The sequence below is a fragment of the Acanthopagrus latus genome, chromosome 19 (genome assembly GCF_904848185.1).
Source record: "Acanthopagrus latus isolate v.2019 chromosome 19, fAcaLat1.1, whole genome shotgun sequence".
Lineage (NCBI taxonomy): Eukaryota > Metazoa > Chordata > Actinopteri > Spariformes > Sparidae > Acanthopagrus > Acanthopagrus latus.
In genome coordinates this window covers 15,842,898-16,082,509 of record NC_051057.1, presented here as the reverse complement: position 1 = coordinate 16,082,509, position 239,612 = coordinate 15,842,898, and the positions used below count along the sequence as shown (strand labels likewise).

General features: G+C 41.2%; 11 protein-coding genes across 46 annotated transcripts; 7 read left to right on the top strand and 4 right to left on the bottom strand.

Annotated features, from left to right (window-relative positions):
• Positions 1-13,121: 13,121 nt before the first annotated feature.
• Positions 13,122-15,494, top strand: sox17 (SRY-box transcription factor 17). The gene is made up of 2 exons (XM_037080195.1): positions 13,122-13,610; positions 13,955-15,494. Exons 1-2 carry the CDS (start codon positions 13,313-13,315, stop codon positions 14,860-14,862), a joined length of 1,206 nt encoding a protein of 401 aa, XP_036936090.1. The 5' UTR covers positions 13,122-13,312; the 3' UTR covers positions 14,863-15,494.
• Positions 15,495-26,657: 11,163 nt separating this feature from the next.
• On the top strand, positions 26,658-45,078 carry LOC119008491 (oxygen-regulated protein 1). 5 transcript variants are annotated; one of them, XM_037078846.1, is made up of 5 exons: positions 26,658-26,774; positions 27,240-27,283; positions 31,826-32,479; positions 33,197-33,353; positions 33,758-41,673. In XM_037078846.1, the coding sequence occupies exons 3-5, from the start codon at positions 31,835-31,837 to the stop codon at positions 40,858-40,860; spliced, it is 7,905 nt and encodes a 2,634-aa protein (XP_036934741.1). In that variant the 5' UTR covers positions 26,658-26,774; positions 27,240-27,283; positions 31,826-31,834; the 3' UTR covers positions 40,861-41,673. The 5 variants fall into 5 exon arrangements, 4 of the variants coding, with proteins under 4 accessions (XP_036934741.1, XP_036934742.1, XP_036934739.1 ...); XM_037078847.1 differs by lacking the exons at positions 26,658-26,774; positions 33,758-41,673 and adding exons at positions 26,777-26,895; positions 44,947-45,046; XM_037078844.1 differs by lacking the exon at positions 26,658-26,774 and adding an exon at positions 26,777-26,895.
• LOC119008492 lies at positions 43,510-55,195 on the bottom strand. 5 transcript variants are annotated; one of them, XM_037078848.1, is made up of 10 exons: positions 55,096-55,195; positions 48,187-54,415; positions 47,996-48,098; positions 47,225-47,306; positions 47,027-47,135; positions 46,648-46,779; positions 46,068-46,157; positions 45,258-45,401; positions 44,989-45,173; positions 43,510-44,895 (listed from the first exon to the last, which is right to left on the bottom strand). In XM_037078848.1, exons 2-10 carry the CDS (start codon positions 54,412-54,414, stop codon positions 44,727-44,729), a joined length of 7,242 nt encoding a protein of 2,413 aa, XP_036934743.1. In that variant the 5' UTR covers position 54,415; positions 55,096-55,195; the 3' UTR covers positions 43,510-44,726. The 5 variants fall into 5 exon arrangements, with proteins under 5 accessions (XP_036934743.1, XP_036934745.1, XP_036934746.1 ...); XM_037078850.1 differs by having other exon boundaries at positions 47,027-47,132; XM_037078851.1 differs by having other exon boundaries at positions 47,225-47,282.
• Positions 55,196-56,507: 1,312 nt separating this feature from the next.
• Positions 56,508-76,623, bottom strand: vps41 (VPS41 subunit of HOPS complex). Its single transcript, XM_037079375.1, has 28 exons — positions 76,426-76,623; positions 76,063-76,101; positions 70,854-70,961; positions 69,308-69,385; positions 67,392-67,466; positions 66,352-66,414; positions 65,721-65,786; positions 63,287-63,406; positions 63,061-63,207; positions 62,910-62,976; positions 62,166-62,263; positions 61,445-61,574; positions 61,189-61,304; positions 60,993-61,111; positions 60,752-60,833; positions 60,555-60,647; positions 60,339-60,466; positions 59,663-59,807; positions 59,326-59,367; positions 59,189-59,239; positions 58,955-59,092; positions 58,820-58,874; positions 58,593-58,733; positions 58,339-58,475; positions 57,264-57,363; positions 57,117-57,161; positions 56,953-57,032; positions 56,508-56,826 (listed from the first exon to the last, which is right to left on the bottom strand). Exons 1-28 carry the CDS (start codon positions 76,444-76,446, stop codon positions 56,746-56,748), a joined length of 2,565 nt encoding a protein of 854 aa, XP_036935270.1. The 5' UTR covers positions 76,447-76,623; the 3' UTR covers positions 56,508-56,745.
• Positions 76,610-158,733, top strand: pou6f2 (POU class 6 homeobox 2). Of its 5 annotated transcripts, none has more exons than XR_005071517.1 (12): positions 76,610-76,734; positions 77,848-77,956; positions 83,526-83,713; positions 98,771-98,868; positions 105,903-106,122; positions 124,069-124,391; positions 136,780-136,911; positions 143,297-143,506; positions 145,259-145,400; positions 149,758-149,926; positions 155,205-155,774; positions 156,446-158,733. XR_005071517.1 is itself a non-coding variant. In XM_037079378.1 (12 exons), the coding sequence occupies exons 3-12, from the start codon at positions 77,871-77,873 to the stop codon at positions 155,710-155,712; spliced, it is 2,076 nt and encodes a 691-aa protein (XP_036935273.1). In that variant the 5' UTR covers positions 76,663-76,734; positions 77,045-77,157; positions 77,848-77,870; the 3' UTR covers positions 155,713-156,278. The 5 variants fall into 5 exon arrangements, 4 of the variants coding, with proteins under 4 accessions (XP_036935272.1, XP_036935274.1, XP_036935271.1 ...); XM_037079378.1 differs by lacking the exon at positions 156,446-158,733 and adding an exon at positions 77,045-77,157 and having other exon boundaries at positions 76,663-76,734; positions 155,205-156,278; XM_037079377.1 differs by lacking the exon at positions 156,446-158,733 and having other exon boundaries at positions 145,262-145,400; positions 155,205-156,278.
• Positions 158,734-171,191: 12,458 nt separating this feature from the next.
• On the top strand, positions 171,192-173,771 carry otulina (OTU deubiquitinase with linear linkage specificity a). The gene is made up of 3 exons (XM_037078308.1): positions 171,192-171,436; positions 171,653-171,774; positions 173,148-173,771. Exons 1-3 carry the CDS (start codon positions 171,323-171,325, stop codon positions 173,569-173,571), a joined length of 660 nt encoding a protein of 219 aa, XP_036934203.1. The 5' UTR covers positions 171,192-171,322; the 3' UTR covers positions 173,572-173,771.
• A 662-nt stretch (positions 173,772-174,433) lies between these two features.
• LOC119008435 (nucleolar and coiled-body phosphoprotein 1-like) lies at positions 174,434-187,643 on the top strand. Of its 5 annotated transcripts, none has more exons than XM_037078736.1 (11): positions 174,434-174,521; positions 175,745-176,034; positions 177,064-177,684; positions 178,518-178,715; positions 179,014-179,349; positions 181,386-181,471; positions 181,614-181,720; positions 181,835-181,978; positions 182,662-182,793; positions 184,551-184,820; positions 185,396-187,643. In XM_037078736.1, exons 2-11 carry the CDS (start codon positions 175,883-175,885, stop codon positions 185,600-185,602), a joined length of 2,253 nt encoding a protein of 750 aa, XP_036934631.1. In that variant the 5' UTR covers positions 174,434-174,521; positions 175,745-175,882; the 3' UTR covers positions 185,603-187,643. The 5 variants fall into 5 exon arrangements, with proteins under 5 accessions (XP_036934631.1, XP_036934632.1, XP_036934633.1 ...); XM_037078737.1 differs by having other exon boundaries at positions 174,467-174,521; positions 175,748-176,034; XM_037078738.1 differs by having other exon boundaries at positions 174,474-174,810; positions 181,386-181,444.
• A 762-nt stretch (positions 187,644-188,405) lies between these two features.
• Positions 188,406-201,269, bottom strand: ankha (ANKH inorganic pyrophosphate transport regulator a). The gene is made up of 12 exons (XM_037078740.1): positions 200,581-201,269; positions 199,263-199,479; positions 198,925-199,043; positions 198,593-198,676; positions 198,328-198,498; positions 197,800-197,934; positions 197,002-197,094; positions 196,808-196,900; positions 191,282-191,411; positions 191,026-191,149; positions 190,705-190,804; positions 188,406-189,324 (listed from the first exon to the last, which is right to left on the bottom strand). Exons 1-12 carry the CDS (start codon positions 200,674-200,676, stop codon positions 189,196-189,198), a joined length of 1,491 nt encoding a protein of 496 aa, XP_036934635.1. The 5' UTR covers positions 200,677-201,269; the 3' UTR covers positions 188,406-189,195.
• Positions 201,270-207,828: 6,559 nt separating this feature from the next.
• Positions 207,829-213,165, top strand: LOC119008731 (homeodomain-interacting protein kinase 2-like). 6 transcript variants are annotated; one of them, XM_037079363.1, is made up of 13 exons: positions 207,829-207,872; positions 208,154-208,215; positions 208,636-208,837; positions 209,119-209,309; positions 209,399-209,580; positions 209,719-209,842; positions 210,245-210,355; positions 210,672-210,746; positions 210,850-210,998; positions 211,208-211,539; positions 211,775-211,863; positions 211,949-212,561; positions 212,644-213,165. In XM_037079363.1, exons 6-11 carry the CDS (start codon positions 209,759-209,761, stop codon positions 211,789-211,791), a joined length of 768 nt encoding a protein of 255 aa, XP_036935258.1. In that variant the 5' UTR covers positions 207,829-207,872; positions 208,154-208,215; positions 208,636-208,837; positions 209,119-209,309; positions 209,399-209,580; positions 209,719-209,758; the 3' UTR covers positions 211,792-211,863; positions 211,949-212,561; positions 212,644-213,165. The 6 variants fall into 6 exon arrangements, with proteins under 6 accessions (XP_036935258.1, XP_036935257.1, XP_036935254.1 ...); XM_037079362.1 differs by having other exon boundaries at positions 211,946-212,561; positions 212,647-213,165; XM_037079359.1 differs by having other exon boundaries at positions 211,946-212,561.
• A 1,965-nt stretch (positions 213,166-215,130) lies between these two features.
• Positions 215,131-220,853, bottom strand: LOC119008732 (myelin-associated neurite-outgrowth inhibitor-like). 15 transcript variants are annotated; one of them, XM_037079365.1, is made up of 6 exons: positions 220,790-220,853; positions 220,375-220,480; positions 217,633-217,716; positions 215,951-216,046; positions 215,681-215,862; positions 215,131-215,539 (listed from the first exon to the last, which is right to left on the bottom strand). In XM_037079365.1, exons 1-5 carry the CDS (start codon positions 220,817-220,819, stop codon positions 215,753-215,755), a joined length of 426 nt encoding a protein of 141 aa, XP_036935260.1. In that variant the 5' UTR covers positions 220,820-220,853; the 3' UTR covers positions 215,131-215,539; positions 215,681-215,752. The 15 variants fall into 15 exon arrangements, 2 of the variants coding, with proteins under 2 accessions (XP_036935260.1, XP_036935261.1); XR_005071503.1 differs by having other exon boundaries at positions 220,028-220,820; XR_005071500.1 differs by having other exon boundaries at positions 217,646-217,716; positions 220,028-220,820.
• A 189-nt stretch (positions 220,854-221,042) lies between these two features.
• Positions 221,043-223,696, top strand: myca (MYC proto-oncogene, bHLH transcription factor a). Its single transcript, XM_037079358.1, has 3 exons — positions 221,043-221,286; positions 221,625-222,309; positions 222,649-223,696. Exons 2-3 carry the CDS (start codon positions 221,658-221,660, stop codon positions 223,293-223,295), a joined length of 1,299 nt encoding a protein of 432 aa, XP_036935253.1. The 5' UTR covers positions 221,043-221,286; positions 221,625-221,657; the 3' UTR covers positions 223,296-223,696.
• Positions 223,697-239,612: the final 15,916 nt, after the last annotated feature.

Here is a 239,612-nt window from a genome sequence, read left to right as displayed (position 1 = left end):
CTGTAAATTTCATGAAACTGCCCTTCAACAAACGTTGTAAACAAAGGTGCTGCAATCTAGACATGGTTGTATTTAGTTTTTTAAGTTTTTTTTTTTTTTTCAAGTATTTACACACAGAAAGAAATGCACAGGTGATAAGAGAAGACAGGAGGGATTATTCGCAATCCTCCCCTTGAAGTCAAGATAAGTAAAAGAAACCAACATCAAGACGAGATAAAATGCACAAAACACTGATACCACTTTGTGGATGCTCCAGCATGCACATAACTGCGCGCCTGTTCATGGACAACACAGCGCAAGAAACTCTTGAGTGATGACCGTTTGCTGCAGATTTTGGTGAAAGCTGCACATCCACGCTCTCTCCCTGCTGCACTGCTGGGTCTGGTGTTAACAGACAAAAGCCTGATGCATGATATCGTCATCATTGTGTGGCCTGTTTGATTGCGGGAAGCAGGTGTATGTTAGTGTGGCCTTTCAGACCAAATTTAGTCATCCACTCACTTCCCCCTGGACCCCAGGTTCCCTCTGCGTTTCCCAGCAGAGCCCGGCCCTCCTCCCACCAGCATGCATGAAACCCAGCGCAGCGAGCTTAAACCTCTAATACCACATATAGCTGCGCGTGTGTAGGATTTGTCGCATTGCTTTTTTTTTTCTTTCTTTGTTAAATGTCTTGTTTTTGCTGCTCCACTCTCTTCTCCGAAGTCTCTCTTCGCCCTCATCCCTCCGTCTCCCCGCTCTCCTTCCAGACCTAAGCTCTCTTCCTTCCTGCCCTCTCACAGCTTCCTGCTCCGGCTCTTATCACTCCAGAAAACGTGACACGGCCTCAGCCCAGTCAAACCAACACTAACCTCTGTAGTCCCCCGTTTTCCTTGGCCATCACTGCCTTAAATGGAAGTGCTCTGGCCCCGCTGGGGTCTAGGTGCCTGCACGGGGGGGTGAGGGGATATCACAGGGTGTCACCCATCTGGGCCAAATCTGTTAATGGACTTATTTATTATAAACAATATAGCCCCCACTTCGCAGCCTACAGAGGAACAATAAACCTGAAGTGGCCAGACGTGTTTTTATTTATGTATTTATTTATCTGGGAGGAAGCCGTGGGCACGTCAGGACATTATCAACTCTTTCTCCTCCGAGGGGTTTTCCTCTGAGCGGAGGAAATCGTCTGCTTTGATTTACTCTTTTAAATCTGTGCCTTATAAAACAGCGGCAGGAGATCTTAAGAGGCCAAGGCTGTGAAGTCTGGTCCGTGGTGAAAATGTGCAGCTGATGCAAACTTTAAATTATTTTTATTACGCGTCTTTAACAAATAAAGAATACTTTCATATTTTCCATTATTAAATATGAACGATCTTCCTTGGCATGGTGTGTTCAATCAAGTTACAGCTCTGTTTTACCTCCTGTCTCTATAATAAAACCCATTCTGAATACCAGGTCTCCTCTGATTGGTCAGCTCACACATGCCTGAGTCAGCACCGCTCACCATATCTGCGGTCTTCTTCCAATTAGCTTCACTTCTACCGTGAATGTGGGCAGAAATTATGCAAATGTGTGACATGGTGATCTAGCATGATGCCACAAAGTCACAGAGTTAAAGGCGGGACTACTGGCGAGCCGTTTCAGGAGCGGTGTTTTCTGTGGGAGAGAGGAGCTTCTGTTGCTCCCGACATTGACCTTTTTAACTTTAAAGATCTTTAAAAGTAAAAATGAAAAAGCATAACAGGTCTCCTTTAATTAATGCCCATCCCAGCTTATATGAGCATCTTGAGTAACATTATGTGCATGGCTTGGAGGTTTTATTTATTGTTGTTGTATGACACTGCTGCCAGATACGGGTCTGCGAAGGCATGATAGAGCCTGTGTTATTGTAAGGCCACAAGGCCATCTGATAAGGCCCCATGCTCCACAGCCTGCAGCGATAACACATGTTTTGGATGGTATCGAGCCAAAAAAGTTGAACCTGCCGCTGCACAGAATGCAACAATTACTGCAAAGTTCAAAGTACGCACCACGGGCACTGATCTGAATATCTGGATGTCATTTTTCAGCTGCAGATAGAGTTCTCCTGGGTCTCCATTGTTTCACACACTGCAGCATGTCGACATAGGTAGCAGGCTTTTGTGTGGATGCAGTTAGTGATGATATCAGGAGGGACTTTCCCCCAGTTTCCTGATAGGTGCTTTTCCCATGTCATCATATAGGAATAATCACAGGAGGGATGCTGATCAGCTGACTTGGATTGCTTGTATGTGATTGGAATTGGAGGGCTTGAAATTGGCTTTAAATGACAATTTATTCATTTGTGCAAGTATTCATAACATAGGCCCTCCTATGACTGACATTCTGGGAACTTTCTTTCTGAGGGTTAGACGACTAGTTTGAGATCACTTACATGTCTGTGTGCTAAGAGTGGAGCCTGAAGCCTTTAGCTTAGCATAAAGACTGAAAGGACCAGCAAACAGCTGGTCTGGCTTTATCCAAAGGTAAAACATACACCTGTCAACACGTCTTAGGCTCAGGCTGCTTAACTTTAGAAATGGTTTAGGGTTAGGGGAACATTTTAGATGAATCCAGACTAGATTGATCCCCCCTGCATCCAGTATTTATGCAAACATACACTAATAGTACGCTGGCCAGTTAGCTAAGCCAAGCATAAAGATTGGAAATAGGCTGCAAAAGGGGTGGGTTTTTTTGTAGGCTAACATGGAAGTTAATATCGCCCTGATTCCCTCGACAAGAAAGCCTATGAGCTTCCTCAATTTGATCTTGGATTAGTTTATGATACTTACATGTCTTGTGCAGCAGAATAATATTCACATATGAACACCAGTTTTATGATATTTGAAGCATAAACGCGCGCCAGAATTAAGCTAACCATCGGCGATAAGCGAACTACAGCGTGGTTGTATAACTTCGTCACCACCCTTAAGATTCCTATTACATGATACACGATACACATTTAACCTGTTCACCATGTACAAGCTTTAAAATTTAATTCAAGTGGAGAACTTACTGATGTGTTGAGAATAAATGTGGAAATCTCTTCAGATAGTTTTAACCGCAGACCTTATTACAGTCATCAAACCAGAAACCCATTGACTTCAAGACAAAGGAACAGGTAGTGCAAAAAAACATATTTCTTGCAGCGCTCTACGGGGGAAAATGCAAAATTGCGTAGCCACCTCTAAATATCCGCAATAAACACATACTTGTCTTTTGTTTGTTTAAAAAGGACAATTTTCTTCATCGCTAGCTGCTACCTTTAAGGATTGGTATTTAATGGAACGGGTCTTCTGGACTAAGTCCAAGCAAAAAGCATATAAGCAAATATAACATAACATTTATCAGCATATTATTAGCAAACCACTTCTAACAAACACAAAGCAACATTAGCATTCATCCGGAGTATTTTTTTTCCAGTCTAATTTTAGCTAGCCTGTCATTGTTTTGGTTGCGGTCCAGTATACAACAAACTGTACGACCACAAATTGTCACGTACGTATGTAACGCTTTAATTAGTGAGCTTCACAGGTGCTGGTGGGCGTATTTTGTTACCTCCGTAAAGAGCCACGTTTCCCCACTGCTGCAATCCAAGCTAAGAAAAGCTAATGAGCTCCTGGCAGTAGTTTCGTATTTATGGTGCAGACATGAGAATGGCATCAATCTTCTCATCTAACTTCCTGTAGGAAAGCAGCTATTATTTAATGGCATACATTCCTTTGCCGAGGCTGCAGGGGAGTCTTCGGTGCAGCACGACCTAAGGCGGGGAGTGAGTAGATATTGATGATCCGGACCATTGTGTGTAAATGAACTGGGGAGATTATCTCCATCAGGTGAACTCAGACACTGAGAGGTTTAGCCAAACACAGGTACTCCTTGAAGTGTAAGATAGGGCCAGATATGTAAGATAATGTATTGATAAAATGCTCTCGCAGTGCACATTTCACTGTGACTGATTGTATCCGACACAGACGGAAGGTTTCATCTTAATATATGTATTTTTGGAACATGTTAAGATCAGCTCTCACCTCTCTCTCTCTCAAAAAGGAAATTTAAAAAAAAGGTGAAAGCTACATTTTCACACCTGAGGTTGATTTTTTTTTTTTCTCCACCCCACACCGTAGTTAACCTGACACCAATCCATCTTGTGATTTAGCTAATTTGACAGGACATTAATTTAAGGAAAGCCACGAGTGAAAAGAGGGTGCGCAGAGGTTCATTCTGGCGTCCCGAAAGAAGAAATTATGTGCGATTTTGACTACAGGTTGGTCGGCTCTTCCTAACAATGCTGCGTGTTTCTACACAGCGTTGGTGTAAAGGGAACAACGCAGGGAGGAAGCACTCACACACACAGTGCATTTCCTCCATAAAACCACAGCTGTGTGAAAACAACATGCGGTGCATTCCTCGGCCATTGCTCTCACTTTAACGGAGTCTGCAGAGAGCCGTGGTCTCTAATGCAACTGCACCAGAGTTTAGTCAAGATTCGCGTTCCAGTTAACTCTGAAAAACAAGCGTGACTCTACAGAAGTGTTGCATCACGATCAGTTAGGGTAAAGATCAGAGGTGATATGGGAAAACTGTTTTAAGGAGTTTTGAACCGCAGCTCATCAAAGGAGAAGTTGTTGCGTCTGTGAGGAAGTTCCAGCCGTGAGTTTTGGAGTATTTGTTCTGTAATCTCCAGAAATGACGGCGCATTATTTCACTGAGACAAAATATCATAAAAGAAAGTGGAAAAAGTCCCACGTAGACCAGGTCTTATGATTTTGTTTCCACCACAGTTCAGGATGTGATCTTTTCTCTTATCTTCTGCCCCTGCAGCTCCCCTTGCTCACCCGTATTGATCCAGATTCTTTGCTAGGTGCCACTGATCACACACGCTGGTATTGATCGACATTGGTTGAGCCCGGGCCGACGTGGCGTCCTGTTAGCACCCTCGGGGGCATCGCCGTTTTGTTCTGCGGTGACGCTTTAGCGCCTCGACAAGGCAAAGGCCACACATGAAAGGATTTCGGAGTGTTTGAGCGACTGAGGGATCAATTCACACCCTGATTGTCATAAACAAAGGCCTCACTGTCTCTCCACCCCATATCCAAAAACCAAGTCTGGAGAGTTCGATCAGTAATTAACTCATCAACCTCCATCAAACACCAGCTGTGTTCACCCGGACCCTAATTTTACGCTATTAATCAGTATAAACACCTCAATCCGAAAAGACTTGTCCGATCTGGATTAACTTTCAATCAGATCGATAAAGGCGGTGTAAACCTTTCATATTCTGGTCAGAGGGAAAATATTAACCATGTAAGCGCTTGGTAACATCGTAGGTGACGCTGGATCAAGGAGGCGTAATAACATGGCGGTAGCAGGTTCCGGCTGAAGCAGACTTATGGATGAACTACTGGGATGGCCAACACGACCTGCCAAGATTTGTATGTGAGGTTTGAGGATAGGGTTAGGGTTAGGGTTAGGGTTAGGGTGACATCCCTAACCCCCTAACCCAATGACATCCGACGTGAGCTCAATAAAAAAAAAAAAAGGTTCTTCTGATCTATTGCATTCAACACACATCTTTATCTGGTTATTTTTTTTTAAAGCATTCACGTAAACAGTTAAGTTCTTATATCAGAGCGATTTCAATCGGATAGAAGAAATATTGTCCACTTATAAGCAGCTGCTTACTTTTAAAGTCTAGATGTTTCTGCGACCTGAATCATCACGTCCCGTTAGATGAATTGAGGGACTTCTCTGGGCGGAGGGGTCAAAGGCAGGTCAAGTTGTGGACAGCAGTATTTATGTGGCTGGTGGCTGTCAGGAAAACAATTATGCCGCTTGGACGTAATCCATCATCTGTTTTCTCACCAATACTTATGAAGCAGCTCCTTATTTGCCGTACAAAACCTACAGTAAGTGCAGGAATTGTGCGAGGCTGAAAATGACTTTTGTGTTCATCTGTTTGGCTGAACAATGCTATTGTTTGCACATATAAGTGAGACAGTTATTGTTTAGGAGTCTAACTTCATCCCTTTGATGGTACAAAAGTCAGAAATCTGGTTTATAATGTATCTGATGTTCACGTTCTGGTGTTCTCGTCCGTGTTTTGTTCTCTCAAAAAAAAAGTTATTTCAGGCTCAAACTAATGTGTCAAGGACGGAAAGAAAAGAAAGACCTAAAATAGACACCGTCTTATCAGTTTGGGAATGGTCATAGCACCGCTGGAAACAATGCCGAGGCGAGATGGGAGCTGAGGTTGACCCTAATAATGCGGGCTGGTCTGTCAAGGAACCTGGAGAACAGGAAGCCCACCGTACCTCTGTCTTCATGGATAAAGTCATAAAAATGATAAACACGGGTCTCGATTAGCCTCCGTCAGGACAATGTGCCGGTCGCCAGTGGGGAGGATTAGCGTCGGGCCCGCAAGAGTGAAGAGATGAAAGCGCTGCTCTCCCGTGTGGCTGACCTCCCTGTTCATTTCATTAAGGAAACCTGGGTTTTCCCTTTCCCCCCGCTTACTGATGGTGATTCATCAATCAATCAAGACGCTCTATTATTAGATTTTCTTCTCCCTGTGGTGCCGCTGTAAAGAAGTGGCAACACAGTTACAAATGAGTGAAAGTCACCCTGAGAGCAGGAGGGTGGCTTAGTTTAAGTGTACATTGTAGTTGCAGGATAATTGTGGTGAAGTGTAACTTTTTCTTTTAAGGTTTGGTCATTGTTTCTTTTGCTTATGATAACATGATGATATTCACCGGTTGTACAATGTAGTGTTACGTATATCTGCTTTATGAACTGCACTTCCTTTTACTTCCAGTGCCGACTCTACAGCCTATACTTAACACTGTTTTTTCATCTGTAACTTAGTTTAAAAAAAATCTAATTTTATATTTTTTCTGTTTGCTTTGTGTCTGTTCTTAATAGCTCTCTGTTAGTTTTTGTATATTGTGTTTTTAGCCTGTCGGCTTGCTTAGCTTGCTGCTAAAATGAAGGAAGGCATTCGTAACTGTAAACATAGCTGGACGCTTAAAATCGAAATCCTTCTATCCAGCAATGAGTTCGGAGCTTTACTACTCGCTTTTACAAGACAGTGTACATCAGCCACTTGGATTTTCGGCAGCGCCTGCAAGCAAAGAGAGCAAAAAACGAGCCATAGAGAACTAACGTTAGCATGTGGCTAACTTCGCTAACATTCATCTTTCCACCTAAAGGATCAAAAAGGTTAAAAACACCACAAAAACAAACTACATTACAGAATAAAAAGAAGAAGCAATGAGATAGCCATAAACATTTAAATTCACAAAACTTGGATAGTGGATGTGTCTCGGTCTAAGATTTTTTTCTTTTTTGACACTTCTGTTAATTTCTCAGGGTATAATGCGTTGATCTTGATGAAAAAATGATATGCGTAGTTACAAGTCTCGTATATCTCGTCTCGGACTTCTGCGGTTAAAATGTATAGCGGAGGTAGGCACTCTACTGAGTTCCAGTTTAAGCAGGACCCAATGTTCCAAGACTTCAGCCAGTACTGTGGAGACTCAAAATGTTACGATCACTGATAAACTATGGCCAAAACTGAGAAAATATACAAGTTGTGAAAAGAGGACAAAGAACTTAAATTATTAGGTTACTTCACAATTAGTACTTTTGTTGCAAAAAAAAAAAAAATCCAACATTTGTGATCAAATGAACCACATTTTAACATATATATATATATCTCTTGTGTGCACACCATTTTCTCCCATATAATTCATTCTCAAAGGCCTTGCTTCACTCAGCCAGAGCCTCACACGGTATCCTTGACATTATCAAATTTGTATTTCTGTATCCTCTTGTCGCCTGACTGTAACTACAGCACTATGGATGTTCTCAGGAAAGAGACTTTGATTATTTTACTTGTTGCTTCCGTTTTATTGTTGGCTGACCCCTGGCAGGCTGCAAACCCTGAGGTCACCACAACTTGTGGTGAAAAGTTTCCAAACATCCTCATGTTAGCATGACTAAAGGCATATTTAAGATTTGTCTTGGACCCGGGCTGCAGTTTAGTCAAACAAGACGGAGAATGAGGGCGAGACGAGGAGATAGGGCGGATGTGCTCATCTCCAAGCTGAGCAGCAGAGACAAACAAGAAATGGTTTTATCATCAGAGCATCTTCGCGAGGCGGGGGCAGGATGGTGCTGCGGAGGGGGCACAGGGCGAAGACGTCGTCAACGCGGAATGAACCGGCCAATAAACACAACGGGGCCGAGTAGATTCCCACCTGATTCCCAGCAGATCCCTGACAGATTAACGCCTCCAGAACAATGAGAGGAGAGTGGAGACGGCTTCCTCTGTGTCCACGCTCGTCTGCGGCAGACAACATCCCAGAGCTAGTCCTTTCTGCCGGGCTGCGCTGTGTGCTCACGGGCAAGGAAACTTTCCCAGCAATCCCCGGGGGGGGGGAGACTCTACAACCAATAACACATAAAAACATCTGTGTGCGCACGTGAGTGTGAGGCAACGCTTCAAGACAGCGTGATCAGTGACCTTTTTTATTGAGAAATTTCAAGTCCCCAATCTGCGTGACCAAAAGGGAAAAAACGCCACCAAACGCAGACTCTCACATCCTGTATGTGGGCATAATCTAACCACCAACCCGTGGATGATCTCTCATATCTGCAATCTCCCGTACAGGGTGATTTTCAGGTGACTAAAGATGCGGCTGGTCGGCGACGGGCTCCTGCAGAGGTTTGACTGACAGCTGACAGCAGGAATAAGGACTCATTTTGAATTCCTGAGTGACATTGTTAGTGTCGAAACTTGAAGTGTTCCAGCTTCTCGGGGAAAAAAAAAGGTGCGATATCTATTTACAGAAACACTATCAGAAGAGACGCTTCTCTCCTCCTTCCTCTGCTTTGTGCACACCTGTTATGCGCTCCCTTCCTTAACCTCCTCATTCTCTCCTCCTGATGAGCCCCTTCCCCCCACCACGAAACACCTCCCCCTCTCCAGAGCAGGTGTTGGAGGAAGCCATCGTCTAATCAGACAATCTAAACAATCACTATCTCACCACTGATAATGACGAATGTTGACACACAAGACTGTATAGAACTATAACCTGGCTTTGTTGAGAGGCTGCAACTTACCATCATTTCACTGCAGGTATATATATATATATATATATATATATATATATATATATATATATATATCATTGGCGAACACAAGGTCGTTACTTAGCGCAAGATGATCTTAACAGATGAACATCGCTTTTGTGATTGTTTTAAGTGTAAATTAAATCCTCAGAAGTAGAAATTATAACGTTAAAGGTCAAATGTCTTGGATTTAGAGGAATTTAGGAGGATTTATTGGCAGAAATGAAGCGTAATATTCACAATCGTTGTGTTTTTTGCTACCTTAGAAACCGTCTTTAATGTCCACGTTCTCTTCCACAGATACTGCCACGCGTTGCCATGTTTTGTTTTATTTTGTTTTTTTTTTCATTTTTTTCTATAGTTGAGTGAGAAATCCTACACACTGGACCTTTAAGTTTCCAGTAATAAGTTACAGTACATCCAAGACATTACCATGTGGTGCTTCTCGACGTAGGAGCAGCAGCATAATCCGCGTTAATAAGTTAATTGTTTAGTCTATGAAATGTCAGAAATTTCTGAAAAATGCTCTGGGACCCCAAAAAACTTCAGTCAACAATGACATAAGTCAGAAACAAAGAGTTAATCTATGACACAAACTTTTGTCCCGCTAAACAGCTTAAATGACTAACTTTGCAAAAATCTAAATTATTGCACTTTAATTGTCTGTAGATTGGCTACTCAACCAATAAAGTAAACCTGTGTAAGACTGTAAGAACAGGGCAGAATACACAAACATTTGCTGATGATTAGAGTATTGTTTAGGATTCAGAATATTTTTCCCTTCTGAGTCTTTGTCCAGCTCAGGCCTTCGCAGCCCAAGTGGCTCAGGGGATCGGTGCCGAGTGCTAACATATATATACCTTCCGTCCCTGTGATTTAAACTAACACCGCTGCCTCACAGCTCAGCACAAAGGAGCCAGCGAACACATTGTGCAATTCCCAAGAAAGCCACCCACAGACATTTATACAGCAAGACTGGCGACCAGCAGCTCCACCGCGTTTCAGAACTCGCTTGGAAGGCGGACAGTTTGTGCTGCTACGCCAAGGACAGGAAGTGCTTGCAGAGGGACAGGAAGTGCTCACCGCTGCAGTAGCCGAGGCTGGAACTGAGATAATGCCATTGTGTAAGCAAGCCAAGTGACCTCTCCCTGAGCGCAGAGTCCAGAGGCTGGCGTCGAGAGCCCTGGCCCCCACCCAGCCCCAGACTCCCCAGGCACGGGGTGGGGGACTTGGTGGAGGGACAGGGGGAGGAATGGAAGAGGAGGGGGTGGGGGGGTGGGGGGGGGATGAGGCGTGTCACCTCCGCTCACCACCGCCTCCCCTCCACTCCTCTGAGTTGACTCTGAACCTCACCTTGTAGAGGAAATGTGGCTACGACTCCAGACTTTATGACTTCTCCCATCAAAAGCCAGGATTTTTCACTCCCACACAGCGAGAGAGGGAGATGTGGCCGGGGCACGCTCGAATCCACGCCCATGTCAACACACACACACACACACACACACAGAGCCTCTCTTTCTCCACTCTCTTAGGATCGGAGGGGGGGAAAACCTTATCAGGTCATCAGCGGTAAAATAGATGATGACAGTATTATAGTCCAGATCCTGTCCCATGCAGAGCTCTTTGGCTGGACCTTCCATCCACAACACCCTCCCACCAACCCCTGGAGGGTCACCCAGCGTGCTCTGGAGTCCCCGCTTGGTGTCTGCACGGGGCACGGAAAGGTTGCGTAAGCATCCCTCATAATTCTGTCAGCTGCTTTTGACCGTAGCTCACGGCGAGAGGCGAACAGTCCGAGAAAAGACGGAGCCGTGACAGGTCGAGGTCTGCTGGCCCAGATAAGAGCCCCCGCAGCCCGCGGGTGATGTTTGGATTTCTGGCCACAAACAGGGGGGGGCTTCACTCTCTGGATAAACACTCCACGTCTGGATATTCGAGGTGCAACAGGTTGCTTTAACCTTTTCCCCCACCATCTGTAGCACCGACCCAGTCTGGCACAGCTGCTCCAAAAACAAGGAAACACATTCTCACACATCAGTGTAGCTCGCACGTGTGTCGTGGAGTTAATTAAGTTATATTTGACTGCTGGCTGATGTCATCCACAGAGATTCTATCAAGTATGTCAAAGTTTCACCTCAAAGTCAAGGTGAAATTGAATGTTGCCAAGTCTTAGATATGGATAGTTGTGGTCTTAATTAATCTGAATAATGAGAATTACCCTAGATTTTCATATTTTTATTATGATATAATGACTTAGCTTTCTCTACTTACATATTCGTTTGACTATGTCATTTCAACCCGGTATGTTTTGTTTATTTTTTATTGTATATTTCTTAATTTCTCTTTTTCATTCTTCTTGTCCACTAATTTGAATTGTACAACACTGACTTTGTTGCTGTTCCTTTTTTGTATAATTCATAAAGTTATTATTTTTTAAAAAAAAAGAGAGAGTCAGACAAGGATTTAAAAAGCAAACAATGAAGTGGGCATCTAATGAGGTGAAAACAATTTGACTGAGATACAATACCGCAGATATTTTGGGTGAAATGCACCTTAAAGCTTTGTCATAAGAGGCATAAAAGCTGAGAATCAAATCTTGAGCGCATAAAAAAATAAATATATATGACAAATATAACTCAGATTATTTTAAATATGCTGTTTCATTTTTAGTCACCACAGTTTTGGCATCAGTCCCACTCTGTCCACTGTATTATGTCATTACTGGGAAAAATAAGTACAGACAAAGATATGTGGGTGTTTTCTCTTCATCATGGAAGCCCAAATGGAAAAAAAATATGATGAAAGATAAACTTGATGAAAAATGTATTCCTGCGTTCTGATTATGAGATGAAAAGTCTAAATTATTAAATAAAATTCAAACATTTTAGATTAAAGTAAAAAGTACGAGATGAAAAGTCAAAAATGAGAGAAAAAACTTGGACTCATGAAAAAAAGTCTGACAATTGAGATAAAAGTCAAAATGATGAGAATAAACAATCAAAAAATATGAGACAAAAGTATAAATTATGAGATGAAAAGTAAAAAGTACTAAATAAAAAGTCCAAATTATGAGACAAAAGTCAAAAACATTGGATAAAAATCATAATTAGGACATTAAAAGTCAAGAATTTGAGGAAAAAAGTTTTTTTTTTTAAAATGTGAGATTAAAGTCAAAAGTATGTTGTCATGAATTATAAATGTGATACTGGAGAAGAGTCAGAGAGGGTCGCCTTCATCTTAATCAATCATCTGTTTTGTTTTGGGTCATTAACTTCTCAGACCGACGTCTGGTCAGCAGAGACGGTGTCAGACTCTTCTGACATTTGAACGTCTCAGTCTGAGCCTCCAGTATCACAACCTTTACAGCTGAGTTGCACCACAGTGATGGGAGTTTATTTAACCTCCCTCCACTCTAACTGATTTCACTTCAAATCCCCAATTAACGCCCTTTTTGTCCGACGCTTCTCATTAGGCTGCGGTCAAAGAAATTTTTTTTTTTTTTTTTTAAATGTCCATCGGTGCGTAAAAGCTGCGAGTGAGGGAGCCATTGAGTCCACGCGTAAAACCTGATATTCACGATTTAACGCGGTTAATTCCCCCAATACACACACTGAGGACCGGGTGTCTTGGTGTCTGAGCGTTAGTGTCAGTGACAATTAAAACTGGACCGTGTGGATTAAAGAGTTTCACATGTAGTCGCTCCAAAATTGGCGATTAAAAAATATATATATATAAAAAGTTGAAGGAAAGCCTGATTTATTTATTCGTGTTTAATCTTTTAAATTAATTCTAATCTAAAGTTTTCTGCGCAAAATCTGTTGCAGTTTTCTCTGAGTCTGTGCGAAACCCCTCCGTCTCTGTCCTGTGAGGGTCTCGGCTCTTTAAACAAGGGTCGGAGGCGGAGTGCTCAAACTTTTTTACACCTTTGCAGCGCAGAGCCCGCCCACCTCGCTGCGATTGGCTGCCCGTGCGTTTATAGCGCTCCAACCTTCACATCCACCGCTGAGAAGTCGGTACCGTTCAGTCCACGCGTCCCCTGGAAGCGTTTCATGGATGTGACTTATTGCTTTGTATTCCTCCCGCCTGAGAGCCAGAACCCTCTCTGAGTTATTCTCCTGTCTGTTCTCTTGGCTCCTCTTCGTGGTAGCGCGCTGTCCAAAAAAATCCTCCCCGCTGGACAGAGATGAGCAGTCCCGATGCGGGGTACGCCAGCGACGATCAGACCCAGGCAAGGTGTACGATGTCAGTCATGATGCCTGGAATGGGACACTGCCAGTGGGCCGACCCCCTGAGTCCTCTTGGGGACACCAAAGTGAAGAGCGAGCCGTGCGCCTCCGGCTCCGGCGGCCAGAGCCGCGGGAAGAGCGAGCCGCGGATCCGGCGGCCCATGAACGCGTTCATGGTGTGGGCGAAGGATGAGCGCAAGAGACTGGCGCAGCAAAACCCGGACCTGCACAACGCGGAGCTGAGCAAAATGTTGGGTAAGTCAGATTAAACTCCCTTTTTGATCGACCCCATGCTGCCAGTCATGAGTTATTACATAATTTTTACTCATTGTTTCTGGGTTAAAAGCGCTTTTTATCCTAGTTTTATGGCCTGAATCAGCTCATAAAACGCCTAAATGTTGTCTTCCCAGTAGATGTAGTGATTGTTCAGGCAGCAGGTGTTGCTAAAAGTTCCTGTGTCTCAGTTAAGCCGCACATGTAACCTGAAAAACCTGTCCCTGCCCCCTAAAATGGCAACAAGCTATTTTTGTGTGCATCAGCCGGCAGCGTACAGTATCTGCTGACATATCATTGATGTGCGCTCTCCTCTTGACCTGCAGGGAAATCGTGGAAAGCCCTTCCTGTCACGGAGAAGCAGCCCTTTGTGGAGGAGGCCGAGCGGCTGCGGGTCCAGCACATGCAGGATCACCCCAACTACAAGTACCGGCCTCGGCGGCGGAAGCAGGTGAAGAGGATTAAGAGGCTGGACTCTGGCTTTCTGGTCCACGGTGTGTCCGATCACCAGGCCCAGGCGATGTCCGGCGACGGCAGGGTGTGCGTGGAGAGCCTGGGCCTGGGCTACCACGAGCACGGCTTCCACCTTCCATCGCAGCCGCTCAGCCACTACCGAGATGCTCAGGCCCTTGGGGGCCCCTCTTATGAGGCCTACAGCCTCCCCACACCTGACACCTCTCCCCTGGACGCCGTGGAGTCCGACTCCATGTTCTTCCCTCCACATTCGCAGGAGGACTGCCACATGATGCCTGCGTACGCTTACCACTCCCAGGCGGCAGAGTACCAGCCCCAGGACGCCCTCTCCAACCACCACGGCAACGCCATCCTGCACCGACACCCTGCCTCAGCTCCGGAGCAGCCCCCCCAGCCCACCACTCTCCCCCCTTCCTACATGGGGTGCCCCAACCCCCTGGCGATGTATTACACCCAGCACTGCAGTCCCAGCCACCCCAAGCGGCACCCTGGCGGCGGGGCGGGACAGCTCTCCCCACCTCCCGACTCCCACCCTCACCCAGCGGACAGCGTGGAGCAGATGCACCACTCCGAGCTGCTGGCCGAGGTGGACCGCAGCGAGTTCGAGCAGTATTTGAGCTCCTCTGCGGCGCGTGCGGACATGACAGGCTTGCCGTACGGGCCGCACGAGGCTGGCATGCAGGGACCTGAGAGCCTCATATCATCGGTGCTGTCAGACGCCAGCACAGCTGTGTATTACTGTAGCTACAACAACTCCTAACCTCCTGCCTGCAAGGACACATGATCTGACCTCAAGTCTCTGTAGCTAAATTTGAACAAATTCTTTTATTTTTTTAAATTTGTACTTCCCTGCTAGCACAGAAGGTCCATGAGATTTTGAAACGACGCCTAGGAGAGTGACTGTTGTACTGTATCTGTGTAAGAAAAGAATATTTTGACATGAACACTGTTTTTTTTTTTTTCTTCCACCGTTGCAGGGATATGAATTCATTTTGTGTTAATAAATATTGTACAGTCACTATTTTAAAAGGGGCACTACTGTAGTTTTCAAACCACTGCTAATATTTACAATATTAATGAGGTAATAACACAAACTCAGAAATATTTATTTTTTCCTTTGGCTGAATAAACAAGCTGCTCTCAGAGGAGAAACCCTGTTTGTAGCTAGAAAGGTGGCAGGGTCCGCCACAGATGAAATTGTCCTTTGAGGTCGGTTTGTTTATTCAGAAATAGTTTGTTTATGTAGGCATTAAAAAAAAAAATCAGATTAAAACTACATAGTGCTCCTTTATCGTTGATGTATATACTGAATTTGTTTGAGGTTTTTTGTGTTTTGTTTTGTTTTTTTTATACTTTTTTTGCACTTTTGAGAAATAAATTTTTGCAAGTAGACTCAACTCCTCTTGTATTTATTATTTCACTTCCTTCTTCAGACTGGCTGAAGCTTCTTTCTTTTATAATTCAGGCACATCTTAAGCTCCTTAATTTTTATTTTTAGGGTACGTATTAAAAGCCTTTATCACCTAAGAAGCCAGACGTGGCTGATTGGTCAATGAGAGAATGTAAATCCTTTCAGAAACAATATGCTTTTCACATGTTTTTTCCATGCGGCACAACATTACTGCAGCTCTGTTGGGTTTTTTTTCCCACTTCCACATGGAGCTGGATGGGCTCCCGGCAGCACCAGTCGCTCACCTGGAAGCGGGGCAGCGACCCGGCTTCCTGGCCCGGACGGAGTGGAGGTAATCCCAGCGTCTGCGTTACACATGGCGCCTTGTTTTCGCAGCATGGGAGTGCAGTTTATGCTCCGGACATCCTGCCTGTAAATGATTTAGTCTCTTCTGATTAATGCTCGGGGCCATTAAAATCCACTACACCTCTTGCCGAACAATGAGCGGCGCTTTATTTTGTGTATTTTCACAGCTGAATGCGAGCGCGTCCTCCAGCTTATGCTTAATAACACAGCGGTGACATCAGGTTTTATTTCTGTTGGGTGCACTGATATGCCCCGAGGTATATTTATCCACCGACGCTCGGACTGTTGCTTCAACGCTCGTCAAATTTATCAGGTAAAAATCTTTAAAACCTTGAGGGCCACTCGTGGTATTTATAGCTGAGAAAGAGTCCCGTTTTTAAAAATAGGGATTTGCCCGATTTTGAAAGGAAGAGGTTTTTGTCGGAGGGGTCAATCACCCTGACCCCACCGTCCACTTTTAGCTCCTCAGAGGAAACATGCTCCAGAGGTGTATATGTTCATGCGCTTTGTTCACGCTGAATGTTTTTTAAATATTCTCTTATGTAGAAGTAGTGGCTCAGAGCTCAAGGTAAATATTCAGCAACTCTTTCCCACGGTTGTAACAGTGATGTCAGCTCTTGCTTTAGTCAAGAAAATCAAGACTTTTCTGACTTTCCATCGTCGCTGAGGTGTCGTTACGTCTTCTTACTTCCCTCACATTCGCACGCCGGCTTCTTTTCCCCCCAAAGCCGTGCACAACAATCCAGTGTAATTGGTGCGAATGTGTTTAAATTCAGTCTGCAGCTGAGTGGCAGGTTTATCCTCCCTGTTGTTCCGGCTAATGGCTGCATAACAACAGGCTCAGGCCGAGATCCCCGAGGCATCAGCAGGGTGGGTGGGGGTCATCCGCTCTGACCTGGGGAGAGGCAGACCCCCCATGTCAGCCATGATATTATCTGCTCGCTGCTAATTGATCCGGGCTAATTGATGAGGAAGAGCTCGCTGAGCAAATATCTTGAATCTTAAGGACAAACATGTTACAGGTTAATGCTTACGTTTTGTCTCTTTTTCCTTTTCAGTATTATGTTTAATTTTTGAGACCAAATGACAACTACAGACAAACTTACCGACTAGACGGGGGTGAATTAACCAAAGTTTCGACCTGAAGTAAACATGTGCCTAAGAATGGGCCACACAACAGCAATATCTGTAGTACAATTCAGTGTAGACAGTGTGACAAGTAGATAAGTCACATTTTAGTACTCATAAACTCATAAATGCTGCAAAATTTAAAACTGAAGAAATGATTTGCATGCAGTTCTCTTCTGTTGTTATAACAGCCATTTACAGTAGAATACTAAATGTCCTATACTACTAAATTATGGTAGTTAAGTCATTTGCATCTTGTTTGCAATTTGTTTCATATAGGAAATTAACAAATCCTTTTGTTGATGGTGGTAGCTATTTGCGTCCAACGTGACGTTTTCTTAAAACTTAGTGAAAAACAATGTAAGAATCTTTAAACAAGCAAATCAAAAGGTCTTCCTGCGTAAATAAAAGACAATAATTGTGTTTGTCGGTGTCGTTCTTGTGAGGATATTCACATTATCTCAATAACACACCACTTTTTATCGTGATTCAAGATAAAATCTCTTACAGTCCCATCCCTGGTGGTACTGTCAACATGCAAACATTGTCTGTACGGAATATAAAGTACTGCACATTTCCCAGAATGTAACTACTTCATACAAACCCACACAAAGTTAGTTTATCTAAGTTTTGCGTGTCTGTGTGTGAAGTTATTGACAGTTGTGTGACTGTGAGCAGCGCTGGGATGTTTCCAGGTACGAGCAAGACACTCAGTCAGAGCAGCCAAACGGAGAGAGCTCGGCTCAAAGCTCAGGAAATCAGGGCTTTCATGGTGTTCCCATTGCTGCTTTTGTAGTGTGTGTGTGTGTGTGTGTGTGTGTGTGTGTGTGTGTGTGTGTGTGTGTGTGTGTGTGTGTGTTTGTGTGTGCGTCCTGGGGCCTCGCTGCCAGCAGTTGTGCAGAGAGCCACTCACTCAGAGATTACAGCGGGCCGGCCGGCTACATTAACACAGCAGCACTTAATCATGGCACTGGCCTAATCTCATCTCAGGTAGCTGCCTCTCACAAACACGCCGTCGAACGCAGCTTCATTTAGCCGCAGGGGCCAGCTGCAATTCCTTTCATTCAGCCTCCCATGAACCACCGGCATCGGATGCAAACACGACGAAGCTCCCTCGGAAGGAGTTTATTGGTCATTATAACGTCACGATAGCTGCGGTTGAATGCTCCGTGGCTCTTGAGCAAACAGTGACTGTGCAGGTGACGTCTGCCTCCTTTGTGAGCGACTCCAGGTGCAAGCAATTATGACTAATTGATTTCTCTGCTTCTTAACTTCACAGTGGTCAGAGACGAGCAGAGCAAACAAAAAGGCATTTTTAAACACTAATTTTTAATATCTGGTCACTGAAGAGATGTGGATGGGGCAACAGCAGTGTAGCGTAACAACAATTACTTGATTGAGAGATTAATAAACTGAATGAAAACTGATTTAAAGGGTTTATAAATCATAACTGATTTATCAATGGTTGATAAGAGTACATTTTGGATTGTTGAGCTGTGAAAACTCATCAACTGATTAGCTGATATACATCCCTTACCTTCCGGGAAAGAGTTGCAATGGATCTGGACTAAAATCCATTTGTTAAAAAGGAGTTATCAATGACTTGTGGCTGCTTCATCACCAATATTAGAGAGTAAGCATGATCTCCAATCTGGCAACCCCCAAATTTGCTCCCATCAATGGTTAATAACCATCATAAGGATAAATAAGTGATGTATTAAACATTAATTAAAACCATTAGTCCAATGTTTAAACCAGTTGCTAGATGCTCTCTCAGCATCTCATAAAAGGAAATACTGCATTTTTATGTTACGTTACGTTATGTTACGCTACATTATGTTTTGTTTTGTTTTGTTATGTTATTCTATTTATAGTACATTACTATTTGTTAAGTTATGTCATTGTTTTGTTATTATAAATTGAATGTCTTTTAGTTTTGGACTGTTGGTAGACAAAATAAGGAATTTAAAGACATCTCATTGGGCTCTGGAAATCTAAACTTTTAAACTGTTGATAAATGGTGGTAGATTCATCAATAGTAAAAAAAAAAAAAAATAAAAAAAAGAGAGAGAGAGAGAGAGAAAAGAACAGGTCATTCATGCATTCATTTTATTAACAGATACATAACTGTCTGACAACACAGGCCTCATCTCAAATTACAACTGAGCACACGCGGATAACAACCTCGAAACCTGCTTGTGTTTAGAAAGTGTTTGGATTCTTTATAAATCCCTCAAACGTGAACTAAAGAAATGCGCCGGAGGTGAAGATTCCCTGGTCCTGTTCGAGAGACAGACACAGAGAGGCAGCGAGGGCCCAAACTGATTAAGTCATTGATAGCAGATTGCAAATACAGCATGTGGGACAGCTGCAGGAGAGGGTGTGTCCCTTGTCTAAAGCAGGGCTGGTTGCTCATAATCCCAGGCATATGTTGTCCCTCTCTGGCCTGCTTTTATGGTCTCTGCCTGTCACACCACCGTCCAGTTGTGCTCCCCACTATATATAGTGGATCCAGTCAATCTCCACTCGGCGCTGTGACTCAATTGTTTATTTTCCTTCTGATTCCAGCTCTACTTTTGACACACGTTCGGTTATAAATAAATCAAACAGGTACCCCAACTTTTTTTTGTGCCAGGGTGGCAGCTGCCGTGACAATATTCACAGGGATTATTCACAAATGGTTTTGGAAGTATTTTTATTGCACAGCAGCGATGGTACAGTGAAATGAGGTGCAACACGGTTTTCGACAGCTGTGCATCAGAACTTGTTTTTACATTTCAGATGGAAAATTCAACTTCGTGCACCTGAAAGTACACCGTGTTGTGCAGGAAGTCATTTAGTTTTATTTTAAATCACAGGTTAGTTTGTAGTAGTTTTATATCCTACCACGCACCGTTACACAACAATGACAGAACTTTGTTTTAGGCTCCCTTTCTAAAGCAGAATGTGTTCTTTTTATAATCATGCAACCAAAGTCTAGCCCGAAAATCAAAACGAGCCATTAGAATAAAATGTATCATCAGTCTGATCTGAGAAAATGTTTTTCTCTTACAACCGTGGGATGTACCTGAATCCGACATACACACACAGAAGTCTTTGGCTTTAGGCTAAATTCTGTTCACCACAGATCTGTTTATTGGTACTTTAATGAGACATCAACAGACTGTCAGCTGTATGTTGTGTTATTTGTGAAGGAGCCTTAAAAGTGAGACATTTCAAATCAGGAATTCTGGTCAATAAAACGCTGCAGCCATAAACAATAATGCCAGAACAGTGTCTTTTATTTTTAGCACTTCACACAATAGAACGTCAAACATTTTATTTAACTTTGAGGCCATTTTAAGGCTTTAAATGCAAAGAAACATAAACAGGAACAATTGCAACTGGACTTAACGGTGAATAAAAACTGAAAAAAAAAATCACATGCGGATGTCATAAAAACAGTTGCGACACCAACTAATACAAGAACACAAAGGAAATCTAGGGCTGATTATAAATGATTGCCTGGAGCCAGAGAACATTTTTCAAGCTGGCTGGCACATTTGTTTCACAGTCAGGAATTGAGTCAGGGAGCTGAATCAACTCCAGGCCTCTCCTGATCAGCTCAGCGCTCTCCGTTCTTTTGTTTGAATTCCCTCGTGGCATCCAGGACAATTTTTAGCTCGTGTCCAGGCGGGTAGTGAGTATAAGATGACTGCATCAGCAGTCAGTTTCCTCTCCGCCGTGTTTTTCTTTGGGAGGCTAAAAGGTGTTGGCGGAGTGCAGCCACAGTTTGCTCTCTTCGAGTCTTTTCACCCCTTGTTACATGATTCCCTCTTGGCTCTGACCTCCCTTCTCAGGAAGCATGGAAGGAAAGTGAGCAAAAAGCTGTTTAGTAGCAAGGAACATGTGTGCGCTGTGACTAAACTTCATCAGTGACTAAGTTAACTTTATCGGTATTGGGCAACAAAGGAACAAGGAAAAGGAAAAAGACAGCAATTTTTCAAAATCCAGCTGAAATATATGAATAAAGCCTGATGACTTTATCAGGTGATGTCAATTAACATTTCAGTAAAAAGGCCTCAGCCTATGTGGGGAAAACAGTTAGCAAGCAAGCAGTTAAACTGGCTAAGCTGAAGAGGATGATATTGAAACAGATAAAACTAAATAAATGGACAATGAAATTGCAAAAATTAGTTAATGGATCAACTGTTTTCAAACAGCTAAAAGTAGCTAAAGTTTGAAATAGCTACGCTAAAAATAGGCTAATGGATAAGCCTAAATGGTGATATAGTCGAGAAACAGTTACAATAGATAGCTATTGAAATAGCTAAAAGTACCAAATGGATAAGTATGGAAATAGAAGCTAAATTTAACAGTTAATTAATTAATCAATTAATTCAAAGTAGGCTAATGGACAAATAATGGCTAAATTGTAAAATAGGTAAAACTAGGCTAGTCAACAGTCTTTGTGATAGGAAAGTTAGCTAAAACTTATGGAAATGGTGGAGAATGTTAGTTAAAAAGTTTAAATGGCTAGCTTAAAGTTAAATGGTTGGAACAGTTAGCTAAAAACTAAAAGTAATATGTATAAACAGCTGATGTCGCGAGCTATAAGTAAGGGATACATGGTTGAAATCGTGAGCTAATCGATAAACATTTGAATATGCAGTTAGCTAAAGGGAATGATGCATGGTGGAGCTCAATCAGATAATCAAACTGTGTCCGACTAAAAATCATAGGAACCACTGATCTTCCCTCTTTGATTAAACACTGTATGACCAACAATGACACTGAATTCATTTAATGGCAGCAGAAACACCCCGAGGCTCAGCTGAGGTGAGTCCCACAAGATAAATGTGGACCATTGTCTGTTTGTTTTGTTCTTTTCTGTGGATCCCTGAATCTCTCACAGAGCACCTGTCTCCACTTCCTCGTGCCGATGGCTCCTGTTTGCTCCATCCATGAAAGATTGGCTGGGAACATCCTCTATCCGAGAGGAAGCCATTGCTCTGTGAAATTCACACCATGCACGCCGTTTTGGGAATCGCCGGTTGGACTTCCTTAGAAAATAAAAATACATAAAAATATGGTCTAAATAAAGAGGGGAGAGGGCAGAGTGTCACGACCCGGGTCAACGGCTCTTTGTTGTCTCATTGTACTTGTGTGTGTGTGTGTGTGTGTGTGTGTGTGTGTGTGTGTGTGTGTGTGTGTGTGTGTGTGTGTGAATGAGTTCGGATGTGCTTGTGGTTGCGGGTGTGAGCAGCTGACACGTTTTTGTTTTTTTTTCTTCTCAGCAATAAAAACATTATTGCTGTTTATGTGGTTGTCATATACTAGATAAATGAAACCGCATCTGTATTGACTTTTGTTTGATGTTAGAGTTCTGTGTCTGCTTGTTTGATTGTTGGACAGTTTTTCCACCTTAAGGTCAGAGTCCCACACTGTTACAGACAAATCTATTAATATTTATTCAATAGACTGTGTTTCCAAAAAAAAAATATTAGTTGGTCATCAACTTTGTGGGTCTTCCGACCTTTTTGGATAAGAAAACAAATGCCTGCCATCCTAAATTCATACAGGACAACTTCCAAAGTCAAAAATATCTGGGATTATAAAGATCTTTTCACCTTAGAATTAGGTCATAAAATGTTTCAGCGTCACATTTTCAGATAAATCTTTAAGTCGGCTGAACCTACAGCCAGAACAATGTCTAGACACTGTTTGGTATTTGTCTTTTTCAATAACACAATCAGTCTGAGAGCTGTCTCTCACACAGGAAGTGTATTTGTGCTCATGTTATTGGATTATGTACTTCAAACAAATATCAAACACATTTCCACTGAAACAGCAAACAGTCTACTTCCAGTTCCCCAAAAGCTGACGGTGTGTGTTCCTCCCTCTGCAGGTCCGGTCTCCTCTCCGCGCGTCTGGTCCGTCAGCGGCAGATAACCATCTGAAACACACGCAAGCTCACAAACTGTCCATGTGTTCGGCTTTCTATGAGTGACCCTCTGATTTAATGTTTTATTAATCTTAAAAAGGCTAGAGGGTCGTCAGTTTTCCAGTTGCTGTTAATAGGTGAGCCGCACTGCCGGTTGTGGCCACCAGGGGTCAGCTGTGCACAGGAGTACATGAGGCTCACTGCAGGAGTTAAACCTTCACCAGGTAAAGATCTATAAAAGAAAGCGGTAATATAATAATTATATAATAATGTGATAACTTTGAGAAACTGAGGAAAAATGTTTATCTAACTATGTAAGATGCAGCATTTATTCTGTGTATGTAATTACAAAATAAAATAAATTAAGAACTTTATATCATTAGCTGGATAAAACATTTGACCCAATCGACAAGTTAAATGTTCAGTAACAGAGGTACATCTATTACTTTTTGATTGCTTATTGAAATAATTGATTATAATATGATGTCAAAATATCGACTGACAGAATGCTTTTCTTGCATTCTGTCTAGTTATTACAACACCAGTTATTATGTAATCTTATCCATTTTCTACAACATGGCCCTGAGATGGGACCTAAAGCAACCTCTACTTAGTGAAAGCCCTGCTTAAACGTAAGGGGTTAAGGGTAGTTAAATATATAACTTATAATTAAACCTATATGTAAACCTGTTTTGTACATCATGATATCATATGATGACAAGTTTTATTGCACTTACAAAACAAACGGTTGTGTGAGTTTAACTCTGGAGCTGCAGAGCGACATCAGACCAGAGTCCTCAGGGGAAAAGAGGGTGAGGGAAGGTGAGGGCACGTGAGTCAGCTCAGAGGCTCGTATGGATCCAGGTAGGTGACCTGTGAGTAATCCCTGACAGAAGTCACACTGTGTGGTCGCGCAGCTCTGCCGTCGTTATAATCTTTACTTGTGAGGTAAACAATGATTTGTCACGGTTCACTGTAACTGACCGTAAACACACGTCTATGAGGACGCTTCCTGCAATGTATTAAGCTTGCAGAAACGTAAACAGTCGCTCATGACACTACATTTAATTTTGGTTTAGATATACAGACAAATTTCATAATGTATAATAACTCTATCATGACATTTTCTGATGAAAACTTACAGTGTAATGTGCTGAATGATCCTTTCTTTTATAAAGACTTACTCATTTTTATCAGTTTATTTTTCCGTCTTTATCATTTTGACTTGAATAACTTTTAAATTGCTGTAAATTACTGTGCACTTTGAGAACATTGTTATATTGCTGTGCCGTTAAAATGCTTTAGTGCTTGTGAAGCTCATGCAACATGCATAAAGATGAATTATTCGCAGGTGAAATCTTGCCAAATGAGTAATTATCCCATCACAGACTGTAATGCTTGTGTTTTGTTTCCTCCTGGTGTGATCTTCTCCAGTGTTGGCACGTTATAACTGTTATATCTGAAATATTGAGAGGTTTGAGTGTATCTGATTATTGTCTGATTTTCTGATCTACAGTCTGAGGACGGCAGGCAGTGCTGTGTGTTGTTAAAAGTCTTCTTTGATTGGGTTCTCTAATTATACAAAAGGTAGCACACTTCTTTATATTTAGTCATTTAGAAACGTGGAGTGAAGTCGTCTGAATATTGTGAAATCGTGCGACGACTGACATCATCGAGCATGTTTCCAGGTTTTGTCCTCTGTTTTCCTGAATGTTGTAAAAATCAGAGGGAGGCTGTGGCCATAAAAATTCATACACAGATAGTACATTGTTAAAATGTTTAATCTGTACTGATGATCTGGACCATTTACCCTTTAGCTTTCCGGCTGTGAAGCTATTTCTGTCCAATTCTGTTGTGCGAAGAAAAAAAAAAATCTCTCCCACTACATACAGTTGATGCTTCATCTAAGAGGTCAATTTGTTGTCGTGTTCTCGGTCTAAAGAGCCTAAATGATGCAATAAAAAATTATTTATTTTGAAAGGATGAGAAAGAGGCGAGCATCCTTTAGCAGCTTGGACACAAAAGTGTCACATACAACAACAACATCGGTAGCTTCATTTCAGTCAGTGGGCAACAGCTGAACCTGAAAGATAAGTTGATTTTCGTACACGGTTCTAATACTAGACCGGCAGATTCAGAGCCACTTAGTCACAGATGGCCACTGTTAGAAGGGCCGGTGTGATTGAGAGAGAAACAATGACGACAGCAAAGGAAACTAGAGAAAAAGAAATCAACACAGGACATAGCAGGGTGTGAGAGGGAGGTGGGGGGGGGGGGGGGGAGTGAGGCGTTAATGCACGAATATCACAAATACAAGTGTGTACAAGAGAAAATAGCAGCTGGGGTACGTTGCATCATGCAGCGAAGGGTTTAACATTTGGACAGAGCTGCCGGGATGAAATGGTGAAACATTTAAAAAGTGTGAGGCGTGGCAGATGTAATGAAAGACCTGAGAGGGCATTTCTGTATTGTGATGGGCTGTGAGTTTTATATCACAATAGTATCCATCTTTTCTTTTGGAGAGTGAGAATCTCCTGCCAGGTTAACAGGTAGTTGAGCACAGTACTTTATTTAAAAAATACCTTCAGTATATGCATCTCATGACAGAGTAACCAGAGTACTTTTAACCCATGTAGAATTCCCTGACAGTATATGCATACAATAGACAACCGCTGAAATTGATGGAGGTGGTAACCTGCTTGTGAACCCTGAGCAGCAGGAACACTGATCTTTAACAGCCCGCAGAGACGAGTCAAACAGTGGCCCGACTCAGATTCACCACATCCTTTTGTTGTTGGGTTGAGCGAATGTCAAGGCCAACTCAATAAGTCTTTATCTTGGCTCCAGTGTGTGTGTGTGTGTGTGTGAGTGTGTGTGCAAAGCTCGGCCAGTGCGTGTAATAATAAGAGACGAGAAACCAGTGACTACGTGCACATTCCTGTGTATATGCCCGCTGGTAAATGTGTGTGCGCTGCTCGCAGTACAGTACATGTACAGCAGCGTCTGGAAAGTCCATTTGTGCGGGCGGTCAGGATGCCAGTGTCTCACACAGGGAGGCCGCCTGTCTCGCCCTCTCCACTCCACTCAGCTCTGTCGCTCAGTGACTGACCCTTAATCAGAGGAAGGTTGTCTGATGCGAGCACAGACGGATAAATCACTCCTCACCTCGGGCTGCTATCTGGGTCGCGCGTAGCCAGGTTGTCCCGTCAGTGGACTGGCCCTCCGCCCAGGCCCTCCAAAGCTAACAGCCATGTGGTATTGAGCCCTTTGGTGAGGAGGACACTGCCTGCCAATGCCCTCTGGAGAATAACAGTCCACATACTGCGCATATCAGTGTTTATATTGCTGTTGAGAGGCTTGGTCGTTGATATACTGTATCATCGCAATCTGCAGACGTTCAAAAGACACTGACTTAATCCGCCATTGTTTCCTTGATGTATTCATTTGTCAGTCAACACTGTCTTGCTCCTGAAGCCTTTATGATGTCAAAATGTTGTTTAATCATGCATTAAACTTTAATGTCTTTAAGCGATGCCGCTACTTTGGCCGAAACTGTCTCAAAGAAGAGATAAACAGACACTCTTCTGGTACAAGACATTTTTTTACATTGTGCTAACCCTGCTTACACCATACAACCCATGACATTATAGCCTACATATATATAGGATGTGTCATAGATAGTCACTTAAAGCACCAGAGTGCACATTTGTAGCGCTGTTTGAAGGTACCGTAGCTGTTATTCAGAGCACCACAAGCAGCGCGAGCAGTCAGTGTTTCATGAACAGTTGAGATCCTAGCTAAATGTAGCGCCTGTGGACTGATGGCTGCATTAACAAAATAATTCAACAAGCATGAACAGCAAAGAGTGAGCTATATGTTATGCTATGTGATGTTAGCTAACTGCTAGTAGCCCTTTTTCTAAAGCTTACTTTAGTCAGTGTTACATGAACAGATGAAATGGCAGTGCAGCAGTTGTGGACTGATAGGTGAATTAACCGAAATTATTCAATTTACATGAGCAGAGAAGAGTGTGCATGTAAACTGGAGAGAATTTGCTGGAGAGAATCAAATTGAAGGCTAAAGTGTTGGTCAGGTCAGTTAAGGCTAAAGGCTAGCTAGCTAACTAATGCATAGTTAGGATTGGCTTAATTGGCTAAGGTTAATGCTAACATTAGCCAATGGCTGATGAAATTTTACATCAGATATGTGCCTGAGTCAAACTTCCCTTGTATGTCAGCTATGTCAGTTATATGTCAGTTAAGGCTCACTGTTAGCTAGCTAATTAATGCTAGCTAACAATTAACAAGGCTTTATGTTTTCTTGTCAACAGACAAGTTCAAGCTTACTGTAACATGGTTCACCAAGCCGCATAAGGTAAGCAGTCATTTAAAACAAATTACATAACATTAATACAAAAATATTTCTATCCTTCTATAGAATACTTCATAAAGTATAAAGGGGTATAACCAATGAAGTAGCCCAAGAAAAAGTACTTTAATCCTTCAAAATGTGCTCAGTTTTTTTTCCCCCACTATTCAGCAACAAGGAACCTTTTTTTAAATGTTTGCTTTGGGTTAATTAAAGCCGATGCTGTTGAGAGAACAAAGGGATTAAGAAAGTGAAAATAATGTGAAAACAATCGCCACCGCTCCCGACTGTAATTACCAAGAATCGTGGTCAGTTTGAGTGCAGCCTAATTGAATAATGGTCATATCAGTGAACGAGTGGGGGGTGCGGAGTGATTTACCGCACAGAGAAGCGTGCTTATCTTTCCCTGTGTCCCATGCAGGAAACACTGGGATGTCACCAGGCAGATTAAAAGCTTGGCACAGCTGATACGGAGCGCTCAAAATGGATGGGGTGGGGACCTCTGACTGCTGTGCGAGGGGTTTTGGCGGGGAGGGGACAGGCGGTGGTGTGACCTTACGAGTCCTGTTTGGCAGCGATTCATTCAAAACCTGGGAATTCCAGTGGAAGTTCAGAGGGGGAAAAAAAGACATCATGCCACTTGAATGGAATGTTTAATAGTAAGCATATTTTGGGTGCGACATCTGCCAAGCCACATTTTTGTTTTGTTTTTTTTATGTTACATTCAACTGCCCTCAAGGGAAAAATGGAATTTATCCAAACGGCTGTACATGTTTAAGAAGCTTAGAAGAATAGAGAGTGATTTTTGGGGGGAGCAAGAAAAGTTCAAAAGAGATAATATTTGCAGGATCAGCTGCCTGACTTCTAATTGAAGCGAATGTTTAAAAGTGCTGCTGCTAGTGCAGCTGTATCACCCATAATTGAATTCCAGACAGCTGCGATGCTTGGAATTTTAACCAGTTCTTACAAGGGCTACAAAATGAGCCGGGCAGTTTTTTTTTGTTTTTTTTTTCCGAATGACACTACAGAGGCTAAACGCGGCGCGACATCAGAGCAAACTGCTGTTATTTGCTATGTGGCCACGTATGTATTTCTGCCCTTTGGAGCGCAAGCCGTCGAGACTCTTTTGCCTCTCGAATTGAGGCAATATATGCAGACTGAAGAGAGGTGTTTGATGGGAACACAGGCAGACAGATCTGGAGGAGCAGCTGCACGGAGGACGCTGGGCCAAATATAGAAAGGGGACAAGGGCCAAAACATATCACACATTTTTTCCCATTAACAGCATAGGTTTGAATCTAACTTGGCGCCAATTAGTTGCAGTATAGGCGCAAGGACTTATAAATAGAGCGTGGCAGGGGTGACAATACACCCGGAACGCAGAGACAGATATCTCTGTCATGGCGGCGTGTGATTTCACGTGTAATCATGTGAAGGAAAAATAACAGTCTTCATATCACCAGCTGGTTCGTTATAACTCGGTGACGTGGAAGGTTATGTGACGAATGTAGCTTCAGACATTTGTTGCTATTACCTGTCACGCTACTCTGAGGCCTTCAGCCGAGGGGCCTATTTTCAGTCTGATTTGGGTATGTTTGGCAGGATCCACACTGCTGTATCGGTGTGACCGGCTGGTTTTCAATCTGCTCGGTCTCAACGTTTGCTTGTCTCTTATCTCTGCAGCGTAGGGGCTGGAATGAGGGGCATGCAGGCTTCAGGCCTACCTGTTTACTCTGAGGGCTTCCTCCATTGTCCCCCCCCCCCCACCACCGGCTTCCTTTCAAGGATTTTTCACATTTTTGTGCTCGTTGTTGTTTTGGGAACAAGTCATGGGCTCGGCACATGGGAGCCTCCTGTGGCATTCCTGAATCTCTGTCTGGTCGGGCTCGGCAGGAATTCTTTCCTACAGCACATATCATCTCCTCCGCACACACCTGAGATATTTTTATGGCCGTAAACTAAACAGTATGACAAAGTGTCATCACTTTATCCTTTTATACTCAGCTGAAACCTGATAACTTCTGTATATTCCTTTGATTCCTTGACTTCAGCCCCAGGTTTACTGTGGAATGAAGCTATCCCTTGTCGACTAATCCCTTTCACTACAGGAATAGACTCAGTTTTGGTAACTGTTATGCAACCCGTGATAGGTCATGGTTAAGCATATACATGGCCGGCTAATTCCACCAGTAATACGCTTCAACCTAATCTCATGGACTCCACTACCCTTCTAAACTTGACTGTATTTCTAGAAGATGTGTGTATTTCTGTATTGACCAAAAAAGTGCTTGCTATTAAGGGAATGTGTCCTTTTTAAGTTTAATACATTATACAGACGTGTACAGATCAATTCAGTCTCAATTAGAAAGACAAGTCTAATTTCTGATTATGTTTGTTTGAACATCATTTCATAATAATCAATCTGATTTGTCATTATTTATAGTTAATAAATGAAATGTTCACTCTTTTCATTGAAAACACTCTTTTCTGAGGGTCCTGCCAATGTAGAGCCTCTTAATCCTTATTATCTAAAGAGGTCCTGAAGGAGATTACAACCAAGCATGTATATTACAACTGGACACCGACTTACCATCTGCTGCTCCTTTTAATAAGTCTTACCTTCTGCAGGTGGAGTGTTGGCCTCTTATTTAGGTATCAAATAAGAGCAAAACACAAGCACAAAAGCATCTAAAGATGGCAGATGAAATGGTCTAAATCACTTTTAAACACTGGCATCCGTGTGATAGTAACTTCTTTTACAAAGAAAAAGGAAGCGACTCTTTAACTGACAAAAGTTTTAAGATTAATTTTTTAAAATGTATTTTCCACTTTTTTAATTGTTTAAAAATTAATAATCACATGTTATTTATAAATAAATGTTTTGATTCAGCAGCACATTGACAATGTATCCCAAGGGAAAAACCTTTAAACAAATGTATATTTAACTTATAATTTAAAAAAAACATACAAATAAATGATAAATCTCAGGTCCTTGTTCCACTCCTTCGCTCTGCTATGACAGCTCTACATGCATCTGTGCGACACACCTTTCTGAAGAGGATTTCCAAGCACTGCACTTGCAGTGGAGATTAACTTTAAGCAAAGATTAAGCAAATTAACCGTGATGGCGTCTCCCGAAATAAACTGTTGCTGTGCAGTTAGATGAACAGCAGTCATCATGTCGAGCACGGAATAACGTTTCATGGATCTCTCTCTCAAAGCGGTGGGAAATTTCATGATGCCGATGTAGGTGAGTTCACTTTGAAACACTTTGAAATGTTGTATTTGTTTAACTTGTTTTACTGCCTTCAGTTATAGTCTGTAGTAATGTGTTACAGTTGCAGCATTAGGATTGTCATGAGTTTAAATGTTCACTAGATTTTGTTTTGTTTTGCTGTGTAGCCAACAATAACTACAAATGTTTATATATATATATATATATATATATATATATATATATATATATATATATATATATATATATATATATATATATATATATCTTGACAAGTAATACTATTATTGCCAACTACTCAGGTTTGATTTAATCAGTTTAAATTAATCATATTATCTCTGTTATCACTTCATTTTTACATATGAAATGCAACATAATTTAGCAGTCCAGTGTTTCAAAAGCTTTGATTGATTTAAATTGTTTTGAGGCATACGTTATCTGATCCAACGAAACATGTCTGTTTTTGTAGATCATATCACTCAATTCTTGAATACTGTTGTGCACATTTTCTCTTTCATTATACTGAAATGTTGTATAAAATACTTAACATGCATGAATGACTGTGCTGCTCTGTCAACAGTTCTGTATTATTATCCTCGGCTGTGTTGTTTAAACCCAGGTAATCAAATAATTAGAGATGCCATTCACGTGGCAGGTTTCTCAGTAGAGGTCATCATGCCTGATGGCCACCGCCGTGAGAAGTAAACAGCATATGTTTGCAAGACGTCATTAAGCTGTTTGCACATCATGAATTATTTAAGATGCCTCCAACATGGTGTTGTGTGTTGACCCAATTACAGAATACTATGAACGCATGTGTTGCTTTTTTATAAATCATAAACAAACCATTTTATTCTTCTCATTTATATTTTTCACTGCATCACTGACAGTAATCAGGGTTCAATAATACACATAAATTTGTATATTTACAAAGACAAAAAACAAAACAAAAACCCAATCTGTGAAGATTATTGTTCAAAAATTTGTTTTATGTGTTGAAGCAACCTGAGGACCTTTTGGGCCTCCTCAGTATTCATTCTGTGGAGGATGCTCTGCTGCGAAGGAATCAAAAATATAATTGTTTCACTGTTTACCATTGACCATAGAGAACATCAACTAATCAGCACTAAAGGTGGGGAAGGTGTTTTGGAGAAAGATAGTTGAGTTGTTGAGTACCGACTCTTGCGGCCTGAATTTTGGGCCAAATACCGACCCAAAGCTCAACATTCAACTATCTCTGTACAGGATCATCTTCTCTAACTTTAACGACTAAGTATCTAATTGTTGACTTCTCTTTCTCTCCACCTTTTTAGCCAATCACAATGATGAGTGAGACGGGGCTTCGGAGGATCCGCCCTGAGCAGTCTTCAGGGAGCGGGCACTCCTTTGGCACCCCACGTCACCCGAGCATCATCGACCCGATCCTATCAAAGCGGGTTTGCTTCTACAAAAGTGGAGATCCTCAGTTCAATGGTCTGCGCATGGTCATCAACAACCGCACCTTTAAGACGTTTGACGCGCTCCTGGACAGTCTCTCTAAAAAGGTTCCCCTGCCATTTGGGGTGAGGAACATCACCACTCCTCGGGGCATTCATGCGGTCTACACTTTGGATGAACTGGAGGATGGCAAATCTTACATCTGCTCTGACAGCCGTAAAGTAAAACCTATCAACTTGGCACTGGCCAGGAAGAAGCTGCCTCCCTGGTACCATGCCAGGCCGGTCAGCTCCCGCCGTCGGACTGTGCAGCAGGCCAGGTTTTTCCCCGGCCAGAACCTCCACAAGAAGGAACCGGTGGTTGTACGCACGCCAAAGAAGCTAATGGTTTTTCGCAACGGGGACCCCACAGTCAAGCACATTGTGGTGCTTAACAAGAGGACTACACCCACTTTTGAATCCATCCTGGAATATATTTCAGAGCTGATCCAGTTCCACGTTGTGAAATTACACACATCTGATGGCAGACGTGTGAGTGTTCTCCTCCGTCAATACAACACAATATATTTCTAAGACGAGAAACATTCTGGACTGTCATTTTACTAAAAACACCATAATATATTCACTAAACCTTAAATTCTAATTTCAGGAAATCAAAGACATCAGAATTAGTAAATGACAAAGCAGTTCAGGCCCAATCTGAAATCCAGGGGCACAATTTAAGTGCAGCCTCACCTTGCAAAATCAAGACAATGTTCGTATGTCTTAAGAATATATTTAAACAAATACATACTGTGCAACATATTTTTACAAGCCATTTAAGAATGTATTAAACCAATCGATTAGAATGCAAATATATGTTTTTTTAGGTTTTGGTAACGTTGTTGTTGACTGAGGACTGATTTAAACCTGGCCTGTAATTAGCCGTCACATGAGGCGAGAAAGTGGTAAGCTCCTTTAGCAACTCGACCTAATACTCAGAAAGGCATTCTGGGATACTGTACAGTAAGGCTTTAGGTCAATGATCTGTTGTAAATAACAAGCCTGCTTATTTTGCGAAGTGCCAGAAGAACAAATAATAATTTAGATTTGTTATACATATATAAATATATAAATCTGAAATCATATCACTCCCTTACATATGTAGATTCAATGTGAATAATTGTGTTTCTGTTCTCTTCTGTGTAAGGCTGACTCAGTGAAATGCCATTGGAGTGACAAATCCTTTTATTGTTCTGTCTGCTGCAGGTGGATGGTCTTCCAGGCCTGATATTGTGCTCTGGTATTGTCGTGGCCTCAGGGAGGGAGCCCTTCAGACCTGCAAACTACAATGCACAGAAATCACCAGTACAAGCCCTGATGCCTACCGATCGAATGAGAAAAAGAAGACTAAAGGCTTTGAACCGTAAGTCCAACTGTTTCTTTAATTGTTTTATTTAGTTGGTGAGAACACCTATTCTCATTAATGGACCCTTATCGTACAGCACTTAGTGTGTGTCTGCAGTAATCTACCTGCTCACATGGGATGAAGATTGGGGAAGTGCTGAGGCAATGATATTACACATAATACCATACATGACCTACATACACTGTCAGCTAGCTCTCAGCGATTGTTCTTCATGAGCTTTGAATACTTGTGCTAACTTTCTAACTTTTCGTTTCTCTCTCTTTCTCTCCTTTCATGCTTCCTGGGTTTACTCTTCAAACTGCCTGTCTATCCTCTTCAATTCTTACCTGAAATATTTGGACATTTTCCACTTTTTTCAACATGAACATTTGTTGTACCTGCGCTTTCAATTGGCTGAAAAGGTAAAAAGAGGTCTCTAATATATGCTCCAGTATCAAGAAAATTCTCCCCTTATTCTGAGCGGTACATTGTAAATCGGATCCATAACTCCATCACAGAGAGTTCATGCGACCTACCCAGCAACCACACAAACTCTGTTGAGATGGAGTCTGGTCGTATGCTGGAGTCAGTCGATGAAACCGAGGGTGACACCCACCTTAGCGATGGAGCAGCAGGGCAGGACAGCCTGCTGCCCACAGACGACGACATTGAGAAGTCCTTTCGAGTGAACCAGGATGGTAGCATGACGGTGGAGATGAAGGTGCGGCTGACAATCAAGGAAGAGGAGACCATCCATTGGACGACCACTCTGTCACGCTCAAGTGCAGCCAGACAGCTTAATGCAACCTGTTTACCGGAAGCAGAGCAGGACATCAGCTCACTAAAATCGAACTCACTGGATTTACACAGTCCTGCCGCTTCTATTGACACCATCAACCGGGACAAAACTGAGGATAACAATGATGAGGATCCACCATCTCTGGGCACTGGAGCTTTGAGTGAGAGTGGCAATGAAGAAGATCACATCAAAGTACAAACGGATGTGGTGTCCCCGAGGAGAGTTCCTACACCAGGGCACAAGCAAATTAGAAAACAGCAAGCCTCTGTGGAGAGCATCACATCAGTAACAGCAGGGGGGGCTCAGGAGGGTATGATTGGCTCATATTCCTACCGGGAGCAGACAGAATATGGAGCCATGACCGAGCAGTACTGCATGGTCAAACAGAGTAACACCAAACCAGTGCCCAAACCCAGAAGACTTGGCTCTGTGGATGCCAACAATATTAACAGCAGGAGTGTATCCACAATCAAATCAGGGATGGCTGAAATCCTACAGATTGAATCCAGCAGAGAGGAGGTCACGGAAACCGTTTTACACGTATATGAACAGCAGACCTGTCATGACAATTTCCTTGCAAACTTTTGCGGACAAAGTATGTCTACTTCTGGGATTTCTTTTTGCAGGCCAGCTACCTCAGGAACTGGACAGCTCTCCTCCAATAATGACTTTGAACACGAGTCCTGGAGACCATCGACAGCTTCTGAGTCAATTAGTATCTGGAGAGCTGAGAGCATGTCGGTAACATCTGATTCAATGTTGCCCTCACTGAATACAGGTGCAATTAAAGGAATAAATGTCCAGCAACAATTCCCAAAGCCCACTCACGGCAAAGTCAAGCTCCAGCAAAGAGAGACCAATAAAGATAAGAGGGTATCCTTAAAACCCAAAGTGATCAACAAACGTGTTCATCGGCTTATGTCACCCAGGAAAAGACAAAAAGAAAATTCTGCAGAGGCTGCCGAGAAACGTAAGAAAGGGAAGGTGAAAACTTTCTCCAGCGCTGGCTTCATTAAGAAAATTTATGGGAATAAATCAAAATCACCCAAAAGCATGATGAAGCTTAAAAAGGGAACACAAAAAGGAGATGGGGGCGTTGCAACAGGAAGCGCACAACAGTCGGATGATACAATAAAACGTATTCTTACAGCCCCAAATATACCACCAACAGTGAGAGAAAATACGAGTGAAACAGTTTCTTTGGAAAAAATCATGCTTAATGTTTCTCCAAATGACGGAAACCAACCACGGGGAATACTGACACGACAGACATCAATGCATCAGGAGAAAAAGAATGAAAACGAGTCTTATGATGTCAACGAAAGCATGTCACTGCCTGCTCTTAACTCCTGCAGTTCTGTTACTAATGAGTACGTGGAGAACTGGCTTGAGAAGTCCCAGCCAAACCCCACAACCTGTGAAAATGAGAAAAGTAGAAAAGTAGCAGTTACTCTTGTTCAAACAGAAAATGCCGAGTATGGAGAGCCTGAAAATAAGGATGGCTTGATTATTGTGGCAGAGAAGGTAAAGTGTTTGGAGCAGGCATCAGAAACACAAACATGTCAAACCCTCAAAACTGACCTTCTGCCTGAGATGGTGCGAAGAGCTTCTGTCAAACAAAGGATTAAGTCCTTTGAAAACAAACTGTCAAGTCAACCAACGGAGAAAAGGACAGGCAATCAGCAGGTCGCCCACAATCATACGACCATTACAAATACAGAAAACTGCAATAGTGTAGGTCAGAATAATGTAGAAGAAATGAGGCCTCTCTCACAATACTACTGTCCTGAAACAATTCCACCAACTGATGAGACCTCAACACAAATGCCATCAGGCAGTGAAGTAGAAAATAAATCAAGCTCAATCAAAATCTCGCTTCAAAAGGCAGAATCTTCCAACTCATTTACGATGGACCTACCATTTCCACCACCACCACCTGCTGAAACCTTAGAGCTATCAAACACTGAATACTGTGCAATGGATGTACTTTCAGCTGCCAGCAGCCCTTTATACAGACTCTCATCAGTGAGCAGTCAAATGTCAGATAATCATCCATTATCCATCAGTCCTACATCTGACGATGCCATATCACCTACAGACCACACAATGGAAATTACAACATCAATTCAGGCTGACATTCCTTCCACACTGGAGGATGGACCATTACCAAGAACTCAATCTATTAAAAGGGCCCCTTTGGTCAGTAATCTGTCTTTTGACAGGAAAATGTCTCTCAGAAAGGCTCGCCTGGATAAAAATGCTTTATGTACTGACGCCACCTCAGAGACAAACACATCATCATCTACTCCCATCAAAACAGGGGATGACAATGTGTTGCCAAATGGCATCTCTTCAACAAGAACACAACGACTGAGTGAAACACCACTAGAAGAGACACAGAAATCAAACGGCTTCTTAGATTTGAAGAATAGTCCTTCATTTTGTACTTCTGCATCTCCTACCAGTTTGACGTCTGAAGAGAGAATGTCATCAGCCAGTATTTTATCAAGTGAGGGTCATCCAGAAAGTGATCTTTCATTTAAAGAGACACAAACAAGTAAAACACAACTTTTAACTCAAATGGAGAAAACATCACTAAAACCCTTGGTGAAAAAAGTCAAACTTGTGACCAGTCCTTCTCCAGAGAGAAAACCCCAAACCAAGAAAGTCTCCAGTGAACTTCCTCAAAACTCTCCAAAATTGTCATCAATACATAACCACCCATCTGACAAAAGTATGTCACCAAATGTTGGAAGACGAAAAAATGCAACACCAGACGCTAGCCCCTCCACTGAGAGAAAGCAGAAGCTTTATAAATTGCAAAAGAGATCCTCCCCGTATTCTCAGTCTCTGGACATGGCATCGCCACCTGTCAAACAAAAGTCAAGTAGAAAGTTGCTCTCCAGAAATCTCTCCTCAGACAACGCATCCAAGCCGACAGTCAAGATTCAAAGGAGAACGTCATCTGAACGAAAGCGTCACCAAACGCCACAGTCAATAAAATCGGCAGAGCTGGACAAAACACCAACATGTAACACAGCCACGCCGTTGGAAGCTGATCTGAGTGACGACAAGGTGAGCAAGGCAGATGACCTTAGAACAGAGAGAGCCAAGACAACCACTCAGATAATGCCAGAGCCATTAAACACCTTAAATCAGCCCAACATGAAACCTGTGCTGGAGGAGATTTGCTACTCAATAAAGTCAATTAGACAGATCACGCAGAACAAACGTCCATCATGTCTGGAAAAGTCCAACAGCCTGCCTGACTTCTCCTCTCATGTGGCCTCTACGTTTGGCTCATCTTCTAAAGCTCTCCTTGCTTTCTTGTCGGTGATGACCCTAAAGGAAGGTATAACTAACCTAAACACGGATGAGCTGAATGCAAACAGCGTCAGCTGTGCAGAGGCTTTAAAAATGATCGATTCTCTTAGAGAAATTGCCAACATTGAGGATTCCCACAAATTGAAAGTCAGTTTGTCAGAATTACAGAGGTCGGCTTCGAAGCAGCTACTGCAAAGTTGGAGGGGCTTTCAGGAACTCGGCGAGAAATGCAAGAGCCGCAGTTCAACACCGAATGACTCAGGGCAAGGAATCGTAATCGAGGCTAGTCCTGGAATTGATGAAAATGTGATTGATGAGATCATGGACAATCTTGGCATACCTGAGGAGCTCAAGGAGGAATTGGCCTCCCTTTCAGTGGATGTCGACAGTGACAGTGACGATGAAGAAATGGTGTCAGCCAGGATTATTGAAAAAGCAGAACTGCCACCAAAAGACAACAGTGAGGCCAACATATCCCATTTCTCTACTGAAGCTGCTGTAAAGGTCACGGAGGACACTCAAGATGAGAACGTTAATGTCAATGTGAGCGCCATCATCAAACAATTCACAGGCATTAACCAGCCAAAACCAGTTATCACCAGTAGTATAACAGAAACCGAGAAGAACAAACCAAGGGCAACTAAAGACAAGCACAGTGAACCAAATGATGAACAGATAGACGAAGAAATGAATCTCAGTAGTACAGTATTGACGGTAGAAGAGAATGAAGAAGGTGTGGAGTCATGCAGTGACACAGTAAATCAAGAGGATCAGCCACAGGAAGGCCACAATGAAGATGAATCAAACCAAGAAATGGCAAGCATGAGTGGAGATTTCAGCACGAAGAAAAATCATGACCAAGACAGGTTTAACTCTGAGGTAAAGGAGAAAGACATGGAAGGTGATCAGCTGCAGATGCACAGCGAGGAGAGCTTGAGTATCTCTGAGAATGAGCTCACTCACGATAATGACTCAGGTTCAGAACAGGGAGGGCAGGATAAGTCAAGTGCCAATAAAGATTTAGAGCAGGGAGTCAGCTGTGAGCAAAGTGAAGCTAGCTCAGAATCAGGTGAGCAGCATAGTTCAGAGGAGGAGCCAGACGTTGAATGTGAGGGGATAAGACAAGAGAGCAGGGACAGTGAAGACTTGTCCAACCCTGAAAGTCACTCTGAGGAGGAAGAGGACAAGCAACCAAGCTCTGACTACTATGCAGAACTAAATGTAAGAGGGAAGGGAAGAATATCCAGCCCAGATAGTCAAAACAAGTCTTTGTCAGAGGAAGAGCAACCTGACGTTGAGATAGAGTTGAGCAACAAAGACGCTTTGTCAGTCCCTGCAAGTCCATCTAACTCAGTAGGAGGAGAGCAGCAGAGTCAAGCAGGCCCTTTAGGACTGCATGCAAGTGTTGACGAAAGCACAATTAATTCGGATGTAGAGGAGCCATCTTCAGAGGACGAGCAGCCTGAGGTTGAATGCAAAGAACTCGAAGCTGTCAAAATCAAGGAAAGTTTGTCTTGCGGTGAGGAAAAGCAGGAGGAAGAGCACATTAATAATCTTGAGGGTGACAGTAAAAAACTCAAGGTTATCATTGAGGAAAGTTTGTCTGGCAATGAGGAAGAGCAGGAGAGCGTGGAGGAGGAAGAACACTCTGATGATCTCCCAGCAAAAAGGTATTCAGAGTTAAAGACTTTGATAGAAGAGGCAGATGAGGACAAGGTCAGTTTAGATGATGAAGACCTCTATGCAGAAGAGGCAGACATCTGTGATGAGACAAAAAGTCAGACTTCTGTAGAACTGGGATACTTGATAGAAAACCAGGATTCATTTACCAAGAACAACAAAAGCAGTTTGATAAAGTCTGACCGATTAGCAAAGCGGTACAGATTCAGTGCAGATGAGGACAGCGGGAATGACCACAGCAGCTGTGAAGAACATGTAGAGGCAGAGCAACCAAAGGTCAGAGATGAACAGACCAGCAGCTCAATTGAGGAATTAAGCTTGTACGAAAAAGAGTCTAGCTCAGAAGAGGAGCATGAAATTGTGGACAAATACATAGAGGAAGGCTGTACAGAACATCAGGAAGCTTCGGTGGAGATACAGCCTGAAATTAAGAATCGTGAGAATGTCAAGCCATTTTCTGAAGAAATGGTGTCCCAGTCTATCGCAGAGAGAGTACTCCTTCTAGAAAAGCAAGTTGCCGATGCCCAGACGAGGAAGAATACAAAAGAACGTTCTCCTGTGAGACGTCTCTCACAAAGAACTGCCCCGCCTGAGTCGGACAGCGAGGACTCACCCTCTGACCTGCCCACATCTGACTCTGCGCTTGGCTCCCAATCAGCTCCTCAGTCATCGTTATCTTTCAGCTATGATTCCAGTGGCGTCATAACCTCAGAGCCTGAGGGCAGGGTCAGATCCATCAGGGAAATGTTCCTGGCAAAGAGCACCACAGACATCCAGCACGGACATCGACGTTTCCAAAGTCCGAGAGCGTCAGAGTTCCCCGAGTTAAGAGCAGAGACCTCAGCGAGTGGCGGGTATCAGTCTCAGAGTTCAAGCGAGCTGTCAAGCGGTGAAGATGACTCAGCGCGGAAATCCATCACTAAGGGCTTTGTGAGAAGAACAATTGAAAGGCTTTATGGAAAGAAAGATGCTAATCTGGATGAAGAAGAAGGAGAAAGGCCCCCGTCTGCGCCAAAACAGAAAAAGAAAGAACATTCAAGCATTTTCTCTCCCTTCCACATAGCCCGGTCCAAAGCCGTGTCTGAGTTGTCCTACTTCAGTTCCACTAATGCATTGGACACCTTCACTGAAGCAACACGGTGCATCGTTTTTAACACGCAGGTCGGGCCTGGAGTCACAATGGATGGCGAACAGTGGCTCCTGAGAGAGAACGCACTGATCAGAAAGTCCGTTTCAGACCCCGTGGGGATAAACAAAGCCTTCACGAACGCTCCTCAAGGTGAAAAAATCTGTAAGGACACAGAAGAGAGCACACCATATTCCCTTTTCAGCACAACGTCCGAGCTGGAGGAAAAGAAGTCGCTTCCGAGGAAGTGCACCTACTTCTCTTTGCCCCATGCTAGTGACTCAGATGCATGTCAGGATGACTTGAGCACAGTGAGCAAGAGCAGTGTGAATGGTGACAGCGTCATTGACACAAAGGACAATCCAGAGGACACCAAAACCTGGGCAGAGAGGAATGGCACGCTGCCCGGTGTTGGTGTTACTGACTTTAAGATGAAGGATAACAAAGTGCACCCGCTGGTAGAGCCTCCACCCGATCGTGCGGTTGTAGTTGCGCAGCCTTGCAGAGGTCAAGGTGTCATGAGCAGGAGGCTTCAGGAGCCTGATATATTGGACGAATTGTACGATTTTTGTGGTCAGAATTGTCCCATCCTGTGAGGACATAACATTTAGCTTTGTAACTCAAAACCCCCAAACAAGGACTGAGGACTTTCGTTTGTCTAAATAACTGTACATTGTTGGGCTACAGTATAATAGCTTGTCTCTGGTGCCTAAAGTTTGATGTTGCCATAGCCTTGGCATGATACGCTATCATATGTCAACTCATCTGAATTAACTTCCGACAGCAACAGTCACAGTGTGTCACAGATGCACAAGCCAATGGAGTAACATTTTATCAACCTTCATATTTTTACCGTCTAAGCTAAGCTTGTGATCGCATTGTTGGTTTATGCTCCTCATTTAATGTAAAACTTAGTGGATGTGTTCTGTCACATCCCGAATGTGTATTTGCCACGCACCCTCCAGAGCAGCTCTCGTCTTCTTATGGGTTTGCCTGTCAACAGAACAAGTACCCAGAGAATTACTGTAATCTCGTTTTAAACTCTGTGTTTAAACCGATCAAGTCCCTCGCAGATGTCAGGCAACAAGGCCAATCCCCACCGCACTGAGTGAACGGGTCAGTTTGTGGTCACAGCTTGAGTTCGGGCCAAATCGTGCCGTTTCTTTTCCTTACAGTCCTAAAAGCAGCTCAGAACGAAACAGGTTGTGTACAGATTGTAGGAATTGTCAGTAAGTACTCAGTGTGGTGCTTGATTTGTTGTTGTTTTGCATATTGTTTATTGTATAATGTGTACATTTATTGATTTTCACCAAGTAACCATAGCTTAAGATGTATGTACAATATTCTGATATTCATGATTAGGATAAATTCGTTTTCAATGTGGCAGCTGTGATATTTTTAAAAAGATGTGTGAGAATAAAAGTGTATTTACAAATGTTTGTTTTCTCTAATGATTTTTCTATACAAAATTCAGTCAAAATTCATGGGTCCAGGACTGGAATTAACACGCTTGGAGAGAAGCCTCACAGGGAAAACCAGATGATCTAGTGACAGTAGTAGTCACAAGGCCGAGGTGACGCTGCGTAATAACCTTACCTTACCTTAGGGGGCTCAGCTCAGTTGTTTTCTCCTGCTGATTGGTATCAGATCTCTGAGGAGGAGCAGAGGCCTCTTGTTTTCTCACTCTCTGCCTGAGGAAGTATCCGTGTTGTTCTAAGGTTGTTTTGTTTCTCAGAAGTTGCCATCGAGTTGGCCGGTGTTGTGACAGGAGTGTCGAGGAATGCACTAAGAGGGGAGTGTTTACATCTGCGACTACAAAGAGAAAACATGACAGCCGAGACAATTCCCACATTTGACACTTATCTCGAACATATATTGACTTTACGCAGCACTGGAATGCAACTAAGAAACATTTACCCAGTCACTTTACTGTCAGGGGTTTTGCGCTTTAGTTGAGTATTTCTATTTTCTGCTTATTGATATATGCACTTCCACATTTTGGAAGCAAATATTTTTATGAATATTAATCATATATTACATATATTTTTACAACACTTATTTGTGCTACTTTAGTTACTTCCAAGCCAAAATGGCTTATTTTACATGTTTTTATTTTGTCAGATAATCAGCCAGAACAAAAATCGGTCTAAATACACACAACCAAGCACTGTACTTAATCAAGTACTACTCTAGTGACTGGTTACTTTACAGGTTGTATGCTACATCACAACTAAAGTATTTACATTGTTGGCAATCAAGTTAAAAAAACGTATTCAGATGAGCATAAACTGCTGCGTAATGGATCCAATAATCAGCCAAGTCGGAAAATTGGTTGACCCATAGTATACAGAATATACATACATGTATTACTTACTTGTACCTTTGATACTTGAGTACATTTAATATCATATACTTTCATAAAAGACATACAAGTCTTGTACTCACGTACAGCTCAGTTGGGGGACTTTCACTTTAAGTGATGTTTTAACAAGATATCTTTTACTCAAGTATGACTTCTGGGTACTTTTCACAACACTGATGTTCATGAGCATTTATCATTCTGAAGATAATGACACATTTAAAATCAAAATAAAAAACTAATATACAACTGACACTGATACACAAACCTTTGTATCATATTTCATTTAATGAGGAAGTGGTGATAAGATCAGGATCTCATTGTGAGACCAGAGTACAGGAAATACAATCAAACAGAAAAAAGGAATAATGGCGACAATAATGACGTAGAAACATAATCATCAAGGTGAATGTTGAAATATACAATCATATAGACAACTTAAAATGTCAGTGGTGTAGGTTTAAAATGGAATAAAAGAAAAGAATGTTCTGTAAAAACAATTGTGAATGTGTAAATAGATCAAAAGATAAATGGGGCAAAAAAAAAAAAAAAAAAAGAAGGTTGTCGTTCCAAGATTAGGGTTTACTGGAGGAACGTAAAGTGTAAGAGTATGTTGTTTTAGGGACAGTAGTGAGGATAAAAAAAGTGAAAGCAATTTAAGCAATCCCTTATAGATAAATAGATAACACTGCTAAGGGAGGGCCACCCTACCTTCTACAAGACACAATGTTGGGTGCTGTATGGATCCTGAGTAATAAATCTAAGCTGAATGACAGACAGCAGTCAACGTCCACTAGATGGCATTAGTGACCAACGCAACACAGTGAGACTACAGCGGGTCAACAGCAGCTACTTCACAAGCTCCGCAAAGAAAACCAAGCAAATGAAAAGTGTTTTAAACAGTTTATTATTTAAATAAATATTTACATAACAGCTTCGTATAAATCAATGTTATTTTTCTTACACAACACATCTTTTCTAAGAGCAACTGTTTAACAAGAAGGAGGAAGAAAATAAGGTATGGATTACAATGATACTGTAAATCTGGGTTGAAATACCATGTAACACCTGAGCCTTCAGACCTTCCTCATCGTTCATCATACGTCTTTTTTTTTGTTATAGAATGCATAAATCTACATGATCATTTGATATACATTTTAATTTGTTGTTACTAAGGAATAGCAGGATGGTTCTCTACACTAACAAAAAAACAAAAAAAAAACAAAAAACAAAGAAAAACAAATCAACATTTTAAGTCACGCATTATTTCATTCAGGCACAAATAAAGCAATAGACAGCTCCGGTGAAATTAAAAGACAGCACTCATACAGTACAGGCTACAATGCCCGGTTAAAATGGTGTACAGTATATGGCTCAGCTTGGAAAACTAAACGTTTCAGGCAAAGTGATCTAAGAAAATTAGAGCATGTGATCTTTGCCCAAGCTACAGTTCTGACCCACATTTCTCCAATACGATTGTTGAAATGAGTCCCTCTGGTTGAATCACCTGGTTCAGATGATTAGTTTGAAATGTGACAGTGAAATTGTGGGAAAACATCGTCCTTAACCGCCCAGTGGGAACCCAAAAAGCAATACCAGTGTTGCTTAAACACCATTTGAAACGATGGCAGCATCGCTGTTAACCATTAAGAGATGGACATGAACAAAACCCCATATTAACTTCATCGTGTACATAAAAGCTAAACAGAATGAGGACAAAACTTTAAAATACTTTTTTTTATAGTCGATTTTATGCTTCACAGGGATTAAAAGAAAAACAGTGAAATGCTCTTTGTTTGCTATTGCTGTCAGGTCATGCATGTAAACTCTATACATCTAATAAAACCAATTGTTTACTTAAAAATGTATAAAGAAAAATACTCTTTCTCAAAATACTATTCAAGGAGGGATTAAAGGGGGAGTTAATAACATTTTTCAACAACACCGTTGTTTTCATCCTGAGATTTAAACCAATGTTGATCCTCATCAAGGAGAAATTTTACAGTTTTTTTTTTGTTGTTGTTGTTGTTATGCAAATACAGATTGTGCATCAGGTGCATTCCGTTGGTCAGTGAGCATCTCCGTTAAATCCGCTGTTACCTGTCATACTGCATCAGTTTTGGGCTGGGTCAAATGTGTTCCGCTCACAAAGTTATAAACCAAAAACTGAGAAGTGCCAAAATAATGTGTGGCAAAGAGCTTTCCATCAGGGGTCGGGTCGGAGAAAGCGATCTCGTCTTTACTCAGATATGAACCGTATACAAAGTTGTTCCTGTGCAACAAATCAAAAACAGAATTAGTTAGGTTTTGATTGTCTTTTTAGGTGATTAAACATCAAATCTTGATGCTCTGAAGACGCACTGACCTGAGGCACTCGAGCAGACGTGATGCGATGCCCTGGCGTCTCATCATGCTGACGACCCAGATGCGGCTGATGCCACAGATGGCCGGCTCCGCTGTTGTGGAGCAGCACCAAGCTCTCTGACGTTCAAACATCACCTTCTCTCCCTCTGAGCCCTCCGGTGTTGGCTCCTCAATCACCCTGTACCCCTGTGAGCAGTCAGAAGGCTCAGTGTACTGATGCAGTTGGTTTTTTAACATTCTCGACATACATTTCCTTTTGCTGTCTCTTACCTCTTGTATGTGCTCTGCTATAAGGCATCCACCCACTTTCTTGTCGTTGGAGATGAAGAGGAAGGTCTTGGTCTTAGAGGGACACTTGGTCTCCACCTGCTGGAAGCCGAGGTCACTGTCCACCACCTCCCTGATCTCCTCAACCTGAGGAACACACACTTAATGAGTCATAAAGAAACAGTATGCTGGTGTTTGTTTGCTCAGGGCCAGAGAATTATTCAGATTTACATTTGACTGATTATTTTCATTGCTGATTAATTTGTTGATCTTATTTTCCAATTATCGTCTCAAAAGAAAATGTCTTTTTTGCCCACAACCCAGAGCTATTCAGTTTGCTGTCACACAGCAGGAAAGAAACTAAAAATTTGATCATTTTGTAATTGTCCTCTTCAAAAAATTACTCAAACTGATCCGTGTATTGTCAAAATAGTTGGCAGTTCATTTAATCGTAATCATTGCAGCTCTTATTTGAATGACGAGTGCTGTCCGTGTTTCATAAAGGCCCGGTTTACCGTTCACGTCTCGCACCATGTTTTCTGTCCGCTGCTAACAACATTCAGATAGTTTTCTGTATTCTGATACAATGCAGAACACGAGTCTCCATCATGCTGCCTTCAAATGTATTTCTGACCTGTGTATCTCTACAGTTAATTCACAAGTCAGTTTGTGTTTATACAACCCAAGGTTACCAATTCATCACGCTCCTGCCACCCCTGAGAGGCAACATTGACCTTGTTTATTTTATTTGGATTTATCTGAAGGAAGAAGACTGCAATTAATGTCACAGGTCACCCTGTAAACATGCTGTACCTTCTTCAGAGCATATTTGGGATCATCTGGGAGGACGAGAATGATCTTGCCGTCAGGATACTCTCCCAGAATCCTCTCTTTCTTCCATCCCTGAAAAAGGAGGGAGAAAACAATGCTAAGTTATGCTTTTAATTTGATACACTCAATGCATACTAGATTCGAGTTATTACTGTAACAGACTGTTCCGCTTTTGTTCCGTTCACACCTTTACATGATATGTTGAAGTGTTGTTATTGTCAGCTCCATCATCCCATAGCTAAATCCTCTCGCATGCTGCAAAAACACTGCTGTCTTAGAGTGGATAAACCCAGTATTTCTGAACACTTACAGATAAAGAAAACACTATGCTGATATGAAGACTAAATAACAGGTATTATACTATTTATTGAACACCTGCAGTGCATACCACGCCTACAGCTGTTTCCTGCAATTGATTCAAATTACCTTCTCACTTTTAATGCAGTCTGTGTCCAAACAAACTAAAGTGAACAAATGCTCAGCGTACAAATTTGCTTGGTGTGAATGCTTGCTAAGTATGTTTTTAGAAGAGGCAAGACAATTTAAGGAAAGTTCCTCTCACCACGTATTTGACGGCGCTGATGAACTGGTTGTGGAAGAGTAAATGTTGAGACTCGTCTTCAGGGTTGGCAGCAGAGTAGAGCATCCCACACACACTGCAGGCTACTGCTCCGAAATGCTTCTGTCCTGCATCCTACGAGACGAAGAACAGATTAACAGATTACAGATACTTTATATTTTTCAGCTATCCTTAGTAATGCTGAAAAGCCCGCAAGACTTTATTCTGACTGACAACACTCGGCAACTTCAACAAAGTCTGAGCTGCAGTTGAAAGTTTACTTGCTTTGCACAACAGACAGACAGATGCTCTAAATTATTGATCGCGGTCTGAAGGGCTGGGACACTCTGGAATCCTGCAATCCAAAAAGGTGGACACTCACAATAATGGTTTGGGTGCCATCTTTGTCAGCCTCCTTTAGCTTCTTGATTTCTTTCTGCAGACAAGCATCAGAGAGAGGTGTCCCGCCATCTTGTGGCTTCGCCGCTCTGCTGTGATACAAACACATATGGTGTTAGCTCTGGTTTCTATTGCTACAAGGAAAAATATGTCAAATTTAGACGTGGGAGAAAGTTCTTACTCTTGACAAGATTTATCTGACGTCTTCTCAGCTGTCTTCACTGTTTCTGTCTTATTCCCTGGAGACAGAGCAACATCAGTGGCTGTAAGAAAAGGTGAGATTCTTATACAGCAGCACGATTTAGAGCAAACAGTCGGAGTTGTGTCTGAGGGAAAAAAAAAACAACTTCTCACTTCTTTTGGCTCTCGGTTGTCATTCAATATGCAATAACTGGGACACAATATCAACAGCCTTCTTGATGATTAAAGAAACAGTTTAACCAAGACTGAAAATTCATCAGCATCTACTCACCACCCTGCCGACAGAAAGTCAGATCATCCGGTAAAGTTTTGTGGTCTACAAATCATTTCTGGGGCTTTACAGAAGAAAAGCCCATTGCAGCATTCTCCCAAACAACTGAAGTATACAGGGACTTATTTTAAAATGTGAACAAAAAAACAAAAAAACCCCTAAAACATAACAGAATTACCGCATCAAGACTGTATGCATCTAAACATCTGTCAAGTTGCTGTTCGAGAGCTTTGGTGTTGAATAATGGCTTTAATGGCATAATGTTTTAGTCCTGTAGGAGAAAGCTGCGACACGGTCTCGCTGTGAGGCTCCAGAAACATTTGTGGACTAAGAAAACTTCATCCGATTTTCCATCGCCGTGAGGGTGAGCAGATAATCACGGTTTGTCAGACACAGCGGGATGTATTTAACATCTCATAATCCAGTGTGAACAGTACAAATGATATCAAACGGCCATGGTGGACATGAATAAAACAGTACCTGCAGGCTTTTCTTCACCCTGCTGAGTGCCATCAGACACTTTCAAATCCTTTTCAGGGGGAGGAGAAGAGGTGGGAGCTGATGGCAGAGGACCAGCTGTAGCCTGCGAAAGACACAAAAAAGGAAAGGATAAGTTACATCTTTGTTCAACAAATCTCTTTGTCACACACATATATTTATTCCTGAGTTACCTTGCACTTGATGTCTTCTGGTGAGGAGGGATTTGGGGTGTTCTGAGGTGTTGAACCAACAGGAGCAGCAGATTTGGTTGAACCACTGGGCTGAGATGTTGTTGAAGTAGACTGCTTGAGCTGCGCTGCACCTCCACTAGCAGCGGGCTTCAGCTGAGGTGAAGCAGAGGCAGCAGGCTTGGACTGACCTGGAGCTGGAGAAACTGTTCTCGACTGAGTCAAAACAGGAGGCTTTAACGGAGCCTTAGCTGAAGGAACAGCTCTCGGAGAGGCTGCGGCGGCAGCTGTGGCTTTTGACTGGAGTGTTGTTGCAGCAGCAGACTTTGACTGACCTGAGATCTGTCCACCGGGCGTTGTTTGAGCTTTGAGTCTCGCCTGGTTGGAAAGTTGTGATGAAACTGTTGGTCTTGACTGAGCCGCGGGCTTAGATGGTGCTGTGGGGTTTGACTGAGCGTTGGGTCCTGCTGGCTGCACGGGCCTCGCCTGAGGGCTGGGCCTGACTGGAGCAACTGGTACAGGGTCATCATCGAGTTCAAAGTCGTCAAAGGTGAACTTGGGCCTGGGTCTGTATGGCTTGTACTCTACAGGCTTCTGTTTTTGAGCTTTAAGTCCGTTGGGCATGGGAGGGGGTACTGCTGGGAGGGTCCTCTTGGCTGCTGATCTGGTCACTTTTGGGGCAGGCCCCGGAGAAGGGGTCTGTTCAGGAGTTTGAGCCTTGATTAGCCTTGAAGATTTACGGGTTTCGGTAGTTGGAGGCCCAGTTTTAGGGGTTTCAGTTTTGGCAGGTTCAGGTTTAGTGGGTTCAGTTTTGACAGGCTCAGGTATAGTGGGTTCAGTTTTGGAGGGTTCGGTTTTAGCGGGTTCAGCGTTAGGAGTGTCAACATGTGGAACTTCTGCTTTTGGTGTTGCTGGCTTGCTAGTTGAGGCGGGACTTGGGAGAGGGGATTTAGATGGACTGGCTGCAGGCTGAGGAGTCACTGAAAATGAAGGAAATGCAGACAAGGGAGCCTGCCAGTCCATGTCAGAAATCATCTGATTTGCTTGGTCAGATTTCAGCTTCTTCATGCGCGCCCAAGACATTTTCTCTCTCTGCAGCTCAACCTGTCTTAATCTTTGATATCTGGTTAGCTTCTTTTTCTCGTGGGCTTTCAGTGGCACCGAGACCTGTGAGATGAAGAAACGCCTCTTTGGAGTCTCTCCAGCAGGCTTAGCCTCAGCAGAATCAGTCGTCGAGGGCTGGGAAGTAGATTCCACCTCGGCAGGGCACACCGAAGCTGAGCACTCTTCGGGTCCAGCAGGTGTCGCAACATTAACCGTGTCTGAATCCTGCGTGTTAACAGGAGCACTTTCCTTCTTGCTGGCTTCACTTTTGGCTGCCACTTCTGCTGCCGCAACCGCCGCTGCTGCTGCTGCAGCCGCCGCCGCCGCCTGCTTCTCTTCCTCGATCCTCTTCAACAGATTGCTGTCTGTGGCAATGTCCTCTGCGATTTCCTGACAGAGGGCTAAGAGGTTCAGCTGCTGTCTGTTCGCTGATCTCTTAGATGCTGCAGCCTTTTGCTCAGCGAGCGCTGCCAGGCGGGCTTTGGTTCTGGCCTGCGTGTTCATCTCTTGTTTCTTGGGTTTATCTGCTTCCTGAACCTTTTTATCATCTCCGGACTTTTCAGCTGTGCTGTTTTGATTCAAGTTGGTTCCACAGGAGTCATCTTTTTTCTCACTGAGCTTTTCCTCAGATGTTTTAGAGGGGACTGCCGTCGGTGTTTCCTGGGTTTTTTCGATTATTGTGATGTCACTATCTTCCTCATTGTCTTCCTCTGCCACTACGATCTCACGGCCGATCTCTATGTCCTCCAGAATCTGCACTTCTTGCAGGTCCAAAGCAGCATCAGCGTTTTCTATCACAAGTACATTAGAGTCTTCATTTGTGACTTGAGCATCAGAGTTTGTCGTTTCAGTTTCTGAGGTTTGAATGATCATCATGTCACCTGAAGGTTGCTGGCAATGATCAGAATTTCCAGCAACTTCAACACCCTCCTCAGTTGAAAGTTCAGTCTCAATCCTAGTCTCCTGATCTGATACCTCACTTGAATTGGTCACCGTGGCGTCTTTGACCTTGACACTTGTTTCACATTGCTGCACTTCTGCCTCAGTGAAGACGGTTTGTCGGGAGCCATTTAAAATCCTTTCATTTTCCACTTCACCCGCCTGTGCACTGTCTGGACTCACCTGCTCTGGAAGCGAGACCGACAGCCCTGATTCTGCTGCTGCCTGCGTGACAATATCAAAGTGAATTTCACTCTGCGGGACTGGTGTCAAGATCACAAACTCCTCAGACGTGCTATCCGGTATTTCGACTTTAGTGGTGGCCGTAGTTGTTGTCACAGTGACGTCTGCATCCTCGTGAGGCCCGGTGCCTTCTCGCACCTGTTCAGAGAATTCTGTGGCACCGATGCTGTCTGGGTACCCATTTCTTTCACTCTCTCCCATTGGATCCACCAACTGGCCATCTGGCACGCTGAAGTCATCGCTAGAGCTGATCACTGCAACTTGTTTCACATCCACACTCACGTTACTCTGCTCCAACTGTGCGGAGACACAACTCTCTGGCATGCTGACGGTTCGTACTTCCATATCAGAGACACAAATTTGTTCCTTTCCCGCATTTTCAAGCTCCTGGGTACGAATGTCTCTGTTTTCTTCATTATTTGTAGATGAGTCTCCTTCCATCTGCTGGGTGTCTGAATTCTGGATGTCCAATAAAGACACAGTCCCATGATGCTCTGACGCTGAAGAAATCTCTCTACCGTCATTACTCTCTGGGCTGCTGATGGGCTCGTACACTACCTGGTTTTCATGAACCTCAACCTCTGCCTGATTGACTGTCTTGATCTGCTCTTCTGACGCGTGAATTACAACATCAGTGTCATCTGGTTGGCCGCAAACAAAAACAATGACTTCACTGTCTCCAGTTCCTTCTTTGTGTCCTTCAGCATCACTGACAGTTTTGTCAGCTTCATCAGAGGAAATGATTGCAGCCTCTCCTTTGACCTCATTAATCGTCTCTCTCCCAGTTTCCTCTTCTAACGCAGGGCCCACCCTCTCTATTGATCCACTTATTACATCCATATCTGCTTCGATATGCTTGGCACTAGGCTCCGTCTGCATGTGTTCGCTATCCTTGGTCTCAGAATGAGCCATCGGAAGAGGTTTTGGAAATTCATTTGACAAGGCAATAGGGGGTTCATCGACTTCCCTCGTGCTCTGGTTTTGCTGCTCTGTAGTGGGTGCTGCGTTACAAATCTCCTCTGGCTTTGCAGTAGTTTCCACATTTATTTGAGCCTCTGGAGCACCAACACATTCAAGCTTGTCTTCATCTTCTCTACTCTCACAGCTCACCGGGCATTTTTGAGCTTCTGTGCCGAGTTCACTGACCTCCGAGCTCCCCGGGCTTTGTATTTCCGCTGTGGCTGGTGGATCAGAAATCTCCTCTGGTTTTGCTGCTGCGTGCGCATTCATTTCGATTTGATCCTCAGTTGCAGCCACACTCTCTGCGATAACCTCGTCCTTGTTCTCCTCCATCTCAGTTTTGGCAACAATAAATTCCTGTTGAACTTCTGCAGTGAGTTCACTGAACTCCTGACCTCTCTCGGTTTGTGCTGGAGCGGAAATCTCCTCTGACATTGCTGTCGTCTGCAAATTAATTTCACTTTGATCCTCAGTTGCATTGATGCATTCTGTGATAACCTTGACATCATTTCCGTTCCTTTCAGGAAGCTGACTCATTAGAGCTTCTTGAACGTTCTCAGATATGTCTGTCGCAGGGTCAGTGACCTCTTGTCTCTTTAGGACCTCAGTTTTCACTGAAGGTACTACATTAGAAATGTCCTCTGATGTCACTGCGGTCTGCATGTCTTCTTCAACCCTGCCCTCATCTTTGCTGCTCTGACCATTTGCAACTAGATGTTCCTGTGTGTTATCAGATATGTCTGTAGACATAGGATGAGATATTTCTGGTGTCACTGTAGTCTGCCTCCCAAAGTCCGCCATGTCTTTATTTTCCGTCATTTCAGACTTTTCGGTCTTAATATCTGGACAACTGTGAGTGGATATGTCTGTGGTGAGTTCGCTGACTTCCTGTCTGTTCTGGCTTTGTACTTCCACTGTAGTGTGCAGAGTTGTCTGCATTTCCATTTCCATTTCCATCCGACTCTCAGGGGCACCGGTGCGTTCAAACTTCACCTCATCGTCATTTTCAGAATTTACCACACGATCCTCATTATGTGAAGATATGTCCGTAACAGGTTCACATACTTCCTGGCTCTTTTGGTTTTGTAATTCCACTATAGTGGCTTGATTAGACATCTCCTGCTTGGATGGAGTCTGATTGCCCATTTTGATTTGACTATTTGGTGCGCTGGCACAGTCAAGGTTCATCTTCTCTTTGACTTCAACAGGTGTTTCTGAAGTGCAGTCATTGACTTTGTGGTTCCCTTGGTTTTGTAAATCCCCCTGAGGTGTTGAGTCAGTCTGCTGCTCGGATGTTCCCTTCGTCTGCATGTCGATCTGACCCTCGGAGACTGCGACACAACTGGAGGACACCTCGCTCTGAGATTGCTCCCGAACAGGCACATAATCTACCATCGTTATTTCGGCACAGCCGTCAGTCGTCACCTCTCGTCTCAGCTGCAGCTCGGCTAAAGTCCCGGGATCAGCCACAGCAACAGCCTGAGTCGACGGGGACTCTTTCCTTTCACTTTCTTCCAGCTTTTCTTCCGACTTTCTGGCTATTTTGTTCACACCGTCGCTTGTAATTCTATCTGGCACTTCGTGGCTCACTCGGTCCTGCAGGCACTCGCGTTTTGACTCCTCTTTAAAAGTGACTTGAATTTTGAAACTGAGGTCTGTTTGAGTCTCTGCACTGCCAACAGACTCTGGCGTTGCTAGATTTTCCTCAGTCTCTGGATTACTGCCTCCTACCAGGATCGCTTCTGGTGCGGAGTTGGTTTTATTTGACGGAGCATTATCTTCCATACCAACATCACCATGAACCGCAGAGACAGTGGCAGCTTCGGCCACTCCCTGTGCTGTACGCTCTCCTTCCATACTTTTACTTTTCATATCAAGCTTTATCTCCTCACAAACAGTCTCTGTGTTCACCTTACTTTCACTGCTCACATCTGTCTGCCTTCTATGATCCGAGTCTGTCCTGTCATCTGCCTGCGCTTCACCTTCACAGCCTGGATTTGCCTCTCTGGTACTCAAACATAGCGGTGCCACTGAAGACGCTTGTGTCTTATTATCTACATCCTTTTGGATTTTAACAGACTCTGCAACGTCATTTTCTTTTTCGCCTACCTCAGATGCGATGCAACTCTTATCTGTAGCTGTTGCAGTGACAGAGTCTATTGTTTCCCTACACGATGCTTCATTTTTCAGGAGCTTTTGGGGTTCAACATTTTCCAATTCCTCAAGTTTACGTCCGTCGGCTGCACATTCAAATTCACTGCTAGATGTTGTACTCCGTGTTGCAGAGGCCACAGTTTCCTTTGACTCTGCTTGTGCTGCAGTCACTGAAATTTCTTCTCTGTCTTGTTCAGATTCCCTGTTCTCGTCCTGATTAGCATCACTCGCACTTGACGAATCTGAAAATCTGCCGTAATTATGGTCCATCTGAATGGTGTCTGAAGGTGCAGATGGCGACCCTTGGCTTTTCTCCTGTGGGTCAGAGGGGGACTCTTCAGCCCTGCGTTTAGCTTTGACTTTATTTGAATACTGTCTGATGCAGCGGGCCTTGTCGCCATCAGCCCTTTCTCTAAAGAGGTCCCTCTTACTATCGTCACTGCTCAGCTCGTCGTCGGACTCTGTGGAGGCTGTTCGCTTCAGGGAAGCTTTGGAGTTAGCTATCTGCGAGGGAGCTTCTCCGCAGGAGGCACTTGTGGCTATCAGGAGCTTGGCTTTTTTGACAGGAGGGTCTGAGATGATTATGCTGGAATCCTTGGGAGGAGAACTCTGGTTGGATGACTTGGCTGGTATATTTCCCCCTTCCGCTGAGCTGGACAGTTTTTTCTTAGTCCGTGGGGCTGCTGTCTTTTCCCGTGAATGTCCTGTTTTGGGGGACTTCTTGATGTCAGCTGGTGCAGTTTTGGATGGCAGAGCCTCCCCGTCCTCGTCCAACTTCCTCATCTTGGGCTGAGGATCGTGAGGAGATGACCCTCTCTTTGGGGCTGGCATTCTGTCAAAATATTAGACAAAACGCAGTGATTACAATAAGCATGATAAAGACAGGGCAGCACAGTGATGTAACTTGAGATAATGTTAAATAAATTTAGCTTAGAGTCAATTTCCCTTCTAGATGGCGGGATGTAGTTTAACACTATCACCAGAAATAGTATATCTGTGTCCATATTGAATTAAAAAATCGAGACATGCGTTAGAATAGCACGATCGATAATACTTTCCCAAATGCATAAACTGCTACCTGGTTTTCCTCACAAGCAACAAGGCAGGCTAACGCTGGACATAAACACTGAGAAATCGCAGATAAACTCGGTGGCCAACGAGTCACACAATGTACGATTGACGTTTCCTCGCTCGCTCTCCATTTCAATAAATTAACTTTACGACCGCCGAACAGTCGACACGGACAGTTGTCAGCAGGAGAAGTGCAGGCAGAAACAGAAATGGTCAGTTAGCTTAGCAAGCTAGCAGTGGCTAGTGGGCTAGCTGGAAGTCCACAGTGGTGGGAGCTAACGCTAGCAGCAGGCAACTCGCAACAAATGAGCGGAGCGCGACTCGCTGTTCAAGTGAGCCAAACAGCAGCCAGACAGACCGAGCGGAGGGCGCAGAGAGCGGCTCACACGATACCGATCTCTGCGGAGAGGCAGAGGCGAGACATTCGTCAATGAAACTCACTTTGATGTTTTCTTTTTCAACAACAGCTGTGTTTTTTTTTCTTTCCTGTGAATAAAAATTAACTGTACTTCCGGAGGGAAACGGCGGATGTGACGTAGCAGCCCCTTCAGGCTCAGACAGAAATCGAGATGATGGTGATGATGATGATGATGATGATGATGATGATGATGATGGCTCAGGTAACATTTAATATTTATTTATTTGTCAGAGATAGATCATTCGCAAATAGACATCGTTCCTATGTAAAAAAAAAAAAAAGTTGAAATAAATAGTATGTAAAATAAAATAAAATAAAACAAGAATAAAAAACCCATATTTAATGTAGACTTGGTGGCATAACTACATAAATGCTTTAAAAAAATATTTATGCATTTAGAATTTTGTAGTACATTTATTTTAGAATTTTCTCCTACAGTCAACATTACTACATGTGTAATCTGTCTGTGGGTACTTTCTGTAACGTATCTTTTTTCAGTCTCGCTGTGGTTAGCTTCAGAGCTTCTGTTATCATCAAAGGATCAAAACTACTCAATGTGTTACAAACCATTAGTGTGCCTCCATAACTCACTTTAAAGATCATAGTCAAATACCACAAATGAATCATCCTTCTGGCATCTTTGTAGAACCTGTCAGCAGGTCTGAGGGTGGTTTGCGTGTGTGTGCACCAGTTCAAGCTGTAATATCAGTAATTTCAATTTAACTGTATTCACATCCTCCTCTACATGTTTATTTGGGTATGTTACATGACATCATAATAAACATATATTCAGATTAACTTTAATGTTGCAAATGTGTTTTTCAACAAAAGATAGCAAAGTGAAAGGAGGCTCAAACACTGAAGATGAAATTAATCTCTTTTTCTCCTCTGAGTTGATTATTTAAAAGATGCACTCTGTAGTTTTGGGGGAAGAATTTCTAATCAGAAGAACTTCATTGAGAGATGTTTTAATGTTTCAACAAACTGTACTAAAAAGCGGCCCAGCGGTCTAACTCTGGACTCTAATGATCAACAGAACCAGAAATAACACTTTTTTAACCAACATGGCACCTACATTACCCACAAGGCACTAAGTGACATCAGTTTATCAAATAACATGCAGCTTCCTCTGGAGTCACAAAAGGCTTCAGACTACTTTTTCACATATGCAGTTATGCTCCCCAAGACCTGTAAACAAACTTCAATGTGTAAAATTAGCGGAGTTGCCCTTTAACAACAAAATCCAGTCAGATCCAGTGTCCAAAAAGCAGATCTTGCGAAACTGAGAGGTCTTTTAATCTTTATTTCATACACATATTTGAGTCATTTTCCACCACAAGCTCTGTGCAGACTTTTAAATCAATTCTTCTTATACATTTTTAATTGATTGACTTCAAGAGAAGACATGCATAATTATCAGACACAAACCACAAGCTGTTTTTCTGTGATTTTATTTTTACAGACATTTCATCACCAAATCGCATTAGTGGCAAGCAGAACGAGTAGAGCACTTTACATTTGTTAGATGTAAATACACAGAGACAATCCGATATAAGTGCTTTGCATTTTTTTGCACAGCTCACTGAGGGGAAGTGATATTTATTGATCATTGCACTGACAGTAAAGGGAAAGCAGATGGGAGGATAAAAGCATCAATAGTGCATAAATACGCGTTACTTCTTCATCTCAAGGATTCCACTTCCTGGCCCGCGCTTCTTCGCACTGCAGATGTTACAAAACTGCACCCCAGGAATCTGAATCAGGACAGAGGGGAGAGGTAAAGAGATCTCAAGTTAAAACAGAATAAAGCCCGGAGAAAGATGTGATTCACGTACAGCTCAATACCAAAGACTGACACAGACTACAAGGAGGTGACTTACTGTTCCTGAGGATGGCAAACACTCCTTGTGAAACATGTGTCTGCAGTGAAACACCACCACATTGAAGGGTTTGGCCATGTCTGAAACACAGGTGTGACGAATGAATAGCTTTCAAATGCAACGACACATTAAAATACTCTGATACAACCATGTAGAAAACCCACCTGAAGGTAATATCGTAGCATGACATGATTCACAAATGTTCTCCTCTGAAAGGGAAACCAGCATGAGTACAGTATGAGTACAGCTCAAAATGACTTAATCTCTGCTGTTTCTGCTTCATGAATGCCAAGAAATTAAAGTTCACCCACCATCGACCCTGACTCCCCTCATCTGTGTCCGGTGCATCTTCTGGAGCAGAGAGAGGGAGTCGGCCACCAGGATCTTCTTACATCCTTCCCTCAGAAGAATCTTAGGATCAAGAACACAAAAATCTGAGTATTTTAATGGTTATATATGTATTTTGGACATTAGTATAGCAGCAAACATGTTCTTGCAAAGGTAAGGGCATCCTGAACAGAGAGTGACATCACACTGCCTGTGTGTGTGCTGCCATTTGAGCATCTCTTTTCTTTGTTTTGGTAGCCAGAATGCCCGCTTGCATGTTAGTCTGTGCTTCCCGTCTTTCCTCTTCCTTCCAACATAAAGCCCGGTTCACAATCATTCTCATGTTATGGCAAAACAGTGCACAAATATATGATTCTGTAGATACTTTTGAGGTAAAAAATGGGGTATGCAGTGACACAAAATGGCAGCCATCTGCTTAAAACATTAATTGTTCAACAGGTATACAGTATGCTAAAATGTGGTTTTGAAATTAAAAAAAAAAAACAATCTTTATTCTTATTTGAGCTGTGAGATCTGAGTTTAGTGCGATTGCAATATATATTAGGGCACTCACATGTACTGCTTTATTAAGCAGTCAAATAGCCGATTATCTTTTTTTTTTCCCCCCCAGTAACATCATCAGTTGTCGTCAAATGTGACCAGTAAATGGTGAAGAACTGTAGCCTGGACCAACATTTAGGTGAAACAGCCGAGTCCTCAGCTGGCTCTGAGAGGATCTTAACAACAAATGAGCCCGTTCTGATTAGACTCAGCGCAGCAGCTTGTCTGAGTGGCATCTGACTGCAGTGACAACGTGATTGAATTCTCGCAGAGATAGCGAGTCTTTCCATCTCTACATACCTCGAATTCTGTGGTTGTAATATGGCGAAACAGAGAAAATGACTGTCTGAAAAAAAGGGTTGGCTTGACAACAACCACTAAAGTTATGTCGACCTTCTGGTTATTTGTCTGTTATCCACTCATCTGTACACTGATTTTTCTTCCTAAAGATTTCAAGCAAAAAAACAAAAAAGGCAATCAGCAATGAACATGTCTCACCTGTAGATTGTAGTCCTGGAGGATCTTTACAAGTGAATCTCTGAGGTTTGGGATCTCCATGCCCTCTTTAATGCGATGGATGAGCAGGATGGGATCCACGTGAGTACCAATGTTATTAAGGAGGCCAGTGATGAATGCTGGGGAGGTGATAACAGGCAGATAGACACAAAGGAATATGATGAATGTGAGAAAATGACAAAGGAAGACTGAATCACACAGGCAGAAGAAGATTAGAATAGGAGGCTGCATCATACGTGGTTTGTCGATAGAGTACGAGATGAGATCCTCCCACAGCTCTGCATCGTCCTGCTCTTTGGCAAACTCTATGGCCTTGTCCACGTCCTCCAGCTCCTCCATGATCATCTGCAGAGCTCTTCTGCAGTTCCCCATCCTGCCTGTGAACAACATTAGCTGGATTAGTTCCCCTTTATAATTTCAAACACACTTAAAAAATAGAAAATGGACCGTAACTAACACTTACTGAGCAGGAAGACTGTCTCTTCTACAAAGTTCCTCTGCTGACACACCTCCAGAGCCTGAGAGAAAAAGAGAAGACGACATAAGTCATGTTCTGTAAGCTTCTGGAAACTAGCAGGATGACAGGTAAGAGTCATACCTTTTCGAGCGGGCAGTGCGTGCTATCTCTGAGGAAAGGCAGGAGATTTGGTCGGTCGTATTCGGCGTACAGGCCGATCTGTCTCTCGTGGTATTTCTGGCCTTTGTGGTGGTCCCGCTTGAACAGCTTATGGAGATACTGTGGTGGGGGGGGGGGATGGAGAGCAGTCAAATCAGTTCTGAACTCAATATTTGAGAGTCAATGTGATTAAATTTATGAGTCATCTCAACTCACCACATGCAGAAGCTCGGGCCTGTCTGCTAGTTCTTCCACCACCCTGTCTGTCTGCGAGCACAGAGATGAGAAACAGCATCAGCAGGCAGCAGATCAGAGGTCTTAATGAAAAGCTGAGAGAAGCCAGGTACACTCACCGATATCTTGTCTTCATTGTCCAGGAGCATGTCAACAGCTTTCTGTCAACGCAAATTTAAAGAATATATTACCCAAACAGAAGAAAGATTCAGACACAGTAACACTGCTGCTGAAGACATACAGTATTCTGATTGATCACAGATCTGTGGATTAGCTTTTTTTAAATGGGTCAAATTATGGAGCTACAACGCAAGTTTTTCTCTCTGTCCTCTTTTTTAAGGTCATACATCACAAAGGATCATAGGAACCTGTATTTCCCGTAACATGTCGATTCAAAGGTTGGGATTCAGAAGAAAACAAATTGTAAACATGGCAGGAAGACGTCTGGGCTTTTACCTCTTTGTCAAAGTCCATGAGGAGAACGATCTTGTCCTCTATGGAGGCGAACAGGTTGTGTTTGTGGATCAGCTGGTAAACATCTTTGTGCCTCAGTCTCAGGTAGATCTCTAAGGCTTTGTCGTACCGCTGGTCGTACGTGTACCTTCACCAAACACCAACAAGTTACATTATAAAAGTTGATTATGTGAACATTTTTTTTTCTGTCAGCAGTAACTTTCGAGTCATTACAAGCATTAAGCTTGATTATGGTCGGGCGCTCGACACTTTTGATGTGTGCCACTCGACAGAAGTAACACATTTTGAACAGGATAAAGAGTTTTGCTCAACAGCTGCTCAGATACACAGAACTTGATTTAAAAAACTACAGTCTGGGTGCTGGAGTTAAAAAAAATATTCCGCACAAATGCTTAGAAGATGACGCAGGAATTGTAGTCATATAGTTGTAATATCAAAACCTAGAAACTTTTGTTTTCCTCAGTATTAATACAGTTGGTTAAAGGTCTGGTGAGTAGTTGTTGACGCAACATGGCCAACTGAGTGGGAGAGTTCCTGCTCCCTCTAAGCTCATTCTAAAGTTATAAAACACAACTATTCTTTTTAAACGTTTAACATGATTATACCCTAAATCGTACGCACTGGACCTTTAGGTAATTCCTGTGTCGAGATCACTCACAGTTCAGCCAGCGTGGTGAGCAAAGTTGTGTTGGTTGGGTCCCTCTTCAGGTGGTCGCTGACTGCTTGAACAATTGCCATGTTGTTGTAAAGCTCTCCGGGCCATTCGCGGATCAGTGTGGCGAACCCCTTCACGGACAGCACAAGTGGGATAAACCATTAGCCAACATCGGATTTTGTCACAGGATGCCAAGGATACTGGCGAAGGACAAAGTACCTCGTAATCAGTTTTGAGAAACTCATGCAAGATCATCTCATAGATGGCCGGTCTGAGGCGCAGGTCTCCTCTGGGCAAATACTGACTGATGGCCTGAAATTACAGAGAGGTGGAGCAATACTGATAAGAGACTGATACTGGGGGAAAAAAAAAAAAAAAAAAAAAGCAAAACCCCTGAGCGAGAGCCTCTGACCTACCTTCAACTGTCCGATGGTCTTGAACCTGTACACTTCATTTTCCCACAGGTCCATGTTTTTTCCGAGAACCTTCTGACACTTCCTGAATTAAGAGGAAGAACTTGAATCATTCGGGTGAAACATGAAGATCCCGCTTGATGACTTTGTTAGCAGCTGACATGACATGATTGCAGCATACAGTATATAAACACGAACACTGCCCGACTTGCCAAATGGATTAATCTGTTCTTGTCAAACGTACCTCGCAGCACTGTCGTAGTCTCCTTTCGCCACTAAGTGATTGATGTAAGCCATCCCAATTTTCTGTACATCGTGTCTCTTGATGTTTTTGAAGCTGATCTCTGCAGCCATCAGGGCCTCCTGTCACAGCACCAGGACACACAGTTAAAACGACATCACTGTAACCTTTTACAGCGCTCATGAAACTCAACACTAACCTCATATTTCTTCTTCTCAAGCAGCCAATCGATGTGGTCGTCTTGGTCTCGCTCCTTGGCCACGACGATATCTTTGGGACTGATGATGTAGAAGAGCGACTCGCCCTCAGAATGCTCTGTTAATGAAAATACATTTATGCCTCTGCGTACGGCGCATTACAGCTGACATTTGATAAGTCGATGCATAATGAAATCAGAGCTCAGTAAAAGGCTGCGTGACATTTCTCCCGGGGCAGTTTTTTTTTTATAGTCTTACCGAGCCGGTAGTCTCTGCACTCGTTGTCTTGGAAGTTGCGCACAGTCAGCGCGTCGGAGGAGATCTCCTCGCAGCTCTCAGGGAGCGTCTGGATGATGTCGAGACGGGGCCGCGCACGAAACTCCTCGTCCTGCAAACACACAAACACACAAACACACGATGAATAAAAGCTTTATGTTATGTTAGGGTACAAATGAACCATTAACTTGTTGCCTATTAGTGTGCATATTAGTAGCATACTGACTTGTTATTAGTCACTACAAAGCTCTTATTAATGCCTTATTCAACTAATATACCATTTATTTAGTGATTTCCCTCACTAACCTCCTAACCTAAATTACAAGTTGAATACAAGTTGCATGCATTTGTCTCTCAATAACCATTCATAAATATGGTCTATTTTTATGTAACAAAACACAAAACTACAAGTATTTTATTACGCAAAATATGCTCGTCATATTAAAGTGAGGTCTTGTTCCTACCTAATCCACTAGTTGAAGGCCCATACCGAGCAAAGCACATTAAGACCATAATTCATGTGCTTCAGCTTCCTCACTTATTATCAACAAGATATAGTTAGGAGGTTCTTGAGGGAAACTCTTAGTTAATTACCAATAGTTGCAGAATATAAATCATACAGAATAAGGTGTGAGGAAGTGCTGGAATATCTCTGGGAGAGCTATTATGCTACTAATGGGCACCTTAACAAAGTCATTATTACCATGTGATCAGAGTTCTCCTTCACAAAGAACAGGGTGACCAGCTGATCTGCGAGTGGCGCCAGACCGCTGATGAAGAACTCGGTCTCAAACGCAGACACTGGAACGGAAACAGAACAACAGAGGCTCAACGTTATTACAAATGTATCTTATTGCCTGCAATGTCACAGCTACAATTTAGACTTCACACAACCAGACTGTGTCGACCTATTTACTGTTGGTAAAATGTTTCTGTATCGCTCTCACAATATTCATGTGCATTTATCACAGTGTGCAGATAAAGTGACTGTGATCCTTCCTGATTCATCTCACTTTTATCACATAACTCACCCTGAGTTCAGTAAATCTGGCTCCCACTCCGTTTTGGTTTTTCTAAGCCTGTTCTTGCTTTATTTTGTATTTCATGTTACTACAGTGGATGCTTGTTTTTGCCTTTATGTTGTGAACTGTTTTTTTTTTTGTTTTAATAGTGCTTGGTTTTACTCATGCTGTTATGTTATGAAACACTTTTTGTAATGCTTTATTGTTATGTAGTTTATTATAATGCCACTAAAACAAGAATACGTGTTTTTTCTAGCATTTAATAACCCAAAAAATTCTGCCGAATAAGTGAAAACTGTCTCAAAACAAGTGCAATGTATCTCTGAAATAATATGTTCTACTTTGTTGTCTGAAATGACATATTATGACTTGAAAATAGAGAAATATACATTCAGTTTTTGTGGGTTGTGCAGTGTGTTTTATACCTATTTCCACATAGCGGCTGGGCAGATCTCTCATTTCAGTGGGATTTCGCTCTTTCACAACACAAATCTGAGACGAAATAAGAACAGAGAGTCTGAAAAGCTGTAATAGTGTCTGTAATGATTGATGAATTTAAATAGTGAAGCGGCAAACCTTGATGGACGTCCCCCAGCCAACAATCAGAGTGGTGTTGTCTTTCCAACACAGGCTGCAGGGGTACATGTCCGGCCTCAGACTGACATTGTCACGCAGCACGTTTGTGATCCGCTGTTTTGTGCCGATATCGTAGATTTTGACTCCCTGTGAAAGAAACACAACTTTAGCACAGTCATGTTTAATACTGCACTATTTTAACTGGGGTCTCAGACTGATCACTCACCACGTTGTTGGACCAGGCGATGAGATTAGCTCTCCACTGGATGTTAGTGATTGAGCCCTCGCCTTCATGGAGAACAGACGTCTTCCAGCGGTTCAGCCAGTTTCTTTCATACAGAAGAAGCTTTGGGAAAGAAAACAGGAACATAATTATCTGAAATGTACACCAACTCAGGAGTGCAGCTGAGCAGCCCGGCCAACAGAGGGCAGTAGATGAACAGCGCATCACACAGGAGCAGCCAGTAAAGGGCTGCGTCTGACAAAAGGGTGAAACAGCCTTACGGATCTAACTGAAACTGAGCGGAACTTTTGCTTCACGCTGCAGATGATGAGGTAAAACTTGATTTTAGTCCTCATATGAAGACTTTAATTCCACTTCAGAGCATTTAGGATCAAAGACAATGAAGACAGATTGTTCATTAGACTCCATCTGAGTGAGAAAGTGTCGCATTAGCTCCACATTCAGTGGTGAGAGAAGTCATTTTACAGTTTCACATGGTCGACGTATTTTGAAAGTAGGAGATGGTGTGAAATCCATGAAGAGGCTTGAAAACTTGATGCATCACAAGCCTGATTTAATTCATCCTTATTACTGTAATCATAATGACTACACACCATTTACTGTAGTCACTGTGGGCGGTGCAATGTATAGAGACAAGTTAGGGCTGCAACTAATGATTTTTTTCTATTATAGATTCATTTGTTGATTTTTCATAATTAATCTATAGATTGTTAAGTCTGTACATTATTTCTCTTGTCATAAATGACAAGGAAAAGCAACAAATCACATTTTGGAAGCTAGAACCAACAAATGTTTGACACTTTTGCTTAAAACGATAAATCAGTTACCAAGATGCTTGTCAACCAATCATCTTTCAATTGAATAATTGTTGGTGCTCTTAAACAAGTAATTTTCATTTCAATTTTCATCTTTCATTGCCAATACTAATAAGACGACTGATAATTTCACATTTTTGTATTTCAAAAAGAGGTTGATGACTTGCAGTATTTGCACACATGAGGCTGAGAGAATTCGATTTGTAGTAAGCAAGTCAGTCAGTTTTCCCTTCCTCCCTCAACATTTCTGGTAAATTTCAATCAAGTCGTTTTCTTCTGAAACTGTAAAAAAAAAAAAAAAAAAAAAAAGTCCCTGCCGACAACGCCATGTTTGGATCTGTGCAACAGCACCCTACTCTATCAGAGTTTGTCAGTGCTGCTCTTATTAAGTCAATCAAAGCAACGTAGCTTTGTATTTTCAGCTCTTTTATTGGCTAGAAATGCACCGTTACTGATAAATGAGTGATAATCGAAAATTCCCAACATCAATCATCCTTCAAGTATTCAAATATACGTTTTAATGTATATTCACTGTCCCGTCTTCTCACAGAGGTGTGGAGGCTCAGTGAGAGTGTTTCAGCGTGAGATTTCTAGCCAGAGTGCGATGTGGCATCTCAGCAGCCACTGAACTGTTTTTCTAAATCACAGTTTAATGTTCAGGCCTTGTATTGTACACGGCGCAGAGGACAAAGCCTGTCATTCACATTCCCTGCATTGTTGCTGTCCTTACTATACAAACTGATACAAAAAAAAGCACCCAAAAAAGTGAATAATATTACCAAGGATGCCGAGAGAAGGTTGTATAGGCTCTTTAATTCAGCAGTTGGGCTATGTTAATAAACAGTTTGCTCAACAAAGAGATGATATGACAAAAGAACTGTGGAGACAAAATTGAATTTCCTTTGACAGGATGTGGCTCCCGTTGAGGCTTATTGATTTTCATCACAGGCACATTGTGGAGGCCTTCACAACTTGGAACTGAGAGGAATCAGCGGCAATTGAAAGAAAATGGCAAAGTAACACTAACAATGGGGTTTCATAAAAAAGTTGTTTTTCCTCACCCCGTCGTATAAATGTCAGTATACTTTATTTATGGATGGTTTTGCAACAACGCTGCTTCCGGGCAGTTTATAGTTGTGTACAGTAATTGGCGTGTGGTAATAGGTGGGTGGTTTGACTTCCAAAAACACAAAAAGACAAATCTAATGTCTAACTTTTCACCTTCCGCAGTGACATACTTCCCAGGAAAGGGATCACTGTGTATGCCCGGAAATCCAAAGAATATGTACCCTCTTGATAATGACATCTACTTGCCGTGCTTGTGAAGCATTGCCTTTCAAACACTGTTGAGCGAACAGCACTTTGTGAAAATGGGCAGCTCTCCCGAGAGCACTCCAGCGAAGAGACAGGAAAGTAAAGAGCCTTTCACACCAGACAAAGGCCTGTGCGTTGCCTTCAGCCCAGCCAAAGTGAGCAGATTTGCAGGATTAGGTTTCACCCGGACACGATCAGGATGAATTATTGTGGCAGGAAATTTATAGAAACTGTGCATAAGGACTTCAGAAGTAAAAAAACAAAAAAAAAGAATGTCTCAAACCTACCTTGTTGCCCCCGGTGACAAACTGTTTGTAGTTTGATCTGGTGAACTGAGGGTGTACCGCAACTACCTGCAAAACAAATCAGACGGTCAGATTAGACCATATAGGGACTCAAAATTAGATTTTTCGTGATGCAACAGCTACAGCTACATACTAAGACACCTAAAGGAACAGTTCACCCATAAGTTTAAATTCGGTCACTATCGCCTCAGCTTCATTCTGATGGAAAGTGAAGTTTGGTCGTGCACAAAACATCTCTGGAGCTTCACAGCAAAACAACATGCAGCATTCTCCTAAAAAACTGAAGAAGATGGGGACTCGTTTTAACACCTTCAAATACAATTCTGTTAATAGTGTAAAATAATATCTTTTCAGATCAATGTGGGATCTTTGGGCTTCTGTTGTATTATGCCCGGTGAGCTGCAGGGAGATATTCAATATTTTAGTTTTACATTTTGAACAGATCCCCCGCTACTTCAGTTGTGTGGGAGAATACTGCAACGATATTTTACCTGAAATGTTCTACGGACTACCAAACTTCACCTGACTTTCCATTGAAGGTGAGCAGACACGAACAGGATTTACATTGTTCGGCAAACTCTTTAAGTCTCCAAAAGATTTGGCATCAACTTACTTTGATGGGACAGTCAAAGTTTTCGTGGAAGCCCTCTCTTGTATAGAGGCCAAACACCTGAACCTGGAACAGAGATCAGACATCAGGAACGACGAGCAAGAGGTGAATAACTCAAAATTTCTCCTTTAATTGCTGCCTCTGCAACTATCCGAGGCCAGCGGGGGGAATTGTGGTGAGAAAAGACTTTGATTGGCTCACTACGTCTCCGCTGGGTCACCAATTAGTGGACAAGATGATTCTCTGAACCCTGCAGGGTTTAGAAACAGGAGCCCTCAGTTGGCTACAGCAAACCCTAATGTACCATTAGAGTTCACGACACCCAGTTTCTCTTCATCTGAGGCCCAAAAAGAAGCCATTTTTTAAAAGTAGGGGAATAATATAAAACTCTGATGCAATCTCCTTTTTGGAACCGCACCAGCGATTAAGGATTAAGTTAGATTTTCAAAGGATTAACAGTCAACTGAATTGGTTGAGGGCAAACAATCGCTGCAGCATTGATTTTAATTGTCTGCTCCACTTTTTGCGCGACAAGATCTTGTTTTTTTGCCACCAGAGTGCTGGAAGCAGGGGGGGAGGGTTGATATCAGAGAGCATATCTTGACTGCGAAATCCATGAAGGATGGTGGTAATGATGAGAAGAGACAAGATAACAGCAAGGTGGAGAACATGGAGAGGGGTATCCATAGACGGATGATGGCTGACTGACAGCTCGACGGATCCGAGTGCAAGCCTTTACCCCTACTCTTCAAAACTGGTACAAGCTTTTTATAAATTCCTGCATCATGAAATAAATATGGGTTTATGTGTAGATACGGGGACGATAAAACTTCAGGTTAATGCTCCAACTGTGGGGGAGGACTGCCTTCTAAAAATTCACAACCAAACAGTTCAAGTTCCACATCATTAGTATAAAGTTGATAAGCTGAGTTTTATATGAATCAGAGGATGAATTATGTAAGATGAAAAACACTGATTGCTGTTTTTTTTTTTTTTTGCTGCAGGCCGTCAGTAACCAGTGCTGATGAGCAGAGATATCTCACCTTCCCATCCTCGGAGCAGATGCCCACATGCTCTCCACTTTCATCCAGACTGATCTGGTTGATCTTCACTGAACTCTGCAGAGACACAATATCGAGGCATCTTTTTTTAGACACGGGCCAATATCTTTGTGGCCGACCAAATGTTGCTTGCTGACATTTTACCCCACTAAGTGAAATGCCAGAAAAAGCGAAAAGGCAAAAAAAAAAAAAAAATATATATATATAATAATTTGAGTATGTAATGGTTGCATAGGCGTCGATGCATAGAGACTGGCATTAAAACTGTGAAGGTTAGAGGGTGTCAATTCACCGCTGATGCTTTCATGACACTAAAAGGATCAACCAAAATGGCATAAATTATAGAAAATGTTACACAAAAACCATCCCTAAAGGGCTGACTGTGCCTCTGTGTAGACTGAAGGAGGAAGGGTTTTTTGCTTATCATGAATTCATACTTTCTCCACTGCATTTAGATTTACCTGGGTATTTGATGCACATATTAAAAAGGTCCAGTCTGGAGACTTTTTGTGACATCTAGCAGTCTTGTCTCATCCGTCCTTACAGTGGTTGTTAAAAATCCGAAAAGCCATCCTTAGGACAAGTGTTCAGTTTGTCTGTTCGGCGCTACTGTAAAAACATGGCGGACTCCATGTAATAGGAAAGTTATTATGGATCCCTCTGGATGTAAGTCCTTCCCTACTCAGCCTCTGGTTTATCATTTTTGTATGGCCAAATGCTAATAACATTCATTATGTTTTCAACAGGACAAGACAAGAAAAGCCGTGAAGTTCTACTGCCCTGATCTCTGTCTTCTATCCGTCCACAAAAAAAAAGGAAACCTGAGATTTTCGTCGGCCTGATAGCCAACTGGAAAACAAGTGGAAGGGAGGGAGGTCAGCGGGTCCATCTCGTAAATGATTAATTCATTGTATAATTACACCACAAAAGAGACAAGAATTATCTAGCTAGCATGTTATTTCTCAATTGTATGGTCAGTGGTTGTCTGGGGTTAATGGGTTTTGCTTGTGTTTTTCTCACTGGTGGTTTGTAAAACAAGTGGCCAGCAGTGGAGCTAATGCAGCAGATGGTGAGCCATAGTTGCCCCAGTAAACACAACATGGTAGTCACCCTGTCCCTGGTGTTGTTAGGCAGAGGGCAACTCTTCCTAACAACACCAGTGGCAATCTTGAAGAGCAGCTCTGTAGAATGAGAGACCCTGAGAGGAGCAGCAGAGGAGGTCGGTGTGTTTACTGGGGAAACTACAGCTCACTAACAGCCATATTGTAACCGCAAGATAAACAAAAACAACAAGAGCTATCGTTTGAGTAAACAGTTGGAGTAATGCGTAGAGAATGCAACCAATGGAGCCAACTAATGACAGGTGGAGGAGGACGGGTCTAAGAAAAAGTCTGGTGGGGTCCATAATAACACATAAGAGGACCAGCTCCCTCTGTAGATATAAACACCTTCTGAGGTAATGAAAACACAATGATTCTTAGATTTGGATGATGGATATTGAAAGCATAATTATGAATGTTGTGTTCTATTCATGCAAATAGATCCTCCTAAAGCTTACACACTGGACCTTCAGAACTCTTTCTGCTTTTCAGTGAATTCTGACTTATTCATTTTGAGATGTCACAAATTCATCAGCCAGAATTCAGCGGCGTCTCTATTATTCATGGGAACACGGTCATAGTTGCTTTCAAGCAACAAGTGATAACTGTCACTAAGCTTAGGTGAGCTGCACTTGAATCAGTGTTAATATATTGTTCAGAAATTATTCCCACCGGTGAGCCGAAGTGTATGTTGGAAATAAAACACTGTGACTAAATAGCAAAGCTAAAATTAATACAAAGTAACAGGAACCCTATACAGTTTCATAATAATAATTGAAAGGACTTTAATCTACTCACAATTTCAAACTTCTGAGTTACATTTCCTTGGATGTCCAGCAGGAAGACCTTTCCAAAATGAGTACCTAGGGCAAGAAACTGAAAACAGACAAATGTAATGTAAATTAAACCGGGGGCCACCTGAAACAAATTCAAGATTTTAGAAAAAATCTTGTGCTGATGAAGGCTGTGGAAGAGGATAAAAAAAATACTTTGTGGAGCTGGAGCGACATGGGCAGAGTGGGGATTGGGTGGGCTTGGAGGCAAAACTGTGAAATTGCAGAGGGTGGAAAAGCCCTATTTATTAAAGCATACAGTGTGAAATGGCATTTTTTCCCCTCAAATTAAAATGCTTAAGCATAATAAATGCACTGTACATCTGACTTCTTCCCATGCTCCCCATGCAACCCAATCACCTCCCTGCCCAGCTCAGAGCCATTATTTCTCCTGAGCAGCAACTGGTTTCTGTGTTTTGTGCTTCAACAACAGTGTGTGTGTGTGTGTGTGCGTGCGCGCGCCTGCGTGTGTGTGTGTGTGTGTGTGTACGTGAGTCCACTGGGACAAAAAAATTATAGAAACCGGGGGCTTTTGGCATTAGATTAAGTGTGTGTTCTTCCACCCCAGCCCCTGCTCCATGCCCTCCTCCTAATCCCCCTCCCTTCTAGACCAGCATGTGGATGTGCGGCGAGCCCACCATGCTTCAGTGCAGTCTATAATGAAATGCTTATATTTACAGGCACAGCTGAGCATGTCAGACAGAGCCCCTGCAATCTCCCCAAATAAAATAACCAAAAATAAATAAATAAAGGGTTCAACCTTGTGAGGCGGAGCGACTTTTAAAGGGATTTATCAGAATGGAATTGTTCAAATGAAATTCCGATTCAGACACTTAAAATATGAGGCAACATAAGGCAATATGTGCTGTCGCTGGCTTTAAGGTTGCGGGAGTTTGCCGCGGCAGTGGGGGCTGGTGTGACCACACAGGTAGCTGGATAGCAGAAGGTAACACAAGCACAGAAATCCCAGGAAGAAAGACAGTCACATCAAATTTATAGTTTCAGCAAAGAAATGTCTCTCGCTGTGGCACAGTTGCTATTTTGAGGTAAAAAGATAAAAGATAAAGGGGGGGGGACCAACTCCTCAAAGTAAAGATAAATAAATGAAAATCAATTGTGGTTAATAAAACATCAGGTGAGGAGACATAACTGGTGGTGACTTTTTGGTCTGCTCAGGCGTGCGTGTGTGCTGCCGGTGCCACAACGATTAACCATCTCTGCGAGAGTGGCCCCCTTAAAAATATCAACATTCGACAAACAGAGGCGAGGGGCGAAAAAATATGTTAGAGTGGGAATAAAAAAAAAAAAAAGGAGAGGACAATGGCGTCTGGTGTCTTTTGATGTGCCTCCCTGAGAGGAAAAGCAGGGGAAGGTGAGAAAAGAATGGCCCGCCTTTATGGATTGAACAGAGGGGATGAAAACCAACTTTGAAGAGGACATGTGTACATAAAAATGTGAAATCTGTACTTGAGACTGAAATGCCCTTGTGGGTGGTGGATTATGACCTCTACCTTGTCATGGACGGTCATGCAGCTGGCTGCATCCTTCTGGAGGATTTCTGTCACCCCATTGGAGAGCCTCTCGTACTTTAGCTTGGGCTCCTCCTCGCTGTCCTCCTCCTGGTTTGAGAAAGTAGAGCTCTCACTAGAACATTTTCTTTAAAGGTATTCATTACAACCTCTCACAGATGCTACTGCTCACAATGTTCTTTGAGAGCCATCGAACAAAAACCCTTCACAAAGTAAACTGTAGGGGAGTGTTCTTAGACCCGGGCCCTACATTGACATGTTTTGTTGTGCAAATGATTCATACTTAGCAAAAGTTTTGAGATCGGATTAGCAGATCGCCTCAGCTAGCAGCAGCGACTCAGCTGCAATGGCTGGAACACAATCCTTTCGAGTGACTGTGCCCCCAATAAGTGCTTGTTTGCGCCACTGACAGACTGAGGTTGTTACTCCAATAGTCTAAAAACACTGTGGAAATGACTCCTACTGAGACAGACCTTTTAGTTAAATAATGCAATCTATTTGGTAACCAGAAGCACGAGTCTCGTTCAGGGAGAAGTCCCGCTCTGAAATCTTGCCAGAGGTGAGTTGCTGTTGCCTCGTCTAGATTGTGAGCTAAATATTCAGCCATGACTTTGGAAAAATATCCTTGCTGGCGGTACCTCTGGGTTAACTCCAAACTCTCTCTCACCCACCCTGACTCACGTTTCCACTGTCGTCTTCCTGAAATAATTCGACCTCTCGCAATATTTTAGAGTGAGACTTGTGTTGGAGGTTGTACCTGATAACAAAAAGGATCTTATTATTAAACAAAAAGTGTATTTCTCCATCTGAAGTGATTCTGTGATGTTGTCAGACACGTGCCGGTGAGTGAGTTTTAGTGGGTGTAAGTTTAATAGTTGGAGTTGACCCAAAGGATAACACTGCAGCTGTGTCACTACTGCCAGCTGAGACAATCTACTGGACTGATTCCAAAACTTGTTTATGAGTATGAATCATTTGCACGCCAAAACATTTAAAAACACTGGAATTCCCCGATTAATCCTGTTGTCTGCATCAAATTTTTAAAGAACAGAAAAATAAAACTCAGATAGATAAATAAAGCATAGGTAGACAGATGGATAGATAATGTATTAATCCCTGAGGTGAAATTAGGTATGAGCTCATGATAACCTCTAGGAATCCATATGAACAAACAGCTCATACTCCTGACCTAGATTTTAAAACCCAGATAGATTTACTTTACTATCATAAAGGACAAAGAAAAGCATTTAAGCCTTACAATTGAGAACAGTGCCATCGACCATGTGACATACTGGGTTAAAAAAAATGACAGAAATGGTCAAATGAAATAATCATATAATAATAGCTGCCGAATAATTTTCTATCCATCAACTAATTGTTTCAGCTCTATGGTCATGCATATATATATATATATATATATATATATATATATATATATATATATATATATATATATATATATATATATATATATATATATATATATATATATATATATATATATATATATATATATAGGCAGGATACATATATAATATCACTTTAAAATGAGATTATAAAGAGGACATACTTCATAGTCTTCAGAAGAATTCTTTCAACAACCTGCAGCAAAAAGTAATAAATAACCAACACACTGCCACAGTGTTACTGAGTAAGACCCCCTGCAGGAAAACACTAATGGACAATTTTACATGTATTCTGCCACCTGAAAGAAACATATTTGTCTTGCTTGTGTGTATCAAGAGATTTATGCACAAAGACAAATTTCCATTACCTTGCATGAAATACAGCATAAAGTTATTTTTTTCATGAGACCGTTCATCCCCAGTGACAAACATGAATTTAGTCATTTCATAAAGCAAACTTAAGGTATTCTACTGTGTTACACTTTCCAGCGTGAGCCAACATTTGCGGCCAGTCACAGCCTGAATATTACTCATAATTCAGTTTATAACCAATGCTGCACAGTCTGTGGCTGCCCAGAGGGTGCATCAACTCAAAACATTGTCTGCCATTATGTGCTACTGGGTTGGAGGTGGGGGACAATAGCGTGGAAAAAATGTTATTTTCAAAAACAATTCTTTCCCACTCAACAACGCCATATCTAGGCTATTTCCTGTGTATTCTGGTTGTGAGATTTCTGATGCGAGGGCATTTGTCACGGGTTTCAAAGGTGTATCAAACAACAAAGGCAAACTTCATCCCCAGAGAGAAACTACCCATTTTCAAACTTTCCCCATCTCTTCTAAGTCGCCTTTTGTTTTGTCAACTACTGACTATGTCTTTGTGTTGTAACCATTTTCGCCATATTCAGTGTCTGCTGGCAGTTAAGATATAAGAGGCTGGACCAAGCCTTCTGTCTACAACAAGGATAACACTCGCTTTCGTATACTCACTGAACACTACACTCACAAATCAACATTTGGTATGAGAAAGAAGGACATGTTCATAGCCCTTACTTCTTTCAGTCTCAAATACACGTGCAGAATGATGGGTGACAAATAATCAGAAAAACCTGAATAAACGTGTAGAGAAACTCGACTAATGCAGGTGATTTTGCCCTGATTCGATGAAAGTAGTCTGAATCCTATGCTTTGACCTGAAATCGACCTGGATAAATGCTTATGAAAGATCTGGGACACGTTAGAGACATGTTAGAGACATGTTAGACACTGCTCTCCTTAAAACTGTTTTTTCACGCTATGTTGTTTTTTCTTTGATTTGCCACCCATCGTCTGTAATTATTTGCACCAAAATTATTAGATAAAGGCAAATTTTGTTTGCAAATCTCTTAACATCTCTTAACATCTCTTAACGTAACATGTACTTATTTTGTAAACTACTGACCTGGCCTTTTTGTTTTTGCCATATTATTTGTCATTTTGTAGTTAATATATATGAAAGGCTGAACCATTCCTTGTGTCCATAAAGACTACAGTAGATACAAATAGAAAATGTACATCAAGCTTATACCATAGACTATATAAAGATAAATAATATATAAACAGGCCTATAAAGAAGCCTTGAGATTGGCAATATGTCCATCACTATTTTGTTTTCAGAGAGCCAGAATTGACCATATTTGGACAAAAAGGTGGGGCTGAGAACTAGAAGACACATCGTGGTAGTGACTAGTCAATCACAACACGGCCTTTCCCGAAACATACCCTGCTTCAGTGTCCACTGCACTCTAATTGGGAACATAATTTCCAAAATGAACAGTATGCAGTAATGAACTGAGGTAATACATCAAGTGAGAAGTAGGATAATTTTCTCATAAGCTTACATACAATCATCTTTTTGAAACCAGTTGAGTCGCTACCGCAGAGCTTTGCTTTCCGGACTCTGGTGCTCTGTCCATTTCTTTTATCTCCTCTGAATTTTTTTCTGACCCAAACACCTTTCTGAGAGAGTTTCTGAAAGTGTGGTCTGCAGGCCAATGGCAGAACAATGTGTGCAGGCCCCAAACATGACATTAAACAAACACTTTATAATTTACTCATCAGTCCATTTCAACAATTTCCATCTCAGTAACCTATGTTTAATTTACTACTTGGCTACTCTGCATCAAACTGTGCCCCCCTTACGGGCATGTCATTACATGAATGACACTGATGCTATTCCGGTTAGCTAAAGGTAATGATTTTCGGAGGACAACTCAGCACGTTAATGCGGAGGGGATTCAGATGCAAAGCAATTCAAAGGGCTTTAGAAAAGAAATGCATTAAAAGTAAGACATCAAGAAAGTGTTAAAAAAAAGTATTTAATAGATTAAAAAAAAAAAAAGAAACAATGAAATGGTTACAGAAGTTAAAAAAATGTATATAAAAGACCATGAAAAAACAAAACCAAACAAATATGAAGTTAGAGGTCAAAAGGGAGTTAAATGGTAACGGAAGAAATTGATCTACTCTTGAGGGATATACAGCAACAGTGCTGACCGTTATTGGACATAATCTCAGACAACAATTCCCCTTTAGAAAACTGAACTGAAAACTGAAAACTGAATAATGTCAATCTAGTGAATAACAGAATTGGATTGTCATGAGTTCGTCAAGTAAATCTGATTATTCAGCTTTGGTGTTTAAGTGAATGAGAAGACGTGCAATAACTCTGTTACTGTAGTATTGTCATGTGTCATCTTTACCAAAGGGTTGAGCCACTGTTCCGAAACAAAACCTTTTTCCCTTCAGATGAAAACAATCAAAGCAAGACTGAGCAAAAACACTCACAACCAGTCTTATTACTGTATTATGTCATTATCAGACCAGTCTGGCCAAGGTGGTGAAGAGCATGCCTCTGACTTTCAAGACAAATTGTGTTCCCGTTCATTTCTTCTGTGAGTAGCAGAGTGTAGAGCACACACTGGCTTTATCCAGTGAGGCTGCCATCAACCAAGGAACAACGGCCCCAGACACCAGGCAGGCCACATTATACTGCAGCATTCTAAGTAAATAATCAGCTGCTTGCAGCCACTTGAAGGAGACACAATCTCACAGTCCCTATTGCTTGTTTCCCTGTGAGTGTTTGGGTCCTATACTACTAAAAACACTTTCCCCAGACAGAAAACAGGATGTAGGAAACCCTTCTATTTACAAGCCTAGAATTTTCCCCTTTTTCTTTCGCGCAGTCTTAACTGTTCTCTTCTGAGAGGTGCAAGCGTCCGCTGCAGCCTTTGCCCAATATTTCATTCTGCTCTCAGCTTCCTATAAAGACAAATTCCTTCCTTCCTGCCAGGGTGATGTGTAAACCTATATTTTATTTAGCCTACTTGTGATTCTCAAAAGCACAGGTCTACTGTAACATGCCCAAAGTCAGTCATGATATTGATGGATCTGGAGAGCTATCTGTAATTCATGAGTGTTTGACACCTCTCAAACCTGACAAAGATCCTTCTGGGATCAAGCTGGGTTGATAAAGGTTAGCTATGTATTAGAGTCCTTTCAGTAGGCAGCAAGCTTGATTTGAGCTAAAAAAAAAATCACCCATGCTTGACAGAAGTATTCACACACCTGTCATCGACAATATGTCGATGCATTTTTAAAATCGCCATACTGGTGCAACCGCATGACAGTTTCAGGTGTAATTTTTCTCCCTGACTCTTTTGTTATTTTATAAACTTCCTCCCACTTTTTCCCTTAGTGCAGGAGGCAGAGAGAGAAGCACACAGTTGTGTTTATGGGTTTCTTACCTCAGACTCATCTGTGAATTCCTCACTTGGTTTTCTTCCCTGAATTAAGACATTTTTAATGGATAGGCATTAGCAGAACATACATCTTCCACATTTAAATCTTCGGTGGACTGAAATTTAATTCAACTCACACAGATTCTTAATGTTTTAATTACAAAAGGCAACGATGACATCAAATCAATGTTATACTACTACTGTCACATGAAAATTCACGTTTTCCACGCGACGTGAACTGTTAATTAAGAACCTAAATCAAATCGAATAACAGCTGGACGTGTCACCGACCACAGATCTATTCATTTTTGATGCACACACGTATAAAACATCAACATTAGCAAGCTAACGTTAGCATGCATTGCTTACCTGCTCCTCCACTTCCGCCATTGTTATTAGCTGTATCCGAACAGAGCAACCGTTAGTTTTAATATCGCACTACGCGTTTAGAAAATACATTTTAAAGGTCCACAACACCGCAACTAGGTGTGCTCAATCTTTGGAAATATCCACAAGATAACAAAGTGATGTTTGTTGTCGAAGCCTGCTTGCTGTCAGGAGTAAATCACATGACTGACACAAAGCCGTGATGCACCATGGGTACTGGAGTCTTCGCGGCAGAGACGACGTCAACCGTCGAAATGAGGAGAAGTGACACTAATTCAAGACAAAGAACAGGTGAGAGTTAAATATACTTTTCACATTTTATGTATTCATGTTTGTGAAAAGCTCTTACGTCTTTTAAACTACTTTTTGTTCGGTTTTAACCTTGTTTTTTTTTTGTTCACTTTGTTGTTGATATTTTAGACATTAACTAACATTAGCAAGTTTCTGGAAAGGTTTAACCATCGAGCTAACTTTGGAGAAAAGCCCAAGGTGTTAAACTTATAAAGTCTTAAACTGCGCCAAGAACTGGTAGGATATTCTCTAAACCACAAATCATATACTCACAGAGTTTTTATTACACCAACTTTGGCAATTTGAACAGGTGCCAATCCAATAAATTAATGCTGGACAGTTAGCTGGTCCTCTAAAGTTTCCTCAAGTTGATGGCCGGTGTGATGGAAGAAGATCCTTCAGTGGTAAATGAATAAAGCTCAGGTGAGATTTTGTAGGACTTTTATTCTACATTTCAGTGAGACATAATGTGCTTTTAACTCACTAATGCTTTCCAGATTATTAACACCCATATAAAACACGTAACAAGTGTATTAAAGAAAATGCATTGTTAGCAGTGTATAAAGCAGTTCCAAACAGCGACGCCCCAGCAAGCTATAAGACTAAAATACTAAAGTAAGGCATCATGGTTATGTAATTATTTGATTTTATAGATAAAAGAAAACATCCACTTCTTTTCTGAAAATGTTCCTGGCTTTCATACCCAAAAGTTTGGAGATTGAATTCAGGATTTTTACTTGTTGTTTAGTATTTTTACATTATGTTGCCATTTCTACCCAAGCATAGGACTTGACTTCTTCCAATATTGAGTAGAAACTGCAATACAGCAATTATTTTTAGCATGATATATCAAATATACAGGCACATATTATGCATAACTGTCCCTTCAAATTAGTATATTATCATACAAAATAGAAAGGTCAGATTAATCTGGTTGAATAAAAAGAACGTTTCCTTCTAAGTTCTTGATTTAATTTACTTAGTTATTATTGACCAGTGGATGGTTGTTTGACTTTTTTCCTAAACTTATAGCCTGTTCATCCATTGATCAACAACCCCAAACTATGAATATACAAAGATGTCAATTATCTTATTGGTTTTGTATATTTCCAGACATTCATGGATTAGGTTTCCAAATGAGTCCCTCAGATATGAGTCAAGTCTCCTGGACCTTCTTCATCTTGCTGACGGCTGCTTGCCAGAGTCCAGATGAATGCCAAAGGTATGATTTGCCTCTTCTTTATTGAGATTGTCTCACACCCCCATCTCGCCTCATCCATCCTCCGGAGAATCCTAATGCACTGATACCAAGGGGGAATAATTTTTTTTTTCTTTACAATCTACTTAGCAATGATTTATTGATTGAGGCTTCCACCCTCACAGAGAATTACCGATCCTTTTGGGGAAATCAGATTTTCACACCTTTCATGAGTGTGTATGTGGCGCAGGTCTCTGGAGACAGCGTGAGGGGAAACTGACTTTGAGGAGCAGCGGTGTGTGAATCTCTGTGGTGTCACTCCTCTGCTGCCAACGCTATGCCCAATGGATGGACCTGTGATTCTCTGCTGCTCTCTCTATAGTTTTGCATTATTTATCAGTTGATAAATACAGTGTCCAAGCTTGATTTCAATATGTTTTCGTTCCCTTTCAAACCATTAAAACATGTGGCTCGCCTGCTCTCATATCATGCATGAGCCCCTCTAAGCATTTCATGGGGGGGTAAAAAAAGAGAAAATAATAAAAACAACCCTTGCCCTCATAGGAGGAGTCAGATTAGTGTGCTGAAAGCTTTGATGCTCCAGAATGTCAGCTCCATGGATCGATCTAGCAAAAAACACACACACACCTGACCAATCAGAGGCGTCTATCTGTTGTGGACCTGCTGGGCACCGTGGTTTACAAGCTTCAAAGAGCTCCTTTTAATACACTGCTTTGATAGCCCTCAGCCTTCACTGACCCGCCGACCATCCACTGGGGAGCATTTTAGCTTTAGTGGAGTAGAGAGGGATAACTGCTGATCATATTAATGAGTCTGGAAAAAAAAAATCACCTTGAATCCTGACTACGTTTACAACTGCCCTGCTATTCCAAAAGAGTGGATACACAGGAAGTGGATTAAGTAGTTATTACACAGACCCAATTATAATTTGGGTTTTTTTTTGCATATTTTACCATAGAAATTATTAATAGCACTTGTAGACATCTGCATGCATAAAGGTGCTTTGGTGTAATTGACACTGAACTACACAAAAATCCATCCACCACAAGAGAGGGGAACAGTTTGGTTAATAACCCTAAGGGGGAGACAAATCATCATCTACCATACCACATTAGACACAGAGGTCTTGGGATATTTGCCCAATACAGCAGGGAAACAGAACAGTAATTCAAGACTGGTGCTCCAGAACTATTGGTTATTATTGATATGAATGCAAAAACGTAATATATGTTATGTTATATATTAAGTTGAGATAAAGCTGCACTTTAATCTTAGTGTTGAGTTCTTTTAAAGGTTGACAAATCAACACAACAACTTTGAGAACGCAAAGATTTTTATGGAGATTTGATAGTCTGACATGCTCACAATTTCTTTTTAGTAAAACATTCCTCAATAACATATTTGAATTTGAAGTCTTCTTCTTATATTTTGTTTGAATCCAAATCAGTTCCTGGAAAATGTAATGAAAGAGACACTGAAAAGTTGGCACATTTATTTTGATTTGCTGCAGCTATGAAAACAAATGTCTTATGGCTGACACTGAATATTCATTTTAGCAGTATTTGTGTTCCGGTATTGCTTAAGTCATTACAATTGCATTACAAGGAAAACTAACTCATTAACTTCCAACAGAAAAACAAAACAGCTAATGACTATATTAATTTATTTGCTTTTTAGCCGATAGACCAAATAGAGTAATGATAATGAGCTTTAAAGTAAGCTGCCGTAGATTGATGGCACATAATAAATGATTTTATGTATTGTATTGTACGTAAATACACTTGTCTTGAAAGTCTTGTAACCTGACAAAGCACACACATGATTTGATGACAATAGAATATATTAATGTTTAATAGAACCTGTGAAGCCTGAAAAAAAGTATGATACATGGTGTGGTGTATTTTGTTTAGAATTTAAACCTAATTCTTTTTTTATCCTTATTTAGTCCAGGGTTACAAGTGTCCTCAGACATATTTCAATCATTCATTTGGACAAAGCAGGAAAATGGACATGTGACCAGTGCATCATTGAGATCACAAAATTCATAACCTATGTGTGCAGTTTTACATCATGTAGTGTGTTTCACTGGAGAAGTAAGGAAATTATGTGTACACATAAATGTCACTCTACATAATAATATTTTTAAGCATTTAAGCATTACATAGCTTTCAGACTCTGTGTGTTTTGGAGTTTTTCTTCAGTCCAGCACCTTTTTGTTTAACTTGTTTGGATGTGTGCACTTCTTGCACAAAACTTCTTGCATTTACAAGCTGCAAACCTCATGCTAATTTCACCTGGTGGTGAGACAGAATTAGAAAAATATTAAAAAACAGAAAATACAGTATCAGTTAAATCTAACAATCTAAAGTGTTACTGTAACTAGAATTCCAAAGTCAGTTTGTGTGAGAGAAAGTTTAATTTGTCATATGCAGGGCTGCAACTAGCTTAATAATTCTTTATTAATTTACCTTGAATGCATGTTGATATATCCCACAGCCCAAAGTGATTTAGCCGTTGTGCTTGTGTTATTTGAGTAGTGGTCCAAAACCCAAAGATAATCAATTTATTATCATGTTTCAGAAAGAAAAAGACCAGACCAGATCTCTATTTGTCCATTTCAGTATAACACTTTTGAGAAAACAGTTTGAGATAGGTGTGTTAGTGGATGTATTGCACCATTTCCTTTGCATTAACCAGAAGAGCACCCAATGTCCCTCACACTGAGACACTGCAAAGACCACTAGCTATTAGCATGGATATCTGATGACACTCTGGACCCTCTGCTAACCACCGATTATTCAGCCACTGGGGGTGTTTGGTGAGCGGGAGGCAGAGGGAGGATCAAGTGCTTTTTCTTGTTCTTGCAACCTGTTCCAGGGCTGTGGCCAGACTGAGTGAACAGAGAAGAAATGAGACAAACCTTCTCCCTCATATCTGCTCCCACCAACCTTCTTACAACCTCATGTTGTTACTCTAACCAGAGGTCTAAGGGCTACTTAAAAAAATTAAGCTAATCCGTCACACATCCACTGCCTAGAATCGGTAATGTAATTTCTTATGGTAAATTCTTAAATATCCTCTTTTATTACGGACCTTTACAATAAGATTACAGTTATCCCATTATGTGTAATTGCATTAGTCCCTGAGCTTAAATTAATAAACACGCAATTTGGTGGCTAGCTTTTTTGAAATGAGGTAATTAACTGCTGCGTAAGATGGTGAGAGATGTGTTGCCCCCTTATCCTGGAGCCTCAGAGGCCAGAGGAAGATTAGAGCTCTGATCTCATTCCCAGCACTTGTTTGGAGTCTGTCAGGAAGAGAAATGCCAGCATTAGAGAGGTACCGCCACACTCCTGATATGATGAAATAAGGAGAAAAGGGGAAAGGGAAAAAGATGGAGGGATGGACAGAAAGGACCCTGCCCTTCTCTGAAGTGTCAGTAGCTTGGTTATTCTATTTTTCATCGTAGCTGCTGGGGCAAAGATTCCCATTTTTCCTTTATTTTTTTTCCCCCACCTCGTAACAAAAACCACTGCTCTCATTTTTTATAGGTCTTGCAAACTCTCATGCCCCAGTGAAAATTACATTGTGAAACGGTAGAAATTTCAGGGCTGCCTGTGCTCTCCCCTGTCCCTCTGAGCTTTCAAACAGTCAACAGACTGTGAAGAATAAATAATAAAAAACTATTGATTATTTTGATGACTGCAAGATTCAATTAGGTATTAATTTTGCCCTCCAGTGGACCTATCAAGCAACTCAAAGGAGAGGAGGTGGGAGGTGGGGGTGGACCCAAATGCATGCAGAGTGTGGCCAGGCTCAGACAGAGGGGAAAATGTGTTTACCTCGGCGGGGAGAGAGGTGCATTGATGCGCAGTGTCCCACATTTAAGTGCTCCACAAATGAAGCCCTGATGACTAGTGACATTGTTACCAGGGGTATGAGTATTGACCAGCCGGCTCACGTTTTTAACGACAGCTTAAACTATTTCTATTGATTAACATTTTCATAGATTATCATGTGTCATATCAAAGAGGGCTGAGCACATTAAAAAGGCCCCTCTGGGCAGGAACTCATCGACCACCCTGATAAAAGTGTGGGGGGTGTTTGATGGGTGCGGGGGCAAGATAAGAGTCACCCCCCTCTTTTTTCCTTCCTGTGCCTATATGTGCTGGTCACCTGTCCTTTGCTCAGATATATTTAGGCTGGACTTGATTCATAAATAAGGAAGAGGACCATCGTCCTGCTGCTGTGTGTCTGCGTCTCAGAGCCTGAGGTGTGTTGAACACTGTCTGAGGAGCTCTCCAGTCAAGGGACACAAGGCGGAAGAGACAGAGGGAGTATAGGCGGGAGGTAGTGTGTGTGTGTGTGTGTGTGTGTGTGGGTGTGTGGGTGTGTGTGTGTGTGTGAGGCAGAAAAAGAGAAAGAGGGAGGAGGTGACGTCTCTTGTGCCGGGCTTAGGAGGCAACCTCAGGCTTGAACCTGTGGCGGTCGTTCAGATACACAAAGGTTGAGTTGGCTGCTTCTGGTTCAGTAGGAAGCATGTTCTAGCTGGTGTCTGCACTGTGGTGGCATGTTTTAGCTGCTGTGTAACCGACTTCAACAATTGGACTTTCAGAACTCTTTTTTTTTTCTCTCTTTTTTCCTCTGGAGCTTCGCTTAGGTGAGAGCAGTTTTTAACGTAAACTTTTCTGTTTAATGTTTGTAGAAGCTAAACTGTATTCTGTTAATTTGGTGCAAGTGCTGGAACTTACTGTAGATAACAATGTCCTGGTAAAATGCTCTTAACATATATGTTTTTCCTAAACAGTGATGTTTCAGTTTATTTCACTTTGCAGAATTTATTTTATTCATTCTTTTCCAAGATGCTCAGACAGATAATGCTCTCATGTTAATCTTTACTCCAATCATGCAGATGCTGTTCATTCGTGTTTCTAAGTGCTGACAAAAAATGAAAATAATTGGGAGAAAAATTTGGGAACATCAGTGACTTCATCTCTCGTTTAAATCAGGCCTTAAGTTCATGTTGCCTCACACTCTGAAGCAAGATGTCACCTTTGATCTCATTTTGTGTCCCCAACTGTGCGAAAATTGATATAATCACTGGTGTGTGTTTTCTCTCCTATCTTTAGATGTAGAATTATATTTATTTCATTTATTTATCAGCGCACAGCCAATGGTCCTCTTTGTAGACTGCTGTCAGCTTAGTGTTTGCTGAAGATGAGGCACATGTCAGGTAGTAATGAGCCCTTGGAGATGGATGTATCACCGTTTTAGGGCTGCAGGGTATAATGGTAAAGCCACGCGATCCGTAACAGTTCTTCACCAGGCAGCAGCCGGCAGTATCAGCGGGGTAGCACCAGCCACAGATAAAAGAGAGAGCTGGAGAGGGAGGGAGCAGGAGAGAGAGGGAGAGGGAGAGTGATGAGTGAGCAATAGAAAGGAGAAGCTGGGTAGAGAGAGTGAGTAGAGACATAGAGAAGGACCCGGTGAGGGTGAGACGCCGAAGCACATCTAACCAGGGGTGTTTTTCTCTTTTTTTTCCCTCCTCCCTGTTTCCCACCTGGGCTCCCAGCTCCCTCCAGGATCCGATGATTACAGGGCAGCTGAGCAAGCCGCTGCTTTCCCTGCGCAGCGACATGAGCGCAGCAGAACTCCGGGCGGACGACAAAGCAGCCACTTCAGACAGCGATCTGAACGACGAGCCCCTGCTTCTGCCCTCCGAGGCCACGGACAGAGAGGGCACTCCCAACAAGCTGTATGGTAAGTCAGCTAACAAACCTCTATTTGTCCATTTTCTTCCATAAAGCTGCTGGCTGAGGTGTGTTTGAGGCAGCGGTGAAGTGGAAACGGTGGGCTTCCAGTGCTGGGACAGGTGTCAGCAGTGTCAGGCAGCAAACTAACTTTTAGAGCAATGAACAAGTCAAGGTTTAGCTCTTTTAAAGCTTTGATATTGTTATGAGGAAAGTGTATTTTATGTAATTTTTGTGTGTTAAGATGCACCTTGGGACTTTTAGACTTGGATTTTCTTATCAAACGAGTTCATTTGTTGTCAGGTTAGATGAGAGTGCATTTACAAGACTACATGTAATTCCTGTTTATTGTGGTTTCTTTTGAAGATGCGGCGGTTAGCCATCAAAGAATTATTAGATCAATGTGACCCTTTATCACTTCTGTAAATTTTACAGCAGCTTCTTTGCATGACTCTCCTAAATATAAAATGTATTTTAAAGTTTAACTGACCATTTAAAATCTAATCTTACTGTTGGGATATTTTGCTTTAAACCACTTTCACGACCTTGGTGGTGTTTGGTCATGCTATGTACGTTTTCTTTAATTTAAATAAATTAATTGTAATATTGTTAGAATTAATTTCAAATTATGCAGATGAATAATAACTTAAATGGAAACCTTTACTTATATTAATTAATGTGTTTATCATCTACAAATCAGATATAATATTAGTGTTATCAGTTATTACTGTAGAGGTTTATCATCTCACAGTCATTTATTTTCAGTTTTCAGTTTATTCAGTTATTTTTACTCTGCAAGCTAGATATCTTCTAAATTAGCCAATTTCTATATCAGCATGCCTCATTATTTTTGCAGTTATCTCCTTAATTGAGTGTTCACACTATTTTGGTATTTTGCCTAAATCAATGTGTGTGTGTTTTTTTTATTTTTTTAATTATGAGCTGTTTCAGTCATGTGGACTAATTCAATCACTAAGCATTGTCACGAATCAATAAGCATAATGATATAAATTACCATTTTAGCAAATTATCAAATTAATTGTAATGAGAAAGTAATGTAGCCCTAAAGGGTTTTTTTCTTGAGATGCTTAAGCTTTTATAATCATCAGAATCAGAAATAATTACAAACTGAATGGTTATATTAACATCAAATGTAAATGCAATACAATGTCCAGTAACTGATGGACAAATGTTTGCTTATAGAGAGAGTTACAGAATTTAAACTCATATTGGATTTCAATTGAATGATTTGTATTTGTGAAATGTATCCATCTCCACTGAACAAATTATTTTCAATACTTATTTTTCAGTAGAAAGCTTCTTTGAGTGGCAAACATATTTGAAGGACTTCCTAAAAGATCTGATTTCCTCAATTTATCCTCTTTATTTGCTCTTTTGTCAAGTTTTAATATTATTATTATTGGAGCAATTGTTTTTTATTGGGATGCAAGGTGACAAAAATCTCTCTCTGATGGCTTCAGATGTTGGTTTTAGTTTTGAATATTTGCACAAGCTGTCTTGTCTTCTCTGTTTGAGATTGTCAGTTTGTCTCTTTTTTATTTCTGAAAGTTAAACTGTGTGTTTATTTCAGTGTGTATGCGTGTGAAAGAAATTTTGGCATATATCTGTTTAATTGCTGGTTATGAATTAATACTGCAGTAAACAGTGCAGATTTTTTAGTTTTTAGATTTTAATGAGAAGTGTTTATGTTGTACATCACTGTGACTGGATCTGTGTGTGCGTGCATGTGTGCGTGCTAGGGTGTTTTTGTGTGTGTGTGTGTGTTCCCTGGGAAGTAGTATAGTATAGTGCCCATATTCTGAGCTTGCCAAACATTTGTGAACGAAATAAATTCAGAGTTTGGAGGAGGGATAGCCAAATATTACTCTCAGACCTCATCAGTGAGAGTCCAACTATCTTTTAAATCCTTATTTCAAGAATAAGCTGAGGCTGGAGTCTTCTAAACAAGAACTGTGTACTGCTGCGTTTGTCTCAGAAGTGTTGCAATTTGGTTTAATAAGCATCAAGTCTCGCCCTCTTTGTTCATTTCTGATCAGCCTCTATCTGACTCCTCTCCTGCATGTCTACTTTCTGCTTCTCTTTTTGTCTCGTGCACGCACACTTAAATGTTGTTAAATGCTTGACATTTAAATTTGAAGCAATTTTAATTAACATAAGAAGTCATTTAGAAAATATTGAATTGCTAACTGCTGTAACCGTAAGATTTTAGTATCCATTTTGTTCCTCGGTGACCTGTCTGTATACAGCGTGTGGCTGGTCGGAACTGCTCCAGTGTAACTTGTGAATTTCTCTCTGGCCGGTGGCAGAGCCCTGGGCTGTGCCAGCGGCAGGTTTGGTGTGGAAACCACTGCCCACATGAGCTGTCAGAGAGAAAGGCAGGGACTGACGAGAAGACGTGGCACAGTCGTGTCCTCTGCTTTGGCAGATAGGAGGGAAGCACAAGAGAGAGAGTGGTGGGTAGAAGAGAGAGACTCAGCGTCTTTTTATATTGTTTCCTTAAAAGCTGGAGAGCAGAGAGAGTTACTTTGTTTATCTCAGTCAAGAATTAAGATGGTAGTCTCATGTCCTGTTTGCTGTTAAGTTGAAGTTTGAGTGAATATTTTGGAAACTTTATTTGAAGTGCTGTGAGTTTAGACAGCTCTGTGTAGCCTATTCACATCCAATTGAGCGTATCACACATGGCTTTAAAGGTAAAAGCGAAAGATAGTTGATATTTTGAGGATATTCAATTAGTATACAGTGAGCAATATCTGAGGGTGTTTGGCTCTTTAAAGCAAACAGTTGAGACAGTAAAACACTGGTTTTATTTTGCAGTTATTTGAGCCACATTAGCTTGTACCCTGCTCTGTTGTCAACATGAATGCCACCTATGTGAAAACTAGGCCTTACATTATTCAGTTATTTTCTTTACGTGGTTCTGAACTGTGCAGAAACCACAAAGATTCTTCTCCTTTACTTCCGTGGTGGTGAAGAAGTGAGGAGTAAAATAAAACCGGATTCCTTTCTAGTAGAATGCTCCAATTTCATGATTGACATGACGCAAAACCAACGCACTTATCACATGCACAGAGAGAGCGAGAGAGTAACAGTACACACCAGTAGTTTCAAGGAAATGCAAATCATGTCGAGACTTAATTTGCTCCAGTAGAACTCAAGTGGTAGTGTATCTATTGTGTCGACAGCACGAAGATGATCATAAATGCTGTGAAACTGAAGACATCCTGACTAAGTTTAGAATTGTTTTACTACATTCATACACAGAGTTTTCATAACACAGTTAGCTGAAAGTGTGCACCTCTTGATTCATGCCTGATTCATGCCTTGATTCATCTTCTGCTAAGGACAAAGTACAAATAATTAGTTATAAACCTGCAGAAAATATGTAGAAAAGCAAAACTTCTCGTGTCATCGGTGCTGTTTGCACTGAAAGTGTTATAAATACGCAACCTTGTATGATAGTGTAACAGTTTTAAATCATCATTGCTGCAAAATCTCCGCTACCGTTTCATGAAGTGAATGATATGATAGCTTTGTGACTACTTCTACTGCGTTTGCAAGCGCCATACATGTTTTTATATTTAGAGAGCCTAGCCCAACTTTTCTTTCCTACAGAGTTAACTTATGACTTTGGTTTGTGCTAGTATGAGAAGGAGAAGTCAGTGGGAGACAATGACAGTAGCGGTCATGTTTGTCTACAGTAAATTGTCCACCTTCTACACCCACCACCACATGCTTACCGCAGTGGTGAAAGGGTCGTTCTCCTCCTAAAAGCTTGCCTGTGCAAATAGTCTTCCACTTCAGCTAACAGGGGCTACAAGGCACCACAAACATCCTGCCGCCTTGTATTTATTCCAAGTAGAAGTGGACATTAGGTGGGAAAGCTGTGGTTAGTAGGGCAAGCAATTTTTTCAAAAGACGAGATGGTGTTGGATGCGTACAGTTTCTGTCTTCTCTTCTCAAGCAAATCTCCCCCTTTCAGACATCAACAGACAAGATAATAAGACACTCAGAGCACAATTCCGTATTATATTCAGCAAGCAAAGGCTCATCTCTTGTCAGTTTGCATTTACTCTCCCAAGGATGTGACGCTTCTATCATCATGCTGTCAAAGAGAGCCAGGCTGGAACGACAGGAGCACTCATTTCATACACTTACTGTCTACATGAAATGGCCTGCACTTATACGGATTCTGCCAAAATGGTGGAACATTTTCACAAAGGTCACCTAGAGACCCCCCTCCCCAAAATGAATCTTTCATTGATTCCTGGTATTGGAGGTCATTCAGAACAAAAAAAGTCCACACCAAACGGCACATCTGCTGTAATGCTGCACCTCGTTTTTTAAGTATTTCCAGGATTATAAGGCTTTATTGACAATCAGATTGTTGTCTAAGTTAACTCAGTTTCACTGTAACTATTCAGGGACTGGTCAGGGAGTTTTATTTTGGAGAGAACTTTGTCGCAGTACTAGTCCTTAAATGTAACGTTGAACTATTTTTCATGATGTTGAAGTTTTATTGGCCATCTTTGTTTTACTTGGCTGATGTTGTTCATGGATATCTGCTCTAGTTTTAAAAAATCACATTTGTGTTTTCTATAGCATTTAAACTATAAGTGAACAGATTCCTTTTTACTGAAAGTCACAGATGTAAGTTTGCATACTAAATGTGCAATTTTTTGTTGTATGATGCAGAACACATAAGAAAAGACAAATTTCAAACTTGTAGTGGACAATGGCGAGACAGCGAAGAATGAATAAAAAACACTTTTAAGTATTCATTAACAAAAGTATTAAAACACTTCTTGGTTCCAAATGTTTTGTATATTAGCATATTTAATATGATGTGCATGCACTGTGCAACAGTGTTTTTATTTTCTACAGATGTTGGACAAAACTACTGTCTTTCGTGCAAAATTCTCTTTTGTGTTTGCAAATTCATACACACATGTAGACACACAAGGAGACATGAACACGCACACTGCTGCAGGCACGAGTTCTTATTATTTTTGTGTAATCAGCTTAGTGAGCAGGATGCATGATGGGATAGGCTGCTTGCTGATGCAAAGAGCCTCGTAATGTTGTGTGGTGAGGTTAAGTAATAAAGTGGCGCAGAACCCAGCGCTGAATGGGCCACGCTGAGTAAATAAGAGTGGATAAAGAAGACGGAGGGAGAACAAGTCTCTCCCCAGGAGGTGGATCTCATTATGGGGATTTCAGCTGTCTGCGCAAACTTGAAAACAAGCTTAATGCATGCCTATAAAGCAGGTGTAATACATTTGCTAATGTGCCCGCAGTGCCCATGGCTACAGCAGCACAATCACTGCGTGGCACGGAGGACGGGGACGTCTTGTTTTCGATGCAAACAGCAGCAAAGGTCATCAGGTTACACAGATGCTTGGTTATGCAGAAATGACTTTGAGCAACACAGGGAACTTCAGAAAAACTGACAATATAATTCTCCCTGTTGTTTGTATATTTCAAGTTAAGAAGAATATTTGTGTCCAGACTAGCAACTATTTCTAAAGGAAAGCACAAGATCTGTAGGTGGATAGCTGTGGAGAAAATAAATTGAATTTCAACATGCATTTATTTAAGTTATACACTTTCTTTAAGTTGGGAATTCATTTTCAAAAAACTTATATGTTGCGAGGCATGCACTCCATAACCAATATCAATAAGCCTTTCATGTAGAGCTAACAAAGAGGCATCACATCTCCTGGCACGGACACGGTTGGTGTTGTTGAGATGTAATTGAAGCTGCAAGGGTCACATTTTCGGAATAGAAATTACAGTCTTGTCTTTGACTTGTGTGGCGTGAACCAGAGATGCATCCCACAGCCCTTGTGTCCTTCACAAGCCTTTATTATTTATAACGCTCGCTCTTTGAGCAATGACCAGTACTAATGCATAACCTTCTGTCCTTCTGGCTGATTCGCTTCCTTTGAAACCAAAGATTGAGGCAGGAGAAGTGGGTGTATGGTGGATGAGGCATGGGTGTGGGCGGGTGGAAGGGAAGGGGGGGCAGTGTAGGGCAGCAGAGATCCAGGCTATCGAGAAGTTATTATGTTTTTTCCCTTTATATCTGAGGATGTGGAATAACACTGTGATGATTCTTTTCTCCAGAACAGAGTTATGTGCTTCAAAGCAATACTATTTCCTGACGTCCCTCCTTCCACTATTTGTCTGCTCCACAAGAATAATGTGCTGGCAGGGGTGGGGTTGGGTGGGGTGAGCGTCTTTTAGCGACATGATTATTTCCTTGTTTCCACCTTTACCCACTCAGTTCTGTAAATAACAGTGCAGCAGGGGAACAACTAATGCAGGAGTTTGTTCATTTCTGGATAAACTCTGTTTAGCTCAGGTTCAGTGGAGGTAAAGATATACTCTTGCGCAGTTTGTATCACCTGATGTTATCCCATAGTGATTGAGCCTATGCTGCAGTGCTGGTGTGATCCATTGTTATTATACCCCTATGACAGAAGGAATGGGTGAGGAGGGGGGAGGAGAGGAGGCTTTGAGGGGCAAGGGGTAGAAAGTGGGACATAGGCAGCATTAGTGCTGGGTAGCCCGGGGGGGCGCGGCTGATGTGTCAGGCATGACATGTGGGTGTCTAGCCCCCCACGCTCACTCAAACACACATACACTGGACTGCCCTCACACCCCGATGGCTACTTCTGAGTGTCCTGCAGTTGACCAGATGCAACTCAGGATGGACAAAAATCCCAAAGAGGCTGTTTTTAATGTGATTGTAATGTATTGTTGAAGGTCAGCTGCAACTTATGATTTTTTTTCTTTATCATTGATCAATATGTTGATCATTAAATGGAAAAAATAGTCATAACATGTCCATCCAAACTTTTTCAACTAGTACAAATCTAAAATATATTTGATTTGAGATCATCTAAAAAGATGAAAAAGAAATCAGAAAATCCTCATATTTGAGAAGGTGGAACATGTGAGTTTTTGATAGTTCAGTTCACAAAGGTTCAGTGAATAACTTCAACTGCTTATTCAATTGAAAAGAGTACATATGAATTGTCTTTTTTCGATTTACCTGTGGATTAATTGTCTTGAGCACTAGCAGTAAATAAGCAGAAAATATAGTGAATAATATATATTGGTGATATGATATAAAAGATGCGTTTAGTTGTGTTCATCATTTTTGATTATTGAATTCCCACTGAAGATAACCATTTGAGGAATCATTGCAAGAAATATGTGCTGATGTTATATTCTGTGTATGTAAAAATATTGGCTGATATATATCAACATATGACAGATTTCATTCTTGGAAAAGGCCCGAAAAATCCAGACTCTGTTGAGCTATATTTGAGAGTTTTTAACCATGGAACTTTGTGCATTTTTTTCTTGAAGTTTTTTTTATTCATAAATAAATGTGTTTGGTCTAACAAACTTTAAAATAGTGACATACATTTACATCACTATTTCAAATGTGTCTTCACATTGTTCTACCAATAGAGCACAGCACAAATATATTTACTTCAACAAAGAGAACATTAGAGAAGATGGAAGCAAAAAATGTTTTATTTTTCTTCAAAATAAACCTTATTAGATATCAAAAGTGATGAATTTTCTGTTGACCAACTGATAATCCTTTCAACTCTAGTCAAAAGACCACAAACAGAGTGAGAGGAAGGCCTTTATTGTGCACAGGGTTGCAGGCTGCTGGCAGCAGAATCCTATTTACAGCAAATATCATTTAAGTAATTTGGGAGGAGGAGCAAAAGTGAAGCAGGCATCTCCTAAAAGGCTTATAGCTCTCTAAAGCTAGTCTTCATCTCAGTGTCCCTCCTTTGCTGATGGCCATAAAAGGATGAAGAATAATTTGGATTGTTATTTGCCTCTTTCAACCCTGAGCTAATCAGGTTGACATTGCTTTGGGAATGAGGAGGACGCACCACAACAGATGTGCTCATGTGCAAAGTGTCCCAAGTCCCCTGTGAGGCTGCAACACAAAAGCCCTCACCCCCTCCCTCCTCCATCCCATCGCCATCCTTCTTTCCCCATCACACCATCTCTCCTTCTTGACCTTTGAAATGGGCATTGCCTCTTCTCACCAATTTGCCTCCCTCTGGTCCCTCTTGTGCTTGTGCTGCTTCCATCTCCACTCCAGCATCAAGGGAGAGCCAGGTAAGAGCTGGAGCAGAGCACTCTCATGTCAAAGAGCCTTTTGGTGAAGACCTGTGGCCTCGAGTGATAGCATAAGTGTTGGAGCACAGGGTCCTTACTGCTTTAAGCATTGTTTGCATGCAGATTCTCCGCCCAGTCATCACAAACTGGCTTACTTCTACAAACTCAAGTGTACTATTTCCTGTTGTTTATGTCAAAAACATCCAGCCAGTGGAGGCATCTATTACACCATCGCATCATATCCTCCTTGCCTGCGTGCCCTTCTTCTTCTTCTTCTTCTGTCCTCTGTGTCTTCCCTTCTCTGCTTCAGGCTTAACAGTCACCTCAGAAATGGTCACAGAACTGCTGAGGTGTAAAATCCTTTCTGTTCGGCACACTCCACAGCACCACCTCCAGTGTAATTCCTTAACTCCATAATTCCACTTTGTGCCAGAATAATGAATGAGATAGATTTTTTTCTCCCCTGTAAGGTCTACGCCCTTGCACGATGAGGAATCAGGCTTTAATGTCGGGGGGCCCGCAGAGATTGCCGTGGCCTCTTCTCCCTCTTGCCCTGCGCTGGGCTCTTAATTAAGGAAATGACAGCTCTCTGAGCAGCAGCAGTAGCCATAATGTAGCTAATAGTGTTACAGGCAGCCACTCAAAAGTCAGTCTCTGGCGATTTTCTATCCCCAGAAAGACTATTGAGCTATCCCGGGCAGCTTCTCCACCCCAGACTCTAAACAGAGTATTACTTCCCTGCTGGCCCAGAGGGAGCCATCTGACTAAGAGCACCTGGAGTTATTGGCAGCAGATTATGCCCTGTGTTATTGTTGAGGGCTTTGGTGGGAGTAATGAAACACTGGGCTAAATCACCAGTGATTTTGGCTCCCTTGCATTCTTCAAGGAGTAAAGTAAATCACTGTAAAGCCTACACTGCATGTTATAGTCTGGTCTCTGCTCCCTGTATGCAACATTACAATTTGGACTTTATTTCCAGGCTGCTTCAGAAAAATAAAAGCGAAGTGATCTGTCTGTCCACATTTCTTTCTCTCTCAGTTCTCTCTGTGATGCCACATCAACTTTCCAATTGGTATTAACAAAATCAATGGTCAAACACTCTGGGACAATTGGTTGTGTATTGATGGAATTAAACCTCGTGTATGATGTGGCTTGTTGTTTATCTGCGGCCATTCTTTACGCTTCAGCAGCTCACAGATCGCTGTCCTGCAAACACTCAGCACAGCGCACATTTCATGATGAAAATTATATTTCTGCGCATGTTTCTTGTGCTATAAATTCATCTGCTTCATTTTATCCTAACAGTTAGGAATGTAATTAACTTGTAATCTTTAGTCTTTTTAAATGTGTTCACATGTGAAATTATTTTTCCACAGATTAGATTTCAGTGGCAAAATGATTGACAACATCTTAATAGCAAACACATGCACTCAGCCAGACATTTTCAAAAGGACCATTATAAAAATGGGGGTTGGCTGTTCATTCTGAATAGGCTGAATCGTTACCAGGCCTCTCTCGTACATTTGACAACTTACATAATGCATTTCCACTAAAATAGCTTAAGTGTTAAAGCTTCTTTTATGGGCAAAAATTGATTCATGAATGCACTGAGGCGAAAGCTAACATGAACACAAAGCTTTCAATAACACCCATTTTATTCAGACTGTCAATGTATGAAGCGGTTGCATTAGACAAGGTGGCATGCTGATTGCTTTATGAAATCCAGGCTAATTGTTTTGTGGTGTAGTCCTTGGGGCACCCTGCATTAAGACAGGCCGAATGAAGTCAAATAAATATAGCTCTTTACCCCCCCTCAACCACACACACACACACACACACACACACACACACACACACACACACACACACACACACACACACACACACACACACACACAGGGAGAGCACACACAGACCTTCTGCCTTGTGTGGCATTGAAAGTCGCTCTCCAGAGGCCACTTTGGTGATCAATGAAAGAGAGTTTATATAGTGGTGGATATTGGCAATATTTCCATGACATAAGTCACATCAAATTGCACCCTGTGACCCGTAATAAATATGATTATTTCAGTTAAAAAACACCGAAAATATCATCATGTTAGTGTCAGTATGAGTTCCAAATTCACAAGACCCAAATTCATCTCTTTACCTTTAATTAAAAGTCATGAAAACAAACATGTATTTATATTCAGAATGATGATTTAAGCTCAAGACATTAAAAGAAAAGACCTGAAACCTGTATGTCCTACTGTAGATAAATGCAAAGCTGTGTTGAATGTGCATTGCCTGTCCTTTCATCCATTTGGCCTCCTCTTTCATCTTTCCTCACATCAATACGTCCATTCATTCCATTTTATTCATTGTGTAATCTGCTTATAATCATGGCATCAAAGGACTATCTTTTTCAGTAAAGTTTCTCTTTTTTTCCACTGCATATAGTATTAATTTCTATCTGGAAATCCATTTAAGAATCATTCACATTGGATAAGTACATTTTCTTTAAAGAAAAAGAAAAACATGTACAAAGAATCCAGTAATAAAAAAGAATTGAAGATTGACTCCCTGGATATTTCTCCTGTCAGCTATTTAATTTAGTTAAAGAAATTACACAAATCCTCTGGGGGAAGATGTGCATGTGTATTTGTTTATCATCGATTTTTTTCCCTGCGATAAATGCGTTAACGTTACAGATATTTGCAAGGGGGATGAAGCTTTCTAAGTTATTGTGAGATGATGCAATGAAAGGCATCAAAGAATCGTTATCCAGACAGTCTCCCACACTGTTTATCAGATAGAATGCATTATTCACAACCAATAACTACAGTCATGAGCCATACTGTTTGGAGCCTATTGATGATGTTATAAAGTCTCATTCCTTCATTATAGCTGAATATCTTAATATAGCTAATTGGCTTTATTATGATGATAACTGGACAGTTCACTGGGGTTAAAGCCATACAGTAGCACTGCTGGGTTTATTATCGTCATCAGTCTGGCAGCTGTGTTTGAGATTGTGTGAAAGTTTGCTGTGACTAAAAAACAGTTGTAAGACAGACTGTTTTAAGTCTGCAGGGAAGAAAATACTTTAATTTTATAACATCCAAAGTGAGAAATAAGTGAGATACAATGCCGCTAATTAAATGTCATATTATAATGGCTTCATGATATTGCATTCTCAAAAATAAATGTGAAATTATACAGCACATGGTGATGATATTGTGCTGTATCTGCAGCTTTATGTTGGCTCTAAGTCTTTCCTGTATGCTCAGATTGATCTTAATTCCAGATACCAAGTGCACAGGGTGGGGTTGTGCACAATGTGATCCATAATGGGTGAAATAATTGGTGAAAAGAGACTGGCTTGTCAAAATATCTACTGTGTTGCGAGGTTGATAAGCGAGAGGATGTGGACTTAACGTCGAGAAGCAGGGCCAGCCAGCCAGCCAGAGGTAGAGACCAGCTCGAAAAGCAGGCTTCCCCTTGGGCTTTCACATCAGCCATCAAATGCTGGAGGTTTCTTAGGTCATGCCATTCACCAATTATTTGGATTTTATGTAAAGATGAAATGATTTTACTTGGCGGAAGAGAGTTTTAAAATGTAATGCATAAATATACTTGACAGGCAATGAGATCTTGCTGGCAAGGCTATTCAGTAGAACGTTTTGTATGAAGCTTTTATAAAAGGACTAGACCACTGCATGCCTTGTATGTTTAACAAGAAAAAAGCTTATTCATCCTTGAATAAAAAGACACAATACACCAGGGCTTTATTTTTTATTTAAAAGCTGCGATATTCCATTTAAGAAAATCGATCTTAGAGTGGAAATGTGATTACTTTTTTTTTTTTTTTTTAAATTCATTGCCAACATTGTGCAGCTTAACAAGGTCGTGTGGCCTTCAAACGCATTTCCACATGGTTGGCTTGACTTCACCTACAAAATCCATTTTATTAAGGGGGAGAGCTGTTTTATGAAGGAGACAGTACTTTTATTAAGATTTTTTATTTGTGTTTTCATACTATACACTCAAAAGGAAATCATGCTCATTAAATTACAGATGGCACATAACCTTTTTGTAAGATGATCACATTGATATTTTTTTTAACGAATAAGTGAGCTGTATTGCCTTCTTTGTTGGCCATTTAAAATCTTTCTTTTATTGTGTCTCCTCGGAAGTGACTGCTATTGTTAACACAACATTGAGTACAATTGAGAACAATGAGTCTATATTTGTCACATACTAAATGACCAGCAAAGCAAAATTATTAAACTATTTTTTTTATCTTAAAATAAAAATTTCGAAATCATTTTGATGGTACAGTGTCTTGTCAAGGGGTCAGTGGTGTCTCTGTCTTAGCTGCACCACCCCATCATTTGTTTTTGCACTATGTAACTTCAGTGAAAGGGTCAGATCACAGCATTACATATATGTTTACTTCAAGATACAAGTTTCCAACATATAATGTTGTTATAACATAATGAGTTTTGTTGTTAGTTTGCACCTATGTAACATCTTAAACTGTAAACTGTGGGGTGTGCCAAATTGAACAAAATGCTCTAAGTCAAAAGATTCTAACAAAGTATTGATCTTAGAAAGAGTCTCACAACACAAGTCGACAAATTTCCCATATTACATCGTAAATATTTTGATTCCAGTGTTGGTCATTCCTGATTGGTTTAGGAAAACATGTGACATCTCCTTATTCCAAATGAGCCCCGACCACAAAAAAAACAAAAACAAAAAAAAAAACAGAACTATTGCACAATAATAAAACAGTTTCAACTTTGACAGAGGATGTGTAAATGAAGGCCCCCATCACGTACAATATGATATGATCATTACGATACAAAATTATTGTCAGTTTACGCTCAATTTATCTTGCATCCTTAGGTACAGTAGTTCCTCTCAAGAAGTTTGCATATGAATTGGACATTCCGTCACATATATGGCACATAAAAGCACACTGAACAAATTAGCAACAGGATAGACCGATGTATAAATGAATTCCTCAGCATGTTGCATATAAATCGAGGGACGCTCAATCGCGTATTTTAGGACCGATATTAGCTCTCTCTGTGTAAACATGCAGCGGGAAGAGAAAATCAGTTTTAATGGCCTTTAAAAATTATATGAGTCCTTTAGAAAAAAACATGCTTTTAACTCAGTTTAAGTCAGTTATTAATATAAACCATATCATTATGTAGATTCACTTTATACTTAGTCCATGCTCGCTCGTTTATGTTTATAAGTATTTTTTTAATCACATTGACTGGTTATGATCTGTCAAAGAAAAAAGTTTGCTTCCTTGAAACTCAAGACTCAATTAGAGCAGAAAATCCAAGGAGGAATTTACCACTGTAGTACTGATGATGCTTTGTCTACAAAATGTAGTACAACACAAAAATACACACAAAAAAGACAACCTGATAGAAATGTCTCTAAAGAAAATGCTTAAATACCTTGGGTAACTGCTTGAAGGTCAATCAATATGGGTTGAGGCTTATGTTGTAAAACATGCCAGTTGGCATCAATAGAAAGCTTGAAGTTGTCATTGGAACAGAGATGAATGAACGATGAATCAGTGAGTAGAAATTAACCACCGTATTGACAGCCAGTTAGTTATTGAACAAGGGTCCTTGTGTATCATAACAAGTAGCTTGACCACTAGAGCTTCACCTTCACAAACTTATTCCAAAGGGATTCATCTTCTAAACCATCTTTTCAACTCTCTTTTGAAGAAAATCGATTTGAGTTTGCCTCATGTATTGTACCTTTGTTCCCAAAGTGTGTCATTTTGTTTTGTATTGTTTTTAGAGTTTAAACAATAAAAAATTCAACTTGTTATTGTGAAAGTGTTTAACTCTTACCCAGTATATTTGTCTATTTTCTCTTGTCAAAATTGTTACAGTTAGTACTGTATGAGCTGCAATCACCTAACAAATAACACTTTAGTTTAATAAAGCAAACTTGTTTGTAGACATCACATCTTTTTTAGAAAAACACCTTGTATTAAGTTTCTTATATTTGTTTTTAAGTGGCTTTTTTTGTCCATGTTCATTGTTGTTTTAGTCGAAGTTTGTGCACAGTTTTCTTCCCTCAAGTAAACTGAAAAGAAAACTGAAATTTTTAGTCAGGTGGGATTGCATTTCTCTGCAGGAAAGTCGTTTTGGTGAAAGACATCTAAGTGACACTTCATTTTTTTGGCAGTTCTTTCTGCAAGATTTACTCATCTTTGCAGTCTTTTGTGTCAACAGTGAGGGCTCCTGCGATCTCGATATCGTGGAAGTCAAAGGGTGAGGGGTCAAGGCAGCCTTTCCGACCTTTTTCGAGCAGTCCACACTCGTTGCGCTGCTGAGAGATGCTGTGAGATAGGGATGGCTATGATGTCCAATCGTCAGTGTCCTTTATTTTCCCTGCAGCCATCAGCAAGCTTATTATCATGTCCCTGTCTGCTGCGCTCCACTCTGCCCTCATAGCAAACAGGTCTAATTGTGTCTCGTAGCTGCAGGCTCACAGCGGAGGGGGGGAGTGGGTTTAGATGAGTGATACTCAGTGATGTAAATGGCTGAATAATATGGCCCGAACGTTTGTGGTGGAGCTCTATCTCTCAGCGGTAATCTAGGCCATCGGGGACCCGCCAGTATGCATCATCCCCCATCAATGAGCCTCTCTGCTGGTTGGTAATTTATTCAGTGCTACAGTGGTTATTGATAAAGCACTTAAATACAAATTCCCCTTCTTACACAACTGCCCTCCTCTGCACTGTGCAAATCTGCGTTGTAATATCACATCATGGTCTGTGTTGTGTGTTTATCTACTCGTATTGTCTGTGTTGTTCTAAGGTGGGCTCTTTGTTCTCTTTTTCTTCCTGCTGTTCTGCCTGTTGCTCTCTCAGGAGCTCGTGACGGTTCAGTCCAGTCCGACGCCAGCAGCAGTCCCTCTGAGCAGAGCCAACTGGGCCAGTCCCACCCAGGATATCCAATGGGTCCACAGGTGAGTGAGGGGATCATGCAACAAACTGAGGCTAAACTCAGAACACTCTATCTGTTAATGAATGATTATTTGAACACTTAAAGTCAGCCCATATTTTGGTGTTTTAAGAAGTTGAAGTCATTTAAGAAGTTCAGATTAAAGAGTTGTAAAGCCTGTACAGGGCTCCAGAGTCCGACTACTTTGGTTGAACATGTGCCCAAAAATGTGTCAATTTAACATTTTCATTGGTTGTACGGGTGCGCCTGACATTCAGCAGGGGAGATTAAATATTTTTTGTTATTACAATTTATAGTTGTGTGTGCTGCGATTTAAACAGAGAAAAGCACTTCTGTCTGCACCTATATTCCTGTTTACAGTCTTAACATAAGGCATTAGGAGATTCAAATAAAGTGTTTTATTGGATGCATTCAGATTATGCACTGGACCACCAAAATGAAAACGTGATGTGCACCAGTGTAAAAAGTTTGTCCGGAGCTCTGCGGTTTTCTTGGTGGGGTGGTTAGACTTCTTGTCATTAAACTTACAGAGATCTGGAGAAACTTAACATAAAAGTTTAAATAAAACCGGCATAAATAAAATGTTAGGGGTTTGCACTCTTGAACCGGGTCGTCTCAAACAGCAGTGTCAGGCATGTGTGGCTAAAAAAGATTGTGACATATTAGAGAAAAAATTACCTGCACACTAGTAGAATTTATTCAGACGTAAAAAGAATCAACTTGTTATCTCATGATTTACGGATGTTATTTGTCAGCCAATTAAAAGACCCTGAAAACTGTAAGCCAAAGTTAAATGAAAATTAAAGTTAGATTATCACTGCTGATTTTATATATATATATATATATATATATATATATATATATATATATATATATATATATATATATATATATATATATATATAAAAATATTATTATTATTACAATTATCATTATATTTATAGTAGTTGTAATAGTTTATCACTCAAATACTAATCTGCTTCATGATTGACTGGGTACGGTTGTATCAGATTGGACTGACAGTAATCAACCAACTAATTAAAATATTGCATAAGTCCTGCATAACTACGTGACTTCACCTTTTTCCAAATGAGCCCTGCCTGCTCAAATGTGAAATAACCCAAACTGTAATAACTTTGCCAGAAAACAGTATGTGTGTGGAGAATCCCATTAGTCACAGAAGGAAGCTGATTTAGAAAGAAAAAATTCCAGGCCTTTAAATCTCTATAATTACAAAGTCTGTTAATAATACATTTTTTCATATTTTGTACATATAATAAATTAATTCTTTCTGCATCTGAAGTTCCTAGTTTTTCCTATGAAAATACTGATTAGGGTTGGGCAATATGAGCTTGAAATAATATCTTGATATTTTTAGATAATATCACAATACACAATATATAACGTGTTTTTAAATCTCCTTAAGAGCACTTTATGAATGTTAGCACTAGGTGAATAAATCAAATATCACAATATCTTTGACCAAATACCTCGATATCAATACTGGGTGATGGGATGCAGGGATGCCTATTGGTACTTGCACACAATGTTGACACAATGAGATTTTTGATAAATAATCAGTAATGTGGATATAATGACTAAATGGGTAAAGGCAAGTATTAGAACCAGTAGTACAGTTCTACTGTAGTACATCCATAGACCTGAGGCAGCCTTTCACTGGCTCTAAGTTCAGAAAGAAAACCTGCTGTCTGCTTCAAAAAATTACTGTGAAACATTAAACAGACTGAGGCGCAGAGCTGCCAGCCTCATCAGGTTTCAACAACCTTGTCTACACCTAGAGGAGTCGAGAATGAAGGGTACACCAGACATAAAGGTGTAACACTTAAATAAGGTCCAGTAATAAAGCGTTTTCGCAAAGTAGGTCAAAATATGACTGCAAAGTCAAAATGCCTGTGTGTCAGACTGTCTTTAGTCAGGTAATGTAGGGAGGTGTGAAATTCACAATATTTTCTATTCTGAGCAGTACACACAGTTTGGTTTAACTGTAACAGTGATGTATCGTAACCATCAGTATGACACTGTAATGATGATAAATGACTGGACAAATTGGCGCCAGTTGCAAGAGAAGTCAGAGGAGTACTGAGTTCTCTAATTGGCTTAAGCATCGTTCTTTTTGATGATGATCGGTCCGGTGCCGTCCTTGTTCTCCTCTTTGTGTTTGGTGTGGGCTCCGTCACAGCTGCTCTTTTCTCACTCGATGACCGTTGTTACTCATGTACAGAACAAAACCACTGAAAGAAACTAAACTAAATTCAGCACACTGAGATTACAGCCATAATGAGACAACGGTCAAGGTGTTTTTCATGAGATTTCATGTGTTTCAGTGGTAAAATCATTGATTGAGATTTGTTACATTCATATTCTTTTAGTGCTTATGGTTAGTGAAATACAAAGCATAACACTCCCTCACTAATTGTCACACTGTGAATATACCAGCTAAAATGTGAAATCCCAAAGTATTTTGTCATCACACATCATGTACAGATGTAATTGAGTTGTGGCGCTAATGAGCTGACAATACAGGCCGTGTCAAAACAAGCAGGGGAGCAAAGAGCCCCAGCCCGCAGCCCTGTTAATAGCTCAATCAGGAATTGTCCTATCTGATCAGATTTATTGGCCTGGTGGCTCGGCGATGTTTAATGAACATCTATCTCATTAGTGTTGCTCAATGTCACCACTCAACACACACAAGCACACACTGAGAGCGTCAGGTTTCCTCCACCCTCTTTAATAAGGCCATTCTGCCGGCACTCAGTGTTACTCAATGACAGTCAATCCTCATCAGGATAAACAAAAGGAGAAACATGAGAGGAGGAGAGCCGTTCAGTTTTGTCGGGCAGGTTTGTAGGGTGAGAAATCCCTGGTGAAAGAGTCAATCTGCTGCAAGTGGAGATAAAGAATGAGCTTAATTAAAAGCACTTTTCTGATTACAGGTACCTTTGGCAGTCAAAGCCGCTTTTTTTGGTAATAGATAAGAAATAAGCACAAAAGGGAAACCATCTCGAGCAGGCAGCAGTTAGAGTCTGAGCCTCAGCAGGCGGCTCTCAACAGTCACCATCTAATATATTAATGCTGTCAGTACAGTCTCTGTGAAGCTAACACTTTTCAGAAACAAAGGCGCTCCGCATGCCATACCCAATTCTCTTGTTCCAGGATCAATATGTTTTGATAGATTCTCGCTCCAGAGCCGGATATTGTTCGAACAACCATTATCCGATGGTAGTTTACCCAACATGAATCCACCTTCCTTCTGTTTCCCACTCGCAGTTAGGATGACAAAAGTCTGCTATCTGGGTGATTATGGGCAATTTCTCAGTGCCAGAGCTGCCAAGCAGATAGAAGGGCCTATTCTCCCCTGATGGGCAGAGAGGCTGGGTATCACATCCAGTCCTGAGTTGGGCTGCTTCCCCATCCGCAGCCCAACACACACCCAGTCTGCGCGTCCGTGTGGCCCCTAGGAGACCACTTCTCAACACGCAGCTGTCAGGCCTGCCAAGCACTGTACAGCAGCTTTCCAACAGCACCTATGGAGAGGAGGAGTGAGAGTACAAGGCGAGAAGGCAGAAGGTGAACTGCTTGTAAATCTGGATGAGTGATGCTGGGGATTCTCGTAGTAAAAGTGTGTTGTGTGGCTGCAAAGTTGAGCTCATTATGTTCATGCTAAATGTATTTTTATCTCTGATTGTGACATGTGCACGTACGGTGTTCTCACCTCAGATGAAGATCATAATCAGTGTTAAACTGGCACAACAAACAGCCTAAAGACTGAGAGCACTTGCATGCTTTAAAACAAAAATCTCTTTCTGTAGCTGCCTGTGTTCCTAACAGCTGCCTGTTTCTCCAAAGCTGCCTGTAATGATAAATAAATCAGGGCTACATCTGATAATTGCAGAATTGTCTTTTAATGTTATTCCCTTATATGTGAGGCCGTCTTTGCTGTCAAGCCTGGCAATCTCATTTTGTTTGACTCCGAGATGAAATGTTCAAAGAGTGTCTTTGATTATACGCTGCTTCGATTCAAGATTACATTTAGTTTAAAATGCGAGATTAAACATATGTCACTTGCAGCTAACAAACGGGCTGCCTTTGTTGTGGTCCTTTGAGGATTCTTTGAACTCCCGAATTATTAATTCATTTTTTAACGTTAATGGCAAATGTCATTTTGAATGCTCTCAGAAGCGTCAGATTTTGTCATTTGTTATGCACTGTTGTTGCGTATCAAAGCAAATGTTGAGAAAGACGAATCCTATACTGTGTGTGTGATTACTTCTGCCAGCAACAGTCACCTCTCTGTGTGTTTTTATTCTTTTAACACCGTAGAAACACAGACAGGTATTCGTTTGTCTCTCAGTGCAGCTATTTCATCCTGAGATCTCGCCGTGCTTTGTGGCTTTAAACCCACATGACCCCGTACCTCCTAAACTGTGATCGCATGTATGTCGGAGTGGGTGCAGGCGTTCTGCACCATGCAGGGTTATCACAGTGACACGCCTGTCACCCAGGAGTACCAGGCTCGGGGAGTATGGTGGGGTCTTCGCACCAGTCAGCCCGCTCTGCATCCTGTGCAAGCTGCAGACACACCATGCAAAACAGAAGCAGATAGCTGACAATTGGAGTTAAAGGCTTGTGAACGTAAGTCACAGTGGAGGAGTCAACACAGTGCAGCCAGGCTTACCTAGCAACATCTAAAGGCTGCTTCGCTGTGGACACAACACAAGCTGACAATGTACTTTTATTATTTTATTCCAAACAATCCCGTCTTTAAACAGTAATTCTGTTGGATTTTGCAGCATCCCCAGTATCTCCTGTCTCGTGCCTCCTGTGTAAATTCAGTTTGACATGCTCAAACGCTGACGTAATTTGAAAAAAAGGTTTTATCAGAATGAATGAAATTTAAGATGTCATCCCATTGTATTCATGGAGATTTCAGCCACGGTGCAAACCTTCCCACTTGTGGCTCAGAGCTCTCGATGAAAAATGTGTTGGTGTATTTCCAAACCCACTTCATCGGAAAATACATTTGAAGAGATCTTCTACTGTGTAAAATATCTCAGAGCGATACTTCTGATAACATATCTTTCCCTCTATGGGTACGACTGCACAGATTTCACTTTAACTAATATGAATGAATGGATACATGAAGAACGGGAGTGATGTGTTATATCATTCATCAAAAGGGTGAAGTACTGCTACTTTTTTCTTTTCAGAAAGCACTGTGTATTTCAGGCACATTTCTGTGGTACCAGAGATTTGTTCAATGGGATGAAACATAAATCGCTCTGCATCTCCGTGAAAGAAAAATTCTCAGCTCTTTCACAAAGATTGGATTTGATCTCTGTCAGTACCAACGGCAGTGTGTTTTGACTGTCAATCTGTGACATAGCGAAGAACCAAATTAATCTGCAAACAGCTGCATTCATCAAAACACATTTATTAGTGATACTGTCATTTTGGTCACATCTGCGTTACTGCCTTACCCGTCTCAATTAAGCATCAAAGGGTATAAAAAGAGTGTATATTCATAATCTTAATTTGAAAATATATTTCTCTCTCACTAACATAATAACAGGCACTAATTTAAAGTTAGATTTATTGACTACAGAGGAATATTATCATGTTATTGTTCTACAAAATTCTGGAGGTGATGATTTTTAACGAGCCCATTTTACGAATATAAAGAGTTTGTCTATGTAATACTTACTTAACTGCAATAAAACGTTGAGTGTTTTCAATGTTATCATGATTTTATGTGATTTTTGATATATTTTCCATTTTCCATAAACTGTTAATGCCATGATGATGATTAATCTAGCGTTTTAGCCGTGGTTTTGAAAAAGATATAACTGTAATCCATTACATAATATTGTATATTTATTAAAGGTACTTATAAAGGATTTGACACATCTTTAAAGAGAAAACTTTATATCTAGTATTTACATTTAAAGATGTCTAAAAAATAGTAGACCTTGGTTTTATATTTAGTTAAGTTATATATTTTCATTATCCAAACTTTTTTTGACCAAACATTGTCCAAATTCAGAGAAATCAATCAGTTTATTGTAGGTAAGGGTGTGTTTCATTTAGATGCCTGTCACTATAACTTACTCAAGAGAGTGAGGAAGGAAATCAGTGAACTGGGCTAAACGTAACACAAATAAAACTTTTAAACATTACCTTATCTATGAATGTTTCTGCTTCGACTCACTTCAGATAAATTTTCATCTGCAAGGAAGACAACAACTCATCCACTATTTAAGTCTTTTGTTTTGTTTTGATTGACAGACCCCTAGTGGCAGAAATTACACGCAATGTGTTTAAAGTCACAGTGAAACAGATGTTGGCGCATAATAAGCTTCTGTAACTCAAATATACATTGTTCAATCTGCCCTAACATCACATGGTTGATAACAATCCCAGCCTGAAGACATCTACATGCCAGTGATGAGTTATAGTCGCGACTCCACCAGCTCCCCTCGAGAAATGACATGTTTCATACTTACAAATCATGTATATCCTTTATGAAATGGTGTATGTGGACTGGCTTTAGTTACAAGAAGGATTTAAAAAAAAAGTTGTGATTGGATCGTGAAAAACTTGGTGTGGCTCAGTGAAAAACAGCTGCACAGTGCTAGGCTGTAGAGGGAGCTGCAGACCTCCACACACACCATGTTGTTAGAACACATGCACCAACTACTGTATCGCTTTGCTAGCTACCCTCGGTCACGTGTGTTTTTATATGTTGGGTGGTGTTAGCTAGCCACCCCAACAAATTATTAAACCTCTACAAGTTAAAGAGTGATCACAGTCATCAAAAATATTTTTACGTTTTACAGGAAGGGAAGAGAGATGCATTTTGATAAAACAATATTCAGCATGGACAAATAAAACAAGTATTGCATTGAAGTATTTTTTTCATTTCACTGTGTATTTGGGTTGAGTATTAAGATAATGGTAGAGAATTTATTTTATATAGTTTTTTAACGCTATGCATGTATGATTTGTTTTTGTCTGCTGCAGTCTCTCCTGGTGGCCCAGCAGCTTGCCAACGCAGTCGGTGGCGTGATGTCCGGGGCGGCGCCAGGCATGAACCAGCCCATCCTCATCCCCTTCAACGCAGGCGGACATCTGGGCGGGCAGCAGGGCCTCGTCCTCTCCCTGCCCACAGCCAACATCCAGAGCCTGGTGGCTGCTGCTGCTGCAGGGGGCATCATGACGCTCCCCCTCCAGAACCTGCAAGGTAAGAAACAGGGCCAAGTAGATACAAAGCTACAGAAAAACTCCTTCCTTTGACAAAACAGGGTCAACATGATATCACAGTAAGAAAGTCGAGAGTAATTCAGCTACTGCAGGAAGCTGATAGATGTTCTAAAAAGACATTGGTCTCTTGCTCTCGTAACACTTTTTATACACGATGATTTATTGAACATGAGACACTAGGAGCTATAAGGAATGAATACAAGAAATATTGATCCTGACAAGAGTTTGTTATATGTTCACTGTATGACACAGAACAGTTCTGTTTTTTTCTTTGAGAAAAATGCTTTACAAAGCTTCTGAGCAGGTAGGAATCCTTCAGGGGTTTGTATCCCAAAAAGCCGCTATCCTCAACTTGCCCAGAGGAACAACCATATTAATTACAGGTCAACGTTTTGCAGTGCAGCGCAAAAGCACTTTATGCCTCTTTCCTGTGCATATGAGTGCACTGTACTTCACTTTTTTATCTCTTTTCCACCTCATCTGTCCATCCACATGGCTGTACTTATCCTTGCCTTTTAAACTTTAATGCCCAAGTGTTCTCTTTTGATCATAGTTGTAAATGGTTTTCATTTTAATGTTTAAAACATTGTCTCTTTTATACCATTAGATTGAGGGATGGATGGGGAAACTGTCTGTCATGAATCTTGGATGAGAGAGCCGCACTAATGTAAAAAGATGCCAGGCTACATGTAAAGCAGTGTGTTTTTAGGAACAAGATTACAATAATGTCAGTGCAGCACAAAGTGCAGGGAAGGCTCCCTTCATGTGAGGAAATGGATGGACAGAAGGCCTGAGTGAGGAAATGTGGAGGTAGAAGCCTAATGGACACAAACATGCATAAATAACAGCAGCCATCGCTGTGGGCAGAGCTTTTAATAAACCCGCATCTATCCAGTGAGCCCTTCAATGTATCCATCAGTAGTGGACGATAATGGGCCCAGCAGGCCCATCTGACTCACACTTCAACAGATCTTCCTCCTGGTGCGTGAGGGACAACCCAGAGGCTTCAGTGATCTGATGAACTGATCGACAAACACATTGTCAGGGTGTCAGAACGCCAAAACAAACACCTCTCAGTCATTCTTATTGTCCACTGCTAAATAAACCAACAGACAGTCTGGAATCCAGTGTCCTGATAAAATTCCCCATCCATGAGAGAGTGAAAAAAAAATTGTTGTGGAGAAATGCCTCTGTGGCAGATCTTATTTTAAGCGTGTGGACTGACAGACTGCCTGTTCGCACGTCCTCTTATCTGAAGGGGATGCATTGAAGGGACCTCCATGGAGAGAAAGTGACACAAGTCACGAGTGAAGCTAAATGTCTTGACTGTGTCCGGGCCCCTCTGGCCACGCGACGCTCCTCCACTCTCCCCTGTCTGAGTTCATCACAGCTCCGCTGAATGAGGCCTGCTGGCACAGCACCTCTGTCAGACAACTGCAACTCTAGCCTCTGCCCCAGCATCCCCCTCACTTCCCCGCCCTGCCCCTCTGGGTCTCCAGGCCTGATTAATCACACATATAATACAGCGCCGTGCTGTCGCCGGGGAGCAGTCAGCTCATTTCACGACCTCAGGAGCAAGTGTGCTTTACAGCACACGCTGCTAGCTAATTATCGTCAGATCAGACACAAGACAACTGTGCGACTCAGTAATGAGACTCCAGGAGGAGCCCAGCCAATGGCTGTATTTAAATGTAATGAGGCGGCTAATGACCAACTAATAAGGCTGTTTGTCTTGGGGAATGGCCGGTTAAGGGTGAAGGAATTGTATCCTATGAGACTGCAAAGCAGCATGCTTATAGTCTGTTGTAGTCTTTGTAAGAATCCAGTATTTAATATGTTGTATAATACAAAAAACTGTTTTTTCAGTGCAGTTTGTTTTTAGTTTTCATATTCAGTTTAATGAGATTGACAAAATGAAAAAAAAAAAAATCAGGACAAGCAGTAACAACAGCATGTTTGATCACATGTTTTGATCATGCTAATTAAAAGCTGGCTGTGTAAGAATGTTGACAGACTGCTGGACTGCTGTGAGCTTTAGGAGGGCAGCTCCCTCAGACTGTGATGAATAACTATCACTGTAATAGGGTTGTGCTATAAAGTAGGAGCGGTTGCTTAAATAAAACTGAGCAGCATCTTGTGGCAGACTCAGTAAACACAGGCACCAGTGTAACTGGTTATTTGTCAGAATGATTTATGCCTGCAAACATGCAGTAAAAACAAATTCCCAATGAAACTAAACAAGGGAGAAAGTTATCTTTTGTGACAGAGTGCACACAATTCTAGCTGACTTCACAGAGGCAAAAAGTAGGTTGGGTCATGCTAGAGGTCTGTAAATATGACAGCTCATAAGAATCATAAAAATAAAAATAAAAAAAAATCATACAAGATTTTCACAGTTCAGATATAAGTAAAAACCTGACTGATGCAGACAAAACATCTGCAGGTTTTTGTTGTTAGAATGATGCTCACTTTCTGCTGCATTTTTAATAGGTTTAGATTTCACATGATTTTATAACAAGCAAACCATGATTACCATACTTGTAAAACTAGTTGTATCAAAGCACTGTACATGTAATGCCCAATGGGAGGAAGCAGAACAAAGTCTCATGTATCTACTCCTCTTCTCTGTGACTCACTCAAAGGTAATGCAAGAAGCTAGTTTACTGGAGCTCTTTCATATTAATAAGCACATCCCATCTTATTTGCTCTCAGCAGAAAGCCAGGCAGCGCATCACATCAGAGAAGCGAGTTCTAATGCTGAGGTGAGAGCATTGTTCCTCTGTACTCGTCCGCAGGAAACACAAAACAGCACTCAAGCTTCCTGATAAAGGTCGACATCCCACTCACCTGCAGTAATGAGACCCGGTGTCAATGCCAATCAAAGGCTTGTCTGCCGTTTTGATGAAAATGCTCAGCGGTGTCGTTCGCAGGTTGCCGGTGTTGGCGTGATACAAATTAGGGAAATCACCGTGCTCATTACAGCACCAAAGGGTGGGCTCCTGGGGGAAGAGCCAAATGTTTCCACACTAGTTAGACATGTCAGACTGCATCTTTTCTGCCTCAGCTGACTGCTGCTCCTTTAAGAGGTTAGATCACCGGGCCGGGCCACTGACTTAACCTCTGTCTGCTGTGGGAATGCCTCTGTGTCCCTTTACCCATTATTTTATTGGAGCCGGAGAATTCCAAGCATCCTTTTTGGGCTTGTTATAGCCACACTAGTTGCTCATTGCAGGCTCCTTTCTCTCATGTGTGCATTGTCGGATCATTTTGGGATAAGAAAAGAAATAAGCTATTGTTTGTGCGCACACTGAGACAGTAGAGGACTGCATTAAGAGGACCCAGTGCAAGCAGTCCACATTTCCGCACATCAACATCTGCCATTTTAACACAATAGAGGCCAAACCCATCCCTTCTCCCTCATCGCTGTTTAATTTGAAGTGTTCTCAAGCAGTATGTATTCCACGTCGTCCTTTAATGATTTAACTTTGCTGTGGTTGTACGATGACTCGCAGGGGAGAGAGCTGCATTAAATAAATAACAGTGATAAAATGTAGACCTCATACATTTCAAAGCTAATGCAACTAGCGGTGCAATAGGAGCAGCTGCACACAGTCCTGGAGCGGTAATTTGATTGATTTGTTGTGACAGCAGCCAAATAATTGAGAGTGAGAGGTGCTGCTGGAGATGAAGCGCAGGCAGAAGCAGGTTCGCCAGACAGTCCCAGCAGATATGGCACCCGGGTTCTCATCTCTGCCATTGATATCTGCCAGTGGTTTATTGTTTGTCTTCAATAAGCAGCTTGGAAACGTGCAAGGTTACTGCCTTTGTGACAGTTTGGCGACGGGAGAAGAAAAAAATCACCAATCAAAATGTACAGAGGAGCGATGAGAGGGTTAGAATCAAACACACAGATTTACACTCATGCGCAGGTTTACTGTACACGCACATATGAGCACACAGACACTCCCACGAGACTCATGAATTATACTCTGATGTCTTGTTTTGAAGCTGAGATGTAAGTAAATTTTACCCCCTGGTGTTTCACTTGTTGCAGACATGCTGATGATTTGTTCTGAATTCATGTTACATATTTTTCATAATTGCACACAAATAACTACAAAGCACAAATGATGCACAGTGTATTTGAATACAATGTATGTTGTGTTCTTTCAATGCCTGTATCATCGGGCTGGGTGATGAAGCTACATTGTGATACACAATATGCATCTCAATATTTATTTTTTGACATATTGCCTAGATATCAATATTGAGACAATTTTGTTGGGATAACTATTGGTACTTTCACACAGTATTAAAACAATGAGATTTTTTATAAAGACTCATCAGTAATGTGGATATAATGACTAAGTGGGCAAAGGCAAGATTTAGAACAATTGAAAAAGACATCACTTTACTGTAAAGAAGCCTTTAAAACCAGTAAAAGAAAAGTCAACATTTATACCTTATCCTGGTATGATTATATTCAAAATCTAAGACTATATTTAGTCTTAATAGTCTGATAATAAGTTATTGATATATTTCCCAACCTCACTGCATCCACAGTAGGGATGGGATGGTAAAAGATTTTATTGTAGATGACAATGAAAAACTAGACTCTCAATAAGTTGAGTGTGGTGAATTTTCATTACTGGGATAATCATGAATGGAGATAATTATAAATATCCTCGCACGAATGGCTTAAAATCCCGTCTAGCTTGTATATCTACAGTCTTATCTTGTTTTCCTGATTTATTTTGAATTGTCTTATCCTGTCACCATGGCTGAAGGCATGGCTTGCACATTGCATCCGCTACAAAACAAGTTAAATCAGATTTCAAACTAACAAAACGACAGGGAGATGAAGACCTTATGATTTATTATTACTTATTTAATATTCTTTGTTTGGTTTAAGGAGATCAGACCAGACTGAAAAATCTGGGACAGGCTTGAATTACAAGCAGTTGCCCAAAATCTTTTCCTAATTGTCCCATAAATTTGAATAAACCAGACTTGTGATTAGCTATTAAAACATGAAATACTGATTGTTGTGAAACAATTTTTTGGTGTCACACCTCGGCCAGCTCTGCATTGACTGCAGAGCAGTTTACATGACTTATAGACGTTGTTTGTTTTTTAGCTTGTACAGTAGTGCCGCATTTAAAAAAAACAGCTACTGTGAGGGTGACGTTATGACGTTGTTGAATTAAAAAAAAAGAATAATGGAGGGAAATTAAACCATCCATCACTGACATGGATCCCGGTGTCCTAATGACAGACAGCTGAATTCATGAATAAAAATGATTTTAGCGTTGAGTTTTGACAGATGTTTATTAACTGATCATTGCCAATGTGACCACATGACCACGCCCACCCCCAAAATCCCCTGTCCCAGATTTCATCCATTCCCATCTGGTCACCTTAGTTTGACTGTTTTTTCACTAATTAGATATGCATGTCCTCTCTGTAATGCAATCAGCATATTTGTTTTCTAACAAAATGTAAGGTTAAAGGTGATTCCGCTTTGTTTAAGTGCAGTGACATTTTTGATAAATTATTATTAGTAATGTGGATATAATGACCATGTGGGTAAAGAGAAGTTTTAGAAGTAGAACAGTCTGTTCAGAAAAAAAACCTGTAAAGAAGCCTTTCAAACCAAGAATAGACAACACTTATGCCATATCACAATATGACAATATCCAAAACCTAAACATATCTTATATAATATATTATAACAATATATTTCCCTTCCCTTAAGTATCTCAAGAGATTTTTATGTTTTCTGTCTGATAAGATGCTGTTGTGTTTTTTGTCTTAACCTTCTGGCTCTTGACTTGTGTTTTGTTTCTGTGGATGGTGGCAGTGTCACTCTGGCTCAGCCATGCCACAGGACAGCACGATGCCAGAGCCTGAAATAGAAAGAAAGAAAAGAAAAAAGGAAGGGAAAGGGCGGAGGATGACTCTTTATGGCAGTGTGGAGGAGGACAATAATATTGTTAATCAGATGTGGCTGTATCCACCACAGCAAACCCTGACATCTGCCCTCACTGGTAAACATTGAGGGAGGCTTTTTGCAAACCTCCTGCCATAAACACACATACAAGAGAGTCTGTGGACATGACACACTGTGTCTGTCTGCACTGTGTATGCACGGAGTGTATTTAAATGGGTTTTTATAGTAGAGGTGTAGTAGGAGAGGATAGGGCTCTGAAGTCTGAATCTCATTATGACACATTTTCAAATTAGCTTCCAATTATGAATAAGAAACATGCAAAATGATTCCGTTTTAATCCAACTGTTTGCTATTCCCTTGGCTCCTGAGCTGTAACATATTAACTTCTCCCCAGCGTAATTACTGGAGAAACATGCATGCAACTAAATTAACCATTTAACATTAAAGTTGTGTGGATATTTTTGTAATAAAATCTCTATTACCTGAACCTGAAATGGTCTGCACCCTGATATCCTTAATAAACATTCAGTATTTTAGTTGCATTTATTGATAAGATACCACCAATAATTGTGCATATTCAATAAAGGTCACCTTTTCATCATCACATAGTCAGACTATTGTTCCTGATCACAAGTCTAGGAGAGGGGTGAATCTGATATGAATTACAACACGTAACAGTGTATTGTTTTCATGATATTTCAACGCTTGTAAAATGCTTCCAGTAAATGCCTTGACCACTTGGCCCCAGAGTTGTTTTGTAGGAATTACATCTCACTTTTTTCCCCTCTCCTTTCCAACCCGGCTGCTTCCGAAAGATTTGCCAAAGGTCTGCCATATTGCTGAGGCGCAATTCAGAAGCTTTCAGCAACAATCTGTAGTCAAGCATTTTAAATGAAAATTGATTTGTGATTTACATGGTCAGTGAGGGGAAAATGAACTTATGAAATGTTGTAAATGAAATATTAGACAAGGTGCAGTGGGAGAGAGCAGACAGAGATGGTAATCTTGTGGAACTGGAATTCCCGCCTGGCAGAACTGGGTGACATTTTACATTTATCTGTGTTCTGCATGAGTTGTAATGTTAATGGTAATTTTATGGGACTGAACCGGAATGAAAATGGTGTTATCACCGATTGCTTCAAATGTGGAATTGTGTAAAGTAGCACAGCTGCATCCTTTATTTCCCATTCCCCAGTAATGTGAGTTATTGCATGATCTGTTCTCTAAGGTTGAATGTGTGTATTCAGCCTGTTTTTATCAGTCCGTTCTACTCACAGCGCCTTATATCACACACCTTTGCCACAGGATGAAATACACAAACTGCTGTATTTTGGTATTAGTATAAATGCCACTTTTGTGTTTGAATGTTTCTCACATTTATTCAGCTTTATCTTGCTTTTTTGCTTTGCCTCCCTGTGTATTTGCATCAGAGGTACTATAAACAAAGGATTAAATATGATGTTATTGGCTGTTTTTTCACTTCTAAAATGTTTCAGAGGAATGTCCTGTTATGTGTAATCAACTTACAGTACTGTAATAATATTTTATGTGTGAAAACACGTAGCCTCATTTTGACATATCCTCACTTTCAATATAATGTATATAACATTATAATGTAAACAAACATATTATCAATATGGATCTATCATGGACTTAATAATACAAGCAAATCAGTGTAGCATTACTCTCTAATCAATACTACTTACACTCAGACCAGATGTTCTAATTTTGATCGATACCCTGTGCAGTGAACATTTCCCATTCCCATCTGGCCACATGCAGCACATATGGATTTTCATAGAGCTCGCTCTTCCATGTTTGTAAGAGAAAAGAACCAGAGAAAGAACAAACAAAGTGATGGTGCAGCAGCAGAGGCTGTGGGAGTCTGGAAGCCAGCCTGGATCACACAGAGGTCATCTTTAAACACGGCTCTCCAGTTCCTTGTCTGTGAAACTAAAGAGGCTGTGGTGACATTTGTCAGCAGATGGTATGGAACCAAACCCTTCACCAGCAGGGACGTCTCAGCCGCTGCTAAAAGCTATCTGTGGTTACTAATTGCTGACCAGGGCCTAATTACCTTAATTAATGGCCGAGGTATCTGGGGGCCAGATTTGTGGGGGCTTTTATCAGTATCAGTGCAGCTTAAAAGGTCCCGTAGGAGGCCTGAGGAGCGTGTTTAAGTCCCGTGGGTGCTATTTCTGGACTAACTGCAGACACATCACAGATGGATCCTGTGGCATCGGTACAGGCCGGAGCGTTTGGAGTGAGATATCTGTTACTTACAGATCATAAGTAAACCTCTCCAAGAACAAAAAAGGCTTTTCTTTCTGAATGTATTTTTCTACTTTACTGTCTCGTACACACAAACCCCACTTCCTGAATTACACTGCCGTAATTCACAATGACAAAGTAGACTTAGCACCTTTTTCCACAGACCGTGGGGGGTTTTGTTCAGTGAGCTCTCACTGTGAAATTAGCCTTGGTACTTTCATTTTCCAGCTGCAGTGAAATGGTTAAAAGACACAGATCAGCCAGTATGAAAATAGAACTGATTCAACAAAATCTGCTGCTCCCCCCTTGCTTGCTCCTCACCCATCCAGCAGAAAATATAAAAACTCCCCCCTATTTTCTCACTCCCCCCTCTTATTCCCTACTACCCCATCCTCACCCCCTTCCCCCAACCCCGTCAGGCACCTTGTCCGCATCTGGAGAAGGCTTGTAAGTTTCGGGTGCATACATTTCTTTTGATGATATATTGTCCCGGTGCGGAATTTCATTTACTGCCGCTGCCCTTTGCTGAACCTGTTGCTAGTCAGTGAGCACGATAAGCGTATAAGTAGCATGCTACTTCATTCATCATACATCGTTCTGGGCTCTCAAATATCTCATATGCGATTCAGGAAGAAACTACTAAACCGGCACAAAGGATCCCACCAGGATCAGCTGAAGTTCCATTAAACACTGTGTACAAAATAGAGCACACTTGGTAGTTATTATCAAATACACATTTCCAGCGTTGCATCTACAAAACATTAGTGTTCGTTTCGTGGTGTACACGTTGTTTATGTAGCAGTGGGAAGAATGTATCTCAAGTGCAGTGCTCGTGTTGTACATAATTCCATTCACATTGCATTTTGAATGCATGCATTTTGAAATCTGTTTTTTCCCCTCAATCATAGTGGCTGCTCTGTGTTGTATTAAACAGCATTAATAATCACAAGAGGCTCAGTGTCACTCAGAAGTCTCCACATCACTAAGGCAGACAGTGTTGTGCTGCTGGGCATGTTGTGCTGCGTGAAAGTGCTTACACGCTCCCTCAGACAACCAAAGGGAATAATTAAAGACAGAAGATGGAGGCAGAAGAATGGAAAGCAAATCCCATTGTTTGGGGTTATTTCATCCCACTGAATTTCTTCTTCTCACTTTCTTTCGTTTCTCTTCTCACATTCCTCCCCAAATGCACTGTGGGTATGTGGCGCGCTATCAAAAGCATATGTAAGCGAAGCAGCGCAGAACAAAAGCCCTATGATGTCCTCCTCATACCCACATTGTCTTTTGATTATTCTACAATCATTTTATATCTGTGTAAGCTGGAAAGGAAGGGAAGGCTTAATAATCCCATAATATACAATACTTTAGCTGCTCAGAAACCGCAATGCAAGATGTGTTTTAGACGATTTTGACATAAGCTCGCTCATTCTCCATTTGTTCTTTTTTGCTCTAATGGTGTAATTATTTCATATCCAAGTTGCTACCAAAATAAGCCACAATGAAATTCAAATTTAAGGTGAACTAGACTATTAGGCCAACTCAACTCCACTCCATTTCTAGAGCAGTAAATGTAGCCCCTCAATCTCTCTCAGCTTTTACTGTCAGTCAGAGAGCACTCAGTCATCTCCGTGCATCAGGCCCGCAATATTGATTTTTCCACCCACTGAAACAGCCGCATGAACATAAATTTTGCATGAGGCTTTTACTCGCGGCCTCCGCTTTGGTCTGACGACACATGATGGGACCATGAACAGGCTGTAATAACCCAGTCTGTCCTGCCAGGCAGACAGGCTCTTTTTTTCTCAAAGAAGGGGGTGGTGGGGGTCCACGGCTTCTGGACTCTGAAGGACAAAAGCCGGGGGCCCCTTACTTGGCACCACAATATTACACACTGTCAACATAATATCTGAAATAAGAGTGAATGTATTTGTCAATGCATACAGGAGTTTGATGGTCATTCTTTTTATTTAAGGAAGTGTTTTGAGGTGTTGATTATCACAATATAAAGTGCCACACGACTTAGTCCTTAAACCCGGATGTAAGTTAGCGTTTTAGCACTTTCAGTTCCCTTGTCTCAAAAGTCAATAAGATCTGTGGTTAAGGCTGCTGCAATTGATGACTTTTTTTGATCAGAATGAGTATTAAATAGCACTATATTCTAACTATAATCACTGTTATAGAGTGTTTGGTCAGTAACCTTTGTCTCTCCTTTGCTCATGCAGTTAAAGTGAAAATCAGTCTTCCGGTATCCCTTCCCAGGTTACCCAATCAGGACAGCACAAAGAGGCGGTCCTGAGAGCAGAATCCCCCAGTTTCCTGGCATGTCTATTGATTACCTTAGCACATTAGCGTTCATATGGTGACATAGAGGAGAAAGGGATTGGTAACTGCAAAACAGACAGGAACTGCTCTAAAACGACAGCAACGCTTACAGAAGCTTAACAAAAGTTTAAGATAATTTCATAACACCATGTTTGAATTGTAAAGTGTTAAGGTGTCTTTGAAGCTGAAGTTGCTAAATGAGACTACCTATGTTGTCAGGGAGATTAAAAAGGCTACAATACATCATCCATGCAGCACTCTATTCTAAAATATAGGTCAATACTCAAAGTACTCCTTCCTTCTGTTTCAGTCTTCCTACAGTTGAAGGTCCGAGCTTCAGTGTGTAGAATGATGCACATGGCTGTTTTCACATTATTTGCTGTTCAGTGAAAACCTGATTTTAAGAGATGGGCCTATGGGCATGATTTATGACATCGCAAATATTTTGGAAGCCAATTCCAGTCCAATAGTCAAAGACACAGAATTTTCTATGTATGCCTTAATATGCAGCAGTATATGCAAGAACTTGTCTGAATCTGAGGAGTTTTTTAGTTTAGACCTTCAGATAGTGAATCAACTAATTCCACACCCTCAGCAAAGATAGTTTAACAACTGTGTGGAATTAACTTCTGTAGTCTTTATTGAGAAATGAAAACATGTACACTTTCAGACTTGTTAGTAATAAGTTTGATCACACAGGTCAGTATTAAAAGGTAGAAAAAGCTACAATCCAGAGTAATCTTTATATATCTTCTCTCAGGAAGGAAATCTTTGTTTGGGACCCCCTGGAACTCTTTCAAGGGCCCCTGGAGGTCCCTGGACCACACTTTGGAAATCAATAACCTAGCGTAGGCAACACCAAAAGGGCAACATTATCGAGCACACAGGGATTTTCTTGTATGTGTAACATCTCCATGGAGAGGATTTGATTCTTTGAAATGCTTCCCCCAGAGTGAGAATTCTACAACACAGCTTGATATTGCCTTGCATCACAAAGTGAAAGCATTATCTCTGGATCCCTACAAGCGATGTGGTTTACTCTCTAAAACCCTGTGGCTCCGCGACTCCGCTCAAATCTTAACTGCCTATATTTTTTTTCCTGTAGTTGCTGAGTTCCTCCTGCAGCAGGACTGAAGCAGTGATATTGCCTGCTGTGGCTCTGAGTAATGTTTTTATTCAGGAGTTCACTAGTTCCTTTAAGGTTTTATTTTCTCCATGTTTATTACAGCCATCGCCAAGGCAGGAATCTATTTTCCATTCCTTTAACATGATTACCAATTGTTTGGACTCGCTGGTAAAAGGAGTGTAACACCAATTTGTGTTCAAGTTTGTGTGATTTTTGTTACTTGTTTGTTTTTCTGATTTTCCTTTGACAATAAGATTACAACCTTGTTAAAATACATTAAACAATACACAGATACACTGACAATTGATCAAGGGACTAATGCTGAAGTGATGAGCAATAATTGAGTCAAGTACTTTTACACAGGGATTATACGTCAGTACACATTGAAAATGCATATACTTTACTTGAGTATTTCCATTTAACACCACTTTATACATTCTTAATATGTTTTGGAAGTAAATTTAGTTTTTTTTTCTACTCTACTGCATTCATTTTACAGCCATAGTTAATATTTCTGCATAGAAAACATACACGCTAACATGATGTTTATAGATTAAACTGCCCAGCAGCACACACGATGATTCAAATAAGCTCTACCTCGACCAGAAACACTATTTAGAAATGAATGATGAATTGATAATTATCCAATAGTATAGTATTGCATTATTATAGTATATGGTAGTAGGAAAACACACATTATTTGTGTATTATAAATACTTTTACCTTTAATGCTTTAAGTACATTTTCAATGCAGGACTTTTACTTGTAATGAGTATTTTTATTGCAGTATTACTCCTTTTACTTGAGTGGAGCATCTGAATGTTTCCATCATCACTGGTGATTGTTCTGGCCCAGCGAAGGGCAACACAATTTGTTTCTTTCTTTTGTTTGTTTAAATAAACCTTCAGATTACATGTCAAGGTTTATCATTCATTGACTTAACAATTCTTTAAAAATGTAATTGACAGATTGATCATATAATCAAAATAATGAATGTTTTGTTACATAGAGTGTAATAAATGGTACAAAGTGACCTACAGTGATTAAAGTTAACAGTGGAAGTGAAGGAATGAGTGCAGAAACAGTGATGTGATCCACTTCATCAGTGTACAAGTGCTCCGATCTAATCCGCAGAGTAAAAATGACCTTCCTTTGACCATCTTTGTAATTACCAGATCTCATAGAGTCTAAATCTCCTTACCTCCAGTGGAGTAATTATCAGTGTGACTCACTGAAAAGGCAATTGAGACAGTGGTTTATGGACTCCCATAGTGGAACGTGAGGCAGAGCAGTAATGGGGAGCTTGTTTGTCCCTTCTCACCTCTCTTATTAGAGAACGACAGCTGTGTTTAGACTGGAGCAGTCCCTAAAATTACAAGGTGGCTCACTTTGGACAATTTCATTAAGTCCTGACAGGCAGCTTCAGATTAGCTCTTAATTTACAGCGCTGCTAAATGATGCCAAAGACATTAAGATGGTACAACAGCAGTTAGAGATGATTTGAGTTGGCATTTTTCTGTTCTCAGTTTAATTATGTATCTGAACTGAGTAGAAGAGGTGATGCACATATTCCAACTACGAGAACTACTTTAAAAGCAATAACCATATCTTTGAGAAAGCATACAGTGCCAATGCACTTATTATTTACTTACACAAAAGCAACTATAGATTTTATTCATTCTTGTGAACTCGGTACATTCTTGTGAACTCAGTACATGCTGAAATATATTTTCTTTTTTGATTGCCAGAAAAAATCAAGTCCTCTGCCTTCGCCTGGTGATACTTTATGCTGGGTGTAGCACAAACAGTTCGATGGAGTGAAAGATAGTCCAAGTCCTTTTATGTAGACGCGATTGGTGGTACCCTGCAGTCATTCTTCATGTTGGCCTTGGCTGGTCCTTTTCTAAAGACTACAATATGATGAACATTTATTCACATATGCTTTCCAGAAGGCCTCAATGCATCAATAGATGTTTTTGTATTTTGTTAAATGCAATTCATTAACAGAGCTAATGGTATGACTTGACATTTCACCTTCAAATCAAAAATACATGTTTTTCTCTTACCTGTTGTGTTTTTTTATTCATAGATTGTCTACGTGTGAGTGAGTTGCTAAGTTTCGGAGATATAGGCTGTAGAGATGTCTACTTTCTGTGTATCATAATGGAACTAGATGGCACTCGGCTTGTGGTGCTCAAAGCACCGAAAAATACACTTGAAAAACAGCAATTTCTCTTTACAGAAATTATGACCCAGTTATTCAAGATATTCCACAGACGTTGTTGTGAGCAGTTTCATGTAGGAACTATTTTCTTTGTACTGAACTACACGTGCCAGCCATATAACCAAGCAGAAAAGCGTGCATCTACTCATGGATGAGAGGCTAGCTACATAAGCTAAATATGTTATAGCCATAGTGTTTACACGCTGCATGGATGCACGCTTCCTTTCACACTGGTGATTTGGGTTGGTGGGAGTAGTTCAGTAGCAAGTCAGTAGTTCCTACATGAAAATGCTAGTTCATTTTTGTCTCTTGCCATATTTATTTTTTCTGATATAAGGTCCCATAGTGGTCCACTGGAAGGGCTGTGATTTTTCCCTTACTATTATATTAAAGGAGGCAGACACATCTGCCAATGATGTCTCCAAAACTGCAACTGAAATTAAAAACAATCACAATCCATGAATAACACCACAGGTGAGAGGATTTTGGGTTGAACTGCCCCTTTAACTACAACTTCAACACATACACCACTATGCAACCGTGGCAGTTGTCTTTAATATCCTCTATATTCTTCAAAAATCAGATTCCATGTTAATGTGGCAGAAATGTTAATAAAATGTTTTCTGTCTCCTGCCCTGACCGCACCTACACAAACATGTACCCACACAAACAATGTATAAGGTAACTCATAGGGAGGAGTTGTAAGGGAGGGTGTTGTGCAATGAGAGGAAAACAAGGAGTTGTGCTTGAATCAGCCCCAGAGAGAAAAGTGCCGTAATAGGGGGGTTGGCAGGGACTACTGAGATAGCACTGGTAATGAGAGAGCAGTCTGCCCCCCCCCCACCTCCACTCCCCCCCCCGTTACTCCTCAACCACACAGGAAACAAAAATAGCATTTTGTCTGACGAATGAGCCGGCTTTGACCTAGCCTTTCGACCTCTGACAATCAGTCTCGCTTCGTCCTCCACTACTTCAGAAGCCATGGCCGGGACAGTCAAAGATAACAGTTGATTTCTACTGTGGCACTAAAGCACAAAAAGAGCTCTGAGAGAGAGCGATGGCAGACAGTTCTTCAAAGCACTGAGGTTGGAGGCTTCAGATTTCTCAGTGCTGGTGTTGCGTAGTCCCATATGATTGTTGTTAAATGTTTAAATGGAGCAAAACATGCCACAGTTCAGCTCATGTCTGGTCATTTAGCTGCGTGACTCCCCTCTATGATCCGCCTCATTCCTCATTATAAACATTAACATAGGCGAGTTGTGACAGCGGCGAAAAGTGGGACCCGCGCTCTTACAACCCTCTGGCGTGATGACTAAGTGGGAGCGCTGCTTGCTTCGCAGTCGGAGAACGAGTGAATATGAAACACAACAAAGAGACAGTGGGAGATATAATGAGCACTATAGGATCCCGGCACCCTCTTGCCCTCTCTCCATCATAAGTGAAGCTCCCACTCTCATCCTCGGCCCTGTGTCTGCTGGAGGAAGGAGCGCAAACAATTAGCTGAGACAAGCCGTTTGGATTATGTGCTCAACCAAAGCAATCAGACAGCTGTGGTTAAAAGAATGAGCTTCAAAATGCCAGTTGCCCAGTTAGAGGGGAAGGGAGGGTCAGTGGTCCTGACAGTCTTAACAAGATGACAGAATTTATAAAGCACTGCTGTTAAAGAATATAGTACCTGCGGTGTAGCCCTTATAATAAGGCCACATGGGGCTTCTTCCATATTCCCTCTGTATTTGTTTTCTTTTGCCTCGTAGTTTTTGTTGTACCTCTTGTTCCTCTGCGTAATGGTCGGCGCTGGAGGAAATTCTCCAATCCTCTTTGATCTTCCCCTGGTTTCGATAATTTTCTGACAGAAATCTCATTTTAGCCCGCTTTTGTTTTTCTCCGTCTTTGTTCCCTCTTATTCCATCTTTAAATGGGGCTCAACATTTTGTCGTTGTGAAGTTGCAAAGGAAAAAGAGCCGGCCCTGTCAGGGGCTTGGGCGCTCGCTAGACAACTTGCCCCAACATTTCAAGTGAGAATTGGACTGTTGCCGTTTGCACAAGACGATATATAATTCATGGTGGGGGTGTGAGAGAGGTGTCAATGTGTCAGGAGGTAGAAGAAATGTAAAAGTGCACTGTTTACTGGCTTTTCTTTGGCTGTGCTTTGGCGGAGTGAGGAAAGAGGAGGATGATCTGATCTTCATCAAATGTTCATCTGTGCCTGTCCTGGAGTCCTAGTGACCACACTAATCAAAGACTTGTCTGCGTTGATGTTTTATTCATCTTTTATGAGGCAACCATACTTAAATTATTTAAGTGCATTGATTCTGTATGTATACAAGCTTGTCTATGCCTGCGTTCACAATGGCTGGCTGTGTTATCAATAGATGTTCAATCTTTGCACCAGCTTTTGTTATTCAGCCCTTTGTGTATTTAGTAATTGTGATAGTAAACTGTGGATGTACTTTGTGTAGTGCTGTAGATATTATGTTTCTTTCTTTATTTATGTGTTAAACATAATAACTTTGCTGTATTTAGGGAATTTGAAAGGCAGGTAGAGATGTTGTTTCTTTTTGTATTTTTGTGAAAAGCCTGGAGAGAAAATTCATTTCTTCAGAATTCTTTTAAGAGATAAAAGTGGTTTCTTTTTTTCTGTGGTCTAACTCCAGTCCACTTGAATTTCTTTACTAATTCAACTATTCGGTAATTTGCTAATTGTTTGTTTGATAATACACAATAAACTTTTTTTCATTCAAGTACAAGTCTTAAATCTTAATGTAAGTCTTAAGTCAGTATGTATAAAGTATGCTCAAATCCTCATAACCATCTTGCTTTTTGGTCATATAAAATACTTTTTTTAATCTATTTAAATCATCATTTGTTATGGGAACTATCGTAACCTTGCTTCCTTCTATAATGCTGTAGTGCAGTATCAACACACAGATCAGGTCTCGAAGCTTGTATTATCTTTTAATCCACAGAAAATCATGTCATGGTCATCTGTTGTATTCATCCTTTTTTTTCTATCTAGAGTAACATTACAGAGTCAAAGACAAGAGAACAACATATTATAAAGTTTAAGTCATTTGTTCATGTTATTCCATTTGCATTTAGCATGACCTGTGAATAACCTTTTGTGCCAATGCACACATATTTTACCCCATATTATTTATTGTCCTGCATATTTGACTGAAAATAGACTGTCAAGAGCTTTCTGAATGTGAGCACCAGGATAAAAAATGGTTCTGCCTGTCATATCTGTATGGAAACTTGTCCTTTTTTTCTATTTAAGTAGCTGTGAAGGTCAGCCTGGATGTTGTTTTTAGGACCAGTTTTCCACATATAGTATTGCGGTTGCTGACACCTTCAGTAGACACCATGTTGTGGTGTGGATGTCTTATAATCCATGGAATTCTGTATTTAAATATTTCTAAGTCAAAGAAAACTACCGTGAAGATGATTTTTTATCGTATATTTGAGATGGACGTGGGAGCATTTGCATGCTGGTGTGGCTGCAGCCCGGCTCAGCCTGAGTGTTAACCGTCTTTTTTTAAAAACAGCATAAAAATTTAAATGTAGAAATGAGGTTCTAATGGCGTACCATTATTGGATCCAATTAGTTAATGGGTTTATTTCTGAAGTCTCGCAGTGAAGATGGATGTCTCTTTCCTATGAGATTTTAAGCCATTAAATCCAAGATTCTGACATTCTCCAAGTGACAATGAAGACTTTTGGCTCCAGAGAGAGCAATTATATCAGTCAGGCTTGATAGCTTTGTCCTCCAGCAAGCTAAATTAAATTCACCAACTCTATCATGCAGGGAACCCTGGAGGACCTTGTTGTGGCTTCATGTTATTTACATGTCTCTCACTGTTCACCCTATGCCTCCCACACCTCCATGTGTTTGTGTATATTCATCAGAGGTGTGAGCATATACTTCAAATAATGAGGGCTTCCTGAAACAGATGTTGTCAGTCCAAACTCCTTCCTGTTCAGGTTGGTTCAGGCCAAAGAGAAATCAAACAACTCACTGTCCTTTCTTCAACAGCTACCTCATCACTGAACTCCCAGCTCCAACACCTGCAGCAGCTCCAGCAGATGCAGCAGCACCACCACCAGCAGCAGCAACAGCAGCAACATCAGCAGCAACAGCAGCAACACCATCACCAACAGACCCACTCCCACACCCAGAACCAGTTGTCATCCCAGCATCACATGACCCCACCCAGCCAGCAGCAGACCTCCGTCCCGTCTCCTGGCTCTGCCTGCTCCTCCACCTCTGGACACCCACAGCAGTCCCCGCCGCACCGGCCCAACCAGTCGCCGGCTCGTAGCCTCCCTTCGCCCGTCACTCCGCCCATGTCATTGCCGGTGAGTTTGCACAGATCCAACATCTTCCTAAATTCATCTGATAGTGATTCTCTTTTTCTTTGATTTTCCTTTTGTAATTTCAAATTTGTTTCTGGCACTAAATGCAAATTTAGGATGATTTTTCTTTGTGAAGGATAGCATGAGGCTGTATCTATGAATGTTGAGTAAAAAAGTTAATGAAAATTGGTGCTTTTACAATTTTAAACTGAAAAATTACCTAGAAACAGGGCTTAATATGGATTGGTTACTTGAACTTCAACAGCAGTACTGGTCTGGTATGGGAAATTTTTACACAGCTTTTTACATATTTGCTGGCTAATAATCTCAACACAAACTACTGCACACAGATACAGTAAGAGGCTTTTTACCTTCCTTCATTCACAGCATTTTTCATGGACGCATTAAATGAGGATCATCCTGACAAGCATCAGAAGTACCCAGCTATTTTACTACACATGCAGAACATTGTATCAATTACAAATTACATTTATGATTCCTGTAATTCTCCACTTAAAAGAACTGAAGCGTGCATCTGAATGGTGTCATTGATGGTTGTGTGTTTTGGGCAGATCAACCTTGAGAAAACACTGTGTTTAAGCAGGATACACAATTCTTGATTCTGTGTCAGCTCTTGATCTTTATCAAGTGGCAGTATTTGAATAGAGGCTAGCTGTCTATGTGGAGCTATTAGAATATGCTTCTTGTTGCCGAAGCCTTGACACACTTGAGCACATCAAACCTCAGCCGAGAAGCACAATCCTCCTACGGCAGAGAGGGATTCTCAGGTTATCTAACCTTGGGCTTTCCGGACGTAATCACTCCCTTAATCTTTGCTGCTCTTCCTACTCAACCTCCTTTTTAGTCACTTTGTCTGTCCATCCATCTCTGCCCTTCTGTCTGTCTGGCTGTCACTGTGTGACGATAATAACCTATTTTATATCCCTGTGGTTTCATTTCTGGTGGAGACTGGCCAGGGTCGCCTTTCTGTCCCTGGTCACATTCATCAGCGTCAGACCCTTATTGGGTTGTGGTGCAACCTTCTTTATGGCCAGGATGAGTTGGGCTATTTGTTTCCCCCCTTGCAGCCCTCTCCGGCCCTGTCACGGCCTAGTGAGACTCAGCAGGAAAAACAGCCTCTGGATTTAATGGGCTCCAAAGGCTAGCTGCTACATCGCACCAAACACACTGTCCAGTCTGACTGTGGATACAAGGGCTACTGACCAACATACAGATTCACACATTAGGCTTGCATCAGCGTACAAATTTCTTAGAATCTGTTATTCTCAGACACAAAGACAACAGGAGCAGGGTTATTTTAGAACAAACACAGTGCGTTGATAATACTTGAGACCCTTAGCTTTAGATAGATTGTCTTCTTCTAAAAGAAGCAGCACGGCTGATTATGATGACTGAGGACAGACCTCCCTTGAGGGGGGCCAAAGGGGCCACATCAGGTATCATTAAGATATTGCCTCATCAAATAGGATTATGGAGCATGTGTTGGTGTGTATGTGTGTGTGTATATGGGTGGGTGAGGCAGAATGGCCGTAAAAGGTTTAGTTTCTCTGGGTCAGTGCTGGTGTTTTCAAAGAGTGCCGGTGTCACCCAGCGAGGGGCTCGCCCAAGGACAGGCCGCAGCCTCAGCACCCACTCAAGGCTGCAATAGGATTTAAACGTCAGCTCCGCCTCCCTCCGCTCCCTGGGTCAGTGATTGGATTTTCAGGCCCAGAATCACTGAGGATCTTGCGGGTTGATTCACATATGTTTTATGATTTAGGGAGACTCACAAACACAGGCTGTGATTGGCCTTTTGTATGTTTTAATTGAAGACACAGAAAGGCATTTTTGGCGTCACCCAGAGGAACTGAAGTCGAGTCATAATTACCATAATACAATCAGCATTACACAGATAACACCCCTATTTCCTGCTGTCATTATTCCAACATGCAGAATCACCCAGCCATTCAACTATTTGCTGAAAATACAACGCAGAGCTGCAGAGAGACAAACACCCATTATGTTCCAATTAATGTCCCATTGTAATTCTCTTCTCATGGGAGGTGTGTGATATTCTCTCTAAACCCATAGTGAGGAAATCCTGAGCATTCATTACATCCCTGGTGTTTTATAGTGTTTTGTGTTTTTAATTTGTGAGACAAAATGCATTAATTGGCTCATTAATATCCCTATTAAAATACAAATCACACCACAACAGACTGTGCCCCCTTGAGTCGATGGTCTAAACTCAGATTACTGCAGCTAATTTGGTTAAATGGAGTAAAAATGTACCTTTCTACCCCGCCCTCACCCTCTCAGCTCCCCAACATGTAGAGTACAGTTAGATGCAGCCTGTGGCTGCCTGAAATAGCCACCACAGTGATGACAAATAGACGAGGGAGATTATAAAATTTGCTTAAGTGTGTTAATGGGCTGATTGTGGGAGCCCGCTGGATTTTGCTGGAAGTTGATTGATTAGAGCTGCGGGTTTTCTCCACGCCCGGAGAGCTCAGGGATTTGACGGGGTAAAGGCGCTCGCCAAGTCTGTTACACCGGAATTGATCTTAATTAGATCTGAAAGACCTGCCACAGCAGAATGGTCGCGGCGATTAAAATGAAAAACAGGAGAAATTACTGATCAAATTAATCATAATGTCGGGCTACAGCTGTAGGTCTGGTGTAATTTGCCACTCCAGTGAGTTACATCAGCCCAGGCAGGGAGAGGAGAGGCAGTACATACTGATCCGTGGCAGCGGGAAGCTTAGGCCAGCCTATCAGTTCTCTTATTCTAGTTCGTATGGCCCGGACCCTCCTGACCCAGCTGCGCCATCCAGTGGAGCTCCAACATGTTTCCCTCTCTGTGGCTCTCATCTAATTAGTAACTTATTATTACCTCTTTTTTTTTCACTAGGTCCTTCAGCATTATGACATTCTCCATCTTCAACAACGCAGCGCTGTCTCTCTGTTGTTCCTGTCATAGCTGTCTTGTCACCAGCATGTTGTGTGTTAGATAATAGCCTCTGACCTTGGTCCAGTGTCTGGCTGGCTGGTTTTCGGGGGGCCTGGTGGAGACGGAGGCGTCCTGTCTTCCCCCTCTGCCAGACTCCTGCCGTCTGTCTGTGTGTCTGTCTCTACTCCCCTTCGCAGTCGTCTCCTTGATCGCTGTCAGAGCCTCACACTGGGCCTGTCCACTCTCCATCCGCACACTCATAGGGGTAATTACAGCCTAGGGGCCTGCCTCCTATCCCTGTGCTCCACAATTTACCACCAAAGCGTCCACAGACATCTCTCTTCTTCCCCACTGCACCCCGACATCACAGGACCGCAGGGCCTCAGACCCACAAGTGCTGCAATTACCTGAGCCTCTCCTCTATCCTTTTCTCTCTCTCTCCTCTCACTTCTCACTCTCCTTGCTCTCTCTCCTCCTCTCCCCCCTGCTCCCCTCTCTACCCCTTGGCTCCCTCACTATTCCCTGGCAATCAGCCTTCATTAGAAGCCTCTGGTGAAAACCCATCGTCACCAAGGTCAGCGGCTGCCAACCACAACGGCCTTTCAGAGGCCTGGCTGTCTGCACTCTCCATCTCTCCTCACCTCCTTGCCATTCTCTCCTCCTCCTCCTCCCCCTCCCATTCTCTCCACCATCCTCCTCAAGTCTCGGGACCATCTCTGCTGTTTTTGTCTCCAGCTGAGGCCCCTTCAGACACTCATGTCACTGTTTTCCGCTGCAGTGCACTTTTACTTATGTCAACCGCTGTTAAAATCACCACTGTCCAATTTGCTCCAAATGTCTCTCTTTTATGGGTGGTGGGCGTCTCACCCATTATATTAACATGTGTATTAAATGAGCCTTGCACATCGATTAATTGATTTTCCAGATCAGCCCCACGTCTATTCAATTTAGCGAAACGGGCCGCCATCATTCCATGGGGTATTAAATCAAAATTAAAATGACATGCTCAAATGTAGACCCAATGGCTCATACTGTGGCTTGTCGATGAAACTGGCAATGCCTAAGTTGAGGAAAGAGTCCATTATCTATCTCATATCTCATAACTCAACTGTGGTGTCTGTGTCTGTGGAAAAAAATCACAGAGTTTATTAATAGAAACATCATTCTATAGATTTTTTTCAGCCATTTTCTTGCAGGATATTTGTCCTTTTTCTGTATTTTTGATCACATCAATTTGATTTACATTTACAATGTGCTCATGAAAGCCAAACAAATTCATGTTAGTCCGAACTGTATTTATTATAAAATCAAAAATAGGGCTGCAACTGGCAATTATTTCCTTGTTTAAACGATCAATTGTTAGGGCTATAAAATGTTAGAGCATCAAGAAAATGTCAGTTGGTATTTCCAAAGCTTAAGCTCATAAAATATTCACATCTAAGAAGTTGAAATCAGAGAATATCTTTTCTTAAAAAATGATACTCATACTGATTAATTGATTACCCAAATAGTCGATGAGTAATTTAATAATAAGCAAGTAATTGATTAAAACTTAACTTATCACAAAAGTGTTTATTCAAGATTGTTCACTCAAGGTAATTATGGGCTATACCTAATGATGAGGTCACTGAGGTGTGGACCTATTTATTCTCGTATTTTTTAAAATCACAATTTTCTAATAAAACTTTAAAATATGTATAACTAGTATGTGGTGCCAGCCTGTGTGTTTAAATGGCTGTGCTGCTAGTGTGGGCTGTGTGGTTTAGAGCATGAACAGGCCCTCAGCTCTCCAGCAGCTCAGCCTAGCCTCTTATTAATGCACAGGAGATCCGGCTCTTAAGAAGGCAGAAAATTGCCTTACATAACAAGCGCTCCACAATTTAGAAATACAAATGTGCACTGTTGACTGAAGCAGAAAATAAGACTGTTGCCCATCAACAGAACCACATTTCATATGAATAATTATAAAGCATGGGAGCTAGATGAGGAAAACAACCTGACCATGACAGCTCTACTACTTTTATTTACTTCAAATGAGGGATTAGGCAGGAAGAAAATCTACAGACTTAAGGACCAACGATGAGCCCTGAATTTATAAATAAGGAGAAAGTTAAATTTATCATATTCCAGAGGCAACATTTGGAAAACTGTGAAGGCACTTTCACTTTCAAAATTACACCTACAGTCTGTCTTGCACTTCTTTTTTGGCCTTTCTGGTTTTGGTTTTCAGCCCTCACCAAGTTGACATTTTCTTCACTTTTTGATTTCCGCGATTCTTGTAAACCTGGCCCCGTTACTCTGTCGGCGGGCAGAGGGCTTCCAGCTCAGACACCCAGTAGAAAGGCACAGCTCCCTGATCAGCCCACATGCACATTGGGGGCAACACGCATTAGACGCCCACAGGGGAGCCTTCAGATGGAGCACCAAGCTAGGGCTCACCTAACAGTGGATAAGGAATAGGGTTTCTTTAATTATGAGGCAGGGCTATGACATTGAGTTCCCCCCTTCCTCCTCCAGCAGGCTCCCAGACACTGTCTAAGTGCTCCGCTCCGCTGAGGAGGCCAGTCCCCCCGCGGGGCGCGATTCCACTGCCTGTAATTTCTGATGCCCATTAGTGACCGCAAACAGAGCACCGGGTTCACACAAGGAATACAGCCACACAGCTCTGCCACGCTGTAAAAAGACCCTTCTAATGCAATGTTATTGCATTATGCCCTCCTCATAGACCAAGTCAAAAGTCCCATTTGTGGTCCCTGCAGAATATTATCAGAAATTCTTCTCCACAATGTTTTTTGTGGATAGCTAAGATAGATTTGGTTTATATTTTGCAATGTACACATAGTGGGCTGCATGAGTTGAAATTCCTCTAAACTGCACTCTGCTGCCTTGAACTGTATTAGGAACATTTTGCACTTTTTTTTTTTCCTGGTCGTTGATTTTATGCCCTTTTTCATTAGAAGTAGGAATGTGCAATTGATGGTTTTGTAAATAGACTCAACTAGAATGCAAGAAAAGTGCATTTTCTTCAGTCCACTCCTCAAAGAGGGGAGCCTTGGAAGTCAAAACTGCAGTAATCAATACAAATATGCCTGGAAATGTCATCAATTCATCTCTCCACTTATGCTGATTTAGCTTGTGCCAACACTTGTGTATATTTGGGAGAAAAAGTGAGAGAGACAGTGAAGCAGGGAGACACAGAGGGAGGGAGGGAGGTGAGGGAAGGGAAGGGAAGGGAAGGGAAAGGGAGGGAGGCAGATTTATCGATCAAGGGTGACCACATCTTAGCCACAGAGCCCCTCTCTCGTGATTAATCTTAGGGCTTAGAGTTGGCCAATGACACATGACAGGCCTCCCCCTCAAACTCCTCCATTTCTCTTCATTACTGGCCGTATTTTTGGACACCACAGTCGAGAGTAATCATTTACCTTTATTGTGTTTATAAAGCTGCGGCATGGATGACCCTTCCTATATTGAATTGAGGACATCAAAAGATCACTGGACATTGATTAGGAGGATATTAAAGTCATTCAAATGCTATATTTATATGTCAAACAACAGCAGAGTGAAAAGAGACGGCATTTCCACCTAAACGAAAATGAATGAGTTGTAGTCGGCGCAATGGAAATAGAGCTTCTAGAATCAAGAAATATGTTTTATTACGTATCGAGTATTCGAGATAATTGTCATCCAAAGGCTGGGTCTTTGATAATGCAGCACAATAATATGGTTCATAATTTCTTCATAGCCTGATCTCCTGACTCCAATTTTCATTTTCTCAACGCAACTGAAAACAGAGCCAGGTATCCACTTTAAAGTCACAGCCGGAGCAGAAGTAGATTTACTGCAACACCGGTTTAAAGCCACTATGATTTCCGACCCAACACTAGTGTGATACAGAAATAACTGCACCAAATATGTCACATCATGAGCTGAAACGGTCAGCACTTTCCTGTAGATACTTAATCACCAAGTAGTTTCAAATTTAATACATCTGGAAACAGCTAAATATTATAGATCATTCCTCAGGAAGAGAAATCGTATAAGAGGAATGTAGTATAACTTATATTTTTACTCGAAGACTGTCCCCTAACCAGAGGAAATATACTGCTGCTGTGATTGATGACAAAGAACCCACTCTGAACCTCTGTGCCTCACAATTATCAACAAATGGGCTGGAGCAGATTTTATGTAATGATTAAAGCTGCTGTTAATTTCACATGAAGGTAATGAGCGGGGAGATTGACGGCCACTGTCCGACACTTCATCATCCCTTTATAGTTAGTTTAAACGTTTTCACGACTCTTTTCCTCCTTCATTTGCATTTTGCCTCATTAGATATGGCCATTTCTGGGGCCGTCCGCGATATCCATTTCCTGGAGTTAATGCATTTTATTTGATCAGCCAAACCTCCTCAGTTAACTAGCTGTCATTCTGGCGCTTCATATGACATCACTCCATTAGCACCCACCATGCCACCTCAGCCACCTCCACATCAACACCCGCTGCACCCACCATCCCTCCACTGCCTCGAGCAATTACAATGTCCGACCGTCACCGGATGCAGCGTTATTGTATTTTGGCGAGTGTTATCTGCCCCAGTTGTTCTATCCGTCTTTCACTTCCCAATATTTTTCCTCAAGAACGGCTCTTTTTGGGGTTTATTTTTCACAATGGCTGCAGCAGAGGCCCAGTGGTGAGCAATAGTCGGCGCTCGGAGGGCTCAGAGTGCACGACCACAGTGTGAGGCCCCGCTAACCAAGGGACCAGAGGTGTTTTGGAGGGCCTAATGGCATTTTGATGTTCATAAGCACAGCGGATGTGAGGGAGGGGAGACAGGGAGGTGGGAGAGAGGCCGTTTTGGGGGAGGGAGGAGGAGGCGAGTCAGCGGAGGACTGTCAGCGGAAGACTAGCAGAGTCCTGACAGACAGAGAACGTGTTTTCTCATGTCACAGCTGATTACATTCACTCTGGAGTGGGAAAAGAGCAGGAAGAGACAGAGATGTGGAGAACGAGGGAAACTTCCATGTTGTTCCACAGATAAAGAAAACAATACTGCTATTGACTGTTGATTTACACTGTTTGAGCCACGATGACGGTAGCGAGTAAAGCATGAAAACCTTGTCACGTCACATCATACTTCCACCGGTAATCAGAGACTTTATGAAAAGGAAAATATTTTTGTTTCAATCACTTTCTCTACAGAAGTTTACATATAGCTGTGTTCATTGTAAATTATAAACGTTACTGGCCACTAATTTGCTAAATCATTTTCTGTGCTCTTTTATTCTCTTTCAATTTTTCTCTGATATTTTGGATAAATGTTTGATTCTGTTGTTGAATCATAGATGAGAAGAAAATAAGTTTTTTACACGCTACTGAAGCCTGAGCTTAGACAAATCTGCCTGCCTGCTGGTGTCTGGACCACTTTGTCCATTTATCTGTGCTCTTCTTTTTTCTTTTTTTTTTCTTTTTTTTTGTCCTGTGCAGGCCCAGAACAAAAAAAGCAATTAAGTTTCCAACGGGCCACATGAAAAGAGCAAAACCAAGAATAAACTCCAGTTAGTTTGTGTCAGACAATTTTGGTTTCCAGGGGTCTCTCCACGGTTTGCAGGGACGCTATTTTTCCTTCTATTCCTGAGATTACACGGGTTGCTGCACCAGGTGACCCTCATGGTCAAACAGGCGACGGAGAGCCTGGCGGAGTTTAGATTCCCTCCTCTTCATACCGCGCAGAGAAAAGATGCATTTTTAACAATTTGTAAGCTTTTCCCCCCTTAGAGACATTTATTTTGTGTTTGTTGATCCCTGTGCAGCCCGGTATATTTGGCTATATTAAATTGCAATAGTGCAGAGAGGGACAGACTTAAAGGTGACAAGATGATGTCACATCATATAATGGAGGCAGTGCTAAAGTTTGCTGCTGCATTTCTGGCTTGAATTAAATGTTAACATCTCAAAGATTTCTTTAACAAATACCCTGACTCCACTTTATTTTTTGTGTCTGTGTTATCCCAGCACTTGTGTGGCTGACCACAGCGACTGAAAATCCTCTTGACGCCCTTTTCACGGGGAATGAAAAGAATGAAACACAATGGTTAACATGCAGGCTCTGCAAACTGGAAGATCACTGTTTATCTCCTCCAACACATGCAATCAGTACAAATGCTAGGCAGGGTCTGTCATTTTGCGCCTCCCGCAGAGGTGTTGAGAGGAGTCACCGTGGCGGAAAATCACCTGTTTAGGTGTTGAACACAGCCGCGCCTCTCCTTATTCCTGGCTCTCCTTCCAACTGCTATCCATATTACCCAGTGCCAGGAGATGCAGCAATAAAGCTTGCTCTCTTTTCACCCAGATTTACCAGAATAACATAGCATCTGAAAGGGCTATCATTGAATGAAACACAATCATAATATTTCAAATAAATCTGAAAGCTTCGACAACAACCTATCACTCACGCAATGACACAGAGCGCAGCAGATTTTCAGGGACTCTGGGTGTGCTCGCCTGAGCAGATCACATTATCTATGTGTTTATCTGTAGGCTCTGTTTAACTCTGCCTAACTGGCCGTGTTGGCTTTTGTATGTGTTCCCATTCACTGTCACAACTAACATAATACTCATAAACCAACATGGTTTAAATACACCCACTTTCAACATTTGGGGATGTATTTTGTATTCACAGTTGTTCATCCAACTTTTATTTTATTTTTACTTCCTCATAAGTCAAATGATCTGATGAGTATCAGAAACTCAGTGATATTAACATCCAGAAAAGACTCTCTTAAGAAAAGTCCCTCAAACTGATTTACATCTGACTTAGATAGTAATGTTTGTGTTACTGATGTGTTGGCCAAAGCCATCGTTTTGCCACCTTCCATTATAAGACGTAGGTAGGTAGGAAGGTAGGAAGGTAGGAAGGTAGGTACGTAGGTAGGTAGATAGCTAGATAGATAGATAGATAGATAGATAGATAGATAGATAGATAGATAGATAGATAGATAGATAGATAGATAGATAGATAGATAGATAGATAGATAGATAGATAGATAGATTTATAAAGATATTTACATTATAACAATAAAGGCTTCGTGAAATGGTTTACATTATTTAACTTATTACATAACATTATTAAGGATTTTAAAATCTATATCACAATGGGCAATATATCAGCAGTATATCATTATCACTTTATATCGTCTTAGATTCTGTTAACTGTTGTCTGTATTTTTCCTGCTTTTAAAGGCTGCATCACAGCAAAGCAATTTAATTTTCTGAACTTACCAGACTGTACTGCGTTGCTGTAATACTTGCCTTTACCCATTTAATCATTATATCCACAGTTCTGATGACAATCGTCCTCACAATATTGTTACAATATCAATATTGAAGTATTTGATAGAAAATGTTGTGTTATTTTATTTCATTACCCAGTCCTAGATTATGAAATGATTATGAAATGCATTTAAGGACATTTTAAAATGTTGAGATGTATATTGCGTATTGAGATACAGCCTAACATAATGCAATATTACTTTGAGACCATATTGACCAGCCCTAATATCACAATGTGGCAAAATTTTGCAAAATCGGGTAAAATTAAAAGTTTGCATAAGTTTCTATTTTCCAAAATATCCCTGCATTATTAGAAGCCAGGCCTAATAACATTGATTTTTTTCATCCTGTGTTGCACTCTGTATTATAGTCAGACATGATTGAAAATGTCCAAAGCATATTGGAAAACAGACAGTTTGGTAATGTAGACGCAGTTTATTCTTTTACAAGATACAGATGTAAAACTCTTATTATCTCTTAGTTAACGTCAACACTGTTATAAAAAATACATAAACATCCTTTCTTTGGAAATTAAACATCTTATATTATTTGAAATTACACATTTTGGGATACATTGTTTGCTATGTAATAAATATACTTACTGAAATATACTTAATTATTAGAGCACCCAAATTGGTCAACATCTTCCCCATATTACATGTAAGTTAGATAAATTGACTATTGAATGATGCAGTTTAATTCCAGCTTGACTAAAGTTCTGTTATCGTATTACTTTTGCACGTCAAGTCAGAATCTGGTTTTCTAACAATTGAGATGTTGAGATATTTTCCGAAGGACAACTGCTGGACACATAAAAGACAATCTTGCGATTATCGAGGAAAAACTGGATGACTTTCAGGCGAGAGGAGGCAATATCAATCACGGCCAATTTGAGGCCACCAACATGAAATATGATTTCATAAGACAAATGCAGTGTCATTCTTAATGTGCTTAACCTTTACTGTCAATGAAAAAGTATTGATCGCTCTGTGGCATTTTTTCATCATTTGATTTCAGAAAGTGTAATAATATATGGTGGTGGGGTACGATAAAAGATGAATGGCAACTGAATGATCTCAGATGAACAGAGCTGAATCCCCTGCAGAGTACAGAGAGCGTGCAAAGAATTCCTTTTGCAGCACATTGCATTTTACATAAACTAAACAACATATGAAACACATGCAATAATTTGTTATTTAAACCTTTTTTTTGAACCTCTGCTATTAATTCTAGCAGTTTTGTCTGAATGCAGCTGGCCAGTATTAGCAGCAGGGAGCAGGCAGCCTGCTCCAAAGCAGTGTTTCTATTATTTCTCTATTCTGTTGAGTAATTGGGAGGTCTCCTATCTCTTCTTGGTCTTTGATCTACTTACTCAACCTAATAAGACTTTGCTCTGCTGCACTACAACCAAATCAGCAGTGCATTTTCAGCCCCCTAATAAGTGGTTAGCTTGATTTATATGGGTAATCTCGTCGATGTGGCGGGGCTCTACAGCCTCTCCCCGACGCAAGGAGCCTCTTTTCACAACCACAGGCCAGACCAGATGAGTCCATTACAGCGAGGGTAAAGATGGTCATTTTAACCCTCCTCTCCTTCAAAAGTAACAGTGTGCTAGTGCATTATGACGCGGGAGGAATTCTTAGTCGAAGCATATTGAAGCGGTTGACGATACAGTGATGCATGGCCACACTGCCCAGCTCTATTGTGAGAGCGGGATGCTGTTGGGCCGTTTCTGCGGGTGGAGCGACTCTGCTCGGCCCGCGGGGAGCCCTGGGGGCCAGAGGAAGCACTTAGAGTGGTAAAATGGCCACTTATTCACAGCCACCCTCCCCGTTCTCACTGCTCCTCCCTACCCTCGAGCCTCCCACTGGGTTCAGGAGCACAGACCTCTGGGAACTTTATGATGGACTGCATCGCCCTCTCTGCCGGACTGTACAAACTACGCTGCAGTTAGCCTATTCCAACTTCGGCAACAATGAAGTGTGAAGCCCCCTTCCCCCCACACGCCAAATTTTCCTCAACCGGCTGCTTTGCATTGTACTCCTAAACATGTGCACAAGCAACATAAACAGCTGCAGTTCTGACAAATTAATTATTTTCCCTCAACAGCTGAATCCGCTGGCCAGCCAGGTAGCAGCAGCAGCAGCCATGGGATCCATCGCCAGTTCTCAAGTGTTTGGAAACACCCTGTCGAACCTGCAGGGAGCCACCGGACAGCTGGTCACCAACGCACAAGGACAGGTGAGTGCTTCAAATCACAGTGTTCCCCACACATAGACTTTCCTTGGAAGGGCTATCCAGTTATATTTGGTGGCCCAATTTAGCATTTTTTCCATTTTTTTAAAACTTTTTTTATCCATTTGAGTGAATGACAGCATCCTCGACTGACAAACTGACAATCACATATTATTAAAGCTTAGCTGATATATAAGTAACATATAAGTATTTTTAAGAGATTGAAAAAATGCTTGGGATAATTTGACAATAGAGTTTATTGTTAAACTGCCTCTGTTTAATTTCTCTGTGACATGTGTTTGATAATCCCATTTTTTTGGATCACTGCAAAAGTTGTGTTTATATCAGCAGATATATGATATCAAAATGTTTTACTTCCTCATTTTGGTATCACCTCTGCCCCACAGTTTGAATATTATAACTATAAATAAATTCTATTCTCTAGAACTATAAATTCATTAATGCATTAATACCTATGCAGCCTGTCCTATTTAATGTATGCCTACTTATGCTGTCTTCACATAAATGCTTGTTAGTATTTTCAGTCGGTTTGCTAGACAAAATACACACAGGGCTCAATGGCAAAGGAGAAAAATCTGAAATGTGTGTATGTTTTTTGGGTGATTCGCAAACATACTGCTGATGAAGAGTGTCAACTTTTAAAGTGATTCTGGAGAATGATTGTTGGGGGTTTTTTTGTTTATTTTGGTCTAATTTTCATGTTGTCAAATATACCTCCCACCTTCTCCACCACAGGTTAGTGGTCATTCTGGGAAGCACTTTATGGCTAACACTTAGATGCTAAAAAGCTTTCTGAATGATCAGTTATACAAAAAGATAATTAAATACTGCAGAGAGGAAACAGTGTCTGTAAAAGCTGCTGCTACACCATTTATCCTGTATGAATGTGCATCTCCAAATCAAACATTTGTATCGTATTTCTGATCTTTCTTCATAGATTTCTAGTGGTGGGTCTGTGTGTTGTGTTTGAACCGTTTGTCTACACCCTAGTAGCCACACCACCATATATTAAGCTTTTTGGGAATAAACAAATCCCTTCTTTCTGTTATCCGCATGCGCCTGTCGCAGTAAAATGCTGACCTTGTCATATTTACAGGGTGGCTGCAGAATTGTTCCATCAGTAGCCAGAGGCTTGAACGATGATGCTTGTCATTGTGGGACCCTATCTAATGAATCATCTTATCGCAGGTGCACACAGCACATATTAAAGGAAAATTGTATGGACAATGTGCCCTTTCGTGCCACTCTGTGTTATTTACCGTAACCCCTGTTTCATCTTTCAACACTTATACTGTCCATGGTAAAACCAAACATATCTTTAGATTTTTAATGCTAAACTTAACATTTAGTCTACTGAAGTGAAGTTCCAGAACCACCAGTGTGACCAGGCCTCATTGTTTACAGTAAAGTGTTGTCTGAGTGCTTGATGCTAAACGTCGCTAATGAGACAGTATGGACTTCCCTGGCTCACAAGGTGCCTGGAGCACTGGGGACAGATCACTGTGGATATGGACTTGATGGGATGCTCTGTGCTTTTGTAGTGTCTTGGCGGCTGACAGCTCCTGACATAATCAGGTCACAGAGGCGGTCAAAGCCTTGGGCTACAGCCTTTGCTCCCCACCTCATTATTCTGCAGCATTATTCAAACGGAGGGCTCTGAAACATGCACTACCCTATCAGAAGGTCCCGCCCCCCCTTTCCCCCCAACACTGAGGAGATTATACAGGCTAATACATACCCCAAACAAGGCTGGAGGTCCACCAAACAAGCTCTGAGAACTTGTGATGTCAGCAGTGAAAGGCTGCAAAACACAACGCAGTGGAGCAGCAACATTTTGATTTGTATTTACCAGAGAGCTGCTTATCATCTGTTCAGAATAGTGTTTAATTGGAATTTAGGGAGCAATCTGTATCATCAATGTATTGCATGAGTAAAAAGTCACGTCCCCTTGAATGTAAAACATAGGATACCGTCTTTGAACTCTTAATTTCTTCTACAGCTCTGTCAAAAGATCTTTTCATAAGCAAGAGCTCTGGGGACCTTGAAAAGTGGCAGGTTTGATGAACGTGTGGAGTTCAATATGTTTTTAAACCTTAATTATATTGGCCCCAGCCTTTTTTTATTCTCCAAGGAGAATCAATGAGGCCCTTTTGTCCTCACTGCCTCTACAACAGTGATTAAGGCTGTGGATAAAAGCCAGAATATTGTGAAGTCGCTCTCACTGCTTTCCTTTATGAATCTGTGGCATTTTTGTCAACATCTATTCAGTGCAAATTCTCAGCTTTAATATGGCAGTAAAAATATGTTGGGATGTTTGGACATTAAGAACTGTTTTGTGCAGCATATTGAACGTCATGAAAGAAGAAGACCCTGAAAATGGGTTATGTGTTTGGCAAATCCCAGTTTGGTGTATGGAATCCCACTCTTCCCTGAATTTGGACTGTCAGGCTATCCTTCCGTTTTACTCCCAGCATTCACAGCTTTTGCTGAGTGCTTTAGTAAGAATCACATGTACGGTTAACCTGCAAAGCAAGTTAGCCTGTAAAGTGAGTGAAGCTGAACCACAACACAAGTGTGCTCTGTGTATTGATGGAAGCTTCCAGCCCTTAGATCACTGTAAACTGCTATTGACCTTGTAATTGTAAATCTACTGTTGGGCTGCAACTATTGATTATTTTCTGTATCAATCGGTCCATGCCCCACAAGTTCCTAGATTGCTTGTGTTGTCTGGCCAACGTTCCAAAAAAAGGTATTAAATGAATTATGATATAAAATATAGAAAAGTTTAGACGTCGATCAACTAATTTCTGTTAACAACATCATTGCTGCACTAATTTACAATATCTGCATATTTGAAGAAATAAAACAAATGCTCTTAAATGAATGGAATACCTACCGCCCTACCCAGGAAATGTCTTCTCTTCAGTTCACTGATATGTGTCTTCTGTTTGAGGCTTTGATTTGCTCTGAATGTTAGCTTTAGGACCCAACTTCCCAAACATTTTCCCTCTTGGGTCTCAATTCACTGCATGAACAGCGGAGGAGAGAAAATGGGCAGAGATATTGCCTGGCGACCATGGCTAAAGACACAGATTGCCCTGGCTGGAGAGATGAGATGACATTTCTGTGGAAACAAGAGCAGCATAATCTTAATGAGTTCTGCCGGGTGGAGAGAGGCACGTTACGCACATGTCATACGAACTGAAGCGGGAGGCAAACACAGGGAGCCAAAGGAAGGAGAAGAAACTAAAAGATGACTGAGGAGAGGAATGAGAGACGGTACTGAAAGCTGTTTATTTATGAGATGTTGGCACGATGAAATTGCACCTTAAGAAATGGAAATGATTGCACACCTTCAGCAAATTTAGGCTAGTTGCAGAGAGAGTGAAGTTCCTGCTGGTTGATTTTGGGTTTGCAGATTTGAAAGCACACACTCACTAAATATGAGCTGTGTAATGTTCATATGAGTAACTTTACTGTTGTTTGTTATCAGTACAAACATGAGGAATTGATTGCAAAAACTGATGGGTTTCAATGACATTTTGCTATGGAACCAGTAATTTGGCAATTGCTGTCCGAATTTCCTTGTGGAAATTTGCAGCCTCCGAACTCGAAACATTCCAGGTGCAAGATGCCAAAACACACACACACAATTGACCCCCACAGCAGTGTAGCCTCTTTGCAGTATAAACCAAGTAAAAGAGGGGAAAACGATACATGAGGCAATTATACATTTTATTTTACAGCACATTTACACTTGTACATATTTAAACATTTAACTCCCCAGCCTTATATAAATAATGTAGTCAGGGTAAGTAAGTGGATTAGTGGTGTTCCATTGTGCTTTTTCTAATGGTTCGGCGTTTTCTGGAACGCAGCATTAGTCTCGCAAGAAATAGACCAAATGAGTTAGATATTTAAACATAACTGAAATGTTACAAATGTTTCTCTTTGTCCAAAAAAAACAAAAAAGAAACGATTTTGAAGCATTTTACAGTAGGAAAAGATCTTAACGTATTTACAGTTTCATCTAAATTTCTTACCTTGGTTTGGTACCAATACCAAAACAGTGCTTATTCAAGTAAGTAAATATGTTTGGAGAATAATAATATTTTACCAAACTGCCAAATGCAACAGTATTTAAAAGGGCTTCAACCGCAGCTAACAGTTTTTTTCATCGTCAGTTTATCTCTTGGTTATATTCTGAATTATCATGAAGTTGTGTGGTTTATAACCTGTCAGATAAGGTTAAAAAGAAACATTGTTCACTGATACCAAAGCCCAGTGATATCCTCAAATGTCCTGTTTTTTCCACTTCTGAAAAGATATTAAGTTTGCTGAAAAGAATCATATTCAAGAAGCTTCAATCAGAGAAATTTGTCTTTATTGTCTTAAAAAATAAGTCCATTAATTTATAATGAAAATAGCTGGCCTTTAGTTAATAGTTCACATCTAACTGATTAATTGTTGCACCTCTATATAACTACCTTTTCCTGAATTAAAAAATAAGCCAAAGTAAAAAAGAAAGATTTTTTAATTTAAATCTGGAAATTTTGTTAAAAGAATAAAATAATTTTTGATGCTATGCTTGAGATGCTTTTATCTTGTCACTCACAAGGTATTAAGGTTTGGTATCAAGCCTTGATTATCTAAAAACTGTAAACTAAACTGTACCCAAAGTGTATGATACAGTTTTGCCCTCGGCCTATAAATCAACACTCAAACAGCTGTCTCTACACTACAGACTCTACTCTTCCAGCCCCAGAGGAGCCTTGAGACTCTGCCGTGAAACATCTGCCCGAGATAGTCAGATGGAGAAGCATTGCATGGTGGGACAGGGACGACGAGAGCTAAGCTGTCACTCGCCTGCTCTTTTATTATGCTTATAGAACAACCACTTAGTCCAATGACGATGAATAATTGAGCGGAACAAGTTCCCTGCCACAGTGGCATGCAAAGCGGGATCACTGGGACTCGGGAGACAAGAGCGTCAGGCAAGGCAATAAAATATGCTAAGTGGCAGGAGAGCATTACAGGGAATTTGTAAAGCCGGCGCGGAGAGAGAGATAAATTATCTCTCCCCTAATGCGAAGCAACGTAAGCAAATGAGCCGTGGCAGGGATGAATTACAGATTGTCGGCCCACCTTTCTCTCACTGATCCCTCCCTATTATGTCAAAGAGACAGGGCAGAGAAGAGGGGGAGGCGAACCATGCGCTGAAACACATCAGCAGTGGTGGCGAAAGAGACTAAGGGGAGAAAATGGTTGGCTCATGCTGTTTAGAAGCTCTTTGCAGGTTTGTGTTGCTTTTAGTTGAGGTGTAGGAGCTTGTGCTAAAATATGAACTTAAAGAAAAGTGCATTTTTTGCAAAAAGTGGGAGCAGATTTAGACTGATGGGCGTCTCATCCACGTTGAGCCGCTCTCCGGTGTAATGAGGCTTGGTGGAGGAGCGATGTCAGCGGGGGGGCGGCCAGGGCGATGGCTGCTCAGGAGCCGCTCAGAACCAGTCCCCAGATGACATTAACCTTCATCATGGTGAAGAGGTGCTAAGACCCCCCTAAAGCGCCACTCTTGGCCACACTCTGGCAGCTCTGAGAGCTAAAACGCTGCAGTGACACTCTGCCGCCCCCTTTGATCTGCCCTTCCTGATTACAGCCACAGAGGAGAGGAAAGCAGGGGCTGGAGGGGGGTGGAGGAGGGGTGAAGTACCCCTGGGACCCCGAGTTGAATTAGAAACACGGGGTCCTGTCTCACTCTCTGATGCTCCTCTTCTCTCCCTCGTATTGTTTCTTTTCTTGGTCTTTCTTTTTGCCTCCTCCTCTCTGTCTGTGTGTGTGTGTTAGAGAGAGAGAGAAAGATAGGGTGAAATGGGGGTCTCTGTCTCTCAGCAGCCTCACTCCTTCTCACCAGAGACAGACAAAGACACTTAAAGCACAAACACACTTAGACACACACGCACACACACACACACACTCATCCTGGTCTTGGCCTGGTGATGGATAATACAGTCAGTGGTGTGCACCATCACACACACAGGTATTCAGCGCTGACCTTTGCAGTGCGCTCCCAGCAGTCTGCTTTGGCTTCACTTGCTCCAGCCTGTAAAACCTCCTCAGTGACAGATGATCAGTGGACACTTGTGCATGTTTCTCCCCTGGAAAGCTGAGTGCTCTGATTAGCCTGGACACACGGCGAAATGACCGGCTTGTGTTTCGTTTCTGATCGCACACAAAAAGCCCGCAAAAAATAACAGACTCACAGCGGCAGAGATCATTAAGATGGATACCTCCAGTAGCGTTTACCCTCTCTGGTCCATCTTCTTTTTAAAACCGCCCAGCTGATTTCGTCTCCTCTCTACCCCCTTTGTAGATAATTGGAACAATCCCACTGATGCCCAACTCTGCAGGGCCCTCCAGCCAATCAGGGGGTGGCAACCCAGCACTGCAGGTACAGCCAATTACACCTCAGCTTCTGACCAACGCTCAAGGCCAGATCATCGCCACGGTGATCGGCAATCAGATCCTGCCTGTCATCAACACCCAGGGAATCACGCTGTCACCAATCAAGCCTGGACAGCAGGTAACACATACTCTGATGCACAAACACACGCACACATAGAGGGAGATATCTTATAAAGCATCTTATTTAACACTTAGATCAAGACTTTAAAACCGCTGAATGAGCAACACCTAGTGGAGTCAGACTAGAGCTCTGTTTATTTATAAAAGTACGGTCTGCTGTATGCTAAACACCTCACATTTTCCTGCTTCAGTGCTCATTTGCATCATCCCACTTGGAAAATCGGAGCATTTGGTACGATTGTTCAGAAATGTGTGTGTGTGTGTGTGTGTGTGTGTGTGTGTGTGTGTGTGTGTGTGTGTGTGTGTGTGTGTGTGTGTGTGTGTGTGTGTGTGTTTAAGTGTGTGTCTGTGCATGCTTGGAAGGCACTTGTCAGCCAACCTTTCAGACTGCTGCGCCCCTGCAGAGCCCAAAAAACAAAAAACAAAGCAACACTTTTCATCACCCCACTTAAAACTCAAAGACTCCTGCGTCTGTTCTCTGTCTTTGCACTCTTCCTCCGTCCTTCTCTCCGTCCTCATTCACTCTCTCCAGACTTATGATTTGTCCTCTCTGACCTGTACAAGAAAGATTTTGTTTTGATTTAAAGGAATAAGACAAACAAGTTCCTTTTATTTCGGAGTTTGTGCTGTAAGTGTAGATGCTCAAACAATTTGAAGATCTATACGGTGCACCAGTGTGAAGTCAGATACATGCACACAACAACGAGACTGTTATTGACTTGATAATGGCAATGTCAGCGCAGAATTACAGGGTAAAAGTTCACGTCGAAAGCCCGCACAGTGCAGGATGGATGAACTCTCGGCAGATGGACACCTAATTGTGGCTCCCTGAAAACACCAGATCATACTCTTGAATGAATTAATGCATTTGTGATAATGTTTATGCTTTTGTCTCCACTTCAAAGCCCGCATGTACACATTGTTCCACGGGCATAATTTACGGTTGTCAGAGCCTGCAGTCTAGAATATTTCCAGTGAAGCTAGATAATTCTCCGAGCCTGTCAACAGTCCTGACAGTGTGTGCATCGCCGTTGACACCCCCCACCATCCAAACAAACACATGCCACAGAGAAAATAATTAATTGCAAAGAAGGAGAGGAGAGAAGCCGGCCCCAGCTTATAGTGGAGACAGCTTTTCACTTTAAAAGTGAAGGCGTACCATCTTGATCTTGTAAAAGCAATTCAAATGTGCATGAAACATGAAAATACATAGTTTTTTTCCGCCATCAGAGCACGTAGCTTGTGGATCATGAATTATGTTTGATACGGGAACTGCTGTGTCCACATGTTTTTATTTCACATTCGGGTTCCCATTATTAGTATCCTCTCGAGTCTGATGACAAGAGGGAAGACTCTAATTGTCATGAGCACTTTTCCTGTTTTTTAACTCAGTTGAGTTGAGTGCAAAGATGCGATTATAGAGAGAGTGGAGTGCCTGAGTTGACTTTCACTGCTGTAGTCTACTGAGCAGACTATTGACACTATATTCTGCTCTGTCAGTCTAAATACTCCAGGCAGTAATTAACATTTATTCATCATCTGCTACAAGGTAAATCTCATTACATTCAGCTTCTAAGTGGCTAATTTAATAGCCGTTGATTGGTTGATTAGATTTAATATTACAGCCCAGTCATCATAATGACATGATTACTGATTATCGTGATGAAGTGAAGGAAATAATGGATATTTTCTGTACTCCATGCTGTCAAATTATTGTGTCAGCTCTGTGTGTTTCTGTTTGTGTGTCCAGCAGCAGGGTCAGACAGGCCCAGCGTCGTCTCAGCCCAACCTGCTCCACATGCCCCACAGACAGAGTCCTCTCCACCAGGCCTCTTCCTCCTCCTCCACCTCCTCCTCTTCCTCAGCTCTCAGCGTGGGGCAGCTGGTCAGCAGTAAGTGTCCGACACAGCTCGCCAAAACTCAACATGCCGTCAAATACACAGAACAAAATCCTTTGACACGTATTGCTTCAGTATGACAGTGAATGTGCATTAAAATGTGAAGTCAAATTCAAAAATTCAGGCAACTGTAGCTTTTACGAACAGGAGGAAACAGTGTATCTGTCATGGATTATTTTCAGCAGCGGATTTCTACAAATTTGGTGCTCGAGTGAGTGTTAACAGTAGCAGGATGGTTCATGTGAGACTTACTCCAACTACACAACAGTATGTCTTGTTTGGACAACACTAGGACACAGAGGACTGAGATTTATCAAGAAAGAGCTACATAAGCAAAGCTCGCTGGCAGCATAAATTAACTGTTGGTATTGGTCTTTCTTTTGTTTACAATACAAAAATATCACTGGACCTCATCTCTTAAAGGTAGGATTACAGGGCAGAATTGAATTCAAATATAATATTCAGATGAATGTTTTCATTAGTGTATAATGACCTGAAACATCATGGTGTTTTTGTTGCATTTGAATGTGCTAGTTATCTACAGAGGAAGAGCGCCCATCCGCCATGTAACACTTCCATGTTTCTGAAGTAGCCCAGAACTAACAAACCAAACACTGGCTAGTGCGGGGTAATACGAGGGGTGTTACAAAGTGGCTGCAATTAAATAGGAATTGTTATTTATTGCTAGATTTCTGTACTTGTTCTTTTTCTGTTAGACTGACTGTCAGGATAGATAATAAAAGAATGTTGTATAGCAATTCTTCTCTGCAAGGTTTTACCTGAGCCAGGCCATTCAACCTTGATAGCAATCATATCTATACAGGGTTAGTAGTATATATGGCTGTTAAAAGAAAAAATCTCCCATGTTTTTTTTTTTCTTTAGGCTGTTTTCATTGGAAATACTTTTGCAACAGTTGACAGTGTGTTTTGGCGGATTATCCAAAGTAACTTAAACACCGTTTCTGAGAAGGCTGATTAAATGTTTTGTGCACCACAAAGGAAATTTGTATGGACTTGTATCGAGGTGGAGGAAAAATCTAAATGACAGATAACTCAAAACTTTGGCATATAAATCCAAAAACCATCTACATGGCTAGATACCACCAGTGGTAAGAGAATGAACAGATCTCTTTGTAATCTGGGTACACTGTCTAAAGATTAAACATGGTGGATGCTGAGTATCTACATTACCTTCAGCGTGGAAAGCTTTTGACTTATTCCCACCATCCTAGGATTGTTTTATTTTTTCCTGCCTGTCAGTTCTTTGGTTTATTAGATAATCCAAAGTGGCGTGTGTTACATATAATGAACATAAGTTTCATTCTCCCAATGCGGGGGCCTTTGGCAGAGCCTTATAAATCACTGGGCCACAGCCTGTCAGCATTCAGCTATTGCCTTTAAAAAGTCTGTTTTATTCAGATAAATTTCATTTGTCGGAGTCGATTCCCCTAAACTCCATGTAAACTCATTTCAAAGGCAGCTACAATGCCGCTGAATTTAATAAAAAAACAAGTCGCCATTGATCAACCTGTTGTAGACACTGTGTTTAGTTTGTATTTACTCGAAGCTAGGAAAATATCTTATAAACTATTTTTGAGTCTGCACAAAATCATTGTGGTTCAGTTCTGAGGTAAATAGAATTAATGCTTTATGCTGAGTATGAGTCATATCACTTCCTCTCAATATCACTTACAGCATACATACACATAGCAAAATCCCATGACAGAATCAGAGTCGTCTGCAGAGGAGAGAAGATGAAATGTCATTGCATTCGCCGGCCACAAGCAAAGTGCAGAAACAGATTAAAAAATTGGGAATGTCTGTTGCTGTTATATGAAATAATCAGATGGGAAAATGTCAATCAGAAAGAAGAATGTCAGCAGTATTTCGCCTTGAGGTTGTTTTTATCCAGAGAATGTCAGCTGAGCATACAAACCGTTTCCTACTAACTTCCTACCTACCATTCTTTCACCACGAAACCTATAGTCTTTAAAATAGAGGTGAAACTACCTTTTTATTTATGCCCAGCAATAACATGTCATAGCTGGATATGCATGTTAATACAGATTTGAATTCGTTCAGAACATCCTGTGATAAAAACTATTGTGAAATCTAACTATTGAAAAAATTATCTGGCTCTTCAGCTGTGAATTTCTCCATTCTGTTCCACCCGCTAGTCGATGACGCTGCAATGAGAGACCCAGAATAGTGGCTGATATTGGCCAGACTGCTAAACAATAAGCTTAGATATATACTATTAAGTGTGGATTTACAGATTGATGTTTTCATTTGTTGATTTGTTGGTTTGTCAGCAGGATTACACCAACTACTTGTTTACTACTGAACAGAATTCCACAAAACTTGGACCCAGAACAGACCCAATTAACTTGTGCCACAGAATGTTCTCACTTTCTCTAACATAGCAAGTTCTTTTTGCAAGTGTGCATGGATCTTGATTAAATTAATCGCACAACATGCTACTTTGGCTCTGAATTTGACCTTTGTCTGAATCCCCTGTGAGTCCACAATACCTGATTGGTTACACACCACATTTAATAATGGCCCAGCAACTCTGTAGAATTTGAATCTGCAAAGTATCAAGTAATTTCATCACTCCTGTTTCTAAATTTTCACTACCAGTAACCAGTGATGTCGGTGTGTTTTTCATATTATTATTTGATACTTTTTTATTAAAATATGACTTACAGCTGCTTTAAAAAAAAATTGAAAGATCACCAAGTCTAGCAAAACACGATTTCAAAATGAAATTATACAGTATAATTGATGTATGATCACAGATGGGGCAAAATTGAAAACACATTTTTATTGATTCGAGATGTAAATGCAGTGGCTCATGGACCTCATGTCCACATACAGATACAAATCACATGTTGAGACGAGGTGTAAATAACGTCTAAAACTGCAGTAGTTGAGGGACAGGAGAGCCGGACTAACTGGCAGCTCCCAAAACACAAACTTCTTTAACTAAAATGAGTGGCGACAAGCCAGACGGTCCTGGCACATAATGGACAAGTCTTGTCTTTAGTTTGTAAACGTTTTTCTAATTGTCTTTATCTGCAGAGAAATTGACTGTTTAACTTGACATTGTCCTGTTGTGATTATTAAGCATTTTAGTCTGTTATTTCTGTAAAGAAAAGAAGCTTTAAGTGTCCAGAAATTGATTGTCTCCATTGTTTCAGTGTTTTTTAATTGGCTTTTGAAACGTTTTATTCACTTTTCTGTTTGTTTTGCGAAAGCGTTATTCCACCATTCATTATCGCAAAATGAATTGAGTCGTGACTTGATGTTTAAAGACAAATATGGATCCAGAGTTTAGGCCAGTCGAGCACCGCCGCTTTAGAGTACCATTAGTCTTTCAAACCACTGAGTAAATAGACTCTGTTGGGAATGATGAAGAGATGCTCATCAATGTGGAGATGATGGGACCCGAAGCTGTGAGTGCTCATCCCTCCCATTTAGTCTCTAGTTCCTCATCTTCCAAGTGTTCACACGTCTGGAGCACGCCGCATACGCTACACGTCACTTATGAGGCACAACGAGATGGCAGCCCCATAGATTTTTGCTTAAATACGCTTGGAGGATTCCTTTAATAATTCATTGATAATGACCAAGATGAATAATTCAGAGGCACAAACTTTGCTTTAGTAAGCAGGATGCCGGGGCACCTGACATTGATGTACAATGTGAAATCACTTTTTATTAGCAGAGAAATTCTTCAAAATGCTTCAGTGAAGTTTTTCAGATGCGGAGATTCACAAACAGCATTTCTTTGTGTAGAGAGCGGTCTCTCTCTCTTTGTGCATGAGGCTCGCTGGTGGTTTGACGGCCTGAACTGTCTTCACTGAGGGTCAGATGGATGAAATAATGTCTATATATATATTTCATGTTTGTTTGAGAGTGCTTGCTTTAGAATATGTGTATTCATACAGAAAATTAGAAAATACCCACAGTATCTATCTCCTCAAAATCTATCCATCTATTGAATTGACAGGCTCTGTGTCATATGGCTTTGTCCATATTGCTTTTGTATGAGAGATTAAAGATTTACACTTGCAAGTCAGAGCCGTGACACGCCTGCATTCACACCTGAGATGAATTTATTCTTCAAAACATCTCTCAAATACAAGCAGTTTACAGCACAGGGACACAGAGAAATAATAAGTACTGACCCAGAGCAGGACTTATCTTTTTTTTTTCTTCTTTTTTTTAAGTTGTTGGAGACGATCATGATCACATATGTCTGGATGTTTGCTCCATTCACTCTGAAAAATGAGGGAAGCGACGGGGGAGCAGAGGGCTAATCAAATGAGATGTGTGTGTTGTATTGTAGACCCTCAGACCGCCCCCAGCGAGGTGGACGGGGTCAACTTGGAGGAGATTCGTGAATTTGCCAAAGCATTCAAGATCCGCCGGCTGTCCCTGGGCCTGACACAGACTCAGGTGGGCCAGGCGCTCAGCGCCGCCGAGGGGCCGGCGTACAGCCAGTCTGCCATCTGCAGGTAAGAACAAACAAAGAGGGTAAAACTCCGACAATAAAACGCTCATTATTTCTGATCAGTATGTCCCAGTTCTGTCAAATGAAAGCAAATAAAGTCGTGCAGTCTCTCTGAGCTGTCTGGTGCTCATAACTGTCATCTATTTTTCATCCCATGTTTTAACAGACATTATTAAGATATTAAAATACATAATTGACTATAACCACCCTGACAAATGAAGCTCTCACATCTCTACTTACCCTCCTTCCTCTCGCTTCCCTCTCACCAGCTGACATGACAGCCGCGCGTTACTTATGCAAAATACATACACAAGTATTACACGAAGCACTTAAAGCATTTAATAATTACTAAGGCCCGATGCCGGTCGCTCCGCCTGAACATGAGAGAGCTTGACGGCGATGATCTGTTAATAAGATTGCCATGTTTTACTGCTGCTACGAGGACAGTTTAGTCATAAATGGTGCATTATATATTCATGAGACAATCAGACAATCAGTGTTTCATCCCTCCCGTTGTTCCACTTGACTAACACTTTGCCTGAGTATGCTAAATGAGCCGTGTTTCCCTTTCAAGTCAGAAGAATTGGGCTACATTGTGCCAGAATATGACTTTTTCAAGAGAAACAAATAGCAAATGTATTAATTCTTAGTGTTAAATTAATTAAAACGTTTACAAGAAGAAGTAATTTATTCAAGTATTTTCTAAAGTCTGATTAAATAGTTAATTTTCTGTGGTTTTTTTGTCAAAGAAACTCAACACCATTAAAGTGTCTTTGGCCTCCGATCTTGACAAATATTCTCCTCCGTTTCTCAGTAAAATGCCTGTTCTTTTTCCTGTATTAATTTTAATGTCCCTCTGCAGTGCATGTGCTTTGCTGATGACCTGTGCTGTTTATGTGACAAGGCGCTGCCACACTCTTTTAAAAATTTCATCACATCAACATCAAACGGGCGATAAAATGTGAAACACTACAGAAGCCGGGGGTTCTTATGAGGCCCGACTAATGTTTAAAGTCTTAAAATCACACATGAAATATTCACGGCCAGGAATAATTCAAATATTTATAACATACATTAAAAGCCATTAGCCTCAAAAATAAACACTCTGTTGGCTGTTATGAATGCCGTTAAGACAATTTTTTTGTTTGTATGACATCGGACATGACATCCTGATGTTTTAAGTAGAGGGGCGAAAAACTTCACATGCTTTAGTTTAGTTAACATCAACATAGACATGAAGTTTGAGGAGCAGCGGGACGTCACGGTAGCTCTGGGGCTCCGACTCTGAACCCAGACAGTGAACAGACACTGACAGATGCTTCCATCTTGTCTGCTTTCATTGCTCAGTATGTTTGCAGGGACTTTATTAGTTTATCTAAACAGGCACAGGCATTACAAGAGGGCATCATCAAACCAATGATGGAGCAGTGTGTCCTCTCTGCCTCAAATATGGTTAGTTTAGATAATATGAATGTAACAAAACAGGGAAGATACTGATTAAAAAATTGAAATTGTCAGACATTTATCATTTTAATTACATAATTTAAGATGTTATAACATACCTTAAATTCTTTCTTTACATTGCTGAGAATTCAGTACAAACTTGTTTACCAGGATTTTAACTTTATAACCAACCAGGAATACACAGTCAGCCTGTGAAAATAAAGAGATAGACCGAGGCTTATTTTATCAGTAGCTCTACATAGAACAAACCCTAAGATGTCATGAGACTTAACAGAGGTAAATGCACTTATATCACAAAGGCAGGTAAGTGTTCCAGATTTATTAAATATTGCTGATAAAATACCTGAAAACAGGTATATGAATGAATTTAAATGGATCATTGTTTATCAGTGGTAAGGCCTTACAAGAACTTTAACTATAAGATACAATAATTAACTACGTATTAACTAAATTTATGTAGAAATGAGGAAAATTTTAAGTATTTTATGCCACTTTTCAATATTTATTTATTTATTTATTTTTATTTTTACAGGGAGAGCACACAATTAAAAGTAGGTTTCAGAGTTTGGTAGAAACTAATTTGCTAATTTGCATCTGTCATCCGGGGCAGGTAAACAAAAAAACACAGAACAGCAAGTATACTACCTAAAGCAGCACAATACATAGAAGTCCATTAATCTGGATGTTACATTATATAGAACAGCACAATACATAAAAGTCCTTGTACTTGAGAGTATGGTTGAGCGGTATGAATAAAATATGTCTATATCGCTGTCTGAATTTTGGCTTATTTATCTAGATAAACATACACGTTTGGAAAATGAGTTTAGGAATTGTTGATAAGAGAAATAAAGAAGCCTCGGGTGTCTCTTTGACTCACTCAGTTAAACAAATTAAAGCACTTCATGTATCACATTGATTTCATTGACAGTCTTTTCAAAAATGTTCAACATAAACATAAAGTTCTACAAAAACCAGAGAATAGGATCAATCCACATCATAGTTTAACAGTTCATGACAGTTACAATCTCACCCTATCCTTGCTGACAACAACAGACAATAATATATAAATCTTTAGCTGAATCTTTATTCTAGGCCTACGCATTAATCGAAATATTATAGAAATCGCAATACAGCCAAGTAAAAATCCCTGAAGCTGTCATTTTATGAAAAAGATCAAATGTGACAGCATTATAACTACTGTAGTGCAGCAGAGATGTCCTGTTTTGTAAAGAGTGCAATAAAAGCCCCCGTTTATAGTTATATTTATTATTTTAATCGTTTTTCAGTAAAAGATGAAAACTGTGATCCAAAAATTATGATTCCCATTAATTGTCAATCATATCACAATCATAACATCAGATTCAAAATAACTGCAATATGATTTTTTTTTTTAATTAATTTAAATGTTCAAGCTGTACTTACACAGTACAAAAGTTTAAGAAGTGAACCGGCATGAGAATGAGTTGACTTGTGCTGATAGTTTTTTGTTAAATCTGATCATCTGTCTCCGTACGCTGTAGATTTTAGGTCACTCTCGCCCTGATTCTGAGCGTATACCTCTCACGCAGCTCTCTCTGGTTCATGACTGTAAACCTTCAGGGAGACTGTAAGCCTAAACTCACAGCATGTGTAAGCAGCCTCCTACAGTACTTTTAAGAAGAGCCAAAGAGGCTGGAGGTGCATTCAGGGCCATTTCTCCCTCGTGCTGATGCACTAGTGGAAGGAGTGCATACCCCAGCTGAGCAGCTCTCAACTCATTTTAGTATCTGCGCTTCCTGTTGATCCATGAAATGTCCTGTCTCTGGTGACTCCTCATATTTACTAATGTATTCCCCGCAGTATGGAGCCCTCCTCTTTCCACTGTTTAGAGGGAGGGTTATAAATAATACCGCCTGTCGACAAGGAGGAAAGCACCAACGAGGTGTAGAAACGGAGGAAGTTCATGCATGCATGGGCATTTGGTCCTCACTGTTGTTGTCTGCAGCCGCTCACCTCGCCATTAAAAATGTCTTGTGTGCATTGTTTGTTCCACAGAGAGCGAAGACTCCTGGTAGATCTCTGCTGTCTTTCCATCAGGGCTGTCAGCTAAAAGCATTTCGCACACACTCGTCACGCTCGTGTTGTCCCAGAAACACAGAACGTTCCCTCCATTGACAGACATGAGAAGTAAAATGATGATTTCATTATCGTGTTTATTTATTTTTTAAATTTCAGTAAATTTTAGCAAAAGAGACCTGGGAGTCCATCAGGTGGACGAGACACTGACAGTGTAATTCAGCGTCCCTGTCAGCTGTCAAATAAGGACAAAAGTAAATGCTGGAAAAAGAGAGAGACCTGTGAACAGATTGCCAAAGAAAACACAGACAAGCTAATTAAAACAACCACAAATACAACCACTAACACAGACACAGTCAAATGACTCTGCAGTGGTTTCGACTAGTTATCAGTTTCAACTACAAATGGCTGTGATGGAGACAAAGTTTTGCCCCTTTTCTGGCGCATGCTATAATGCACATTACTAAAGGAAGTTGACATGTAAATACTTTTCCGTCTGTCTCATTGAAGCAGCGCTTTAAACCACTGTTGGCCAATCAGATCCCATTCTGTCAGTGAGAGAGCGTGACCAGCATTAACTGTCAGGGTGGTGTCATATCAATTACTACAAATACAAAATAGTCTTTAATAACTAAACCCTTTTGTTCTTTTCACATTAAAAAAAAATGTCTTCAGATAAACTGCATTCAGATTTTTTTTAATTCTTAAATATTGATGTCAGTATTGACCTCAGAATATTGGTCAGGCTCAGGTCAATGACAGCTAATAAAATTGTTAAAATTCATGTAAAACTGAAGTTAATATTTTTCATCACATCATTAAAACAAAGTAATAACCAATTTCAAACAAAAGTCTCTACAAATGAGTAAGTATTCGTAGTAAAAGTTTGAACCGACATTAAACGAAACATTACAGACATGAGAGGAATCTTTTCTCCGTACAAAAAAATAATACCATCATCTTCATCATATTTTATTTTGATAGAGTTTCTGTTCTTTTCACAGTTAAAGCGCCTGACAGAGTCATTGAGCTGCCAGTGCTTTTATTAAAAGCTTCTGACTGTGACCCGCTAAAAGTAAATGTGAAGTCAGAATTATGTGTCACGCTGCCGCCAAGTTGCGGGAACTTTCAGGATTAGAGTGTGTAAATGTATTCTTATTAAATATAAAATGAGACGTTGTGGGGGGGGGGGGGGGGGGGGGGGGGGTGAAAGAAAGTTTGAAAAATGTATTAAATGTACATTTTGCTTAATAATTCAAGCTCTTTTTGTAAATAAATGATGGTGCCATATTTAACTGCATGCATTAGTGAAATTTTTTTTTTGTTTTTATCACCTGAAGGGTAAGAAGTGGGATATTTTACCGCTTTTGTTTTTATGTTGATTTGTGAGATTTCTTTTTTTTTTTTTTTTTTTTTTTTGAAGAACAGTATTTAAAACATTTAGGTAGATGTTTGTTTTTGGTTCAGCTGGACCTGATTTTAGCTGTTGGCAGTATCTCCTTGCTCCACTATTGCCAATCTGGGACAGAGAACCACGGCGTCGTCCAGAAAATTAACACACCACTGGCGGCCGTCACCTCCAGCTGCTGCAGCTGAGGTGTTGCCAGGTGCAGAATACAGAGGAGTTTGGCTCGGATGTGTACCTGGATGTTAGTCTCAGTCCCTGTGGCATTCTGGTTGAGGAGACTAAAACGCAGGCAGCTTATCCCTTGTTCTGGCAGGGCACCTAAGTAAGATTCTTTTTTCTCAATTCTCCCCAGACACACCATCCTGAGAAGCCACTTTTTCCTACCACAGGAAGCCCAAGAGAACACTATAGGTAACAGTCTGACAGGCAAACTGAACCCTGGCCTTTTATATCCTGCCAGGTTTGAGAAGTTGGACATCACCCCTAAAAGCGCCCAGAAGATTAAGCCCGTTCTGGAGCGCTGGATGGCCGAGGCTGAAGCCCGCCACCGATCCGGCATGCAGAACCTGACTGAGTTTATCGGCAGCGAGCCTTCCAAAAAACGCAAGCGGAGGACCTCTTTCACCCCGCAGGCGCTCGAGATCCTCAACAGCCACTTTGAGAAGAACACGCACCCCTCTGGACAGGAAATGACGGAAATAGCCGAGAAACTGAACTATGACAGGGAGGTGGTGCGTGTCTGGTTCTGCAACAAGAGGCAAGCCTTGAAAAACACAATAAAGCGTTTGAAACAGCCCGACCTCGGCCCGGCTGCACCAATGGACCCTCTCACTGATTCTCTAGAGGAGCTCCCGAAATGAACGAGCCCCCTCCGACTAAAAGAGAGGAGTGGAAAAGTGGCAGCCATTAAAAACAACAAAAGGTGGATGAACTCTTCTTGACATGAGAACTGAGAAATGTTCCCGAGTCACCTGGACGGACAGTCATGAGTTTGCAAACAAAAACTATGTGTTGTCAGTGTGATTACCACAGCTATGTAAATGACCTTGGCGAAACCAAAAACATGAAAAAAGAGATTAATATCTGAGAATTATGTAAAAAGAAAAAAACATACGGTGTGCTGTTTCAAAGAGTTTTAGATTCTGGCCTGACAGACCAGACTATCGCCCAAATTTTGGTTCCCACGTGGAGGGATTTAGTAAAGAGATCATACCAAATCAAAACACTATTTACCAAAGTCTGTTGCATCTGAGTACTAAGAATAATTTTGTAATGTAAATGTGCTCTAAATTTTTACATTTGTACTGGCAAATCTAAGCTATATGTGTGAGGTTGAGTATACATTTTATCTTTGTCCCGCTTACTTTTTTCTTCATTGTTTGTATGTAAATATCTTTAAAGAGAAAAAAAAAAACAGAAAAAAAAAACAAAATGCCGTCTTCGAATTGAAATCGTGCCGATAAAGTTTCTCTTTTGGACAAAAAAAATTACCTTTTGCTGTTAAACAATTGCATAATGATGTTGTTTGCCTCTGATTTGTGTTTCATCTGCAAATATTTTCAGTCACGGTGTAACTTTGTACAACTTTTACAGGTATTTATTAAGAATCTCATGAGATCGCTTCAGAGGACGGACGCAGGGAGGGTCAAAACAAGGACTTTCACATGATGATGATGATGATGATGAGGAGGAGGAGGAGGAGGAGGAGGGTGATGATGACGAGGGGTTTCAGTGTCTGTCAAGTCTACTGCAGCTTTGTTTTGAGCTACTGTGTCATTCTGTTGCCAAAGCCTGATAGCCAAAGAACACATAAATTTCAGCTCAAGGACTGGTGATGATTTTACCTTTTTATTTATTTGTTCCTGTGGCTTTCTCCCCCCTTTTTCTAAAGTGTTTCACTCTGTGGGTCAAGCTATCAAAAAAAAACAAAAAAAGGAACACTATCATGTCAAACAGCTGCGACCGTGTCTGCTGTAATCACGGCAATATAGATGTTGGATGAATTTACTTTTGAGCAAATTTGCCTCTGCATGCTTCAACTCAAACCACATGAAGACAGATTATTAAAAGATAAGTTTCACAGAAAATTAACACATTATTTTCCATGATTAACCCTCTAATCAAGCCCTGAAATTAAGCCAATGTGTGTGGTCGAAGCCTGTTTTGTTGCCACTGACCAAAACTCCTAAACTCTTCCCCGTTCAGCTGTTTTTATGATTTCAATATTTCAACTCAAATATGAAGAAAGTCTTCATATTCTGCAGCTAAGTGAAGGTTTACAGACGCTACAATCAGTGGATGTGTTTTTTCCTCACCGTGAATTGATTTCTGCCACAGAAAAAAATGCTTAAAAAGGTTCATTTCAAGCCGATTTTCTTAAAGATTTTGTATATTCTTGTTAATGTTTTGAATTAATTTCAGTCGACTGATGTTAAGATTCATTTACTCTCCATCACTGTTTACTGAAGTCATCATTTCACATGACGCTGTCAGACGAGAACCTCCCAGACCGTCATTTCCGAATACTCGGCTCTCACAAAAAAAAAACCTCACAGGGAAAAAAAAAAAAAGAAAGAGGTGAATGTTGAGAATAAGTGTCACATGTCAGAACGAGTGAACTTAATTTGAAGTGAGGTGAAATTTGATGCAATTTATTCAGAATCATGTGTCTGCTCGATATCTGTCCTTCCATGTCACATTGGTTATCTCTCAGTCCCCCGTGCACTGCTGTGTTCTTCTTCACTGCCTGTAAAACACACACACGCACACACACACTTGGTAAATGTTAAATAACACATAAAGAAGCTTCACATGTCTGTTTTTTAATAGAAGAAAGTGAGTTTTGCAGGAGAGGCACACAGAGGCTTTTCATATAATTTCATTTTCATTTAATTTCCACGGCAAAAAGACTCATTACCTTATTTTTCTGTATTTGCACCTTTTTACGTTAATTCCAATATTACATTCAGGCAAATCATTGGCCGAGAGACTACATGTCTGTGTCCACCGGCCAGATAAAGATATAAAGAGAAAGCAGCAGGCTCCTGCAGGTAGAATATGGATCTGTTTTTTGAAGCTTAAGAAATAAAAGCTGTAACCAAAATCAAAAAAAAAAAAAAAAGAAGACACAGAAAAGGGCCTTCGCTCAACTCTTCAATGCTGGACCAAAGCTCTATAGTTATGCACATTGTACAGAGAAATAGATTCATGATGTTGACAATCTTTTAAAAATCCGAGATAAAAGAATTGAAGAGTAGAAAATGTACAGTAGTTCATCCAAGGTTTACCTCAGTACTGTTCTTGTGAGAATCATACAAATGCCATACAAGCAGCAGCAGGTCGGCAGAAAAAAAAAAAGACAGATGATTACTCTGCACTGTGCGTGTGTGTCGATGTTCACCTTCGAAGTGGAGGGAGAGGCTTGTGTTTTATTTATTATTATGTGACACATGATTGTTTTATTTTTCGTGAAGTGGTTTCCTCGAGCCACATGTGACTCTCTGGTCATCTGTTTTTTATTACGATTGCATTATTTCTCATTCGTTTGTGGCGTTCACCTCTTAGTTTTTTTTTCCCCCCCACAGACCTGTAGACCCAGCGTAGAGGAGAAAAAGGAGATTACGGCGATGTTGCTCTTAACCCAATTAGGATGATTTGTGAATCACCTTTAAATGCTTTTTTTTGTGGAATTTTACTAACACAAACAAAACCGGTTTGACGTTTTTGTTAATAGTCGAAGAACTCGAAACCAAAGCTGAAGAGCCTGCAGAGGTTGGTTTTCATTTTTTTATAGACTGAAAACTGTACTTAATCTATAGAGCAATATCTGTTTGGTCAGTTAAGCAGCACTTTGTGTATTTCCAAAAAAAAAAAAAAAAAAGCTTCAAGTATGTCACATTGATTTGTACCATAATTAGTAATAAACAATTGTTTGACATGAAATGTGTGTCCTGTTTTCAGTACAATGCCTTTTTAAAGATAGAAACGTCTACGTATATTATATATAATATAATCTGTCCTACAAATCCAAAAATGCAGGGAATACATATTTGGATTTAGACAGGTATCTGCGTATTTTACCAAACATATTACAATATGTAGGACATCATGTCAATGTTACAACATGTTAAACTGTCACGGAGAGCTTGAGAGATATAGCCACTGCTGAAGCTATAAATGAATTATTTATTTATAGCTTCAGAAGTTATAAATAAATACATGTACTTCTTTCTGCATTGTTGTAGGCCTGATATGTAATTGGAAGACTTGATGAACTAAACATCAAGGTCCAGCTAAAGCTTAGCAACTTAGCAACTGCAGAGTGGCAGTGACATTAGCCGCAGCTAGTTTTTGACTCAAATGTCACTCGGTATGATTGAGCTACCTTTAAATCACTTGTTTACATTTATTATAGATTAATTTATCATTAATTGGGTGATTTTTCTTTTTTTTAATCCACATAACTAATTGAGGCATTAGCTGAATCTAATCATGATAGAAAAAACAGCTAGCTAAACTCCTGCTAAAGTTAACGATCCTAGCAGAGTAGCCTAGCCATTTCAAAGGTTATAAAACTAGTAAACAGATTAATTGACTGATCAAAATAGTGATCCTTGCCAATTACTTAACATATTTCACTCTAAATGTGTCAGACACTAAATTCCAACATAATGGACTAACACTAATCTGCTGCAGAAGCTAACTAGCTCAGACAAGTAGCAGTAGGCTAATTGACATCTCAGTTTCTGACTGTAGTTTAATTCCTGAATTAGATAAAACACAAAGTTGGTGTTCAGCTAACCTTAAAATACACATTTAAATTGAGTTGTCGATATACCATTTATTAAAATCCAGTGTACACATCAGCCGAATAAATGAACCAACAGCTAAATGCAAGGAATTTGCTAACTGCTAACTGTAGCTACCTAGTTAACGGCCAACTCAGCTTTCAACTTTATAGTGAGATTCATGTAATTTGGTCTGGTTAAACTTTAAATCACACATTTAAATGAGTTAAACAGTCAAACTGTTGCTAACTGTAACTAGACTAGCTAGCAGTTTGACAACCAGCTTAGTCATTGACTCTACTTCATGTGATTTGGGGTGAAAATCGTACATTTTAATTAAGTTACAGGTTCATTTATCATTGATTACAATCTTGGAAACTCGGTCTGTTGTTACACAGCTGAATGATTCGGTAGCTAAATTCAGGAAACAGATACAGCAAGGATAAACTCAAGCTAATTAGCAGCCAACTTAGCTCTTGACTCTTTAGTGAATTTCCTTACAGTTTAGTGTGTTTAACCTTTAAATACCATATTTAAACGTGCTGTGTCCTGATTGATCACACTCCATAATCAGGAAGACTTGAGTTCACGGCCCATTCTGTATTTCACTTTTTTTTTTTTTAAAAAGCGTGATATAAGCATACAAGGTAGGCGACTGTTTGTGCAGAGTTCAAAAGATTCCAGCAACATACAAATATTTCTAAAAACACCACCAACTCCTCTTTTCATCTTCTTCGACCCCGGCACATAAACACGGTTATTGAAAACGGCAAATAAAATCCGACTTGTTCTGACTTTCTCTCGCGGCGAGGTCATGGTCAAGAGCAGCGTGCGAACCTGTGCACACCTTTCGTATTTAAAGTGTTGTTTGACATTTAACCCGTTCTTGCGGCGGAGGTCGAACGAACGCAGGCTAAATATTTGATGTGTTTAATGAGAGAAAGGGTTACGAAAAGAGCCTTACATACAATATTTAGCAGTTTATTTAGATTTCCTAGGGGGGTCAGTGGAGAAGAATAGATGTCAGGTTTGCTTCTCATCAAAGCTTCATGTGTTCGCCTCGCCAAATAACAACAAGACAAGTGTAAAGAAGAAGAAATATATAAATAAAGTGGGGAGAAAGCCTTTTGAAACTAAACTCAAAAGTTTGATACAGCTTCCCTGTCCATGATGCCTTTGAAAAACGGGCAGGCTGCTGAAAAAGAAAGCAGTAAATAAATAAATAATAATAATAAAAAGCACAGACAACATAAATTATTAACATTAGACTGAAAACTGATGTTCCGCGATGCTTTTTCGTCTTCCTTTCAGCTCTCTCTCTCTCTCCCTTCACCCCCCTCCTTCATTTCAAAACACTGGATGTATTTTTGAGTGGTGATGGCTGAGGTGTACACGGCTCGACTGACTTATTTGATGTTCTTTTGTTGTCTCCCCGCGCCATTTTCATTGTCTTCCCCATTAACAATGTAATTGTGCAGATGCAGCTCCTGACCCATATCTGTTTTCTCAAACTGTTTGTATTCCACCGCTGATAAAAAAGTTTACTTTCTATTGTGTGTGTGTGTGTGTGTCTCTCTCTCTCTCTTTCTCTCTCCGCGGCGGTGAAAGGCTTTCGAATGAAGCGTAGTTGAAAGGGATCCTGACGCAGAATTATAGAGTAAAACGTCAGGAGCTTTTTCATCAATCACCCCTGCATGTGAATCTGATGAGGACAAGCGTCACGCGCGAAAGTTTCGTTCCTATTTGTGCACAGTTTCTTAAGTTTTATAGTATCCAGGGGGTTTAATGGAATACATGCGAGAACGTGAGATTCCCGTTCCTGGAAGCCTCTTCACACTTTGACCTGCGCACACGTGGAACAATGTGTCGCAGAAGGAGCAGAGAGGCCACTTTATTAGACAGATCCTCAGTTTTTATTGTATATTTTCAGCCGTGATCGATGTCTGTCACACTCCTGTGATGGTGTTTAGGTGTGCGGGCTTACAACTCTGTCGAGGCGTCGCAATTACCTGAAACGATGGTACAATGAGACATCTTTCACGGGAGACTTTTTGATATTTCACAGAAGGAAAAGAAAACGAAGTGTAAATGAAATGAATGTTATTAGTAACGCCGGTGCTTTTCATGCTATGACAAGACAAAAGAGAAAAACACGTTGGTTGTTGGTTCAGCACAAGCGGTGTGAAGTCTGTGAAATATTCCCACTGTCAGTTAACTGTAAAGCCATTATTTTAGTTTATTTTACAGTTCTTTATTACATGTATTACTTTTTGCTATAGTTTTGTCAGTTCAAAATTGCCCAGAATGCATTGTGTTCTACTGTATGTTACTGTTGCAACAGAGAAGTCAGTAACAGTTTACAGCATGAGGAAATATTCCAGCCCTGCCGTGTTTTAAGAGAACTACAATGTATAAAATGTACCAACAATTGAATTGAATTTGCCATTTTTAGAAACATAAAGGAGCAATAACTCCAGTGACTCCAGCTACATCTGTTTCAGTTACACAACAATCTCATTGATGGATTGAAATGATTGATGTCACAGCTCTTAAAGCTGGAGTTGTGTTTCAGATTTTATCTGCAAGGTCCATAGATACATTATTATGTCTTTGTGGATTATATTTTGTATTATTAACCTCAATCTGCAAAGTAACAAGCGACTTAAATTATCGTGTTAATGTAAGAGAGTGGAAACGTAATGCAGCATCACATGGATCAGTTAAAGCAACTCAAAAGCACAATATTTGTAAATGTATGTTACTTTCTACAACTAAACCTGGAATATGAAATGGAAAAAGCTCCAGATTCACTGTGTGGAAAGACGTCTGTGGGAAATTTTAAAGATATAATTTAGTTTTATAATACTTTGTGCTGTATCAGCACAATTCAAATTAAAATAAGAAACATTAAAACTAGATTTTAAGTTTGTTTTGGTTTGTTTTTGATTTCTTTTAAAGTTGCATTCCATCTGCAGGACACAAATATGACAAACTACATTCAGCTGTAAATAAATAACAACACAACACTGTTTATACCTTAAGATCCTTGATAACTATGTGCATTTATTTGAGTATTGTACATTTTACTTTACTACATAAAAAAACATAAAACTTTGCTGATTGCTGCATCAGAGACTATTTTAAATTAACGTGTCTCATCTTTCACTTTTTTACTCAAGTGTGACTCTGTACTTTTCACAACACTGGTAATAACAAAACACAACAACAGTGTTCAGCAAATAGAGAATATTCATTTATACTGGAAAACTAATGCAGTCTAATGTGACAGTCCTGTCAAAAATGTGACTTTTATGGAAGTGTTTCCCATATTTTGTCCAACTGACTGACATCAGTGAGGGTTAACATTGTTTTTAAATCTTCTCAGGCAGTTCAAGAGGCTAAAACAGCTGAAACAAAACTTAACATCAGAAACTTTATTTTAATCTCTTACTGCAGGACTGTTGGGCTGGACCGCGTTACATTCAGCCAGACAGATGTTATAAAGTGGACAGTGAGTTTATGCAACTTTTAAACAGATGTGACAAATAAATGTAGAAGTGTTTTATGTGCTTGTTTTGCTCATTATGTAAAATTCTCTCAAGCAATTCTTTGATGAACTTTTTACATTTTCTCCCAGCATGAAGCACTTCTGTCCTGTCAGCTTAATGTACTGGAGTTGATTCGACATATTTAAAAGGGGTTTGGGGGTCAAACTCAATTTAACAGAGTTGATCCAACTCACACCAGTCCAGGAAGTGGATCCAACTAAGTGCTTTAAGTTGGACCAGCAACACTTGAAAAAGCAACTCAGCTGAAAGCAAAACAGTTTGTGTTCAAACGCAGAATCAAACTTCCTCTGCTGGCTGAGGAGTGGACGAGCTAAATCTCCTTCTCTTTGCTCGGCGGAGAACTGAGAGCTGTGTAGTCTGAGGATTCACAGCCAAAAGTCTTTGTTGTGCGTGAGCTTTCTGCGCGGTAAAGAAGCGTTTTGATCTCCGGATCTTGTGCCTTATTCTCAGTTATTGAAGAGGGCAACGGGAGCAGCTGAGGTCTCCTTAAGGGGGATTTAAAGTCGACTCCTCCTCTCGTCCCTCCATCTCTCTCCCTCTCTTATAAACAGAATCCGAGCTGAGAGTTTTTCAGAGACTTGTTGCAATAAAACATTCCAACCACCTGAAATTGTCCTGAATGAGGAGGAGGGGGAGGAGGAGGAGGGAGGCCGGATAGAAATATTATGACATGTCGGCGCTCCAGATGGATTATGTTTCAATATCAGTCAGGACACAGAAACGGAGAGGTGGAGGTGGGGGGGAGAGAGTGCATGTGTTGGATGCAGATGGTTTTAAATTGCTGCCTTTGTTTTCCATCAGGCATGAAGCATTCACTTCCCTTATCTTTCAGACAATGCGCGGTGGGGCTGATGTTCTGGGTAAATGAACTGTCTGTACATCCCTCACCCGCCGCCGCCGCACCGCCGCCTTCTTGTTTTCACTTCCTCCTCAAGGTTGAGATGTTGGTGCGCTGGCTGTGGAGCCCGAGCTGCTCAGGCGTCTCCCACTTTGCCAGCTCTGCACACCCAGATGCCTCTGGGGGTGCAATTACTAATCCTCACATGCAATCGAGGTTGGCCATGCATATGATCCCCTTTGCTTTCCACCGTTGTTTCTGTTTTTTTTTTTGTTTTTTTTTTTTTTCCCTCAGCATTATTAGCAATGACACACGGCAAAGGTATTTGCAGGTAGAGGAGTTAATAGCCCGGGTCTTTACAGAGACACCTGTCCGACTTGAGCGGCTGATCGCATCGACACATAGTCCATTTAACTTTTCTGGGTTTTGAACGCTCTTCTTCATGATGTCTCTGTTTTCCTGTGCAGGAATCTTTTTTTTTTTCTAAAAAGTCTCTCTCACACACACACACACACACACACACACACACACAGAACACTACCCAGGTGAGAAGCTGTGCGAGCTGCTTACATACAGTCTCTGCTCTACATTTCTATAGTGTCGCAGAGGAAGGAGAGTAATCAATAAGACTTGATGTAGAAGTTCACATCCAGCTCCTTTTGAATTTCGCAAATGCACGACACATTAGGAAACACAAGGACGCGGTGGAAACAAGAGAGGACGCATCAGGGAATAGTTTAGATAGTTTGCTTAATAGACGGTCTGATCAATAACGGCGTGCCGAGACCTTGAGCATCAAAACATTTATCGCGGCGTCCAGAATTGGAAAACACGATGAGTTTGGTCCTCTAAGAGACACTGTGATTTATGAATAAAACTTCTTTCATAAGCGTGTATTCACTGGTTTCACACACACACACACACACACACACACACACACACATACACACACACACACACACACACATACACACACACACACATACACGCACAAACAACAAAGACAAGACAAAGAATTCTCCCGGACTGAAACAAAAGGGACGACTTGAAATGTGTCTGAGTTCTTCTTCAGTGAGTTTGTCAGTATTTCAAGGACGGCCCTCAGAGAGCTGCTTAGATAAACATAATAACTTTTTGAGGTAAATCCTGACGTCACTGCACCGCCACATCACTCTGTGCTCCGGGACGACAGATGAAAATGAGCAATCCTGCTTAATCTGTCTTTTTCACTTCACTTTTTTTTTCCATTTCTCTTTTTTAAATTTTATTTTCAATTGCTCTGCCTCAACAAACAGAATAAGAATGAATAGATAAAGATGTAACGAGTGGTTGTACTTGTTAGAAAGGATTAATAACTCAGAATTTGTGGAAAAATGATTAGTGGACTGATTTATTATTGATTTTAGTTTTTGTAATTAACTTTTAATTTGACTTTCGATGAGAAAAAGAAATACTTAACTCCTGTAAAAGATGATTAGCTTAGTAGATGAGCTGAGCTGCTTCTAAATCACATATCAACATGTGTTAAATTGTAGATTGATCTGTTATTGATTCCAATATTAAAGGTGCACTATGTAGTTTTAGAAAGACATTTTAATAGGAGTAGAGAGATCATCATTGACTGAGTTTTGTATAAACAAACTCTTGTTGTTTCCATGTGTGAATAAACAAACTGACCTTAAAAGAACAACAAAGTCTAAACTGTCCTACTTTGTTTATATGTGGCGGACCCTGCCACCTTTCTAGCTTCAAACAGTGTTCTGGATCTCATTTTCCTCTGAGAACAGCTTGTTTACTCACTTACGCACTCAAAAAAATATATAATTACCTCACTCATATTGTAAATATTAAAATTCAGAGTTTTAATTTTTCCAAAACTACGAAAAAAAAAAAAAATCTTGTTAATTCCTTTAATGGACTTAAAATATTGCATAATTCTAGAAACCTTTCATCACAACCATGGAGGGCTGTGGTTCAGGGATAGAGCCAGCGTCTTGTTATCGGAAGGTCGGTGGTTCAATTCCCCTGGTCTGCATGTCGAAGTGTCTTTGGGCAAGATACTGAACCACTAACTGCTCCTGATGCACTGGCAGCTACTACCATCAGTGTATGAATCTATGAATCAGTGTCAGTCGCTTTGGACAAAAGTGTCTGCTAAATGTAAATCTTCATTAACAAGTGGTTGCAAATGCTTCAGATACATGAAGCAATTTTAAGACCAATATTCCAAAATAGGCAGCTCATTGATATAATAATTAAAGTCGACGCTGAATTGAACCACGTCCAGACAAGATGTAACTTTACCTGCAGTGCTGAACTTTTTATCCTCTGTGTCTGTTATATTTTCATATCTGTGACTGTAGTTGCTTTCCTGCTGCGGAGCAGACAAGTGGCCATCGGTTTGCGAGAGGTCGTCAGCAGCAAAGGTCATAAATCAGTTTTTAAATATGACAGCTAAGTGTCAGCGGACCTGCTGCGGCAACGAGCTTTGGAAGGGATTCAAAGAGCCTCCCTGGTCTCTCATTTGTAGCGTGAATACAACCAACAAAAGAACTTCGGAGCTCCAGTTAACCTGCGAAACGCAGTTTAAAAAGATGCTAAATGACCAACAGTGGTTCTGGGTGAAGGTTTGAAGGGTCTGTACTTTAAGGCCAGTGATGGAGTTTAACTAAGTGCAGTTATTTTTAACTTTTGGCAACCGGAATTTTTTAATTTTGCCTTTTTTCCGTGTATTCACAAGATCATCAGCTCACATGTAACACTTTTTTAATGGAATATTTTGTGTCTGTTCACATTTGCACTATAAATGGTCATAAACACACATATTAACATGAAATCCAAAAATGTGTTTGTTACTTATACATGGAAGTAATGTGTCTCAGTGTGGTGAGTACATTTACTACAAGTACAATATTGAGGTTATGTACTTTACTTGAGTATTACCATTTTCTGTTACATTATACTTCTACTCTCTTACAATTTGGGGGCAAATATTCTGCATTGTACTCCATTAATTTAATAACTTTAGTCACTAATTAATTTTTCACTGTATTCTATCATGAATTGGATTTAAAAAAAGATCCAAATCATAAGAAAAAGTTCTGAGCGCTCTAAATAATTAATGATTTGGGCTGTTTCAACTTTAAAAGTTCGACTGCTGCCTGAAACATCTTTAGTTCACTCAACTTGAATGATTTGTTGTTAGTCTGCCTTTAAGTTCTCTTTCTCTGGGAAAGAGACTTTTAAATGAAGTGAACTTGAGAAAACATGTTAAACAAATGTAATTTATTATGTTAAATCAACAACCGTCGAGTCACAAGTTGAAATACTATAAAGACGCTCAATTTCCTTTTGCATTTTCTCAGTTTAAAGCGTCAGTTCTTCTTTACACTCAAAGAAACAGCAGCGTCTTCCCTTAAACTTTAAATGTATAAAACATGACAGTGAGGAGGTGGAGAGTGAATTCAATAACAGACACACCTTTATGATGGTGAGCGACGTGAAAAACGTTGATTCCACTAAATTCCACAATGAATTGCCGATATATGAAATTGACTTTTGATGCTGGAATAAATGTAGTACCAGATCCTTTAAGGCTATTCAAAAGCGTGACCAAAGTAATATTCAACACAATGTCTTAGTCAAGTATGACTTCTGGGTAATTGTACAACAAAATGTAATGTGTGCAAAAATGTGCAGCTTAAAGGAACAGTTCGCCCAACAATTCAAATTCAGTCATTACCTGCTCACCCCGTCGTTGGAGAGCCAGGTGAGGTTTTGTAGACCGCAAAACATTTCTGGATCTTCGCAGCGTCGCAGCGTTCTCCAACAGCTGGAATAGATGGCGAAAAAAAAAAACGGCTCCATGCAGCTTGTATGGCATAATACAGATCTCCCAAAAAATGATTTTAAAGGCATAATTTACACTCTGAGCCACAATCTTCACTGTAGATACTAAGATAAGAGCGTCTGAAGTGGGTGAATATCGTCAAATCAATTTGGGATCAGTGGTTTTCAGGTTTGGATCACACCAGATGAGCTGTATGAGGTCCCCATCCACCTCAGTTGTTTAAGAGATCGCTGTAACGCCATGAAGTTCCAAAAATGTTTTGCAGATTACAAAGCCTCACCTGACTTTCCGTCGACACAGGGGCTGAACAATAATAACAATTTTTTTGTATTTTCCGAGGTGAATTCGTCCTTTAATGTGAATGAAATCACACACATTACACCTGAGACGGGTGATTATGAGTTAAAAGCAGCAGCTGATGGCGTGAAACCAGTTTCCCCTCTCCTGTCAAGTAGTTTTGTAAGCAGCGTGTCGGGGGGGAAAAAAAAAACCCTCTGGCAAAGAGCAACTCTCCTGCACATGGGTCATCGCGGCTTTAAGAGCTGGAGGGAAAATAACCGGCCCTGCCCTCCATCATCCTCTCATCCCGCTGACCTCTACGTACGGTATAGTATACTTACAGTACATGCAGAGAGAGAGATAGAGAGAGACGGGGAGGGGGGAGAGAATGATTGCATATCTGAAGGCATCATGAGAGCCGATGTGGATGGCAGAGGAGTGACATGGTCGGACACATCTTTGCTTTCTTATTAGCGAGGGGCCTGTGTGGACACTTTGGTCCTTTTTTTAACGTTGGGCCTGTGATGAAACCCCTCTTGGTGCATCCGTGGAAAATGGCCAGGGGAAATCACAGATGAGAATCACTCAAAGACAGGGAGATGTCAACAGGCACATAATGATAGCTGATGGCCCCAGAACACTCTCCCCTTCTCCCTCTCAGCCTTACCTGCCCAAGTTGCACTACAGTAGAAAACATAATTAGAGGTAAAACAGAGAGACGGAAGCTTTATCTCTCTGTTTTCTGTAAGCAACACTCTTTGTTTTATACATCTGGGAGCCCTTTCTTTTTTTTCCTTTCCTCCTCTTTCCTTCCAAATCTCTCTTTTGCCTCATGGAGACGAGAAAGGAGGGAGGAGGAGGAGGAGGGAGGAGGAGGAGGAGGAGAGCTCCCTCTGTGAGAAGCCAAGGTGCTCCCAGTCCATTGTGCTGCTGGCTGTCAGGTTAAATTAGGGAGTACAGGCTCCGTGAGTGTAAAAAAATCAATACTTGATGGAAGATTGCTCCCCGGAAAATCTGTTTTGATTCCAGGATTAATTCTTGACCAAAGGCTCCAGCAAAATGACATGCCATTAGCCTGAAAATGAACACATTCTGCAGTGGAAATTGGATGGAAATGTGTCAGGTGATTGCCCCGGCTGCTTGTTTTGACTCTCGGAGCGAGAGGGGGGACCGAAGGTGTGGCTGCCCGCGAATGAGGCCTCCATTTCCAGAACAGAGGCAACTCCGCCGTGGCCCCCTCGGAGTGGTCTCAAGGCCTTTGTTGTCCGGCAGCTGCAAATGCCTTCCAACAAGGTGAAAAAGGCATTCTGTCGTCAGTCCGTCCGTGCGTCTGTCCCCCCGCTCTCTCCTGTGTTTCTACATAAAGCATGAGGCACGAGGAGAATCTGAAAATAAAACAACAGGAAGTCATCTTTTTGTACTCAACACTGAGGGGAAAAGGAGGGAGCCGAGATGTATTATTGATGGGTGAATAATGCGTTTGTCGTGACGGGTGACATTTTTTTTTTTTTTTCCTTTTTGATATCTTTAACAGGAAGCTATGAAGACGCACCGGACGCTGATTTGAAGCTGCACAGATGCTGAAAAAAAACAAAAAAAAAACAAAAAAAAAAAAACAAAACACAAAACGCAACAACAGCAGACAAGATTTCTGACACTCACGACAACGTGTTTCTGACCAGGACATATGTTAGATTCATTTACGTGACGTTAAATTAATCGATTCTTCTTCCATGTTTGTTCCTCATCAGCCCCCCTGGAACATTTCATGTGTGAAGGCATTTAGAGTTCTCTGTTAAAACATGGATATGACTTATAATGTGTAAAATTGTGACTATTTTATGTTTTTAATTATATTTGCTGTTGTGTTTAATTATATATACATTGACACAATAAACTGAATAGCACTTATCTGAATCTATGAAGACATAGACCTAACATTGAGGATTGATTTAATCTGACTAAATGCAAATAAATCACCAATTATTCCCATGTCACACTGATCAAATAGGTGTGTGACACTTTTTTAAGATGCTATGAGAACTTTTAATAACAGCCCTGCTTTTGTCTTTAATATAGTAAGTTTTTTAATGAGTTTAATGTTTTTTGATACATTGGAGAGTCATCTAAACCCACAAATGTTTCTTTTATTTAAGAAAAAACAGCAAATATGGAGACATGTGGTTTTACATTGTGCAGCAACGATACTTTCTGATAAACCTTGTTGAAAAAGTTTCTTCATGACTACGTATAGAAAGTATTCAATAAAAACACATCCATGGCCAAACATATGAAGGGAACAAAACGTGTGTTTCATTGAATCAATTTTATGAAGAAACAGAATTGTAAGAACAGGATGATGAAGCTCAAACTATGTGTTAATAGGTTTAATTGATCTCCCTCTTCTGTAAACACAGATCGTTCCGGTGTCGGAGGATGGTTCATGTTCTTGAGCTCCCTCAGTTTCACAGTGAGCCACCAGCGCCCCCTGCTGGATTTAAGCTATTACTGTCCCACGTGTGGTGTCGCTAGATGGCAGTGATGCACCAGTTTATCCTTCACCACCACAGAAGAAGTTTAAATGCACCTTAAAAATATTAATATGTTGTGTCTTTTTCTAAGCTTGACAAATATATAAAGATCGATAGATATATATTGATGTAAATACATTTTGAACGTGTAAAATGATTCAAGATAAGAGAGACTGAGGTACATGCCAGTTATTTATCCACAATTAAAGTTTTGATTAGTTTAAATGGCTGTCTCTTTCTGAGTTGGACATAATTCAAATTAATGTGATTAAATCAATGTGATAGTCAACCAAAACATTTTGGTTACACAGTGTGAAAAAAGATCTAATGATTTAACTTCTGAGGAATACTAATCAATTCAGATTCATTCATTAAAGTACTTGTACTATATTTGAGCAACATATACAGCCAGCACTGTAATTAATACCTGTGCGCAAAACCCAAAATCCGTTTTAAGGTGGATTTTCTGTGTGTGGCGCAGGATGATGACGTACACGATTGGCTGGAAGTTGTTGCTGTGTTACCTCAACGTTGGTTACGAACAGGGGGACTGTTAGGATGCTCCTGATACATTAACAGTCTATTAAAAACAGAGATTTTCACACAGAAACTCGTAATGTCTTGGGTCAAAGCTGCGTCGTTCAGCGGGGAAGATGTTTTCGACGAGAATGCGGACGACATTAACTTGTTGAGCAGAGAGTGGGCGTCCAACATGAAGAAGAGAATCCGGGTAAAGCTAATGTAGCTAACGTTAGCTCCGTCAGGCTAGGGGCTAGTTCAGCTTAAAATGTGTTTCAGCTGCTTAATTTAACTTAAAATACTCGTCTGGGCGTGAATAATCAATCTGAAACCTTACAGATATTAGTTGCGTGTGTGTTGGTAGTATGTAAGAGAGGTTTACTGTGTTAATACGAGCTGTTTCCCCCCTGACTGGTGTTACGGACAGGATGGGTATGTGGACGGAGTGGATGCCGGAGAGGAGGCCTCACTTCAGGCCGGGTTCAACATGGGCTTCAGGGAAGGAGCAGCTCAGACTGCAGCTGCGGGCCGACTCAAAGGAATAGCCAGGTAAACACAAGTCATCATACACAGGTATATAAATCCTAGCTCAAGAGGGTTCAAGGCCAAACACAGAGCTGTAGAGAAACTATTAAATGATGGTTATGTTTTCAACTTTTTTTGGGGTTTTTAATTTCTGGATAGTTTAACCTCTCTATGTCTTAAACAAGCCCTTCATATAAACCTTCTAAAAAGGTGAAATCTCTGCTTATAACTTACTGTAAATGTTGGTTTCTGGTGCCAAGTCAGGTATCACCCGAAATATTTGCCACCGAAAAGTAAATCTGGCAACACATGGTATAGTAACTATTGAAAAAATGGTTCATTTATAGTTATCTACACTTTATAAGTAGTTAGACATAAATGCCTCATGAGCTATTTTTGCTATTTGCAAAAGTTATAAACAAAAGTGGCATCTTTAAAATGGCCATTGAAATAATTTTTAAGGAGGAACAACACATTGTTTATCAGCCATTCAGTCCTGTAAAAATAATTTACAAGTTATTAATAAATGACTGCCTAATAAATGAAATTGTTTGCTAACAGTAAAATAACTATTAACTAAAGCTTGGTTAACATGAAATTATAATTTATTCATGATTGTTATTTTAAATTGTTCAGGTAAATGTGTTTTCTCAACATGCTGGCTGAGCATAACTGTTCATTTCACTCTGAGCATTAGGTCCAGTTATTACTATTTGTTTGTTACGCTATTGCTGCGACTGTACCTGCAACTTAAAGTCGACACCAAAGTTACAGTTTTGTCGGTACCTTACACTGAGGAATACGAACGTGTTTTTCTACAAAGGTCAAATGTCGGTAAAGAGAACTTTGCCTGAATCAAAAAACATTACACGTTGATCAAAATTAGGAGTCAAAGCTAACCGTCTCTCATTTCACAATGTGGATATGTGGTAACATTTCTCTCTGTTGAGCTCTGCATTCACCACCAGAGGGAGAAAAGTGGCAGGTGGTTTTTATTTTCCACTGCAATGTGTGACTGTTGGGTTGGGCAGTTCATCATGTTGTTTACTGTATTTTTTTGTCCTTGAGTCAGTTTCTAAATATTAAAAATCAAGCTGCATCATGTTGTAGTAGTTGGTAAACATCAACCAGGCAGTTTATGTGTGATCATTTTTCTCCTGACCATTTATGTTGGAAGGTATTTGCCCGTTTACATGACTCTTCTTTTTTGGCCTGCCTTTAAATTTTCACCCTCTCTTTCAAAAGCCCTCCTGTGTGTCATATTTCTGTTTCTTTCTTGCTCAGAAACATCCTGAGCCTCTTTTGTCCGGCTCATTATTGAAGACTCTTTTCTGTCCCAGCCACTCCTGTGTGCCATTGTGTCTCACACTGTTGCCTCTTTGTGTGTCGCGTCACAGTGCTATATCGAGCTGGTGCCAGATCGAACATCCGGAAAGCCCCGTCCCGGCCTCTGTGACTGACCTCCTGCAGCGGATTTCACAGCATGAAGAGAGAATTATGAACAGCATCAAGGATGCTTTGGAGAATCCTCCTCCGAGTGTGAGCTCTGTCTCTGATGGTATGGAGGATCTGGAGGTGAAGCCGGCAGATTCAGGTTGCAGAGGAGGAGGATGTAAAGAAACAGACTGCTGCAGGGGAGCAGAAAAAATGGAACTCGATGCTCCTCAGCAGCAACAGAAACCCTGCCCAGGGTCCACTGACTGCTCCTCCAGCACAAGCGAAAGCCTGAATGACCTCCTGCAGCGATGCAAGGATGTGGTGTTGGAGCTCGGACTGCCACAGGAGCTCATCAGTCACATAGAGGAGCTGAGGAACATGTAGCGACTGAACATCAGGGACATTTGGACTACACTTGAATAAGCACTTGAACTATGAAACAAAACATTTTGTAGTGTAAATTTCTTACACACAGCAGCTTTTGATGTACATATTGTAGAATATAGAATATTTTACATTCAGAATTTGTACAAGATGGTTGAAGAATATCTAAGAATAAAAATGGATTTCCTATTTTTGCTGCATTTTTACTGTCATAAGTATGTAATGACGTATTACCATACATTTTTTCTATAGGAACATTTTGTAATACATCTACGCTTTATTAAACCAATATTAACTAAAACAATGCCACACAAAAGTACGAGGTAGGTTTTTAGAACAAGAAAATACCACAAAAGTAACTGTCTTTATAATGGAGAGTAAAAGTATCCAGTACAGTTACACACCCATTGATACGACATACTGAGGTTGTGAGTCAGAAAATCAATAAATATACCATTACCATGATGTTTCATCCTGGATTAGCAAAAAAGCATTTTAGATGAATGTCATTTTGCGACTTGATGATAATAGCAATGAAAAAATGTGTCTGTAATGTTACTGTCTGTGTACTATAATGCCTAGGGCCTCCTTTCCAGAAGTGGGATAGAAGATACTTTAGTATCCATATTTATTAATGTATGATTTCTTTAAATACACATAAAAGACATTTAAATTTTGTGTGTAATATAAGTTTATACTTTTCCTATGAATTCAAGACCCATTGTATATGAAGATACAAATATAAATAGATAAGATAAAATATGTAATGAGCATGATATTCATAATCAAACAAACTAAATAATCAAGTCATCTTGTTTTTATGACCGAATAAACAGTCTGAGATGCAAATATCTGAGGAGCACTTGAACGCAACACAACTCTAGGCGCACATGAGGATGACGTCATGCGCTCGGACCGTGCCGTGACCTGCTGCTCCGGCTATGCTAGGGGTTCGTACCAACAGATGTTCCGCAGAAAACACAGTCTGTGCGCGTTTTTTTCTGAAATGTTTCGCATTAAACGATAATGATTCAGTGAAAGTAGAAGGTAACCAGCGTGGCAGCAGTGAATGCTATGAGCGGCGGTCCGTATTTAGTAGCGCGTGTTTATATTTTAAGTTTACCAGAGCTAGCTGGCTAGCTAACTTAAGCTTGTTTCCAGCTAGCCAAAAGTAAAACAGGGATCGGAGCTACATGACTGAGAGCTTGTGGACTTTGTTTCTAGATAAGCTCCGTCGAGGTATGTTTTTCTTTGTCATTTCTATATGGCAGTGACAGGTAGATGTGTGGTGTGAAGTGTGCTGTCATTATCGATAACGTTACTTCCTTGTTTTGTATTTACATTAGCAAAATGGTGTAGCTGTGATTTAAGCTAATTTTGGACTAAAGGCATGTTGTTAACACATAGAAGCAGATGTCACAGGAAAGTATGCGAACCGCACAGGAATTCAGGCTGTAATACTACGTGTTTGTTTACTTCGTGTATGTTGTCACAGACTGTATTAATAGCTACAACAAAATGTAAACCAAACACCGTGACCGTGGTATTCAGAGAGTAAACTATCTGCAGTAGCCGTGACAGGACAGGTCTGTCTGTGCAGCACTGACACGTCAGTTGACAATATTTAGTCGACACTTGGGTGTTTTTTCATGTTGTAAAAAAATCCTCTTGTGGATTGATTTTAGAAAATACGGAGAAAAACAAACATTTGATGTGGCTACGCAGCTAAAACTCCTCTATAAGGGTCAACCAGTATTGCTTTTACATGGTCAATACCCATTATTAGAAATCAAGGAGACTGAAATTATATTTGCGACCGATGTTCATTTACAGTGAAAATAAAACTCTTTGTGTCACATTTTCAATTAACCTGTGATGAAATAAACCTGAATACAATTTACTCAAGTACAGTTCTTGTACTTTACTTCAGTGTTTCCTTTTTCTGCTACTTTATACTTCCTCTCCACCACATTTATTCGATAACTAAATTTAGTTAGTAGTTAATTTGCAGTTTCAGATTATTTAGTGTTATAGGCAATTAATTGTGGTGCATTACCACTCAGATAATATTGTGGGCTGGACCGTGGATTGTTTCAGGGCAGCACATTGTTATGTTATTTTATTATTATTGTTTCATCATTATTTATACATTGTTATGTTATTTATGCTTTAGCAGCAGCAGCAGCTTGACGCTCATCATCATGGACTCGTGAAGTCCTCAGGCTTCAGCGACTCATCAGGTCGCTTGTGGTCATTTGGACCTGAGGTCCCCGTTCAGCCTATAACCTGAGTCGGCGTCGGGTGGGGACAGATGGGGAGCTGTTGCTGTCGCGCTGAGAGTCCCTGTGGCAGTTTGGAGGAACGAAGCGGTTTGCTGACGGATGACTCAAAGGTCACAGGGCCTGCATGTGAAAGAGTGATGGTGGGCACTTGTGGCCCCGAAGAAGATGACGATGACATGAAGTGAGATAATTTCACTACTAGTTTGGAGACGTCAAGCTTCATTTTATGTTTTACTTCAGCACTTTGCATATCACTACATGATCTGAGCTTCCTTATGGGGGAAAACTCAAAACGTTATTTTAAACCGGTTACTCAGCAGCTAGTCACACCCTGAAAGATATTTTCATGATCCTACAGATGTAAAATAGGAGGCAAACTCATCATCTGAGACGGACAGTTTGGTTTAGAGACAGCAGTCAACAACTATAATTAAAAACAAACAAATCCGTAATCTAGAGAAGTAAATTCAAAACATTAATGTAAGAATTAAAGGGAGAAGGCAAAGATCAGTGACATTTAGCTAAACAGTCACAAATTTTCCCTCTAAGTTTCTGTTCTTTGGTCTGTTACGTAACAAATGTCAGAACTGACTCAATGAAGAAAGAATTGAACGTTTTCTACAGAGAATTTTCAATATTGAAACTAAGTTCGTGTGGAGGTGTAGACTGGAAGATGAGACGGTGGGGTATTTCCAGAGGTCTTAAGGGTACTGAGGAAGACCCAGAAACACATTAGTGGTTGCAACAGAAGAATGACCTCCTCCAAACCCACAATATGGAAAAATCTTGCTACAAAGTCTTAACTATTACAAATTAGTACTGCAACAATAAGTGGGTTAATAGATGAGTCGATTGAATGTAATATAATTGACAGTTATCTTGATAAATTTGATTCATCATTTCAGTCCTTTGTCAAGAAGCAGTGTCAAAACATTTGCTGGTGCCAGCGTCTTAAATGTGAGAATTTGCTGCTTTTTGTCATTTATGAAGCGTTTTGCAGTACTGGTTGGACAAAAAAGCAATCTGAAGACATTTCCTTGGGCTCTATATCATTTTGATCGGTGTCTATCTACAATCTTTTAGGATGTTTTATAGACTAAACAATCAATCAATTCTGAAAATAATCTTTAGTTGCAGCAAAGTTAGGAGGCTGTTTTTTTTTGCTCTCACACTGTTACGTGGCTCATCTTCTTTGTCTTCTGTCACTCAGGACACCTGATGAGGTCATTATAAAGGCGGGGGTAAAGGCTGAGGCTGTACAGGTGAAGCCGTCTCCTGAGGTTGCAGAGACGAAGCCCAATAACACTCAGGAGAACGGACCCATGGTAGAGGTGGTCACAAAAGAAGCAACACCTTCTCCCAGGAAAGGGTCCAAACTCAGAAAAAACTCCACCAGAGCACAAGATGAAGAGCCAAAGGACCGTCCTGTGGACAGTGGACCACCTGAACCTCTGCCATGCACTTTAAGCTCCCTGCAGAAAGAACCCGCCAAGGTCGATTGGGAGGCTCTTACACCAACAAACGTGGCACCAGAGGAAGAAAATCCCACCTCTCCGCAGGACAACATCCCTGAAAGAAGCTCACTAACAGCCAAGGCAGTTTGTGCTGAAAACCACACTGAGACAAACGCAACAGGAGAGCACATTACAGTGGCCGCTACTCATGATAACGCTGAAGAAACAGATATCAAGGTCGACATCGCTGCACCCGAGCCATCGGGGGAGTTTTCTCAGAATGATAAAGAGGCGTCTGTGCCAAACACTCAGCTCACTGCGGCAGTTTGTCAGCTGTCGTCCGTCTCTGCAGAGATCGACAAAGAGTCTCAGAGCTGGTGAGTCACATAATGAACTGTAAAGTTTCACTTTCTCTTTTGTTTTTACAAAGTGAAAAAAACAAATCATAAATGGCTCAGCAATGCTTTAATATTTATTAGTATTATTTATTATGTGTTATTTAGTTAGCATTTTTATGTCTTTGTTTTAATTATGTGATGTCTAAATAAACAATATACTGTAAAGCAAACACTAACGACTATTGACAAGTGGTTCCAAAGATGGTGTCTGGGGAGGAGGTTAAACATGAGGCGTTTGTGGGAAGATTAAAAGGATAGGAAATCAGAAAACATTCTTCAGATATTTTTACTGCAAAACATTCAGACTTCTCTCATCTTTTTCTGGTGAATTGCTTATTGATTTGTCTCTTTAGTTTACCATAGCATGTTCAGATATTCCTGTAGACAAAGGCTTAATGATTAATTAAAATTGCAATATGAACAAGTGTAATCTGTCAATTTTGATAAAAGGTTAAGCTTGACCTGAGGGAACAGGCTTATTTGGTACAGAGGGCAGCAAAAATCACATTTGTTGTCATTTTTATACTTCCCCACTAAATGTATGACTCACATCACAGACACAATACACAATCGTTTGTTTGTTTGCAAGTTTCTTGTTCTTTGTACAGTTGTTTGCTCTGCCAGGGTCAGAGGCTGTTCTCAGAAGAAAATAAGGTCCCCAGAGCTAGAACGGTGGCAGGTTCCGCCACATATAAACAAAGTAAATCAGTATGAAAATGTTTTGTGCTTTAAGGTCAGCTTATTTATTCAGTCGTGGAAATGAAAAAATGAATGAATAAGTGAACCTCTTTTCCCTGTCATCCCGTGTCTAGCGCTGTGACAGATGATCCAGGGAGATCTTCAGTGTCCACGGAGGAAGAGGCCGCTCCTGAAGTCACAAATAGCCATGATGTCTCTGAGTCTTCCTCTGGACAAGAGCCCGCAGGACTCAACCACAGCGGTGAAGAAGATATCTCAGCCAACTGCGTCGAGGAGCCAGCGACCACAGCTCCGAAGGGCGCCAGCGAGAGGTCAGTCAGTTCAGAGTTTGTGGCATCAAAACAAGACACTTGTTTACATCAACTTGTGTTTTTGAAAACCGCACAGCGACCACTAGGGGGCATATTGACACCACCACCTGTTGCAATATCAGAATGAAAGACTTCCTATATGAATATTTTCTGCAATATTTGTACAGATAAATATACGTTTCATGATATAAACTGTCATTTAAGTTGCACTTTAAGAATATAAGCTGAAGACATGCAGAGTAAACTTTCCATTTACATTTAAGGCAGGTGAACTAACAAAGATCGGTTCTCTCTGCAGCTCTGATCAGGATGCAAAGCCAGATCCTGAGTGTGCAACTACGAGCTCAAAGGAGGTCACTGCCTTGGAGAACAACAAACAGGATATAGGGGAGGAAACGATGCTGAAGGGAGAGGACAAAGATGGAGATGTTCCCAAAGGGAAGGAGAAAGATGAGATGATGGAGGAGGTGGAAAACGCTCCCACGGAGACTCAGGCTGGGAAAGATGCTGAGCTTCAGGAGGCGACTGAAGGAGAAGTAGAGGAGCCGCCGGCGAGCTCGTCCAGTGGCGTAAAGCCTGAAGAGACATCTGTTGCAGAGAAGGGACAGTTTGCTGAAGATGGCCTCGGGAGCAGGTTTGTGAAGTTGTGCTTTCTGTGGCTTTGTAGAGTGAATTAATTTAAGCATCACATGTTAGCCATTTGGTAAGATTGAGTTACAACACAGGAAGGCACTGTTTAGAACTGTGTGGCAACAGTCAGCACCACGTGTTTAGTCTTCAACTGGGAGAGAGCTTACACACCATCATCTCCAGAGTCCGACATCAATACAGGAGCGAGTGTGTTGCTGCCTCAGATTAACCACTGAGAACACACAGTTCTCTGGTGAAAGTGATGTGAGGTTCTGGAGCAAACAGAGAGAGACAATACTATTTCTAGTGATGTTTTTGGCGCACAGCACGTGGCCATGGTTCGATATAAAGGACGAGGCTGGTGTTTTATTTTTTTATTGTCAACAACATTCCATAAAAAACACCAAAATCAACAGTGCCTGCTGGCCTCAAACCCTTTAACTCTTAAACATGGGGAGCAAACATGCAGTATATTTCAGCTTTTAAACAGCCATTCATCTCTTAAAAGTTCAACAGTTTCACTCGCTGCACCAAACTGACATTAATCCACAGCTGTAAATAGTCACAAACGAATGCACCGTTTACTCCTGCTTGAGTAACAGTCGCTCTTAAAGGGACAGTTCATCCCAAATTCTGTCTCGGTGTGAGTTGTCCAAACTTTGGGGATATCAGCCGTAGAGATGTCTGTCTTCTCTTGGAACTAGATGACAAAAATCCCCAATTATCTTTTTGCAAAGCTCAACAGCAATGTCTCCTTCCAGAAGTCATGAACAGGTTATTCAAGATAATCCATAGACCTCGTAATGAGCAGGTTCAACTAGGAACTATTTTCTTGCTACTACACCCGCCGACTGTATCACCTCGCAGAAGGAAGCGTGTATCTACTCATGAGTAACAAAATCTGAAATATGTCATTGATCCCCGAGGGGAAGTTGGTATGTTGCAGTTGCTTATTCTAGACTAAAAAAGGTCAAACTATAAAAAACAGTAAGAAAAGATGATATACACAAGCAATCAGATCTAACTGTCCAAATGTTTGCATTAAACTATAATATGTGTCAACTATTTATATTTATATCTAGAACTCGAATTGCTGTGAAATATGGAAGACTCCTGCTCATGACAGCGTGGGAGGTAAACAATAATGTCGTCCTCCTCAGATGAGCTGTAATGTTAGCTAGCTTATTTACCAAGTCTCTTGTTCATGAGTACATACACATATACATCTGTGCTGTGTTACGGTTGGTGACTGTTTATTGGTGGAACGAAATTGGTTCTGTGAATTATCCTAAGTTATCATGTCAGGATTTCTAGAAAGAGTATGCAGCTGTTGAGTTAAATGGCGTTTAAGATAAGACAATCCTTTATTGGTCCCACAATGGGGAATTCTGCAATATTACAACAGCAACGGGGGATGGCAAAAATAGAGAGCATCAAATGAAACAGTTGTAATAAATGAGTAAAGAATATATTCAAATATATAAGAAAAAAGCAGTATAACAGCAGTTTTAACAGCAGCAGGAAGGAAGAACCTGCGATATCACTCCTTCACACACTTGGGGTGCAGCAGCCTGTCGCTCTGAGCGCCATCTAGTTGTGTGATACTAGAAGGAAGGCCGTTATCTCCACAACTCTGCAACTCACACAAAAGCAGCCTTGATGCATGAAGTGCTCTACGGATAAGAGGACAAGTATATTTTTAATTTTGGGGTGAACTGTCCCATTAAAGGCAAACATGAACAAACAGTGCATTCTTCAGGGACTATTTTCAGCTATGGATTAATGGCAGTTTGGTGCACTAGTGAGTATTTACAGCAGCAGGACAGTGCACGTGGGATTGACTCAAAATAAACTAGTGTGTGTGTGTGTGTGTGTGTGTGATCATGGTAATGAAGCAGCATGTGACCCAGCGTGTCCCAGTGATTTGTTTCTAATTTGTTTTTGGACGACACTGGAGGTCTGTGGCAAACTAGAATAATATACATCTGTCTGTGGAAATGGAAAAATAGGAAACAGCTATTTGCTTCTCCTCCTTTTTAGTGAAGAAGACTTGTACAGAGGATTTGAGGAACTGTCTGTGCCAGAAGACGATAAACCAGGTTCGCCGTCTGTGTCCGAAACTACACGTCAGTAAATCCATGAAGTGAAATTGCATCAGATTTGAAAGAACAACACTGCTTTTGTTTTTGTCATGTACAACATAGACAATGGTCCTGCTGTGTTCATCCATCACTTCCTCTTACTCTCTCTCTCCTCTCTCTTTCTTAGTTTTAAAGGTGGAGGACAAATGCAGTTTGGACCCGGCGATGGATATTCTGTCTTACAGTGAGAGAGAGTGGAAAGGAAATACTGCCAAAAGTGCTCTAATTAGAAAGGTCGGTGTTGCCTGCAGCCTCTGGGAAGAAGTGCTTCAGATTAAAGCCAGTTGTTTTTGTTTTTCACATTAATGGCTGAAAGACTTCCTGTGGTGTCCCTGTGTGCTGCTGCAGGGTTACAAAGAGATGTCCCAGAGGTTTGGCAGCTTGAGGAGAGTGAGGGGGGACAACTACTGCGCCCTGAGAGCAACACTGTTCCAGGTGCTCTCCCACAGCACCCAGCTGCCCGAGTGGCTGCAGGACGAGGACATCACTATGGTGAACACTCACTTAATGAAATGCCATGACTCGACTGCTGGTCAAGCCCTGTCATTTTAGCAGATTTTACCATTAGAGAGTAAAGTTGAAGAAAACTAGAAAAGAGAACATGCAGCCACTAACAAGTCGAGCCAGGCCAACCATTGTTAGCATTATCAGTTCTAGCTAGGTTAGCCATTGTTTGCAAAACCAGTTCTAGCCAGGGTTGCCATTGTTAGCAATATCGGTACCAACCAGCTTAGCCCTTGTAAGCAACACATATTCTAGTTAGGTTAGCAATAGTTAGCCATTTTTAGCATTACCAGTTGATAACAACGCATTGCATGGTAGAGCAAAATATGTCCGACTAATTTAATAACACACAAACAAGATGGAGGTGATAATAAACATATTCTATAGCTTTCATTTACTGCTGCTGCATGGAGCAGCCATCTTTGATGTCCTGGTTAGGGTTGGTGAGGATCTTTCGACCTCAGGGGCTGTTGTTTGGTTGAAATTTCCGACTGGGAGCTCAGAAATTCTGACTTCCCCGTATAATAGGAATGTGCCTTAATTGCCCAAGACCAGAAACGATAACATGAGGAAAGCCACAAAACAAAATATTTGATTTTAATAATCAGTGATTCAGCTCATTCGCACACAGTTAAAATGACATCTCAGCTTTTTAATCTTTGTGTTTCCAGCTGCCGAAGCAACTTGAGGCCCAGGAAGGTCTGATAAGTCAGTGGACATTCCCTGGAGAATGCCTGCAGGGAGATGGGACTGGAGATGCCGCCCTGCAGCTAAAAGGCTACATGGAGCTTTTCCGAAATAAGGTACAGACTCCAGATCTGCCCAGAAAACACGTGAGAAAGCGTTTTCAAAAACACAGAGCCACTAAACCACAGCACTATTTTTATGCCATCCGTGGACAGTGCGGGTATTGATACTCATCCACAGAGCTTTTAGCTGTGATTGCTACCATATGTTAAAGGGAGGCAGTCCTCTAAAAGCTGCCCTGCTCCGTCTCTCATGGTCTGTGTGTGTCATTAACACACAGCCTCGTAATGCCCTAAAGAATGTGGAGGTAAAGAAGGACCCTCAGCCTCAAAGAAACTGTTTCAGCTTTTAAAACCACAGTGTCTCTCTTTACTACAACAGAGTGAGGCCCCGGACAGAATTTACGGTCAGACACTACTGCTGCTAGCTTGTGAGGAATTCCGGTGTTTACTGCACACACATTTTTTAAAAGTCAGACCCCTTCGGGTTTATGAGGGCGAGCTGTTTGCTGGTTTTTGCCCGACATTATGGATTCTATATAGCTGCACTCGGACAGACTGGGGGTGTGTTTCTACGCGCACTCATGTATATGTGTATGCAGGGAATGGGGAAAAAAACACCTTCCGTTCTCCCCTCAGTGAATACCAGTTTGGTGAAAATGATTTTTGTCCTTGGTTTTTGAGGCTGCAGTTTCTGTACTGGGGAAAGAAAATGTTCTACCAAACAGCCCCAGGAACTAAATAAACAACAACAGCTCCCTCTTTTACAGTCCTGTCTGTGTTTAAGACAAATGGATCAATAATAGATTGAAAAGCATCTTTGGTTTTTGTTCTTCAACAACACAGAATCATTGTGTTTGTCTGATGTTTTGCAGTTGCATAATAGTGATGTTTGAGTGGGGAGAAAGAGGTGGAAAGGCTGAAAACACCCTAAATCATGTCTCAGTTATCAAAACACTGAATATCATTAATTCATGGCGGGACAGAGTATCGTTTAGATCGGTGTTGGTATTTTGGCCGTGGCCAGAGGCTTTATGTTTTCAAGCTGACTGGCTGTCTGTCCTATTCTTGTATATGTGATATCTTAAAAATTAACTGAGGGAATTTGTTCAAATTTGGAACAAGTGTCCACTGTGACTCAAAGATGAACTGATTAGGTGGTCAGAGATCAACGTCAGTGCTCCCTCTGTAGATATAAAAGGCTCATTAAAATGTAACAAACACAAGGATGCTTAGTTTTAGGTAATTATACATGAATAAATGTAGTTATGAATATTATATTCAATTTCTGCCAGTAGATCTCCCTAAATCCTACACACTGGATCTTTGGGGATAGTATATTTGTACATTCCAACTACTGGTCAGGTTATCATCAATGATTATGAGGAAAATACGAAAAATGGTAATTGTCAGGCTAACACAGACAGCACAAGACCCAAAGATATGCAATTTACCATCATGTAAAACAAAGGGGACGGACAGGCCTTTTAAAAGCCAAATCAATCAACAAACAGTTTTCTGGTGCTTGACTAATACATTGTTTGAGCTTTACATCCATTCATCCAAGAGAAACTAGCTTCAAAATGACCTCACGGCTAAAACTACTTCTCTTCAATCAGTCGATTTCCTTTCATTTATTTTATAGTCCAGGCTAGAAAATCTCAAAAATAATGACGTGTTTTTGTTACACTGACAGATTTTAAAGTGACATCTTTAAACACCTTCATGTTCCTAAATACAAAGCAGCAAACGTGGCATTGCACTTAATAATTGCATGGGTAATAGGTATTGATGAATTCTGTCTGTGTGTCCAGTGGCAGGCAGCGGTGGACTGCTCCTCTGCTGTGGAGCGGCAGCAGCTGTGCGAGCGACTGTTTCATGGAGGAGAAGAGGAGCTGGGGCTGCTGGAGGCGCTCAAGCTGCTGATGCTGGGCAGAGCGGTGGAGCTGCACGGCTGCATGCAGGCCGGCGGCGACGTGCCGCTCTTCTGCTGGCTGCTGTTCGCCCGGGACTCGTCCGACTGCCCCCGCTCCTTCCTCTCCAACCACCTCAGCCACGTGGGCCTCAGCGCCGGGTTAGAGCAGGTAGGAGACACCCAGTGCTCCTTTTGATTTGCGAAACCGCAGATTCACTTAAACAGGCTTTTAAAGACGCGTAATTAATGTTTTACTGGGTGCATACAGTAGTTTCCTGGCAGGTAAGGGAGCATTTACAGGAAGCTTTTATTGTAAAGAAAGAAGCTGCTGGGATTCGCCTACCCTTTTGACTCCAGCAATTAATTCTGCTGAATAAACCGCTGTCATGCTCTGTAACTGAACAAAAAAACAACAACAACAACAAGATGAGTTTGGGTGTGTAACATTCTTACCATCTGAAAGCTGAACACTTAAGCATGTCAGCGCTTGTGTGGCTTCTCTGTTTTTGAGCTGTAAAACAGAGAAGCCAAACACTGCATCACCAGCCTCAGGCCAGTGGAGGTTTCAAAAAGAACAAGGTGCCGAGTGATTTAATTGTTCTTTTCACTCTTTTAATTTAAGCTTTTACAGGAACGATTCCCATAAAAAGCCCCACCCATAGACATCCTGTGCTCGGGCAGCTGTGAAGTATGCGTTCCTCCGCTGTGCAATTAACCTCCCTGCTTTTTCTGCCTTTTGTGCAGGTGGAGATGTTCCTGCTGGGCTACGCCTTGCAGTGCACCATTCAAGTTTACAGACTGTACAAGGCCGACACAGAGGAGTTTGTCACCTACTACCCGGATGACCACAAGGACGACTGGCCGTCCGTGTGCCTCGTCACGGAGGACGATCGCCACTACAACGTGCCAGTTGTAGAAGCGGCAGAACACAAGAAAGTCAACTTGAGCTGATCACCGCTGCAGAGAAATCTCCTGCCATACAAACACTCCTCAGGTCAATCTAGATGAAAAGATTTACAACAATTAAAGGGATGGTTCGACATTTTGGGAAACGCGCTTTCTTACTGAGAGTTCGATGAGAAGATCGATACCGCTCGTGTCTGTAACAGCTAGTTAGCTTAGCTCAAACATCGCTAGCCTGGCTCTGGCCTTATGTAATAATTTTCTAAGGCTCATTAATTAAAAGAGAGTTTTCTAGGTTTATATCACTCTGCAGCTACCTAATAGTGTTCCTTATGTATTCAAATCAAATCAAATTGTGTGGAGGAAAGGGCCCAAGTGCTACGACCTACGCAACTGCCTCTACGAACATTTGATCATTTAAATATGACTTGCTCTTTAACATGTTATTTCTTCTCTTTCCGACTGAACAAAAACTGAAGTTTAAAAATGACAGGTTGTGGTTTTACAGATTATTTCTCTTCTGATCATTTAAACAAACAAGATCAAACGTGTTTTTTTAGTTTCAGACGTAGAGATGCTAGAGACTAGCATTATGGCCATTGCCATCTTTGTTGTTTGGAACCAGAAGTGACCATATTTGGATGAGAGGGTGGAGCTGATTGGATCTGACTCAGAGCCCGTCGTTAGCGACATGACAGTCACAAGGTAGCCACGGACGTTGGACCATAATTCACTAAATGAACATCATGTTGTTTTTTAGAGCGATTTAAAAGCGGCGGCTGAGATGATAAACTCTGTATGGAACTGTTCACTGAGGTAATAAATCAGCTGAGAAAAAGGGTAATTTTTTCATAAGCTTATATAAAATCAGACTTCTTTTTGTAACCAGCTGAGTTGATCCCTATGGGCCATTTGAAAGAATGCTGGTTTAATGGCTTCACTTTTAAGACCCTGAAGCTCCGTCCATATTTTACATGTCACAGTCAGTAGATTAGCTGTTTTCCTGTTTCCAGCCTGTGTGCTAAGCTAAGCTAACCAGCTTCTAGTATTTGCTCGAAGGGGCAACGATCTTCATATTTAACTCAAAGCAAGAAAGCAAACAAGCGTATGATCCGAAATGTCTGTTCTTTTAAAAATATGCTGATTCAGACCCTGTACAAGATGTGATTTACACGTTTGTACACACTGTACTGTACACAGATTTTTCTATTCGAGTATTTGTACATACGTGCATCTGATACTGCAGGAGCATCTCAGTTGGGTTCAAATTAGTTTGCAGGTTGTCATTTTGATTTTTCTGGACAACCTTTTTATGTTTTATACTCTTCTGTAAAAAATCCCTGATCAGAAAACACACTGAGCTGCCAAAACGGTGCCAAATTGATTACATGGATGGTGTTTACACTGGAATTTGGGCACTTTTGATTTGTGTATTTATTGATTTCATTATGTAAAAAAAAAAAGAAAGAAATGCATTTAAATGACAGCTGCAAGTGACATGACTGCATTTAGTCAGTGAAAGTGTTGGATGATCTATCAGGTTTAACAGCAGCTCACACCAGATTACGATCGGAGGACTTTGAAGTATAATCGCAGCAGGATTTGTGAAGGTCTGTGTGTGTGTATGTGTGTTTGTAACTGTGTGTGTGTGTCAGACTCAATGTGTAACATGTTGCCTTTAACCAAGCTGCTCTGAGGGAGAAAAAACGTGCCAATGTTGCTGCAAATACTGGCAACAATCCCAAACACCAGCCACTGGATTCAGTAGTAAAAAACGCTCGCTTGGTCCTCCATGTTGCCTTAGAAATAATGCACAATAAGAATGAATGTTGGTCGTTAGTGAGAAGAGGCCATTTTCTTGCCCTAAATCCGGAGCGGGTAAAGGTGATAATGTTAACAGTGAAAACATCGCTCATGCCATTTTACAGGAACGTTCTTGCACTGTCAGATTTTTGGATGGCGTTTAGATAAAATGAAAAAGTACAATTTTTGTAAAAGTCTTTTTGTTGTTGTTGTTTATTTAAGGTTGATATGATTTGATCAGCTTGGTATTTGACTCTGCCTAATTTGAAAGAACTATAAAACATGATTTTGAAGTGATGAAGTTTCTGAGGTATGCTACAGAACATGACATAACATCTGTAAAACATGACTCAATACAATGCAATTTCCTACGCTCTCTATCTGATGGGTGTCGACTGCATTTCCTTTTAGCAGCACTACCTTCCCAAACAAGTCTTTCTGGATCTCTAACATCAAGTAACATCACTGTGTAGGATAACATACTGTGCATTTGTTTTGTCCAGCAATGCCAAACAAAAAAATCAAAAACATTTACTTATTTGGTGTAATAACATGCTTTATGGTCGTTTCAGTGTTTTGTCACCTTCGTCAAATATGCAAAAAATAATGGTTTGCGTCAAATGCTTAAAGGAAAAGTTCACCCAAGAGTGAAAATTCAGTCTTCGTCTACCCGCCTCTGTGCTGTTGGAAAGCTGGGTCAAGTTTCGTTATCAATAAAACATTTCTTGAGCTTCACAGCAAAAACAGAATCCTCTTAAACTTAAGTAGATGGGGACTAGTTTGAAAACATCCAGAAATCTACTTCAGTTGTTGGGGAGGACACTGTTTTGCTGTGACGCTCCAAAGATGTTTTATGGACTACGAAACTTCACCCAACCTTCCATGAGTGACTGAATTTAAATCCTTTCCTACATATATTGAATTAATGAAATAGAAAATTTGGTTGATTTTGCAGTTACTTCTCTTTTTTTTTTGTTTCTTCCCCACATACAGCAGTGAGGTCAAATGACGAGGACCCTAAAGCCAATGTCAAAACAAAACACGAGGGTTAATAATAAAGCAATTTATTAGCCAAATAAGAATGCCTATACAGTATATACAGTACATACGACAATCTGAATACTACCAGGAAAAATGCTTGGCAAAAACAAAAGTAGATGGACTCCCAGACTGCATGGAAAGTGAACAATCATAACTGTATTCTGTAACACACGCAATGATATAACGAGGGATTCCTGACCCCTCTGGGCAATTAAATATACACATTGCATTACCTATATAAAACAACAATAATCTGTACACCATGGTATGTAAAATACGATTGCACAACCCAACAAGTCCCACAACATGTCTATATTTGAATTCAAGCAAGGCCTTGCTGCTTAGTCTTGATAAAATAACATAATGAACCCTGTATTTTGGCAACTCCACTACCACTCGACAGATGTTTCATTCTTGCTGCGAAGGAGGAAAAAAAAGTTCTCCCGTGTCGTTTTTCCCTTGTTTACCAGTAGACACATGGAAGTGGTTAATACAGCCACCGGTGTGATGATGCAAAACTATGAGAACTGTTGAAAAGGTCGGAAGACAACGGTATTTACACTGATGGATGAACACGTGGAGGTGCATGGCTTTCTTTACAGTGTGCGTTTTAATGATGTGAAGTTCGACGTGAAGAAGACCCCGTCACTCTGAAGTTTAAAAGTCTGTCCGGAGAACCCCTGAAACCAAATCATACTCGGGTCCTCGCTCCTCTCCAGCACTGTAACACTCGATGGTCTCTTCTTCAGCCAAGTTCCACATAGAGGCCGGCTTTACCTTCCCCTGCTCTCAAGAGTTCACTCCTGTTCCTCCTCCTCCTCCTGGAGCTCCTCGATGGCGTCCATCTGAGTCCTGGAGCACACCTCGCTCATCGGGGCCGAGTCCTCGCCCTCCACCACTAGCTCGTTGGACATCTCGTTGTTTTTCTGCAGACAATGAAAACCGCATAATGCTCGGAGGACACAGAAAAAAAGGAGAACTAGAGCTGCCAAAAAACTGAAACTGAGACCATTGTTGCGCTAAGCTCATGCTTGATTAGCTGCAAAAAGGGAAGAATAGTGTAATTTGTGAGTAATCCAGTGCTCACGTGAAGATGGAAGTATTTAGGAGCACGCAGCACCTGCTGAACCCGATGACCTCACTGGGTCACGCTGCTGGTTATCAGCACTAACTCACTGCCAACTGGAATATTTTGATTTATTGTGAAAAGTGTAAACCGTCAACTGGGGAAACTGCTCTTTGGGATTGTGTCCTAAAAAATGTTCCAAACTCACGACATTTCAGACCCTAAATACACCCATCAGTCAGAGAGTAATGTGTGTGTGTGAAATACAACTGATGTGAGTAACTGAGGATACAGAGGATATTTTAACTACTCGAGGTATTAAAGGAATAGTTTGCCGTTTTGGGAAACGCGTGTTGACCATGAACTTCTACGTCTGCATCCGGCTGAGAGCCTTTGTTGCCTAACATTCTTCATCTCTTGGCCCTCATTTCCTGTCATCTACATCATGTTGTCTATTAGAAGAAAATGACTTATAAAAGAAGGAGCTTGTCTGGTAAACTTTTTGTGCTAAGATAACCAGAGAGTGTGGTGAACCTTAGACTGTGTCACATGGCAAACAGGAATGAGAGCAAGGCATGTTTTTTTCAATCAGCCAATATGCAAAAAGGTGACTGGTTTGCTTTGAATTACAGCTTCATCATTTGCACATTTAAAGGCCAACTCCACCAGTGTTACACATTAAGGTGTGTTTACAGGTGTGTGTGTGTGTGTGGTGGGGGGGGGGGATTCCAGAGGAAACTGCACGTAACCTGATAAACTGCCTCCAGCGATGTCTCGGTGGCTAAATTGCATTGTGGGTAATGTAGCGTCAGGTTTCGAAAAAGCAGTCCACTGTTCTACACTGCACTCCTTCAACACAGTTGGACTCGGGACAGCTTAACAACAAATGATCAAAATCGATACAACAGAACCAAAAGTATCGGCTTTTTGCTTCCCCATATTCATCTTCCTTTTCCAAACCTCACTGACTCAGACTGATGAATGCCTACTTTTATTTTTTTAGATAATTTAAGGGTGCATTTATTGGTGTATCCATTTTTTTTTTTTTTTTTTTTTTGGATTTCGGCACTTTCTGTCTCCCATAGTGCCCCAGTAACAGATCAGTTTCGGTTACATCTCTATTCACACTGAATAGGATGATAATAGTGAATGATGGACACAAAATGGCTGCTGATGGGATCTGGCAGAAAGCACGGAATAAGGTGTGTACTGCAGTACCACACACACCAGGTGTTCTCACCTGTTGTCGATAAACATAGCAGGCCGCTATGGCAACCATTGTTGACTCTCCTATGAAGCCGGCCAGGAGGGATCCAACCCCGAGTGTGGCCCCGTGAACCCTGAAATACAAAAGGATTGTAGAAAGTTTTCAGTTTCTGAATGCTTTTTAAACAAAAAAAAATACAGTTTTTGAACAGTGGCAGTGAATCTTCCTCCTGTTTGATCTTTTCAGGATTTAAGACGAATGATGAACGTATTTTACTGTGACATATTACAGTAATCCTGAGTCACGCTGCTGACCTTTGTGACCCTGGCAGTGTTCTCTGAAGTGTTGACTTACCCCATATAAGGCAGCACAACTAGACTGGTGATGAGGACAATGATGCGGAGAACCGAGCTGGGGGCCAGCACAAAGGTCTTTTTCAGGGTCATGAGCCATCCAGTCAAATGAGCCCGAACAGTCACTGCAAACACACACACAAAGTGGAAACATCACCCCACTGGTCTGAGCTACGCCCCGGGTTAAAGCCACAGCGGGAAAGGAAATTCCAGCTGGACACTGATGCTGAATAACATCCAAAAATCGAGTGTCTTACCTGGCAGGGGAAAAAAGGAGAAAATTCGGAGCGGAACCACACACAGCTCGGCGAAAGCGTACTCCACTCCAATGACATCAACCAGGATCTTCTCTGATAAGTGAGGAGTCCAGAACACCACAAAGCAAAGCTGGACACAAAATGAACAAAAGCAAATTAATTTCTGCGTTCGCTGAACCACAATAGAGCTGCCGGACACGCCTCATTAGATTTCATTAGCTCATTAACTCAAGGGGTTTGGGATTGAATGCGGGCCTTTGAAGCTCGCGTAACACAGGCGAGCGGGCGAACGCATGACAGACAATGTTATTGTTTCTAGAAGCAGTTGCCGAGGCACGTGCGACATTACCAAAACATCTCAAAGCGATTGCTGTATAATAAGCACATTAGAGGGTTTAAAGCTGAATAAACCTGTCAGACCTGAACATGAATTATACATCAATTTTTTTAAAATTGTATAAAGACAGTTTCTGGGCACTCCAAACTTAAAACAGGCACCAGGCAAAAGGTATTTTTCTGGTTGAACGCACCCTTACGTTGTCTCAGCTGTGAGCAAAAGGTAATCATGTTTCATATCTGGCATTTCCAACATAGTATGTACACAAAGGATAATCCAGCTTTTCTTGTGCAAGTCGACCGCAGCGAGTCCACCAACAGGCCATCTCTACAACTTTGCAAAAAGGCAAAATAATCTAAAAAAGGTACCGTGCAGGATTTTCCTCAAAAAGCAATATATAGAGCCAATGGCAATATCTGACTCACACGGTTACCGAAGCTCCAAAGCCCAAAAACTGGTCTTCATGTAAGACTCGACAGTAAATATCTGAGGTCAGGGTGGGCATGATTTCTGAAGGAGTCGGCCAGACATTTCTCTGTTCTCGGCTAAGGTGGACGGCATGGTGCTGCAACACTTCCTCCTGTTTGATTTAACTGAACCAATGACTTTTATATTATTGTACAGTATTGTTGTTTGTAAGGTTTGTCAGATTTTTGATTCATAATCGAAAATCGATCAACTGCCAGTTGTCTACCCAGAGGCGGCAGTTGTAGAACGTCACAGTGGTTCCTCTGTAGACTCATACAGAAATGATCCCCCTAAATCATCACTTATGACCCACGCAGTAACTGCATCTGCAGAGACCCTGTCCTCTGCCTTTGGACGTTTCTGGCAATCAGCAATTCTAGAGAGAGGCAGCTGATTGTTGAGAGGCTCGCCAACCCAAAGCCTTGGTATTTGAAGCTTAGAATGAGGTCAAATACCATTCTAAGGTCATCAAATACCAACGCTTTCTGTTGGTGTCTCGCCAACCCAGTGTTGGTATTTGATAACTGTACAATGTAACTTAAGAATCAACTATATCTGTCTAGAATTACTTGATACACCTGACAAATCCTGCAAAGTTAGCCTTGTAACTTACCTCAATCACTCTTTGTGTAACTGCTTCAGTGAACCTGAGTTGGAACTGCTTGTCAACACGTCCACCATCCCTGTCTTTGCCACACAGTCACATACTATATACACTATCCATCACTGAAAAACATAAGGGAAACATCTGTACGGGCAGCTGAATGAGAAAATGATTCAGGCATTCTAATTTCAACAAATGGAAATTCACCCAAATTATTCCCTCTGTGAAACCAGTCCTCATTTGAAAACCATGAAATCCTGCAGTCAAAATGTCTTTATATCGTCATTAGCACTCTACTAGAATATCGCCCCACAATGTGTAAACAGGCTCAGGTTGCCCCGTAATCAACCCTAAACCCATCGCAAGTTGGAAACTGTAGTTTGGTGTAACTACTATCTTTTCGATACAACGTTCTACATTAAACCCTGAGGTTCGAAGACACTGTGAACTGCCAAATCATCCAGTCAACTGTTTCTATACCATCTAAACCCATCCAGTTGAGTGCTGCATCACAGGGCTAACAGCGATCCTTTCAAAGGAATCCAAGCATCCCTTTCTTTCCACTGGAAAACCTCAAGGATTGGTACAAGTTCTCCTTGTTTTTTTAATATCCACCAACTAACTGAGTTTGATTATCTAGGAAAATGTTTTTTCTTACAACTCTATGCTGATGATACCCAGTTGTATCTGCGCCTCCTGCCAGAGGACCCTGCTGTCTCAGCGCAGATCGCCTCAATACTACATAAGGATGATAGACCTTGTGGTGATCTCTGCAAGTCCTTCTGTTTAGAATCCAGCTCAGTTCCGCCTCACTCTCACCAACAAACTCTGGGCATCCTGATTTAAGACCAACTAATGTTGACCAAGCTTGTGTCAGTCAGTCACGTTACTTCATATTTATTGTGATGTTTGGGCAGGACAATATCCTGAAACAACATTTTGGATATCGCCTACAATCGCACTACACAACATCCAAATAATCAGATCCTATCTGACTGTGTAGGCTGCTCAATTCCTTTGTACTGCAGACCTGTCAGCATGCTCAGTCAAAAAACTGCACACAATCTTCACTTTTCGTTATCCTCCACTGGTTCCCTGTCACCGCTGGCTTTCAAATCATTTCATCAATGCTCACCTATACAGTATATGGCCCACTAGCACAGCACCAGCACAGCTGAGCTCCAAAATTCACATTTATGAGTCTTTTCTTTCACCACGCAAGAAATCCATCATAGCTTTCTGTCTAAAAAATTGCTTGAGGAGCTGCCTCTTCCCAGAGTACTTACATATCAAAAATATCAATACATATCCAATCTGGAAATTTGAAAGAGTTCTAGGGAGTTTTGGGTTTTTGATACACCAGCACTAGCTGAGTATTTCTTGTGACACTTTTCTGAGGCTTCTCTTTGATCTACTGTGACTTGGATTATACCCCATTTGTTTAAACAAAAGTGTTTGCGAAGTTAAGAAAATTATTTTATGCTGCCAACAGCCTTACTTCAAGGAAAGAGACATTAAGGGGAGGAGTGAGGATGACATTCAGTACAAGCTCTACAACATTTTGAGGTCACTGATACAGAAATCACATCACCATCACACACCTGTGAACTATTTACATAACTAGCAGGAAATTATGAATTTCTCAACAGACTCTGATGTGGCTTTGTGGTATTTTGATCACCTGAACCAAAATATAGGAATAGATTACTTACAAATGAGGCATCACCTTACCATCTATCATTATTTTAGCAAGATGGAGGCACATAATAACTAATTTGTGCCGCTTAAGCAAAGCCGCTGTCTCCCCTGACTCAGCTGCGGTTTCTCCAAACAAGGTGACACATTCGCATTCGTTGCCTTGACATCCTGAACAAGAACTGCTTTCAAAAGACTTTTTATTTGTTATGAAACATTCCTCTGTTCCTCCCCTGAATGTAGCTCACATACTTCCTCTGCTGTTTTTCCATTCTGTTGTTCTTCCTTTATCTGGAATCGGAACAAGTCCTGGCATGAGAGCTGTCAGTTTGAGTTTTCAACACCCCTACAGGCCATACCTATCCGCCTGTTGTGCTGTGTCGAGCACACACCCTCACATACATGTTTACAGCTCTGGGACTCCACATCTGGTGTGCCAGTCTCCTCCTCCTCCCTCTCCTCCTCCTCCTACTAAAAAGACCCAACCTTGGCCACAAACTTCCTGTTTTTCTTACTCGAGCTGCTAAGACAACGAACTGGTGCAAGGGCTTGTTTTTACTTAAAAGAAATGAAACTCTGCATCATTACATCAACGTCGAGTCAAGGGCAAATATTATCAGAACGAGGGGCTCATCAGTCCTTGCTGGCATACTTGTCCAAACAGCTTGCTGAAAAATAAAAAACACTCTGCAGCAGCGAGAAACTGCGACTGCAGCGTTCATTACTTAGCAAGAAACGCTCACCTGTGAGGGGCTTCAGGGATGTGTTAACTGATATGTTTTATGTGAATGCCTGTTTTATTAAACTCTTTAAGCTTGGTGGGTGTGCTGGGGGGGGGGGGGGGTAGACAAAAGGTCCTTCGCCGCGTCACAAATTCCACCCTACTGTGTCTCCCTCTCTCTGCAACCTGAAACCACGACAGGATGGCAAAGGAAAAGTACATTCAGTACGCCTGTGACTAAGCTGTGAACCCCCATGTCGCTCTGCACATTACTGCACAACTGAACCAACATAATAAGCTGCCTGAGAGCTCCTAAATTCTGCTTGTTTCTGCAAATCATTTAGTGCAAAACCTTTGACAGCATCGCCTGTAGCAAGCTTTGTGAAAACATGTTTTTTTGCATAACACTGAACTAGATATGTCAGTCATGGATCTGAACCCTGACCAACATACTGCACCGTATCTTTCAACCTGGAATACAACAGGTTTTGATGAAGGTAAACACAACAGAAGACAGCCTAGGTCAGGTGTTTTGAAGCAGACATTCTGTACGTTAGTAATGTATTATTAGAGAATGTAAACATCAGCGGGTGCAGAAATACATTTAAAAGCTGTAATTTGCAGTATTTGCTGTCAAAACATATGGATCATGCGGTATAATTAGGCATTTTTAAAGGAAAAATGACTCTCTTTAGCTATGAGGTTGTTGTTGTATGGTGCTACGGTAGCTGTTAAGTGACACCAACTGTAGGAGAGGTCAAATCTCAATAAAGGACACCTTACTGTAGGCTGTAATCTAATACTCAGCTAGTGGAGAAGTGCCTATTAGGAAAATGAATACTGGAACTTCATGCTAGCTGTGACAATTATCAAGGTGGGTCTAAATGTTTGAATAACAACGCCTTAAAGGGACAGTTCACCTTAAAAACAAAGATACATGTTTTTCCTCATGTGCCATTTATCCATGGACACTGGTGTGAGACAGCAAATTAGTGGTGTTGCCCCGCTAAGTTAACAATTACAGCAAAGACGACGCTTAGCCCCGTTCGAATCCCTCGGCAATTTTAAAAATTTAGCTGAATTGGCATTTCAGAAAAATATGTCCTCCATGTCTGCACATAAAAGCTGCAATTAACCTGTAGTAGCCTCCCAAATAAACGATGCACCCTGCCCACGCTGCCACGAGGAGGCAGGGTGATCCTGCAGGCCTACCAACCATATCAAATATATCTTCCTCAGATGAGCTGTAACATTAGCTAGCTTATTTAGCAAGTCTCTCGTACATAAATAGAATAGAAAATGTCCTCCTGTGCAGTGATACAGAAAGAAGACAGTTCCCACATGAAAATTTGATTTATAATTCTATTGAATTATAAATCAAATTCATAAATTAAATTTAATGTAAATATAACAATATAACATATTTAGATTTGAGAAGGTAGAGTCAAAACATTATTTGCATAATAATGATGAATTCCGTACCAAACTGTTGCCGATTCATTTTCTGTCAAAAAAACATTTCAGCTCTAAACCTCATAAATCTTTAACAAAATTCCAGCCAGAAGTTCAGGCTTGTTTCAACACAAAACCACGAAAAACCAACTGTTAACCACACCTTCTTTCTGAGCTAATTACTGCCATATTCTGAGAGCATAAACATTCATTATATGCGAGTGAAAACATTTTTCAGCCTCATCTTACCGTGAGTGATAGAGCCAGACAGCAGGCCGTAAACTTTTTAATGTTGGACTTGGTGACGGGGCTGCCAGCGTTCATCTTGTTGCTGGGATTGTTCTGTTGGTACGAAAGCAAAACCAGTGACGTAAACAAACCCACTGACAATAAACTGTTACCACTGCAGTTAACACTTTTTAAGGGGGAGGGGAGTGGGTTACCTTATCAAAGGCAGGGTACACTGCTCTCAGTTCAGTTAACCAACCGTAGGGCATGTGACCCACAGGGTATGTGGCTGTGAGGACAGCCACGGCCTGGAATGACAAAGACAGGCAGCTATAAGTCATCAGCACGCCACCATTTTAAATGTTAAAAATATCCCACGCAGCACACACAGCTAAATTAATGACAGGTGTCTAACAAAGGCAGACATGAAAGCGACACGTGTCCCTCACTTTCCCAGCGGCGTGCGGGTTTTTCACAAGTTTACGATTGGATAGCGGCCTTGAGCTTGTTATTGTGTCCCCCGAACAACAACGGGCAGGGTCAGGCTTTACGCGGGAACAGTAGGGCCATGTAGGAATGTTTTCACTCGCTGTAATCATGCCCTGAGTTTCACATGAACATGGTGAATCACCCAAACCACTGGCAGCCAGTGTTGTCAATGATTTCCAGTTCATTCTGGTAAACAGCTTTGTATTGTCTCTAGTAGTTAGGGTCTCTGCAAGCCAGAAAGCTCCAGAGGGAGTTTGTTAGCATCTGGCATTTCACGTGTAATAACTTGAGGGAAAAAATCGTCCCACTGGCTTCCCATAGCTGTAAATTCCCTGTTAATGACACCTTATGTTGAACAATAGTCTATAATTACACAAGTAATTTGTGGCAAATGTATTAATAACATCCAGATAATATATAAAAAAATAAACTTTTACACCATGAAAGACCATCTGTATTAAAAAAAGATTTCTAGAGGAACAGCTGATACATATTTGTGCAAATTAAATTCATGATACACCCACCTCTGTGGCATCAGAGGTCCCCTTGAGGTCGCGAGACACAAAGAGGTTGACGATGGGTCGGCTGATGCGCTGAGTGGCCAGGATGAGGGCCAGGGGCCACCAGAAACTCAGCATCTTTTTGATAGTGGCGTCGCCCTGCAGGGATCAAGACACAGCGAATAAATCACAAAGACACATTTAAAAGCTGCACTTTGAAATGTTTTATGGAAGAAAGTTTGATCAGAAGAGAAAGTTTTCATCGATTTTTTTTTTTTTAATGACCAAACAAACTCACTCTTTCTCATGACTGAAACAGGTGAATTAACAAAGTGACCTTAAAGGACAACATAATTTCAGACTGTTTGTTTATATGTGGCGGACCCTGCCACCTTTCTAGCATGAAACAGCGTTTTCGACCTTATCTTCCGCTGAGAGCAGCTTGTTCATTCAGTTATAGATGATTCATGACATTACATTATCGTGTAGAAAACAACACTTTCCTCTAGAGGAGGAATTTAAACAGTTTAGGAATAAAAAGGCAGCACTGACCCCAACATCAAGCCCGCTGGAGTCTGGGATGTTGTCGTGGATGTTACAGTAGTAACCCAGACCTACGATGCTGAAACGGACCAAGGCACCCATATACAGGGAAAGGATCGGGATGAGTAAAGGCTCCACACACTCTAGGTTACTGTGGAGGAGAATGGCCACGAACACAATCTGTGGGAAAGAACAGCGACGATAAAACACCAAAAATCTCAAGATTGCAGAACTCGCTTCCAAAACGAATTAAACCCACAATGAGGGAAATTACCTGGGCCACAACATCAGAGATGGAGGCTGAGCCTACTATGACGCTGTACTTGTGCTTGAGAAGTATCCCTGCGTGAATCCACGCCTTCAGACAGAACAATGGACACAGATGTTATGCCAAGACAGCGAGCTTTAAACTCAAAAACAAAAGCTTGACCACAGCAGGGTGTGTAATGGAAGTTGACTTGAGTTTAAATCAGGGAATACACTATGAACAGAGGATTTAAAAAGACAGCTATTTATAGGTCAGGTGTGTTTACAGAAAACTGCATGCTTGAGTGATAAAATGTCTGACTTCTCATGTAGAACAATCCTGCTGTACTGCATACTCACCATTGCATCCAACAGAGGGAATGCAGCCAAGTACAAGAATGCCTTTCTTGTCTTGTGCCCCACAGAATCATCCACATGGTGGAGCTTATTAATGATGTAGTATCCTAAATCTGTGTAAGCTATAGTCGGGGGGGGAAAAAAAAAAAAGAGGAAACCACAAGTGAGCAGAGGTCAAGGAGAAAATTTCCACCCTGTTGTCACTGTTCTGAGCTGTCACGGGGTGTTAAAACAACGAAACTTAGCGGTTCGCCACAAACACCGAAACTTCACTTTCAAAAAGATGCGGTTTAAGCGCAGCCTGTCATCAAGGCGCGCACAAACAACCCATAAACACACACCTATCAGGATGTGAAGGACGAAGGCGATGGCGCCGGCCGTCACCATGCAGAACACAGCCTTCCTCCGGTCCCTCCTGCTGTTGACAAACACCAAGCCCACATTCTTGAAGTCGCTCATGGGTCCGGTGAAGAACTTCATCAGGGAGTAGGCCAGGCCGTAGCTGGCCAGCATTTCCACCGCATCCTCTTTGACTGTGGCTATGCCCCTGTTGAGAGCCTGGGAAAAGAACATGACACGGTGGAGTGAGACAGCGCAGGAGGGGAAGCTGAACGTGGAACCATGACCAGTCCACATGACCATGACTTAGCCTAACTTTATCTCCGGCCAGACGGCAAATAAAAGACTGCACCGCAAGCCGTGTGACCCAATAAAATAATCAGACCTTTGGCTGGTGCAGAGCAGTGTCATCCTAATGTGTGGACAGGAAACACCCGTGACACACATCAGAATGATTTCCATTCAGGGTTTTTTTTTGTTTTTTTACCTTCAGATCATTTACTACAGCTGCCCTTTTTCCTCTGCAGGGCTGTGTGTGTGCTATTTATACCAGCTAACAGAACCATTACATAAGCTTAATCCTGACATCTCCAGGCTCTTTTCTTTTTTTTTTTTTTTGATTACTCTCACACTATCTGCCCATTGTCTCTAGGGAGAGGGCAGCCACCAGATCAGTCATATTTTGGTGGAGAATGAACAGGAAATGTCTGAGCAAGAAAATATGAGAAGAATCCTCCTCTTCCCTCCTCCCCAAATAAAAATGTACGTCCGCCATCATGTACTGACAGGCCCTGAGTCAGATTTACTGATTTATTTATTTTTTTTTTTTTAAGTCAAATAAATCTCAGGCTCGCAGTGTGATGCTTCTCCATGACAAGGCTGGGCGATGAATAACGCGGAAATATAAATGGTGGCATCTCCTCTTCCCAGAATAAACAAGGGGCCTCCCCCGTGTGAGAGCTTCCACACGCCTCTCCTCTTCCTAAATAATGTAAACATATAAAGAAACCTAATGGACACCTCCACCGCTGCTAAGCTAGCTCCGGCTACGACATAAACCAGCCAGCCGTGTTTAGCTAACTGACAAATAAAACGATGTGGCGTCGGCGTCTTTTTTTTTTTTCCCTGGAGATTAAAATGAATGCAGCTGTTATCACACAAAAACATGTTTCATTCACTTCATTTCACACACACACAGAGGAGGGAAATGTTAATGCCGTTAGCCCGTCGCTAGCAAAGGCAAAGCCGACAAATCTCTGTTGTTGATCTACGCTAAAGCGAGAGAGAGGGGAGGGGGGGACATCCAGCAGGAGCTCTTACCTGTTCCCCGAGGTCGATGGCAACATTGGTGATAGCCAAAGGCACCAGAAAGCGGATGAGAGGCCAGTAAGGACTGAGAGATGGAAACTCCACCATAGTACAAGCCGGGATGACAGAGCGAGGGGCATCTGCCTCGGTCTTGATTGATTAAAAAAAAAAAAAAAAAAAAAAAAAAAGGCAGACGATCAGAGGCTGGCGGCTGGCAGGCGGTCGGAGCACCTGTGTTGTTTTCTAGCGAGCACGGGAGGTGAAAGTGGGGCAGCGGCAGGAGCCGGCGGGGCGCTGCTGCTCCTGTGGCGGCGGCGGCGGCGGAGCGTCTTCGCAATGCTTCGATGCTGCTGAGCGGAGGCGAAGGTCAACGGAAAATTCAGACCGGCGCATCTTCCTCCCAAATCATCGTCGAGGGGGTGGGGGGAGACGCAAGGTGACATCAAACAGCGCCGAGAACTCGAGCGAGAGGTGGGGTGGAGGCGGGAGGGGGGGGGAGAGGAAGCGTCCCGCGGTGTCGCCGGCGCGGACTTGGATGAGGACGATAATCCGAAACGGGTTGGATTAGTCTCCGAGCTCCGCGTCCGACTGACTGCGCCTGTGCTGCGCAGTCTCCGGCTGTTGTCGACCCTCCCCGCGGCTGGAACCAACTGCTGCCCGCACGTGGGCCAGGCATCCCGGCCGTGACATCATCAGCGAGTCTAAACCTGGCTTGTATTATCACTGCCTGCACACACACACACACACACACACACACACACACACACACACACACACACACACACACACACAAGCAGGGCTGCATAATGTGTGTTTACATTACAGCACGGCGGCAGAAATAGTCTCATTCTAACCTTAGTGTCGCACCGGCTGGCATGTCCTGGGAGTGTTATCTATACACGCAGATCCCACTAAATATTGGGAAATTTGACTGGACCCTGGTGCGTAGAGTGCCCAGTTGGATTTAAACCGTGAGACACATCCAACATGAGCCCCTCACCTAGGATAATAATAGTTGGCCCTGTTCTGGTTTAAATGTTTACACTGCACCGTCCTCAGACATTAAATCTAGGATAAACAAATAAACCCTGAGAAGCTGATGTGAAGTGGAATACTGACCCCTGGTGGACAGAGATGGAGAAGTACTTCACACAGTTATGTACACTTTTATTTGTGTTTACTGCGAATATTTTTACACACACATCACTTTTGAGGAAAATGACAACAAAAGCATACTACTACTCCAAATTAGCGAGGAGGATTGCGTTGTGGGGCAATTAGTAAAAGTCAGCGAAAGTTTGCCGCATCACTTTTGGATGACCAAAAATATTTACAAAACACAAAATGAAAATTGAGATATGTCACAAATTACACAATCCAATCAAACACACAAGAATCGCAATTCTCTAAGTCATTTTGAATAGTGTATATCTGTCACATATGTGTTTGCTCAGGGTCCTTTTAATTTGATGTTATAGTCAAACAAACAGTACTAAATCACAGATTGAATTTAAAAAAGGGGCATAATGTATTAAAACTCAGAATTTTAATATTTACAATATTAATGAGTTGATACTACAAACCCAGAAATATGAATTTTTTTCCATAAGTGAATGAACAAGCTGTTCTCAGAGGAAAATCAGGTCCCCAGAACGCTATTTGAAGCTAGAAAGGTGGCAGGGTCCGCCACACAAACAAAGTCAGTATGAAATTGTGTTGTCTCTTATCAGTCACTTTACAGGTTACATGCTGCATCAATACCAAAGTAGCATATCTCAAAACAAAAAAAAACAAAAAAGAAACAGTGAACAGTGATTTCTGACTATTTGATAGTGTCAGATAATAGAGCTCAGACCCATAGTACAGGTTAATATATCTACAATTTACTAAAAAAAATATCTTTTGATACTTAAAGTCCATTTAATTAATATTAGATGCTTTCAGACTTTTACTCAGTTCAACCCAACTCATTTTCACTTTCGGGCTCTTTTCCCTGTCACTCATGCAGAATTATGCCGTGTGGTCTGTTTACCGTCAGTGTGAATGAAAACATGCCTCTGCGGTAGTTTCAAGCGCTATGGGTCTACAACTTGAGCAATATTTGGTCAAAACAGTGAGTTGTTTGTGCGTCTGCCTGGTGCCTGGGGGAAGTTCTGCCGTGCTTTTAAAGGTTGACTCAGCCTTTTTACAGGCAGACATGCCTCTCCTTGTAAGCTGTAACTGAGGTCAGATGTTTACCAAAGAGCCTGTACCTGCAAGTGCACTTAAAAACCTAAAGCTGCAATATAATAATTTCATAATGTCAAGGATTGTTTTATTACATCTACTGCTAACTGTTCACAGGGTTGTGAATCACCAAGGACTTTGTGGCTTTCTTTTACAAGCAGCTTTTTAAAAAGTCCAGAAGTGTGTTTAGCGTGGCAGGTATCCAGCGGTGTGTACTACAACCCACTCTGTGGATGTGACTGTGGATAATAAAGCATGGAGAGCTGCCAAGGTATCCTTCTACGAACGCACTGAAGTGTCAGTTTGTGTACGTTGTTCACACATATCTGTGTTCATTAGAATAATTGGCATGCACATCAGTAACATTTCCATTTCGATCAGCAGGTTGTTGTTCTTGCTGTTGACGTACGAGGTGGCAGCTTTGGATATGATCCCTGGTGTTGGAATGAACATGTTCATATTCAGATTGATTTTCCCTGCCTTGAAAAGGAAAATGTGTTTACGAGGTTCCCACACTAATGAAACTGTCCTGCAGCACTTATTAAATCGTGTGGTTTGTTGCTATCGGGTGTTTCAAATCCCTGTTTTGGCTTTCCGGCACTGAAGTTGTCTCTTAGCACATCCAAATATCTATCTGCTTTTTTGATTTGATGAAGAAGTTTTAATGGTGCTCTGAATTCCATGTTTTGAGCATTTGATTGCCAAACATTTGGACAGCATGATTTGTAATTTCAATATTAACAGCCAGAGATTGTAAATGTAGAGGGAGTTGCTAAAGTTTCCTAAACTTGAACAACATTTTTTAAAGACTTAAAGACAGCTTGTTGTGCAGATTATTCTGACCGTAAAGGGCAACACAGTTTTACACTGTTTTCCTCGTGGCGGACCCTGCCTCCCTTTTTGCTCCAAACAAGTGTTCAGGTGACTTTATTTTCCTCTGAGAACAGCTTGTTTATTCACTTACAGAATGGTTTGTATTAATACCTCATTATTATTGTGAATATAAACATTCTGAGTTTGAATTTCTTCTCCACAACTACATCATGCCCCTTTAAAGCCCCTGTCCAAAATCACATTTCATGTTTCATGCTCATTTTCAGGCGATACACCACGCCCTCTAGTGGCCATGCAGGGGGCCAACAGCTCTTTTTATCAGACCAGGTGAATTTAATCATTATACACTGTGCAGCAATATGATATTTAAGGAACAATACATTGAATAAATACATATGTTTGTAAAGTACACTGGAAGATACTGACTATTAACGAGCATGTACAAGATATTCATGCTTTTGTCCATTTATTTGACTAGAGCAAGAAACATTAACTGAAAGCAGAGCGTCATCTGTCTTTAGTGACAGACCCTCTGAATATGGTGGATAGTAATCACACTGTCTGCTCTTCTTGCCCCATATCATCCTGTTCATGTTGCCTTACTCCATCTTCTCTCCTCTCTTTATGACGGGTCATCATCTCATAGCTCCTGGCTCAGGGCCCCCACATCAAAAACAACATCACAAAACCCGTCAACTGTCGTCTGTCATACTGCAGGTGTGGTTTGTTTTTTTACTGACAGCGACTCGTCATACCGGCTGACCCAGTCTTCTCAGAGAAGTAAAAGGCCATGGAGGTGATCCTGTTTCATGTCGAGGGTACAGGACCGCCGCACTCGCCACAGATTGTATTATGTGCAAACAGCGTTTAGAGGACTGAATGGACTCCGGGGGCAACAGGTGCTCAGAGGACTTCACACTTGTTGCTCCTCAACTGTGAGAACTTGAGAAGTGGTTGAACAACTTCAGACAAAATGAAGCTTTCATAAATCTTGTTCCTCAACAAAGCACAAACTGTTCCACTGTTGTTTTTGAAGCCCGTTACTGAGAAGCTACTTGCATAGTATGACGACAGGTGCGGCTGGTTGCACAACCGATTTTTTTATACACAAATACATGAATATGCAATTGTGAATCATGTGTAATTAAATAACAATGAAATAAAAAGAACAATGGGCTTGTTGTCACATTGGAAATAGCATTTTAAATCAATCATTTATGAGGTCTAATAAAAACAGTTGGCTAGAATGACAATTAAATGATGATTGTTCCCTCACAGTAACAAGTGACTCGTGCTTGTTTTTTTTAACCTGGGTCGCATTAGGTGCAAAAAGTTTTGGATCTGTTCTCGCAGGTCACCTCAGCTGGCTGCTGTGATACACGATGCAACGGTTGCCATGTAATGCATGAGGGCAACTTTAACCAGTGCGGTTGCCAGTATAAATTTTTCAAAAGTACATTTCTGCAGACCCCGGATTTGTTGAATCTTACCATTTCTTTGTGTTGCAACTTGACGTTTCTTTTGGTTCAACTCTAAATTTGATGTTGTGACAACGATGTGCTTATAATCTGGTTAGGGTTATCGCACAAAAACAGTGTGGTTAGGGTGAGGAAAACATGTTTGATTTAAAACACCTGTTCTCGTCACCACAGACATGGCTGGAGATGTCCTGACTTCCTGTCAAAGAAATTTGGCTATTGATGCCACAAACACGGCTGGAAATTGTCCCAAGGTCTCCTTGATAGTATTCAGTAGAGTCATGCTTACTATGCTTACATGCTAAAATGGCGTGGTCTCTTGTCAGAAAATATCCCATGTATTTCACGTTTTACAAACGCTGAATCGCAGAATTGAACTGTGGTTATTGGCTTGGCAGTCTGATGTAACTCCACCACCATCCCCTCCATCTCCTGATATGAAGTCAGGTAAAAAAAAAAAAAAAACATGTGACATGAAGGTGACAGAGATGGACCTCATTGTTCAAGACGTAAACATAAAAAAAACTTAAAGAAACCTATGTGTCGCTCTCGCCAAATTCACCAGACTCCCGTTACAAAAACAGTAATTTTAGCATCGTAAAATGTAATTTATTCAAACTCAACAGAAACTAGATGAAACCTACCAAAACCACCTTTGTTTGTCCGATCAGGGTCACAAATGATCTATCGCTTGCAGCCATTCAGTTTTAGTTCTCCTTTACCTCCCCCAGTACAGTGGACCACCATATCTTATCCTTCTCAATCCTTCTCTGTAATGCTTAGAGTTGCCTTCTCTTCTTGTGCTCCCAAGGATCTATTTTTGGTCCCCTACTGTTTTACTATTTACATGCCCCCCTGAGGCAAATCTTGCATTGACATGCCATCTATTTCCACCGCTAAGCCAATGACGCCCAATGTTATGTTTTCTGATAAAGCCTGGTACTTATGGATGCGTCCTGTATCATGTTCTGCCTCACTGAAATAAAAAAATTAATGTCCTGAAAACTAACTGATTCAAAATCATGTTTTTTTTCATAATTGCGTCCTGCTACTTTGGAGAGGTTGATTTGTTCCTGTCGAGTTTGAAGCGTGGTTTAAAAAAAAATCCCCGCTGTATACATGAAGTTGAAGAACCAAATGGAAAACGGTGAGTCTGCTGCTATACACGCTTTGCAGGTTGGGGTGTAGGTGTGGTTCTGTAGCTGCTAGGGGCTGTGTCAATAACTGGCTAATAATTAATGACACAATTAGCTGTTGAGTAGTCTGACAGATGTGCCATGCTCTCATTGCTGACTGCTTAGCTGCCAGCCTCCTCTCACCAACCATCGAATTTCGGCCTCATGCGAAGAAACCACGCTGAACTGTTCCCTCACTGTGTGTCACTTAACACACCTCCAACTGTATGTGTATGTTGAATGTGCTGTATATATATGCGTGTGTGTGAGTGTGAGATATATGTGAGACCACAGAACACAGGACGTTGGGTTTGTGGTCAGGAATGAGGGAAGTTAAGACAGGCAGCCTCTGAGTCAAAAGGAAGGACAACAGTTGGTGCCCATAGTGTGAAATTCTCCCTTATGACTAATTCAGCAGTTACACATTTACAGTAACTGTTTGCTCATTGGAAAAGGTGTGTATGTGCTGCACAAGCACCATGTGCAGATTAGTAGATCTGTGCTGGACACAAAGATCAATTCCAGGCAAAATCTTTAGATTTCACGGGACGGGAAGATTTCTTTTTTAAATTGAGGTTATATGTGTCTCTGTGCGAAGACTTTTGTTCAGTTGCACTTTCTCTTTTAGTTTGATAAGTTGCTTCCTGTCTGTTTGAAGATGATTGTGGGGTCGGTTTACTCTAAAGTGAGCACAGACTTCATATTACTAATGAGTCAAACAAACTTTATTTATATAGCACCTTTCAAACAAATCAAAGTGCTCAACAAGTGATAAACTAAATGAAAAAACACGGCCAGTAAAAGTAATATAGGATGTTGAATAAAAGATCTTTCAAGCAATAACAATAAAAAAAAACAATACTACACTATAATGATAATATCAATGATAATAAAACACTTTATTTATATAGTCCCATTACAAACATCATCACAAAGTGCTTCACAGAAAAGGAAAAGAAAGTAAAAAGAGGAGATTTCAAACTAAAGGGATACATTTTATAATAACTGCAATGAATAAATGGTCAAATGATAATTAATATATAACTAATTAATAATAACTTTAATTAACAGTTCATTCACTGTCAACAATGAAATGTTTTATATAGCGTTTGCTATGCAATTGATTATTCTGACATTGCAAGTGATGTTTATAAAACTTTGTAAATGGTTAATAAACACTAGAGCTCCTCTGTGAACACTGTCAGGATGGCCAACATTAAGTTGCAACTGATGTTTTTTAAACATTTATTTAACATTTGTTTAATAAATGGTTTATATGTATATATATATGTATATATGTATGTATTTCAGTATTTGTTGACATTGAAATAAATATTAACTTTTGTGCCTCAATATTACATTTTGCTGTCCAACTACAATGTCTCATGTCTTGATTCATTATAATTGATCCATTCCTGATGATGGTTGTCATAAATCTTAATGAACAAGGATCATAAAACATTGTGGTATATTATAAAGATGAAAAAAAATGTTACATGGCAACAGTGAAATGAGTCATAGATGGTGTTTACATTCATACTGTTGCTAGGAGAACCAGAGAGGTTAACTGTCTTCAACCACTGAGATACGGGTGAGTTACTTTGTCTTATTTGTTTCAGGAAAGTAGAGATTAACTGATAATATTAAGAACTGTTTAGTTATTTGCCTGCAATCAAAGGTCAGAGAGGGAATCTGTATGCCTATTTAAAGTAAATTGATATTAAATGTACAACTTAGTACGAAACATTAACATTTACTGGAAATTACCTTAATTTAGCTTAGACCTCAGACAATCAGATGATTAATGAAATGTGGAATATGAAGTAAATGCATGCATTTATTTACTTTTCTTATGCCTTTGCTTATAAACAGTTTATCAGTAGATCCTACAAGTGATCCAGAGAGATTAACTGTCTTCAACCACTGAGATACAGGTGAGTTACTTTGTCTTTTTTGTTTCAGGATTCAGAAAGTAGAGATTAACTGATAATATTAAGAACTGTTTAGTTATTTGCATGCAATCAAAGGTCAGAGAGGGAATCTGTACACATATCCATCCATCCATCCATCCATCATCTGTACATATTCTATGTACGCCGCTTAATCCTCTGCAGGGTCGCGGGCTGTACACATATTTAAAGTAAATTGATATTAAATGTAAAACTAAGGAATAAACGTTAACATTTAGGGGAAATTACCTTAATTTTGCTTAGACCTCAGACGATCAGATGATTAGTGAAATGTGGAATATGAAATAAATGCATGCCTATCTATGTAAAGACCTAAAACAGTGGTCTAAACAGTAGGGTGGTCGAAAAAATAAAGTAACTTCTTGTTTTTCTTCTTTTCATCAGTTTTATTTCAGCTTCTTCAGAGAGAAACGGCATTCACCATGTCCGATAAATGTCGCCCCCGTGGGCTACCCAGCAAATTTAAATTCATCAAAGTTGAAGGAGAGGGCGGCTTTGGGAAGGTGGTGAAATGTATTGACTTAGAGACCCTACATTTTGTGGCAATAAAGATGCCTAAACGGTGGTCCAATACACCAAGAATGAGGTGGGAAACTTTGTTGATGTTCACAGTTTTAAAACATATTGTATAGTCAAAGGTGCAGTAAGTGCCTTGTGCAAAAAAAGCAATTCCTCTTACTTATTGTAATTAAATGACCTTAAAATGTAAAGCTATCGACAAACATTAATATGTAACGATAAAGTCATTATTTGTACACTTTAAGCATCACAAGACGAAGCTCTGCCTTTCAGCACTCTCCAAGATTAACACATTGATCAACTGCAAAAAAAATAAACTAATCATTTCAAACTTGCCTGTCTCTCCAGCTCGCCATTCTGGAAAAAAAACATGTCCCACAAACTTGACAAACTCCACATTGTCAAGTATATCGAATGTTTTCCGACCTTCTTTGGAAAGGCACTGGTGTTTGAGTCACTAGATATAAGCCTATGTCAATTCGTGTTTCTGCACAACTGTGAACCTATGAGTCTGAGTGACATCAGTCATCATCAAACAGGTATGAACACAGCATCATCAGATAGAGAGTAAAGCACTGTACACTCAGTTTTATGCTTGAGTCCATTCTAACCTACCTTGTACTTTCAGTTGGCCACAGCATTTGATGGGCTGAAGGAGATTGGGGTGATCCACACTGATGTAAAATCAAACAACATCATGATGGTGAATCATTACCGACGACCCTTCGAAGTCAAACTGATTGACTTCGGTCTGGCCATTCCCACGTGAGACGCTGAGAAGATCAGAGGAAAGCAACTGATATATGTCGCGTAAGACAGATTATTTGTTTTATTATTCTGGAAAGAATTAGTGGTTTGCTATTTTTACCATGAAGAAGCAGCTGTGTGCTTCCTCCCTGTAACATGTTCTTATGTAAACATCCTGTAATGTTTGTCTTCCACATTTAGTGCCCCAGAAAGTTTTTTGGGTGCTGAGTTGAATGAGGCCATGGATATGTGGGCCCTGGGCTGCGTCCTGTTCCAGATGTTTGCTGGCATTTTACCATTCAGAGACAGTGATGAGTATGGGATGGTAAGTCTTCTACTATAATCAATTTGTCAATTACTTGTACTTGTATGTCTTCACTTGTGCTCGTGTTTTTTCCTCTAGTTAGTGCTCCATGTACATTCATTCAACATGTATGATGAGTGTATAAAGAGGGAATGAAAAAGATATTTAAAGAAACTAGGGAATGCAAAACAGTTATTGTACCTTAGCTACAATCTTAGGTTTTAGCATTAGCATGTTGTCACGAAGAGAACAGAAGCTCGATAGGATAGACTGCCCCGCTCGGCCTCTGATGGGCTTGCCCTTATATTCTTACCCAACCAAGCAGGCCATTAAGATGAGGGTGGGTCATTACTTTGCTCTCCCTGGGAACAATATTTTGCTTGCTCTTGCATATTTTGATGTAATTCTCTGTTTAATCTCCAGGTGTCGAGAATGGTTGAACTCCTTGGCATGCCATCGAACCATCTTCTTACAAAGTGTAAAAAAGCAGGCACATACTTCACTAAAACTTCCACAGGAGATTGGAGGATCAAGGTACAACAATGAACCTTCTCTGGCCTTTACAGAAGTTATTTAATCTTTTATCAGTCTATATGTTTATGGGCAAACACGCTAAAAACACAGCACCATCTTATTTTTTGCTTATTTTATATAGCACTTTATTATTTATTATTGTTTCAATATTTGCCTTTACATTTTGATTGTATTTGGATATACATGCTGCTATGGTAATCTAATTTCCCCTCAGGAAATACAAAATGTTATCTTTCTATCCATATATCTATCTATCTTACATTTCGTAGCATTCAACAGTTGAACATTAATACAAACACTTTGATTCTTCTTTCAGAGTCCTGAGGAATATTATAAACGTCCACCACAAACAAGGTGGCAGCCGTCCACATGTCTGGATAACTTGAAAGAGGTAAGTGTGAATTAACTTTCAATGTCACTATGATTGATTGTCTTTTCCTGATCATGAGGATGACTTGACTGGTGGTGAATCTGACTGATGTTTCCTTAACTAGATGCGTCGGGGGAAAGACAACAGGACTGTGGCTGTTGAGCAAAGGCAGTGCATCGAGCTCCTGAAGGCCATGATGACATTCGATGCAAATGAGAGGATCACTCCTCGTGAAATCCTCAATCATCCTTTCATCACCAAAGTCTATCCGAAGTAAGTGTGTGTGTGTGTGTGTGTGTGTGTGTGTGTGTGCACATGTGTGTGTGTTTGTGAAGAACTGAAGAATTCTCTTGAACGAGAAGTGAAACAGCTTAAAGAAACTGTTACCTATAGTACAGCCCTTAGATGTGCCATTACCTGGATGACCGAGTACCTCATGATAATAACAAGATGATTCTGTGTATGTATGTTTTCATCTTTAGGGTCCAGACTTCAATAAAGAGCTGTGCAAGTACACGTCCTGCCGCTCCCCTGAATAATAAAGCCAGGAGTAACATCCGACCAGGCAACTGTACTCCATCTCCTGCAACAGCTAAGATCTCGGTTCGACCTGTGTCAGCCAAGAACACGAAGCTGCTGGAAGGTCAGGAGAGAACAGTTAGCAAGCCGACTGCTGCTCCCCTGGAGGATGAAGCCAGCAGTAACATCCGACTAGGCGACTGCACTCCATCTCCTGATATTCTCACAGCAGCTGAGATCTCGGTTCGACAGCCAAGAACACGACACTGCCTGACGATCAGGAGATTCCAGTTAGGTAAGATGATCAAAAGTAGTATCACAATCTGTTGCCTTTATCTTTTACTCACTTCTAAATCAAATCCACTCAATAGCTAGATAAAAGTCTTTATTAGAGGACAAATTTAATTATCATACCAATTTAGTCCTCAAAAGCCACCAGAATCAAGAAAAATTCAAAATTCCCTGATGCCGCTTTAAATATGATGACATTTACATGAATAACACTCTAACCTTTTCTTGTGTGTGTTTAGTTTTGAGTCTGGACTGAACAAGACGTCAGAGTCCTCAGTGAGCAACGCCGACAGTAACAGAACGATATCTGTGGATTCAACCACATGTGGTAAGTGACATTCACCTGAATTGTCTGAATTGTTGTGCATTCTGAAGTACGGCTGGAGTTTTAAATGTCCTTTGATTTTCAGAAGACACTGGGCCAAAGGCGAAGGGGAAGAAGAAGAAGAACTGCTTCAGAGGACTTGTCTCTTGGTTGAGGAAGACATTCTGCTGCTGTGTTTCCTGCGATAATGTTGATTAGGGATGTGTAAAGTAGTGATCTGTGTGGGGTTTCTATGGGATATTTTTCAGGGCTTTTGGGGGAGTTTTCCAATCAAACTTGTCATCGTTTGCTCATTGTCCCTGTATCTGCGTGGTTTTCTCCGGGCACTCCGGTTTTTCCAACAAACATAAATTATGTTTGAAAAAAAAAAATGCAGTTCATCCAGGGACAGATCTGATTGCAGACAACCATATGTCAATATTTGCTTGGAAAAGCCCCCATACCACCTGAATGTCCCATAACAAATACAGCACATTCCCTCCCATCAGGTGAGATTATTTCCTCTGGTTATGAATTTAATGGTCATACCAATTCAAAATTCCTTGCTGCAACTTTGAGAAGTGATGACATTTACACGAATGACACTCTAACCTTTTCTTGTGTGTGTTTAGTCTTTCAGTCTGGGCTGAACAAGACGTCAGAGTCCGTAACGATCACCACCGACAGTAACAGGAAGACATCTGAGGACTCAACCACATGTGGTAAATGACATTCACCCCCACTTGCGTCTGAATTGTGCATTCTGAAGTATGGCTGGAGATTTAAATGTCCTTTGATTTTCAGAAGACATCGGGCCAAAGAAGAAGGGGAAGAAGAAGAGAAATTGCTTCAGATGACGGGTCTCGTGGTTAAGGAAGAACTTCAGCAGCTGTGTTTCCCCCATTGATTGGGGATGTGTGAAGTTGTGTAGGGTTTCTTTAGCATGGTTTTCTGGACTTCTGGAGAGTTGTGCAATCGAAACCCTCACACATCTTCCGTGGGCAGCATGGTGGCTTAGTGGTCAATTTTGACATTGTGGCTTCACAGCAGAAGGTACTGGCTTTTTACGGGCCTCTGCTTGTCTGTGTAAAGCCTGCTCACTGTCCCCATGTCTGCGTGGGTTTCCTCCGGGTGCTCCGGTTTCCTCCCACACTCAATTAGATCGGATTTTAAAGTGAAACTGAAACCTAGGCTTTTTTGTGAACGTGCATGAGTCAAACCTTCATGTAAAAGCATGAGTACGACGAAAGACGCACAGATTTACTATATTTTCGTTTTCGGCTCAAACTCATTTTAAATGAGAGTGTATGGGGCAAATTAGCGATAGCATCAAAATCACGATTGTTAAAACACTAAGAAGGCTCGACACAACATGAAACTTTGCTTGTAGTATCACCGGGGTCTCTACACATGAACACGACCATTGAGAACATTGTGTACACAGACTTTGCTAAAAAGAAAGTTTTTGCACAACTCACCTTAGCAGTAGCTTGTTCCGCTTCCTGCCGTCACGGCAGCCCACAAGTATTGATCTCCGAATGCAATGTAACATGGACGACAGTTATCCATGCATTTATAAGTAAGTTTTAGGAGCGCTTGAGTTCATGTATAGAGACCCTGGTGATACTACGAGCAAAGTTTCATGTTGCGTCGTGTCTTAGTGTTAAAAAATAGCGATTTTGACGCTATAGCTAATTTGCCCCAAGCACTCCCATTGAAAACGAAAACACGGTAAATCTTAGAAGTGCCTCTTTCATCGTAATTATGCTTTGAAACGATGGTTTGACTTGTACACATTCACAAAAAAAGTCTAGGGTACATTCTGGTGAGAGTTCCCATGACTATCAGCATTGATTTTGAGTCATTGGGTGACACACTATTGAATATTGTTAAGAATCTGGAATTTTCAGTGAGATTGTCAATAAAAATCAGAAACACCAAAAGACAATAAATGAGTGTGTGTCTCATTCAACCAGTATAGTGAAACAAAAACGCAGATTTTTCTTAAAATCTTGATAGATAATAGAAACAGACGATCTAAGATCCAATCAAAAGAGGTGTGTCTCATTCAACCAGTATAGAAAATCAATTCGCCACTGATGTCGAATCAATGGGTCATGTGACCTGGAAGCTACTGACAAAAATGCTGAGTCTACTTGGAGCCTATTAATGAAAATGTTGATTTTTTTAAATTTAAATTATTGCAAAAAAAAAAAAAGAAAAAGAAAAGAAAAAGAAAATCATTAAAGTTTATCGAGTTGTGTCTCATTGAACCAGTATAGCAGGACAGTATGGCATTGGTTTTAAGTCAGTGGGTCACACTGTAAAAAAGAAACCTTACCATATAAATTCAAGCTTTTACTATTAAAAAAAATGTTTTTCCATATAATAAACATAATTTTTATGTTAATTACACGGCAAAATAGCACAGTCTTTATATGGTAAAAACTTGTATCTAAACGGTAAAATGTTGTTTTAAACTCTGACCATTACGGGAAAATCAGCAGTACTAATATCCTTCTACCATAATAGCAGAAGTGGTCTACTGTATTACGGTATTACGGTTTATTTATTACGGTAAAATTCTGGCAACCACACCTGCCGGTTTGCTACTGTGAAATTAACAGGTTTTCCGTTCTTTTTTTAAACTATAAGCTATAATACCATACTAGTATACCAGATATATAGTGTCTCAATGTGCATTTATCAGTCTGTACTATAGAACATATAGAACACCGTAAATCCTGATTAGTTCACAGAACTCAGACAAATTAAGGCACTGATTTCCTCAAACCTTTTAAGTTAATAACCTTAAAGGTCAAATGTTTTGAGAGCTTAAATATCTGGATTGCATTCTACATGTACCTTATACCCTCACTGCAGTTAAATTAAAGTGCTTATTATGTCAACTTAAATATTTTCAATTAACGGGGCTTAAAAGTTTTCATTTGACTCTCCTAAGGGATTGAATAAATATAACTTCAAAATGTAAGTACACAAACACAATATTTTATGTTAACTAAACTCAATATTTATTAGTCTCTTTTGTATTCTTTTTTTATTACTCTGAAGTCAAACACATTGACTTATACAACACAAAATCATCTCACTCAAACTTAAAATCTTTGTGGCAGCAGATTGCCTCAATAATACTGACTACAGCTTACTTAATAGCTTAAATAAATGTAAATGTCTGCTATCGAACACCAAGTTTCTGCAGGTTTGAACAAGTCAAATTTAAGACTTTTAAAGACCTTTTTAAGGCCGGATTAAATCACAGAAACAAGCCACGCATTTCTTGCACTTTAATCCCAGTTACTACTTGAGGTTGACTGATGCTGAATTTTTATTGGTCGATTTAAAAACAACAGTACAGTACAACAACAAAAGGAGCAGGAAAAAGCTGATGGTGGACTGATCCCCTAATATGGAGTTACAACTATAAATTTGGCGTCCATCCAAAACACGATAAATGTAGAAATGGAAACCGATTCTCACCAGCGGACATGGCCATGCTGGTGCCAGCTACCATCCCCATGGCGACACCATTGTGGCGGGGTGGAGGGATGAGTGGGACGTACATGGCGGCAGGCGTCCCATTTGGCTGGACCGCAGCTGTGTGATGGGTAACATGAGGCCGTTCTGCATACAGAGGCTGTGTGTAATAGATCCCTTGTTGTTGTTGTGACGGTATTAACGCCTGGATCACAGATAAACACAGTCACATCAATGAACAATGACTTATTTTTACATTTAATTGAATCAGCAGCAGTGACAGGATAAAGAGAAGAGAAAATGAAACAGAAGAAAACATCTCGGTGACAAAGTTTGACATGCAGACCTTAAATTATAGCACCATCCTCAGGCAGATGTGGGTAAGACACGAGAACCAAGAGCTAAAATCTGCAGCGCTTCAACCGCAGTACACTGTGCTGTGCGTAGGGGCTCTGTTGGGGATAGGTGCTCCTGACTGGTTGGTGTTGGGAGAGCAGGACATTTTGAAAGGAGTGCCCCGAGCATAGCCTGAAGAAAGGAGGACAATTTAAGTTAGTGCTGCTGATTATTGAAATTAGAGTAATGTTCAGTTAGGACGAGCAGACTTCATCCACACCACTAGGGAAGGCTTGGTTGGCCCCTGCATAGACACTGGGGTTGTATGCAGGAGCAGCAGCAGCGCAGCCGACAGGGAATCCAGCTACAAATACAGCTGCAAATTCAAAATGAATGCAAAGATCATCTGGGTAAATCTAGCACAGATGGAGTGGAGCAATACCGTATGTGATACATGTCCCTTTACCAAATCCTATATAAATAAGGCACCGTGGTGGCACTTTCCACAGACAGCTCTTGACATTTCAGTAAAATAGTTAAAAATGCAACAAAAACATTGTAGTGAGGATATGATGTACTTATCTGCCAAGTACAACAGTGACCTTGCTGGGTCGAAGGCACACAATAGATATTTATTTTTGTTTATTTCATCTTAGAGGCGCTCTCCTCACACTCTCACAACAGCTTGTGTTTAACAAAATATGCATAATCTAACATAATGTAGCACTAGATGTATCAATATGGACCCGTAACGTATCATTCTGTACTACACAATGTATAAAAATGCTGAAATTTAACCCTTATACCTAGAACCCGACTGACACTTGATTTTTGGGGCAGATGCCAATGCCAATTTTACGAAGTAGAATCACTGTCATATGGATATATTGGATTTTTTGCTGATACACATAGAATATATTAATAAAAGGATCTCTTTTTTTCAAAGATCCCTTAAATGTGGTTGTTCAACACTTGTACTGGAGGAAAGGTATTTTCCAGTTTAACAATAAACTTCACTGGGAATCCAATTAATGACCCCAAGCATCTTCTTCTGCATTATTTTCTATAAATATGTAAGCACTAACTAATAAAATTGACTGACTGATATATCAGTCAGGCTCTATATACAACAAACACAGAGGCAATTTGAAGCATTAAGTTAAACACAGCCTTAGGGGTTGATTTCATCCATATTTCAGACTTGTATTTTAAAAGTTTTAGAAATTCCCAGTAGATAATTTGAGTTTGGATGAGGGGCGATGAAAATAGGAGAGTGCAGGGGCAGAGGGGTTGTGAAGGTGTAGCGGGAGCCCGATCATGAGATGCCACAAATCTCTGTAGCTTTTCACTTTCATCTCTAATGAATTATTATTATTATTATTATTATTATTAATTTTTGAGTTTTGATAGATTCCCAGCGGGGAAATTTCCTGCTGTTCATTCATTAATTCCTGAGTCGGCATATTTAATGTCTATATATACCTACTCTGAATTGCCTTTGAGCAAGAAAATATGCTATAAGTGAATAAGTAAAGCTGCCTTGCATGGGTTTGTGGTGCACTGCGGTGGTTTCACTGCTGGGTATTTGCTGTAGAGGGGGTTAACAGTTTTCAGTTGGCAGAACTATTTGGTTTCTTAACTAGCATGGGACTAAATTAGCTAGTTACTGTTTGTAAAGATTGCAAAGTATGAAATTATTATTTGAACAGCTGATTTTCATCCTTATAATATAGATTCATCAGCACTTAGTATTAACCTGTCATGTAAATAGCACTTTTTTTTGCTTTAATTGTCACAATTTGCCAGATTTAATGGTATGTCTGCCCATGATGGAAAATAATACGTGTTTTTGTAAACACAATTCTGCTCTTTACTCTAAGTACACTGTTGATCAAACATGGTAGAACCAGTTCAACTGAGGGAGAGAGAGGGAGAGGGAGAGAAAAAACCCCACAATCAAACCTCTCCCCAGCACCTTCGGTCTCCACTTATCAGAGGAAATGATGCCAGTCGGTCTCAAAGCTTCCCTCTGTGTCTCCAGGCACTCTGCAAACACAAGAAACATCCGGAGCCGATAAACACAATGACCACAACACATGAGTCTGCTGGATACGATCGCTATCCTCCGCACAGCAAAGTGAGGAAAGGAAAGAAGGGAGGGAAAGAAGGCAGAGGACAGGAGAGAGAGGAGAGACAGGGTGTCATTTCAGTTTGGGTTTTTTTTTTCTTCTTTTCCACTTCCTTCTGGACTTCAAGCGATAACAAGAGAAAATCATGAAATGGTATCTCTCTCCTCTTTTTTTTTTTTTTCCTGCCCTCTGGTCTGCTTTTCTCTCTGCTCTCCTCCGGTCGCCTCGCTCAACTATTGATTTATTTCTTCCTCTGAAGCCTGAAGAAGCCTGTGAGCATTATGAGGCACAGATCCCCTCAGTGAGCCCATGGGCGCTCCTTATTCATAATAAGATCTCACTTAAAGAAGTTGTGGATTAATGGACCAGAACTAAAGATCACAATGTTGTGTCAGCATTTTCTTAATACACTGTAACTTGAGAAACTAAATAGCTTTTTATTTTCACTTAAATATACTAACAACTTATTAAGATTCCAGTTTGTGGTGCTCATTTTACCTTTCACCAGAGAAAGACTGGTAACGTTGCAGGTTCACTTCTTGTTTTGTTTAAACCTGAGGCTCATCTTTGCTTGTTAATGTCTTTGTTAAGAGACATTACGTCTAAGAAAAAACATATAGGCTCTTCAGAATAAAAGCACAGATTAGCTCAAATTTGACTAAACTATATCCAGGTGGGGTTGTGGTAACCGACATCTGCTTGTGTGTGTGGAGGGGGCAAAAGGTCAGAACCAATTTACCTTAAAGAAATCAGTTGTCATATAATAATGCACCAAACAAGGCTATGAAATGTTTCATAAATCCATAGTCACCTATAATTTCTGGTATTTTATGTCCAAAATTGTTGGTACTTAAACAAAGTTGACTAAAAATTCTAAACTACCACTTCCGATACCAACTATGAAACTCTGACCTGTATTATCTTTATGGCGAGCTACTGTATGTCATATGTCGCATGTGTTATGTCACTTTATTTTAGGGTGCGGTGTGGTGACTTCCTGCCGCAAACCAAACTGCCTGTCAGGGACAACAAAGACTTTCCACTGGACAACAGGGCTGCTCAACACAACAGTCGTGTTCGTGCCTCAGTGGTCGCCGTGCGCCTCTTTCTGCCACACTGTTAATGAGCGATGGATTAATAATCACACATCTCCAACAGACGGGTATAATTACGCCCACCAGACATCACACTTTTCCTTATTCCCATGACTCGTTCACAGATTTATTCATTTTAAAGGATAAGTTTGCATGAATTATCAATATGCCAGGTCTACTCACCCTCACGCTGATGGAAACAACCGGAGTAGATGGGGAGTTTTTTTAAAAAACGTAATGAAAAGAAGTCAAATGTCTCCATACAGCTCGTATCCAAGATCCCAATGGGATATGACAAGATTTCATTTACATCCTATTTAAAGCGCAATTCTCCCTTCTGAAGTGAGTGCACAAGTTAATCAAGCGTCAAGGGTGTAAATAACATCTTTCCATGTCAAACTCAGGACTTCTAAAGACTTTGATTAAGTCAGATGAGCTGCACAAAGCCATGTTCGTTATTGCTGATTTTACATTTTAAATCAAGTCCCCATCTACTTCATTTATTTAGGAGAACGCTGTTTTGCTGTGAAGCTCTGGAGATGTTTTGTGGACCACAGTTTCTCCTGACTATCCCACTGGCGTGAGGTTGAACAGACAGACATAGTGGCTGTCAGAAGATCCATTTAAAAGATTATATTTTAGTGTAACTGATGGGAGACAAACTCCACAGGCCTCATTCTGTGTTTTCTTGCTCTCTTTAACTCTCAGTCATTTTTATCTTTTTTACTCGTGCAGGTTCTGAGATTTCAATCCAATCAAACAGTCCAAAAGCATCATTAAAAACTGACCATTTAAAATAAATCAGCTGTCAAAATTGCATTGGCTCGTATGCCACTATGAATATGAGGTTTCTCTTCAGCTGATTATAAATAGCACAGCCTAATTCATCCTTAGTCGTCTGCATGTTCGGATACATTTGTCACTTAATTCTCTCCAGAACTGTGACCCAGTAACCCCAATAAACAGCCCCACTAACCCACTGCACAGCTCTGTTTTACGGCTGAGGCATCCATCCTCGACCCCGACGGACTCTCACTTTCTTTAATCTGCTTCATATCAATAACCTCCAACTTCATGCGTTGTTTCTTCTAGGGTGTGTAAAGTTCACCTCCATCTGAGTGACCCTGCACCTACCTGGCTGCGGTCCCGCTGCTGCGTGGAGCGCTTCGACCAGCAGAGGGCGCCCCGAGCCCGCTCAATGCCCCCCCGCCGCCTCCCCAGCCCTCATCAGCGGAGAGGAGGAGAGAGGAGGGCACCGCCACCTCCATCCAAACTGCGGTACCCATCTGATTCCTTTAATTACTTCCTTCCTGTAGTTAATTGGTGCCAATCTTTCCCAACCTCAAAAAAAACCCCGAGCTACATGACACGGTCAGGGACGCACACATCATTTCTCGTGTCTTTTAACTGCGGTGCACGCCAAGCCACGCATCTACACGCAGTTATAATCATTAAAAGGCGTGTGTGCCGGTTGAATTCACCTGTTCCAGCCGACTCAGAGCTGTCAGTGCCCCCGCAAGACAGATCGAGGTAAACTGCAGCAGCACCGATGAGCTTTGCATTTCTCCCTGCATTTGCTTGAAATCGCTGCAAAAAAAAACAAAACAAAACAAAACAAAAAAAATCGTGTCATTAACAGCGTTTTTCGTGCAAATGTGTTCCAAAAAAGCAGGTGTGTTGTTTGTGCAAAAGCAGGTGAATTCATTTAGTTTTATGAGACACTTCTAAGGGGGTGGATAATGGTTCTCGGATCTGGACGTGTTGCGATATTTTTAGGCGGGGTTGTAGTAAAATAACCCATCCTAATTATCTCCCACTACTACTAACATTAGTATTTTTTGCATGCCTCCCGTCAATGGGAGCTCCACTCTACTATGACCCCTCCCACTTCCACACCGAAAATAGACCCGCAGAAAAACACGCCATCCGCGAGCGAAATTCGCCGGCCAAAGTGCGTGTTTTGCGTTTAAATCAGCTGTCAGGGCGTGTGCGGATTTTCCCGAGGTGATAACGCCGGGGCGTGGACGTGAGTCGCGTGAGGTTTTATCGCCGGTGAGCGTTTCGCGGGAAAAAGCTGGCGGAAGGACACGGCGGCGGAGTGCTGCGGCGGTTTTTATTGCGGCCGGCTGAGCACTCAGCTGTGATTCTCACGCTGCTCATGACAGACTGCGCGTCGTCCGCAGCGGCTCTCCCGTGCAGCCTCTCAAGCTCTCCCCATGCACGCTTCGCACCGCCGCGCTGAAAGCGACCGCAGCACCTCCGTGGAAAGGATTTAATGCGTCTTTCGTGTTGGACTAACTTTTTCCTGCCCCTTTATTTTTATTTTTCTTGCTGCGCCTTTTGGGGTTGATTTCAGCCCTGTCTTCTTCCGCCGACACTTTGAAATCTAAAAGGTAAGGGGAGGGAGAGGGTTCCAGGAGCTTTGCACGTCACCTTCCCACACTAGTTTAGTTAGAAAGGGGGGAAAAAGCTAATGAATCGTCAGTAGCTGCTAAAGTGAAGGTGGGGTTTCCCCCCTTTTTACTATCAGTTTCCCCAGTTGAGCACCTGCTGCTGCAGCAGTCGTGCATGCATGCAAGGCGTGCACACACGGTTGATGTTTTGGATGGACCATGTGATGTTGCTTACAGGATCAGCGCAGGCAGGCAGCGGCTGACTGCTTTGAACCTGCAGACATTTCAGGGTAAACACATCTAATCAGGCTTTTTCATCCCTCTCTCCCTCTAACCAGCTTCACGATAAGGAACACGAGAACACAGACACCATGCCGCTGAATTCAAGTTTGGCGAGTAAAAACTATGACTACGACTACGACTCCATGCAACCGTATTTCTACTATGACAACGAGGAGGAGGACTTCTACCCTCAGCAGCTTCAGCCTCCGGCACCCAGCGAAGACATCTGGAAAAAATTTGAACTGCTGCCGACCCCTCCCCTCTCCCCGAGCCGCCGGCCGTCCCTGTCAAGCCTCTTCCCCTCCACGGCGGATCAGCTGGAGATGGTCACCGAGTTCCTGGGCGACGACGTGGTCAACCAGAGCATCATCTGCGACGCCGACTACTCCCAGAACCTCCTCAAGTCCATCATCATCCAGGACTGCATGTGGAGCGGCTTCTCCGCCGCGGCCAAGCTGGAGAAAGTGGTCTCCGAGCGGCTCGCCTCCCTGCACGCCGCCAGGAAGGAGTCCGCGGCGGGCGAGTGCGCGGAGCCCGCCGGCGCCGCCGCGTGGAGGCTGAACAGCAGCTACCTGCAAGATCTGAACACCGCCGCGTCCGAGTGCATCGATCCGTCGGTGGTGTTCCCCTACCCGATAGCAGAGACGCCCAAGCAGAGCGCAGGGACGCCGCCTAGCAAGGACTTGGGACTGGATACGCCTCCAAACAGCGGCAGCAGCAGCAGCAGCTGTAGTGACTCAGGTAAGATGCTCATCACGCAGTCACACCCCTCTGTGCAATTAGGAGTCTCCCGCCCAAAGGCTCGTCTGCTCTATTCTGAATGAAAAAGCAGGTCAGCTCGTTGTAATTCCTGTGATTTGCAGTCAGATTTCCAGGCGGGGAGGCAGGGACACGCTGTCTGTTCCACCCATGTCATGTTGTAGACTGCTGGGAGATTAGCTGGAGGGGATGGCTGCCGTGTTCAGCAATCAACTGATGTGGAAGGTGAGATTGCAGCCCCCCCCCCCCCCCCCAACATCCCCACCCAGTGTGAATGCATCAGAGACTGACTGTTTGTGTTTTTTTTTGTGTGTGTTGCAGAAGATGAAGATGGAGATGACGATGATGATGACGACGAGGAGGACGAAGACCAGGAGGAGGAGGAGGAGGAGGAGATCGATGTGGTCACGGTGGAGAAGAGGCAGGCGGTGAAGCGGTGCGACCCCAGCCCGTCAGAGACCAGGCATCCCAGCCCGCTCGTGCTGAAGAGGTGCCACGTCTCCACCCACCAGCATAATTACGCCGCCCATCCATCCATGAGGCACGAGCAGCCGGCCGTCAAGAAACTGAAGCTGGAGAGCAGCAGCGGCGGTAGCGGAGGAGGAGGAGGCGGCGGCGGCGGCGGACACGGCCACAGCAGGGTCCTCAAACAGATCAGCAGCAACCGCAAGTGTTCAAGCCCTCGGACGTCTGACACGGAGGACTATGACAAGAGAAGGACTCACAATGTTCTGGAGCGCCAGAGGAGGAACGAGCTCAAGTTGAGCTTCTTCGCCCTGCGGGACGAGATCCCCGAGGTGGCCAACAACGAGAAGGCGGCCAAAGTGGTGATCCTGAAGAAAGCCACAGAGTGCATCTACAACATGCAGTCAGACGAACAGACACTCCTCACTCTCAAAGAACAGCTGAGGAGGAAAAGTGAACTTTTAAAGCAGAGACTCTCACAGCTGCAGGGCTCTCGTGCTTAAAGTTTGAATCATAGACTTTTTTTGACCTTTTGTTTTGTTTTGTTTTTTTTTTATGCAAGTTCAAGACTTAGGGTGTACAGTTGTCGTTGCATGCAAATGCAAAAATGGATTAAGTTGTTTGGAATCTTGTTTGATTTCAATGTTAAAACTGCCTCAATTGAAGTTATGGGTGGATTAAATATTTAAAAGTTTATTTTTATTAATAAAATATTAAAAAAATGGGGCTACCCTGATGAGGGCCCAAACTAAAATATAAATTTTTATGTTTTGTATATAATTAATATTTCCTAAGAAAATGTATTTTTGGATCTCAATTTGTCTGGATGTTCAGACCCAGTGTTTGGTTTTTTTCCATTATGTTCCTAGATTCTTTTTGAAATATAAAATGTTTCTTCTTGAAATCTGTGTCCTTGTTCTTGCAAAAAAAAACACTTCACATGTTGCACCATTGACATTAAAGCGAGCTGGGGGGTGCATGCTGGGTTCAACAGGAGGAGGCGAGACACCTGAATGACAGCATGATTTGTATTAAATGAGTCTGTCGGGGGCTGAGATGGTCTTCTTTAGGTGTGATGATGCTCCCTCTGACAACATAAAGTGCATTAAGAGTTCAGCTTGGTAATGTTTCACTTGAAGGTGCCATCTTTGATGCCGTCACAGGGAAGACAAGGTAAGCCAAGACTGGTGTCAGATCTGCGTAAAGAGGCACTTAAAGTGCCACAATGGCACATTTTAACCTAATTGACAGCTTGTTGATGAGGGCATGTTAGTATTACATATACTATATATACCAATTTTCAATATAAGGGCCTCATAAGTCACTCCTTGTCTGATTTATAGGCAACAGTGATCAGAATTAGATGTTAGATTAGTTTCTTACATTATTCTGTTCCTGGACATGGTTCTTGGACAAATCCTCCAAATCCTTGAATGGTTAAACATATATAGACGATAAATATCATTTCATTTTATGTCACAGGTCAGATTTAAGTCAGTGTTTTGGTGCCTGACAGCAAAACAGGTCAATTAAACAGTTGAAAACACATTCATTCGGGCTGATTATTTTCCCGTGGAGACAACTGACACATTCCAAGTGTTTGTGCATCTAGACAAGAAACTCACAATCTCTTATAAACGAGTATATCATCAAAAAGTTAAATATTTATGGAAAAATAATTGGAAAAAATCCTCAATAATAGAAAATAAAAGCAATGAAAATAACTTCCAAGTTGATCCCCACACGCCTCTATGTTATTATTAGTGCTGTTGTTGTTGTTGTCGTCGCATCGATTCTTTCGCCCTGCTTTCCAGTCTGACCGTGACGTCACGCGCCGTATCCCGAGCGCTCCCCTGAGCGCGTGGTCCTGGTCGCGAGCACATGGAAGTGAGGTCGAGATTTGTGTGTGTGAGCCGCGCGACTGCTCATCAACAGGGAAAAATGGAATATAAAAGCGACAAAGCGGCGACGAAAAGAGCCTGAAAAGGTCGGTAAGAGCTCTTTACATCCTCCCCTGTCGACTGCATGCATTATTATTCAACTGTTTTCTGTAATTACACTCATTAACAGGGCCTGGTTGTGTTGTGGAGCAGAATCTCTTTATCTCTTTTAAATCTGTTTGCTTGAAACTTAATTCAAACGGGGTGGTAGTGGCAGAGGGAATGGCGACGAGTTTGCACAGGTTTTAATAAGACGTGACTGTAAAAAGCTGCCGAGGTGCAACCTGTCTGAAACTATTGTTCTCTGGATAAGTGTCATTTTTCGTCTGGCTTCTCTATTGTCTGTTAACACGGCACAGTTGAGAGCTGGAGGTGTTTATAAAGCGTGTGCTGCCGGTCTATTGTTGCCTCATTGCTTACTTTAATGCTCCGTGTTGTAGCTTTTATTGTCCATGGACCACAAAGTCTATACTGCTTCAAGCATTGTTTAATCTGTGCTGTCAGTGTGTTGGTACCATAACAAAACATGATAAAAGGCATCTAGCAGTAGCATCAGCAGCAGCTCACAGTCAGTGTGGAGCCTGTCTGTGTGCTGCTAAAAGGAGAAATGTGTCTCAAGGTGCGTGTGTGTTTGAGTAAATAAGAAGAGGTTGGAGCACCACAAAAGATGGGATGAGTGTGGATTCAGTTTCTGTGGGCAGGTGTGACTGGCTGACCTGTGTTCGAGCCTCCATGACATCATGCATCCACCTTGTATGTACTGAATCCCAGTGGAGAAGGTGCTCTCATGTGATTACAAGCTAAAAGAAATCCACATGGCTGCATTTTATGTTAACTGGGCTTGATTTGTGCGACAAGGTGACTTTTTTTAACATGCCTTTATCACTAATTTGTCACCTTAATCTTTGGTTCTGTGGCTACATTCCACCGTGAAGTACCTGCTACACATTGAAGCATCTATGTGTAATTTCACCTGCAAAATGCCCGTAAAGGTAATGTTCACTGGTTGGGCGATGTCTGCTGAATTGGCATATGACAATGTCTGCAGTGAAACATCGCGACGGATGATGACATCGTTGTTTGCGTATTGGCTCACATCTGTCGCTCACCGCTGTTTCCCAACGTTCGCTCTGACATGAATATCCAACTGTCTCACCCTACAGAGGAAACTATACCCCGTTACCGCTGATATACATCCCTGAACCAGGTTTAAAAGCATCCTCGTCTCCTCACCACATATCCATAACTTAGCAAAACTAAAGAAAACTGCACAAAAACAGCATAAATGAGAGAAACAGTGGCCAGCGGGAAAAGAAACACCGCTGCCACAAATTTGTGTGTGTTTTGGATTTCGCCTGATTGAGCTGATTAAATAAGAAGATAATATAAGATAATGTTGTGTCTAAGTCACAGAGCTACACATCTGTTATCTTAAAGATAGATATTTAATTAGTCATTGCGTTGTGATTCTCTCTTGAAAGATGATGTCTTCAAGCATAAACCTCACTAACTGGACAATTAAAACCTAGTTCTCACCATGATGATCACCTGTCACATTGTTTTGAGACTGTGCTGCATGTTCTGTACTGTGGAACCAACTGGATGGTAGAAGGTAAACTGAGGACGTAAACATGTTCGTCTTGTTTACATTGTAAGCCAGGCTACTTCTTGAGTTTTAGTGAGCACTACTGAAAGTGGAAGTACATTCATCTGTTATTTAATTATAGATCATCATAACATTTGTTTTAAAAGTAACAAGTAGTGTGAAAAAATGAATCAGGAATTTGTGATATGGATTGTTTTCAGCCTTTATCCATAAACAATAACTTTCTGCTTCTCAGGACTGATACTGATCAGATGTCAATATCACATTTTTGTATTTTAAGAAGTTCCTAACCAGTAATTTCTGCACACCTGAGGGTTTCTTCTTCTGCTCTTTCTGTCCCCTCTTCTTCTTCTTCTGCTCCTTCCATGTCTTCTTCTTCTCTTATCCAGGATCAAACATCACTGTGTATTATCTGTAAGATAAACTGACACATAAAGGTGCAGACACACTGGAAGTTGATGGATTTTATTAATTTTCTATGGAGAAAAATCCTCAAGGTGTATTTCTTCCATCTTACGGCAAAGGATTTAATCAGAATATAACTTTTCTGATGCTCCAAGTGATTTCTCCTACTTTAAAGAGTAATCTGCAGCAAATCCCAAATTTATTGAATTCAATTAATGAATTCATCCTGGTTCACTGTCAATACATCTACTGATCAATTCTTAAGTATGAAGTCTATGAAATGTCAGAAAGTAGCTAAAACAGGATGATCAAGATGACATCAGATGTCTTTTTTTGTCTGCAACACTCAAAACTCAAAGACTCATCCGAGACACAGTGAAATAAAACTGAGACAAAGAAGCAAAACATCTGTTTTCATGTTAAATCAATATTTAAACGTAAAATAACAGCAGTTGACAGCGACAGGAATAGTTTGCAGTCATTGAATTTGCATCGTGTTAATGCATACAGTTGAGTCACATGCATAGATAGTTACTTTTCCTCGAGGGAGGAAGAGAATTTCTATTTTCCGATACGATTACATCAGCTCTCCTCTCATCTGACACTCCTGCCGAAACCTTGTCCTCCTCACTGGAGTGCTGTTTACAGTAAATGTTGTGTATGTTAGTGTGTATCTTAGAGATCTGTGTGTTTTCCAGGCAAACTCGCACCATGCCAGACTCCACTGCCTCGCCACAGTGACTGCACACATACTTCTCAGATACTTTAGAGGCCCAGGAATACATTGGAGGTCTGCCGTTATGTAATCTGTGTTTTTCAGAGCTGGAAGCTGGAATAGATTAAAGCGCTTCATAACTCCTGAAGTCAGAGCTGCAGCCGCTCGCCAGCTCGACTTTTCTCTCTGGCTGTCTCATTTTACAGCATCATTATTATCAGATGACATCAATTTCCTCTTTGGGAATACGCTGCCTCATTTGCATGCTCTGTTTCTGTCTCTGAGCTGTCAGCGTGTTTTTATTGGCGGTGACGACCTGTGTTTGGCTGCAAGCGTCTTTCCTTGAACAGTGTTTTTAGTGTGAGACAGTTAAACACGTGAGAGTTCGAGGAATATGTCGCTGAGGAATGAGACTCATGAGCCCCTGGATGTAAATCAGCTTCATGCTTAGAGAAGCAATGTGTAAGATATGGACAGCATTTTAGTTTAATAAATAACATTACCAACAGTGTTGACATTTTGTGAAATGCAACTCTGTATTGTGTTGCAGAGACGTCTGCTTAAGTTAGCTTTGTACTGCAAGAGGTGATCGTCAGATCATAGTTTGAGCTGGAAGATATAAAGGCAGTACGTTCACTACTTAGTTGAGTAAATAAACAAAAGAAACTCTCAAAATGTCAAGAAAGGAGGTATTTTTACACTAATTTTCCATCTGAAAAAAATCCAACCGTACGCCTTCTGAACTCAAGTTTAATTATTTTACCGAACTAAGGCGAGCGTGATAAAAGTTCTCAGTCATCCAGCTCTAAGTGCTATATTGTCAGCAAATGGACTTGTTTCATTTTCTTGAAGACATTTAGCCTCTCATCGAAGATGCTTCTTCAGTTCTGAAGTACCGAGAATTGATAGAAGAACTGAGAACTGAAGAAGCATCTTCGATGAGAGGCTAAACGTCTTCAAGAAACTGAAACACGTCCAGTTGCCTAGGATATAACACTTAGTAAGACAGCTTTATTGTCTTGTTAAGTCATCGTACTATTAACTTAATTTGAACCCGACATGAACTAAATAAATTCCCCAACACAGTCTTGGTTTGACTTTGCACAGTTACCTCTGGTTTCATTGTGTGGTTTTGACACTGCTAAAGCCTGACCCTCTCTCTCCTCTTCCACGCCTCTCCTGTCCCTGCCTTGGCTTCTTCTACCTGGATGATTATCCTGATGGACAGTACCAAGTTCCCAACTTGGAATATCAACTTCAATAATCATTCTATTGCACCTTTCCCGATAAAGATTGTTAATTTTTTTCATAAGCAGACACAGGGTAACAAATAGCTGAAATCACAAATGGGGACTGAGCTACAGCTATTAGCATCTATTAGCTAGCTAACTGTAGGCTAGAAATAGTTTGTAACATCACTTCATTGGACACGAGGGTTGTCCACTGGAGCGAACTAATATAGAGGATGTGCTCACTGCAGAGAAGCTAAGTTAGATGTATCTCTTCTATAATTAAAATTTTGTCTCAATAAGTACAGAAGCCAAAACGAACACCAAGGTTAAAATACATTTTCTAAGTACCCTGAAAGCGAGTTAAGACTGGTCATTACATATTCACTTTTTGGGTGGTATGGATAAGCGGCCTCTTTTTCATGACGCCACTGTTGCCAGCAAAACGTGCAGTAGTTCACTTATTTCACTTTTAAATAAGTAAGTAGGCCTTTGTGCTGTATGGAGCCTCAGAGAGAGACCACGTGGATCAGTGTTGTGGGGCGCTCACAGCAACGTCTGGCTGTTATGTAACACTATTGGTCCCTCTGGTGAATGATGTCATCCCCCAACCTCATATGCTTTTAGAATATACAATTTGATAAAGGAGGAAGAGAAAGCAAGACTTGAAGCATGTTCATGTTCCAAACTCCTACTAAAAGAAATTTAATTTTAAGCTTTTCCATATGTGTTTTCTCTCAGATTATCAGCCCTCCTTGTCAAAGATGTAGCATTTAACTTTCAACCGTCGCAATCTCATAAAATGTCTTTCTCACTTTCTCACCAACCGTTTGTTTTTTGTCACAGCTTTTAAAGCATTCAGCTGTAGCACTGATGGATAAAAAGCTGCTGAACACTGAAGCTGGTCAGCCCCCTCCTTTTTTTTTCTCTCTCTCTGCATGCAGACGACATCCGCGCATAGCAGAGTGCGGAGGGCATTGTCATGCACTATATTGTGGCGACGATCCTAATCAAAGCAGGGTGTACCGGCTGGATTAGAGCTAATTCTCCCACAGGCGTTTTCCCCTCAGCACGGTGTGTGCAGACCTCCACACAGGAGGCCAAGAAGAGGGCAGGTTTCTGAAGCCAAGTCGTGGTGGAGGAGAGGAATGTTGCAGAGAACTGGCTCAGGACACAGTAGATATGGTTGTATATTGATGGAAGTTTTAATGTTTATGCTATTATCTTTAGTGTTTAGCTGTAGCTGACTTCGATGTGGATTTTTAACTCCCCTCTGACGTTTTCTACACTAAATCATTGATGAATGATAATAATGATAATCATGCATTTAGCCCTCCAACACCTCTGTTGACTCCTGTGTTTATTCATTCCTCGAGATGGACTGGGCTTGACGTCACAGTCTTGATTGATGGCACTGGTTACAGACTGGTGACCGTAAATACCATGAATACTTTAATTTGCATTTTGGGACTAAACCTGAGAGGCTGTGTCTGTCTCTCATGTTTACAGCTCGTGGTACAGGGTAGAAACATCGAGTTTAAAGAGACAGACCGACCGTGTACAGCTAGAGTAGAAGGGTAAAAGAGAAGAACTATCCAAGGACTCACCAATCACTGTCCGCGCACCCTCCAGGAAAGGAATCACAGACCCAGTATTTCACTCAGTCACACTGATGATCAGCCTTGAGATGCTCCATGCAAGAGAATGAGACGTCATCTGACCTTCTCTCTGCATCCGGACTGAACTCAGCGCTCCTGTATTTTTAAACTGCATAAATGACTGGAAAATGAGCTTAATCTGATCTTGTCACAGTCGGTTATTCTATTTGAAATATTCATGCTGTAACGATAAGTCCCAAAAATGAGTTCAGGGTCTGCCATTTACTACCGCATACTCTTTTCTGCTTCCCTGTATATTTCTTTCCACTCTTTTGATATTAATGCAACAGCAGTCATCATTACAAACGAGTTCTCGTCGTACTCCTGCATGAATATATCTGACTTTGACAGTCCACTGTTTTGTTCCACATGTCTGGTAATATCTGGAGTTAATATGTGACAGTGGCTTCAGACATCGAACAGAACCGAAACCATGACAAGGACCAACACATTTATTAAAACTTTGTCAGGTATGGTTGCCAGATATGGTGGAAATTAACTAACCAGCTTGTCTGTAGGCTCACTTGTGGTTGTCTATACTCCCAGTGTTATACCGTTTGGATGCTACTCTAACAAACTCCCACAGGAGTCTTCTCCGTGCAGCAGAGTCGCCACACAGAGTATCAGCAGTCACATTTCACAAGTAGCAAGAGTTAGGACATTTGACATCTGTGTATGCCTAAAAATGTTTAATTTTGTACAATTTTAGCATTCTGCTGTGCCTCCAAAGACCCCTCTGCAATCTCTGCTTTCATCTACACCCATCTCATAATTATGTGTGTAAAGAAATGGATTGAAAATAAAGTTACATCAACTTTTACCCCTTGAACCCAACTTGAATTCCCCAGTTTTCCTTGTAAAGTTGCTTCAAGGTAAAGAAACAGTTTTCCTCGGTGGATATAGGGTCCCATATATTCTGTTCCCACTTGTTCCACAGCTCAATTGAAGCTTTGTCACACTTGTATTAAGTTCAGTGCGCAAACCCATGGCGCCACTTTTTATTGCTGTACTACTAAATCGAATGGGAAATTGTACATGTGTGTGTTTTTATCTGTGTAATTCACGGAATGGATTTCACGGAATTCATCCCATGACATCTCTTTCTGCTCTCTCTGCTCACTGCAGCCCGACACAGTTTATTCCACTGAACGATATACTGCCATAAACAAACTCGAGGTCGGAGTTAACCATCAATCATAAGAGAGAGTAAACCTGATCCTCAGCTGCCGTCGAAACAATCCGACAGGTAGACATTTGGCACAAACTGTAGAGGAGGTAAAGACAGTAGCAAACCTCGCTCCACCTCCCAGATTCTCCTGGCGAGATGAGTCACACACGACAAACAATATGTTTGATTTCGCTGTCAGTTCACCTCAGGCATGGAGGGAGAGAGCAGACACAAACTGTTTGACTGACCTACATACTGTGTTTATGTGTCCTGCCGCTGTGCCAGTGAAGGGACTTGAGTTTGAAAGGAAACAATCCCACACATTTAATAAGCGGGTGTCAAAACTCCCATTGTTGAGCTGACAGAGCAGAGGAGGAGCACAAGACGGATAGACACCGCTTGTTTGCCCGCAGCAGTTGAAAGTAAAGCCCACATGCGTTCGCGATGATGCCGATGCATGCCAGCTCTGTTCAAATAGGATGAGTAATCTGACATGTATTACCAGCACCGCTGTGTAAACCATTTTCACACTTTGAACCTGTGACGTTGGCTTTTTGGCATTCAAGCAAAGGTTCTGTAATGGCTCTTTCCAAGTAGTTCCCATGCTGGGGTCAATTTGAGGGGTTGATGATTTACCAGGGAAGAAAAAGAAGAAAATTAATGAAACATGAAATGTGAAATGTTTTTTTTGACCTTGTCAGGCCTCTACAAGTTATTTAGATCAAACAGTCTGAGATCATGACATTGGTTGAACTCAAAGACCGAAAGACTGTGTTGAGGTGTCACAAGCAAAAAAGGTTGGCATCTGTACGACTGTGGCTTAGGTCAACAACCCAAAAAAGAGAATACAGACATTATCTACTCACCCTCATGTCAATGGAAAGTCAAGGTGAGGTAGTCCACAAAATATTTCTGTTATGGGAGTAGATGGGGACTTATTACAAGATGTTGGAAAGGAACAACCCGAAAAAATACAATAAAATAGCTCCAGTATGCAAAAATTGTGGCATCCCAAATTGATTTGTAAAGACGACATTTATAATATTTTTTAAGATGAAATCTTCACTGTAGCTGCCAAAAGTGACAAAGTTAGTGTGCGCTTTGACTGAAGTGTATGCACAAGCTTGACGATGATGTTGGTATCGACTTTTTGTAGCATTTTGGGATCTTGTGGCTTCCAAAGACTTCGATTATGTCAGATGAGCTGTAAGGAGTTGTCTTTCCATTGTCCTTATCTGCAACCATGGGGTTGAGTAGATAATGACTGCATTTTTTTGGGGGTGGGGGTGGGGGCGGATCACTCTGACAGGCGTTGATGCTCATTGTAGGATGTTCTCCTGGTTGCAATCCTGACACCCTCCTTTCACAATGATGGTGAGATGCAACTTGTCAATTGGGACAATTTTGTCACAAATCATGACAAATGCTCATCATAATTTCCCAGAGCCTAAAATTTCATCCAAAACACTCCAAAACCCAAAGACTATTAATTTACTAAGAACTAAATCCTTACACCAAAGAAGCTGCAGCCTGCAAATGTTGGACTTTTTTGCTTGAAAAACGATACGGTTGCTTAGTGATTGATGATCAAAACAGTCAGAATTCATTTCAAACATTGTGTTCATGTTACAAAATATCTTACCAGGAATGTGCGCTCTTCCACTTAAGTATTCGACGGGTATGTTGCCAGATTGCGCTGCCTTGTAGTCAAAGCTGAACCGGGTTCAACACATTTTTTGGATGATCCCCATATCTTTTTGTCGAAGACCTTTGTGCCTCTGTGAAATGAATGTGTAGGCTGTGCGTTTCCATGCTGTGCTGTTGTCTGATTGAGAATAGGGACGTTATCTCCCCGTAACAGAGCCAAAGCAGAAGAAGTGAAGAGATTGGTGGAGTCAAGTACGACTGGTAACATCTCCTAAATCTGCAGATTTTTGTTCCATTCCACTTGCTACTGAGTTCGAGGGCAAAGCAAAACCTCTGCTGCATATTAACCTACAAATCCAACAGTATCAGCATAGTAAAAGACATTTTCGTCTGTTGTGGTTGTGACTCCCATTTAAATCCTGTCTCCTCGCATGTTATTGCCTCTGCTGGATATTCATACTGTAAGCGGTTGCCATGAAGCAGAAAATGCTTTTTATTTTCCTCTTAAATGAACGAAAACACATTTTTTATAGACTGCTCCATCATAGGAAGGATGTCCTATACAACGTAAAGCTCATTAATATAATTTTGTGGTTTATTAAGCAGATTTTATATTAGAAATTAATTGTGAAAATGCAGCTTTTTGCATAAACAAAACAGCGTTCAGTTCAGGCTTGAGCTGTGTAGAGGAAACAGTGGCTGTGACCTTGTCAGCTTGCTGCTTCACGCCTACAGATAAAGGGACTTGAAAGCTGTATTTCTTGTAAAGTTGCCAGTGCATTCATGTAATCAAGTGCACGTCTGAACAGAGCTATGTGTACCGGGCTAATTCATCTTTATTTATGACACAGAGAAGCAGACGGCACATCACAGGATCACATGTTGCCAGCAGAGTTCACAGTGCAGTTTAATGACCATTAAAGCAACGTTAATGAAATATTAACAGCGTCGCGTCAGAGCCAACTCTCTCCATCACTCGCTCATCAGGGGTTGGAGGTCAGGCTGCTGTCTGTCTGGCAGAATTCATCAGGCTGATTAAAAGTGCCTTCATAAAGGTTGTTTTTCTCCTGGAGTGAGACCGGCCGGTGTGCTGTCACCGTCGCCGAACGAGGATCCGCTTCCACTCAGGTCGTTCCTTTTTTTAAGCCTTCTCACCTTTGCTCTGTCTTCTCCTGTTGTTTTTATTCAAAGCGGCTTGCGTGAAAGTGTGAAAGCTGCCGGCCTCCTAAAGAAAGCAGCCCGGGGGCCACGTCTGCGTCTGCCGTCGCGCAGCGAGTCGAGGTGTCACGGGACATCCTCTGACACCTAAATACGGCCTCGGGTTGTCACTCAGGATTTCCAGTTGTTTGGACTTTAGTGTTCAAGATGAGCCACAGGATGCCAGTCAGATTTATTTTTCTCTTGACAGGAGAGATCCATTAAGATAGAAGTAAAGATATAGAGGTTTTTGTTTACACTGACATTTAAAGATTCGATTTTTAGCGCATTTCATAGTACGCTGCTGTCACACTTCACAGAGCTCAGCCGTCTTTCCTCCTGATGGGGATCTGTGGTGGCGCAGATCGCGCTCCCTTTTGATGTGCTGACTGTCTGTCCCAGGGGTGGTTTTGATTGCCTCTTTACTCCCCTCCTATGTAAGTCAATAGGAGCCAGCCTGCCATCTGTGGGAATTGATACCTCTGCTGAATCATACTATTAAAGTGCTCCTCCATCTTCCTTTTCCACTGTCTCAGCCCGCACCCTGTCACCCCGACCTCCCCCCTCGTCCCCTTCCCTTTGCCTCCCCCACTCTCCAGCTCCCTTTTCTGAGGGGACGCTTCTTATCTTACTGCCAGAGATGCAGCAGACATGACTGCCAATTGGGGCTAAGGCCGTGCTCAGACCGAAAATAGCGATGCATTACAAAACGGTTCTGCATCGGTGTGACTCTAACCACTACTGGTGAGAAGATGGAACATGAACACCGTGGTCCATTTCCAAAAATATATCCATGTGTTTGCAGGGCTCCAGAACTTTTTTTTACACCGGTGTGCCTAACTTGGTTGCACCAGTACATAACTTAGGTGGAGCCAATAATACATTTTAATTTAGTTATGATTGTCAGCCTTTTAGATCAGTAAGATCCATTTGCTTAAAAATGCAATACTTTGGCTCTGATTCTTTCTTTTTACTATAAAAGTAACTAGAAACTAAAGGTGATCAAATAGATGTGTTGGAGTGGAAGTATGAAGTGGCAGAAAATGGAAACCTCTAAACTGAATTTCAGCACAGACCTAACAACTAATTATTATTTTTATTGCTGATTAATTCATCGATTGTTTGCGTCATTAAGTGTCAGAAAATGGTGAACAGTGCCAATCCTGACATTATAAACTAAAGGCCTTCCGGGTTTTCCGCTGTTGGAGGGACAAAAAAAGGCGTTTGAAGATGTTACCTTGGGCTGTGACATTTTATAGAGAAAAACATCGATTTGTTTTGGCAAGAACTGAATAATCGAGAAAACATTTCTAAGATTATTTGCTCCTTGTCCTTCAAGCAGAAGTTACCAACTTCTTTGTCTTGTGACCCCAAAGACGAATCACTGGTTGCAGACAGTTTCACACCTCAGTGGATAAAACTGTCTTGTGATTCACCTTATAAATGATAAAAATTAGGGTAAGGTCTAAAAACACACATAACTTTGTGTTGCAGAAATGTTTTTTTTTCTTGTTCCTCTTCTCTTAATGATCTCGTGACCCTTCAGATTTTATCTCTCTATCTTCCTCTAGCTAAAGGCCACCGAAAAAAAATATCCAGTTCAGTACATTTTCCTTAATGAACAAGTCAGTCACTGCTTCATAACTCATAACTCTGACAAAGCCAAACTCGGATCTAAGTTTAGATCTCAGTTGTTTCAGACATTTGAGTGAAGCTGAAGGCATTTGGTCACTCGGTACAATACCAGCTCTGAAAACAGATGTTTGTTTATTGGTGTCGTTAATGGCAGCTCATAAATTATTCCCCTGCCCCTCCCGTGTCACTTTTTTCCAGTTATTCTTAGAGGACAGTTGTGAAAACACAGATAGTGACAACAGGGGAACAGAAGCTGCAGCCAGCTGACACCTCCAGCCTCTAATGGAGATACAGAGTGAGGAGGAGGAGGAGGAGGAGGAGGAGGGTTTGTGCCACTGCTGACTTGTCACTGCGAGCCCAGCAGGCTCATCCTGGTCCTGATTAATGGAGCTGTCTGCTGTGCCTCGCAGGGGAAGAGCAGGGCTGTTTTCCCATTCACTGAAGCCCCCGTTTATTTGCCCACAACAGATGGGCCCCCCGGGGCCCCCGGCTCGTTTGCACCTCCCGTGCCTTATGCGCTCAGCATCCTTCATCTTAATCAGTGAACAGGTTCCTGAGCACCATCACCTGACCTACAGGTGACCTCAGTGACTCGTCCACCTTCACAAAGTTCCTCCGAAGACAACGGCTCATTACTCTGCTGTTGTCAGGTGCGGACTGCAGGTTGTTAAGACTTCCCGCTTTTGTCCTCGTTCTGCAGGAGGACGACACACTGGCACAATGACTGATCTAGTGCTGCTGTCCTGTACGATTTTTTTTTGTGTGTGTGAGATTGTTACATTTTTCGCTGCTTTTCTCTATCATTTATGATGATAATTGAATTCCTCTCGGTTTACTTTAGGTTTTGGACTCTCTCTCACAAAAGTGGGCGACTATTTCAGTCAATTTGATGTGGCTGCAGACGGACTTCTAATAAATGTGGAAAAGGAGAATGTACAGGATACCTAGAAAGGCGAAGTTTTTCAAACATAAGACATTAAACTCGCATTTATTCAAGTGCTCTTGGATGGAGCTGACAGTGTCATGTTGCGGCACTCATCCTGTCATGAGCCGTGCACATGAAAAGTACAAATATAACCTGTGGGGAATTACGTTTTTTAAACCATATTTTAGGGCAAAATTACCAAACTTCTTAAGTGTATTTTTTTCAGATTTGACTGGTGGCCACTGGAAGTGAAGTTATGGCTCTCTTCCCATTCATTTAGATATTGGACCTGGTCATAATAGCAGGAAATACCTCGCTGAAGCGCTGTTAAGATGGCTGCCGAGTGACAAGACTTGCCCAAAAGGACTTTGGCTATCATCAGACCCAGAAACAGGTTTATTGCCAAGGAGGTTTTCCACATACAAGCCATTTGCCTTGGTGTTGAGGTGCATTAGAGTCAAAATAAAGAAGTAGACTTACAAATAGAATAATGAATATGAAATGGATGGAGAGGGTAAAATATTGACTGAAGAATGTTTTGTTTTGTTTTGTTCGACCAACAGTCTAGTCTAATTTACTGGGTAAACACAGTATAAAGAAAATTAATATAACATACAATAAGCAACACTTGTCCACATCATTATGCATTCTCATTTCATGTGAAAACATGTTTCAGTAGGGTAATTGACCAAAACAAAATGAATGAAAAAAAAAAAAGTAATAAAGTAATCAAACAAAAATGACAAACATTTGCTGTTCCGGCTTCTTAAATGAGAAGATTATCTTCTTGTGTGAGTTTTGGACTGTCAGTCAAACAAAGTGTTTGAAAATGTCACTTAGATGAAGCTTTTACATCAAGTTTGTAATTTAATTGGTTGTTCCATGATCAGTTCATTCATTTGCTCACAGTAACTTAGTTTGTAGCGCCACAGCGATCCCTGACCTCATGTTGCCTCACATAAAATGTTCCTCTCAGTGATGTATACAGCTTTTAAATGCGGGAAAGAAAGAAAATCGAATCACAACTAAGTAAGGATTGATGATATCTTAAAGGAGACCTATTATTCTTTCTTGTTTTATTTCCTGTCCTTTAGTGTTTTGTATTTGTGTGTTTCAAATTTCTTGAAAGTTCAGAAAGTTGAAGCCCGCACAACCAGAAGCTCTTCTCTCCCACAGAAAACACTGCTCCTGAAACGCCTCGTCAGTAGTCTCGCCTTTTTATGCTGTGACTCTGTGACATCACACTGTGACACAATTTGTATAATTAACGTAAAAATTGATTCAGCAAGGTGGTCTCTTGTTGTTAGCGGTGCTGGCTCAGGCATGTGTCAGCTGACCAATCAGAGCAGATTGATTGATTGATGAGCAGAACCTTCAGGAGGAGGGGCCTTAAAGAGACGGGAGCTAAAACGGAGGGTTTCAGACAGAGGAGGAGTTCAGTGCTGCACCGGACAGTGTGAGAAAACTGATGTGTGTTTTTAGCACTAACCCAGAATAAAACGCTGAGACTGAAAATGAGCATAATATGTCTCCTTCAAGTGTTGGAAGAGAAATGGTTCGATCAATGCATCCTGTATTTGCTAAATGATAAAGTTGATCATCAATTAATCTGTTGCAGTTTCCTCAATTGATTGAATTGTTATTTCTATGAAATGTCAGAAAGCAGCATAAAAATGCCCACCGAAGGTCCCGAAGCTGAAGTGGAAGAACTGATGTTCAGTTTAATATCACTGAAAACAAAGAAAGACAATCAATAATACATTTTTGAAGCTATAACCGAAAAAACTCTGACATTTGTGTTTGAGAAAATGACTCAAGTAATAGTTTGATATTCCTTTCACTAACTGATCGACAGATTTATTGTTTTAACCCTCACATAGTCCACCTCTACAGCCCTCCCTACTGTATGTAGATATAATATATTTAATCTGTCGACTGCCACCTCTTCAGAGGATTAAGCTTCAGGAGCATCTCAGACTGTAACAGCTTTGGGTCAAGTAATTCTTAATTGGATAAGAGCAGCATGTGGTCGATCCAAACACTATAAAAGTAGAAGTAAAACAGCCAATTAAACATTTTCTGGTTTCAACCATCCACCAGTGTTTCTGTGCCAGAACGTGTTATTTTTTTCCTCTTGTCTGGGAAAAAAAAGCACTTGTACTTGTAAATCTAATCATCAGATTCTGCCAAATGAGACAAATGCAGCACCAGACTGAAAAATGCCTCGTCCCAGAAGCGTCTGTGCTCTGCCATGTCTCATGAGCTTTTCATTAGCACAGCAGATTGTCTTTGTTTGTCTGAGACTCATGATGAATTCTACATCTTGGATCGAGGAGACAGTTTTGAAACTCCCCATTAATTGTTACAAATGCACAAATCGAATCCTTTTGTTTAACACTCAAGATTTTTGGAGAATGGAACAAGTCCTTTTTTCTTGTCTCTCCTCTGTGGTGACATTGGACATTGTTTCCTCTTCCTGCTGATGGCTGTTGTTCTTTTTACTATCGGGGAGAAGCAGGACGGGACTTTTTCAGTTGCTGCTGATTCACCACAGATTAGATTCCTGCCCCCGAGCGTGAGATTGCTTGGTTTCAGACTGCAACGTTACATGAAGCTTTTATAGCATAATGCATGCCATTACTTGAGTGTTTCAGCCATAGGATGTAAAGGAGAGGCTCTTTGATGTTCTATATCT

What these genes read in the sequence shown, in the direction of transcription:
- sox17 (XM_037080195.1), top strand. Translation starts at nt 13,313, where the DNA reads ATGAGCAGTCCCGATGCGGGGTACGCCAGCGACGATCAGACCCAGGCA. An exon ending in GGAGCTGAGCAAAATGTTGG is followed by an intron (nt 13,611 to 13,954) that starts GTAAGTCAGATT and finishes CTTGACCTGCAG; the next exon opens with GGAAATCGTGGAAAGCCCTT.
- LOC119008491 (XM_037078844.1), top strand. Translation starts at nt 26,862, where the DNA reads ATGAAATGGCAGTGCAGCAGTTGTGGACTGATAG. An exon ending in GGTTCACCAAGCCGCATAAG is followed by an intron (nt 27,284 to 31,825) that starts GTAAGCAGTCAT and finishes CCACCTTTTTAG; the next exon opens with CCAATCACAATGATGAGTGA. An exon ending in ACACATCTGATGGCAGACGT is followed by an intron (nt 32,480 to 33,196) that starts GTGAGTGTTCTC and finishes TGTCTGCTGCAG; the next exon opens with GTGGATGGTCTTCCAGGCCT.
- LOC119008492 (XM_037078848.1), bottom strand. Translation starts at nt 54,414, where the DNA reads ATGCCAGCCCCAAAGAGAGGGTCATCTCCTCACGATCCTCAGCCCAAG. An exon ending in GGGTGAAGAAAAGCCTGCAG is followed by an intron (nt 47,307 to 47,995) that starts GTACTGTTTTAT and finishes CTTTTCTTACAG; the next exon opens with CCACTGATGTTGCTCTGTCT. An exon ending in CCAAATATGCTCTGAAGAAG is followed by an intron (nt 45,402 to 46,067) that starts GTACAGCATGTT and finishes TGTGTTCCTCAG; the next exon opens with GTTGAGGAGATCAGGGAGGT.
- vps41 (XM_037079375.1), bottom strand. Translation starts at nt 76,446, where the DNA reads ATGGCGGAAGTGGAGGAGCAG. An exon ending in CAGCCGCTATGTGGAAATAG is followed by an intron (nt 62,264 to 62,909) that starts GTATAAAACACA and finishes TTTCCGTTCCAG; the next exon opens with TGTCTGCGTTTGAGACCGAG. An exon ending in CGCACTGCCCGCTCGAAAAG is followed by an intron (nt 58,875 to 58,954) that starts GTATGACTCTTA and finishes TTTTTCTCTCAG; the next exon opens with GCTCTGGAGGTGTGTCAGCA.
- pou6f2 (XM_037079376.1), top strand. Translation starts at nt 76,653, where the DNA reads ATGGGTACTGGAGTCTTCGCGGCAGAGACGACGTCAACCGTCGAAATG. An exon ending in TAATTCAAGACAAAGAACAG is followed by an intron (nt 76,735 to 77,847) that starts GTGAGAGTTAAA and finishes GTATATTTCCAG; the next exon opens with ACATTCATGGATTAGGTTTC. An exon ending in CCCCCTCCAGAACCTGCAAG is followed by an intron (nt 106,123 to 124,068) that starts GTAAGAAACAGG and finishes TTTCTTCAACAG; the next exon opens with CTACCTCATCACTGAACTCC.
- otulina (XM_037078308.1), top strand. Translation starts at nt 171,323, where the DNA reads ATGTCTTGGGTCAAAGCTGCGTCGTTCAGCGGGGAAGATGTTTTCGAC. An exon ending in ACATGAAGAAGAGAATCCGG is followed by an intron (nt 171,437 to 171,652) that starts GTAAAGCTAATG and finishes TGTTACGGACAG; the next exon opens with GATGGGTATGTGGACGGAGT. An exon ending in CGACTCAAAGGAATAGCCAG is followed by an intron (nt 171,775 to 173,147) that starts GTAAACACAAGT and finishes GTCGCGTCACAG; the next exon opens with TGCTATATCGAGCTGGTGCC.
- LOC119008435 (XM_037078736.1), top strand. Translation starts at nt 175,883, where the DNA reads ATGGGGAGCTGTTGCTGTCGCGCTGAGAGTCCCTGTGGCAGTTTGGAG. An exon ending in GAAGATGACGATGACATGAA is followed by an intron (nt 176,035 to 177,063) that starts GTGAGATAATTT and finishes TCTGTCACTCAG; the next exon opens with GACACCTGATGAGGTCATTA. An exon ending in TGGAGCTTTTCCGAAATAAG is followed by an intron (nt 182,794 to 184,550) that starts GTACAGACTCCA and finishes CTGTGTGTCCAG; the next exon opens with TGGCAGGCAGCGGTGGACTG.
- ankha (XM_037078740.1), bottom strand. Translation starts at nt 200,676, where the DNA reads ATGGTGGAGTTTCCATCTCTCAGTCCTTACTGGCCTCTCATCCGCTTT. An exon ending in CCAGCGGGCTTGATGTTGGG is followed by an intron (nt 197,935 to 198,327) that starts GTCAGTGCTGCC and finishes TGATCCCTGCAG; the next exon opens with GGCGACGCCACTATCAAAAA. An exon ending in GCTATGTTTATCGACAACAG is followed by an intron (nt 189,325 to 190,704) that starts GTGAGAACACCT and finishes CATTGTCTGCAG; the next exon opens with AAAAACAACGAGATGTCCAA.
- LOC119008731 (XM_037079364.1), top strand. Translation starts at nt 209,759, where the DNA reads ATGGATATGTGGGCCCTGGGCTGCGTCCTGTTCCAGATGTTTGCTGGC. An exon ending in GTCTGGATAACTTGAAAGAG is followed by an intron (nt 210,747 to 210,849) that starts GTAAGTGTGAAT and finishes TTCCTTAACTAG; the next exon opens with ATGCGTCGGGGGAAAGACAA. An exon ending in ATCACCAAAGTCTATCCGAA is followed by an intron (nt 210,999 to 211,207) that starts GTAAGTGTGTGT and finishes TTTCATCTTTAG; the next exon opens with GGTCCAGACTTCAATAAAGA.
- LOC119008732 (XM_037079365.1), bottom strand. Translation starts at nt 220,819, where the DNA reads ATGGCGTGTTTTTCTGCGGGTCTATTTTCG. An exon ending in ACCGAAGGTGCTGGGGAGAG is followed by an intron (nt 216,047 to 217,632) that starts GTTTGATTGTGG and finishes TTGAATTTGCAG; the next exon opens with CTGTATTTGTAGCTGGATTC. An exon ending in CAACCAAGCCTTCCCTAGTG is followed by an intron (nt 215,863 to 215,950) that starts GTGTGGATGAAG and finishes TCCTTTCTTCAG; the next exon opens with GCTATGCTCGGGGCACTCCT.
- myca (XM_037079358.1), top strand. Translation starts at nt 221,658, where the DNA reads ATGCCGCTGAATTCAAGTTTGGCGAGTAAAAACTATGACTACGACTAC. An exon ending in CAGCAGCTGTAGTGACTCAG is followed by an intron (nt 222,310 to 222,648) that starts GTAAGATGCTCA and finishes TGTGTGTTGCAG; the next exon opens with AAGATGAAGATGGAGATGAC.